General features: G+C 46.8%; 1 protein-coding gene, 1 long non-coding RNA gene and 8 other non-coding genes across 11 annotated transcripts; all 10 read left to right on the plus strand.

Annotated features, from left to right (window-relative positions):
• The first annotated feature begins 20,794 nt into the window (after positions 1 to 20,794).
• Positions 20,795 to 20,866, plus strand: TRNAE-CUC (transfer RNA glutamic acid (anticodon CUC)). Its single transcript has one exon. It is a non-coding gene; the product is annotated as a tRNA-Glu (tRNA).
• Positions 20,867 to 33,093: 12,227 nt separating this feature from the next.
• Positions 33,094 to 162,998, plus strand: LOC142302012 (LIM homeobox transcription factor 1-alpha-like). 2 transcript variants are annotated; one of them, XM_075343086.1, is made up of 10 exons: positions 33,094 to 33,248; positions 37,906 to 37,983; positions 42,459 to 42,546; positions 56,897 to 57,077; positions 148,673 to 148,905; positions 155,447 to 155,598; positions 157,649 to 157,726; positions 158,944 to 159,061; positions 159,318 to 159,467; positions 162,524 to 162,998. In XM_075343086.1, the coding sequence occupies exons 3-10, from the start codon at positions 42,489 to 42,491 to the stop codon at positions 162,673 to 162,675; spliced, it is 1,122 nt and encodes a 373-aa protein (XP_075199201.1). In that variant the 5' UTR covers positions 33,094 to 33,248; positions 37,906 to 37,983; positions 42,459 to 42,488; the 3' UTR covers positions 162,676 to 162,998. The 2 variants fall into 2 exon arrangements, with proteins under 2 accessions (XP_075199201.1, XP_075199202.1); XM_075343087.1 differs by lacking the exon at positions 37,906 to 37,983.
• Positions 162,999 to 195,475: 32,477 nt separating this feature from the next.
• On the plus strand, positions 195,476 to 195,547 carry TRNAE-CUC (transfer RNA glutamic acid (anticodon CUC)). The gene has a single exon. It is a non-coding gene; the product is annotated as a tRNA-Glu (tRNA).
• Positions 195,548 to 205,953: 10,406 nt separating this feature from the next.
• Positions 205,954 to 210,299, plus strand: LOC142302013 (uncharacterized). Its single transcript, XR_012752917.1, has 3 exons — positions 205,954 to 206,013; positions 207,646 to 207,758; positions 210,145 to 210,299. It is a non-coding gene; the product is annotated as an uncharacterized LOC142302013 (long non-coding RNA).
• TRNAE-CUC (transfer RNA glutamic acid (anticodon CUC)) lies at positions 207,681 to 207,752 on the plus strand. Its single transcript has one exon. It is a non-coding gene; the product is annotated as a tRNA-Glu (tRNA).
• Positions 210,300 to 211,629: 1,330 nt separating the features above from the next.
• On the plus strand, positions 211,630 to 211,702 carry TRNAV-AAC (transfer RNA valine (anticodon AAC)). Its single transcript has one exon. It is a non-coding gene; the product is annotated as a tRNA-Val (tRNA).
• Positions 211,703 to 215,412: 3,710 nt separating this feature from the next.
• On the plus strand, positions 215,413 to 215,484 carry TRNAE-CUC (transfer RNA glutamic acid (anticodon CUC)). Its single transcript has one exon. It is a non-coding gene; the product is annotated as a tRNA-Glu (tRNA).
• Positions 215,485 to 220,322: 4,838 nt separating this feature from the next.
• On the plus strand, positions 220,323 to 220,395 carry TRNAV-AAC (transfer RNA valine (anticodon AAC)). The gene has a single exon. It is a non-coding gene; the product is annotated as a tRNA-Val (tRNA).
• Positions 220,396 to 235,389: 14,994 nt separating this feature from the next.
• TRNAV-AAC (transfer RNA valine (anticodon AAC)) lies at positions 235,390 to 235,462 on the plus strand. Its single transcript has one exon. It is a non-coding gene; the product is annotated as a tRNA-Val (tRNA).
• Positions 235,463 to 279,564: 44,102 nt separating this feature from the next.
• Positions 279,565 to 279,637, plus strand: TRNAV-AAC (transfer RNA valine (anticodon AAC)). Its single transcript has one exon. It is a non-coding gene; the product is annotated as a tRNA-Val (tRNA).
• The last annotated feature ends 8,721 nt before the right edge of the window (positions 279,638 to 288,358 follow it).

Here is a 288,358-nt window from a genome sequence, read left to right on the forward strand (position 1 = left end):
CCTGCGGCACCCCACTGCTGACTATAGCCCATTTAGAGAATGTACCATTTATGACTACTCTTTGTTTCCTATCTTTTAGTCAATTCCTTACCCAGTTGCATATAGTTTCCCCTAGTCCTTGCTTCTGGAGGTTTATGGCCCAGTCACACTAAACAACTTACCAGCGATCCCAACAACGATCCAACCTGATAGGGATCGCTGGTAAGTTGCCAGGAGGTTGCTGGTGAGATGTCACACTGCGACGCTCCAGCGATCCCACCAGCAACCTGACCTGGCAGGGATCGCTGGAGCGTGGCTGCACGAGTTGCTGGTGAGCTCACCAGCAACCAGTGACCAGCCCCCAGCCAGCAGCGCCGCGTGGAAGCGATGCTGCGCTTGGTAACTAAGGTAAATATCGGGCAACCAACCCGATATTTACCTTGGTTACCAGCGCACACCGCTTAGCGCTGGCTCCCTGCTCTCCTAGCTACAGTACACATGGGGCTAATTACCCCATGTGTACTGCAGCTACATGTGCAGAGAGCAGGGAGCCGCGCACACTGAGCGCTTGGTCCCTGCTCTCCTAGCTACAGTACACATGGGGTTAATTACCTGATGTGTACTGCAGCTACATGTGCAGAGAGCAGGGAGCTGCGCACACTGCTTAGCACTGGCTCCCTGCTCTCCTAGCTACAGTACACATGGGGTTAATTACCCGATGTGTACTGCAGCTGTGACGCCCTGGGCAAGCCAGGGGTCACAGGTCATAACACCACACGCACCCCACATTCCCTGCAGGCACACCGAAGTCAAACTAAAATCCTTGTTGCCTTCCTCCAGGGCCTGGTGTCCACACCAGGGGGGTGGGCCAGGCGGTTGGTTGGCTCCACCCACCGAGGAGTTCACAGCTCTGGAGGCGGGAAAACCAGGCAGATTAGCTGGAGAGGTGAAAGTGAAAGGAAGTGAAGTGAAGTGGTAGAGGAGCTAAAGTGAGAGCAACAGAGAAAAGTGACAGCAAGAAGCCTGAAGTTAGTCCGGGTGTGTGCCCCGGACTGAGACAGCAAGGTTGGCAGACGGCGGTGACCGTCTGCAGGCGAGACTGATTGGAGGTTGCCGAAAGGACCGTGGACGGATGGTGACCCGGCGGTACCGGAGCGGTATACGAAGATTAGTCAGCACCAGGGCAGGGGCCTTTCGGATCCCGGCAAGGCTAGGAGTCGCCATAATTTGCCAAATCCGTCAGTGAAGGGGACAACTGTCTCCCAACAACCAAGTCCCTTTTGAAGGCAACAGTCTGACTGTGAAGGGGAGACACCGCCACCGCCAAGGCACCAGTTTCCCAGGGCCAGCACCTGCGGGCAAGAGTGGAGCTCCTCCGGTTCATATCTAGGCCGGGGAGCGGGTTACCGGTGGGAACCCATCGCTACCAAACAACAACACACAGGTGCAGGGAAGAGACTGTCACCATCAACTGCAGGAGATATCAGAAGCGCAACTGTGTCGCCCTGGGCAACCCAGGGGACACAGGTCACACACCACCACACCCTACATCCCAGTTAGGAACACCAAAGCTAACCAAAAATCCTTGTTGCCTTCCTCTAGAGGCTGATGATACACACCAGGGGGTGGGCCAGGCGGTTGGCTCCGCCCACCGAGGAGTTCACAGCTCTGGAGGCAGGAAGTACCAGGAAGATTAGCCCAGGCAGGGCTTGCGTGAAGTGCAGATAGAGTGAGAAGGAAGTAAAGTGGTAAAGGAGGAAAGCAAGAGTGGTGACAGAGAGAAAGCCTGAAGTAGTCCAGCTGTGTGCAGGACAGGTCAGCAAGGTCAGCAACGGCGGTGACTGTCTGGAGTGGGACCGTTTGGAAGTTCCTGGAAGGACCGCGGACGGGTAGTGGCCCGGCGGTCTGGAGCAGTGTTCCGAAGGACAGTCAGCACCAGGGCAGGGGCCTTTCGGACCCCGGCAAGGCTAGGAGTCGCCAGAATTTGCCAAATCCGTCAGTGAAGGGGACGTAGATCCCCCAACAACCAAGTCCCGATTGAAGGCAACAGCCCAACCAGTGTAAGAGAGACGCACATCCGGCATCGTAAGGTACATTGCAGTGTGTGACAGGTACGTGTGATTGCAATTGAACGGTAAAACGTTCATCGCACGCACATCGTTCATTTCTCTAGAATTGAACGTCAGATTGTTCATCGTACCCGGGGTAGCGCACATCGCAGTGTGTGACACCCCGGGAACGATGAACAGATCTTACCTCCGTCCTGCAGCTCCCGGCTGACAATGCGGAAGGAAGGAGGTAGGCGGGATGTTTACGTCCCGCTCAGCTCCGCCCCTTCGCATCTATTGGCCGGCTGCCGCGTGACGTCGCTGTGACGCCGAACGTCCCTCCCACTCCAGGAAGTGGACGTTCGCTGCACATATCGAGGTCGTATCGAAGGTAAGTACGTGTGACGGGGGTTAATCGTATGTGCGGCACGTTCAACAAATTGCCCGTATCGCACATACGATGGGGGCGTTGCAAATTGCATTTGATATCGTATGCGAAATTGCAACCTGTAAAGCAGGCTTTAGACATATAAATGAGATCTCCTCTGAGATGCCTTTTTTCTAAGCTAAACAATTTCAACTTTTTCACCCTCTCAACATTCGAGCGGCCTCCATTCCTTGCAATAATTAAGTTGCTGCCTTTGAACTGACTCTAACTTCTCAATATAATTTTTAAAATTTGGAGCCCAAACCTGGATCCAATATTCCAGATGTGGCCTTACAAGTGATTTATAGAGATGTAACAATACGTTGGGATCACGGGATCTAATCTCTCTTTTTATACACCCTAGAATCTTGTTTGCTTTAGCAGCTGCTGATTGACACTGAGTGCTGCTGCTCAGCTTATTTGTAATGAGAATACCCAAGTCCTTCTCCTGTTCTGTAGTTCCGAGTTTACTTCCATTTAATGTAAACGCAGTTATAGGATTACTCCGTCCTAGGTGCATTACTTTACATTTATCAATATTAAATCTCATTTGCCAAGTATCTGCCCATTCTGACATCTTATCCAGATCTTTTTGTAATATTGTACTATCAAAGTCAGTTTTTAATATCCTTTATAGTTTGGTGTCATCAGCAAAAACTGACACTTTACTATCAATCCCATCCACAAGGTCATTAATAAAGAGATTAAAAAGAATCGGTCCTAGCACAGATCCCTGCGGCACCCCACTGCTGACTATAGCCCATTTAGAGAATGTACCATTTATGACTACTCTTTGTTTCCTATCTTTTAGTCAATTCCTTACCCAGTTGCATATAGTTTCCCCTAGTCCTTGCTTCTGGAGGTTTATGGCCCAGTCACACTAAACAACTTACCAGCGATCCCAACAACGATCCAACCTGATAGGGATCGCTGGTAAGTTGCTAGGAGGTTGCTGGTGAGATGTCACACTGCGACGCTCCAGCGATCCCACCAGCAACCTGACCTGGCAGGGATCGCTGGAGCGTGGCTGCACGAGTTGCTGGTGAGCTCACCAGCAACCAGTGACCAGCCCCCAGCCAGCAGCGCTGCGTGGAAGCGATGCTGCGCTTGGTAACTAAGGTAAATATCGGGCAACCAACCCGATATTTACCTTGGTTACCAGCGCACACCGCTTACCGCTGGCTCCCTGCTCTCCTACCTACAGTACACATGGGGCTAATTACCCCATGTGTACTGCAGCTACATGTGCAGAGAGCAGGGAGCCGCGCACACTGAGCGCTTGGTCCCTGCTCTCCTAGCTACAGTACACATGGGGTTAATTACCTGATGTGTACTGCAGCTACATGTGCAGAGAGCAGGGAGCTGCGCACACTGCTTAGCACTGGCTCCCTGCTCTCCTAGCTACAGTACACATGGGGTTAATTACCCGATGTGTACTGCAGCTGTGACGCCCTGGGCAAGCCAGGGGTCACAGGTCATAACACCACACGCACCCCACATTCCCTGCAGGCACACCGAAGTCAAACTAAAATCCTTGTTGCCTTCCTCCAGGGGCTGGTGTCCACACCAGGGGGGTGGGCCAGGCGGTTGGTTGGCTCCACCCACCGAGGAGTTCACAGCTCTGGAGGCGGGAAAACCAGGCAGATTAGCTGGAGAGGTGAAAGTGAAAGGAAGTGAAGTGAAGTGGTAGAGGAGCTAAAGTGAGAGCAACAGAGAAAAGTGACAGCAAGAAGCCTGAAGTTAGTCCGGGTGTGTGCCCCGGACTGAGACAGCAAGGTTGGCAGACGGCGGTGACCGTCTGCAGGCGAGACTGATTGGAGGTTGCCGAAAGGACCGTGGACGGGTGGTGACCCGGCGGTACCGGAGTGGTATACGAAGATTAGTCAGCACCAGGGCAGGGGCCTTTCGGATCCCGGCAAGGCTAGGAGTCGCCATAATTTGCCAAATCCGTCAGTGAAGGGGACAACTGTCTCCCAACAACCAAGTCCCTTTTGAAGGCAACAGTCCGACCGTGAAGGGGAGACACCGCCACCGCCAAGGCACCAGTTTCCCAGGGCCAGCACCTGCGGCCAAGAGTGGAGCTCCTCCGGTTCATATCTAGGCCGGGGAGCGGGTTACCGGTGGGAACCCATCGCTACCAAACAACAACACACAGGTGCAGGGAAGAGACCGTCACCATCAACTGCAGGGGATATCAGAAGCGCAACTGTGTCGCCCTGGGCAAGCCAGGGGACTTAGGTCACACACCACCACACCCTACATCCCAGTTAGGAACACCAAAGCTAACCAAAAATCCTTGTTGCCTTCCTCTAGAGGCTGATGATACACACCAGGGGGTGGGCCAGGCGGTTGGCTCCGCCCACCGAGGAGTTCACAGCTCTGGAGGCAGGAAGTACCAGGCAGATTAGCCCAGGCAGGGCTTGAGTGAAGTGCAGATAGAGTGAGAAGGAAGTAAAGTGGTAAAGGAGGAAAGCAAGAGTGGTGACAGAGAGAAAGCCTGAAGTAGTCCAACTGTGTGCAGGACAGGTCAGCAAGGTCAGCAACGGCGGTGACTGTCTGGAGTGGGACCGTTTGGAAGTTCCTGGAAGGACCGCGGACGGGTAGTGGCCCGGCGGTCTGGAGCAGTGTTCCGAAGGACAGTCAGCACCAGGGCAGGGGCCTTTCGGACCCCGGCAAGGCTAGGAGTCGCCAGAATTTGCCAAATCCGTCAGTGAAGGGGACGTAGATCCCCCAACAACCAAGTCCCGATTGAAGGCAACAGCCCAACCAGTGTAAGAGAGACACTGCCACCGCCAAGGCACCAGTTTCTCAGGGCCAGCGCCTGCGGGCAAAGAGTAGAGCTCCCCCGGTCCAGCTTGAAGCCGGGGAGCGGGTTACCGGTGGGAACCCATCGCTACCAACATAGAACAAAGGTGCAAGGAAAAGGGACATCACCGTCACCTACTGGGAGAGCAAGTGCAGCCGTCCGTGGGAACCGTCTTTCCAGCCGTGTGGTTTACCGTAAAACTGTGTCAATGTCTCAGGCTGAGTGAGTACCACAGTGCCGCAAGGCACAGCGCTGCCCCCGCGTCCCTGCGCCCACCAGGCCCTGCACCTCCCAAACCATCACCGGGCCCCGGGATCACCAACCCCTACCCACGGAGGGGCAACACAACACCTGGCTGCTCCACATCACCATCCCCGGGATCCCCATATTGAGCAGCGGTGGTGAAATCACCACAACCGTGGGTGGCGTCACGGACAATAAACAATTCCCACACCCAACAAACCCCTTTCACTCACGGGCGAGGAGTGCCGCTCGAGAAACCCCCAGGATCCGGCTCACAGCTCGAGCCACCACTGAGCAGCCACCGCCGGACCCGAGCAGAAGGGGTGAGCGTAGTGTGCTGACACCCTCCTTCCCGCCCGCGACAACTTGGCATCACGAACAGGATCTTACCGCTCTGCCGTCTGGTAGAGGTGCGCCTTGTTACCGCCGGAGGTATCCAGCAGAAAAATTTCAGAAGCCGCCATCTTTGTCGCGAAAAGTTCCCGCTCGAGCGTCTTCTCGAGTAGTAGAGGCGCGAAGGCCAAGACCCCGCCCCGAGAGAGGAGGGGCCGGAAAGAGCTAAGGGGGACGCGATGGCGGCTGGCTGCATGTAGCTGCAGCTATAAAAGCAGGGACGCCAGGACTCTGCAGACATACCGTTCCTGGAAGAAGAAGTCACCATGTGGATGCCGTCCCGCGACACCGTGGCCCCCACGCCTATAACCGTGGCGTGGGTGGAAATCCGGACCGCGCAGCTCTACCAACGGCTGCAGGTGAAGATGCAGCTCCTCATGGAGGAGTGGGAGGCCGACATAGCGGATGTTATAGCCACCGTGCGGAGACGCGAGGAGGAAGCGGAGAAAGGGAGGGTGAGTGACCCACGCCCCTATGTCCCCGAGGGACCGGTCGCTGCGGCTGAGGGACCCGGTCCAAGCCCTCTCCCCCCGCTGCCTCCCTCGCCACCCGTCCCGGGGGCCGTGACCCCGCCATTAGGCCTGCTACCACCGCCACCGGTAGCAACACCCAGCGTCCCCGCCCAGGCGGGCCAACCTGTAGCCGGAGCCCGTAGTAAACCGGAGGTGTTGCCGTGGAAGATTCCGAAGGTTGAACCGGAGGCATCCCCTAAAAAGTCCCCCGAGCCGGAGCAGATGACCCGCTCCGAGCCAAAGGCCCAGCAGCGGAAAGCCCCTATGCCCATCCCCCACACCTCGGCTGAGGTAGCGCCGGGTTGTTGCTGTAAAGCAGCGCCCAAGGCCAAGACATGCCGCCCAGATTCCTGACAGTGGGCAACGTCCAGGATGTCCCGCGGGGCCCGACCCGTGCGCCGGCGCTGGCAGCAGCGCCGTATTGGGATAGGGAGCTGGTACCGCTGGGCCTGGAGATCGCCGAGAGGGAACGAAAGAAGGCCGAGCTGGTGGCCCGAGCTATCAAAGAAAAAGAGAATCTCCGACAGGCCACGTTCCGTGTCCGGGGTCCGTTGTACGAGGGGCAGGTGAGGCGGTTTGATGTCCGCCGGGGCTACGGGTTCATCTACGAGCCGGGCCTGGAGGCCGAAGTGTTTGTAGCCCGGCGGGATGTGAATGCCCACCTGCCTGAGGAGCATCCCGGCCGCAACCTAATGCCGGGAGACATCGTGCAATACACCCGGCACTGTGGGGAGAGGGGGTGGTTCGCGCTGGACGCTAAGTTAAGGGGCAGCCAAGAGTCCCAAGTGAGCGCCGCGCCCCCTCCCTTGGGAGGAGCGCCTGAGCCTGACAGTCTGGAGTAGGGCAGTGGATGCCCGTTGCACCGTCCCCGTTGGGACCATCAGAAAGTTGTGTGAACTGTTGTTTAAAAGTTTGAAAGAATGATAAGGAAATGATTACCGAACAGTAACCAGATTATCTTTGTGATTTGCAACCGGCTGGAGCCGGCACCGTTGTCCCCGTGGGGACCGTTTAAAAAGTTTTGCATGGAGGACTTTCCATGGACAAGCCCGTGAACTTGCAGGGCAACCACAAACTTTAAGTGGCTTGTAAATATGTTGTTTGCCGTTACCGTTTCCGCAATGCCGCCTCCGGAGAGGCAGGTTGGAGGGAGGGCCCTCAGCGGAGCAGGCTGGGGCCCAGCCACCAAAGGAACCGGTGGCTACCCTCTGGAGGGGAAGGACAGATCCCGCTCGGGTACCGTGTGCTGGACTGTGGGTCAAAGGGTGCTGCCTGGGCTTTAGGGGCAGCATCAGGGCCAGGTTGCTTGGGTGGGAGAGAGCGGAAACCGTAACCGTAAACCGTTATGCAACGTTTAAGAAATGTGCCTCCCGTTAAGGGAAGATTTATTAAAAATATATATATGTTACCGTTACCATGTTATCTTTTGCAGAAAAATAAAACCGGTGTTGGACGGCAGCCCGCGGACGGTCTGCATTTTGCTAAGGGGGAATGTGTCGCCCTGGGCAAGCCAGGGGACACAGGTCACACACCACCACACCCTACATCCCAGTTAGGAACACCAAAGCTAACCAAAAATCCTTGTTGCCTTCCTCTAGAGGCTGATGATACACACCAGGGGGTGGGCCAGGCGGTTGGCTCCGCCCACCGAGGAGTTCACAGCTCTGGAGGCAGGAAGTACCAGGCAGATTAGCCCAGGCAGGGCTTGAGTGAAGTGCAGATAGAGTGAGAAGGAAGTAAAGTGGTAAAGGAGGAAAGCAAGAGTGGTGACAGAGAGAAAGCCTGAAGTAGTCCAGCTGTGTGCAGGACAGGTCAGCAAGGTCAGCAACGGCGGTGACTGTCTGGAGTGGGACCGTTTGGAAGTTCCTGGAAGGACCGCGGACGGGTAGTGGCCCGGCGGTCTGGAGCAGTGTTCCGAAGGACAGTCAGCACCAGGGCAGGGGCCTTTCGGACCCCGGCAAGGCTAGGAGTCGCCAGAATTTGCCAAATCCGTCAGTGAAGGGGCGTAGATCCCCCAACAACCAAGTCCCGATTGAAGGCAACAGCCCAACCAGTGTAAGAGAGATGCCGCCACCGCCAAGGCACCAGTTTCTCAGGGCCAGCGCCTGCGGGCAAAGAGTAGAGCTCCCCCGGTCCAGCTTGAAGCCGGGGAGCGGGTTACCGGTGGGAACCCATCGCTACCAACATAGAACAAAGGTGCAAGGAAAAGGGACATCACCGTCATCTACTGGTAGAGCAAGTGCAGCCGTCCGTGGGAACCGTCTTTCCAGCCGTGTGGTTTACCGTAAAACTGTGTCAATGTCTCAGGCTGAGTGAGTAGCACAGTGCCGCAAGGCACAGCGCTGCCCCCGCGTCCCTGCGCCCACCAGGCCCTGCACCTCCCAAACCATCACCGGGCCCCGGGATCACCAACCCCTACCCACGGAGGGGCAACACAACACCTGGCTGCTCCGCATCACCATCCCCGGGATCCCCATATTGAGCAGCGGTGGTGAAATCACCACAACCGTGGGTGGCGTCACGGACAATAAACAATTCCCACACCCAACAAACCCCTTTCACTCACGGGCGAGGAGTGCCGCTCGAGAAACCCCCGGGATCCGGCTCACAGCTCGAGCCACCACTGAGCAGCCACCGCCGGACCCGAGCAGAAGGGATGAGCGTAGTGTGTTGACACCCTCCTCCCCGCCCGCGACACAACCGTCTGAGGGACCCGTCCAACCGGCCGTTTGTTTACCGAGAACTGTGTCGTGTTTACTGGCTGAGTGAGTACCTCCGTGCCGTGCAGCACAGCGCTGCCCCTGCGCCCCTGCGCCCCTGCACCTCCACAGGCCCCATAGCCCGCCTGTCCACCATCCCCAACTCCATCACTGGGCCCAGGGATCACCAACCCCTACCCACGGAGGGGCAACACAACAACTGGCTGCTCCATACCATCACTCCCGGGAACCCCCAGCCAGAGCAGCGGTGGTGTACACTCAATCACCACAACCGTGGGTGGCGTCACGGACAATAAACAATCCCCACAACTAAACTCCCCTTTCACTCACGGGCGAGGAGCGCCGCTAGAGTCCCCGGGATCCGGCCCATCGCTCGAGCCACCGAGCAGCAGCAGGCCGCAGCAGCCGCGGCAGCCGGACCCGAGCAGTGGGAGAGCGCGGCGTCCCCTCCTCCGCCCGCGACAACTTGCCGTCACGAACAGGATCTTACCGCTCTGCCGTCTGGTAGAGGTGCGCCTTGTTACCGCCGTGGTGTCCGGCCAGAAAATTTCAGAAGCCGCCATCTTTGGCGCGAAAAGTCCCCGCTCGAGCGTCTTTTCGAGTAGTGGAGGCGCGAAGGCCAAAACCCCGCCCCGATAGAGGAGGGGCCGGAAAGAAGCTAAGGGGGACGCGATGGCGGCTGGCTGCATGTTTACGCAGCTATAAAAACAGGGACACGAATGGAGAGATGGCAGCATCCTCGAATTGGAGCGCGGGAATCCCCGCGACCGGAGCACCCAAGCTCTGGGGGAAACGAGGAGGAGTAGCCTTTGAAGACTGTGGCCCGGGTGAGCTCCCCGCTGGGACCGCTGAGTGGCTGGAGCGGGAGTTGGGTCGGTTCTGCTTGAAGGTGAGGACGCAGAGCTTGCAGCAGTTGATGGATTGGAAGGCGGAGATGCGAAGGATGGTTGCCGTAGTGGGGGCCCGTGAGCAAGGGGCCGCTGCAGCCGTGCTGCGTCGCGATCAATCCACCCAAACCCCAGAACCGGCCCTGATTGAGTGGGAGACGGACATCAGCACCGCGGCCGAGGGTCCGGAGAGAATGTCGTTGATGGAGGAAGAGGTCCCAAGTTTGCTGCCTCCGCCGCCATTCTTAACGGCTGTCAGTGGTTCGGGGTTGAACTGCCAGTGGAAGGAAAACCCCATGTACCGCTCAGTCCCGGAGTGGGCCGACCCCCTGCGGTGGTAGCCGCCTCAAGGTCAGCGGATGCCCGCTGCACCGTCCCCATTGGGATCACCACTGAGTTTTGTATGAAAGTTTGAAAAAGTTTGAAAAGTGTTTGAAAGATGATGAAAAAAGATGATTACAGAACAGTCACCTGATTGTCCTAACCGTGATTGAGAGAACCGGCCGTTGCCGGCACCGTTGTCCCCGTGGGGACCGTTTAAAAGTTGCATGGAGAACTTTCCATGGACAAGCCCGTGAACTTGCAGGGCAACCACAAACGTTAGTGGCTTGTAAATAAGTTGTTTTACCGTTACCGTTTCCGCAGTTACCGCCTCCGGAGAGGCAGGTTGGAGGGAGGGCCCGCAGTAGAGCCGGCTGGGGCCCAGCCACCACAGGAACCGGTGGCTACCCTCTGGAGGGGAAGGACAGATCCCGCTCGGGTAACTTGGTGCAGGACTTGGGTCAAGGGGTGCTGCCTGGGTTTTAGGGGCAGCATCAGGGCCAGGTTGCTTGGGTGGGAGAGAGCGGAGACCGTAACCGTAAACCGTTTGCAACGTTTAAGAATTGAACCTCCCGATGTGGGATGATGCCATAAATTGTAAATATGTTACCGTTTTTCTATTTTTCAGAAAACAAAAAGGAAAATAAAACCGGTGTTGGACGGGCAGCCCGAGGACGGTCTGCGTTTTGCTAAGGGGGAATGTGACGCCCTGGGCAAGCCAGGGGTCACAGGTCATAATAACACCACACGCACCCCACATTCCCCGCAGGCACACCGAAGTCAAACTAAAATCCTTGTTGCCTTCCTCCAGGGGCTGGTGTCCACACCAGGGGGGTGGGCCAGGCGGTTGGCTCCACCCACCAAGGAGTTCACAGCTCTGGAGGCGGGAAAACCAGGCAGATTAGCTGGAGAGGTGAAAGTGAAAGGAAGTGAAGTGAAGTGGTAGAGGAGCTAAAGTGAGAGCAACAGAGAAAAGTGACAGCAAGAAGCCTGAAGTTAGTCCGGGTGCGTGCCCCGGACTGAGACAGCAAGGTTGGCAGATGGCGGTGACCGTCTGCAGGCGAGACTGATTGGAGGTTGCCGAAAGGATCGTGGACGGGTGGTGACCCGGCGGTACCGGAGCGGTATACGAAGATTAGTCAGCACCAGGGCAGGGGCCTTTCGGATCCCGGCAAGGCTAGGAGTCGCCATAATTTGCCAAATCCGTCAGTGAAGGGGACGACTGTCTCCCAACAACCAAGTCCCGTTTGAAGGCAACAGTCCGACCGTGAAGGGGAGACACCGCCACCGCCAAGGCACCAGTTTCCCAGGGCCAGCGCCTGCGGGCAAGAGTGGAGCTCCTCCGGTTCATATCCAGGCCGGGGAGCGGGTTACCGGTGGGAACCCATCGCTACCAAACAACAACACACAGGTGCAGGGAAGAGACCGTCACTGTCAACTGCAGGGGATATCAGCAGCGCAACCGTCTGAGGGACCCGTCCAACCAGCCGTTTGTTTACCGAGAACTGTGTCATGTTTACTGGCTGAGTGAGTACCTCTGTGCCGTGCGGCACAGCGCTGCCCCTGCGCCCCTGCACCTCCACAGGCCCCATAGCCCGCCTGTCCACCATCCCCAACTCCATCACTGGGCCCTGGGATCACCAACCCCTACCCACGGAGGGGCAACACAACAACTGGCTGCTCCATACCATCACTCCCGGGATCCCCCAGCCAGAGCAGCGGTGGTGTACACTCAATCACCACAACCGTGGGTGGCGTCACGGACAATAAACAATCCCCACAACCAAACCCCCCCTTTCACTCACGGGCGAGGAGCGCCCCTAGAGTCCCCGGGATCCGGCCCATCACTCGAGCCACCGAGCAGCAGCAGGCCACAACAGCCGCGGCAGCCGGACCCGAGCAGTGGGAGAGCGCGGCGTCCCCTCCTCAGCCTGCGACACAGCTACATGTGCAGAGAGCAGGGAGCCGCGCACACTGCTTAGCGCTGGCTCCCTGCTCTCCTAGCTACAGTACACATGGGTTAATTACCCGATGTGTACTGCAGCTACATGTGCACAGAGCAGGAGCCGGCACTGACAGTGAGAGCGGCGGACACTGGTAATGAAGGTAAATATCGGGTAACCAAGGACAGGGCTTCTTGGTTACCCGATGTTTACATTGGTTACCAGAATCCGCAGAAGCCGGCTCCTGCTGCCTGCACATTCAGTTGTTGCTCTGTCGCTGTCACACACAGCGATCTGTGCTTCACAGCGGGAGAGCAACAACTAAAAAATGGCCCACACACGGCGACATCACTAGCAACATCGCTGTTACATCACAAAACTTGTTCGTTAGCAGCGATGTTGCTAGCGATGTTGTTTAGTGTGACTGGGCCTTTAGGCTATTATGTGGTACAGTATCAAATGCCAAGGCAAAGTCCTAATAAATCCCATCAGCTGCATTACCAATATCCAGATTAGCAATATCCAGTTTTTAATATCCTACATAGTTTGGTGTCATCAGCAAAGACTGACACTACTATCAATCCCATCCACAAGGTCATTAATAAAGAGATTAAAAAGAATTGGTCCTAGCACAGATCCCTAGCAGATATCAGATTATTTATGGTGATTAGTAAATGATGTGATTGATTTTTATTCTCTATTAAATCCATTAAAAAATTGTAAGAAAAATGTAACGCTGAGGCCATGTTCAATGGTAGTATAAATGCTGAGTTTTATGTGTTGCTTTTTTTCATTTTTTTCTCCAGGTGTCCGCACTACACAATGCAATAACAAACTTCTCTGACTATTGCTGTCTTTCTCTCTTGTTTGATACATTTTTGATGCAGATGTGAATCTGCGTTTATAATGCTTTTTTAACCTCTTCACAACACATATATCACGTTAATCACTGCTGGCTGCTGCGGTGAGACGGTGGTGAGTCCCGATTTGAACATCTGACATGTGCGGCTTTCAGGCGTGGGTGAATCTGCGATCCCCTCGCGCCTGTTTACCCCTTAAATTGTGCTGTCAAAAAGTGACAGCGCGATGTAAATGCCCGCCGCAGTAAACACTCATCCGCCGCTATCGGACGTCATGTGACGTGATCACGAGGAGCTGATAATTGCCATGGTAGAACAGGGTCATGTGATGACTCCTGTAGCTATCATTCATGACTCACTTCCTCTTACTTCCGGGAGACTGCCATGTGTGAGAAGAGCAGCATTTCAGCAGATCAGAGCTGTGCAGCTGTGATCTACAGAAATGAACAAGCGATCAGACTGCTGATCCTTACAGCCCCCCTACATGGACTAGTAAAATAAAAAAAGTTTAAAAAAATAAAAAACCTAAAAGTTCAAATCACCCCTCATTCGCCCCATTGAAAATGAAAGGGTTAAAAAAATACACATATTTGGTATCGCCGTGTTCATAAGTGTCCGATTTATCAAAATAAAATCAATTAATCTGATCGCTAAACGGCATAGCACAAAAATTACATTTTTTGGTTGCCAAAAATTTTGCGCAAAATGCAATAACAGGTGATCAAAACATAGCATCTGTGCAAAATTGTTACTGTAAAAAGTGTCAGCTTGAGTCATAGATCCCGAAAAATGAGAACACTATGGGTTTTGGAAAATCACGCAAAAAGTGCACCACTTTTATGGACAAACTTGTGAATGTTTTTAACCTCTTAGAAAAAAGTAAACCTATACATGTTTGGTGTCTATGAACTCGTACCGACCTGATGCATCACACTGATACATCAGTTTTACCATATAGTGGACACGGTGAATAAATTATCCCAAAAACAATTGTGTAATCACAGTTTTTTTGCAATTTTTCCGCACTTGTATTTTTTTGCTGTTTTCCAGTACACTATATGGTAAAACTCATGGTTTCATTTAAAAGAACAGCTTATTCTGCAAAAAAATAAGCCCTTATATGGCAAGATTGATGGAAAAATAAAAAAGTTACAGCTCTCGGAAGAAGGGAAGAAAAAAAACAAACTTGTAAAAACAGACAACTGCCTGGGGTTGAAGGGGTTAATACTACAGAAAAGGTTTGGTTCTGTGCTTAAAAATGCAACGGTAATTATTTATTTACTAGAAGGTGGCCCGATTCTATGCATCGGGTATTCTAGAATTTACGTATTGTGTAGTTCATGTATGATTTTTGTTATATATATATATATATATAGATGTTGTTGTCTGTAGTTACCAAGTGTTTGTGTAGGGGCTGTACATGTTCTGGGTGTTGTCTGGGTGTGACGGGGGGTGAGAGCGGTGTTGTATGTGTGTTGCGTGTGTTGCGTTGTTTGTGGAGCGCTGTGTGTCTGTAGCGTTGTGTGTGTGTTGCGCGGTTTGTGTGTGTGTGGTGTGTTTTGGGGGGAGGTATGTTTTGTGCAATGTGTGTGTTGTGCGGTATGTGCGTATATTTGTGTGTGCCGCGGTGTTTGTGTGTTGGGTGTTGTGTGTGTGCAGCGTTGTCTGTGTGTGTGGGTGTCTGTGTAGGGCAGTTGTTTGTGGTTCCCAGTGTGTGTGTGTGTGGTGTGTGGTGTGTTGTGCAGTGCGCGCGCGCGTGTGTGTGTGTGTGTGTGTTGGGGGGAGGTGCGCACTCCCAAACGTGCTCCATCCCCCATGCAGCGCACTCCCCATCGTGCTCCATCCGCCATGCTGCGCACTCCCAAACGTGCTCCATCCGCCATACTCCGCACTCCCCATCGTGCTCCATCCCCGATGCTGCGCACCCCCCCATCATGCTCCATCCCCGATGCTGCGCACCCCCCCATCGTGCTCCATCCCCCGTGCTGCACCAGCATCAGCCTCTCTGCCCCCAGCATCAGCTTCTCTGCCCCCAGCATCAGCCTCTCTCCTCCCAGCATCAGCCTCTCTCCTCCCAGCATCAGCCTCTCTCATCCTAGCATCAGCCTCTCTCCTCCCAGCATCAGCCTCTCCTCTCTGTCCCCAGCATCAGCCTCTCTCCTCCCAGCCTTCCCCAGCATCAGCCTCTCTCCTCCCAGCCTCCCTCCTCCCACCCTCCCCCAGCATCAGCCTCCCTCTCCCAGCCTCCCCCAGCATCAGCCTCCCCCAGCATCAGCCTCTCTTCTCTCAGCCTACCTCTCCCAGCCTCCCTCCTCCCAGCCTCCCTCAGCATCAGCCTCCCTCTCCCAGCCTCCCCAAGCATCAGCCTCCACCAGCATCAGCCTCTCTCCTTCCAGCCTCCCCCAGCATCAGCCTCCGCCAGCATCAGCCTCTCTCCTTCCAGCCTCCTCCAGCATCAGCCTCCCTCTCCCAGCCTTCCCCAGGATCAGCCTCTCTCCTCCCAGCCTCCGTCCTCCCAGCCTTCCCCAGCATCAGCTTTCCCCTCCCAGCCTCCCTCAGCATCAGCCTTCCCCAGCATCAGCCTCTCTCCTCCCAGCCTCAGCCTCTCTCCTTCCAGCCTCCCCCAGCATCAGCCTCTCTCCTTCCAGCCTCCCTCAGCATCAGCCTCCCCTTCCCAGCCTTCCCCAGGATCAGCCTCTCTCCTCCCAGCCTCCTTCCTCCCAGCCTCCCCCTCCCAGCCTCCCTCAGCATCAGCCTTCCCCTCCCAGTCTCCCCCAGCATCAGCCTCCCCAAGCATCAGCCTCCACCAGCATCAGCCTCTCTCCTTCCAGCCTCCCCCAGCATCAGCCTCCCCAAGCATCAGCCTCCACCAGCATCAGCCTCCCTCGTCCCAGCCTCCCCCAGCATCAGCCTCCCCCTCCCAGCCTCCCCCAGCATCAGCCTCTCTCCTCCCAGCATCAGCCTCTCTCATCCCAGCATCAGCCTCTCTCCTCCCAGCATCAGCCTCTCCTCTCTGTCCCCAGCATCAGCCTCTCTCCTCCCAGCCTTCCCCAGCATCAGCCTCTCTCCTCCCAGCCTCCCCCAGCATCAGCCTCCCCCAGCATCAGCCTCTCTTCTTCCAGCCTCCCCCAGCATCAGCCTCTCTCCTTCCAGCCTTCCCCAGCATCAGCCTCCCTCTCCCAGCCTTCCCCAGGATCAGCCTCTCTCCTCCCAGCCTCCGTCCTCCCAGCCTTCCCCAGCATCAGCTTTCCCCTCCCAGCCTCCCTCAGCATCAGCCTTCCCCAGCATCAGCCTCTCTCCTCCCAGCCTCAGCCTCTCTCCTTTCAGCCTCCCCCAGCATCAGCCTCTCTCCTTCCAGCCTCCCTCAGCATCAGCCTCCCCTTCCCAGCCTTCCCCAGGATCAGCCTCTCTCCTCCCAGCCTCCTTCCTCCCAGCCTCCCCCTCCCAGCCTCCTTCAGCATCAGCCTTCCCCTCCCAGTCTCCCCCAGCATCAGCCTCCCCCTCCCAGCCTTCCCCATGATCAGCCTCTCTGCTCCCAGCCTCCTCCAGCACGCCGTGCTCCTCTGCCGACACTCACACACCCGATCGCATCCACTCACACACACCCGATCGCATCCACTCACACACACCCGATCGCATCCACTCACACACACCCGATCGCATCCACTCACACACACCCGATCGCATCCACTCACACACACACGATCGCATCCACTCACACACACCCGATCGCATCCACTCACACACAACCGATCGCATACACTCACACACACAGACACTGACGATATCGCACATACGCGCTCACACTCAAAACATCCGGAGATACCACATGCCTCTGGCCATGTGATCCTCCGTCAGGTCCTGGAAGGTCACAACAGCACAGTATCGAGGCCGAGAAGCAAGCGATATCGCCGGATGCTGTGAGTGTGTGGATGTGAGGTGTGTGTGAGGTGTGTGTGAGGTGTGTGTGAGAGTGAGTGTGATCTGATGTGTGTGTATGTTTGTGTGTGTGCTGTTATGTGTGTGCGTGTGGATCTTCCGCCGCAGCAGGACCTTGATGCGCTTGTAACCATGCGAGCATGGTTACCAACGTATCCACACCACTCCCGTGCGAGCAGGGGCCGGGGGGGGGGAGTACAGTACTCACCTCCGTGACAGCCGTGTCAGTTCGGGGAATGCGCTGGGGGGGGGAGGGAGGGGGAGGGGGGGGGAGTGCAGTACTCACCTCCGTGACAGCCGTGTCAGTTCGGGGAATGCGCGGGGGGAGGGAGGGGGCGGGGCCAGAGCTAGCGTGCATTGCGTGAGGGGGGCGGGGTGTGGCGTGGCCGAATTGCCAATGCCTGCAGGGTGCCGGGGCGAGAGGCCAATCTGTGGGGGGGGCGGAGCCTGGGCGAGCGGCTGGCCAATCCGTGTGGGGGCGCAGCCTGGGCGAGCGGCCAATCCGTGTGGGGGGGCGGGGCCATGGCGAGCCCAGCGGCCAATCAGCTTTGTGTCACCGTAAGGACACAATTTTGGAGCATGACAGACAGACAGATAGACAGACAGACAGACAGACAGAATAAGGCAATTATATATATAGATTTATTTTTTTTCACTTGCGTTATTTTAGGCTCTACATATAGAGAAAAATCAAGCATCAAAACTGCACGGCGGGTGGAGATTTCCTGAAATTACTACAACTTTGCTTTGCCATTTAGGCCATATTCACATGTGGTGTAAATGTATTTTTTTTCTGCTTAATTTTTACCACAGAAATTCTGTTGTGTAACTGCGTCTAAAGACACCGCAGAATTGAGTGGCTTTGGTACTTCTTTCTTCTATGTGGAGCCTAAAAAAAATTCAGGTAAAAAGGCTACAATGACTTTTTTAGCTGCAAAATTAAGGCTATGTGCGCACTTACCGGATTTTGCCGCGGATTTTCCGCGGATTTGCTGCATGTTTCGCTGCAGAAAATGTTCATAACATCTCTGCAGTGAATCACCAGCAAATCCTATGGAGAAAAAAAATCCTGTGCGCACTGGGCGGAATTTGACAGCTGCATGTTTTGCTGCGGGAATCCCGCAGCAAAACAAGTGCATGTCACTTCTTTTCCGCACATTTCTGCGGGATTTCACTCCATTGACTCCAATGTTAATCATGAAATCCCGCAGGGAATAACGCAGGCAGCAAATTCTGTGCGTTTCACTGCGTTTTCCTGCGTTATTCCCTGCGGTATTTCGCGGTTTACCTCCGGTAATGTACATCGCCTGTCTGCGGTTTTGCAGGGAAGTGATGTCATTACAGGAAGAGGAAGCCGTGCAGAGAGTAAACACACACAGATCACACACACACAGACACACACAGATCACACACACACACAGATCACACACACACACACACATTACAGGCACAGAACACATAGACACAGACACATAGAACACACATACAAAGCAACTAGAAAGCTAACGGAAATATAGAAAAAAAACACGTGGGCTCCGCTGTATATTTACCGTCCAGCCGAGGTAAACACACAGCGGCGGCCCGGTATTCTCAGGCTGGGGAGGGAGAGGGGCAGGGTTAATGCCCCCCGCCTCACTCCCCCTCCCGCAGCCGAGAATATCAGCTGCAGCTGCCCCGGGACTGTCGCATGCATTATGCGGCAGCACCGGCGTGTCCCCGGCTCTTCCTGCCGCCGTGTAGCAGTGGCAGCAGGGTAATACAAGGGGTTAATGGTGGTGGATCACCGCCATTAACTCCAGGCTTGATCATGGCAGCGTCTATGTGACAGCTGACATGATCAACCCGTAAGTAAAGTGAATAAAACACATACACCGAAAAATAATTTATTTTAAATAAAACAAACAAGCCTCGTTCACCATTTTATTAACCCCTCCCGCACCAAAGCTCCGGCGTAATCCACAGCTCCGGCGCTGCTTACATCCAGCTGCGACTGTCACAGACACAGCGCTGAATGAAAGCAGCAGACAGCAGAGGTAATTACCGGTCATTTCCCACGGCCGGTAATGTGAACTCACTGCCGACCGTGGGAAATGCAGCGATCTGTCCTCTATCTATCTATCCCTCTATCTGTCTGTCTATCTATCCCTCTATCTATTCTTCTGTCTATCTATCTACTATCTCAGAATTAAATGACTTTTTTTTTTTTTTTCAATGTGCTTTATTGCATTGAATGCAATAAAGCACATCCCAACCCGCATGCGGCAAAACCGCGGCAATACCGCGAACAATACCGCGGTGAAACCGCAGCAAACCGCGGCAAACCGCATGCGATTTTCGGGTGCGGTTTTTTACCGTGGGTGCGGTAATCTTTAAGAGCATGCGGAATTTTCTCAAGAAAATTCTATTTCCCAGTGCGCACAGAGCCTAAAGCTTTTCTGCAGTATAAAAAACACAATAAAAACACGGGTTCACATCTACACAATAAACACATCAAATAAGGGAGAAAAGGCATAAAAAGTGCAGCCAAAATGCAATAATCAGAGGAGGTTGTTGCTGTGTAGTTTGGTGAAGGCACCTACAGAAAAAAAAACAAAACAGGATTTATGCAACGTGTGAACATGGCCTTACAGACACATAAAAGCAATGCCATATAGTGACGCTACATAAAGATGAGAAAGTTCTGGCTGCTCCGACTATGAATGAATGAAAAATAAATCCAAATAGAGATGAGCAGGATGCAGAGACGACGTCACTCCAGACCTGGATGACCAGAAGCCACTGAGGACACCAGAAGGTCAGGGATGCGTAGCCTCCTGTCCGGCCACTGTGGACCTCTGACCTGAGTCCCCTGAATCAATCCACTCATCTCTATTTCCAACCATCCTGGAAGCAGAGGACAGTCCTGAATTTAGGTTTTCTCCCTGCAGTCCCGGGCTTCTGTTGAATGTCCCTCACCACCACCGCCCCTCTGACATCTCCTCCTGCCAGAAATCATTACAAAAATAAATTGTTTTTCGACTTATACTTTAAAAAGGAGTACATAATGGACCCCTAACCTGAGCATTGTCCTATTGATTGAGATCAAATGACACATCCATAGCAGAACTCCAAGACTGCTGAGACCCACCACCAGAACCAACCCCCCCATGCCCGAACAAAACACACATTTGTAATAAACAAGTAAACTTTATTGGAGAGATAATCAAGTGCAAACATATATATACAACTCTCATCTTTTGCTGGGTTGGGGTCGGTCACAGCTTTAACATTAATTTGTGCAAATATCCAACCAATCAATACTGTTGTCAAGACGAGGCGTAATGCCAGGCCGGACTCCCGGCGCAATCAGCCTTCGCTTGACCTCCACAATTCCAAAACTGACCGCTGTGACTTAAATAGTGTAACATACAACCACGGGGGAGGGAGGGTGGGACAGCAGCTTCCAGGTCTCACGGATGAGGAGAGACCGAACCAGGAAATAAGGGGGATTTTATATGGGAAACCAGGAGGAGGGGAAAAACACGGGATTGGACACAAACAAGGGGCGGACGATTCGGGCATGGGGAAGGAGGAATTAACCCCTTCAGACCGGGCTCAGCAGTCAGGGTGCATCCAGCTCGATCCCACTGATATGCCCCACATCGTGACTTTTGGTTCCTTTGCTAAATAGCAATAGGCACATTCGACAGGGCTAACTTTAGCTGTATTTCATGACTTCCCTGGTGGTCTAGTGGTTAGGATTCGGCGCTCTCACCGCCGCGGCCCGGGTTCGATTCCCGGTCAGGGAAAGTTTTTTATTCTTAATTTAATACAACAAACTTTATGAATAATTTATCATCATAATTTGTTATCTTGTTCTAGGCATAATTGATCAGTTTTTAACCTCTTCACGACACATGAGGTACTGGGTACATCATGGATAGTGTCAGGGTAATCACCTCCGGCGATCCCTGCACATGTCAGCTGACGTTTGCTTCTGTGACCCACCCACCCCTGTTAACCCCTTAGATCGCGCTGTTAAAATGTAACAGCGTGATGTAAATGCCGGCCACGGTAAGCACTCACTCATCCACCGCCATTGATCGGCAAACAGTTTAGCAGCAAAAAGATTCCAAACGCCGAAATGTTTTTTGGTTGCCGCAAATTTTGCACAAAGTACCATAACAGACGATCAAAATGTAGCATCTGAGCAAAAATGGTACCGTTAAAAATGTCAGTTCGAGACGTAAAAAATAAGCCATCACTGAACCATAGATCTCGAAAAATGAGAAGGCTACGGGTTTTGGAAAAAGTGCGCCACTTTTTATGAACAAACTTGTGAATTTGTTTAACCCCTTAGATAAAAGTAAACCTATTTATGTTTGGTGTCTACGACCTCGCACCGACCTCAGGCATCACAGCAACACATCAGTTTTACCATATAGTGAACACGGTGAATTAAATATCCCAAAAACTATTGTACAATCGCACTTTTTTTGCAATTTTTCCACGCTTGGATTTTTTATCGCTTTCAAGTACACTATATGGTAAAACTCATCCCACAAAAAATAAACCCTTATATGGCAAAACTGACAGACAAAACAAAAAAGCTACGGCCTTTGGAAGAAGGGGATCAAAAAAAAGAAATGGAAAATGGAAAATCATCCGGGGTGAAGGGGTAAATATACAATAACTTATCCCCTTAATCACCGCCAATACGCCTTTTAACCCCTTTTCCCCCAGGCAATTTTTCATTTTTCATTTTTGTTTTTTCCTCCCCTTCTTCCGAGAGCCATAACTTTTTATTTTTCCATCAATTTTGCATTATGACAGCTTATTGTTTGTGAGATGAGTTGTACTTTTGAATGACACCATATAGTGTACCGGAAAATGGGAAAAATTCTAAATATGGGGAAATAGTGAAAAAAAGTGAAATTCCACAATGGTTTTGTTTTTTTTTTACTTTCTATGTTCTCTATATGGTAAAACTAACATGTCGGTATGATGCCTCATGTCAGTACAAGTTCGTAGATACCAAATATGTATAGATTTACTTTTATCTAAGTGGTAACAAAAAATTCAGACATTTGTCCAAAAAAAGAATTGCACTTTTGTCTCCATTTTCCATGTCCCGTGGTGTTCTCATTTTCCAGGATCTGGGGCTCAGTGTCAGCTTATTTTTTGCATCTTGAGCTGATGTTTTTAATTAGACCATTTTTGGGTAGATGAGATGTTTTGATCGCCTGTTAGTGCATTATAATGCAATGTTGTGGTCACCAAAACACATAATTTGGTGTTTGGAATTTTTTTCTCGTTACACCGGGTAGCGATCAGATTAAATAATATTACATTTTGATAGATTGAGCATTATCAGAATGCGGTGATACCAAATATGTGTGTTTTTTTTATTTTTTAATTGTTTTATTTTTAATGGAGCAAAAGAGGAGTGATTTTAACTTTAAGGTTTTTTTAATTTTTCATAATTTTTAAAACTTTTTTAATTTTTTATTGGTTTTATTAGTCCTTATCTGATCAGTTCCTCTTTATCAGATCGATGCTGCAGCTGTGATGCTGTGCTGTGCAGATGCTGTGAGAGCATCTACAGCCGACTCACCGGAGTGAAGGGACTTGGCCGCAACAGGGACCAGCCCCTAGACTAGTGGAGAACAACCAGGCTCAGCTAGCATAACCGGAGAATGAGGTAACTTCACATGCCGAAGCCACAACCAAACACTAATCCATTGAAAAGGTGACCACAGAGAAGATGACCGGGAAAGGGACCAAGAAAGGGACACCGGTCTTATGCCTCCGAAATACCTGGGGATTGGCTGGATCTTGTCACTGCAGGACTTAGCACTCCAAGGCCAGCATTTGACCGGCCGGCCGTAACAATCTGGAACTGACAACTGTGAGTAAAAGAACCAATGACTGCATCCCACTGTGTCCTAGACTTATTGCCTGCACCGCCGGCCCGACGCTGTTCAAACACTTCATCGACTAACCACTGCCCACGCTTGCCCTGGGGTCCCAGTTCCACCTGTGGGGAGCTGTACCATCTCAGCTGCATCACCATCTGCCCCAGTGGTCCCGTCTAAGCAGCGTCGCCATACCTGGCCGAATACCACGGCTCAATTAAAATGACACAGAGTCGCGCCCTGCAGCCGTGACATCCCAAAAAGAACCAGCCCGGTTCCGAATGTTTCCCCCAGATAGCCCTGGTGGGGCATGTCAATAACAAAATTACACCATCTCAAACTGACAATTCCACAGCTTCCTTAGTTTGACAATACAGTAAACAGTTCATTCAAATAAAAAAACGGTTCTCAAAGGGGTTGTCCACTATTGTGGTTAGCGCTAACTTTTTGTTGATTACTCCTCTGCCGAAAGTAGGGAAGGCAAAGCCGGCGGTGATTGGGAACAGGGGTTGCATGACATCACAACCCCCCTGGGAATACAAACTATGGGGAGGTGAGTATAGACTTTTTTATTTTAATTGGGGAAAACATGTGGAATGAGTAGGGGTTGTTCTTAGTAGTGGACAACCCGTTTAAAGAACTTACCTTTACTTTATGAGGACAGAAATTCTTCCTAAGTTGCAGGAAGACTGCAGTATTGTTTCTTGCCATGCTCCATCTTTGGATGGCTCACATTCTCTTAGTTTTCATTCTATGGCAAACAGAAAAAGGATACCTGGATAGCATTAGAAGGATTTTTTAAATGTAGAACTAACAAAATGTTTTCTGCCGTGGCTGAACAGCGTAATTATCATATAAATTAATTTATTTATTTTAAGTCTACATTTGTTGTGTGTAGCGCCCGTCCCCGGTCCCAGCGTGGCACCCTTGCACACTCCCGCTCCCATGCCCGGCAGGGGTGCCATTCATCTCACCTGTCCAGCTGTGCCAGGTGTCCCGTTCGTGCCCAGGGTCTGCCGCAGCTTCTTCTTGCTTCAGGCCTTCTGTGAGTATCAGTAGGGTGCGCACATGGCCACGCCCCTTTTCTTAAAGGGCCAACGTTTTATTACCCGGAAGTGACCCCTGAGGTCAAACGATCACCCTGAAGATATTTAAGACTGCCTCCACTTAGGGGAAGCTCCTGAGCAACGTTACCTACCCTTCTCCCCAGTTCTCAGGTCCCATCCCATACCCGCTACTATGGCTAGTTCAGTTTTTTGTGTCCTAGTACCAGTGTCTTGTTCCACTAACCTATGTCTCTTTTTAGAGCCTGCTTGCTGCCTCTACCTCTGTGCTGTCATTTCCGAGTTACCATCTTTGTGTTGCCACATCAGAGTTACCATGTTGGTGCCACCATATCTGAGATTTCATATCCATGCTGCCATGTCCGAGCACATGCATATCGCACATCAGAGACTCACCAGTCTGTCAGAACTTACTCAACTGGTCCTAGCTGCCATGCATTTAGGCCTCCTGGTGCTGCACCTGACAATCCCAACCTGGAGCTAACCCAATAGGGGTTAGCTCTAGGTTAGCTCCTCTAGGGGAGTCTCTGTATGGCCAAGTGGGTCCACTCTCAGATGCTTTCCGCCCCTCGGCGACCATAACATTGTGCACATTATTGAATGCAGCAGCCGCAAATTATAATATGTAGGGTGCACTATACAAAGTCTGCATCAGAGAACACTTATAGAGGTTGTCCAGTCTATGTGACTGCAGACCTATGAATCCTCCCAGTGCATGCACTGTGCTGTGAGAATTCACCGGTTTCTGAGCCAGGAAAAGCGGTCACATGACGATATGCATGTTCCCGACCAGAACCTGACCAATGCAATTGTATGAAGTGGGCGAGTCTGACTAGTAGGAGTGGCCATCTAGTGGGCGAGGCCTTGCTCAATAGAATTGTATTCTGCAAAGCCACACCCACTAGTCGGGTTCTGGCTGGGAACATGCATATCGCTCAAGCAGTCAAGTGAGTGCCATTCGTGGCTCAGAAACCGGTGAATCCTTGCAGAGCACAGTGTGTGCACTGGGAGGATTCATAAGTCTGCAGTCACATAGAATGACTGCAGACATCATTATAGACCGGACAACTCCTTTAAGTGATATTAGTACTAATAATACACCTGTGGCGTTGAAGTCTCTGGTTCTGTACCCTGGTTCTCCCTTTGCAACTGAGTCTTCAGGTTCTTTAGGGTCAGCAAGATCCTTGACGGTCCCCGTTGCTGTGCAGATGTTAACAGGGTGGCTTGAAGCTCTTTGCTGTCCTAAGGTCCTGTATCCCATCGGTGCGTAGTTCCGGGAGTAATCCACCGTACTCCACTGGCAACCACCTCTCCTGGGTACCAGGTCACCGTTAACCCGAATCAGGATTCTCCTCAGTCACACCCTCCACCTTCACCGTCTTAGACTGACTTCTGACTACTCTCTACAGGCTGCCCCTCCTACCGGGTCAACTAGTGGACTGGAGTGGCTCCACCTCTAGGTGGCCATCCATTGGTCCCACTCTAGCTGGGTACCATTGTATGGGGGATTTGTTGGGATAACTGGAATTACCTGGGTTCTTGGTGTTACCGGCACTGGGGTTCTGGGTACGTAAGGGGGTAGGCCCTGCATCCAGGTGGAGATGCATAACCTTGTAGCACCCTGATGGCTTCAGGGGCGCTACACTACACTCAACCAAATAGACAGCTGTGAAGGACACTCATTTCAGGAGACTCTGTGATCTTTCCGGATTTCATTCTGCTGGATGAAGAAGAGAGGACGGTGGAAATAGCAGCACAGTAAGTGAGCACATGAAAAACTACAAGAAAGAGAAACATCATATGCCATAGATTTACATAGCCCTCAGCTTGGATGTACCCCCATCATCATCGCCACAGTCACTGTTCCTACTATTCCTATTTACTACTGTATTCTTGCTTTAGCAAAACCATTTATGAGAGATGATTAGATAGATGGATAAGTAGGCAGATTAAACAGATAGATAAATAGATAGAAAAAAGTAAATGGAGCAGCACAATTACCAATATGATGGGTGCAAAGCCTACCTTACAATAATCCCATTGGAAATATATAGAAAAAATAAATGAAGGACAGTGTGGCACCCCAATGGTCCGGTTGCCATTGTAGCATTGCCGTCCTTACAGGGGGTGATGTTATGCCTGGAAGTAAGAAGGGGGTCCCCCACGCTAGGTAGCATCAGCTGCCAACACTTTCCTGAGACCAGACCAGAAGGGGGAGCTCTAAAACCCGATTTAAGAGGAGCTTCCCTGTAAATTCTGGCCTAGGAGAGGGGTTAGTGAGGAGAAGGACGGAGGAGTAGGAAGAGAGACCAGCCTGACATCATGAGAACTGGAGTCACTGAAGAACTCGTCTCAGGGAAGTGGAGGGCTAGTGAGTGAAAAGGAAGAGGAGAGAGAGAGAGAAGTGGAGAAGAGCCTGGGGAGCGAAGCGGTGATAGAGCTCAACCCCAGAGCAGAGCACTAGAGACAGGACGCCGGAGTCCTTGGTTGTTCGGTTACTCAAGTCCCGGCAGCTGAATCAGGAGGGCAGGAGACTGCATGTCTTCTGGCCACACCAGACACTTGCATGCAAGAGCCCAGAGCCACTGTCAGAGGAGCGACACCTGTAATAGGCTTGCGCAGCCTGCCATACGGGTGAAAAACTGTATCAACACTAAGGGGTACTTTACACGTTGCGACATCGCTACCGAAGTATCGTCAGGGTCACGGTTGTTGTGACGCACATCCGGCGCCGGTAGCGACATCGCAACGTGTAAATCCTAGGAGCAACGATGAACGAGCGTGAAACATTCAAAAATCGCTGATCTGTGTCACGTCGTTTATTTTCATAATGTCGCTCCAGCTGCAGGTACGATGTTGTTTGTCGCTCCAGTGGCGTCACACATCGCTATGTGTGAAGGCGCAGGAACGACAAACATCTCCTTACCTGCGTCCCGACAGCAATGCGGAAGGGAGAAGGTGGGCGGGTTGTTATGTCCCGCTCATCTCCACCCCTCCGCTTCTATTGGCCGGCCGCTTAGTGACATCGCGGTGACGTCGCAGTGACGCCGAACACACCTCCACCTTGAAGGAAGGATTGTTCGGCGGTCACCGCGACGTCGCCGACCAGGTATGTGCATGTGAAGCTGCTGTAGCGATAATGTTCGCTATGGCAGCAATCACAAGATATCGCATGTGCGACGGGGGCGGGTACTATCGCGCTCGACATTGCTAGCCCATGCTAGCGATGTCGCAGCGTGTAAAGTACCCCTAAGAGGGCCGCAACATAGCTTTAAGTGTGACGCCCTGGACTAGCCAGGTAGTCACAGGTAGGCCCTTGCACAACACCTGTTCCCCTAAAAAGGTAACACCAGCCAACCCTTAAAACCCTAGTCAACTCCCTCAGGGTTTGATGAACACACCAGGGGGCGTGCCCAGGTGGTTGGACACGCCCACCAAGGACTTCACAGCTCCTGAGGCAGGAAAACAGTGAGGAGTTGAGCTTTGACAGTGAAGAGGAGAGGAGTGAAGGTCAAGTGCAGAGGCAGACCTGTGCCCAGGTCTGCCACAGTCTAACAACCAGGTGTCTGGGTTGGAGCCCAGTCTCCTCTGGCTAGGACTGAGAAGAGATAAGCTGCGCTCTACTACTGAAGGAACTGGTGCTCGGGAGAAAAAAGTTGTCCAATAATTCAGAAAACCCCGGCACACAATTAGAGAAAAAGAATATCCAGTCAAAGGTTACTTTTAATATGCTGGTGTTTAATTCGTGAAAAATTCCATAACAGTCAGTGTGTGGCATAAAGAGCAATGCAAGGTCTAACGTTTCGGCTCATATGAGAGCCTTCACCAGGGACATGAAATGCCGTATTGTGTAAAGCAAGAGTCCTGCACACACAGTATAAAGTGGAAATAGAGACAATGTAAGTTATAGGAGAAGCACAAGGCTACTAATAGAATCCGTAGTTCTGGATGGAGTCAGGGTAGAGGAATGTCCGGACAGTATTACGGCCGTATTTATGTGACATGTGGGGGCTCTCATGTGGAGGATACAATAAGGGCTGAACTCAGTATGAGATGATGCAATAGATTATGAAGATTAGTCACATCAAAAGAGGGGAGCCTGAGGATTATATTCCGTGGCCAGGTAATAGGGGTAATTGTCCCATGAATACAGCAAGGCTAATCAAAAACAGGTGTAAGGACCAAGGGGTAATCTGGAATGCCTATTGCAGCATGTAGTCTCTCATTCTGACTACATGCTGCAATAGGCATTCCAGATTACCCCTTGGTCCTTACACCTTTTTTTGATTAGCCTTGCTGTATTCATGGGACAATTACCCCTATTACCTGGCCACGGAATATAATCCTCAGGCTCCCCTCTTTTGATGTGACTAATCTTCATAATCTATTGCATCATCTCATCCTGAGTTCAGCCCTTATTGTATCCTCCACATGAGAGCCCCCACATGTCACATAAATACGGCCGTAATACTGTCCGGACATTCCTCTACCCTGACTCCATCCAGAACTACGGATTCTATTAGTAGCCTTGTGCTTCTCCTATAACTTACATTGTCTCTATTTCCACTTTATACTGTGTGTGCAGGACTCTTCCTTTACACAATACGGCATTTCATGTCCCTGGCGAAGGCTCTCATATGAGCCGAAACGTTGGACCTTGCATTGCTCTTTATGCCACACACTGACTGTTATGGAATTTTTCACGAATTAAACACCAGCATATTAAAAGTAACCTTTGACTGGATATTCTTTTCCTCTGGCTAGGAGGCATACGGTGGCCTCAGCCTGCAGGAGCCGGGAAGACAACCAGGTGGAACCGGGGCAGGGTAGTGGCCCGCCGGTACCGAACCGGGGAACCGACCGGAAACCGGAGCACAAAGGGGGGTGCTCAGACTCTGAAACTTGGTCCCGAAACTACCAGACTAAGTTAAATAACTGTTTGAGATCTGGACTCTAGGTCCTTTCCCACCCAAGGCCCGACTGAAGACAACAGCCCAACGAGGGGGATAAACGCCACCGCTCAGGCTTAGAGATCCCACAGGCCAGCGTCTGCGGGCAAACGGGCTCTCCCGACACACAAAGCCGGGGAGCGGACTCCCGTTGCTGAAGCATCGGCTGTCCACAGCAACAAAGAAGGTGCAGGAGAAAGGCGGAGACCACCAACCCAATTGGGGGACCAGACTCAGCCGGCTGCAGGAACCGACCACCAACTTTTGGTTTAACAGAGACTCTTGTGCATCTTTAATAGTGTGTTCCACTGTGCCCTCGGGCCGCGCACTGCCCTGCACCTCCAAGCACACAAATATCATCCCCAACGGGCCCCGGGACCATCGGACCATCACCCTCGCCCACAGAGGGGTTAACACCTTTGCTGCACAACACCTTCCCCAGGTGCCTAGTAAACAGCAGCGGTGGTGTCCACATTCACCACATTCACCACAACCCATGGGTGGTGTCACGAACTCTAACAAACAAACCACGGCCTCGGCTGCACCCCTAAAACCCCCTTCAAAGCACCAGCCCCTTTCAGAGCGAAGTGACCGCCGATCCGGAGGCGCTCGAGCCATCGGCAAACGAACTCGGATCCGAGCAGCTCGGCTGCAGCCGAGCGCGGGGCGGTACATAAGAGGCAAGGACCTACACGGAATAACGCAGAAGGAAGGCCTCTGAACCCACCTGGCTAGGTGGATCCCCCAATTGCTTCCAGGCTGCTCGGACCTCTATTATCATCTGAACTAGTTTCCCTATCCTGTACCATCCACTACCAAGTAAAAAAAGGTAAAGGAAACTACAGTCCCTGTGTCGTCCGGTTATTGGCTGCGTCTTCGTTCTTGCACCCCAACATTAATTCCTCCATCATAGACTATACCGATTGCCCTGGGGCCCTGCTCCACCTGTGGGGATTTGTACCATCATTACTGCATCACCATCTGCCCCAGCCGTCCCATCCAGCAGCACTGGCCATACATTGCCGAATACCACAGGTGGCGTCATGACTCCTCTCCTGTAAATATCCCTCATTTAAACGACACCGCCAGAGTCACGGAGTTGGTCCCTGCCATTGTGACTTCCCAACAGAACCGACCCGGTCCCGAGTGCCCCATGGCCCTGGTGGGCATGGCAACAGCATGTTGGGTATGTGGGTACATTGAGTATATGGTGCAAAAATTATCTGCACAAAATCTGCATCTTTTGGCAGAAAAACCCACCAAAATGCAGTGCTTTTTTGCTGTGTTAATGGATAGAATGGCTGAAAAACACAGGAAAAAACACAAGTTGACATTCTGTAGATTATTTTCCACAACAAATCTGCAAGGAAAAAAATAGCAACCGTGCGCACAGCACTTCAGAATTCTCATTGAGTTTGCTGACATAATGGTAGACATGCAGATTTGTGAGAAAATGTCGCAAAAAAATGCATTAAAAAAACAGTGTGTGTACATAACCTTATTCACCCATGTGGTGTGGTGAGAGACAGATATGTGCCGCCCCCGCGACAGCCGACGGGCTGCTAGGATCCGGATCCACAGTGGCTCGAGGGGTCTCCGGACCTGAGGCGGGTCCGCGTGGCCTCTCGAAATAAAAAGGGGGGGTTTTGTTGGATATGGTGGATTGGATAGTGTTCGTGACGCCACCCACAGTGTGTGGTAAGGCAGGATACCACCGCTGCTGCATTTAAAGAGAGAGCACCCGGGAGCGATGGGCTGGCAGCTTAAGGTGTTAACCCCTCCATGGGCAGGGGGAAGTTGTCCCAGGTCTCGGTGATAGGAATGGCTGGGGACCCATTGGGGCAAAGGGGGCACAACGTACCCCGATTCTGGGGCGGGTGGAGAATGGCTCGTGAAGACTCCGTCCTCGTTGGGTGAATTACTGCGGGCGTGAAACTACTTCCCAGTCTAGGGTCCGCGTACCCCATCGTGCCCTGGCCCCTGCCCGGTTGTAGTACAAGGACGCCGAACTGCCCTCCTTGGCAGTACTGTGCCCCTTGCCACTACCCCCTGCGACCAGGGTTGCAGTTCCTTCTGGCCAGGCCAACGTCTGGCACCTGGGACGGGTGCAGGAGCCCAGCTCCGCAGCGTGACCTCTCACTGTCACCGCTGAACTTCAACTCTTTACTCACTAACTGACACTTCTGGCCCTCCTTCTACCATCCCTCCATCTGGGTGGCCCTATTCCCCTCAGACTGCCCAATGGGTGTTTGGTGGGTATGGTAGAGTGTTCCTCAGGATTTGTATATACCTGTTGTTAGCAACACCAAATGGACAGGACCCGTAACCAAAGAGGAGTGGGTACCATGCAGAAGGACAGATTGCACGGAACCCTGTGACGACCTGATAGGCCAGGGCGTCACAGATACAGGGAGGGATAGATAGATAGAGATAAAGATAGACAGACAGACAGACAGATAGATAGATAAATAGAAGGATAGATAGATGGATAGATAGATGGATAGATAGATGGATAGATAGAGGGATAGATAGATACAAAGATACAAAAACAGACTTACAGTACTCCCAATAGTGTGAATAGGTGCATATGTGATCATGAAATATTGATAGAAAAGAAAAGAACAGCCACACACTTAAATGCCAAAAATGTAAACTATTAAATAAGATCTAAAAAAAATTCTAACATTTTTTTGAGGTGTTTCTCATATCAAAATGGCCATTTCCATACCTGTCCAGTAGCCACGTCACGGCAACAGCAACCTCATTTTACTGAGTCCAAGTCTATCATACTGCCTCTATCTGGGTTTTAAAAAAACCTACATGTATGGGCGATGAGTGACCTACTATTACATAATAAAAATATCCGTGTCTAATGGGTAAGGAAGGACCAAGTATAATGAGGTTGCCATGACGTGGCTACTGGGCAGGTATGGAAATGTACATTTTTATATGCAAAACATCTCAACAACAATTTTTAGAACAGTTTGTGGCTGTTCCTTAGATAGATAGAGAGATAGATAGAGGGATATAAATAGATGGATAGATAGATAGATAGAGGGATAGATAGATAGATAGAGGGATAGATAGATAGATAGATAGATAGAGGGATAGATAGATAGATAGAGGGATAGATAGATAGATAGAGGGATAGAGGGATAGATAGATAGAGAGATAGATAGATAGAGGGATAGATAGATAGATAGATAGATAGATAGAGGGATAGATAGATAGATAGATAGATAGATAGATAGAGGGATAGATAAATAGAGGGATAGAGGAATAGATGGATATAGATATATTTGGTAGATAGAGGGATAGAGATAGATAGATAGTTAGAGGGATAGATAGATAGAGGGATAGATAGAGGGATAGATAGATAGAGGGATAGATAGATAGATAGATAGATAGATAGAGGGATAGATAGATAGAGGGATATAAATAGATGGATAGATAGATAGAGGGATAGAGGAATAGATGGATATAGATATATTTGGTAGATAGAGGGATAGAGATAGATAGATAGTTAGAGGGATAGATAGATAGAGGGATAGATAGATAGATAGAGGGATAGATAGATAGATAGATAGAGGGATAGATAAATAGAGGGATAGAGGAATAGATGGATATAGATAGATTTGGTAGATAGAGGGATAGAGATAGATAGATAGATAGATAGATAGTTAGATAGAGGGATAGATAGATAGAGGGATAGATAGAGAGATAGATAGATAGAGGGATAGATAGATAGATAGATAGATAGTTAGATAGAGGGATAGATAGATAGAGGGATAGATAGAGAGATAGATAGATAGATAGATAGATAGATAGATAGATAGGTGAATCTGCAACAAAATTTGTCACAGATTTGGGTTAGATGTGGACCTGATCTTGATAGTTCTTGTTATAGAGTATATTGATGACCATTAGACAGTTAGATATGAGGTAGAACAGATTTCAAAATTCTCATAAATGTCCATTATTCCTTACGATTAACCTTTTGTTGCCTAGATGGGAAAACAAACCATGTAGACTTCACTTTTACCCAGCCCTGGTTTCCTCCCTTACACCTCCCCTCTGTTCTTCTCTCTCTTTTTTTTTCAGGAGGTGAAGTCAGATGATGGATGAGCTTTCTTGAAGTTCTTATGATGAACTGATGAAGATTTTTGCTTATGGTAAAGAATAAGACATCTCGGAAGGAGAAACACACGGAACTAAGCAGCATAAATACAAAAATCGACGTCTGGACCTGCTAACTGGTGCAAGGTAAGAAGAAAGAGGCGGCATTGATCATTGAACAGTTCTAATTTCATAAATGGGGGATAATTCCTCAGTGGATTATACTGTGTTGGTCGTATCCGAGGCATTATATTTTATATTGTCAAATTTTGTCTATTACTGAACTAAGAAAGTAATAACGCATTTTGTTTGCCTTTTATTTCAGGTGTTAGGTGTTTTGTTTTTTTTTACTTTTTTTACTATATATATATATATATATATATATATATATATATATATATATATATATGTGTTGTACGTATACTCTCTTTCACTTGTAAAGCACCATGGAATAAATGGCGCTATAATAATAAATAATAATAATAATAATATATATATATATATATTTTATGTATATATGTATCTGTATATATATATATATATATATATATATATAGATAGATATATACTGGGGATATATAATGTTTTTGACAAAGCAAAACAGATACGCTCATGTTAATGTTATTGTTATTTTAATACGGTGGGTATCAGGGGAATACAGCGCCATTCAACCAAAGGGCTAATGTGATCTTAATATACCCTAGAGCCAATGAGGTTTAATAAGTGGAGACACAACACCGTCAGGTTATATTAAAGCAGCTGATCACCGCCACATTCTGACCAGACGTTTCATTTAGGTGCGAGGACTTTAACCGTGATTACCGCAATTGCTTAATGTTCACTGGGAGGAGATTAGATAACACATCAGGCTGGAGTCACATTTATATTAAATTTTTTTCTAAGAAATGTATTTAGCATTACAAAAAGGTAATTCTTCGTAAAACAAGAATATATAACATAGAACAAATAAAAGAATTAGGATTTATTTTATAATACTTTTTTATTCTTAAAAAGAGCAATATCTACTGTAATCTCCATTACTTAATACTTCTGCAAACATCATTAGCTTTTTTTCAGATTCCTTAAAATCATTTTATGAGTATCACAGAATAGGAAACGAATGTATAATATATTATGCGTATGGTTTTAGTTTCCTTTCCTTTCTTAATCCTTTTTTTTAACAGTTAAAAAAAAGAAAAAAGAACTATATAAATACACATATGCACATATGTATTTATATATTAAATAGAAAACAATAAGCATAAATATAAATATGTGTGTATTTATTTATATGTCTTTATTTTTCTGTTCTTTTTGAATCTAAAAAAATAAATAAAAACTAAAAAAATAAAGGAAAGAAAAAATTATACTAAATATATACATATTATTATTATTTATTTTTATAGCGCCATTTATTCCATGGCACTTTACAGTGAAATAGGGTATACATACAACATATATTTTATATATTTTATATATATACACATATATACGCACACACTGAGGAAATTTAGAGGTGTGAACTGTTTTGAGTGCCGCACCTCTTTCTCTTTGAGATATAATATATATGTATATATATATATATATATATATATATATATATATACAGATATACAGTGTGTGTATATATATATATATATATATATATAGAGAGAGAGAGAGAGAGAGAGAGAGAGAGAGAGTTTTTGATGTGTAAATAAATATATATATATATATATATATATATATATATATATATATATATATACTCATTATTCTTTATTTCCTTAATATATCACACCTGTTACATGATATATATATATATATATATACATATATATATATATACATATATATGTATATATATATATACACACACACACACACACACAGACACATACATATACATGCATGCCATGCATGAATGGGTGTGTATATGTCTATACATGCACATATATTGTAAGTAAAATTCTCCTGCATTTAATCTGTGAAACCTGTTAAATGGTGTATGTTATAAATATACATATATATATATATATATATATATATATATATATAAATGTATGACATAACAATAGTAATATACGGTAGTAATATTACATCTGTAGATATATACATATATAACATAGTTCATTTAATAGGCATCATGCATTAAAAGAAAGAAAATATTAATATATCAATATATATAAATAAATAATTTTATTTTCCTACTTTTAATCTATGATATCTGTTAAATGTTAAATGACGTATGTTATATATGTATATATCTATAGATTAAATAAATATATATATATATATCTATTGTATATATTCATTATCCTTTTTTTTCTTAAAATATTACACCTTTTACATTATATATATACAGTATATACAGTATATATACAGTATATAAATATATATATGTATATATATATATATATATATATATATATATACATACATATGTGCAAATACTCATACATTCATAAATATGTGTGTGTGTGTGTATATATATATATATATATATATATATATACATATATATATTTATATATATTATATTTTTCTCTTTATATTTTTGAGTAAAATGTAAAATGTTTTTTTATTCTATAAACTACTGGCGTCTCCGAATTTCCAAGCAAAACATTTTGTATTTATTTTCTGAAAATGAGAAATGGTCAAAATAACAAAAAAACCCCATTGTTTTCAGACCTCAAATAATGCAAAGAAAACAAGTTCATAATCATTTAGAAACAACAATACTAATAATGTTTTACCTCAGGAAGATTCAGAAATCAATATTTTGTGAAATAACCATGATTTTTAATCACAGCTTTCATGCGTCTTGGCTGCTTTCCACCAGTCTTCCACACTGCTATTGGATGAGCTTATGCCGCTTCTTGTGCAAAAATGAAAGCAGTTCTTCTTTGTTTGATGGCTTGTGACTATCCATCTTCCTCTTGATTACATTCCAGAGGTTTTCAATGGAGTTCAGGTCTGGAGATTGGGCTGGCCATGACAGGGTTTTGATGTGGTGGTCGTTCATTGATTGACCTAGCTGTGTGGCATGGTGCATTCTCCTGCTGGCAAAAGCAGTCCTCAGAGTTGGGGAACATTGCCTGAGCAGAAGGAAGCATCTGTTTTTTCAGTTTTTTCCTTCGCAAAGTTTAATCAGTCCCATTCTACCCTTGCTGAAGCATCCCCAGATAATCACTGATCCTCCACCAAATTTCACAGTGGGTGCAAGACACTATGGCTTGTACACCTTTCAAGGTCTCTGTCTAACCATTAGACAACCAGGTGCTGGGCAAAGCTGAAAATTAGAATCATCAGAGAAGATTACCTTACTCTAGAAATTAGGCAGGAATTGGCCAACATGCAACATTAAGCATGTGGATTGCAGCCTTAAGACTAGAAAAAATCAAAGAGAAAAATTGTACGAAAAATACCCTGACTATAAATAAATAAATTGCAAGTGCTTAATAGCAGGGTACTTAGTGTATACATTTTTGCAAAAAGCCCTCCTAATACTGAGACTGAACAACTAATTGCGTCTCACTTTTCTGTGTATTTAATCTGGGACACATCTGACCACTTGCCACCATTCATATTGGAGTTTTGACATGACACAAGTCAAGTATTGATAATGTTTTTAACTTTAGTAGGTTAGGAACTGTCTCAGATGGGTACACCGTGACGAGGTGGGACAGCTTTTTACCTTTTTGCAAAAATGTATATACTAAGTACCCTGCTATTAAGCACTTGCAATTTATTTATTTATAGTCAGGGTATTTTTCGTACAATTTTTCTCTTTGTTTTTTTCTATCCTGGAAAAACAGTTGCTTCCTTTTGCTCAGGCAATGTTCCCCAACTCTGAGGACTGGTTTTTCCAGCAGGACAATACACCATGCCACACAGCTAGCTCAATAAATGTGTAGATGAAGGATCATCACATCAAAACCCTGTCATTGCCAGCCCAATCACCAGACCTGAACCCCATTGAAAACCTCAGGAATGTAATCAAGAGGAAGATGGATAATCACAAGTCATCAAATAAAGAAGAACTGCTTACATTTTTGCACCAGGAGTGGCAGTGTGAAGACTGGTGGAAAGCAGCCAAGACGCATGAAAGCTGGGATTAAAATCATGGTTATTCCACAAAATATTGATTTCTGAATCTTCCTGACTGAGTTAAAACATTAGTATTGTTGTTTCTAAATGATTAGGAACTTGTTTTCTTTGCATTATTTGAGGTCTGACAGCAATGCATTGTTTTTGTTATTTTGACCATTTCTCATTTCCAGAAAATAGAAAATGCATTGCTTGGAAATTCGGAGACGTTGTCAGTAGGTTATAGAATAAAAGAACAATTTACATTTTACTCAAAAATATAAAGAGAAAAATCTGAAAAACTGAAAATTTTGCAGTGGTCTCTTCATTTTTGCCATATATGTATACAAACAAGTGAGATTATATTCTGCTAATGGTAATGCTACAAAAAACTGGAAAGCTGTCACTAAAAAAAACATTGAGATGCAGTTATCGACATTGTAGCAATTTCATCCATAATTTAAAGTTTTATAATATATCATTTATATTATTAACTTAGATAAGCATACAATAAACATTAAAAAACCATAACAAGTTGTTTTATAATGGCCGTCTTTTATATGATCTATAGTGACCTTATTATGACACATGATTTTTCTTAATTCTTGCATACTATACATGAGATGTTAATAAAACCTAATCTTTAGTATTAAGTAATGGTTTCAAATTTATAAAAATATAATGAAAAAAGTATATAGTAAAAAAACAAACAAATAATTTAGAATATTTATCATAGGACTACGAAGAGAGGAAAAAACTAAAAGAGAAAACAACAATTTTTCTTGTAAAATTGGAGGCAAATCATTCAGTTAAGGTAATTCTACATTTTCCGATGTTAATATAACTTTTATAAATAAGTTAGTCTTGAACATCTTAATTTAAACAGTATTACAAAATGAATAATGCTAGGTAAAAATGAATAAAAAATAAATAATTGTATAAGGAAATGTGTCAGACAGTATTTCAGCATATTAGGTTTAATAGTAAATTGTTATATAATAAACTACTGTAATGGAAGGATATAGCGATCTCGTAGCATGGTGCGGTATAATATAATATTTCCTTGTATGGGCTGTGAATGGGATTGTGCTTTACATAAACGTATCCCCGATCCATTCAGATTGATTATGGGTCTTTCGCATGGCATCTTTCAGTGTCCGGTAGAGATCTAGTTTTCATCCAGTGGATTTCCTACCCTTATACCGCAGACGTATATATCTCACGTCGGTCTACCCATTATTATTATTTATTAATATTAATTCTATGGCGCTTTACAAGTGAGAAAGGGTATACATAAAAACTAGTACAACAATCATTAACAATACAAAACAGACTGGTACAGGAGGAGAGAGGACCCTGCCCGCGAGGGCTCACCGTCTACAGGGAATGGGGGAGGATACAATAGGTGAGGACAGAGCTGGTTATGCAGTGGTCTACTGGACTGAGAGTTATTGTAGGTCGTAGGCTTGTCTTGGGTCTTCAGGTTCCATTATACGGTGGTCTGACTATGGACAAGTGGCTCTCACTCTATTAAACTCATCAGGTATATGAGAGTTTGTAGGTTCCATTGACGATTACAGGAAAAATGAAGAAAGTTGAAGTTGCCTGACCCATAAATACATAAAAATATATTACGGATTTGTGTTGATAATTATCACCAAGTGTTCATATTTAAATGATAACCAGAAAATAATGAATTTTCTACCCCTGGTCCATGTGTTGACATTTTTCCATGTAAAAGCAAAAATCAGCTCATATCGCTAAATCTACACTAGCATGAACCCTGACCCTAACTTCACTAGCATGAACCCTGATATTCATAATATACTTGTATCCTTTAGGGCTCGTTGAGACAAGTATATTACTGTTCTATCCATTGGATCGGGGTGGCAAGGGCCCCCCAGGAACATTGAATCTGGAGGTTCACTGCTACATCCAAATATTTAATTAATCTCAGTCTTAAATTTGCCTAAGCTTCTATGTAATATACTTGGTAGTTTATTGGATGAATGATGATGAGATGTTGCTTTGATCTCTACATACACTGTGTGCAGAATTATTAGGCAAATGAGTATTTTCATCACATGATACTTTTTATACATGTTGTCCTACTCCAAGCTGTATAGGCTGAGAGCCAACTACCAATTAAGTAAATCAGGTGATGTGCATCTCTGTAATGAGGAGGGGTGCGGTGTAATGACATCAACACCCTATATAAGGTGTGCTTAATTATTAGGCAACTTCCTTTCCTTTGGCAAAATGGGTCAGAAGAGAGATTTGACGGGCTCTAAAAAGTCCAAAAATTGTGAGATGTCTTGCAGAGGGATGCAGCAGTCTTGAAATTGCCAAATGTTTGAAGCGTGATCACCGAACAATCAAGCGTTTCATGGCAAATAGCCAACAGGGTCTCAAGAAGCATGTTGGGCAAAAAAGGCGCAAAATAACTGCCCATGAATTGAGGAAAATCAAGCGTGAAGCTGCCAAGATGCTATTTTCAAACAGTTTGGCCATATTTCAGAGCTGCAATGTCACTGGAGTATCAAATAGCACAAGGTGTTCCATACTCAGGGACATGGCCAAGGTAAGGAAGGCTGAAAAACGACCACCTTTGAACAAGAAACATAAGATAAAACGTCAAGACTGAGCCAAGAAATATCTTAAGACTGATTTTTCAAAGGTTTTATGGACTGATGAAATGAGAGTGAATCTTGATGGATCAGATGGATGGGCCAGAGGCTGGATCAGTAAAGGGCAGAGAGCTCCACTCCGACTCAGACCAGCAAGGTGGAGGTGGGATACTGGTATGGGCTTGTATCATGAAAGATGAACTTGTGGGACTTTTTCGGGTTGAGGATGGAGTGAAGCTCAACTCCGAGACCTACTGCCACTTTCTGGAAGACAACTTCTTCAAGCAGTGGTACAGGAAGGAGTTGGTATCGTTCAAGAAAAACATGATTTTGATGCAGGACAATGCTCCATTACATGCATCCAACTACTCCACAGCGTGGCTGGCCAGTAAAGGTCTAAAAGATGAAAAAATAATGACATGGCCCCCTTGTTCACCTGATCTGAACCCCATAGGGAACCTGTGGTCCCTCATAAAATGTAAGATCTACAGGGAGGGAAAACAGTACACCTCTCGGAACAGTGTCTGGAGGCTGTGGTGGCTGCTGCATGCAATGTTGATCGTAAACAGATCAAGCAACTGACAGAATCTATGGATGGTCGGCTGCTGAGTGTCATCATAAAGAAAGGTGGTTATATTGGTCACTAATTTTTTGGGGGTTTCTTTTTGCATGTCAGAAATGTTTATTTCTAAATTTTGTGCAGTTATATTGGTTTACCTGGTGAAAATAAACAAGTGAGATGGGAATATATTTGGTTTTTACTAAGTTGCCTAATAATTCTGCACAGTAATAGTTACCTGCACAAACAGATATCCTCCTAAGATAGCCAAATCTAAAAAAACCCCACTCCAACTTCCAAAAATATTAAGCTTTGATATTTATGAGTCTTTTGGGTTGATTGAGAACATAGTTGTTGATCAATAATTAAAAGAAAAACCTCTGAAATACAACTTGCCTAATAATTCTGCACGCGGTGTAGTGAATCAAGTGTATTGGGCCAAATGTTGCTCATGGTGGGGAATAAGTGACTTAGGGTATGTGCGCACGTTGCTTTTTACCTGCTTTTTACCTGCTTTTTTGCTGCTTTTTCTTCTGCGCTGTTTAATGCCAAAATGGATGTGTTCTTCTATTCAAGCAAAGTCTATGGGAATTTGGGTTTCTTGTTCACACTATGTTGTTCAAAATGCTGCCTTTTTGAGGCAGAACTTTGGTCAAAAACTCAGCTTTGCAGTGCAAAACCCAAATGGCAAAAACAATTGACATGTTGCTTCTTTGAAAAGCTGGGTTTTTGACCAAAGTTCTGCCTCAAAAAGGCAGCATTTTGAACAACATAGTGTGAACAAGAAACCCAAATTCCCATAGACTTTGCTTGAATAGAAGAACACATCCATTTTGGCATTAAACAGCGCAGAAGAAAAAGCAGCAAAAAAGCAGGTAAAAAGCAGGTAAAAAGCAACGTGCGCACATACCCTTACTTCTGCGCAAGGGCCCACCAGGGAATTCTCCTGTTCTCCCGTGGGCCAGTCCAAGCCAATGACCAATGTTATTCAATAAGGTTGTTCAGATGACACATTTTTCATAGTGCCTAAGTGAACAAATAAAAAACCAATTGCAGTGGCCACGATTCTCTATCATATTTCGGATGATGCTCACTTATTCAAGTCCGCGGGTGCACAAAAATATCAGATCCCATATGAAACACCTGTATAGCATCTGATTTTTATGAATAAATTGACATTATTAACCTAAGGAAACTATATTTCATCTTGTATATTTTACACAGTTGATGTATAAAATTGCATGCCACACGGATGAAAAAAATGGACTCATGGATAGCACATGGATGTAAAAAACAATGGACTTATGCATGTCACATGGGTATAAAAAACAATGGACACACGAATGGCACAAGGGCGTAAAAAACAACGGACACAGAGATGGCAATATGAGAATCTGAGATTTCTGGATGAAACCCAGATAATTTTTTTATCCTCTCATCTGACCCGGTCTTAGTAGGAACCAGAAAGTAAATTCATACACCCTGAACCACGGGCAGCATGAATCAGAGTCTTCGTGGCTTAACGCAGCCTTTTATGTTGCCGCGTGCTTTAGAAAATATACTTTGAACAGCCGTCCAAGGACTACGCATCTCAGATGACTTGTTCGAGGCCGGTCCCTGCCCGTCTCCACTAGATTGGCAGGTCTTTCATAATCTCTTGACGGCTTTTCAGAGTCTGTTTATTCGGAAACACCATAGAGTAGCATTTAAGAGAAAAAAAAAATAATGCAACTGGTGTCTGATTCCTGATGTCCATGCTTTGGGTGGCATGAATCTCCTATCAGGTTCCTTTTTATTTTATTTTATATTGTCTTTCATTGGTGCTTCCACGTTGTCTTTTTTTCATACTGAGAATGTCTATAGATTCACATGATGATATCTCTACATCTTTCTTGATTGATGATTCCAAGGAATGTAGAATGGAGAAAGCTAACTCTTAAGGTTCAGGCGGGTGAATGGACAGAAAACATATTGGGTTCTGGAAAACAGAATTAAGAAAGAGTCTGAGAAATAATAAAATATTCTATTTTACAAAGAAATGTAGGATCTTTAACCTATGAAGGGAGGTTCTCCAATTCATTCTCTTGCACATGTTCTTCTCAGGTATTGGATGTATTTGCTGAATCCTTTACTATGAAAACGGAAAATACTCCATCTTCATGCCAGGAACATTCCCCCTTTCATGGGCTGGGTGAGTAATTACCTTGTAAACTTCAACTTCAAATGCAATTGCTAGTATAGTTTTCTCGGAAAATACACAAGTGATGTCCTCATAGCTCAAGACTGACACTGATTAATTCAGGATGTCCTTGACATGAGCATTCTCCAGAACCTAAAGAGGTTGTCCACTACTTTTACATTGATGGCCTATACTTGGGATAAGTCATCAATGTCTTAACGACTGGGTTCTGAAACCTGGCACCCTCATCGATCAGCTATTATTGCAACAGGTAGCCGGAAATGCTCATTTCCAGAGCTACACCACCCTCTCATAGTGGACGCAGCGGGGTACTTCACATCCGCCTCCTATTGAAATCAATAGATGGTGGATGTGCAGTACCTGGCAGCGACTGCTATCAGTTGACAAAGCAGTTCTGGAACTGAGCATTTCTGAGTTCCTGTATTGAAAAAAGCTGATCAGCGAGTGTGCCGAGTATCGGACCCCAGCCAATCAGATAATAGGACATCAATGTAAAAGCAGTTGATAACCTCTTTAAATACTGAAATACTAATTAACATGCAAAATTACATGTAGGTAGAAAACTTAATTCGAACCTGGATCCAACATATGAATCACCATCAACAAGGGATTTTAAAGTTATAACCTCAAACAAAACAACTTATCCCATAAGGTGATGTATACCTTGCGGATCACTGGGTGTCTGACGCCTTTGACCCCCTGCAATCCAAGAACGGGGCTCTGGAACACTGAGAGTGGTGCTCTTGAGTTGAGAAGAGGTACGCATGCTCAACCTCCGCTCCAATCATTGGCAATTCCTTATGCCACTTTTCAAAAAAAAAATATTTGGAGCTGGCGCAGAAATGCCTAAAGTCACAATGTTTTTGTGCAATTGCATCCTGCACAAAAATTTGTATGTTTACAATATTAAAAAACCGACAGAAAAAGGTTGATTAGGTGGTAAGAGTTAACTAAAAAGCAATTTCTGTTTTGGAAAAGTAGAAAAAAAACTCCCAGTAATAGGCCTAATGTCATTTCCCGAAACTGTAATTTAAGTAACTGACTTTAAAAAAAATTAAATTTGGATTAATATCAGAGAATACGGATCTGAGTTGTTTGTGTAGACACCAAATATGGCTCTACCAATCCAGCCACAAATACTAAGTCAGAGGTTCCTGCACTGAATTTGGCAAAGGAATAAGAATAAGTTTAGGAGTAAATATCCGGACTCGTGGGTCAGTTCATAATTTACGGCATAGTTTGTATTGTTTGGTGCACTGCAGCCTTCTCTAAAGCACATAAAATATGTACACATACTTGGTGATTATAAACAGACTATGAAATGGGAATAGAGATTCATGATGACCCAGGCAGCGACCACTAGACTTGAGTATCTCTGTACTTGTAAATGTTAAAGGGAACCTGTCACCAGATTTGTCCCATATAAGTTGCAGCCACCACCAGTGAGCTCTTGTATACAATATTCTAGAAAACTGTGTATAAGAGCCCAGGCCAATCTGTAAAACATAAAAAACAGCTGTTATTATACTCACCTGTGGTATGGTGCGGTCCGATGGGGGTCGCTGTTCTCGGTCCGGAACCTCTTATCTTCTTGCGATCGCTGTCCTCCTACCCTGCTCCATGTGGATGACGCATCCTACGTAATTCACGTAGACTCCACCATTGCACTCTTGCTCACTTACATTTCGGAGGGCAAATCAAAGTATTGAAGTGCAATCGCAAGAAGAGAGGCAGCACTGGACCGAGCCCCCTATATACAGTATTCTAGAATGCCATATATAAGGGCTGGCTGGTTGTGGCCTCAGTTTATAGAGGAAAAACCCGGTGACAGGTCACCTTTAAACATTAGAGGCCGATTCTTTAAAGCTTTATTCCAGAAAAGTATCCAAAAAGCTTTGAAAAGTCTCAACATTATTTTTTGCAACATGGAGTTGTGCAAAAACATTGTGACTTTTGGCAATTTAACACCAGTTAGAATCAATTCCACAGAAATGGGATAAGCCTGGGCGGAACCCCACCACGCCCATCCAAATTATTAAAACTTATGACATTTGGTACACCAGATATGCTATTCCAATACCTGGAGTTAATATTTTTGGCATGGCGCATGGAGTTCCATGCCAATTATAAGGTGAGTTTAATTCATTAATGGGTGTGTGTTTCTTAATGAATTGGGTGCCTTGTAGTTAATTAATATCGCGGGCGGGGAGGGGACGCTGCGCTCACCACGCTTGGGTCCGGCTCGGGGCTGCTTTGCTTGCTGCTCAGTGGCTCGAGCGGTGGGCCGGATCCGGGGACTCGAGCAGCGCTACTCGCCCGTGAGTGAAAAGGGGAAGGTTTTGGGTTTTGAAGGGTATTGTTCGTGACGCCACCCACGGTTGTGGTGAGGTTGTGACACCACCGCTGCTCTGGACGGGGATCCCGGGAGCGATGACGGGAGCAGTTTGGATGTTGTTTTCCCCATCCGTGGGTAGGGGTTGGTTGTCCAGGGGCCCGGTAAGTGTGAATGGAAGGTGGATGGCGGGGTTTGGTGAGGTGCAGGGTTGCGGGGACAGCGCGGTGCCGCACGGCACGTTGGTTCTCACTCAGCCAATGATGAATGCAAAGTCTCCGGTAAAACAAATGGCTGGATGGACGGGTCCCACAGACGGCTGCGGTGGCTTTTCTCCCGGTAGGTTGGCGGTGACTGCCTTTCCCTGCACCTGTAGTGTGTTTCTGGTTCTGATGTCAGCTTGGATGGATGCTGAGGGAGCCCCTTTTGCCCGCAGGCTCTGGCCCTGGGAACTGTAGCCTTGGCGGTGACTGTATTTCCCTTCACGGTTTGAGCGGTTGCCTTCAATCGGGTCTTTGCTGCTGGGAAACCCCGGAGGTTCCCTTCGCTAATGGATTTGGCCGGTTTTACGGCGACTCCAAGCCTGGTCGGGGTCCGTAGGCCCTGCCGAATGGTGCTGGCTTCTCTTCGCTCCCCGGTCCGGTACCGGCGGGCCACCACCTGTCCCCGGTCCTTACGGTTTACGTCAATCGGCCTCTCCTGCAGACGGTCACCACCGTCTGCCAACCTTGCTGTATGTGCCCGGGCCACGTACCCAGACATGGTCAGTCTGCTCCACTGCTATTTCCCTCTTTTCACCCTCAAACTGAACTGAACTGAACTGTCTACCTTTTCCCGCCTCCAGGATTGTGAACTCCTCGGTGGGTGGGGCCAACCGACTGGCTCCACCCCCTGGTGTGGACATCAGCCCCCGGAGGGAGGCAACAAGGATCTTTGTCTGACTTTGATGTGCCTAGCCAGGGTGTGGGGTGTGTTGTTGCAGTACCTGTGACGACCTGGCTTGTCCAGGGTGCCACATTAACACCAATGTAGAGAGAACGTGCACTATGCCAGTCTTAATAAATGAGCCTCTATGCGCCCAAGTCATTAAATCAATTTTGCCAGAGTTAAGTAAAGAAAATTTTTCGACTTTCTGAATTTTCATACCATTGTTGCCATAGACGTCTATCACTGGGGTAAAATTTAAGCAAGGTGCAGGGAGGCGCAAACTACTCATCATGCAATTCTGATTCATTAAGAGCCATGCGTCCTTCTTAAAGAATCAGGAGCGTCCAGTCCCAACACTTTCCTCATTAGGATTGTTGTGATCGATGCCGATCTTGATGAATCGGGGCTTATGTTTTTTCAGGAATAGCATTGTAGTGATCTCTTTGCCCTTTCATTTGTCTTTTTCTTCTCCAAATAAAATACCTCTCCAAGTAACCAATAGCAAAATAATTTGTTAGGCATCTATATTATTGAGAAGTGGGATTGGTGGGTGTAAACTCAATCTAAATTATGTTATTTTTATAGCATTGGAGAATTAATTATTATTATGATACTGTAAAAGTTTTTTTATTAGATTTGAAAACTCTGATAATCCAATACTTAAAAGACCATGCATTCATGCACTTGGATTCTCCATTTGGTAGTCAGACGATCATGGTGAGGTCTTCAAAGTGTGTTTATTAGAAATGAGCACTTTATTAGAAACTCACTTTGAATGCTACAGAAAATTTGGATCCACCAGACTCTGACTTATTTGTGATTCAATTGGCTTGAAATTTAGTGCCAAGAAGTGCTAAAAAAACCTCCCATTTTTTCCTTATCACCCTTTACCTGCCCTGTTGCTGCTTCCCCCCACCCCATTCTTCCCTGGCTTTCTTTCTCTGTTTGGCTCTGGTCTTTTCTTCTGTTTCTGCACTTGTGAGGTTATCTAGACCTCGAGTCATGTCACAACGACATGACGACAGAGGACATGATGTTGCTTGAGACCTAAAATCATGAGTGTATCTCGCTCAGGAGAGAACCCAGGTGAATCTGGAGTCAGAAGGTCACAGGGTATTGCTGCTGCAGGTTCACTGCTGTTATTTAATAACATCTCCTTCCTTATGGTGCTTTAATGATTACGCACCCTTTCCTGCCTGGCTGCGGGCTTTAGCTGTCAATCTCATGTGTGGCTCTTTGAGATCACTCCCCTTCCCTATCTAATTCATGTGCCTGATCAGTTGATGCCTGTGATAGAAATTGAATTCTCATTTCTTTGTGGTACATTTTGGAAGGAGCCTGCTCTGGAAGAAGTCTGTCTTGTTGTGTGCAGCAGTGGTGTTTTCTGCACTGAAGTCGCCTGGAGTGTCTATTCCTTGCATGTCTATTTCCCCTGTTTGTATTGCTTCCCTTCTGTTTCTGTATTGTAGTTGCGAGTCTAGTGAACTCATCAGCCTACTCACTATGCAAGGTGAGTGGAGGGCTAGCTAAGGATCCGAGGTATTCTGCTCACCGACAGGGTGAAAGAACCTGTTTATTGACGCTAGGGAGCTCAGGAGTCAGTTTGAGGTGAGTTTAGAAGGTGCCCTCTCACCCCTCTCCCTAGCGGCAGGGAACGCTATTGTATTGTGACTCCTTTGTCCCATGTGTGTTGTAACATCTTTTGGGAGTTTACTAGGTACTAGCAGTGTCAGACTGGCTACCGGAGAAACCGCCAGTAATACCAGTCCTGGCTGCGGTTACCTGCATTGAACTCCGGAGCTCTCACCTGAGCAATGGAGTGCAGCCTGGACTGAACTCAGGGTTTGTAGGACTGAACTGCGAGCGCCAACTGATTCCCCGACGGAGATTGCAGTTCAGTTCATGACAGCTGCGGACAGGCCGGGCTGCACTCCGGAGCTCAGGTGAGAGTTCCGGAGTTCAATGCAGGTAACCTCAGCCAGGACTGGTTTTACTGGTGGTTTCTCCAGTAGCCAGTCTGACTCTGGGTACTAGGTAAACCCTGCTAGTCACGTGTGTGACACCTAGTGATCCAGAAAAAGCACTAAAAATATGAAGAAGAATGGAGCTGCAGGGAGAAAGTGAGCCAGCAGAGGAATGAGCAAGGGAGTTGTGGCACCAGGACAATTGAGGGTAGGGCCATGTGTAATTTTTTTAACAACTCTCAGAGCATCAAAAAAAGGCTTTTACCAACAATTTGATTTGTGTAGAATAAATTCAACATGAATTCAATCTCCCGTTCTAATCTCCGCCAATCTGGCAAATCGAATTTCAGCGGATTTGCTCATCTCTCGTGTCTACGGACAGATGTGGGATGGCTTGGAGTATCCAATAATTTGGCACCAGTTCTTTATTATCAATTTTAATTTTATTTGATTTAAAAAAAAAAAATCAATGTATGACTTTCCCGCAACGCAAAAAGTAATGATTCATAGAGCAGGCAATGCAAGGAGTTAACATCGCTGAGGTCACAAAGTTGAAACTCGCTTCACTTGTGTTTGTATTGAAGATTGACTTTATGAAGGTCAAGTCTAGCCCTGTGTACATAGGATGGATATTCTCTCTGCCTCCACATTTCGAATGCTTCATCACTAACTTTGAAGAGATGCCAGAGATGAAGTACCAGATAAAATCCGACACAAACCTACATGTTCTTATTTCCTGTGGTAAACAGATGTGCTTGGGTTTTACACTTGACTACAGATAATACGATGTCGGTGGAGAGAAGAAAATTTATCAACTTTTTTATGTTTCCCTTTCATTTTTTGTTGGCAAAAGGTGGCATTTTTTTTCTCTCTTTAACTATCTACAAAGAAATAGATTAGACCAGCAAAAATGAACACACAAAAAAATCTCAACTAAAAATATACAAAAATTAGAGAATGAGGGAATTTTAGTATATGGGATGTACACTGGAGATCAAAATTAGAGAACAACAACACACAATTTCCTAAATGTTGCGGTCATTGTGTCATCCTATGTGATTATATCCTAACATGAGAAAAATCGCAGGATTTTTCGCTTATTTCATAATTTATTGTAAAGCAAATAATAAAAATGTAAATGAGATAAATGAAAAAGACACTGATCAAAATTAGAGAACACTGTGAGATCCCTGCAAGTTTTTGGTGTTAATCCGGCACCTGGTGCTAATTTCCTTAATTATCTGACAAACCGTATGTAACTGGCAGCCTAACTTTCCAGTTTGCACTGACTTTGCATACATGGTGTGCCGTTACAAAGTGACTGAAACCCTCCGGCAGCAGGTTGTCCAGATTAAGGCCAAAGTAATGACCCTATTAGCCATCACAATAGAAGTTTGCCGTTCCAAGTCTGTGATTTTGAGAATATTGCATCTTTACAAAGTCACAAACTCTTTCAAGTCTCGCAAGAAAGCTGGTAACCCTTGAAAGACAAATTCAAGAGAGGACAGGGTAATGTGGAGAATCTCCATGGATAATTATTTATACACTGCAGCTGGAGTTGCTCGGCAATTCAGCACTGAGCAAGGTAAGGATATGTCTCGTCATACAGTGTCACAACGTTTAAGAGCATTTGGACTGAATACCCACTCTGTAGTGACCAAACCTCTCATAAGCAGGTAGAATCAATAAGCTAGACTCACCTTTGGTGAGGAGCAAGCAAGCACAGAGAACTGTCCACAGTTCATTTTAGTGATGAAACCAAGTTTAATTTATTTGGGTCTGATGGGAAACATTATGTTCATTGACAAACTGGAGAAAGACAACCCAAAGTGTGTTAAGAAGTCAGTGAAAGGTGGTGGAGGAAGTGTCAGGGTTTGGGGAATGTTTTCTGCAGCAGGAGTTGGACCTCTCATACAGCTACATGGCAGAGTGAATGCAAGTGTGGATCAGAACCTTCTTCACCAACACATGGTTCCTTACTTGCGTTCATCACTCAATCAGACAGCAATTTTCATGCAAGACAATGCCCAGTCACACCGCAAAATGGGGAAAGCAGTTCCTTGAAACAATGAAATGGCCACAGCCTAGAATCCTGATCTAAACCCAATAGAAAACCTCTGGAAAATCCCTGGTGTCAAAGTTATGGCCAAGAAACTCACAGCAGTCAAAGAACTGTGGAAGAGACTAGAAGAGTGGACCAAAATCCCACCAGATCAGTGTGAGAGACTAGTGATGTCCTGTGGCCGCAGATGTGCTGAAGTCATTCACAGCGACGGCCGGTGCACGTCCTACTGATTGTGACTGTTGTTACCTGCAGAACATTTACTGATCATCTCTCTCTGTGCTACAGTCATTGCTGTTCTCTAATTATCATCATCACCTTTTGGACAAATTAAAGGTTTTATGTTGATAAACTTTGGATCTTTTATAAAACCCTGCTCTAGTGGCATGGTGCACCCCTTACACAAAACCAGAACATGGTCATCAATGTGGATTACATAATTTCTGAAAAAAGCAAGTGATCAGACATTGTTCTCTAATTTTGATCTCTAGTATAGATTGTAAAGTGACCATAGAAACAATGATTTGGCTCTCACTTGAATTGTGATTTTTGATTATTTTGTATTATGATTTTGCTTCTTTCTTCTTTCCTTAATTGTTTAATTATACATTTTAATGTAAAGTTCAAAATAAGGGTTTGACCACACAGTGTCTTTTACGTTTACGTTTATACGTTTTGCTATAAGAAAAAGTTTCTGGAAACACTGTGCTTCTCCTGAAATATCTCTTGTGATGTCTTTCTGGACATTTTTTGTATTGAGTTTTTTGCCAGCATCTGTTTTTTTTTTACTTTCTATAAATTCGATCTATAAAATAGTGGCAATGTCATGGCAGAAGCAACAAGCTATTAATATTATTATTATTATTTATTATTATAGCGCCATTTATTCCATGGCGCTTTACAAGTGAAAGAGGGTATACGTACAACAATCATTAACAGTACATAACAGACTGGTATAGGAGGAGAGAGGACCCTGCCCGCGAGAGCTCATAGTCTATAGGGAGTGGGTGATGGTACGATAGGTGAGGACAGAGCCGGTTGTGCAGTGGTGTACTGGACTGAGGGCTATTGTAGGTTGTAGGCTTGTTGGAAGAGGTGGGTCTTGAGGTTCCTCTTGAAGCTTTCCACGGTAGGTGAGAGTCTGATGTGCTGAGGTAGAGCGTTCCAGAGTATGGGGGAGGCACGGGAGAAATCTTGTACGTGATTGTGGGAAGAGGAGATAAGAGAGGAGCAGAGAAGGAGATCTTGTGACGATTTGAGGTTGCGTGCAGGTAGGTACCGGGAGACTAGGTCACAGATGTAGGGAGGAGACAGGTTGTGCATATTGAGTAATCATTTACAGTGTTCTATGCTACATAATGGTAATGTATTTAAAACATGACATGCCAAGAAGGGACAAATCCCTCTATGTAAAAACTGTGATCAAAACGCATGTAAAAAAAACCCTCACTAGTGATGCCCAATCATCTTCCTCACGATCATCTCAAACGTCCACTGCTCTCCCAGCATGGCAACCATAGTTTCCGTTAAATAAGCACTTTTGAGCTTCCTTTCACCATAGACAACTGTTACTAGCATCCTACAGATACAATTTCTTCTAATTCAGGCCTTCTTTACATGGACCTTCTGTTTTTCATGGGTTTAGTTCCGAACTGCTTAATTGGCCTCCCTGATATGAGCTCCGATCTATTGAATGTTCCAGTCTATGGAGTGTCTCATTACATTTCCTTGGTCCTTAGGATGTATTATCTGAAGTCTTCCCGTCTGCCCTCTTCACACACAGCTCCTTTTAGGCAGTTGGCATAACAGGGCCCCTGGGCAAAATTTGGACCCCTCCACCTTTGTTGGTCAGATGTGTGCGTCCTTGTAGCTTTCTAAATATATAAGGACATATGTATTGCCCTACCTCCTCATTCATAATGTAGTAATATCCTCCATCTTGTACTAACGTTCCCCATCCTGGTATACATGTCCCCCATCCTGGTGTATATGTCTCCTGTGCTGCAGCTTTTTTTAACACACAAAAAATAAACGACTCCTCTCACCGTCCCTCTTTTCCCAGGCTTGTGGCATCCTCTTCTGAAGCCAGCAACAGAGTTTGGCGTGTAAGCGACGGGCAGCACATGATGTCACTGCCATGTGCCCCCAGTCACAAGTTGCGCTGACTTCAGCTGCCGACCTCTGATTGGTCGTCAGCTTATTTTTATGTGTAGGGACTCAGTGGGTCTCTGTCCAGCAATATGTTTCCGCTGGATGAGCATCCAAGGACGCACATTCAGCTAAAGTAGGCCCTGGTGCTGGTGGGCCTCCACCACTCCCAGGCCAGGTTGCGACCTCTTCGACTACGATCACCACACCCTTGCTTATAACATGTGAATCTGTCAACTGTCAGACCATAGGTCTTATACCACTCAATGCAGGATTCTAGCTGTCCACTGCCAGGAAATAGATAGCCTGTTTGGCCATATAACTCACCACATCCTGGGCCATTCTCAGCCTTTAACCTCTCATGTGTCTGACTACATACATTTTAACTATCAAACATTTGAAAGCACATTTAAAACAGCAGATAACATTACATAACATTGCATCTTCTTCAAGGGATGTTGGCATCACAAAAAAGAAAAAGGAAGGAAAGGAAAAGAAATGAAAAGAAGGAAGGAATGAAGGAAAGGAAGGAGGGAAAGGAAGGAGGGAAAGGAAGAAATGAATGGAAGGGGGGAAGGAAGGGAAGTAAGGGAAGGAACTGAAGGAATTAAGGGAAGGAAGGAGGGAAAGGAAGGAGGGAAAGGAAGAAATGAATGGAAGGGGGAAGGAAGGGAAGGAAGGAAGGGAAGGAATTAAGGGAAGGAAGGAGGGAAAGGAAGAAATGAAGGGAAGGGGGGAAGGAAGGGAAGGAAGGGAAGGAATTAAGGAAAGGAAGGAGGGAAAGGAAGGAGGGAAAGGAAGAAATGAATGGAAGGGGGGAAGGAAGGGAAGGAAGGAAGGAAGGGAAGGAATTAAGGGAAGGAAGGAGGGAAAGGAAGAAATGAAGGGAAGGGGGGAAGGAAGGGAAGGAAGGGAAGGAAGGGAAGGAAGGAAGGAAGGAAGGAAGGAAGGAAGGAGGGAGGGAAGGAAGGAAGCAAGATATATTTGAGAGTACCAGCATCCACCTCACGTTTTCAGAAAACCATGAAAAATTAGAGTATGAGGGCATAAAGCTGTGCACCCTCTGTAGAGGATCTTACATCACAACTTTTGGAGGATTTGTGTGAGAGTATGAAAAGTCCAAATTTTTGTATGGGTGGATAAGTCAGAGTGAGACCCCTTTTTCAATGTGAGATATAGTTAGGTGAAGGAAAATTTGGCAGGGAAATATGGATCTTGTACATGGCTGATGGTGTGTGCCGCATGAAGAGCACACCAACTCAAAGTTTGTGCGGTTAAGAATGAGAGAGTTAGTACACTTTCAAAACTTCTAGGGGGAAAGTCCTAGGGAAAGTTCTTAGGGGGAAAAAAGATGTTTGTTTGTTTTCATGCAAAGTCACAAAACAAATAAAATGTAGGCCTAGGAGATGCTTTAGCCTTTACCCCACTTGGAAATATTTGAGGCACTTGTAATGGTCCCTCAGGCGATGATGTCAGGTATAGGGAAGCCAGTCAGCCACAAGGAGCAGGGTGTGGAGAAGCCACAGAATCTGCCCCTTGGACTAGCCATACAAGATTCATAGTCCTTGAAAGGCTGATCAAAGTACAGTCATGGCCAAAAGTGTTGGTACCCTTGAAATTGTTCCAGAAAATGAAATATTTCTCCCAGATAATTATTCCATTTCCACATGTTTTGTTATACAAATGTTTATTTCCTTTGTGTGCATTGGAACAACACAAAATAAAACGGGGGAAAAAAAGACAACTTTGATGTAATTTTACACAAAGCCCCAAAAATGGGCTGGACAAAATTGTTGGCACCTCTCCAAAATTGTGGGTAAACAACTTTTGTTTCAAGCATTTGATGCTCCTTCAAACTCACCTGTGGCAAGTAACAGGTGTGGGCAATATGGAAATCACACCCTGACTCAGTCTTTGCATTGTGTATCTGCGTGTGCCACATAAAGCATGAAGAACAGAAAGAAAAGAAGAGAACTGTCTGACGACTTCAGAATCAAAATTGTTCAAAGATATCATCAATCTAAAGGTTACAAGTCCATCTCCAGAGATCTTGATGTTTCTTTGTCCACAGTGTGGGACATAATCAAGAAGTTTACAACCTATGGCACTGTAGCTAATCTCCCTGGACATGGACTTCAGAGAAAAATTGATGAAAAGTTGGTGGATAAGCCGCCCCTATAAAGTTCCAAATAAATTCCAGCTATCCTGCAGGCACAGGGGGGCATGAGTGTCAGCGCAAATTATCCATCAACATTTAAATCAAATCAAATGCTATGGAGGAGATCCATGAGGACCCCACTGCTGAAACAGAGACATAAAAAAGCTAGACTGCAATTTGCCAAAATGTACGTAAGCTAAAAGCCTTTTGGTAAAGCATCTTGTGGACAGATGAGCCCAAGATAAATTATTTCACTAAAGCACATCATTCTACTGATTACCAAAATTGGAATGGGTACTGCTAAGAAAAGAACACGGCACCTTCAGTCAGATATAGTTGAGGTTCAAAAATGTTTTGTTGTTGTTTTGCTATCTCTGGCACTGGGTGACTTAACTTTATGCAAGGCATCATGAAATTTGAAGATTACCAAAGGATTTTTGGTCACAATGTAGTGCCCAGTGTCAGAAAGTTGGGTTTGTGTCCTAGGTCATAGGTCTTCCAGTAGGACAATGACCCCAAGCATATTTCAATAAGCCCCAGAAATGGATAGAAACAAAGCGCTGGAGAGTTCTGAAGTGGCAGCAATGAGTACGGATCCAAGTCCCACTGACACCTGCGGAGAGATCTGAAAATTGCTGTTGGGAGAAGAGAAGACACCTTCAAATATGAGAGATCTGGAGCAGTTTTTAAAGAAGAGTCCAAGATTCCAGCTGAGAGAAGGAAGAAGCTTGTGGACGGTTATAGGAAGCGATTGATTGCAGTTATTTATTCCAAAGGGTAAAGGGTGCAACCAAATATTAAGCTGAGGGGGTCAACAATTTTGTCTAGTTCATTTTTGGGGTTTTGTGTGAAATTACGTGCAATTTGCCTTTTCTTCTCTGTTTTTTGGGGATTTTCCCATACACACAAAGGAAATAAACATACAGTGCCTACAAGTAGTATTCAACCCCCTGCATATTTAGCAGGTTTGATAAGATGCAAATGAGTTAGAGCCTGCAAACTTCAAACAAGAGCAGGATTTATTAACAGATGCATAAATCTTACAAACCAACAAGTTATGTTGCTCAGTTAAATTGTAATAAATTTTCAACATAAAAGTGTGGGTCAATTATTATTCAACCCCTAGGTTTAATATTTTGTGGAATAACCCTTGTTTGCAATTACAGCTAATAATCATCTTTTATAAGACCTGATCAGGCCGGCACAGGTCTCTGGAGTTATCTTGGCCCACTCCTCCATGCAGATCTTCTCCAAGTTATCTAGATTCTTTGGGTGTCTCATGTGGACTTTAATCTTGAGCTCCTTCCAGAAGTTTTCAATTGAGTTAAGGTCAGGAGACTGACTAGGCTACTGCAACACCTTGATTTTTTTCCCTCTTGAACCAGGCCTTGGTTTTCTTGGCTGTGTGCTTTGGGTCGTTGTCTTGTTGGAAGATGAAATGACGACCCATCTTAAGATCCTTGATGGAGGAGCGGAGGTTCTTGGCCAAAATCTCCAGGTAGGCCGTGCTATCCATCTTCCCATGGATGCGGACCAGATGGCCAGGCCCCTTGGCTGAGAAACAGCCCCACAGCATGATGCTGCCACCACCATGCTTGACTGTAGGAATGGTATTCTTGGGGTCGTATGCAGTGCCATCCAGTCTCCAAAAGTCACATGTGTGGTTGGCACCAAAGATCTCGATCTTGGTCTCATCAGACCAGAGAACCATGAACCAGTCTGTCTCAGAGTCCTCCAAGTGATCATGAGCAAACTGTAGACGAGCCTTGACATGACGCTTTGAAAGTAAAGGTACCTTACAGGCTCGTCTGGAACGGAGACCATTGCGGTGGAGTACGTTACTTATGGTATTGACTGAAACCAATGTCCCCACTGCCATGAGATCTTCCCGGAGCTCCTTCCTTGTTGTCCTTGGGTTAGTCTTGACTCTTCGGACAAGCCTGGCCTCGGCACGGGTAGAAACTTTCAAAGGCTGTCCAGGCCGTGGAAGGCTAACAGTAGTTCCATAAGCCTTCCACTTCCGGATGATGCTCCCAACAGTGGAGACAGGTAGGCCCAACTCCTTGGAAAGGGTTTTGTACCCCTTGCCAGCCTTGTGACCCTCCACGATCTTGTCTCTGATGGCCTTGGAATGCTCCTTTGTCTTTCCCATGTTGACCAAGTATGAGTGCTGTTCACAAGTTTGGGGAGGGTCTTAATTAGTCAGAAAAGGCTGGAAAAAGAGATAATTAATCCAAACATGTGAAGCTCAACAATGGCTCTTTGTGCCTGAAATACTTCTTAATACTTTAGGGGAACCAAGCAGAATTCTGGTGGTTTGAGGGGTTGAATAATAAATGACCCTCTGAAAAAACTTTTCATAATTTAAAAAAAAAAAAAAAAAAAAAAAAGAAATAACATTCTTTTTTGCTGCAGTGCATTTCACACTTCCAGGCTGATCTACAGTCCAAATGTCACAATGCCAAGTTAATTCCGAATGTGTAAACCTGCTAAATCTGCAGGGGGTTGAATACTACTTGTAGGCACTGTATGTATAAAAAAACATGTATAATTGCAATAATTTCCTGGGAGAAATACTTCACTTTCTGGAACAATTTCAAGGGTGCCAACACTTTTGACTTTGAAAAAAATAATATTAGAGTCACTCTTGACCTAATGATACGTTCTCTTTAAGAAAAGTCTGATTTTTATAGAAGTATATTATGATGTATAAGATTTGAGCATCACGAGGGTTTAACATTTTATTTCAGATCACAAGATGAATGAAGTGTGTGCGGGTTGTGGATGCACGATCGCAGACCGATTCCTGCTCAGGGTGAATGACAGATCTTGGCACGAGTGCTGCGTAAAGTGCGCGGCCTGCCTACAAATCCTATCTGGGACCTGCTATTATCGGAACCGTCAGCTCTACTGCAAAGAAGACTATGAAAAGTAAGTGAGCCTTATTATTGAAGTACTCTTGGTAATATTACATGTATTGATAGGGTTTAGTATATTTTCCAGCAACAGTTGGATTTCCATAGCTTTTTATTTGACAGAAGTGTGAATAATAAAGCAGGTTGGGGTGAGGATTAAGAGGGGAAAGGCTTATTCCTAAAGATGAGTGGACTCTTGGAAGTTCGGTTTGGTGGGTGCAGCCAAACTTTAAATTAAGATCGGTTTGGGACCCAAACTTGACCTGAACCCCAAACTTGACCCACTAATTGGACAGTTCAGGTCTCTGCCGTCATGCAGCCAGCCATAAACAGATCACTTCCGGGGGCAGTTTATGGGGTTTTTCCATGTTGGTGTCCTCTAGATCCAATAATGCTTTGGTGGACCCATAGAAGCGCTACTCTAAGAGTGAAACAGCAGCCATCGTCCTCGCTTCCCACCTCCTCCCTTTGCCTTGTATTTTTCATGTGGAATAAAGGACCGTTTTTTTTTTCTTTTTTTCGGGTGGGTACTCCTCTTATCTCTACATATTTCACTACATCCAATAATGCTGAATTTACCCCCAGTGCGAGCCGATCAAACACTGCAAGTGGCTCACACTGGGCTGAGCACCGAATGTTCCAAAACACAGCAATGCTCGCGCGAATGGTATTCATGCGTAAAGCACCCGAACTCCAAATCCAGACTCTGTGTTTGTTTTGTAAAGTCTGTGTTTGGTATGAACACCGACCCTCTGGGTTACTCATCTCTACTTATCCCTAAACATGATCACTTTGAGGCTAATTGAATTCATCTAGACTTTAAAAAAAAATTCAGAATATCAATTTCTTGTGATTCGACTATACGCCGACTGCAATTTTGCTGGAATATAGAGAACCTGGTTAAAACTAAAAACTAAATTTTACTCATCAAAGACTCAACTTTTTGGTTCAGTTGTTACTGGGGCGGTTTTTTCGAGGACATGTTAGGTGCCTCCGGCAAAGGCTTGGGTCACAGGTAGGCCGTATGTCATGATGTCATGGGAAACCAAGCTGAAGGCACTAAAGTTGCCTTTGAAGAAACCATAGCTGTGACCAGAAAGAAGATGACCAGACCGGTGCAGGGCTGCATGACAGAACATGTGAGGGCCGGTTCAGTATAATCTTTTTTTATTTTGTGTTACCTATGCTAAGGTTCGGGGCCCGGAGAAGCCATAAAACACAAGAAATATTAACTCAATTTACAATTTTAATCTGCTATAGTCGAATTTCCTTAAGGGGGCTTTATACGCAGCGATATCGCTAGCGATATTGCTGGTGAAAGCACCCGTCGTTTGTGCGTCACACGGACTTACCTCCCTAGCGACGTCGCTGTTGCCGGCAAACCGTCTCCTTTCTAAGGGGGCGGTTCATGCGGCGTCACAGCGGCGTCACTAAGCGGCCGCCCAATAGAAGCGGAGGAGTGGAGATGAGCGGCCGTAACATGATGCCCACCTCCTTTCTTCCTCATTGCCGGTGGCCGCAGGTAAGCTGTAGTTCGTCGTTCCCGAGGTGTCACACGTAGCGATGTGTGCTGCCTCGGGAATGACGAACAAGGTGCGTCCTCAACAATCAACGATTTTTTTGAAAATGAACAACGTGTCACCGATCAACGATAAGGTGAGTATTTTTTATCGTTAACGGCCGTTCGTTGGTGTCACACGCAACGACGTCGCTAACGATGCTGGATATGCGTCACGGAATCCGTGACCCCAGCGATATATCGTTAGATACGTCGTTGCGTGTAATGGGGCCTTTAGATTCTCTTATCCTTACTTATTCCAAGTAGATTAGTGAGTGAGGGGTCCTGCAGCACCCAGCAACTGTAGTCATACACATGTTCCATCTGAGGTTTGAACAATTTTATTATTATTATTATTATTATTATTTATTATTATAGCGCCATCAATGGGACAACTTTCCTAGGTAGGTCATATGCTTCACTTATTAAGCAGGGATTGTGGTTTTTTTTTAATGTTTATTACCTTTTTATGCTTTTTTTTTCAATTTACTGCATTTATTGCCCCCCTACGACGTCCTTGTCGTGTGTCAATGAATTGTCATGGCAGTTGCGGAACCTGCTGGTACTCCTGAGAAACTCATGCTCAGGGTTGGCTTTGTAGGAGAGCATGATTTTTACTTTCCAGGAATGACAGATGCAGGTGCTCTAAGGAATTAATAAGTTGTTGAAAATTGGAAAATAAAAAAACAAAAAATAAAAATCACCCTTTAAAAATTTTTGACATAAAAAAAATAATTATCCAATATCGTCAGATCTAGAAAAAATTATTTTACCCATATAATAAACTCCTTAAAAATGGGGCTTCTCCCACTGGTATTTGGACCTCTGCCCTGGCACTGACCTAGCACTTTGCACTTTCTAATGGGTAAGCAGCTTTGCTCTATAGACACTTCATTGTATTTGTAGTAAGAGGAATTTCCTCTACTACATCTTCAGGGTGCTGCTTGCCCATTTGTGTATATACCATTACCATATAGGGCTGATGATTGTTTTGGGAATGATTTTCTGGGACTGATCTCCTACCTATTATGTCTTTTTCTATTATTGTGATTTTACCATTGTCTGAAATTATGCTTAATAAACTTATTTAGATTTTATACCACAAAGATAATGGTCTTGATGTTTTTTGACTATATGGTTGGCCATTTAGTACTCCTTTTCTCTTTCTTTCTATTGATGCTATTGTGGAGTGGCCGTAGTTTATCATTATTGCACATTCCATCTGTCACTCTGAAATTTTTGATTGGCCATATAATAAACTCCTTAAAAATGCCAAAATTGTTGTTTTTTTTAGTCACCACATTTCACCTAAAAAAAATAATAAAAAGCGATCCAAAGTCAAATCTTTCATAAATTTCTGAATTTTTTCACGACATAAATAAAAAGAGTAATTTATTTGGTGTTGACTTAATCATACTGTCCTGAAAAATAAAATCTCCAGGTCACCATGAATACTATAAGCCTAAGGCTATGTGTCCACGGTAGAATGTACCTGCGGATTTTTCTGCCTGAAAATCCGCGACTTTCGCGGCAAATCCGCACCCGCGGATTTGCCGCGGATTTGCCGCGGATTTACCGCGGATTTTGATGCGGATTTTTTTTTTTTTTTCCCCATTCAAAACCAAAAATCCGCACCAAATCTGCACCAAACAATTGACATGCTGCAGATTTTTCCGGATCAAAATCCGCGGCAAATCCGCAGCGGAAAAATCCGCAGCATGGACACAGCATTTCCAAAATGCCATTGAAATGGCTTGGAAGTGCCGCTGCTGCAGATTTTCGGGAAATCCGCGGCAAATTCGCGGCAAAATCCGCGGTAAATCCGCAGCGTGGGCACATAGCCTAATTCTTTTTTTAAAGAGTCCTTGTTATAAAAATGAGAATTTTAGGAGTCCAGGTAGACTCATAGAATCATCGACTTAATAGCTGGTATGTAGGTTTTTAATGTAAGTACACCAGTTTCATCAGGTCTAAGAACATTTTTTTTAAAAAAAAAAAAAATAAATGCAGATGGTATTTACATGTTTTAAGTTTTTCAAAACTAAAATATTGCTTTTGGTACAGGAAAAACAACTTTATCAATTCCTCCCTTCCTAATTCTGCCTCTCCGCAGCTTAGCGTTGTATATGTATATTGTATATCTTCACGTCTGATAGGTAAAAAATAAACCAATATACGGTATATACTACGGCACTCAAAAGGTTTTTTTAGAACAAATTAATTTTTATTTATGCTTGTGCCTTAGGGCTACACCAAGACACAATAATAATGCACTGCAAGATGCAGCAGATTCATGATAAAGGTGGAGGAAGGACAGATGCAAAATACTGATGAAACAACCACTCACAACCTATCAATTCATGCAGTGGGAGGTGGCCTATTATTATAAATGCAAATGAATAAGGCTAGTATAGGGCACCGTCACACAGATACGTGTAGTGCAGTGTAGTGTCCTGCTTATATCCTATTAGTGACACCCATGCTGTTAGATCAGGTAGGCTGCCCGGCACTATTTTACCCCTTTATGACCAAATACGTACCTGTATGTCCTTGGTTTCCTATCTCCCATTACCATGGACTCCAGCGGCGAGCCCGCAGTAATTCCACATGTTTCTGATTTGAACAATAGACATGTGCGGCAAACAGGCACAGGTGGATCCACGATCCACCCACGCCTGCTTGCCACATAGCTTGCGTTGTCAAACTGTGACAGCGCAATTTAAATGGCCGCAGCCAGGATCATGCCATTCCAAGCCACCATCGAAGGTCCCGTAATGGGATCACGGGGAGGCAATGTTTGCTATCATGATGAAGTTCCTGTTAGAGCCAACAGAATTAAAGGAACAGTGCATTTTTGTTGATCAGAGCTGTGCAACTGATCAGCAGAACTGAACAAGCGATCAGACTGTGAATCCATAAACTCCCCTAGGGGGACAAGTAAAATAAAAAAAAAATGTAAAAAAAAAGTTTTAAAAAATCTGAAAAAATAAAAAAAAGTTTAACTCTTCACCCATTCGCCTCCTTGAAAATAAAACAGTTAAAACAAACAAAAAATATACACGTATTTGGTATCGCCGGGTTCAGAAGTGCCCGATCTATCAAAATATAAAATCAATTAATCTGATCGGTACACGTCGTGGCAAGAAAAAGAATTTCAAATGCCAAAATTAAATTTTTTTTGGTCGTCACACATTTTTTTTTTAAAAATGTAATAACAGGCGATCAAAATGTAGCATCCGCACAAAAATGGTATCATTAAAAACGTCAGCTCGAGATGCAAAAAATAAGCCATCACTGAGCCACAGATCCTGAAAAAGAACGCTACGGGTCTCAGAATATGGCGCAAAAAGCGCTACTTTTTAGGTGACAAACTTCTGAATTTTTTTAACCCCTTAGATAAAAGTAAAAGTACACATGTTTGGCATCTATGTGCTCGTACTGACCTGAGGCATCACCCTGATATGCTAGTTTTATCATATAATCAACACAGTGAATAAAATATCCCCAAAACAATCCAATCGCACTTTTTTTGCAATTTCACCGCACTTGGAATTTTTTTGCCGTTTTCCATTACACTATATGGTAAAACTAATAGCTTCATTGAAAAGTACAACTTCTCCTGTAAAAAATGTAAGCCCTCATATGGTGAGATTGATGGAGAAATAGAAAAGTTACAGCTCTTGGAATAAGGTAAGGGAGGAAAAAACTAAAAAATGGAAAATCGCCCTGTAGTGAAGGGGTTAAGTGCACCTCACAAGGGCAGACATCTCAATTCCCTGAGTGAACTGGCTGTACCCTGCAAAAGATGAAAAATGTGCATCAAAAAAAGATGTATAAAACATGGTTGATACTTTGGCCAAAATACTCACGCTTGCAGCCCACGTTAAGGGGTCTCATTATATTGAGTCCCTACACTAAAATTCTAAGCAACTCACCAAAAAGGGTATAAAATTCAAAAAATATCACAGGCGCATACTTATCTGTGTGACTGGTGCCCTATACAAGCCTTATCCATTTGCATTTGTAATAGTATAAAATAAAAGAGAGCCTGTGGAAGAAAAGGCGCAATAGGGTCTTACCATGTAGGCATGAGGAGAAGAGGTGAAGAATGTACTCACCTATAGGGGTTGTGAAAGGTCACAACACCTAGAAAAGCATGTAATGGTGGAGATAGCTGCAGCACCGGAGATTCAGGCAGATAGAAAAACATCAAAGGAGACCGGTTGTCATCGCCGCGCTTTTCACCACTCCGAAGACGAAAATTAAGTCATCCAAGTCTTTATTAGAGGAGCTAATATAAGTCAACGCGTTTATGGGGTCACAGCCCCCTTCTTCAGGACAAAATAGCACTGAAAAGGATAGTGAATCCTTGTCAGTGCTATTTTGTCCTGAAAAAGGGGGCTGTGACCCCAGAAACGCGTTGACTTATATTAGCTCCTCTAATAAAGACTTGGATGACTTAATTTTCGTCTTCGGAGTGGTGAAAAGCGCGGCGATGACAACCGGTCTGCTTTGATGTTTTTCTATCCATTTGTAATAGTAGGCAGTCACCTCTTTCATGAATAGTTGGTGGTTGTGTACCGCCCCGGGGCTCGGCCGGCCGCCGAGCCGCTCGGATCCGTGCTCGTCGATGGGTGGCTCGAGCTCCTCACGGACCAGGAGGTCACGTCGCTCTGAAAGGGGTTTGGCGCTACACGTAGGGACTTCGGTGGGGAAGTCCACGGCCAGAGCCGCGGTGGTTTGCAGGGGTTTTCAGTTCGTGACGCCACCCACGGGTTGTGGGGAATGGATGGACATTACCGCTGCCGTTGACTAGGTTCCTGGGGATGGTGTTGTGCAGCTTGGTGTTGACCCCCTCCGTGGGTAGGGGGATGATGGCCCCGGGGGCCCAAGGGAGGTGCTGAGGCGAGGATGAGGCGGCCCCTACAGTTCCACCGGCTGTATTCCCAGCTCCTGTAGGCGGCCACCACCGTCTGCCTCCTTGCCAGAGGTGACTGGGCTCCAACTCAGACACCTGGTGTAGACTATGGCAGGCCTAGGCACAGGTCTGCCCTTGAACTTCACTCCACTTCACTGTCAAGAATAGACTTCACTACTGTTTTTCCCGCCTCGGGGCCTGTGAACTCCTCGGTAGGTGGAGCCAACCGCCTGGCTCCGCCCCCCTGGTGTGAACATCAAACCCGGAGGGGGGTGACAAGGGTTTTGAGTTTGGCTGCTGTCACCTTATTAAGGGGAGGGAGGTGTTTGTGTAAGGGCCTACTTGTGACAACCTGGCTAGTCCAGGGCGTCACATTCCCCCTTGGTTTAATGCAGACCGTCTGCAGGCTGCCCGTCCACCATCGGTTTATTTTGTGCTTTGTAACTGAAAAAGATTAAAACAGGTTGACAAATATAATAACTTTTGTACAAACTTCAAGGATATTTTTAAATCTTCCCTTACAGGAGGCACTTTCTTAAATGTTGCAAAATGTAACATTTTTATTAACACGGGAACGGGACCAGGTCCCTTAGTCACCCACCCAAACAACCCTAGCCTTGATGCTGCCCCTCAGAAATGGGCAGCACCCCTTTTCCCCAGTCCAGGAACGGGCACAGGTTTGCTTTACGGGACGAGTACAGGGTTTCACACCTGTTTGTCTCTCAGGGGCCCCACGTCCAGGGGACCCCCGGGCCTGGAGGATCGCCACAGGTTGCAGTGGTGACGGGGCCGCGGCCATCACTTTCCCGCAGGCCCATCCTCCAGTCTGCCTCTCCGGAGGTCGTGAAACGGACAGGCCGGTCAAGGGGCTATTTACAAACCCAATAGTTTTTGGGGTGGCCTGCAAGTTCTCAGCCTTGTCTATTTTAAAACATTTTAAAACATTTAACATATTTAAAACAGGGCAAAACAAAGTCCCAACGGAGACGGGCAGTATGGTCCCAACGGGGATTGTGTTCAACTTGGCAGCCGCGATCCGCCTTTACTCAGCATCTTATTCTTCCTCCTCCACTGTGACTTCAGAGCTGTATGGTGGGGGAGGGGACTGGGAGCGCCTCGGGCCTCGGGGGGAGGTGTTTGTGTAAGGGCCTACTTTTGACAACCTGGCTAGTCCAGGGCGTCACAGTTGTTTCATCAGTATTTTGTACCTGCACTGCCTCCACCTTTATCATGGAGCTGCTGAATCATGCAGTGCCTTAAGGGTGCTTCACACGCTGCGACATCGCTAACAATATATCGTCGTCACGTCGTTAGTGACGCACATCCGGCGCCGTTAGCGACATCGCAGCGTGTGACACCAAGGAGCGACGTGCAACGATTGCAAAAACGTCTAAAATCGTTGATCGTTGGCACATCACTACTTTACCAAATATCGTTGTTGGTGCATGCCGCTGGTTGCTCGTCATTCCTGCGGCGTCACACATCGGTATGTGTGACGCCGCAGGAACGACGAACATCTCCTTACCTGCGTCCACCGGCAATGAGGAAGGAAGGAGGTGGGCGGCATGTTCCGGCCGCTCATCTCCGCCCCTTCTCTGCTATTGGCCGGCCCCTTAGTGACGCCGTTGTGACACCGCTATGACGCCGAACGCACCTCCCCCTTGAAGGAGGGATTGTTCAGCGGTCACAGCGACGTCGCTGAAAAGGTATGTGCGTGTGACGCTGCCGTTTCGATAATGAACGCTACGGCAGCGATCACCAAATGTTGCACGACCGATGGGGGCAGGAGCTATCACTCACGACATCGCTAGCTATCGCTAGCGATGTCGCAGCGTGTAAAGCACCCTTTAATATTGTGTTTTGGTGTTTGTCTTTTTTCTGTGATGGTTTTTTGCATTTTATGTCCTTTTTTTGGTGGGTTCTAAGCTATATTTGCCACAGAATAATTGTAGAATATCTCAGATATCTAGAATAAAAATTAGATGTAAGGAAAACATATTAGACAAGTCTTCACCGAGTCCTAAAACTGCTGTTGAATGAAAGTTTGTGGGATGAGAAAGAAATAAGATAAACTAACAGCTGCGCCAGCGTCCGCCCCTGAGAGATACAATGTGGGGTGATGAAAAGCTTTAATCCCACACGTGGCACCCCTTCCGCTCCCTCAGTCCCAGGTCACAGACTTTCCTTGGCACCTGATTTAAGGCGTAAGATCCGTGCCCAGACTGCGTCTTATCACAGAACAAGTAGGGGTGGGATGGAGAGAAACCATTTGATCGTCTGACCCTCCTCCACAGATAAGTAATCTGAATGTCTTACTTTTGCCAGATTAAAAAAAAGTAAAAAGTAAATGCATTTCCTGGGATGATTTCGGAAAGCCTGCACTCTCGGGGGGTTGGACCCGATGGCTCGAGAGGTCTCTTCCAACTCTACCATTCTATGATTCTATGATGGTATCCATAATAATCTTATTTCTAGGTCACTCTGTGGAGTAATTTTCATGATTTACACTGATATAAAAAGTTTAGAATTAGATGGTACTAATGTTTTATTAAGGGAATGTTTAGGATGATCACTTCTTACGGTCGGCTTTGTGACCAATTAATTTTCATCGAGTTATACATTATGTACAGAAAAGAGTATAATGAGCCCCCAAGTATGGTGACAGGTTAAATCCCTGTTCTGTGTGACAGTCACATAGATGTAGGATGGATCCGACTCTAAAAAGAAACTTTATGGGCATGTTCTAGTCTGCGCTATGGTAACTGTAAAGAGAGGAGGAGGTGAGCTGTGACATCTCCAATTGTGAATGGTGGATCTTGTGTTATCTACTGTATATAGAGGTGTTGTCAGTCATTGTTTAAGAGGAGGAGGTGAGCTGTGACATCAACAGTTATCAATCATGGATACTGTGTATTCTATGTTGTATATAGAGGTGTTGTTAGTCATTGTACAGGAGGAGGAGGAGGTGAGCTGTGATATCACCTATTGTGAATGGTGGACTGTGTGTTATGTACTGTATATAGAGATGTTATCAGTAATTGTACAGGAGGAGGAGGAGGTGAGCTGTGACATCATCTATTGTGAATGATGGACCCTGTGTTATCTACTGTATATAGAGATGTTATAACTTATCAGTAATTGTACAGGAGGGGGTGATCTGTGACATCACCTACTGTGAACATCCAGCTAGTGGTGGGTAGTGGGACTGGAGACGGGGAGTTGTGCAGTGGCAGTCAGAGGAGAAGGGGCAAGCCGCGTCTGCAGTAGAGAGCTGAAGAGCAGGACACTGTCAGACCCTGCACCTGTAGTGGCTGCTGGTGGGAGAGAGCGGCTACCCAGGAGGGCTGCCTGAAAACCACCTAGTGAAGAGGTGGCTGAGTAAGGAGACTCCCGGTAAGCCAGGCCCGCACGGGAAAACAGGTCCCCAGAGCAGGAACCCATCTACTCGGCCTGCTAAACCTGCTGGTGAGGGTGCTGGATGTACCTCACCAAACCACACAGAGTCCGCAGCATCAACAGTAACGAGGGGGCCCATAAGTAAAAGAAGGCAAAGATCCATGCTGTCAGCAAACGGGCCAGAGAGGGGAGAACGGCAGTTGTGACTTCCCTGGGTGATTCCCATAGTACTACAAGTCAGGGGTCACCCCAAACAAGAAGGGCTAGGAAGGCGAGTCAGCAGTCACCCCTGGATCAGCCTGAAGGATACCTGGTTCCTCCTGGTTCATCATAGCATCTCCCGGGTTGACTCACATTACCAACAGAAAAGTGAGTAAAAACCCTGAAAGACATTATTGCTTGTGTGTGAGTTCTTCTGCGACCTGTGATGACTTACACTGGGCCCTAGGGCCAGCCTCACTCTCGAGAGGCCATACCACCAAACTGCATTTACCATCAGCCCCAGGCGCTCCCCAAACTGCAGTGGCGGTCATCTCCTGACAGCAATTACCGAGAGTGGCGTCACGATTCCCATAGAAGTTAACCTGACCTACCTGTGGCCAGAAGATTCCCAGCATGTGAAGTCCCTGGAGACCCTGAGGCAACCTGAAGGTAATGGAGCTTCACACACACAGGAGATACATTGAGCACCGGCAAGGAACAAGAGAACACTACTCAGTTATATAGGCTCAGTCAGAACACCCTGATTGCCAATACTCCCCAGCTGTCTGGTTTCTATTCTGCAAGCCAAACTTCACTACCAGCACGGACCACAAGAGGGATCACCAAACTGGAACTTAGTCCAAATGTATTCACAACAATGGACACAGTATGTTGAGTGAGGCAGCAATGTATCTGGACACAGCTTGAGAGGTGATGGGTGTGGACTGTATGAGGAGTGAGGGGGATGGGGTCAACACAGTATATGGAATTGAGGGGAATATAGGCATAAACAGTGTAGAGAGCAAGAGAAGGAATGTACGTGAACAGAGTATGGGGAGTGAGGGAGAGTACATACAGACACAGTATGGCGAGTGAGCAGGGGAATGAATGCTGACACAGTATTGGGAGAGAGGGGGAATGTATATGGATACAGTGTGGAGAGTGAGAGGGAATGCATATGGACACAGTATAGGGAGTGAGGGGGGAATGTTATGATCCGGAACCATGGAAGACAACCATAAATCATTGGTAAAAGGTGACAAGAGCATTGGCAACTAATCTGGTCGCCATCCCCTTACTAACCATCGCAACTAGAAGTAGCCAAGGGATGAACTAACATCCTGTGCACCGCGAACCCAGCCGGAGAACTAGCTATCCTAAAGGAAGGAAAGATGAATAACTCTCTGCCTCAGAAAATAGATAAAGAATAGCAAGCCCACCACTTCAAAGACTGCGGTGATATAGGAAAACACAATACACAGATAGATGATAGGATTAGCAAAAGGTGAGGCCCTACAGGAAAGGGACTGATGGTGGCCAGAGAAAAACCCTGCAAAAATCTAACAACCTGATAGTACAAAAAAGCCCTCAGATCGCTAGATCTGAACTCCGTGCTATACCAGGCGCTCTTGTCATACCAATAAACAGAAAGCAGGAACCATTACAAATTCAAGAAGCAACAAACACATGGACTTATAGGAGCAATACTCCAAACATAGCTGCAGGGAGCTTTCCAGCTAAGCAACTGAGAGGGAAGATCCCTGCATGCAAATAAACTGAAAACAACCACAGCAAATGACAAACTCAGATAAGGACAAAAAGAACCAAACAAAAATAAAGAGCCAAGCACTTATCTGGGGTAGATGTGGTCTGGAGGAGGATGAAGCGGGCTGGTGAACAAAGAACAACTGACATCCGGCATAGCCTGCTATCAGACCAGGGTTTAAATAAGCAGAGAGTTAGCAATGGAAACGCCCATTGCTCAACACACCTGGTCTCTGTCCAAACCATTCCTGGCCACAAGAGGGAGCCCCACAGCAGCCAAAGCATAACTGACATTCACAACAGGGGAATGTATGCACAGTATGCATAGTGAGGGAGGAATGTATATTGTCACAGTATGGGGAGAGATGGGGGAGTGCAGATGGACACAGTATGGGGAGTGAGGGAGAGAATGTATGCAGAAACAGTGTGCAGAGCGTGGGGGAAATGTATGTGGAAACAGTATCAGGAGTGAGGAGAATGAGCATGGACACAGTATGAGGAGTGAGGCGGGAATGTATTCGGACACAGTCATAGGAGCAAGGAAGGTAATGTATGCAGTTACAGTATGGGGATTGAGGAGGAAATGTATGCAAACACAGTATGAAGAGCAAGGGGGGAATCTATGTGGACGCAGTATAAGGAGTAAGGCGAAATGTATGCAAACACATAAGGAGAGAGAGGGAAATGTATGAGGACAGGCGCAATATGATGAGTGGGGGCATGGGTGCGGACACAGTATGGGGAGCATGGGGGGTAATGTATGCAAACACAGTATAAGGAGTGAGGGCGGATAGGTGTAGAGGTAGTGAGGAGACAGTGTGGGATGAAAAAAATGTGAGAGGGCACAGAATAAAGACTGGGTAGTGGGGAGACAGTATGGAATTGAGGCAGCATGGGGAGACAGTGTGAAGCTATAGTGAGGAGGGGATGTGTTATTAGGAGCACAGTGTAACAACTGGGCAGTATATGGGGACACAGTTTAGAGATCAGTGTGAAAAGGGAGCTCAGTATGCATGGAAAGGAGAGGATGTGGATGGCATGAACCAAAAGAGAGACAGTGTACGGGTCATATTTTGTGCAGAGAACACAGTAAGGTGCAATTATATATTTAGGGGCTCACCGTAGGGAAGGTATTTTTATACAGGAACATTATAATCATGCTGCTATTACAAGGCTATCATGCCGGGATGTGCTGAAGAACACTGGAGAAGATGGAAGTCTGCGGAGAGGACCTGTGGATGTAAAGTCATTATGGCATCTGGACAAGATGAAGAAGTGAAAAAGACAACTCCGATCAGAGGCAACATCATCTATGAAGGTACCTGGATGTGAAAGTTTATTTGTGATACTGATTAATTCTCAAGAGTACTGTATGGTCTGCAGTCTGATGATGACTTATAACAACGGTAATGAGATACTGGAAGTTGTTAATGATGTACTGGAAGTTATAGGTTCATGCATTACAAATGTATATGAGTCTACTCTGACATTACAATTGATGAACCATGTACTGATGCTGATGATGATTTCTGTACTGATGAGTGTTTTGGTACTGATGAGTGTTTTAATATTGTGTTTCTGTGCTGATGGGGTTGTATGGATGTATTTCTTTACTGCTAGTGGTTCTGATGATGAATTTCTTTACTGTTGTTGGTCTTGATGATAAACTTCTATGCTGCTGTTGGTTCTGATGATGTGTTTCTGTACTACTGGTGGTTGTGGTGCTATGTTTCTGTACTGATTGGGGTTCTAATTATGTATTTATGTACCTCTGGTGATGTTTTCCTGTACTGTTATTAGCTCTGATCTTTTACTCAAGTAACAATTCATAACTTGTAAGATTATGTTATATATGGATATATAAGAGGTTGTTCATTACTTTAACATTGAAAACCTATCCTTAGGATGGGCCATCAGTGGTGTGATTGGCTGGTGATCGGCACCTGGCACCCTTGCCGATCAGCTGTTACAGGTACAGGTGGCTGGAAATGCTCATTTCCATAGCTGCTCCATCTTTTGATTGTGGCTACATCCAGGTACTGCACAACTTCTATTGATTTAAATAGGAGTTGAATGTGCAGTACCCAGTCATGGCTGAGCACTTCCGTCCATTTGCTGCAGCCGTTGGCACCGAGAGCAGCTGATTGGTGGGGGTCTCGGACCCCGGCCGATCAGACATTCAAGATCTATCCTATGTAGTGGACAATCTCTTTAATAAAGTATTGTACCATCTGACAAGTTAAGGGTTACTATGTTTTTAGTTATGTTAGCAGCAAAAAAGGGTTGTCTGCATTTGTGATGAGTCTGTACTCACTCTATGTGTTACTCTATGTGACTTTAGACTTCTGAATTCTCACAGCGCACACTTCATACTGTCAGGATTCTCTGGTGCCGGAGGTGAGAGTGGGAGGTCACGAAATTGCAAGTATGTGATTTACATACAGTACACACCAAATGTTTGGACACACCTTCTCATCTCTAGAACAACTGTTAAGAGGATACTTTGTGCAGCAGGCCTTCATGGTAAAATAGCTGCTAGGAAACCACTGCTAAGGACAGGCAATAAGCAGAAGAGACTTGTCTGGGCTAAAAAAACACAAGGAATGGACATTAGACCAGTGGAAATCTGTGCTTTGGTCTGATGAGTCCAAATTTGAGATCTTTGGATCCAACCACCGTGTCTTTGTAGAAAAGGTGAATAGATGGACTCTACATGGCTGGTTCCCACCGTGAAGCATGGAGGAGGAGGTGTGATGGTGTGGGGGTGCTTTGCTGGTGACACTGTTGGGGATTTATTCAAAATTTAAGGCATACTAAACCAGCAAGTCTACCACAGCATCTTGCAGCGGCATGCTATTCCATCCGGTTTGCGTTTAGTTGGACCATCATTTATTTTTCAACAGGACAATGACCCCAAACACACCTCCAGGCTGAGTAAGGGCTATTTGACTAAGAAGGAGAGTGATGGGGTGCTACGCCAGATGACCTGGCCTCCACAGTCACCAGACCTGAACCCAATCAAGATGGTTTGGGGTGAGCAGGACCGCAGAGTGAAGGCAAAAGGGCCAACAAGTGCTAAGCATCTCTGGGAACTCCTTCAAGACTGTTGGAAAACCATTTCCGGTGACTACCTCTTGAAGCTCATCAAGAGAATGCCAAGGGTGCGCAAAGTAGTAATCAAAGCAAAAGGTGGCTACTTTGAAGAACCTAGAATATAAGACATATTTTCCGTTGTTTCACACTTTAAGTATTTCATTCCATGTGTTTTAATTCATAGTTTTGATGCCTTCAATGTGAATCTACAATTTTTAGATTCCTGAAAATAAAGAAAACTCTGTAAATGAGACGATGTGTCCAAATTTTTGGTCTGTACTGTACATGTGGTCACATGCCAACTAGACACGCATGGCCTGACTGAATGAACATTAATTGAGTGAGGACGGACACGTCTAGTCGGAATGTGACCAGAAGAATAGAAATCTGATATTTGTGCTCACATGACTATCCACTCCCGCCACTGGCATGGGAAAATCCTAACAGTGTGCAGTGCGCGCGGTGAGAATTAAGAAGTTAGTAGTCACCTAGAGTCACTGCAAACTTTCATTTGTTTGATTTGATCATCGTAAACAGCAGAAAGTTTATAAATTTTGCAAATAAACCTAATTGGTAATGGGGTTAAAAAAATTTGATTGCAGCAGTTAAATTTTTGATTACTAATATAGATCGATATAAAGGCTATATTCATGCACCCATGTGCTTGCTTTAATAATGAAATGTGTCCAATGACGAATTCCTTTTTATCCTATTTCCCTTCAAGCCCGAGCTCGGAATTTAAATATTGCCTTTGCATTGACTTAATTTTTGTTTGACTTCCCGAGTAACCTCCTTCACAGTTTTAATCCCGCATCCTAGAAATGTAATTAAACGCTCCTCATACATCTTTAATATCTTCCCTCTCCTTCTGACTTTATTACAGCTGTAATAAAAGACAATTTTGAGAACAGTCCCAGGGGCATTCCTCTTCCCTCATGGTAATAGCTCCTGGCATTTCTCCAGAATGCACCTTCACAGGATATTGAGTTTGTCCGGGCTCTTTGTAGAGATGGAAGATAAGAACACTTGTTTGTACACAGCCCTCAATACCTTTGTACAGCTGATGGGTATAAAACTGAGGCTCACACGTAACCTCCTCTGTACTACAAGCGCTGAGACACCTTAGGTACTTTAGTCATTGTACAGTAGCAGTCAAAAGTTTGGACCCACCTGCTCAAACAGTGTTTTTTCTTGCTCTTATTGGAATGTGCACATTGTAGATTCAAGCTAAGGGGTACTTTGCACACTACGACACCGCAAGCCGATGGTAGCGATGCCGAGCGCGATAGTCCCCACCCTCGTCGCAGCTGCGATATCTTGTGATAGCTGCCGTAGCGAACATATCGCTGTGGCAGCTTCACATGCACTTACCTGCCCTGCGACGTCACTCTGGCCAGCGACCCGCCTCCTTCCTAAGAGGGCGGGTCGTGCAGCTTCATAGCGACGTCACACAGCAGGCGGCCAATAGAAGCGGAGGGGTGGAGATGAGTGGGACGTAAACAACCTGCCCACCTCCTTCCTTCCTCATTGCAGCCGGGACGCAGGTTAGGCGATGTTCCTCGCTCCTGCGGCTTCACACACAGCGATGTGTGCTGCCGCAGGAACAAGGAACAACATCGTAACATCGGTCCTTCCAAAATTATGGAAATGACCAACACTACACCAATGATACGATTTCGACGCTTTTGCACTCGTTAATCGTATCAAAATCGATTTACACACTCCGATGTCGACAGCGACGACATATGTGCGTCACTTTCGATTTTACCCCACCGACATCGCAGCTGCGATGTCGTAGTGTGCAAAGTACCCCTAAAGGGAGCAAAACCAAGATGGAACACATACGAAAACAAAGAGTAAAGATACAAGTTCAAAATTATACAGAATATGTGTTACACCTTAGATTTCTCAAAGTACCTGTCATGGGTGACAGACAGTCATGTGGTTTCTGGCCATAGAAGGTCATAGCGTTTGGCTGCGCAAAATGCTCCCTGACTTTCTATTGTTTCTGCTGTCAGTATTCATTGGTACAGGTAGCTTTTCTTCTGGGTTTTCATCTCTCCCCCTTTCGGACTCAGCAGGAGCTCAGCTCCACCCAGCTGCTGATCATGAATATTCTCTTGGTGCTTAAATACCTCTTCCTTCCTTAGGACTGGTGCTGGTGATATTTTTCAGTTCATTCAAGCTCTGCTTGCAAGACACAAAAGAAAGTACACAGACATTAGAGCACGGGATCACAGCTGATTCTTTTTGTGAGGTAAAGCATTTCCCTGCCTGTGTTTAATAAAGTTTTACCTCAAAAAAAGAATTATTTATGATCCCGTGCTGTAATGTCTGTATAGTTTTTTAACTTCCTCCCCTGCCCAGGAGCTGTGGCATGATCAGACCATGTCCCTGTGCGGTCAGACACAGCCATTACACAGTACACATGAGGGACACATATAAGATTATCTCAGCACAGGAACATTTTTTTTAATCACATCCAATTGTGGAAATTATTATTATTCCAAGATCTATTGATTAAAGTCAACTTTAAAATGAACCATTGTTCGTGGGAAAATCCCTTTAAGCAGGGCCATGATTAATGTAGATAAGAGTTGTCCAGGTCTATACAATAAATGAAAGCTCTATTGTTGGCAGTGATTTTTGAGATGATAAATGACCCAGAAATGATAAAGCATTGTCCAGCACATCCACTAACTAAAAAATCCAGAATTTTATTAGAATTCAGTTAAAAATCACCAACACATTTTGAAGATCAGATAATTCCAAGAACAGGAACGGAGGTTGTGTTTGAAATGCGTTGGGTGTTTGCCATGCCACAGTTGAAGGTTGTGACATTTCAGTAAATTGTGAATTTTTCTTCATTGGATGTAGTTGTACAACACTTTTTTCTAGTTTTCAGTCCGTATTTTGTCAGGACTAAATATTGAATGCTGTATTGGGCAGTACTCTTTACTGATGTATGTAAGAGCAGGAGAACTTATAATATCAGGTTTCTCAAGTATTTTTGGTAAACCTAATATTAAAATAAAAATAGATATAATTATTGAAAATTAACGTGACGCCTCGTGGACTTTAACTGTGTTATATAAAGCAATACTTGAGTGTTGACGTTAGAATGGATCCTTGCCCTGATTTGCAACACAGAAATTGACAACAGCTCTAATCGCTGCTGTTAAAAGCAGATGCCACCTGTATAATACAGCCTGCAGCTGCCGTGTATGGTGTGGACTCAACTTTTTAATATATAAGCCAATATTTGGAAATCTGACAATGGTGGAGGCCAACTAATAAGGATAGTGTCACGATGACTATGGGATAATGGGGAACTGGCGCTCCTAAGCTGTCTCTCAAGCTAGAGTGCCCTATGTCATCCCTAACATTAGGGATACTCCTGATAATGGCAATGTCTGAGTCGCCTTCCTGGTTCTGTGTCACAAGTATGTCACGGGTGACAGACAGTCCTGTGGTGTTTGGTTATACAGTAGAAGGTCACAGCATTTGGTTGTACAAACTGCTCCCTGACCTTTATTATTTTAGCTTGGTTTTTATCCCTTTCTCTTTAGGACCCTATGGATTTCTTCAGCCTTTCAGCTGCTGTTCATCAGTACTTCCCCATACCTAGCATGACACCCTGCTCCTGACCAGTTCTGATCTGATTTCCCATTCACCCTCCCCCCATGGAGCGATGGAAAAGGAATGTGATAAAACCCTCAGATAAAGACAGAGAAGGGAAAACCAAAAACTCTTGTCACACAGCGGGCATACACAAAGGTTAAGACAGTAAAAGGTTCAGGAGGAAAAACAAGACAGGAAGGAAGCTACAAAACAACAGGGGTGAACTCCACAACCAACAATAAGCACACCTTTCGAAATAATATCTGCGACACCATACCTAAAAGACCAACAATTACAAACTATAGCTGGCATGGGTGGAAGGATTCAACCAGCATAAATAGAAGGGGAGCAGATGTGATAGACCTTCCCACAACATATGATCAAATGAGCAAGCAGACCAGCCAAAATAAACTTTTGCAAGCCTGCCTATGAATCAGCACACAGCAGGTCGATGCCCAGGTCTTCCTGTGTTGATCCCAGATACCAGAGAAACCATCGGGTGGTGTGTCAGAATCTGTATCTGAACAGAGCCCAACACCGCCATGACAGTTGGTGAAGTTGAAGCAGGGAGCCCTATCTCGGCCGAGGGTCACCGACTCCCCTGCTCCTGTAATTGTGTGTATCTGTGTTGTGCACCTGATGGGATGTGTGACACTTACAACAATATCCATGGCGACCTTAATCTCAGATTCCGATCCTCATCGCCAACGTGGAGGGTGACACAATTACATAAGTCCTTTTTCTGAACAACTAAGGATCCTACTTTACTGTGGTACACCAGGTGTTTCTTACTTCGGACAGACAGACCTTCTCATGATGCACCGCTCTCTCGGGAGTATCTGACTTCCTACCCTTGCTCTGGATTTCTGCTTCGGTGCTTGTTCCTAATACTGATTTCCTCCCCGTATTCTTTCCTGGTGGCTACCATGCCTCACTCAGGACCTCGGACAAAGTACTAGCCCCTGTGCAGTTCACGGTACAGTCGGCAGTCTCCATACCCCAGCGTCCCACCTGCCTCCGGAGATCCTCTAGCCGCCCGCAGGGAGAGGTCTTGGCACTATGGAGGACACCTCCCGTCCTCTTAGTAGGACATCTGCAGCTTCACTGACTAACTTCGTTTTGTCTCTTCTTGCTAAACTCCTTGCTCCACCCACCTTAGCTCTGTCTTCCTGGCAACCACTGAACTGTCTGCACCTGGCCTACACTAATCTAAGCAACTTGCTAACTACTCCCATCATCCACTCCAGCACATTTGTTTCCTTATATGCCTACAATAAACATCCTATCTACAATCCTTACCTAATGATTACTAACTGCAGTTCTATCATATTAATACGCTATCTTACCTATTAGTCCTTATCTATAATGCTCTGGCCTGACACAGCACAAGGGGCCAATCACTATTTACATTACACATTGTTTGCATTATAATATACACAGAACATACACATGGGGAATACACCTACATTTACAGGTGTCTGTCCTCTGTAACAATTCCCTGTAATAAAACACTTAAATACACAGACACTAGAGGGCGCCAACTGACGCGCCCATCCTGCTCTGCTACGTCGCTGGCACAGCAATGTACTTATCCAACAATTTACATTCATTATACTACTCTGTACACGTCTATGGGAGTTGCTCTTCTCTGTAGGGGTGGATGTGGCGCTGCCATCTCCTACAAAGTTTTGTGCAAAAAAACCTTCTGGAGATAATCCAGCATCTAATGACCCAATAAAATCTTATAGGATCAAAATATCATGGAATCATAGAATGGTAGAGTTGGAAGGGACCTCAAGGACCATCGGGTCCAACCTTCCGCGAGTGCAGGTTTTCCTAAATCAACCCAGGTATATGTTTATTCAGTTTCCGCTTGAAGATTTCCATTAATTAAGAGCTCACCACCTCCCGTGGTCGCCTGTTCCACTTCCTTACATACTTGATTCCTTGCTCAACAAAGTAATGGCACTCTATACAGAACTGCATTAATTTTCTTCATTTGTGATGTAGTATTTTTATATTATTGTTTTCATCTACATTTGACCTTTGGATTGAAAGTGGCTTTTTAATTAATATTTGGATAACTGGGGAGAAATTGTAGATGGAGTAGGATGGGGCGCCGGAAGAACAACTCAATATTTTTTCCATCAGTGGATATCGGGAATCCTGAGCCAGTGTATTAGTCCCTAGTCTTTGTACAGATATCATCAAGATATTGATTTGGGATAGACGGGGATTTTTCATCACATTCTATCTTGTGCCGTTATTGGGGATTGTGCTAAGAAAATGTGGTATAAACATTATAGTAAATAAAGCACATGGTATATAGTATTTTTATTATAGAGGTGATGAACGCCTCCGCTAGTCTAAGCCGAGGACGGCATGTTTTGCTGCTGCAGCCTCCTTCATCTATTGCATGTCCCAGAGGGAGATACTTTTATTAGCATCCAGGAGCAATAAGACCGGCCGCTGAGGGTGCTGGGAGATTTTAATAAAGAAGACAAGGCTGTGAAATGTAATCAAATGTCTGATCAGATTACCTGATGCCTCAGAGTCACAGATCTCATAAAATCGTAGGGACGTCACTTACTGAAACACTCGGAGACGGGGAGAAGTTGTGAGGTCTGGTGTTCAGTATGGTAATGTCATGTGGACTTCATAGACAGCGCTGTTCTCTTTAGGAATCTGTGCAAGATTTGAAGGGGGAGGAGAGTCTTTTAACCCTTTTAAACCCATAATTGTCTATAATCAATGCTTAGTCAAGCAAAATATACAGTAAAGTTCCCCATTGCTGTTGGTTAATCAATCGTTCAGACCAGTGGTTTGAGTAGTCATCATCATGCGATGGCTCATATGCAATTTGCATACTGTACCAACTAGCTGCTCTTCCTAATTCTCTCAATGATTAGTGAAAAATTACCACCTCCGCTTCATTGAGAGAAGCAAGAAGAAAAGATGATAAGCACGTAACCATACGCATGAAAATCGCATACAGTGGGGAAAAATGTATTGTGCAGGTGTCCTTCAATCCAACAGTTTGACCATACAGCAGCGGGTTCTATTGAGTTCACTGAGAGCGGTGGGGCCTAGCCAGTCACCAGATTTCAACCCCATAGAAAACCTTTGGAGGGAGTTGAAAGTCCGTGTTGCCCAGCGACAGGCCCAAAACATCACTGCTCTAGAGGAGATCTGCATGGAGGAATGGGCCAACATACCACCAACAGTGTGTGCCAACCTTGTGAAGACTTAAGCCTGCTTTACACGTTGCAATTTCGCATACGATATCGTATGCGATTTGCAACGCCCCCATCGTATGTGCAGCACGTTCAATTTGTTGAACGTGCCGCACAAACGATTAACCCCCATCACACGTACTTACCTTCCATACGACCTCGATGTGGCAAACGAACGTCCACTTCCTGGAGTGGGAAGGACGTTCAGCGTCACATCGACGTCACGCGGCAGCCGGCCAATAGAAGCGGAGGGGCGGAGCTGAGCGGGATGTAAACATCCCACCCACCTCCTTCCTTCCGCATTGTGGGCCGGGAGCCACAGGACGCAGGTAAGATCTGTTCATCGTTCCCGGGGTGTCACACACTGCAATGTGTGCTTCCCCGGGAACGTTGAACAACCTGACGTTCAATTCTAGAGAAATGAACGATGTGTATGCGATGAACGTTTTAACTTTCAATCGCAATCGCACGTAGCTGTTACACACTACAATGTACCTTACGATGCCGGATGTGCGTCACTTATGACGTGACCCCGCCGACACATTGTTAGATATATTGCAGCTTGTAAAGCGGGCTTTACAGAAAATGTCCGACCTCTGTCATTGCCAACAAAGGATATAACAAAATATTGAGATGAACTTTTGTTATTGATCAAATACTTATTTTCCACCGTAATTCGTACATAAAATCTTGCCAAATAGGACAAGGTGATTTTCTGGATTTGTTTTCTCATTTTGTCTCTCATAGTTGTGGTCACCTATGATGTCAATTACAGGCAAATCTCATCTTTTTAATTGGGAGAACTTACACAATTAGTGGCTGACTACATTTTTTTCCCCCCACTGTAGGAGTGTTCATGTGATGTCTGATGGAACTGGCACCTAAAGCCTAATCCTGACAGTGAATATATTACATGGCGTTAGGATTTTCATGCTACCATGCTTGATTTTAAAATTAATTCTTCTAACATAAATACAGATGTAGTACATAGTGATGAGCAAATATATTCAGCACTATTTGTTACTTGCGTTAATATTAAGATATTTTGGATATTTGTTACTCGTTGAGTATTTTGTTATTCGCCACTTGAGTTTCACGTCCCCTCCCTGCATGTTTGGCACCTTACTTTCAGCCACTAAAATGCCACAGCCATCTTTGTTACTGGCATTACTGTGATTGGCAGGCGTAGTAAAAAAAATGAAAAAATGGCGTGCGGTCCACTGCTTATTTGTGATAACCAGTGCAGGCAAAGTAGACAGCTGTAGGCTGCAGACCCCAGCTGTGTGCCTTATCTTGGCTGGTTATCAAAAAAAAGGCTTCCCCACTCTGTTTTTGTTTGTTTTTTTCAATTATTTAAATAAATAATGGAAAAAAACAACAATGTGGGCTCCTGTACATTTTTGATAACAAGCACAGATAAAGCAGACAGTCACGAACTTTAACTATACCACCCCCCTGTAAATACTCCCCCTTTAGTTGAGCGGCCGCACGACCCCCCTGGTCCGGACACCCCTCAAGTCACTCCGGATCCGAGCAGCCTGGCTGCTGACGTGGGGGCGCACATTTGCCTCTCCCATTAAGAATTAATGGAGGGGGATGTTAACCCTGGTCCAAGGATAGGTGAAAACTTCCAAACTTGGTAAGATCTCTTTATAGCTTTATATTGGGAAGCTCTCTCAGGCAAAAGTAAAGGCCCAGTCACACTAAACAACATCGCTAGCAACATCGCTAGCAACATCGCTGCTAACGAACAACTTTTGTGACGTAGCAGCGATATTGCTAGTGATGTCGCTGTGTGTGACATCCAGCAACAACCTGGCCCCTGCTGTGAGGTCGTTGGTTGTTGCTGAATGTCCTGGGCCATTTTTTAGTTGTTGGTCTCCCGCTGTGAAGCACAGATCGCTATGTATGACAGCGACAGAGCAACAACTAAATGTGCAGGCAGCAGGAGCCGGCTTCTGCGGACTCTGGTAACCACAGTAAACATCGGGTAACCAAGAAGCCCTTACATTGGTTACCCGATATTTACCTTCGTTACCAGCCTCCGCCGCTCTCACTGTCAGTGCCGGCTCCTGCTCTGTGCACATGTAGCTGCAGTACACATCGGGTAATTAACCCCATGTGTACTGTAGCTAGGAGAGCAGGGAGCCAGCGCTAAGCAGTGTGCGCAGCTCCCTGCTCTCTGCACATGTAGCTGCAGCACACATTGGGTAATTAACCCCATGTGTACTGTATCTAGGAGAGCAGGGAGCCAGCGCTAAGCAGTGTGCGCTGCTCCCTGCTCTCTGCACGTGTAGCTGTGTGCGCTGGTAACCAAGGTAAATATCGGGTTGGTTACCCAATATTTACCTTAGTTACCAAGCGCAGCATCGCTTCCACGCGGCGCTGCTGGCTGGGGGCTGGTCACTGGTTGCTGGTGAGCTCACCAGCAACTCGTGTAGCCACGCTCCAGCGATCCCTGCCAGGTCAGGTTGCTGGTGGGATCGCTGGAGCGTCGCAGTGTGACATCTCACCAGCAACCTCCTAGCAACTTACCAGCGATCCCTATCAGGTTGGATCGTTGTTGGGATTGCTGGTAAGTTGTTTAGTGTGACTGGGCCTTAACAGTTCCAACAAATTCTTATCCTCTGTTGCTGATAACTTTATCTTCCAAAATGTAGAGGAGAAAACAAGGGGATCTGCTACCTTGGATATAATCCTTACAAATAGGGAGGAAATGGTTGATGAGGTAAGGGTAGCTGGGACCCTGGGAAGCAGTGACCATGCTATCATAGAGTTTTGAATAACTAGAGGAGGAAGACCTGTGAAAACTCAGACTTCAACTCTGGATTTCAGAAAGGCAGATTTTAAGGGACTCAGAAAGAGGATAGCAGAGATTCAATGGCCGTATGTCCTTAAGGACACAAATGTCCAGGAAGGATAGGACATCTTTAAAAATGAGGTTTTCAAAGCGCAATCGTTAACAATCCCTAAAAGAGGGAAGAATAAGACACATATAAGGAAATCAGGTTGGATGAACACAGAACTTAAACACATGCTAAAAAAGAAGAAAGAATGTTTATCAAATGGAAAGAGGGAGGCATATCTAAAGAAGAATATAACACAGTCTGCAAAACCTGCAGGGCACACATCAGATTAGCCAAAGCTGATAATGAAATAAGGCTTGCAAGAGATGTCAAAAGCAATAAAAAAGGATTTTGGAGTTATGTCAAAAATAAAAGAAAAGTCAAAGATGTTATAGGAATTTTACAGGACGAAAATGGGGAAGTTGTAAAAAATTATGTTGAGAAGGCCGATCTTTTAAATTCCTATTTTGCATCTGTGGCGCCCCTGACCTGGTCAGGCACCACTGAGTACTGCACCCATGCTGAGTGAGTGCAAACAGGTAATCTTGAAGGCTGGAATAGGGTGTGTACGCACAGACACATAGTGACCAGGTCTCCCACACCTTTGAGGGGACCCCTGGGCAGACCCAGGAGGGGGCGTGCCTCCACATCCAATCAAGGGGTGCGGTTGAGGGGCTGGAAGTTAGGTTGCAGTGGCAGTCAGGAGAAGTAAGAGGAGTGACCAAGTCTGATAGTGAGGATGCAAGAGAGTGGACACGCTAGTCAGACCCTGCACGTGGAGTAGCCGTTGGCGGGGGAAAACGGTTACCAGCAAGTTGGACAGAAAAATGCTGAGGAAGTCAGCTGGTTGTGTACGGAGACTTCTGGTGACTAGGCACGCATGGGGAACAGGTCCCTAGAGTAGATGTCCATTTATTTGGTCTGCTAAACCTGCCGGTGAGGGGAACAACAAGTCCCACACCAACCAACTAGAGTCCAAGCATCAGCAGCAACGAGGGGGCTCATAAGGAGGATCGAGCCTGGAGCCATCTTCCTTGGTCCATGATGCCAACAAACGGGCCAAAAAGGGGAGAAAAGGCAGTTGCGACTTCCCTGGATGAATCCCACGGTACTTCAAGTCAGGGGTTATCCGAAACAAGAAGTGCTAGGAAGGCGAGTTAACGGTTACCCTTAGACCAGCCTAAAGGATACCTGGTTCCACCTGGTTTATCTCAGCATCACCCGGGTACCACTTGAAACAACTAAGAGTGAGTAAAAACCAGTTGCAAGACACTTTGGACTGAGACTGAGTTATTCTGGAACCTGTTGTTCTACACACACCCGAGCCCCTGGGGCCAGCCTCACTCTTGGGAGGCCACACCATCCGACTGCAGATTCCATCAGCCCCAGACGCTCACTAAACCTGCAGTGGCGGTCACCCATAACCCTGACCGCAAACCGAGAGTGGAGTCACGACTCAGATCTACATAACCTGACATACCTGTCGCCAGAGATACCCAAGTCCCTGCGGTGTCCATGGAGGTGGAGAGGTGGCCCTGAGGCGACCGCCGCAGCCAGGCAACTCATTCTGGCGTCACGAACAGGATAAGGACTAGACCTGTTTAGACAGGTGACAGTGCGCCTTAGCGGTCCGATGGGAAAATCTGAACCGCCGCCATATTGGCACCGTCAAAAGCGTGCAAATTTGGAGACTACAGCCCGCGCAGAAGAAAAGTACCGCCCATGAAGAGGTGTGGCTGTCTCAGAACCCCTGGAGCGCTTTGACCCCGTGAGAGGAGAAGATGGGGGCGGATCTGTCCCTGGACTACGGGGACGTCTCAGTCCTGTGGGAGGAAAACAACAAGAAACGAAACTAAGCGAAAAGTGTGGGCAGAACCTGATGAGCTGCGACAGAGGCAAGATGGCGTCAGTGAGAGGCGACTGCGAGGAGCTGGAATAGACCAGGCCCATGACTGCTGCTGAGCTGGAGGCAGAAGTAGGAAGAATTGCCGACAGTAGGGAGGAGCGGAGCAGACAAGAGATAGCCGCTTGGAAAAAGGAGATGATATTGGCAATAAGAAACCTGCAGATGTCGGTGCAGCGAGGCCCGCGTGGAGGTGCCACCCCCGCCCAACTGGAGTCATCACCGGCGATAGCGACCCTGCTGCGGGATGTCTCCAGCCGGAGCCTGAGTGAGTCCAAGACTGCCCCTGTTCCACCGGGTATGCCGACCCCACCGGCATTGTCGCCGATGCCCGATACAATGTCTGGTGCGACACCTGATGCACCGCCCGCGGTCAGACCAGACCAGGCCGCAAAGCCTCCTGTCCCGGCCAGACCAGACCAGGCCGCAACGCCTCCTGTCTCCGTCGCCCGACCAGAGGTAGTCACAGCGCCCAAGTCGCTGACTGGGGGTCCCATCCCTGTGCTCCGGCATGAAGCGGACAAGGAAATGGCTCAGCTAAAGAAAGGACTGGAGGCTCGGTTCTCAGCACACCTGGTAGACATGTACCTGGTTCCTAAGCTGCCATCCCGACCTGAAGCGGTCCCAGCAGCCACTCCGCTGGAGAGGGATCCATCATCCTGCCCGGCTGCTGAAGGTTCGTTCCCAGAGCTGCTACCAGATCGACCGGAGGAGGACACAGCACCCTTAAAGAGAAAGGGAGGCCTGAAGGTCACGCTGCCATTCCCCCGACAACCGGAAGAGGTCGCATCACCCTCCACCAGGGAGGGAGATGAGACTCAGCCACCACTGCTGCTATTCCCCAACCGACCGGAGGAGGTTGCAGCACCCTCAGAGAGAGAGGGACGCCCGGAGGCCACGCTGATGTTCCCCCAACGACCGAAGGAGGTTGCAGCACCCCCTGCCGAGGAGGAAGAGCTGGCTGCATACAGTCCCAGCATGTACGTTACCTGGTTGCCGGCTGATGACCAGGTGATGGTGATGCGGAGACCAGCCCGCAGAGAGCAGCGCTGCGTGAAAGTCAGACACTCCCTTGAGAAGCCCACCCCAGAGCGAGAGCAAGTGGAGGCCAGAGACTTGCAGGAAAAGCAGTCTCTGCGGCAGACCGGGTTCCAGGCCAGAGGTGACCTCCACTGTGGGGTAGTGGAGGAATTCAACTGCCGCACAGGGTATGGCTTCATAATGGAGTCCGGAGTAAAAGAGGGTATCTTTGTCTCCAGACGGCACGTGCAGTCCCAACTACAGCGAGGACACCAAGGTCATGATCTCTATGCGGGGGATGTTGTTGAAGTCACCAGGCATATGGGTGAAAGAGGCTGTTTTGCCTTGGACGTGGTACAGTGCCCTAAGGAAACCGTGGCAAGTCCAAGCGCCAACCCCACTTTTCCTACCAGGTCCTCAGAGTCATCACCACTAGAGGACGCCCAAGCTGCCCTTTTCCAAAGTCAGAGCACTGAAAGCAAGAGCCCTGATCTTGAGAGAAGCAAGTCTGTGTAGTTTGAAAAGCAAAGTTTAAAATGTTTTAAGGTTAGGTAATGTTTAAAGTATAATGTGTTCGCAATTACTTTTGCGCGAACTCTTGTGTATGCATTTCTTTCCTTTTAGCACCTGGTTATGTGCATTTACTTAAATATGGACCACAGGCTGTGAACTGGCTATAGCCACAAACTATCACAGTATACAAAGTTACCCCTTTGGTACCACCCTTAGAGTACGCCTGTTTATGGAGCCTGGCTCTGCACCACGAGGAAGCACGTCTGTTGATGGGGCCTTCTGTCCAAAATTCCAGAGCACGCCTGTTTATGGGGCCTGGCTCTGCACCACCAGGGAGCACGCCTGTTTATGGGGCCTGCTCTCTAACACACTGAAGCCGGTACGCCTGTTTATGGGGCCTACCCTGCGCCACCATCCTCAGGAGAGAAAGATTGGAGGAAAGGTCTGGGATACAGATGGCCCAGACCTGGTCACCACAGGGACCGGTGACCTACCTCCTGGAGGTTCTTGCATGGGTTCAGGACTTGTGGGTGGTGGGTGGTGAAGAATGGTACCTGGTATGATGTTTGATGTGAATGCCTCCCCTGTGTGGGAAAAGTTTTATTAAAAACTTTCTTGCCTTTGCAGCCCGAGGACGTGCTGTTGATAACCAAGGGGGAATGTGGTGCCCCTGACCTGGTCAGGCGCCACTGAATACTGCACCCATGCTGGGTGAGTGCAAACAGGTAATCCTGAAGGCTGGAATAGGGTGTGTACGCACAGACACATAGTGACCAGGTCTCCCACACCTTTGAGGGGACCCCTGGGCAGACCCAAGGGGGGGCGTGCCTCTACATCCAATCAAGGGGTGCGGTTGAGGGACTGGAAGCTAGGTTGCAGTGGCAGTCAGCAGATGTAAGAGGAGTGAGCCAGTCTGATAGTGGGGACGCAGGAGAGCGGACACGCTAGTCAGACCCTGCACGTGGAGTAGCCGTTGGTGGGGGAAAACGGTTACCAGCAAGTTGGACAGAAAGACGCTGAGGAAGTCAGCTGGTCATGTACAGAGACCAATGGTGACTAGGCACGCATGGGGAACAGGTCCCTAGAGTAGATGTCCATTTATTTGGTCTGCTAAACCTGCCGGTGAGGGGAACAACAAGTCCCACACCAACCAACTAGAGTCCAAGCATCAGCAGCAACGAGTGGGCCCATAAGGAGGATCGAGCCTGGAGCCATCTTGCTTGGTCCACGATGCCAGCAAACAGGCCAAAAAGGGGAGAAAAGGCAGTTGTGACTTCCCTGGATGAATCCCACGGTACTTCAAGTCAGGGGTTATCCGAAACAAGAAGTGCTAGGAAGGCGAGTTAACGGTTACCCTTAGATCAGCCTAAAGAATACCTGGCTCCACCTGGTTTATCTCAGCATCGCCCGGGTACCACTTGAAACAACTAAGAGTGAGTAAAAACCAGTTGCAAGACACTTTGGACTGAGACTGAGTTATTCTGGAGCCTGTTGTTCTACACACACCCGAGCCCCTGGGGCCAGCCTCACTCTCGGGAGGCCACACCATCCGACTGCAGATTCCATCAGCCCCAGACGCTCACTAAACCTGCAGTGGCGGTCACCCATAACCCTGACCGCAAACCGAGAGTGGCGTCACGACTCAGATCTACATAACCTGACATACCTGTCGCCAGAGAAACCCAAAGCGGAGTCCCTGTGGCGTCCCTGGAGGTGGAGCAGTGTCCCTGAGGCGAGCGGGTGACTCACATCCGTTTTCTCTGAAAAAGTAAATGCAAAATCAACTCATCTTCACCGTTCTATTGAAGGATTAGAAGAATCCAGGCCATCTATAAACAAAGATGTAGTGAGGGAATACTTAGCTAACATAAATGAATTCAAGTCCCCAGGTCCAGATGAATTATACCCCAGAGTACTGAAGGAGATAGCAGAGGAAATATTAGAACCACTCTTCATAATTTTTGAAAATTCTTGGAGAACAGGAGAGAAGAGCAAATGTTGTCCCTATCTTCAAAAAGGGGAAGATAGTTGACCCAGGGAACTACAGGCCTGTGAGCCTGACTTCCATACCAGGAAAGATCTTTGAACAAATTATTAAACAACATTTATGTAAGTATCTGGATGAGAATGAAGTGATTTACCAGAGCCAGCATGGGTTTGTAACTAAAAAATCATGTCAGACTAACTTAATTTCTTTCTATGACAGAATCACTGACTGGGTGGATCAGGGAAATGCAGTGGATATAGCATATCTTGACTTCAGCAAAGCATTTGACAAAGTATCTCATACAATCCTTATTGAAAAAATGACCAAGTGTGGAATGGACAAGGCAACTGTTAGATGGATCCGTAACTGGCTTAGTGATCGGAGTCAAAGAGTGGTCAGAAATGGCTGCACATCCAGTTGGAAGACTGTCTCAAGTGGTACCACAGGGCTCTGTCCTGGGCCCCGTGTTGTTCAACATCTTTATCAGTGATTTAGATGAAGGAATTAAGGGTAAACTGATGAAATTTGCTGATGACACAAAGCTAGGAGGAATAGCTAATACTAGAGAAGAGAGAGAGGATTCAACAAGATCTAAACAAGCTGGAACAGCGGGCAGCAACTAATGGAATGGTTTTTAACAGGGAGAAATGCAGAGTCATAGCTCTTGGCAAGAATAATGAAAAGAGCATATTCAGCATGGGAGGAATAGAGCTATCCAACAGCATGTGTGAAAAAGACTTAGGCGGGCTTTGCACACTACGCCATCGCAGGTGCGAAGTCGGTGGGGTCAAATTGAAAATGACGCACTTCCGGCATCGCAAGCGACATCGTAGTGTGTAAAGGCTCGATGATACGATTAACGAGCGCAAAAGCGTCGTAATCGTATCATCGGTGCAGCGTCGGCGTAATCCATGATTACGCTGACGTGACAGTCCGATGTTGTTCCTCGCTCCTGCGGCAGCACACATCGCTGTGTGTGAAGCCGCAGGAGCGAGGAACATCTCCTACCGGCGTCACTGCGGCTTCCGTAGGAAATGCAGAAGGAAGGAGGTGGGCGGGATGTTTACATCCCGCTCATCTCCGCCCCTCCGCTCCTATTGGCCGCCTGCCGTGTGACGTCGCAGTGACGCCGCACGACCCGCCCCCTTAATAAGGAGGTGGGTCGCCGGCCAGAGCGATGGTCGCAGGACAGGTGAGTCCATGTGAAGCTGCCGTAGCGATAATGTTCGCTACGGCAGCTATCACAAGGATATCGCAGTTGCGACGGGGGCGGGCACTATCGCGCTCGGCATCGCAGCATCGGCCTGCGATGTCGCAGCGTGCAAAGTGCCCCTTAGGGGCACTTTGCACACTACAACATCGCAAGCCGATGCTGCAATGCTGAGCGCGATAGTCCCTGCCCCCGTCCCAGCTGCGATATCATGGTGATAGCTGCTGTTGCGAACATTATCAGTACGGCAGCTTCACATGCACTCACCTGCCCTGCGACGTCGCTCTGGCCGGCGAACCACCTCCTTCCTAAAGGGGTGGGTCGTGCGGCATCATAGTGACGTCACACGGCAGGCGGCCAATAGAAGCGGAGGGGCGGAGATGAGCGGGACGTAAACATCCCGCCCACCTCCTTCCTTCCGCATAGCCGGCCGGGACGCAGGTAGGAGATGTTCCTTGCTCCTGCGGCTTCACACACAGCGATGTGTGCTGCCGCAGGAACGAGGAAGAACATCGTAACATCGGTCTTTCCCAAATCATGGAAATGACCGACGCTACACCGATGATACGATTACGACGCTTTTGTGCTCATTAATCGTATAAAAAATGCTTTACACACTACAATGTCGACAGCAACGCTGGATGTGCGTCACTTTCGATTTGACCCCACCGACATCGCACCTGCGATGTCGTAGTGTGCAAAGTGCCCCTTAGGTATACTAATAGATCACAGACTGAACATGAGTCAACAGTGTGATGCAGCAGCAAAAAAGACAAACACCATTCTAGGATGTAATAACAGAAGCATACAGTCTAGATTACGTGAAGTCATTATCCCCATTTGGTCAGACCTCATCTGGAATATTGTGTCCAGTTCTGGAAACCACATTTTAAAAAAGGCATCAACAAACTGGAGCAAGTTCAGAGAAGAGTGACCAGAATGGTGACTGGACTGCAAACCATGTCCTATGAGGAACGGTTACAAGATTTAGGATTGTTTAGCTTGCAAAAGAGAAGACTGAGAGGAGACCTAATAGCTGTCTACAAATATCTTAAAGGCTGTCACACTGTTGAGGGATCAGTTTTATTCTCATTTTCACAAGGGAAGACTAGAAGCAATGGGATGAAACTGATGGGAAGGAGACAAATTAGATATTAGAAAAAAAACTTTTTGACAGTGAGGGTTATCAACGAGCTGAACAGGCTCTCACAAGAGATGATGAGTTCTCCTTCAATGGAAGTCTTAAAAAGAGGTTGGACGGACATCTGTCTGGGATGATTTAGTGAATCCTGCTTTGAGCAGGGGGTTGGACTAGATGACCCAGGAGGTCAATTCCAACTCTACCATTCTATAATTCTATGATTCCATGATAGCTGTTTTTGAAAGATTCATAGTTAGTAGCAATGTCATTGAGGACTTAAGGGGGCTTTACACGGTAGCGATATCGCTAGCAATTTCTAGCGATATCGAGCGTGTAAGTATCTGCCCCTGTCGTGCATGCGATTGTTTGTGATCGCTGCCGTAGCGAACATTATCGCTACGGCAGCGTCACACGCACTTACCTGGTCGTCGTCGTCGCTGTGACTGCCGAACAATCCCTCCCTCAAGGGGGGGGGACGTTCGGCATCACAGCGACGTCACCGCAACGTCACTAAGCGGCCGGCCAATCAAAGCGGAGAGGCGGAGCTGAGCGTGATGTAAACATCCCGCCCACATCTTCCTTCTGCATTGCGGCCTGCGGCAGGTAAGGAGACGTTCCTCACTCCTGCGGTGTCACACATAGCGATGTGTGCTGCCGCAGGAGCGACGAACCACAACGAAAAAAACCCTTACCGATTTTTGAGTTTGGGACGACCTATCCATGGTGAACGATTTTCACCATTTTTGAGGTCGCTTAAGGTCCCTGGTAAGTGTCACACGCTGCAATATCATTAATGACGCCGGATGTGCGTCACTAACAACGTGACCCCGACGATAAAACATTAACGATATCGTAGCGTGTAAAGCCCCCTTTAATGTCCTGGGGGCCCATATTTAAAGCACCAATAAAAGAAAGCAGGATAGTAAAAGAGTGAGGAACAGTACTTCTGCTAAACCCACAGTAATGAAATCCTGCTAGATGGTGCCAATACTATGTTCAAAATCAATATTTAACTCTATATTGACATGCTTTGTTGTTTATGATGGCTTGATACATCATTGGTTGTTAGGTGGTGAGCTTTTTCATCATGCACAAGACTATTCAGATTATAACCACAGGAACATATAAACAAAATAATCATAGAAAAACTCTTTACCAACCGATGTACGAGGTACCACTAAAACTTTGTTCTGCCACACTTGTTTCCAACACGGTACTGTAATATTGTGTGCAATTTCACAGCCAGAAATGACTTATAGGATCATTATCTACACGAGGCGGCCCTAACAAGATATATATATTTCATTCTAAGAGTGTTTAATTTTCCCATGGATTCTTGCCAAAAGGACTTCATCCACAGTTGGTCTTCTTAAAAAGAAGCGATCATCATAAAACAACCTATTGTTTAAATCAAGTTTTTATGCTAAATATGCTGTTTTTAAATTCTTGGAAATTGTTTTTTTTTACATGTCATAATCTGTATTAAAAATAAAAATCTTGCAATTTTTACACTGGCTACTGAGACTCATTTAGACTCTAAATTCCTGTTGTTTCAGGAAACAATACATGTATAGAGCCACAATAAATAGACTCTGACTTAAGCTTTTGTATGCAAGGATCTGATCAATGTGGGTAAAACTCATTTTGAGTGGATGGGATCAGTTGTAACATCGTCTATTATGAGGTAGATCCGATTTTATCAGCTGTGTTACTGTCACGGGGTGTGATGGGATAACTGCAGATCGGGGCTTCTAAACTAGCCCTCAGGCTAGGGGGCCCTAGCTGTTCTTGATCCCAGAGATACGTCTGATGGTGATGATGTTTGGTCCACCTTCCTTGCCCTGCTCCAGCACAGTCCTAATTTAATACCCCTTCTTCCTCCAACCAGGGGAGGGTTGGGACAAGAGTGGTAGAGCTCGCAGATATGGACACACAGGGGAGACCAAGACTCACTAGAAATCAAGTGTGACCTCCCTGCGGTAACCAGGTGTCACAAAATAAGGTAGCAACAAGGTAACAGCTTGGGTCCTACATGACTGTGCCAGTCAGTACCCACACTAGCACACCAGGACATTTACACTCACAACCAGGATGGGAGGCCCCCTTAGAACCAGGTGGCAGGGCTGGGCACTGAGCTATCAGGGAAGGGAAGGACCAGACCTGGGGGAGGAACGAGTGACCTGGAAAGTGTGGCTAGTCAGCATAAGACAGGGAGAGAGAAAGAAGTTGAAAGAGGAAAGAGTTGAGGAGAGAACTGAGCAGTAGTAAAAGGAAAGGTGTCAAGACAGACAACGGAATCTTGAGACACAGTAAACGTAGCAAAGACACCGCAAAGACCTGAGTAGAAAGATCAGCCACTCAGAGGAGAAAGTATCTGGAAAGCGAGAGAGCAAGCTCCAAGGACAGAGGGATCCTGTGGGGTGGTCATTCAGGGCCCCCAGTACTTTGCACGCACGGGGTGCAGATCCCAGAACAGACCAGGACTTCAAGCTATCTGTTAACTCTGCCAGGCGGGTGGGTTTCCAGGACTCATCTGCCACCACTAACGTCCGAGGCCACAGCAGCAAAGGGAGGACCGGGACATAGTCCCTTAAACAGAACAAGCTGCCTGCGGCAGGACCCAGAAACCAGACGGACCTCCAGGAGCTCCATGCCAGGGAGGACCGACAAATACACCAGAGTGCATCGGTGGGAGAGTGGCACTAGGTTGGCTGGCACAGCTGTAAAGGACTCAGGCGCACCTGGGATCCAGCACGTCTCCAGGGTGCGAATCCAGTAAGTAAAGACAACCAAACTGCACACTCTGTCTGGAGATATTTATTGCTGCGCGCCTCCACGTTAACCCCTTACCTACCCCTGGGGAAAAGCCCTGCTCATGGAGGGCTCCACCATCCATGCTGCCCCCATCCATCATCCCCAGCGGGACCCCACAGCGGCAGCACTATCATCCCTGGCCGCAAACCGCCGGACAATTTATTTTTATTTTTATTTTTATTTTCATTTAAAACTGGTCGACGGTGCCCCTGGATCCGGTACTCCTCGAGCCATGGACCGGCCGAATGCGATCAGCCTGGCTGCCCCGGGGCGCGACGCAAGTGATAAGGAGGAAAATAAGAACAGGGAGAAAACAACAAAACAACAAGAGAACGCCAAACAAAACTCCACACACAAGCAGTACAATCACCAGCAGGACTGGGATACAACAGCACAAGGACCAGTAGAGCAAAAGCTATCATCTGCATGGCAAGACAGATTCCTCCTTTTTAAAAAGATGGGGAGTAGCTGTCATAGGTCTTTCCACAACAGGTGATCCCAGAGGTAAGCAGCAGGCCAGTAAGTGTTAACGCCTGCCAGCCTGTTAAAAAATGAGCACACAACTGGTCGATGGCGGAGACTGTCTGTGTAACTCAAAAACACCAGAGCAACCACAGTGTTGAGTGTTAAGGCCGCTTTACACGCAGCGACATCGCTAACGAGATGTCGTTGGGGTCACGGAATTTGTGATGCACATCCGGCCTTGTTAGCGATGTCGTTGCGTGTGAAACATACGAACGACCGCTAACGATCAAAAACAGTCACCTTATTGTTGATCGCTGACACGTCGTTCTATTCCCGATTATCGTTGCTACTTTTGCACACAGGTTGTTGGTCGTTCCTGAGGCAGCACACATTGCTACGTGTGAAACCCCAGGAACGACCAAGAACAGCTTACCTGCGTCCTCCGGCAACGAGGTGGGCGTGTCTTTCCTTCGGCTGCACTCCGCCCCTCCGCTTCTATTGGCCGCCTGCCGTGTGACGTCGCTGTGACGTTGCACGAACCGCCCCCTTAGAAAGGAGGCGGTTCGCCGGCCACAGCGACATCACTGGGAAGGTAAGTATGTGTGACGGGGCCTAACAATATTGTGCGCCACGGGCATCGATTTGCCCGTGACACACAAATGACGGGGGCGGGTACGCTCACTAGCGATATCGCTAGCAAGATAGCAGCGCTTAAAGTGGCCTTTAGAGTCTGTCATGTGAAGGGCGTCTGATGCTGCCATGTCACTTGGCGAGTTATGAGCCAAACAATGTGTGACAGTTACCTATCATTGCAATCCTGCCTCTGATGATAAGGAAACTGCTGTAAACTTGTCCTGAAAGAACAGGAAATATGAGTCTGAAAAAAGTCCCAGTGGATCTTTACTAGAGATGAGCGAACCGGTCCCGGTTCGGCTCGAGGTCGGTTCGCCGAACGGAGGTCCCGTTTGAGTTCGGTTCGTCGAACGTTCGACGAACCGAACTCGAACTGCATAGGAAACAATGGCAGGCAATCACAAACACATAAAAACACCTAGAAAACACCCTCAAAGGTGTCCAAAAGGTGACAAACAACTCACAACACAACACAAACACATGGGAAAGTGACAAGGACATATACTCATGCGAAAACAAAAGAGCAGGACAAGGAAAAAGAGGAGGACACACAGATATAGATATGGCACGCCCTTCTAAAATTATGTAAAACACCGCAAGGTGACTCCAAGCGTAGTCTCCCTTTTTTTCCAAAAATTGTGCCCCACGCACACCCACCCATTCAGTGGCAGCACTTGTGCCCTAGTTGTGCACTTCACAGCTAGATTTGCATCAAGCACATTCAAAAATACGGCCTAATTAACCGTCCCCAGGATGACACCGGGGTAGGTAGCAAAGTCTTTCCTGATCCCAGCTCTGTTCATCTTGGCTTCTTTTAAAAACACAGCAAGCAAGGGTGACTCCAAGCGGAGTCTCCCTTTTTTCCAAAAATTGTGCCCCACACACACCCACCCCTTCAGTGGCAGCACTTGTGCCCTAGTTGTGCACTTCACAGCTAGATTTGCATCAAGCACATTCAAAAATACGCCATAATTAACCGTCCCCAGGATGACACCAGGGTAGGTAGCAAAGTCTTTCCTGATCCCAGCTCTGTTCATCTTAGCTTCTTTTAAAAACACAGCAAGCAAGGGTTACTCCAAGCGGAGCCTCCCTTTTTTCCAAAAATTGTGCCCCACACACACCCACCCATTCAGTGGCAGCACTTGTGCCCTAGTTGCAAACAGGATGTTTTGATTTGCATCAAGCACATTCCAAATCCACAAGCATTTACTCTCCCCAGGATGACACAGGGGTAGTAAATTCCTTCTGGATCCATGACTTGTTCATTTTGATGAACGTCAGTCTGTCCACATTGTCACTGGACAGACGCGTGCGCTTATCTGTCAGCACACACCCAGCAGCACTGAAGACACGTTCAGAGACAACGCTGGCAGCTGGACACGACAAAATCTCCAAGGCGTAACTGGAGAGCTCTGGCCATTTTTCTAGATTTGAAGCCCAAAAGGAGCAAGGCTCCATTTGCAAAGTCATGGCATCGATGTTCATTTGGAGATACTCCTGTATCATCCTCTCCAGCCGTTGACTATGTGTCAGACTTGTTGTCTCTGGTGGCCTTGCAAAAGAGGGTCTAAAAAAATTATGAAAAGATTCCATAAAATTGCTGTTACCAGCACCAGATACGGTCCTACTGATACGGGTAGACTGTTGTAGATGACGAGACCGTCCCATGTTTGGCTAGTTACAACTGGGAGATTCCCTCCCTGCACCTGCACGGTTGTTTGGTGGAAAAGCCGAGCTAAGATCGAGTAACAGCTTCTGCTGATACTCCTGCATACGTGCGTCCCTTTCTATGGCTGGAATTATGTCACAAAATTTGGACTTGTACCGGGGATCTAATAGTGTGGCAATCCAGTAGTCATCATCACTTCTAATTTTGACAATACGAGAGTCATGTTGGAGGTAGTGCAACAAGAAGGCACTCATGTGTCTTGCGCAGCCATGCGGACCAAGTCCACGCTGTGTTTGTGGCATAGAGGTGCTACCCGTTCTTTCTTCCTCTGACATCTCCCCCCAACCTCTTTCAACTGAAATTTGACCAAGGTCTCCCTCATCCACTGAGTCTTCCATGTCCATGGACAGTTCGTCCTCCATTTCTTCATGTTCTCCTGCACCTTCCTCAACATTTCGCCTGCTACTATGCGCCCTTGTTGATCCCTGTCCCCCATGGTCCCATGCCTGCTGCGTTGGTGATGATGAACGTCTGGACCTTGGTGATGTTGTTGTCCCTTGCGCATATGAATCCTCCTGTAGTTCCTCCCCTTCCTGTTGTCCCACCCCCTGACTCCGAATAGTGTTTAGCGTGTGCTCCAGCATGTAAATGACTGGAATCGTCATGCTGATAATGGCATTGTCAGCGCTAAACATATTCGTCGCCATGTTGAAACTGTGCAGAAGGGTGCATAGGTCCTTGATCTGAGACCACTCCATCAGGGTGATCTGCCTCACCTCTGCATCTCGTTGGCCCAGGCTATACGTCATGACGTATTGCACCAGGGCTCGGCGGTGCTGCCACAGTCGCTGTAACATGTGGAGAGTTGAATTCCAGCGTGTCGCCACATCGCATTTCAGGCGATGAACCGGCAGGCCGAAAGACTTCTGGAGCGATGCTAGTCGCTCAGCTGCGGCGCTTGAACGGCGGAAGTGAGCAGACAGTTTTCGTGCCCTGTTCAGAAGGCCATCTAGGCCGGGATAGTGTGTTAAAAATTGCTGGACGACAAGGTTCAACACGTGAGCCATACAAGGTACATGTGTCACCTTGCCCAGGCGAAGGGCCGCACCCAGGTTTGCAGCATTGTCGCACACGGCCTTACCAGGCTGCAGGTTGAGGGGAGACAACCATTTATTAAACTCGGACCGCAAAGCTGACCACAACTCCTCAGCTGTGTGACTCTTATTCCCAAGACATGTCAAGCTAAAGACCGCCTGATGCCATTGCGCTCTGCTGCCAGCATAGTAATGAGGGGTGCGTGATTCCTTCTGCGCAGTGAGAACGCTGGTGGCCTGACCAGGCAGGCTTGGGGCGGAGGTGGAGGACCCAGATGAGGTGGAGGATGCAGAAACAGTGGCGGAACTTGGACAGACAGAGGATTGACACAAAAGTCGTGGGGACGGCAAGACTTGTGCAGCAGACCCTTCACCATCTATCACCATAGTTACCCAGTGCCCAGTGAGCGACATGTAACGTCCCTGTCCATGCTTACTGGTCCAAGTATCGGTGGTGAAATGCACCCGTTCACACACAGAGTTTCTCAAGGAAGCGGTGATGTTGTGTGCGACATGCTGGTGTAGCGCGGGCACACCTTTCTTAGAGAAGTAGTGGTGACTAGGCATCTGGTACTGGGGCACAGCGACAGACATAAGGTCTCTAAAATCCTGTGTGTCCACTAGGCGGAAAGGCAGCATTTCGGTAGCCAAGAGCTTACAGAGGGATAGAGTCAACCTCTTAGCTTTGTCATGGGTCGCAGGAAGTGGCCTTTTATTTGACCACATCTGAGGGACAGAGATCTGGCTGCTGTGTGTAGACGGTGTTGAGTAGGGTGTCCCTGGAAAAATGCAGGTTTGTGAGGAAAGTGCAGGCGGAGACATGATGTTGCCTTCATCCAACGTTGGTGCTATCGATGTCTGAGAGAGCTGTACACACTCACTTGTTTCCCCTTCCAAACCAACTGACGACCTACCAAGCAAACTGCCTGTTGCGGTTACAGTGGTGGAAGTTGTGCGTGGAAAAACAGGTGTGACAGCTGTCCCCACAGTCCTAGAAGATGAAGAGCGCGCGGATGCACTGGAAGGGGCAGGCGGTGGATGGTTCGCTCCGCTAGGCCGCATTGCAGCACAGTGAGCTTCCCACCGGGACCTATGATATTTATTCATGTGACGATTCATGGAAGAAGTTGTCAAACTGCTGAGGTTTTGACCTCTACTAAGAGAACCATGACAAAGTTTACAGATCACATAATTTGGGCGATCTTTTTCTATGTCAAAAAAGGACCAGGCTAGGCAAGGCTTAGAGGCCATGCGACCTGTTGATCCACCCCGAATAATGCTCATAGGCAGAGTGGTGGCTGAGGATGCAGCTGTAGACGTGCTATCAGTGCTCCGACTCTGTCCAGGAAGGCGCAAGGTAACTTCGTCGTCGGTTGCATCCTCCTCCACCGCCTCTGTTGACCTCCTCGAGTGCCTGACTGGGGGTTGACAGTAGGTGGGATCTAGAACTTCATCATCAATTGTTGTGTTTGCACTCCCCTCCCCCTCAGACCGAGCCTCTTCTTGCCCTGACCGAATATTTAAGTTGTCATCCCAATCGGGTATCTGCGTCTCATCTTCATCAGTATGTTCCTCATTGTCTATAACCACAGGTGTTACAGTTTGTGACAAAGGGTCAACATTATGCTCAGAAACTTGGTCCTCACGGCCTGAATCAGAGTCACAAAGGTTCTGGGCATCACTGCAGACCATTTCCTGTTCTGTACTCACTGTAGCTTGGGAGCAGACCTCTGATTCCCAGGCTATAGTGTGACTGAACAGCTCTGCAGACTCAGCCATCTCAGTTCCACCATACTGTGCAGGGCTGATGGAGACTTCAGAGCTGGGAGAAAGCAAGTTTGATTGGGATGACAACTCAGAGGACTGGTGTTTTTTGGATGCGGTACTTGAAGTGGCTGAGAGGGCACTTGTTGGACCACTTGAGATCCATTCAAGCATTTTTCTTTTTTGGCCATCATCTACCTTTGTTCCTGTTGTTCGTGTCCGTAAAAAAGGGAGCACATCGGATTGTCCACGGTAAGTAGTAGACATCTTACTTTTGCTGGTAGATGGTCTATCTTCAGCAGATGATAATGGAGCTTTGCCACCTTCCCCACGGACAAAACCTTTTTTTCCTTTTCCACCACGCCTCTTCCCCTTTCCATCAGCATCTGTCATTTTGCCACTCATGTTGATTGCGACAAGATTGTGCACTTAAAATGTGGTAGTAAAAATTGAGAGGTGGTGTAGATTGCAGCGGTGGTCTAGCTTTATTAACAGCAGAATAATAAAGAATATTTATCCCTAACAATGCAACTACGGCCCTTAAACTGGCAGCATTGTTTGCTAGTATAATGGCTTAGTTATAATGAGTTGGAGTGTGCAATGCAGGCAGAGGTGCTGCAAATGTCTTTGCACTAGTGGGACTATAGCAAAAGTCCAATAGCCACGTTTAGGATGCCACTAGGTACACTGAGTGTTTGCTAGTATAATGGCTTAGTTATAATGAGTTGGAGTGTGCAATGCAGGTAGAGGTGCTGCAAATGTCTTTGCACTAGTGTGACTAGACAAAAGTCCAATAGCCACGTTTAGAATGCCACTAGGTACACTGAGTGTTTGCTAGTATAATGGCTTAGTTATAATGAGTTGGAGTGTGCAATGCAAGCAGACGTGCTGCAAATGTCTTTGCACTAGTGGGACTATAGCAAACGTCCAATAGCCACGTTTAGGATGCCACTAGGTACACTGAGTGTTTGCTAGTATAATGGCTTAGTTATAATGAGTTGGAGTGTGCAATACAGGTAGAGGTGCTTCAAATGTCTTTGCACTAGTGGGACTATAGCAAAGTCCAATAGCCACGTTTAGGATGCCACTAGGTACACTGAGTGTTTGCTAGTATAATGGCTTAGTTAGAATGAGTTGGAGTGTGCAATGCAGGTAGAGGTGCTGCAAATGTCTTTGCACTAGTGGGACTATAGCAAAAGTCCAATAGCCACGTTTAGGATGCCACTAGGTACACTGAGTGTTTGCTAGTATAATGGCTTAGTTATAATGAGTTGGAGTGTGCAATGCAGGTAGAGGTGCTGCAAATGTCTTTGCACTAGTGGGACTATAGCAAAGTCCAATAGCCACGTTTAGGATGCCACTAGGTACACTGAGTGTTTGCTAGTATAATGGCTTAGTTATAATGAGTTGGAGTGTGCAATGCAGGTAGAGGTGCTGCAAATGTCTTTGCACTAGTGGGACTATAGCAAAGTCCAATAGCCACGTTTAGAATGCCACTAGGTACACTGAGTGTTTGCTAGTATAATGGCTTAGTTATGAGTTGGAGTGTGCAATGCAGGCAGACGTGCTGCAAATGTCTTTGCACTAGTGGGACTATAGCAAAAGTCCAATAGCCACGTTTAGGATGCCACTAGGTACACTGAGTGTTTGCTAGTATAATGGCTTAGTTATGAGTTGGAGTGTGCAATGCAGGCAGACGTGCTGCAAATGTCTTTGCACTAGTGGGACTATAGCAAAAGTCCAATAGCCACGTTTAGGATGCCACTAGGTACACTGAGTGTTTGCTAGTATAATGGCTTAGTTATAATGAGTTGGAGTGTGCAATGCAGGTAGAGGTGCTGCAAATGTCATTGCACTAGTGGGACTATAGCAAAGTCCAATAGCCACGTTTAGGATGCCACTAGGTACACTGAGTGTTTGCTAGTATAATGGCTTAGTTAGAATGAGTTGGAGTGTGCAATGCAGGTAGAGGTGCTGCAAATGTCTTTGCACTAGTGGGACTATAGCAAAGTCCAATAGCCACGTTTAGGATGCCACTAGGTACACTGAGTGTTTGCTAGTATAATGGCTTAGTTATAATGAGTTGGAGTGTGCAATGCAGGCAGACGTGCTGCAAATGTCTTTGCACTAGTGGGACTATAGCAAAAGTCCAATAGCCACGTTTAGGATGCCACTAGGTACACTGAGTGTTTGCTAGTATAATGGCTTAGTTAGAATGAGTTGGAGTGTGCAATGCAGGTAGAGGTGCTGCAAATGTCTTTGCACTAGTGGGACTATAGCAAAAGTCCAATAGCCACGTTTAGGATGCCACTAGGTACACTGAGTGTTTGCTAGTATAATGGCTTAGTTATAATGAGTTGGAGTGTGCAATGCAGGCAGAGGTGCTGCAAATGTCTTTGCACTAGTGGGACTATAGCAAAGTCCAATAGCCACGTTTAGGATGCCACTAGGTACACTGAGTGTTTGCTAGTATAATGGCTTAGTTATAATGAGTTGGAGTGTGCAATGCAGGTAGAGGTGCTGCAAATGTCTTTGCACTAGTGGGACTATAGCAAAGTCCAATAGCCACGTTTAGGATGCCACTAGGTACACTGAGTGTTTGCTAGTATAATGGCTTAGTTAGAATGAGTTGGAGTGTGCAATGCAGGTAGAGGTGCTGCAAATGTCTTTGCACTAGTGGGACTATAGCAAAGTCCAATAGCCACGTTTAGGATGCCACTAGGTACACTGAGTGTTTGCTAGTATAATGGCTTAGTTAGAATGAGTTGGAGTGTGCAATGCAGGTAGAGGTGCTGCAAATGTCTTTGCACTAGTGGGACTATAGCAAAGTCCAATAGCCACGTTTAGAATGCCACTAGGTACACTGAGTGTTTGCTAGTATAATGGCTTAGTTATGAGTTGGAGTGTGCAATGCAGGCAGACGTGCTGCAAATGTCTTTGCACTAGTGGGACTATAGCAAAAGTCCAATAGCCACGTTTAGGATGCCACTAGGTACACTGAGTGTTTGCTAGTATAATGGCTTAGTTATAATGAGTTGGAGTGTGCAATGCAGGTAGAGGTGCTGCAAATGTCATTGCACTAGTGGGACTATAGCAAAGTCCAATAGCCACGTTTAGGATGCCACTAGGTACACTGAGTGTTTGCTAGTATAATGGCTTAGTTAGAATGAGTTGGAGTGTGCAATGCAGGCAGAGGTGCTGCAAATGTCTTTGCACTAGTGGGACTATAGCAAAGTCCAATAGCCACGTTTAGGATGCCACTAGGTACACTGAGTGTTTGCTAGTATAATGGCTTAGTTATAATGAGTTGGAGTGTGCAATGCAGGTAGAGGTGCTGCAAATGTCTTTGCACTAGTGGGACTATAGCAAAGTCCAATAGCCACGTTTAGAATGCCACTAGGTACACTGAGTGTTTGCTAATATAATGGCTTAGTTATGAGTTGGAGTGTGCAATGCAGGTAGAGGTGCTGCAAATGTCTTTGCACTAGTGGGACTATAGCAAAAGTCCAATAGCCACGTTTAGGATGCCACTAGGTACACTGAGTGTTTGCTAGTATAATGGCTTAGTTATAATGAGTTGGAGTGTGCAATGCAGGTAGAGGTGCTGCAAATGTCATTGCACTAGTGGGACTATAGCAAAGTCCAATAGCCACGTTTAGGATGCCACTAGGTACACTGAGTGTTTGCTAGTATAATGGCTTAGTTAGAATGAGTTGGAGTGTGCAATGCAGGTAGAGGTGCTGCAAATGTCTTTGCACTAGTGGGACTATAGCAAACGTCCAATAGCCACGTTTAGGATGCCACTAGGTACACTGAGTGTTTGCTAGTATAATGGCTTAGTTAGAATGAGTTGGAGTGTGCAATGCAGGCAGACGTGCTGCAAATGTCTTTGCACTAGTGGGACTATAGCAAAAGTCCAATAGCCACGTTTAGGATGCCACTAGGTACACTGAGTGTTTGCTAGTATAATGGCTTAGTTATAATGAGTTGGAGTGTGCAATGCAGGCAGAGGTGCTGCAAATGTCTTTGCACTAGTGGGACTATAGCAAAGTCCAATAGCCACGTTTAGGATGCCACTAGGTACACTGAGTGTTTGCTAGTATAATGGCTTAGTTATAATGAGTTGGAGTGTGCAGAGGACAGGAGGGTACAGTGCCAGGATTGTGGGGCTCTGGGTAGAGGAAAGGAAGCCTGCCTTTCTATTCCCTCCTAATAGGGAAATGCAGGGAGGAAATCCCTGACCTTTGCTACACAGACGCTGTCTCTGTTTTCAGGACCTGTCACCTATGGCTCTGACCCTGCCGGTACGAGCCCTTAAAAGGACTTATAGAAAGTGCTCTCCCTAAGCTGTCCAGCGCTGTGTATACAGCTGTATCAGCGATAGGACTCAGTCAGGACGGAGCTGCGCCAGTGATGTCTGACACCAAGGACGCAGAAGAGATAATGGCGTCCTGGAGGAAAATGTCCGGTTTTATAATTCAGGGACATGTGACATGGACATCCTATCACACATGCCGTTGCTTTTTTGGCTAAAAGTCCACTTAGCTGTGTGTGTGTCTGGGATTGGCTGACATGCTGGCCCGCCCCACAAGACGCGCGCGCTTAGGGAAGGAAGACAAGGAAAAAAAAAAAAAAAATGGCGATCGCCATTATACAAACAGCAGTGATCTGAAGGCGCTGTTCACGCACACTATACACTGAAATGTCATAATAGTGTGAGTCACAGAGTGACTTACACTATTACAGCGGAAAGCCAGCTAGGAATTAGCTGTTTTTTTGCTGCTAGAACCGTTCTCGAACGTTTCTAGAACTATCGAGCTTTTGCAAAAAGCTCGAGTTCTAGTTCGATCTAGAACAGGCCCCAAAATCACTCGAGCCTAGAACTGGAGAACCTCGAACCACGAACCGCGCTCAACTCTAATCTTTACTCAACATTTTTTAGTGGACAATAAACAAGAAGAAAAACGAGTATATTATACCAAAACATCTTACTAGAAGTTAAAATTTAGAAGTTTCCTCAGGAGGCGCCTCCTGAGATAAAGACATACTTGAAATGTACGTCGAGGCAGCGGGGCTACTCTGATTGTGGTGTACATTTATAAGTATTGCACTTGCTTTGCCGATTAATGCACTTTACTCTTTTAATATTGCTCCTATATAGTGTTAATTCAAACGGTTTGATATTTAATGTTATCTTTTTTTAGAGTTTGGATTTATTAACAAACGTACTAATTAATTTATAGGAGGAAGATTATTATTATTATTATTATTAATAATGATAATAATAATATTTTTAATTGGCCGCATGTGCAATTTTTTTAATCTATTTTGAGTCTCTTGGTTGGATGAATGAATTGAGGTTTTTATGGTGTATTTGTATCCGTAATAAATATTTATTATTCTATTTATAATTGTTTTATTGAAAAAAGGATTTGTATTCAGACACCCCATGAGAAGCTTTTATTCATTTATCTATAGACATTATTTATTTATATAACAAGGTTAAGAGTAGAGATGAGCGAACCGGCCGTGGTTCGGCTTGAGTTCGGTTCGTCGAACGGAGGTCCCGTTCGAGTTCGGTTCGTCGAACGGAGGTTCCGTTCGAGTTCGGTTCGTCGAACGTTCGACGAACCGAACTCGAACCGCATAGGAAACAATGGCAGGCAATCACAAACACAGAAAACACCTAGAAAACACCCTCAAAGGTGTCCAAAAGGTGACAAACAACTCACAACACAACACAAACATATGGGAAAGTGACAAGGACATATACTCATGCGAAAACAAAAGAGCTGGACAAGGAAAAAAAGGAGGAGACACAGATATAGGCATGGCACGCCCTTCTAAAATCATGTAAAACATCGCAAGGTTACTCCGAGCGGAGTTCTCCCTTTTTTCCAAAAATTGGGCCACACACACACCCACCCATTCAGTGGCAGCAGTTGTGCCCCAGTTGTACACTTCACAGCTAGATTTGCATCAAGCACATTCAAAAATACGCCATACTTAACCGTCCCCAGGATGACACCGGGGTAGGTAGCTAAGTCTTTGCTGAACCATGACTTGTTCATCTTGGCTCCTTTTAAAAACAATGTAAGCAAGGGTTACTCCAAGTGGAGTCTCCCTTTTTTCCAAAAATTGGGCCACACAGGCACTCACCCCTTCAGTGGCAGCACTTGTGCCCCAGTTGTGCTCTTCACAGCTAGATTTGCATCAAGCACATTCAAAAATACGCCATACTTAACCGTTTCCAGGATGACACCGGGGTAGGTAGCAAAGTCTTTCCTGATCCCAGATCTGTTCATTTTGGATCATTTTTAAAAACACAGCAAGCAATGGTTACTCCAAGCGGAGTCTCCCTTTTTTCCAAAAATTGGGCCCCACACACACCCACCCATTCAGTGGCAGCACTTGTGCCCCAGTAGTACACTTCACAGCTAGATTTGCATCAAGCACATTCAAAAATATGCCATACTTAACCGTCCCCAGGAGGACACCGGGGTAGGTAGCTAAGTCTTTGCTGAACCATGACTTGTTCATCTTGGCTCCTTTTAAAAAACACAGCATGCAAGGGTTACTCCAAGTGGAGTCTCCCTTTTTTCCAAAAATTGGGCCACACAGGCACTCACCCCTTCAGTGGCAGCACTTGTGCCCCAGTTGTACACTTCACAGCTAGAATTGCATCAAGCACATTCAAAAATACACCATACTTAACCGTTTCCAGGATGACCCCGGGGTAGGTAGATAAAGTCTTTCCTGATCCCAGATCTGTTCATCTTGGATCATTTTGAAAAACAATGTAAGCAAGGGTTACTCCAAGCGGAGTATCCCTTTTTTTCAAAAAATTGGGCCACACAGACACCCCATCAGTGGCAGCACTTGTGCCCTAGTTGCAAACAGGATGTTTTGATTTGCATCAAGCACATTCCAAATCCACAAGCATTTACTCTCCCCAGGATGACACAGGGGTAGTAAATTCCTTGTGGATCCATGACTTGTTCATTTTGATGAACGTTAGTCTGTCCACATTGTCACTGGACAGACGCGTGCGCTTATCTGTCAGCACACACCCAGCAGCACTGAAGACACGTTCAGAGAAAACGCTGGCAGCTGGACACGACAAAATCTCCAAGGCGTAACTGGATAGCTCTGGCCATTTTTCTAGATTTGAAGCCCAAAATGAGCAAGGCTCCATTTGCAAAGTCATGGCATCAATGTTCATTTGGAGATACTCCTGTATCATCCTCTCCAGCCGTTGACTATGTGTCAGACTTGTTGTCTCTGGTGGCCTTGCAAAGGACGGTCTAAAAAAACCATGAAAAGATTCCATAAAATTACTGTTACCAGCACCGGATACGGTGCTACTGGTACGGGTAGACTGTTGAAGATGACGAGACCGTCCCATGTTTGTCAAGTTACAACTGGGAGATTTGTGGCGCCCCTGAGGCTTCCGTCGCCACAGGTCATTGCACCCCATCCAGCGGTGTGATGCCCCATTCTGGGAGAGGAAGAGAGTGAACTCCGGTCCCCTGGTAAATCCACACTACACCCATTGTTAGGTACATACTGGGACCAGGGAAAGTGGCAGTTACCCCCCCATGCTGCATGCTGGGAGGGGCCGTAAGACCCATCCCTGCTCCTATAGGGTACAGCTTAGCAACTGGGGAGGTGGGAGGAGCCATCCGAGAGCAGACACAGAGAGGAAGGTCAAGTTTAGCTAGTCTACCTCAGGGAGGGAGAGTGTGAGGAGCCAGCATGTAGTTGGGAAGAAGAACGAGAGAAAGGAGGGAGGAGGAGGCCTGCTGGAGGCAGGTAAGGAGGAGGAAAGAAAGAAAGAAAGAAGGAAAGAAAGCTCCAAGTCAGACAGGAGCAGAGAAACAGAAGGAGACGCTTCCTGGTGAAGATCCTGGGACCCAGAGGTCCAGGTGACACCACGTAGAAGACAGAAGGAGTCGCAGGGCCACGGGTAGTCTGTATAGCTGTCGGGGCAGTTTAGAGCTACGGTGGCCTGTTCCACAGTAACATCGGTGGAGGGATCAAGCTGCGACAGGGGACGGTCCCTAGAGACTGGAGGAGTGCAAAGATCATCTCCAAACAGTAAAAACCGAGGCCCAGGGAACGTTGTAGACTCCCAGGGCCAGAACCCATAGCAGAACTTCCAGAAAAGGGGTAATCAGCCGACAGGTGACCCCCCAGCCTGGAGGCTGTAGTGGAGGCCAAGCCAAGTTTATCCTATCAAAGGCAAGGCTAAGGAAGACAGCAGAAGAAAGAGACACTAAGAGAAGGGTACCGGCTTTCACTCTCAGAATCACCCAGAAACAGCGGAGGTCCCTGACAGTGGTCCCAGCAGTCCAAGGGTCCCTACAGCGCTGTGACAAGAAGTGTGAGTAAAGAACTTGAACTGCACCCTTGGAGTGGTCTCTGTTATTTCAGCTGCATAGACATTAACAAGCACCAACTGTGCCCCGGGCATTGCTCCACCTGTGGGGAGCAGTACCACCATTGCTGCCATAACATCATCCCGGTGGCCTCACACAGCAGCGGCGGCTTAATAGCCGCATACCACAGGTGGCGTCACGAACACAACCTTTATTCAGCAAGCCACATATTCTACTGACACCCACCAGGGCCACGGAGTCGGGCCCCGCCACCACTGACTTCCCCCGGACTAGTCCGGCCCGGCACCGGGTGTCCCATAGCCCTGGGGTGGGCGAGTCAACTTTGGCGTCACGAACAGGATTTCGTGCCCGGTCATACCGGGTACTGTGCGCCTGAAGAATCGTGAAATAGCCTGTGTTTACTGTGAGAAACTGCCGCCATTGAAGTCACTGAGCGCGGGAAGAAGGGGGGCGTGCAAGAAGAAAGGGCGCGAAGAGAAGCCCTGCCCCCTTGTCCAAGAAAAGAGCGCGAAGCGGTGCCCGCCATGGAAGGCGGAAGAAGAAGAAATGGCGCCTAGAAAAGCTGGCTGGCTGGCAGAACAAGTCAAAATGCCAGACCAGCAGAGAGAGAAGATGCCTCCTGTAAGCGGAGGCCAGGAAGAGCTCACCTGGATCAGGCCTGTGACCGCTGCTGAGCTGAAGGCTGAGGTCGGGAGGATGGCTGACAGGATGAAGGAGCGGGAAGTTACCAGCCTGCTGCTGAGCAACATCAAAAGTCTGCTACTAGAAGAAGCGACGAGCCTGCTGCTGGGAGATCGTGCAGAAGGAGACGCAGAGAGAATGGCGTCCACACGCAGTGATCCAGAGCTAGACTCCGCTGACTGGTGGGGCTGGGAGATGGACCAGTGGTGTGAAAGGCTGCAGGCGGAGGTGATGCAGCAGATCCGGCAAGCGACGCGCGGAGCAGCGACCGCCAGAACACCAGAGATGCTACTGAGGGGTGAGTCATTTAATGCCCCTGCCGGCGCGAGTGCCCCAACCCCCGCTACCATGCCCGCGGTCCCTGGAGAGATGCCCGGCATGGCGACGCCGATCCAGGCCGCAGCCACGCCAGGTGCGGCCCGCCAAGATTTCGCCACCGGAGCGACGCCCATCCACACCGCAGCAGCGACGCCAAGCCCGGCCCGTCCAGCTCAGGCCCCAGCAGCGATACCCCGCTCGGACAAGCAAGATTCCGCCGCGGCGGCGACGTTAATCCACGCCGCAGATGCGGCCCACCAAGCCCAGGCCGCAGCCACGCCAGGTGCGGCCCGTCAAGAATCGGTCACAGCAGCGACTCCAATACAGGCCGCCGCCATGCCAGGCGCGGCCCGCCAAGACCAGCAGACGCAGACTGGGCTGACCGCTGTCTACCTGCTGCCAGGTGGGGAGCCGGAGAAGAATCCCTACATGTAAAGAAATAAGAAGATGCTGAACTGTATATAGCCCCTGTCTGCCCCTCATTCTTTTTGAAGAAGTCCCTTGTGTTCTGTCCTAATGTTCTTTTCGAAGATGACACCCTTTCCTGCTGTACTGCCCCTCATGCTTTTTGAAGACGTCACCCCCCCCCCATGTTTATGTATACCGGGCCACTAGACTGGAATGTGGTCCCTGGTAAATGTGATGTCCTGTGTGTCTTATGTAACCAGGCTATTGGACTTAGTGGCTGGTTGATTTTGTCCCATTGTTGTTTAAAAAGGAAACGAACTGCCAGGCTACTGGACTTGTTGTAGCCGAAAATGTATATAGTTGCACCCGTTGTGCCCCCTACCAGAATTATGGGGGAAGTGCCCAAACTGTGCAATGAACTGAAAGTGCACACATAGTTTCTTTATAAGAAGTTGCAACGTTAAAGTAATTGTGCCTCCCATAAAGGGAAGAAATGTTAATTGTTTTATTGCTTTGCATACCAAAAATGTTTTGCAGTTCTTCCACATATTTTTCTTGTTTTTCAGCCCGAGGACGTGCTGGGATTTGCTGTGGGGGAGTGTGGCGCCCCTGAGGCTTCCGTCGCCACAGGTCATTGCACCCCATCCAGCGGTGTGATGCCCCATTCTGGGAGAGGAAGAGAGTGAACTCCGGTCCCCTGGTAAATCCACACTACACCCATTGTTAGGTACATACTGGGACCAGGGAAAGTGGCAGTTACCCCCCCATGCTGCATGCTGGGAGGGGCCGTAAGACCCATCCCTGCTCCTATAGGGTACAGCTTAGCAACTGGGGAGGTGGGAGGAGCCATCCGAGAGCAGACACAGAGAGGAAGGTCAAGTTTAGCTAGTCTACCTCAGGGAGGGAGAGTGTGAGGAGCCAGCATGTAGTTGGGGAAGAAGAACGAGAGAAAGGAGGGAGGAGGAGGCCTGCTGGAGGCAGGCAAGGATGAGGAAAGAAAGAAAGAAAGAAAGAAAGAAAGAAGGAAAGAAAGCTCCAAGTCAGACAGGAGCAGAGAAACAGAAGGAGACGCTTCCTGGTGAAGATCCTGGGACCCAGAGGTCCAGGTGACACCACGTAGAAGACAGAAGGAGTCGCAGGGCCACGGGTAGTTTGTATAGCTGTCGGGGCAGTTTAGAGCTACGGTGGCCTGTTCCACAGTAACATCGGTGGAGGGATCAAGCTGCGACAGGGGACGGTCCCTAGAGTCTGGAGGAGTGCAAAGATCATCTCCAAACAGTAAAAACCGAGGCCCAGGGAACGTTGTAGACTCCCAGGGCCAGAACCCATAGCAGAACTTCCAGAAAAGGGGTAATCAGCCGACAGGTGACCCCCCAGCCTGGAGGCTGTAGTGGAGGCCAAGCCAGGTTTATCCTATCAAAGGCAAGGCTAAGGAAGACAGCAGAAGAAAGAGACACTAAGAGAAGGGTACCGGCTTTCACTCTCAGAATCACCCAGAAACAGCGGAGGTCCCTGACAGTGGTCCCAGCAGTCCAAGGGTCCCTACAGCACTGTGACAAGAAGTGTGAGTAAAGAACTTGAACTGCACCCTTGGAGTGGTCTCTGTTAATTCAGCTGCATAGACATTAACAAGCACCAACTGTGCCCCGGGCATTGCTCCACCTGTGGGGAGCAGTACCACCATTGCTGCCATAACATCATCCCGGTGGCCTCACACAGCAGCGGCGGCTTAATAGCCGCATACCAAAGGTGGCGTCACGAACACAACCTTTATTCAGCAAGCCACATATTCTACTGACACCCACCAGGGCCACGGAGTCGGGCCCCGCCACCACTGACTTCCCCCGGACTAGTCCGGCCCGGCACCGGGTGTCCCATAGCCCTGGGGTGGGCGAGTCAGATTCACTCCCTGCACCTGCACGGTTGTTTGGTGGAAAAGCCGAGCTAAGATCGAGTAACAGCTTCTGCTGATACTCCTGCATACGTGCGTCCCTTTCTATGGCTGGAATTATGTCACAAAATTTGGACTTGTACCGGGGATATAATAGTGTGGCAAGCCAGTAGTCATCATCACTTCTAATTTTGACAATACGAGGGTCATGTTGGAGGTAGTGCAGCAAAAAGGCGCTCATGTGTCTTGCGCAGCCATGCGGACCAAGTCCACGCTGTGTTTGTGGCATAGAGGTGCTAACCGTTCTTTCTTCCTCTGACATCTCCCCCCAACCTCTTTCAACTGAAATTTGACCAAGGTCTCCCTCATCCGCTGAGTCTTCCATGTCCATGGACAGTTCGTCCTCCATTTTTTCATGTTCTCCTGCACCTTCCTCAACATTTCGCCTGCTACCATGTGCCCTTGTTGATCCCTGTCCCCCATGGTCCCATGCCTGCCGCGTTGGTGATGATGAACGTCTGGACCTTGGTGATGTTGTTGTGTCTTGTGCATATGAATCCTCCTGTTGTACCTCCCCTTCCTGTTGTCCCACCCCCTGACTCTGAATAGTGTTTAGCGTGTGCTCCAGCATGTAAATGACTGGAATTGTCATGCTGATAATGGCATTGTCAGCGCTAAACATATTCGTCGCCATGTCGAAATTGTGCAGAAGGGTGCATAGGTCCTTGATCTGAGACCACTCCATCAGGGTGATCTGCCCCACCTCTGCATCTCGTTGGCCCAGGCTATACGTCATGACGTATTGCACCAGGGCTCGGCGGTGCTGCCACAGTCGCTGTAACATGTGGAGAGTCGAATTCCAGCGTGTCGGCACATCGCATTTCAGGCGATGAACCGGCAGGCCGAAAGACTTCTTGAGCGATACAAGTCACTCAGTTGCGGCGGTTGAACGGCGGAAGTGAGCAGACAGTTTTCGTGCCCTGGTCAGAAGGCCATCTAGGCCGGGATAGTGTGTTAAAAATTGCTGGACAACAAGGTTCAACACGTGAGCCATACAAGGCACGTGTGTCACCTTGCCCAGGCGAAGGGCCGCACCCAGGTTTGCAGCATTGTCACACACGGCCTTACCAGGCTGCAGGTTGAGTGGAGACAACCATTTATTAAACTCAGTCTCCAGAGCTGCCCACAACTCAGCCGCTGTGTGACTCCTATTTCCAAGACATGTCAAGCTAAAGACCGCCTGATGCCGTTGCGCTCTGCTGCCAGCATAGTAATGAGGGGTGCGTGATTCCTTCTGCGCAGTGCGAACGCTGGTGGCCTGACCAGGCAGGCTTGGGGCGGAGGTGGAGGACCCAGATGAGGTGGAGGAGGCAGAAGCAGTGGTGGATCTTGGACAGACAGAGGATTGACACACAAGTCGTGGGGACGGCAAGACTTGTGCAGCAGACCCTTCACCATCTATCACCATAGTTACCCAGTGCCCAGTCAGCGACATGTAACGTCCCTGTCCATGCTTACTGGTCCAAGTATCGGTGGTGAAATGCACCCGTTCACACACAGAGTTTCTCAAGGAAGCGGTGATGTTGTGTGCGACATGCTGGTGTAGCGCGGGCACACCTTTCTTAGAGAAGTAGTGGCGACTGGGCATCTGGTACTGGGGCACAGCGACAGACATAAGGTCTCTAAAATCCTGTGTGTCCACCAGGCGGAAAGGCAGCATTTCGGTAGCCAAGAGCTTACAGATGGATAGAGTCAACCTCTTAGCTTTGTCATGGGTCGCAGGAAATGGCCTTTTATTTGTCCACATCTGAGGGACAGAGATCTGGCTGCTGTGTGTAGACGGTGTTGAGTAGGGTGTCCCTGGAACAATGCAGCTTTGTGAGGAAAGTGCAGGCGTAGACATGATGTCGCCTTCATCAAACGTTGGTGCTATCGATGTCTGAGAGAGCTGTACACACGTACTTGTTTCCCCTTCCAAACCAACTGACGACCTACCAAGCAAACTGCCTGTTGCGGTTACAGTGGTGGAAGTTGTGCGTGGAAAACCAGGTGTGACAGCTGTCCCCACAGTCCTAGAAGATGAAGAGCGCGCGGATGCACTAGAAGGGGCAGGCGATGGATGGTTCGCTCCGCTAGGCCGCATTGCAGCACGGTGAGCTTCCCACCGGGACATATGATATTTATTCATGTGACAATTCATGGAAGAAGTTGTCAAACTGCTGAAGTTTTGCCCTCTACTAACAGAATCATGACAAATTTTACAGATCACATAATTTGGGCGATCTTTTGCTATGTCAAAAAAGGACCAGGCTAGGCAAGGCTTAGAGGGCATGCGACCTGCTGATCCACCCCGACTAGTGCTCAGAGGCACAGTGGTGGCTGAGGATGCAGTTGTAGACGTGCTACCAGTACTCCTACTCTGTCCAGGAAGGCGCAAGGTAACTTCGTCGTCAGTTGCATCCTCCTCCACCGTCTCTGTTGACCTCCTCGAGGGCCTGACTGTGGGTTGACAGTAGGTGGGATCTAGAAATTCCTCATCAATTATTGTGTTTGCACTCCCCTCACCCTCAGACCGAGCCTCTTCTTGCTCTGACCGAAAATTTAAGTTGTCATCCCAATCTGGTATCTGCGTCTCATCATCATCAGTATGTTCCTCATTGTCTATAACAACAGGTGTTACAGTTTGTGAAAAAGGGTCAACATTATGCTCAGAAACTTGGTCCTCACGGCCTGAATCAGAGTCACAAAGGTTCTGGGCATCACTGCAGACCATTTCCTGGTCTGTACTCACTGTAGCTTGGGAGCAGACCTCTGATTCCCAGGCTATAGTGTGACTGAACAGCTCTGCAGACTCAGCCATCTCAGTTCCACCATACTGTGCAGGGCGGATGGAGACTTCAGAGCTGGGAGAAAGCAAGTTTGATTGGGATGACAACTCAGAGGACTGGTGTTTTTTGGATGCGGTAGTTGAGGTGGCGGAGAGGGCACTTGTTGGACCACTTGAGATCCATTCAAGCATTTTCCTTTTTTGGCCATCATCTACCTTTGTTCCAGTTGTTCGTGTCCGTAAAAGAGGGAGCACATCGGATTGTCCACGGTAAGTAGTAGACATCTTACTTTTGCTGGAAGATGGTCTATCTTCAGCAGATGTTAATGGAGCTTTGCCACCTTCCCCATGGACAAACCCTTTTTTTCCTTTTCCAACACGCCTCTTCCCCTTTCCACCAGCATCTGTCATTTTGCCACTCATTTTGATTGCGACAAGATTGTGCACTTAAAATGTGGTAGTAAAAATTGAGAGGTGGTGTAGATTGCAGCGGTGGTCTAGCTTTATTAACAGGAGAATAAACAACAATAATTATCCCTGACAATGCAACTACGGCCCTTAAACTGGCAGCATAGTTTGCTAGTATAATGGCTTAGTTACAATGAGTTTGAGTGTGCAATGCAGGCAGACGTGCTGCAAATATCTTTGCACTAGTGGGACAATACAGAAGTCCAACAGCCACTTTTAGGATGCCACTAAGTTTCCTCAGTGTTTGCTAGTATAATGGCTTAGTAACAATGAGTTTGAGTGTGCAATGCAGGCAGACGTGCTGCAAATATCTTTGCACTAGTGGGACAATACAGAAGTCCAACAGCCACGTTTAGGATGCCACTAAGTTTCCTCAGTGTTTGCTAGTATAATGGCTTAGTAACAATGAGTTTGAGTGTGCAATGCAAGCAGACGTGCTGCAAATATCTTTGCACTAGTGGGACTATACAGAAGTCCAATAGCCACGTTTAGGATGCCACTAGGTACACTCAGTGTTTGCTAGTATAATGGCTTAGTAACAATGAGTTTGAGTGTGCAAAGGGCAGGAGGGTACAGTGGCAGGGTTGTGGGTCTCTGGGTAAAGGAAAGGAAGCCTGCCCTTCTATCCCTCCTAATGGGGAAATGCAGCAAGGAAATCCCTGACCTTAGCTACACAGACGCTGTCATCTTGTGTAGCTGGTAAACTCTGTTTTCAGGACCTGTCACCTATGGCTCTGACCCTGCTGGTATTAGCCCTTAAAAGGACTGATAGAAAGTGCTATCCCTATTCTGTACAGTGCTGTGTATGGAGTGTACATAGCAGTATCGGAGATAGACGCTGCGCCAGCGGTGACTGACACCAAGGACGCAGAAGAGATAATGGCGTCCGGACGGGCAGATACTCGTTTTTATAATGCAGGTACATGTGACATGGACATCCTATCACACATGCCGTTGCTTCTCTGGCTAAAAGTCCACTTAGCTGTGTGTGTGTCTGGGATTGGCTGACATGCTGGCCCTCCCCACTACACGCGCGCGCTTAGGGAAGGAAGACAAGGAAAAAAAAAAAAATGGCGATCGCCATTATCCATACAGCAGTGATCTGAATGCGCTGTTCCCGCACACTATACACTGAAATTTCATAATAGTGTGAGTCACAGAGTGACTTACACTATTACAGCGGTAAGCCAGCTAGTAATTAGCTGGTCTTTTTGCTGCTAGAACCGTTCTCGAACGTATCTAGAACTATCAAGCTTTAGCAAAAAGCTCGAGTTCTAGTTCTATCTAGAACAGCCCCCAAAATCACTCGAGCCGCGAACTGGAGAACCTCGAACCTTGAACCGCGCTCAACTCTAGTTAAAAGTTACCCCCGTACATTGTTTGTATAACGTTTTTTTTAGTGATATATATAATTTTTCCTTGGTGTATATATATTTTTAACTTCTAATAAAATATGTTGGTATAATATACTCGTTTTTGTTCTTGTTTATTAGTTATATTGGGTTGAGATAGAGTGATTCTGATTAATTGGGAATTAATTTTTGATGTGCATTAGTGGACAATAGTGTAATGCTTGTCTTCACTGTTTTGGAAAAAATGCCGGGCCACAGCCTGTGTGTTGCATGGAATGTAACCTCCTGGTGTTTTAACGCCCTATGGGGAGGGGGCAATTGATGCTACTGTACCGCTGTGTCCCTGAAAGGATTTATACTGTCGAAACTCCAAAATGGGTGTGGAACTTATGTCTTGTGGGAAGTGTAAAGGCCCCGTTACACGCAACAACGTATCTAACAATATATCGCCGGGGTCACGGATTCCGTGACGCACATCCGGCGACGTCGTTGCATGTGACACCAAAGAGCGACCGCTAACAATGGAAAATACTCACCACGTTGTTCATATTCAAAAAATCGTTGATTGTTGAGGATGCAGGTTGTTTGTCGTTCCCGAGGCAGCACACATCGCTATGTGTGACACCTCGGGAACGATGAACTACAGCTTACCTGCGGCCGCTGGCAATGAGGAAGGAAGGAGGTGGGCGGGATGTTACGGCCGCTCATCTCCACCCCTCCGCTTCTATTGGGCGGCTGCTTAGTGATGCCGCTGTGACGCCGCACGAACCGCCCCTTTAGAAAGGAGGCGGTTCACCGGCCACAGCGACGTCACTAGACAGGTAAGTCCGTGTGACGGCTACTAACGATATTGTGCGCCATGGGCAGCAATTTGCCCGTGACGCACAAACGACGGGGGCGGGTGCTTTCACCAGCGATATCGCTAGCGATATCGCTGCGTGTAAAGCCCCCTTAAGGCTTCTGTGGCCAAGAGCCTACACTGGTCACTATAGCATGTCTTTCTTTTTCTAATTCTAATGCTGGCCCCTAGCCCTGTGCTGTCTGTCTGAAAGGATTTTTAAGATCTATATTTTCATGTTTTGTGAACAATACAAACATTAACAAACAGCAAAACTATAAAACCATCTTTAAAAATGCTCTGTCAAAGTTTTTATTTTTAACACTATTGGTAAAAATGCCCTTCAAAGCAATAATAATGATTTCTTCAAAAATAGTCTAAAATCTTAAGAAATGTGGTACAAACCTAATGGTATGTTGGAAAAAAGAAAAGGTTTATATGTTCACCACAATATAGAATATATGGGATACCCGTGGTATATGTCCATCCGAAAAGCTCCTTCAAACCGCTGACCTGCGGTAATACAGCAAAAAGAAAAAGGGAGAATCACGATCTTGATAGATAAAATCACCTTTTAGTCATGTACATTAAAATCCATGATATAGCAGAAAATCATATCCAAACATGTTTCAGGCTTGCTCCCTTGTTCACCGGATAACAATGGTATAGCCATTTTTTTTCATCAGCAGTGCACATACACAATCTAAGCGACAGCACATATAGCAGGTATATAATTCCTGAATCTGAGAAGCCCATATAGAGGCGGAATGGCCCATAAGAGGATGTGAACCAAGAGAGAGACAGAGAGGTAGATATTTTAGATAGATTGAAAAATATGAGATACATTAAGGAAAGAAAGAAGAAAGAAAGAAAGAAAGAAAGAACGAACGAAAGAACGAAAGAAAGAAAGAAAAAGAAAAAAGAAAGAACGAAACATAAAAGAAGGAAAAGGAAAAAAAGAAGAAACTGGAAGGAAATAAAGGAAGAAAGGAAAGACAAGAAAAAAAGAAAAAAGAAAACAAAAAAAGGAAAAGGAAAAAGAGAAAAAAGGAAAAGGAAAGAAAGAGAAAAAAGAAAGAAAGATAAAAGGAGGAAAAGAAAAAAAATAAGAAAATGGAAGGAAAAAAGGAAGAAAAGAAGGAAAATTAAGAAAGAAAGAAAAGAAAAAAAGGAAAAAGAGAAAAAAGGAAAGCAAGAGAAAAAAGAAAAAGAAAGAAAGATAAAAGAAGGAAAAAGAAAAAAAGAAGAAAATGTAAAGGAAAGAAGGAAGAAAAGAAAGAAAATTAAGAAAGAAAGATGAAAGAAAGAAATAAGGAAAGGAAAAGAAAGAAAAAAGGAAAGATAGAAAAAATGAAAAGGAAAGAGAGAGAAAAAAGGAAAGAGAGAAATAGAAGAAAGAAAGAAACATAAAGGAAGGAGATGGAAACAAGAAAAACCGGAAGGAAAGAAAGAAAAGAAAGAAAGAAAAGAAATATGATAGATAGACGGATAGATATAAACAAACACACACACACAAGATATTGCTGTCAGATCGCTGTTAGTGTTTAATCCAGGAATAATTTCATTGCGTTCTCCTGTTGATACAGGGTTACACAGCGGAGATTTATTATGAGCTGGCTCTGGTAATCCAGACATTATTACATCGCCTTAACTGGATTCCAGCTATATTAAAAAAGAGAGGCTACTCAGGCGCTCCTGACGCTAGCACCGGATCCAGAGGCCTCCTGGTGTAATGTAGGCTGACATGGTGTTTATTAGCTGGGAGCTGCCTGTGCTGTCTAATTGCTGCTGGGGAGCACAGATATGCATTGCAGGCATCTCACACTACCTCGCCTTCTCCTAAACACTATTTTTGCTGGACAAGTCCAGGGAGGCGTTAGGGAAATATGCAAAGTGATTAACCAAACCAAAAAGTTTTTTTGCATGTGCAAAGGAAAAATAGACATCAAACTTCTTACAAAGTCACAATTCTAACTATAGATGTGTTGGACTACATACTGGAGTCAGGGTTTAATACGGTGTGTTTAGTATATTTAGTACGGTGTTTTATTTTTTTCTAAACAAATGAGCTAAATTTCACAGATGATCCTTAATGTTACCACACATTTGCCACTCACCACAAACCCTAAGACATACAGAATAAAAGCAGATACTGAGAATTTCATCTAGTATACAGGACTGGAGATGTGGTACTGTGCAGTGTATATATACTGAATAATACAGATACTGAGAATTACACCCAATGTACAGTTGAAATCAGAAATTTCCATCCACTATCTAATAAGACACATGTTTTTCTCATTATCTGACATGAAATCAGAATAAACCTTCCCCGTTTTAGGTCAATTAGGAACCAAAATAATTTATTTTTGCCAAATGCCAGAATAATGAGAGAGAGAAGGTTTTAAGGCATCTTTATTACTTTGTGGAGTCAAAAGTTGCCATACACTAAGAGCACTATGCTTTTAGCCAATATGGGACAGCTCAAATGATGATGTCATGTCTTTGGAAGCTTCTGACAGGTTCATCCTTGGGTGCTATTACCAGATACCTGAAGGTGCCTTGTTCATCTGTACAAACAATTATATGCAAGTACAAACAAGATGGGAATATCCAGTCGTCATACCACTCAGGAAAGAGACAGGTTCTGTGTGCCAGAGATGAACATGCTTGGTCAGACATGTGCATATCAACCCAAGAATAAAAGCAAAAGACCTTGTGAAGATGCTGGCGGAGGCTGGTAAGATTGTGGCATTATCCACAGTGAAACGATTACAGAATCAACATGAGTTTAAAAGCCACTCTGACAGGAAGAAGCCATTACTCCAAAAGAAATATAAAAAAGCCAGATTAATGTTTGCAAATACGCACAGGAACAAAGACCTTACCTTTTGGAGAAATGTCCTGTGGTTTAACTGGCCATAATGACCATCGTTATGTTTGGTGGCAAAAGAAGAAGCTTTAAAGCCTAAGAATAACATCCCAACTGTGAAACACAGGGGTGGCAGCTAGAGATGAGCGAACCTTTCAAAGTTGGATTTGTAGATCCTTACCGAACAAACTCTCCGTTCACAGAACCGGTCGCCAAACCTTTTCAAACTCCATTGGATTCAATGGGAGGTCAAACGAAAGGCAGAGAAAACATCTTGGGGGGGAGGGTCTTAAAGCTTCCAAAACAGCAAAAATAAGTTTTACAGTGCAGCCCCACTGTTTTGCCATAGCCATTATCTTCTTAGACTATTGACATAAGAAACATTGAGGTGGATAAGAGACAGGTATAAGGCTGGTGCTCCCACACCCCTGCCAGTACAGACAGGACACAACTTGGAGACCCATCCTGGAGTCTTGATATTTAAAAACATTTCAGGCAGACAGCAGGACAATGGAAACAATTGCCTCTCCCTCCGTTTCCTCATAGTGTCTTTGAACAGCAGGGAGGTATGGTCCATGCAATGCACAAGATTTGGCCTGGCATTTCCATTTTAAAAATCAAAAGGTGTGAATGATAGACTTAAGGCCACTTTACACACAGAGATAAATCTGCGGCAGATCGGTTGCAGTGAAATTGTGGACAATCAGTGCCAGGTTTGTGGCTGTGTACAAATGGAACAATATGTCCATGATTTCACTGCAACCACAGATCTGCCAAAGATTTATCTCTGTGTGTAAAGTGGCCCTTAGGCCTATTGCTCCCACATGTCTGCCAGTACAGACAAGACACAACTTGGAGACTCATCTTGGAGTCTTGATATTTAAATACATTTCAGGTCGACATCAGGACAGTGGCATTGTTTGCCACCCATTTCCCCATAGTGTGTTTGCACAGCAAGGAGGTATGGTCCATGCAACACACAGGATGCGGCCTGGCATTTCTATTTTTAAAAGTGAGCACAGAGCAACAGTGCCTTCTGCAGCAGTGCATCCAGGCTGGAAGAGTGGCCTAGAAATTTCTGTACAACAAGGTTGAGGAAGTGAGCCATGCAAGGCACATGTGTGATGTTGCCCAGGTGTAGTACTACCACCAGATTTGCACCGTTATTGTACACGGCCTTCCCTGGCTCCAGGATTAGTCGAACCAGCCATTGATCAAACTCTGCTTGGTTAGTGGTCCACAATTTTGCAGCTGTGTGACTGCGTTCTCTGATGCATATTACTTTCAGCACTGCCTGATTGCATTGACTTACGCACAGGATGTGGCCCAGTATTTCAATTTTAAAAATCAAGAGGTGCATGAGTAACAGGATTAGACCTCTTGCTCCCACACCCCTGCCAATACATACAAGACGCAACTTGAAGACCCATCTTGGAGTCTTGATATTTAAAAACATTTCAGACATCAGGATAGTGGAATCAGTTGCCCCACCCTATTTTCCCATAGTCTCTTTGCACAGCAGGGGGGTATGGTCCATGCAACATACAGGATGTGGCCTCGCATTTCAATTGTAAAAATAAAAAGGGATGAGTGACAAAATTAGGCTTCTTGCTCCCAGAAATCTGTCAGTACAGACAAAACACCACTTGAAGACCCATCTTGGAGTCCTAAGATTTAAAAAATTTCAGGCATACAGCAGGACAGTGGCATCTCTTACCTCCCATTTCCCCATAGTGTCTTTGCAGAACAGGGAGGTATGGTTCATGCAACACACAGGATGTGACCTGGCACTTCCATTTTAAAAATCAAGAGGAGAGATGCATAAGTGACAGAATTAAGGCCACTTTACACACAGTGATAAATCTGCGGCAGATCTGTGGTTGCAGTGAAATTGTGGACAATCAGTGCCAGGTTTGTGGCTGTGTACAAATGGAACAATATGTCCATGATTTCACTGCAACCACAGATCTCCCAAAGATTTATCTCTGTGTGTAAAGTGGCCTTTAGGCTTCTTGCTCCCACAGCCTTGTCAGTACGAACAAGAGACAATTTGGAGACCCTACTCGGAGTCTCCACATTTCCAAAAATTAAGGACAGACAACAGGAAAAGTGGCAACAATTAGCAAAGAATAAAAATCGTCCAATGCTGCAACATGGATGAGTGGGATTGGCCCTGTAATAAGGCCTAAACCAGCATTTCTATGTTCACCAGAGACAGTAAGAGGACAGACAGGCGTAGGCTTCTTTCTCCCAGAACCCTGGCACTGCAGACAAAAGACAATTTGGAGACTCTACTTGGAATCTCCACATTTTCCAAAGAATAAGGCGCACTTACCGGATTTTTCGCGGATTTTGCCGCGGATTTGCTGCATGTTTCGCTGCAGAAAATGTTCATAACATCTCTGCAGTGAATCACCAGCAAATCCTATGGAGAAAAAAAATCCTGTGCGCACTGGGCGGAATTTGACAGCTGCATGTTTTGCTGCGGGAATCCCGCAGCAAAAACAAGTGCATGTCACTTCTTTTCCGCACATCGCTGCGGGATTTCACTCCATTGACTCAATGTTAATCATGAAATCCCGCAGGGAATAACGCAGGCAGCAAATTCTGTGCGGTTCACTGCGTTTTCCTGCGTTATTCCCTGCGGTATTTCGCGGTTTACCTCCGGTAATGTACATCGCTTGTCTGTGGTTTTGCAGGGAAGTGATGTCATTACAGGAACAGGAAGTCGTGCAGAGTAAACACACACACATCAGACACAGAACACACATCACAGACACAGAACACACATCACAAACATAGATCACATAGACACAGACACATAGAACACACATAGAAAGAAAACGGAAATATAGAAAAAAAAGAACGTGGGCTCCGCTGCATATTTACCGTCCAGCCGAGGTAAGCACACAGCAGCGGCCCGGTATTCTCAGGCTGGGGAGGGAGAGGGGCAGGGGTAATGTCCCCCGCCTCACTCCCCCTCCGGCAGCCGAGAATATCAGCCGCAGCTGCCCCGGCACTGTCGCATGCATTATGCGGCACTGCCGGCGTGTCCTCGGCTCTTCTTGCCACCGTGTAGCAGTGGTGACAAGGTAATACAAGGGGTTAATGGTGATGGCGGACCACCGCCATTAACCCCAGGCTTGATCATGGCAGCGTCTATGTGACAGCTGACATGATCAACCCGTAAGTAAAGTGAAAAAAACACAGACACCAAAAATCCTTTATTTTAAATAAAACCAACAAGCCTCGTTCACCATTTTATTAACCCCTCCCACACCAAAGCTCCGGCGTAATCCACACAGCTCCGGCTCCTGCGTCCTGCACTGCTTCCATCCAGCCGCGACTGTCACAGACACAGGCTGAATGCAGCAGACAGCAGAGGTAATTACCGGTCATTTCCCACGGCCGGTAATGTGAACTCACTGCCGACCGTGGGAAATGCAGCGATCTGTCTATCCCTCTGTCTGTCTGTCTATCTATCTATCTATCTATCCCTGTATCTATTCTTCTGTCTATCTACTATCAGAATTAAATGTATTTTTTTTTTTTCTTCAATGTGCTTTATTGCATTGAATGCAATAAAGCACATCCCAACCCGCACGCGGCAAAACCGCGGCAATACCGCGAACAATACCGCGGTAAAGCGGTTTTTTACCGCGGGTGCGGTAATCTTTGAGAGGATGCGGAATTTTCTCAAGAAAATTCCATTTCCCAGTGCGCACAGAGCCTTAGGGTCATACAACAGGAAAAGTGGCAACAATTGGCACAGACTACAAATCATCCAATGCCACAAAATGGATGCGTGAGATCGGCCGTGTAACAATCGTTTCTACCTTTAACAGAGACAGCAAGCTGACAAAGAGGTGTAGGCCTCTTGCTCCAAGAACCCTGGCACTATACTATCTCCTAGTCTGCATAGTCTTGGATTGGGGTGGCAATGTCATTGGATATCCATGACTTGTTCATCTTTATGAAAGTTAGGCGGTCTACACTTTCATGGGACAGCGAGAAGCGCTTATCCATCAATACGCCGACAGCAGTGCTGAACACACATCCTGGGAGAACGCTGGTTGCCGGGCAGGCCAAAACGTCCAAGACATGAATGGCAAGCTCAGGCCACTTCTCCATTTTTGAGACCAAAATGCAAAAGGGTCCTATCCCCTCCTAGCAGCATTGATCTTGAGCTCAAGATACTTATGTACCATCCTCTCCAGTCGTTCACTATGTGTCAGACTTCTACTCTGTATTTTTGTGCATGCGATGGTGTAACAAATGTGTGCTAAACCTCACAGAAATTGCTTCTGCCTCTTGAACTGCTGCTGCTAATGTTTCTGCTTTGACGACGCAACGTTCCAGTGGTTTGAATTCTAGAACTGCCATGCACACTGTGTGCCTCACTGCTGTCTTGTGGAAAACTACTGTTGGTCTACAAGCTTGTTTCGATACTCCAGCATCCCTTTTCGGGGTGGGAGGAGAATCTTGCTAAATTTACTCTTGTACAATGGCTCTAACAAAATGGCAACCCAGTAGTCAGCAATATTTCTAATACTATCATGTTGCAGATAGTGCAGCAAGAAGGCGCTCATGTGTTGGACGCTTCCATGTGGTCTAAGTCCATGTTGGGTTGGTGGCCAAAGTAATGCTCAAGCTTGCCTCCTCCGTCCCCTCGCACCAACCACGGACAAAAGAGACCGGATCAATATTTTCTTCATCTCCTGAGTTTTCTGCACCCATCACCTCTTCTCCCTCTTTTTTGTTTCTCGGTTCCTGTATCTGCACTACCAGTTTGTCTGTTACCATGAGCCCGCCTCGATCGATGGATTCCATCCTCCTGTGACACTTTCCTTTGTGGCGACTGTCCGTATCTTACAGAAAATGGTATCCCTTCCTCATGCCTCTCTGCTTCATCCTCTTCCTCTGGGACCCCACTTCCTCCCACAGACTATTCAAAGTGTGCTCCAACATGTTGATGAATGGAGTAGTGATGCTGATGATAGCATCGTCAGTGCTAAGCATTTTTCAGCCATTTTGAAACTGTGCAGGAGGGTGAAGAAGAGGTCCTTCATCTGTGCCCACTCCATAATCGTGATTTGCTTCACATCTGTACTGTGTAGTGGTTCTTTGTCTCACCTGTTATGTTCCTTACATCACCTGTTTGTTTGCCATTTCCTGTTTTCAGGACTTTTTAACATGTGCTCACTATTACTCGGCTGACTATGAATAAGGACATGTCGCCCGAAACGCGTAACTCTGCCGCCATGCACTTGTTTTCAACATGTTTTTAATGGATTACTAAAGCTACTGATTTTACCTTGGATGTCTTTCAAAACATAAAACCAATTTATCTGATCGCTAAATGACATAGTGACGAAAAAATTAAGTTTTTTGGTCTTTGCAAATTTTGCACAAAATGCAATAACAGGCGATCAAAACATCTGTGCAAAAATGGTACCGTTAAAAACGTCAGTTCAAGATGCAAATTATAAGCCATCACTGAGCTCTATATTCCAAAAAATGATAATGTTATGGGTTGTAGAAAATAGCGCAAGAATGGCGCCACTCTTTTTGGAACAAACTTCTTAATTTTAACCGTTTAGATAAAGGTGACTCTATTCATGTTTGGTGTCTACGAACTCGCACCGACCTGAAACATCACACCGACACATCAGTGTTACCATATAGTGAACATATGGTGAATGAAATACTCCAAAAAATATCTTACAATCACACTTTTTTTTGCAATTTTTGTGCACTTGGAATTTTTTTGTCGTCTTCCAGTACACTATATGGTTTAATTTAAAAGTACAACTCATCCCTCAAAAAGCAAGCCCTCATATGACAAGATTTATGAAAAAATAAAACAGTTACAGCTTTTGGAAGAAGGGGAGCAAAAAACAAAAACAAAAAAAATGGAAAATCGCCCGCGGGTTAAGGTGTTAATAGGTTGTGTGCTGTAGTTTCAATACAATCAGTGTTTTATCAGGAGTAGATTATCTCTAATAGACTAGGTTTCAGATACACAGACTGCTAATCTATGTAACCCCGCTCTCACCACTGATTGGCAGCTTGCTGAGAGTGTACAGTATACATAGATAGCTGCCAATCAGGGGCGTGAGTGGGGTTATACAGGGCTTAACATTCTGAGCACTGCTACATCAGAAAACAGATAGTCTATCAAAACTGCACTAAGAAGCCCAGCAAGTGACACATCGCTGGAATCAGGGTCTCTGCACATACATTACTCAGCTCTGAGATCACATAGCAAAAACCTGCTGCTATGGAACATGTTTTAAAACATTTTTTAAAATGGAAAGCGATAGGAATGAAGTGACAGCAAATGCAGAAGGGAAAAAAAATAATATGTTCCTTATGCCATAGGAACCTGAGGTAGTGTCTACCTCACAATAAGACAATTACACATTTACTGGATGTCAGCCAATACTGCAACAGGTTCCTGTCTGATGCGAATTAACACACCTCTAAAGGGTGCTTTACATGCTGCGACATTGCTAGCAATGTCGCGTGCAATAGCACCCGCCCCCGTTGTTCGTGCGACATTTAGTTCTCGCTGCCGTAGCGAACATTATCGCTACGGCAGCGTCACACGCACATACCTTGTCAGCGACGTCGCTGTGACCGCTGAACAATCCCTCCCTCAAGGGGGAGGTGCGTTCGGCCTCATAGCGACGTCACTGTGGCGTCACTAAGTGGCCAGCCAATAGAAGCGGAGGGGCGGAGATGAGCGGGACGTAACATCCCGCCCACCTCCTTCCTTCCTCATTGCCGGTGGACGTGTGCCGCCCTGTGGCCCTGTTACCTTCAGGTCATCTCAGGGTCTTCAGGGACGGCGCGTCCTGGGTCCTTCTTGCAACAGGTAGGTAGACTTCTATAGGATTCGTGACGCCACTCTCGGTATTGCGGTCAGGGCGACCGCCACTGCAGTTTAGGGGACACCTGGGGCTGATGTTGGGTGCAGCTAGGTGTAGTGGCTTCCCGAGAGTGAGGCTAGCCCCAGGGCCCAGTTTGGGTGTGTAGAACCACAGGTCGCAGAATGACTCACACGCACAGCAAGAATGTCTTTCAGGGTTTTTACTCATGTCAGGTGGCAGGGGTGAGTAACCCGGGCGTTGCTGTGATGCTCCAAGGTGGAGCCAGGTTCCTTCAGGCTGACTTGTGAGGGTGGCTACTGACTCCCCTTCCTAGCCCTTGTGTTTTTGTGGTGACCCAGACTTGTAGTCCTACGGGGTCACCCAGGGAAGTTGCTTCTGCCTGTTCTCCCCTTTTTCGGCCCCTCTGCTTGTAGCCTGGACCAGGTCACTTCGGCTGCTTGCCTCTTGTGAACTATGGGCCTTCTCGTTGCTACGTGGGTCCGGACTCTGGGATGTTATGGTGGAGGGTATGAAGTAACCCCACCTGCAGATTGAGCAGGCCAACTGAATGGGCCCCTACTCTGGGGACCTGTAACCCCTTGCGGGCCTGGTCCTCGCCTGGCAGTCCCCGTACTCAGCCACCACTCTGCACTTCGGCCTTGGGTGGATTCTGGGCAGCACTACCAGGTGACCGTTCTCCTCCATCAGTAACCACTGCACCTGCGGTGTCTGACTAGTGACAGCCTGCAGGGAGCTTCCTTGCGACTTCTCTCCCTGAGCTTCACTGACTGACTGGCTAACTACTTCCTTCCCTCTGTGCCTGCCTCCGCAACTTAGCAACCAGGCTCTCTACCACACCACTTGAGTGGATATGGAGGCCTCGCCCCCTCCTGGATTTCCCAGGGGTCCCTTCAAAGGTCAATGTGGGAGACCTGATTACTATGCGCCGGTGTAACCACACGCCGGTCAGCCTTCTGGATTACCTGTGTTGTACTGTCCCCAGCATGGGTGCAGTACTCAGTGGTGCCTGACCAGGTCACGGGCGCCACAGACACAGGTAAGGAGATGTTCATCGTTCCAGCAGTGTCACACATAGCGATGTGTGCTGCCGCAGGAACGACGAACAACATCGTACCTGTGGCAGCAGCGATATTAAGGAAAGGACCGACGTGTCAACGATCACCATTTTTGAATGCTTTTGCGATCGTTGATCGTCGCTCCTTGGTGTCACACGCTGCGATGTCACTACCGGCGCCGGATGTGCGTCACTAACGACGTGACCCCAACGATATATCGTTAGCGATGTCGCAGCGTGTAAAGCACCCTTAAGGCTGTTGTTTAGGTTAGTCCCAGTGAGGAGTGAGTTATTGAGAGAGCTACCTATCTTCAGACTGAGCGCTGGAGTCAAACACCACTGATTTGGTTGGGTTTGCAAAGATGGAAGGTACCAGCATTCTTCTCTTTTCCATGAGTGGTGACATAGGTTCTCCATGATCTCTGTCAAAGATATTCTACATGAAGTCAATGAAATACTTCTCCATCTCTGGTTTCATCTTTAGGGAGCGTTTTAGAGATGAAAACCTTGCAGTTGCTTGCTTCAGATTATTTGGCCAAAAAATATTTTGGCCTAAAAGGTTGCAATGGGATCATTCCCTTACCCTATAGCTGCAAACTATGAATATTTATATACAAATGGAGATCAATGTCAATCACGGTTACATGAAGCTAACAATGGGATTAAAATGAATAATTAGAGGTCAGTCACCTAATAAACTAAATATATACACTATAGAAGAAGAGATAAAATATTAAAATGTGCATAATTCAAGTATTAGGAAATAAATGAGGTAGATTAGCGTATAAAGTGTACAATATAATTTACTCCAAAATAAAGTGCTGGTAATGAGGAGTGCGGTACAATCTTGTATAAAGTGCGCTTCACATGTAGATAGATCTCATTAGATAGAAATACTTATAGGATCTATAGAATAAATGACCAGCATTAGGAACAAGGCAAATTAATGATGAATATATAAAGTAATATTTGCAAATAAACTACATATATACCGTAAATCCACAGCTGAAATATACTGCTCTACTGGTTATAGACACAAGATGGCAGTACGGTAATGCAAACGTTACTGTAAGAATGAATCACATAATAGCAGAACTACAAGTGCATCTCCATAAATTACAATATCATCAAAAAGATAATTTATTTCTGTAACTCAATACAAAAAAGGAAACGCATATATTATATAGAGTCATTACACACAGAGGGATGTATTCCTATATATTATATAGAGTCATTACACACAGAGGGATCTATTTCTATATATTATATAGAGTCATTACACACAGAGGGATCTATTTCTATATATTATATAGAGTCATTACACACAGAGGGATCTATTTCTATATATTTTAAAGAGTTATTACACACAGAGGGATCTATTTCTATATATTTTATAGAGTCATTACACACAGAGGGATCTAATTCTATATATTATATAGAGTCATTACACACAGAGGGATCTATTTCTATATATTTTATAGAGTCATTACACACAGAGGGATCTAATTCTATATATTATATAGAGTCATTACACACAGAGGGATCTATTTCTATATATTATATAGAGTCATTACACACAGAGGGATCTATTTCTATATATTTTATAGAGTTATTACACACAGAGGGATCTATTCCTATATATTATATAGAGTCATTACACACAGAGAGATCTATTCCTATATATTATATAGAGTCATTACACACAAAGGGATCTATTCCTATATATTATATAGTCATTACACACAGATGGATCTATTCCTTTATATTATATAGAGTCATTACACACAGAGGGATCTATTCCTATATATTATATAGAGTCATTACACACAGAGGGATCTATTTCTATATATTATATATCCCTTGACAATTACACACAGAGTAATCTATTTCTATATATTATATAGAGTCATTACACACAGAGGGATCTATTCCTATATATTAGGCCTGCGACACACATCCGTGCCGCCGGTACGTGTTTGCCATTTTTTGCACATACCGGCGGCACGGAGACACGTTCAGCAATGCTACCCTATTGTAGCAGGCACACGTAAAACCACACGGAACGTGTGTCCGTGTGCGTTTGTACGTGTGTGCGTTTTTCTAAATGCTGACATGTCAGTGTTTTCTCCGGCAGCACGGGTGTCACACAGTCCGCACCCGTACCACATGGGTGTAGTGTGGATGCGGTCCCGTGTGACACGCGCCGGAGAAAACACACGTGTCAGAGAAAAAACAAAAAAACCCTAACTCATCCTTCTCCAGCCCTCCTGTCTCTGCCGCTGCTGTCACTTCCTGCCGACCGCTGCTCATTATTCTCATTTAATATTCACTTCACTGCGGCCGGAAGCAGCAGCAGCGGGGAGACGGCAGGGCTGGAGACCGAAGATCAGCACCATGGACAGCAGGAAGGACCACGTGAGTATGTAAATAACCTGTTCTCCGTATGTTATCACTGATAGCATGCAGAGAACACACATGGCCCGCACGTACCAGAGACACGTACTTACCTGCACACAACACGCAGGGGAAATACGTGTCTCTCGGCACATGCGTGATTTTCACATGAGTGTGTCGGAGGCCTTATATAGAGTCCTTACACACAGAGGGATCTATTTCTATATATTATATAGAGTCATTACACACAGAGGGATCTATTCCTATATATTATATAGAGTCCTTACACACAGAGGGATCTATTTCTATATATTATATAGAGTCATTACACACAGAGGGATCTATTCCTATATATTATATAGAGTCCTTACACACAGAGGGATCTATTTCTATATATTATATAGAGTCCTTACACACAGAGGGAACTATTTCTATATATTATATAGAGTCCTTACACACAGAGGGATCTATTTCTATATATTATATAGAGTCATTACACACAGAGGGATGTATTCCTATATATTATATAGAGTCATTACACAGAGGGATGTATTCCTATATATTATATAGAGTCATTACACACAGAGGGATCTATTTCTATATATTATATAGAGTCATTACACACAGAGGGATGTATTCCTATATATTATATAGAGTCATTACACACAGAGGGGTATATTTCTATATATTATATAGAGTCATTACACACAGAGGGATCTATTTCTATATATTTTAAAGAGTTATTACACACTGAGGGATCTATTTCTATATATTTTATAGAGTCATTACACACAGAGGGATCTATTTCTATATATTTTATAGAGTCATTACACACAGAGGGATCTATTCCTCCATATTATATAGAGTCATTACACACAGAGGGATCTATTCCTATATATTATATAGTCATTACACACAGAGGGATCTATTTCTATATATTATATAGAGTCATTACACACAGAGGGATCTATTTCTATATATTTTATAGAGTTATTACACACAGAGGGATCTATTCCTATATATTATATAGAGTCATTACACACAGGAGGGATCTATTCCTATATATTATATAGAGTCATTATGTCGCGGGCGGAGGAGGGGACGCCGCGCTCTCCCACTGCTCGGGTCCGGCTGCCGCTGCGGCTGCTGCGGCCTGCTGCTGCTGCTCGGTGGCTCGAGCGATGGGCCGGATCCCGGGGACTCGAGCAGCGCTCCTCGCCCGTGAGTGAAAGGGGATTGGGATTTGGGATAGTTTATTGTCCGTGACGCCACCCACGGTTGTGGTGATTAAGTGGACACCACCGCTGCTCTTTCTGGGGAGCCCGGGAGTGATGGTATGGAGCAGCCAGTTGTTGGTTTGCCCCTCCGTGGGTAGGGGTTTTGGTGCTCCCGGGGTCCAGTGATGGGGTTGGTATGGTGGACAGGCGGGTATGGGGCCTGTGGAGGTGCAGGGGCGCAGGGGCGGCGCTGTGCCGCACGGCACGGAGGTACTCACTCAGCCAGTAAACACGACACAGTTCTCGGTAAACAAACGGCTGGTTGGACGGGTCCCTCGGACGGTTACGGTGCTGATGTTCCCTGCAGTTAGCGGTGACGGTCTCTTCCCTGCACCTATGTAAAGTCTTTTTGGTAGCGATGGGTTCCCACCGGTTACCCGCTCCCCGACCTGGACATGAGCCGGAGGAGCCCCTCTCTTGCCCGCAGGCGCTGGCCCTGGGAAACTGGTGCCTTGGCGGTGGCGGTGTGTCGCCCTGGGCAAGCCAGGGGTCACAGGTCACACACCACCACACCCCACACCCCAGGTAGGCACACCTAAGCTGAACCAGAAATCCTTGTTGCCTTCCTCCAGGAGTCTGATGATGCACACCAGGGGGTGGGCCAGGCGGTTGGCTCCGCCCACCAAGGAGCTCACAGCTCTGGAGGCAGGAAGTACCAGGCAGATTAGCCCAGGGAGGGCAAGAGTGAAGTCTAGCTGAGGGCTAGAGTAAACCACCAAGTGAAAGTAAAGAGAGAGAAGTGGTAAAGGAGGAAAGCAAGTGAGGTGACAAGAAGGAAGGAAAGCCTGAGAGCCCAGCTTTGTGTAGGGCCAGTACAGCAAGGTCAGCGACGGCAGTGACTGTCCGGAGGGGGACCGTTTGGAAGTTCCTGGAAGGACCCCGTCGGCTGTGTGCCCGGTGGTCTGGAGCAGTGTTCCGAAAGACAGTCAGCACCAGGGCAGGGGCCTCTCGGACCCCGGCAAGGCTAGGAGTCGCCAAATTTGCCGAATCCGTCAGTGAAGGGGACGTAGATTCCCCCAACAACCAAGTCCCGATTGAAGGCAACAGTCCAACCTGTACAACAGAGGCACCGCCACCGCCAGGGCACCAGTCTCTGAGGGCCAGCGCCTGCGGGCAAAGTGTAGTGCTCCTCCGGCCCAGCTTGAAGCCGGGGAGCGGGTTATCGGTGGGGACCCATTGCAACCATCTGTACATACAGGTGCAAGGAAGAGGGACATCACCGTCACCTACCGGGAAAGCAAAGCAGCCGTCTGTGGGACCGTCCTACCAGCCGTTTGGTTTACCGTACAAACTGTGTCCAAGTCTCAGGCTGAGTGAGTACCACAGTGCCGCAAGGCACAGCGCTGCCCCCGCGTCCCTGCGCCCACCAAGCCCTGCACCTCTCAAGCCATCACCGGGCCCCGGGATCACCAACCCCTACCCACGGAGGGGCAACACAACACCTGGCTGCTCCCCATCACCATCCCCGGGATCCCCGCATTAAGCAGCGGTGGTGCTACACATCACCACAACCGTGGGTGGCGTCACGGACATTATCCCAACATCCCAAACCCCCCTTTCACTCACGGGCGAGGAGTGCCGCTCGAGAAAAGCCCCCGGGATCCGGCCTACGGCTCGAGCCACCACTGAGCAGCCGGACCCGAGCAGAAGGGGTGAGCGCGGTGTGCTGACACCCTCCTCCCCGCCCGCGACAACTTGGCGTCACGAACAGGATCTTACCGCTCTGCCGTCTGGTAGAGGTGCGCCTTGTTACCGCTGGAGGTATCCGGCAGAAAAATTTCAGAAGCCGCCATCTTTGGCGCGAAAAGTTCCCGCTCGAGCGTCTTCTCGAGCAGTAGAGGCGCGAAGGCCAAAACCCCGCCCCGAGAGAGGAGGGGCCGGAAAGAGCTAAGGGGGACGCGATGGCGGCTGGACGCATGTAGCTGCAGCTATAGAAGCAGGGACGCCAGGACTCTGCAGCTGTATTGGGTTCCTGGAAGGCACGATTGCCGAGATGTACCACCCTACTCCCAACGAGGAAGCCCCCGCGCCCGGCACGGCGACGTGGTTGAGGGACCGGACCGTCCCGCTGAGTAACCGTCTGCAGGCCCATATGCAACTCCTCCTGGAGGAGTGGGAGACCGACATGGCGGACGTCGTGGCTGCTATGTGGAGACGCGAGGCAGAAGAGGATTTGGAGGAGCGGGTAAGCGACCCACGCCCCTGTATTCCTGAGGGATCGGCTGTTGGAGCTGAGGGGCCCGGCCGGCTTCCGCTCACCCTGCCTCTCTCCCCGCTACCCGCGATAGTTGCTGCCGCCCCGCCATTAGGCCCGCTACCAGCCCAACCGGTAGCGATACCCTGCCCAGCCGCTCCGGCGGACCAGCCGGCAGCAGACGTCCAAGACGGTCCTGAAGTACACCGGGGGGAACCGCTGGAACCGCGGCCCCTTAACAGCATGGTGCCAGAAGTCCCAGCAGTGACTGTGCCAGACCCGGAGCCTGGAACCGTAGCCTGGATGAAGGACCGGGTGATACAATTCCACCAACGACAGCAGGATCAGATCTTCCGGATGATGGAGCAGTGGACCAACGAGATGGAGGAGCTGATTACAACTGCCCCGATGTGCGAAAGGGGAATAGATGTAGCAGAACCGACTGGTGACCCACGTCCCTATGTCCTACCTGGACCGGCCGCTGCGGCTGAGGGGCCCGGCCTAGTTTCGGCCTATGCATCGCCCTTGCCGTCACTGATGGGGCGCCTCCACCTAAGCTCGCCTACTCTGCTGCTCCATGTTACCGCAGATGGGGATGAAGTGTCGGATGCTGGAGACCAGGAGGCTGCGGCAGCTGGCGGCAACCCGCCTGACGCAGGAACAAGAAATGACGACTCCTGCCCCAGCTCCGGGCCCGTTGTTACGGCTGAAGGAGCAATTGAGCGTTCCCGCTATGTGGGGGGCCCTGTGGTTTATCATACTCCGCATACCGGTGGAAATGGGTACCGGGTACCTCTGTCGCCGCAGGCATGTCAGTGCATGTTTGATGTGTTGGTGGCAGAGGATGGGTCCACCTTAGTAGAGGAACTGGAGTAGGGCAATGGAGGCCCGCAGCACCGTCCCCGTTGGGACCACCTATTTGTTTGCAAAGTTTTGAAAGTTCTGATGATAAGTGAAAATGATCCGAAGTTCACCTGATTCACCGTGTGATTTGCAACCGGCAGGAGCCGGCACCGTTGTCCCCGTGGGGACCGTTTAAAAATGCATGGGAACTATCCATGGACAAGCCCGTGAACTCTGCAGGGCAACCACAAACGTTAGTGGCTTGTAAATATGTTGGGTACCGTTACCGTTTTCCGCAAGCCGCCTCCGGAGAGGCAGGTTGGAGGGAGGGCCCTGAGCAGAGCAGGCTGGGGCCCAGCCACCAAAAGGACCGGTGGCTACCCTCTGGAGGGGAAGGACAGATCCCGCTCGGGTACCGTGTGCTGGACTGTGGGTCAAGGGGTGCTGCCTGGGTTTTAGGGGCAGCATCAGGGCCAGGTTACTTGGGTGGGAGAGAGCGGAAACCGTGACCGTACACCGTTGAAACGTTAAAAGTAAATGTGCCTCCCGTAAGGGAAGAATTTATTAAAAATGTTATTATTGTTTGTTTAACCCTGTTATCCCCTTTTTACAGAAAAATAAAACCGGTGTAGGACGGCAGCCCGCGGACGGTCTGCGTTTTGCTAAGGGGGAATGTGTCGCCCTGGGCAAGCCAGGGGTCACAGGTCACACACCACCACACCCCACACCCCAGGTAGGCACACCTAAGCTGAACCAGAAATCCTTGTTGCCTTCCTCCAGGAGTCTGATGATGCACACCAGGGGGTGGGCCAGGCGGTTGGCTCCGCCCACCAAGGAGCTCACAGCTCTGGAGGCAGGAAGTACCAGGCAGATTAGCCCAGGGAGGGCAAGAGTGAAGTCTAGCTGAGGGCTAGAGTAAACCACCAAGTGAAAGTAAAGAGAGAGAAGTGGTAAAGGAGGAAAGCAAGTGAGGTGACAAGAAGGAAGGAAAGCCTGAGAGCCCAGCTTTGTGTAGGGCCAGTACAGCAAGGTCAGCGACGGCGGTGACTGTCCGGAGGGGGACCGTTTGGAAGTTCCTGGAAGGACCCCGTTGGCTGTGTGCCCGGTGGTCTGGAGCAGTGTTCCGAAAGACAGTCAGCACCAGGGCAGGGGCCTCTCGGACCCCGGCAAGGCTAGGAGTCGCCAAATTTGCCGAATCCGTCAGTGAAGGGGACGTAGATTCCCCCAACAACCAAGTCCCGATTGAAGGCAACAGTCCAACCTGTACAACAGAGGCACCGCCACCGCCAGGGCACCAGTCTCTGAGGGCCAGCGCCTGCGGGCAAAGTGTAGTGCTCCTCCGGCCCAGCTTGAAGCCGGGGAGCGGGTTACCGGTGGGGACCCATCGCAACCATCCGTACATACAGGTGCAAGGAAGAGGGACATCACCGTCACCTACCGGGAAAGCAAAGCAGCCGTCTGTGGGACCGTCCTACTAGCCGTTTGGTTTACCGTACAAACTGTGTCCAAGTCTCAGGCTGAGTGAGTACCACAGTGCCGCAAGGCACAGCGCTGCCCCCGCGTCCCTGCGCCCACCAAGCCCTGCACCTCTCAAGCCATCACCGGGCCCCGGGATCACCAACCCCTACCCACAGAGGGGCAACACAACACCTGGCTGCTCCCCATCACCATCCCCGGGATCCCCGCATTAAGCAGCGGTGGTGCTACACATCACCACAACCGTGGGTGGCGTCACGGACATTATCCCAACATCCCAAACCCCCCTTTCACTCACGGGCGAGGAGTGCCGCTCGAGAAAAGCCCCCGGGATCCGGCCTACGGCTCGAGCCACCACTGAGCAGCCGGACCCGAGCAGAAGGGGTGAGCGCGGTGTGCTGACACCCTCCTCCCCGCCCGCGACAGCGGTGTCTCCCCTTAACGATCGGACTGTTGCCTTCTATCGGGACTTGGTTGTTAGGAGACAGAGGTCCCCTTCACTGACGGATTTGGCAAATTATGGCGACTCCTAGCCTTGCCGGGATCCGAAAGGCCCCTGCCCTGGTGCTGACTGTTCTTCGTATACTGCTCCGGTACCGCCGGGTCACCACCCGTCCGCGGTCCTTCCAGCAACCTCCGAGCAGTCCCCCTGCAGACTATCACCGCCGTCTGCTGACCTTGCTGTCTCAGTCCGGGGCACACACCCGGACCAACTTCAGGCTTGCTTAACTGTTCCTTTTTACTTCTTCACTCAAGCTCCTCTCCTTTGCTCCTCTACCACTTCACTTCCTTCTCCTTCCACTTCCCTAACTTCACTCCCCTAGCTTGAACTGCCTGGTTCTCCAGCCTCCAGGGCTGTGAACTCCTCGGTGGGTGGAGCCAACCGCCTGCCCCACCCCCCTGGTGTGGACATCAGCCCCTGGAGGAAGGCAACAAGGATTTTAGGTTAGCTTAGGTGTACCTGCCGGGAATGTGGGGTGCATGTGATGTTGTGACCTGTGACCCCTGGCTTGCCCAGGGCGTCACAATTACACACAAAGGGATCTATTCCTATATATTATATAGTCATTACACACAGATGGATCTATTCCTTTATATTATATAGAGTCATTACACACATAGAGATCTATTCCTATATATTATATAGAGTCATTACACACAGAGGGATCTATTTCTATATATTATATATCCCTTGACAATTACACACAGAGTAATCTATTTCTATATATTATATAGAGTCATTACACACAGAGGGATCTATTCCTATATATTAGGCCTGCGACACACATCCGTGCCGCCGGTACGTGTTTGCCATTGTTTGCACGTACCGGCGGCATGGAGACACGTTCAGCAATGCTACCCTATTGTAGCAGGCACACGTAAAACCACACGGAACGTGTGTCCGTGTGCGTTTGTACGTGTGTGCGTTTTTCTAAATGCTGACATGTCAGTGTTTTCTCCGGCAGCACGGGTGTCACACGGCCCGCACCCGTACCACATGGGTGTAGTGTGGATGCGGTCCCGTGTGACACGCGCCGGAGAAAACACACGTGTCAGAGAAAAAACAAAAAAACCCTAACTCATCCTTCTCCAGCCCTCCTGTCTCTGCCGCTGCTGTCACTTCCTGCCGACCGCTGCTCATTAAGCAGAAGAAGCAGCAGCGGGGAGACGGCAGGGCTGGAGACCGAAGATCAGCACCACGGACAGCAGGAAGGACCACGTGAGTATGTAAATAACCTGATCTCCGTATTTTATCACTGAAAGCATGCGGAGAACACACGTGGCCCGCACGTACCAGAGACACGTACTTACCTGCACACAACACGCAGGGGAAATACGTGTCTCTCGGCACATGCGTGATTTTCACGTGAGTATGTCGGAGGCCTTATATAGAGTCATTACACACAGAGGGATCTAGTCCTATATATTATATAAAGTCATTACACACAGAAGGATCTATTTCTATATATTATATAGAGTCATTACACACAGAGGGATCTAGTCCTATATATTATATAGAGTCATTACACAAAGAGGGATCTAGTCCTATATATTATAGAAAAATAGCAACAAAAAGAGGAATAAATATCCTCCAAAAATTAAGTATAACTAGCATTACTTACAGCAAGATGGGCTGCAGTGTGTACATCGCCCAGGCCAACAACTAGTACTTTAGCAGGATACAGCTAAACCCCCACTAAGTGGAAGCGTCACAGGAGCAAGAAGAACAAATCATGAGACATACTTCCAAAAAATGGAGGGGGCGATTGCTGGATGATAAAACTGCACACTGATGGCTTGCATAGAGCGTTGTTCACACATGCAGATAACACAGTCACAAGCCCGCAGCCTATTAGGTGACGCCCATACTATTAGATCAGGCGGGCTGCCAAGCCGTACTCCATCTGTGCACCATACAGTGACAGGAACTCTAATATGCAAGGCCTAACAGAAAGGAGCCTGGTTGCATCCTGTACAAAAAAATATGAGGTTTTAGTTGGTATTATGGCCATAAAACGGAAGCCTACAACCCTCGTCACGGGAACCTCATGCTTGTAGGTCCCTACACTAAATATAAAAATAGCAACAAAAAGAGGAATAAATATCCTCCAAAAATTAAGCATTACTTACAGCAAAGAAGGGCAGTAGAGTCATTACTCGCAGAGGGATGTATTTCTACATACAGTATTATATAGAGTCATTACACTCAGAATGATCTTATTTCTATATACAGTGGAACCTTGGATTACGAGCAGAATTGGTTCTGGGCGTGAGCTCTTAAACCAAGTTACTCTTATATCAAAGCAAATTTTCCAATAGGAAATAATTGAAACACAGAGAATTTGTTTCACAACCCAAAAATATTTACTGTATTTATACAAACTCATTACAGTAATACAGAATAAGGCACTGTATTAATATAAAATATTACTGTACACTAATACAAAGTACTGTACAGTAAAAAACATTAAACAAATTAAACTGCACGTTAGCTTACAATAAAATTGTTGCTGTGCGAGAGGTACAATACAAGCAATGTGCTGCACTGGGTAACAGAAAGAAAGTACAATACTGTATCCACAAATGCAAATTGATAGAAATGCTGTATAGTATATACTGTACTGTACAATGGTATACAGTATACAGTACATATGTACAGAAAGCTACCTCCAGAGCGGGTCAGAGCGCGGTGAAAGGACTGACCCGGAAGTGTGCACGGTGAGTATTTGCTCTTCTTGCAAATCATTGCTCTTAAACCAAGTTACAAATTTGTAAAAAGCTTTGTCTTGCAAAACGCTCTCAAACCAAATTACTCTTAATCCAAGGTTCCACTGTAAATTATGGGGTATTGTCAAGAGGAAGATGAGAGACACCAGAGCCAACAATGCAGACGAGCTGAAGGCGGCTATCAAAGCAACCTGGGCTTCCATAACACCTCAGCAGAGCCACAGGCTGATCACCTCCATGCCACATTGCCGCATTGATGCAGTAATTCATGCAAAAGGAGCCGCGACCAAGTATTCAGGCATTTACTGTGCAGACTTTTCAGTAGGCGCCAACATTTATGAGTTTAACATCATTTTTTCAGTTGATCTTATATAATTTTCTGAGATAATGATTTTTGAGTTTTCTTTGGCTATAAGCCATAATCATCAACATTAACAGAAATAAACACTTGAAATAGATCCCTCTGTGTGTAATGACTCTATATAATATATAGGAATAGATCCCTCTGTGTATGATGACTCTATATAATATATAGGAATAGATCACTCTGTGTGTAATGACTCTATATAATATATAGGAACAGATCTCTCTGTGTGTAATGACTCTATATAATATATAGGAACAGATCCCTCTATGTGTAATGACTCTATATAATATATAGGAACAGATCCCTCTGTGTGTAATGACTCTATATAATATATAGGAACAGATCCCTCTGTGTGTAATGACTCTATATAATATATAGGAACAGATCCCTCTGTGTGTAATGACTCTGTATAATATATAGGAACAGATCCCTCTGTGTGTAATGACTCTATATAATATATAGGAACAGATCCCTCTGTGTGTAATGACTCTATATAATATATAGGAATAGATCCCTCTGTGTGTAATTACTCTATATAATATATAGGAATAGATCCCTCTGTGTATGATGACTCTATATAAGGCCTCTTTCACACGTTCGTGAAAAATCATGCACGTTTTTCACGGACGTGTCAGAGGTGTGTTTTGCCCTCCGTTAGCCGTGTTTATGGGCTACGTGTGTTCTCTGTGTGTTATCACGGATAACACACGGAGAACGGGAACTTTCTACTCACCTGTCCCTGGCGTTACTGTCCGTGGTGCTGAACTTCGGTCTCCGGTCATGCCGACTCCCCACTGCTGCTGCTTCCGGCCGCAGTGAAGTGAATATGCAATGAGCATAATGAGCGGCGGTCGGAAGCAAGTGCCAGCAGCGGCAGAGACAGCAGGGCTGGAGAAGGTGAGTAAAGGTTTTTTTTTTTCTCACAGACACGTCTTTTCTCCGGTGCGTGTCACACGGAACACATCCGTGTGGTCCGTTAGCATTACGTGTGATACGTTTGCGTTCTGTGTGACACCCGTGATGCCGGAGAAAAACGGACATGTTGGCGTGAGAAACACACGGACACACGTAAGTACGGAACGGACACACGTTCCATGCGCAAATACTTACGTGTGTCCAAAACCATAAGAATACATAGGTCTACATGTGTACGTGTCTCCGGTACGTGAGAAAACTGCCAAACACGTACCGGAGGCACATATGTGTGAAAGAGGCCTAATATATAGGAATAGATCCCTCTGTGTGTAATGACTCTATATAACATATAGAAATAGATCCCTCTGTGTGTAATGACTCTATATAATATATAGGAATAGATCCCTCTGTGTGTAATGACTCTATATAATATATAGAAATAGATCCCTCTGTGTGTAATGACTCTACATAATATATAGGAATAGATCCCTCTGTGTGTAATGACTCTATATAATATATAGGAATAGATCCCTCTGTGTGCAATGACTCTATATAATATATAGGAATAGATCCCTCTGCGTGTAATGACTATATAATATATAGAAATAGATCCCTCTGTGTGTAATGACTCTATAATATATAGAAATAGATCCCTCTGTGTGTAATGACTCTATATAGATTCTCTATCGGGTTTAGGTCAGGCGAGTTTTCTTGCCAATCAAGCACAGTGAAACTGAGTATAGAAAAGACAAATATACTAACACCTAAATGCAAATTGTGAAGATCATATAAACAAGCAGCACATAACAAAACCTGCGCATTCTGTCAAAAACCGCATCATTGACAACAATTGAATGAAGAATCTCTGAATCCTCAGGTAGAAGTGTGGAATATTGTGGTCAACATCAAGAATAAATTCCTCATAGGACCAGGTTTCAGAAGGATGGAAAAACTACTAGAAAATATAAGACAAGTGTTAAAACCCTAATAAAATAAAATCACTAAAAATCCTAAGGGAATGAACCATAAGACTCCCTACCTATCTGCTGCGCTGCACCCGGAGAACGGAGACGCCCATATGGCCCAACTCCACAGCAGCGATCATTTAGGGTAATTATTATAATGTGATTTTTACGTTATACACAGCGGCCTGGGCTCTTATATACAGCATGTTAGAATGCTGTATATAAGAGGCCACTGGTGGTGACTGCAGCTTACAGGCCCCAAATCTGCAGACAGGTTCCTTTTAAACACCATTAAGTGGAGACAAGAACCCCTCAACAACAAGAACATGTTGCCCTATAACAACAGCCTCGGGTTAAGGGCTCATTCACATGACCGTTCCGTTTGTCCTGGTCAGTTCCTGTTTTTTTGCGGACCCACGGACAGGACCATCTTTTCAATGTCTTTTGTGTAGGATTGGATGGCACACGAAAAAACTTCCGTGTGCATCCGATCCTACAAAAAAACACATCGGATGCCGTATGTCCGTTCCGTTATTATGGAACATGTCCTATTCTGTTCCGTAATAACGGACCGTGACTCAATACAAGTCAATGGGCCCACAAAATCCCTGGAAGCCGCACGGAAGCACTTCCATGTGACCTCCGTCGGGTGCCCGTGCAGTCTGTGTCCCGCTTCAGCACCGCGGCTGCTTAGACTGCAGTATCAGCAGCTTCTCACACAGCAGTGCGGGAAGCGTGCGGGGATGACGAGCACTGTTGTCAGGAGGTTAGATGAGATCATTACCTGCTGTGACGATCTCCTGCTCTCCTGACGTCAGCGCTGTCACTGAATTCTATGCCTGCCGCGTTCTCACATCAAGTCTTGCGGGCGGCCTGAGACTTATTCCCCTTATTGGATTACGCTGGACCCGGATTTGATTATTCTTTTCAATAAATTGGTGAAAGAGGGAATGTTTTGGGGAGTGTTTTTTCAAATAAAACTTTTTTGTTGTCTATTTGTTTTTTATTACTGACTGGGTTTGTGATGTCGGGTATCTGATAGATGCCGTGACATCACTAACCCCAGGGCCTGATACCAGGTGATATTACATATCTGGCACTAACCCAATATATTACCCTGTTTGCCACCGCACCAGGGCAACGGGATGAGTTAGGGTGAAGCACCAGGATTGGCACGTCCTGGATGGATGCGCCACTTCTGGGGCAGCTGTGGCCTGCTATTTTTAGGCTGGGGAGTGTCCAATAACAGTGGACCTCCCTAGTCTGAGAATACCAGACCATAGCTGTCTGCTTTACCTTGGTAGGTGATCCAATTTGGGGGGACCCCGTGTTTTTTGTTTTAAATTATTTATTTAATTTAAAATAACAGCGTGGGGTGCCCTCTGTTTTGGATTACCAGCCAAGGTGAAGCTGCCATCTGTAGTTTGCAGGCTGCAGCCGTTTGCTTTACCCTAGCTGGCTAAAAAAGATAGGGGGGACCCCACGTCATTTTTTTTTTTTAATTATTTATTTTTTGGCCAAGGCCAAGCACCCTTTAGTGCCACATGAAAGTCACAAAAGGGTGCCAGCTTAGAATATGCAGGGGGGTAGGACATTATATATGTATTTCTCATCTATCTATTCATTCATTCATTCATCTCTCTATCTCCCTGTCTCTATATCTATCTATCCATCTCTATATGTACTCATCTATTTATCTTTCTTGCTGCTTCCGTTTTTTGCAGTCCACAAAAAAAACGGAAGGTACACGGATGACACACGGACCGTATACGGAACGGAACGGATGCCACACGGATGCATCCGTGAAAAAAACTGACTTTTTTGCGGCCTGCAAAAACGGAACGGTCATGTGAATGTAGCCTAACAAGAAAAAATCTTGTTAAGCCTCTTAATCTCAGGTTGATAGTCGAATCTTTTAAGATCGGTCTTAGTAAGTACATGGTGAACTATGTACCTTGCAAAGTCAGACATGTCAGTCTTCTTGAATTCTGGAATGACAATTGCTGGCTGAGTGGTGCGGTTTGTGTGGCCTGTAGTATTTTTTGACCTAGAAACGCAGAAAAGTGTGGTGCATTTGTGACACCCCTGAACTAGTCAGGGTGTCACAGGGTACTGCACTCCTCTCTCTTTTGGAGCAGAGCTCAACCCCCCATGGTTCTGGGATCCTAACCATCAGCACTCAAATCCTAGCCACACCTCACACCACACCTGTCAGGCACACCAGTGGGTGGTCTAGCTGGAACAGGGCCACCCGCCTAGGGGTCAGACAGACTAGTGGGAGGGGCTGAGTGAGTTGAGAAGTAGCCCTCAAAGAGTGAGGAGCTGAGGGAGTTGGCGCTCCCTGGGAGACGATGGCTAGGTCGCAGACGGTGGTCTGAGACGGGAGGAGTCGGAGACCCGGTTGCAGGGTATTAGAAAGAGGTGCCAGACTTAGTTTGGGAGAACTTTCGGCACCGGAAAATCTAGTAACCGAACTGGTACCGAGTACGGCGGGGTACTGGACCCTAGATCAGGGAGTAGCTTCACGCAACCTGATAATTAACCTGTGCAGGATAGTCTCTTTATGAACTTTCCCCAAGGGCTCAGAGATCGAAGGCACCAACACAACGAGGGGGATAGGGCTTTCCAGCATATGCGGCCCACTGAGATACCAAGTGTCAGCCATTGAGAGCACACCTCCTCTAACTAACCATAGGGAGCAGGACCCTGAAAGCTTCAGGCTGAGGGGTCACTCAGAACCTCTAAATTCTAGTGCATGGAGGCAGGTGACAGACCATCAGCAATACCAACGGGAGCGGACTCCCGGACGAGCTCCCCTGAAGTAGCAGCGGCACCCAGAGACTTGGTTTACTACTGTGTCAGAGTCTGCTTTATGGTCGCATAAACACCACCACTGCCTGAGTGAGTACGCTGCCTTCCCCTGCGTCCAATCTGCACTACGCTCCCCTACACTCTACCATCCGATGTCCCGGGGCCTCCCCTACCCATGGAGGGAACGTCATCTGGCTGCCCTGCTCCATCTCCCCCGGGTACTCCCATCGGCATCGCGGTACTCACCTTACTGCGAACCACAGGTGGCGTCACGAACATTAATCCCTTGTAAATAACCCCCTTTCATTTTCGGGTGACCCCGAGCCCCTGGGTCCGGAGACCCTTGAGCCACGGCAACTCCGGATCTGAGCAGTCCAACTGCTGCAGGGGCGGTACACATTTAGTTCCGTAACTGGTTTGATGTGCATAGTTTCTTCCACATGTGAAGCTGGAAATATGTAGTAGTCAGGAGTATGGCACTCGCACCCTTTTTACCCCTCCTGTGCGTAAAGGTGTCTTGTATCTTAGTAGCCTTGGCTTCCGCACAAGCTCTTATAAGTTGCTCACTGAAAATTGAATATTTTGAAGAGCGTGACTTAGATGAACATTCAGACGGCTTGTGGTGGACCTAGAAATGCAAGATGACTTTTCTGTTATTTGTGCGATTCTTGCCTCTGGCATAGACTTAATATCATGTACAGTGCAGTCTCTCTCAGAATTAAATTGCAGGAATTCATCTACAGAATCCTGTGTATTTTATCCTTCCAGAGTAGCAATGTATTTTTTACTTATCTTGTATATAGGTCTTAAATTGAACAAATTTGTCCTGGAGCTCCCTTTAGTGGTAGTTCGTGAGAAACAGGCTGAGAAATGGTGGTTTTTGCCATAAGTCTGATACATTACAGGAAAGTTCACATTTTGCAGTCTCTAAATTTTCTTTAACTGTCCCGTATGGGTTTGGTAGGGTGTTGAGCCTTTTCACTGTGGGTCGAGAGCTAAACCTCACATATCTGATTGTAGTTCTTGCAAAGACCACGCAGTCTTCTCTGATGATATGATATGTTGCAGGTAGAGTGGATCTGTGCAGTGACGTGACCTGATTGATTCCTAGCAGGGTCTGTGCTGAGAGAGACGGGGCTGTGATTGCTTTGTATACACAGACACTTTAGGGTACTTTACATGCTGCGATATCGGTACCGATATCGCTAGCGAGCGTACCCGCCCCCGTCGGTTGTGCGACACGGGCAAATCGCTGCCCGTAGCGCACAACATCGCTAACACCCGTCACACGGATTTACCTTCCCTGCGACATGGCAGCCGTCCAATAGCAGAGGAGGGGCGGAGATGAGGGGCCGGAACATGCCGCCCACCTGCTTCCTTCCTCATTGCCGATGGACGCAGGTAAGGAGATGTTCGTCGTTCCTGCGGATTCACACATAGCGATGTGTGGTGCCGCAGGAACGACGAACAACATCATACCTGTGGCAGCAGCGATATTAAGGAAAGGAGCGACGTGTCAACGATCACCATTTTTGTACGATTTTGCGATCGTTGATCATCGCTCCTTGGTGTCACACGCTGCGATGTCGCTACCGGCGCCGGTGCGTCACTAACGACGTGACAAACGACGATATATCGGTAGCGATGTCACAGCATGTAAAGCACCCTTTATTGCATAGCAACAATGATAATACAATATATATATATATTGAATAATTCCCAAGTCGTTGAGGCAGGAACCCTGATTCCAATGATGTATCGTTTAGGCTACGTTCCCACAATGAGCTTTTGTTAAGTATTAGAGCCACGTATTTTCGCTGCGTCAAAAACGCTTTGTCTTACAGCCCTGCAGCACCCCGGGGCCTCAGGGCTCACCCATCACCGGGCCAGTGGTATTTTGGGGTCATTGTGACTGGCCTGACCCAGCTCCGCGGCCCCGTCGATGTCATTAAAGATGGGTGCAGGGTGTCCTGGTAATGGGGAAGGGGGGGTTTGCTTTGCAGCGCCACCTGTGGTGCGCAGCCAGGGATTCAGCCGCCGCTGTGAGATGTAACTCTCCCTTGGGGCTGATGGTAATAGATACTAGAGATGGGGAGACAAAAAGTGCAAATAGGGTCTTACCCGATATAACTTGAATGATAAGGAGGAAAAGTACACTCACCTGATATGGTTGTGCCAGTCACAACTCCTTAAATCGCTTGTGAGTGTCAGCGTGGTTAAAAGCAGCGGCCCCGTGAAAAGTGGATAGGATATAAAAAAAGGGGAAAAACGGGTTTTAGCCGCGCTAAAAACCACTGATGCAGGGTTAATAAAGAAGTTTCTTTTTTATTTCAGCATTCCAACGCGTTTCAGAGACAAGGACCGTCTCCTTCCTCAGGGAAAAAAGAAATCCTTTTTTCCCTGAGGAAGGAGACGGTCCTTGTCTCTGAAACGCGTTGGAATGCTGAAATAAAAAAGAAACTTCTTTATTAACCCTGCATCAGTGGTTTTTAGCGCGGCTAAAACCCGTTTTTCCCCTTTTTTTATATCCTTGGGGCTGATGGTGACGCAGCTCAGGTAGTCCAGCTCCCCACAGGTCAAGCGAGCCCCAGGGGGAAACGGTGGCGACGGGGGAGAAGGACTGTTTTGTGCCAAAGTGCAGGGCGACAGCGCCAGTAATAAGGGACTGAGGCAAAGGTTGAGGGTCCAGGTCTTTTACTCACAGTTCTTATGATGCTGCCCTCAGGGTACTGATCACCGCAGTGCTGGGCCCCAGCCGATCTCAGATGAATCAGAGGTCACCACCGCTGTTGTGGAGCGTGTGAGACCTTCCTCCTCTGTGCTGACACGCGATTCCCCATGGCCTGAAACAATTTGGGAACCCCGCTGTCAGTGTTAAGTGTCCCGTCCCATATGCAGGTGACACGGGTCCGATGTGGGGCCCAGCTGTGGCCCTAACCCCGGATCCTATATATGTCACTGTGCTCCGGGAAAATGGGTAGTGGGCGATGGGACTTGGAATCTCCATCCCCTGCAGATTTATTAGAGTCCATGAAGTTTCCCTACCCGAGTTTCCTAACCGAGGGCTCTGCACCCCGACTGTGCTGGCACTGTGGGAACGGTTAGGCTCGACCTCAGCTACCATGTTTTCCTCTGTCTCACCAGAAGCTCTCAAGCACTCTCTATAGCAGCAGTGGTACTACAAGTCCCATGATGTTCTGGCACTTTCTCCTTTCCTGAGATAGCTCTGAAGCATGCATCCCAGGCGGTCTCCCTGAGGGGAGCTGGGTTGCACACCCCCCAGGGACCTGTTGTTGCTTCTCTGTCTCATACTGATCTGACTAGAAACTGTTTGTGTTTGCTCACTTCCTCAGGCAGCCCCCACAGTTGGGATGACTCTTAGTGGCTGTTGCCCTGGTAACCTAGAATTCCCCAGGCTGTCTAGCTTCCTGTGTTGTATGACTCATGGGATGGGGATTGTGTAAATTATGAGCTCAGGATGTGTGTAAGCTCTGAACCCCAGTTGTTAACCTCTTCTTACCTGGATCAGTACTGCACCTTAAGACAGATGCAGTACCCTGTGGTGGCTGAGGCATCAGGGGTGCCACAATTCCACTAAAGTGGATGAGATTTAAAGGAATCACATATTCACTGTGCTTGTGTATTACGATACGTAAACTGACCTGCGGTGCGTGTATCAATTTTTCTTGCGGATATACTGAGTTTTCTGTGCAGGTTTTCTCTACAGACTTGCAAGAGATGTGAAAAATCCGCAGGTAAAAAAACACATGCCTTGTTAGGGCATTTGCTCAGTGGAAACGCATCAAAAACGCATGTTGAGAATATCAATAAAGTTTTGTCAAAGATAAATACCAGGAAGTTTCAAAAACAAGCAGCTTTATTTAAAGCATGACACACCAAACAAAAAAATGTAGCATCAAACATGCAATAAAAATGCATGTTAAATAAACGCAAACAAATGAAAAAACACATGTAACCTAATGTACATCATAAATAAAGAAATATCAAAAGCTCATTGTGGGAATGTATCCTTACTCGACTGCTGGCTGTAGGTTTGATAAAAATCAGTTTTATCTCCAGGAATGTATCACCAAAGAACTAGTAAACCTTCTCCAATGAAGTCCTCCATATTTGTGAGCTTTGTCTAAGCCCGCCCCCTCAATCGATTAGTACCTTTCTGTCTATGTGTGACGCCCTGGCACCGCCAGGTGGTCACACACAGAGTAGACCCCCACACTACACCTTCCCTCACAGGGTTACACCGAGCTGACAAAACCCTAGTCACCCCCCCCAGGGTAGAAAGGGCACACCAGTGGGCGGGACCAGATGGAAGGAAAACGCCCACCTAGGGGTCTAGAGAATCCGGGGCGGGAAAAGAAGTAGTTGAGTTGAGTTCAGTTGAGTTGTTGAGAAGGAGTAGGAGAAGAGAAGCAGTTGAGAGAGGAGAAGAGAGGAGAAAGTGAAGTTCCAGTGAAAGCCAGAGAGGAAAGGCATTGGGGTTGGAGCCCTGGCTTGCTGGCTAGGTGGCAGATGGTGGTCCGTGTCTGTCAGGAGACGGGAAGACAGCTGCCGGAGATCCGAGGTGGACCGGGACAGAGTAGGAGCCCGCCGGTACCGACACCGGAGAACCGACCCGGAAACTGTGCACAGAAGGGGTACCTGAACCCTGAAGCAAGGACCGGAACCAACGGCTTTGTTAGTTTACCAGTTGAGGACAGGATTATACGTCCTGTCCCACCCAAAGTCCCAAAAGAGCAGACCAGCAGCCCACCACAGGGGATAGGGCATCCGCCAGGGCCCCTTTAGATCCCACGGGTCAGCGTCTGCGGGCAAGGCTTCCACCCATAGTTCTGGGAGCGGACTCCCGTGTTCCACACCGGGAAGTCCCAAGAGAACTAAAACCGTGCAGAGGAAAGTGACACAGACCATCACCCCGGATGAGGGACCAGAATACACTCGGCCGCGGCGGCCGGCCACTGGCATCTTGGTTTACCACTGGACTTGTGTGATTTCTTTGACTGTGAGTACACTAACATCCCCCGGTCTGACCGGGCGTGCCGGCCAATGCAGCCACCATCCTCAGCACGGCAACACTGGGCCCCGGGGCATTCACCCCTACCCACGGAGGGTTAAAACAACTACCTGCCATCCCAACACCCCGGATGCTCCCTAACAGCAGCGGTGGTACCCCATCTTACCACATGCCGTGGGTGGCGTCACGGACAATATAGAAAATTCCACATACAACCAATTCCCCTTTTTATTTGAAGTGTCCGCGAGACCCCCTGGGTCCGGAGATCCCTCGAGCCACACCGCAGATCCGGATCCGAGCAGCCCGGCTGCCGGTGTGGGGGCGTCACATATGCACAGTGTACACAAAAAGCTGACAATCAGTGGTATATTTTGCATTATACAGAGCTCATCATTCAGAGAACTAGTGCAACAGAACAATCATTCAGAGATTCTCAGTAGATAAAACAGAGTTTATCAAAACTGCAGCAAAGTCCAAGTGATGCAAATTGTCACAAGTGAGTCACAGCTTGATGTGATCTCAGAATGATCTGCGATCGGAAGGTCACAGTGTGTTGTTGATAGCAGATCCACTTTAGTGCCTGCTCGTGATTTACCCTGAGATGAAGTGTATTTAATTCCATTTGGAAATGAAGGAGTTACGGTTCGTTTCTATACTGCAGTGACCTAACAGGTAGTTGCAATCTCAGCTGCAGACACTCCCTTCTGCTATAAGTATTTGGTCCTCACTCCTCCCTATGCAGGCTATAGCTCATACCTATGCTGTCCATGTTGAAGGAGTTCATCTCTGCATAGCTGTGGTGTTGTTTCTGCTGCAACAAGTTCCTGCTGAAGAAACCTAGGAGTGTTTTTGTTGTGTCTTTCCCCACTTGTTTGTCTTACCTCTCTTGTGTTGTCTTATTGCAGTGATGAGAGTAGTTTCTCACTGACCTTCACTAGTCAGGGTGAGCTCAGGAGCAGTGAGGCCCTAGGCATGTGACAGTGTATGGGTGGAGGACCCGTCTAGGGACATTAAGAAGTGCAATGAACGGCCTCAGGTGAGTGTTAGGAGGTTGCCCCGCTCCCCTCTCCCTAGCACCAGGGACCTCCTTTGTATTGTTATCCTTTTGTGTTATGCCGCTTGCTGGGGGTATCCTCGGATCTGGCATGACAGGTGCAGTAACATTGTGACACAAATGTCTGTGGAAAAAAACAGTCTGTCTTTTCTTGGTAAGTGAAAAAATTTGGCAGACTGATAACATCCAATGTCACTTGATATTTATTAATCCATTGATTTATTACATCCATGAAGGAATTTACTTAACGCACCAAAAGATTTATGGGTCCTTTTATAGGTCCTTAAAACAGGTATATTATGATGCTTACCTATGAACCATGGTATCTATTACCTATAGAAATTAATGGACTATGACCATAAGCCTCATACTAGAATTCCAACATCTGAATCTCCAAATCTTTGCTTACTTGAGTATTCATTTCTTATAGGCTTTTTGCTACTAAATGCAACAGCTGCCTAAAAACTGTACTACCATCTGAATTCATCATGCGGGTTCTCAACCACGTCTACCATGTGGCCTGCTTCTACTGCTGTGAGTGTGAGCGAAGATTAGAACGAGGGGATGAGTTTGTCTTAAAGGAAGGGCAGCTTCTGTGCCGAAGTGACTATGAAAGGGAGCGAGAGATGCTCAGTGCCTTCAGTCTCACACCAGCTGGATCAGGTACGTTGACGACCACCTATTTTTATACAGCGAGATGGTTCTGTTGTCTACACATGTTCCCAAGGATGCTAAGAAATGTGTGTGAACATAGAGTATTGTAGTTTATGCACCTATTGTTATACAACAAGAATTATAAATGTTAACCAGTCAAGTTGGTGGTCAGTAAACGTTTTCAATTAAATCTCAAAAAGAATTAAAATTATCAATACATAAAAGATTGGATAACTCAGTTTTTCAAAGTGACTTCCATGTAGAGAGATCAGAGAAATTAATTTGCTTCAAATTTTACCAAAAATTTGGATTTATCTGAATCATAATTTTTTGTTATTCACTTGAGGGAAACCCGAAACGTGCCACCCAGCCACCATATGGCTGGTGTTATGATTCAGGGACCAAGGAGGATCAAAAAAATGCAGAATCCCAAATAGTAACAGAGTGGCTGGAACCTTAACGGACTGCAGACCTTATCCTGACACACAACTAGAAGTAGCCGTGGGACGAGCCTACGATGACCTAGTTGTCTCGACACAGCCGGAGAACTAAATATTCTCACAGATAGAAATATAAGAAAGCTAATCTGCCTCTGAGAAGTCCCCAAAGATAGATAGCCCCCCACATGTAAAGTCTACGGTGATATAGAAAAACATAAAACAAAGCCAGAAAAGACAGATTAAGCAAAGGTGAGGCCCAAACTATCTTTAAAGAAAAGGATAGGAAGGAGCACTGTCTGCAACCGTAAAAAAACCCCCTAATAAATACCAGCACTTCTGATATGGAAAAATCCTGAGGTCACACAACCTCTCCCCCACTGAATCAGCACTCAAATGTTGCTGGGATCCAAGAACACTAATACAGATGAGGGACTGAATTAATACCAAGCACGACAAACACAATACTTTTCATAATCATGGAGATAAGTATACAGACACTCCAAACAGGGAATGATCCCATTCTACCAAGAACTCCACACAGACAAAATAGGAATCAAGCATTAGTATTAAGCAGAAAAAAACAGCAAGAAAGTGGAAAACAAACAGCAAAGGTACAAAGACCACTTATCTGAGAGGAGTTCTGTCTGTGAGCAGGGCTGGTAACAGAATGTCCTTACACACATGAGACGCACCGGCAAGTAACAAGAGAAAACTACTCAGTTACATAGTCCCAGTCTGACCCTGATTGCCAGTCCTCTGCAGGTGTGTGACTTTCATTCCACAAATCAACTGCACCGCCAGCACTGACCACAAGAGGGAGCCCCAAACTGGAAAACGTATTCACAACAGTACCCCCCCTTGAGGAGAGGTCACTGAACCCACACTTGAACCCCCGGGTTTGTCAGGATGGGCTCGATGAAAAGCACTTATCAAGCGATCAGCATGTAAGTCAGATGCAACCACCCAAGATTTATCCTCCTGACCATAACCTTTCCACTTGACCAGATACTGGAGCTTCTGTCTAGCAATACGGAAATCCAAAATTTTTTCCACTACATATTCCAGATCCCCTTCGACCAACATAGGATCAGGAGGCGCAGCCATGGGCACTACCGATTCAACATATTTTTTCAACAAAGACTTGTGAATCTTGAAAGTCTCTGGAAGAGTCAAACAGAAAGAAACAGGATTAATTACCCTCGAAATTTTTAAGGTCCAATAAACCTTGGCTTAAATTTCGGAGAAGAAACTTTCATAGGAACATGTCTGGAAGACAATCAGACCAAGTCCCCTACCTTAAACTGGGGACCCACAGTCCTACGTCGGTTGGCAAACCGTTGGGCATTTTCCTGGGAGTGGGACAATTTATCCACCACTTGATCCCAAATATGCTGCATTTTCTCCACTGCCGAATCAACACCCGGGCAGGCGGAAGCCTCCATCTGCCCCGAAGAAAACCGAGGATGAAACCCAAAATTGCAAAAAAAAAAGTAGACATCAAAGTGGCCGAACTAGCTCTATTGTTAAGAGCAAACTCAGCCAAGGACAAAAAAGAAACCCAGTCATTCTGATCAGCCGACACAAAACATCGCAAATAAGTTTCCAAAGTCTGATTTTTCCTTATAGTCTGTCCATTGGTCTGAGTATGAAACGCAGAAAAGAAGGACAACTCAACTCTTAGGGGCACTTTGCACACTGCGACATCGCAGGCCGATGCTGCGATGCCGAGTGCGATAGTCCCCGCCCTTGTCGCAGCAGCGATATGTTGTGAAAGCTGGCGTAGCGAAAATTATCGCTACGCCAGCTTCACACACACACTCACCTGCCGTGCGACGTCCCTGTGGCCGGCGACCCGCCTCCTTGTTAAGGGGACGGGTCGTGCGCCGTCACTGCGACGTTACATGGCAGGCGGCCATTCGGAGCGGAGGGGCGGAGATGATCAGGATGTAAACATCCTGCCCACCTCCTTCCTTCCGCATAACCTACGGAAGCCGCAGTGACGCCGGTAGGAGATGTTCCTCGCTCCTGCGGCTTCACACACAGCGATGTGTGCTGCCGCAGGAGCGAGGAACATCGGACCGTCGCGTCAGCGTAATTATGAATTACGCCGACACTGCACCGATGATACGATTACAACGCTTTTGCGCTCGTTAATCGTATCATCTAGGCTTTACAAACTGCGATGTCGCATGCGATGCCGGATGTGCGTCACTTTCAATTTGACCCCACCGACATCGCACCTGCGATGTCGCAGTGTGCAAAGTGCCCCTTAGCCTAGAACAAAAAGCTGTCCAAAATCTAGACACAAACTGGACTCCCCTATCGGACACAACATTCTCTGGAATACCATGCAAACGAACCACCTGACGAAGAAACAAAGGTACCAACTCCGTAGCTGATGGCAACTTAGGCAGTGGCACCAAATGAATCATTTTGGAAAATCTATCACAGATTATCCAAATAACCGTCATCCCGTGAGAAACAGATCAGAAATAAAATCCATAGAGATGTGAGTCCATGGTCTCTTAGGCATCGGCAATGGCAATAATAATCCACTGGAACGAGAACAAGAAGACTTGGACCTAGTCTAGAACAGATCTCTCAGGACTGCACAAAACTCCTTACATCATAATTTCGCTCCGGTGGTGAAAATTTCCGGGGAAAAAAAGCATAGGGTCTAATTTTAGAAGTCACAGGGTCTCTTTGAGACAAGACAGCCCCAGCTCCGATCTCCGAGGCATCGATCTCCACCTGAAAAGAAATAGACACATCAGGCTGCCACAAGACCGGAGTAGAAGTAAACCTCCTTTTCAGCTCCTGAAAAGCCAAGACTGCCTCTGAAGACCAATTCACAACATCAGCTCCCTTCTTGGTCAAATCAGTCAATGGCTTGACAATACTGGAAAAATTGCCTATGAATTTACGATAGAAATTAGCAAAACTCAAAAACGTCTGAAGGCTTTTCAAAGAAGTAGGCTGTACCCAATCATGAATGGGCTGGACCTTGACCGGATCCATCTCAATGGAAGATGGGGACAAAATAAACCCCAAAAAAGCGACCTTTTGTACGCCAAACAGACATTTCGATCCCTTGACATATAATGCATTGTCCCTGAGAACCTGAAATACTGTCCGAACCTGTTCAACATGAGACCATTGAGCACCGGCAAGTAACAAGAGAAAACTACTCAGTTATATAGTCCCAGTCTGACCCTGATTGCCAGTCCTCTGCAGGTGTGTGACTTTCATTCCACAAATCAACTGCACCGCCAGCACTGACCACAAGAGGGAGCCCCAAACACGAAAACGTATTCACAACAGGCTGGATTATAGAAAGATATATATATATTTTTAAAGTTATACGCACCTGGAGCTCACCTGTTCCATCACATAGAACCCACTCCGGACCTCTTCTTTTTCTGATCACTGGCAGTTTCTTGAAATGCATCTTCAGCTCGATGATGACTTTGGAGATGTACCAGTGACCAGACCTGAGCTGTGCGGTGACACAGGTGAGTGTCGGATGAGTATAATGTTTTGCTATTTCATTTGACCTATGTTTATTATGTTCTGGGTTCTGGAAAAACTCCAAAACATAATTGTTATGGGGAAATACCGAACAAATGTCGAAAAGGGAGGGAAGGAAAGAGGGGAACCTTGTGTCTAGGGAAGGAGGAGATGGTGACCCCTGATATAACCTTCCGCTGGCCCTTGGCTCCCCTAACATTCCTAGATAGGTTCCGCACCTATGCGCCGAGCAGGATACCTGACCCTAGCTAACCCTGAACTGTGCCCTAGATAATGATCGGATGGGATGAGCACTAGTCAACCCACTAAGTCCTAAAGTACACACAGGGAAAACAAACAGGAAAAAAAAACATTTTTTTTTCTCTAAGATGACTTCAGGAGAATGACAGCAACAAACAACAATGTGTTTTAAGGAGATTACATGCCGACTGCTTGCAATCTGGACTAAATAGAAAACTCTATCACCAGCAACTAATCAAGGGGTAATGCAGGTATATAAACATACAGGGAGGAGATAATGATTAGAAGCTGAAAGATTAAGATCTCTGCAGGGTCCTAAAAGGAAAAGCGTTAACCCTAAAAGAGAAAATAATTTGAACTCCATTCACACCACAGAAGAAGAAATGGAATATCAAGAAGTTGTTTGTGCAGCCAAACAAAGCGACCTTCTGCTGCCGGACACCACAGGATTGTCTGTCACCTGTGACAAAAATAATCTGAATTCAGTTTACATCAAATCTTATTTTTCAGTCTTATTTAAAGCAAATCTGCTTAACTTGAGTTACAATAGTAAAAAAACTGTGGATATAGAAAGCGCATATAGGGTCTTACCAGGATAACAACAGTAAAGGCTGCTTTACACCACACAATCTATCGTGCGATAGATCGTCGGGGTCACGTTTTTTGTGACGCACATCCGGCATCGCTGGCGATGCCGGCCTGTGTGACACCTCCTAGCGACGCAGTATCGCTCACAAATCGTGAGTCGTGTACTGGTCGCTAGGTTCCATAATATCGTTTAATTTAGTTGTTCATCGTTTCCGGGGTAGCACACGCCGCTCCGTGTGACACCCCGGGAACGATGAACAGCAGCTCACCTGCGTCACGCGGCCGCCGCCGGCTATGTGAAGGAAGGAGGTGGACGGGATGTTTACGTCCCGCTCATCTCCGTCCCTCCGCTTCCATTGGCCGGCGGCCGTGTGACGTCGCTGTGACGCCGAACGTCCCTCCCACTCCAGGAAGAGGACGTTCGCCGCCCACAGCGTGGTCGCACGAGAGGTAAGTACGTGTGAAGGGGGTTACCGACTTTGTGCGCCACGGGCAGCGATTTGCCCGTGATGCAAAAAGGACGGAGGCGGGTACGATCGATTGTGAAATTGCACAATCGGTCGTACCGTGTAAAGCAGCCTTAAGGGTGAATGAAAACCACTCACCTGATTTTTGGTGGATTTCCTGATGAAGGAAAGGAGTTATCTCCGAAAGGCTTAGAATAAACCACCCTAAATTGCTCTTATTTGAAATTAACTCTTTCTTGGCACAGCAGCGCGGATGTTTTTCCACTTTTTATCCTTGTTTTTTTCTAATTCGAGTTTCAGCAGATTCTCTGAGAACTGAAAATAGCTCATAAGATAATATCGTCTTTAGAAGTCGATAAAGTTCCTTTTACATGTGCAAATATATTGGTTGTAGATATAGAAAGTTGGTCGCCTTTCGCTCAATAACATATACAAAAATTTCATACAAAAAATAATTTATGTGATTGTATAGTGGACAGCATTGGCCATCCAACCATGACTTTTAGTTCAGTGTACACGATGCAGTCAACAATAAGTGAGCGAATTATCACTGATTGTTCGTAGTCTGGACTTTCGTACACGCGGACATATTCTGGGATAACATTCAGGCGATCAGTTTTGGTTTGGTTTTTTTTACAATATTTCGCTTTTCAGTATGGATAGTTGTACATATATGTACAATAAATATATAGAAGTGATAGTAAAAGGTCTTTAGATGGATATAAAAGAAAGAGCTAACCAGAAACTGTTAAAACACTCATGATCGCAGGATATCAGATATCCCTCTTTAGGCTAAGGACACACGGTGAGAAAAACGGAGCGAGGAGAACGCGATAAAAAAAATCGCATCCCACCTGGACCTAGTTACTCTATGGGGCAGCTCCCATGAGTAATTGGACTGAAAAAACAATCACAGTATGCTGCGGGTGAAATCCGATTTGTTTTCACGCGCACCCATACAAATCTATGGGTGCGAGAGAAACATCGCATTGCACTTGCTTTACACCAGTGTAATGCGAGTGCAGTGCGAGAATCACATCAGCTGACAATGGAGAAGATGGGGAGATTAATCCCTCCCTCTCCTCCGCAGCACCCATCCTCCTCCTCCGCGGCTGTGCTGTGATCGCAGGATCGCAGTACAGTGGCACGACACTCGGCCTACACTCCAGCAGAGCGGGAGCCGAGTGTCATGCAATTGACTCACATTAATGCCCATGTGGCCGCAGCCTTATTGTATACATACCTATCATGTTGTGTTTCATCCATGTAAATATGTTTTGCTTACAGTTAAAAGTGAAGATGAGGATGGAAGTCATGGCAAAGGAAGCGATGAAGCGAAGGATCTTAAACGATCGAAGAGGCCGAGAACAATTCTCACCACGCAGCAGCGTAGAGCTTTTAAAGCATCATTCGAGGTGTCTTCCAAGCCTTGCAGAAAGGTATCTACTCATAAGAAACCACCTATAAGCAAGCTATAAAAGTATATAGTTGAAGGTATATCATTATTTGAGCTTGATGTTTTCTATCCTCTGTTTTTTACTGAATTCCAGCCTGACGTGCTGGTCTTCTAGGCAGAAGCAGTTGGAATTTATGATTTAGTGTTTCGCTGCAGTGGAACTAATATTCAAAGCTTCTTATGATGATAACCATCCGTCAGTAAAGATATCTTTACAGTTGGGTATTCGGAGTATTTTGGAATCTAGATGTACCTGATGGCGGTGTGGTCATCTCCTTTGGTTATGGCCAAATGGGGTAGTCATGGCGCGATGGCAGTGAGATGTGCCAATGACGGCATGACTGGGAAACTAAATTCTGCTGCAATTGGCCGGGGTGGTGGCCTCCAGGACCTATTCTTATTCTACACTTTATGGAGAAAAGTATTGGGCTTCACTTAATAATTGAATTCCAATTTTACATCGAGTCCCAATGCCCCCTGGTATGGCACCTGGCCCCGCTCTATGCCTTCTGCCGGTACTAACATGTGACAGAATGGCTGGTGGTGAAGAGCTCACTGGCACCAGTGAGGTTCTGTAATAGGAGCCACCAGTTTAAACAAGTCAAATCATGACATTTCTTTGCCCATCACTTACGGGAGATAAAACTGTGCAGCAAAAATCACAATAGGATCTTACCTGGTAAGGGAACAAATAACAGAATTAGGTGCACTCACCTATTGTAGTTGTGAAAGTCACAAACCCTGAAAACACATGTAGAGATGGTAACAGCTGCAGCCCTGAAGTTAGATGTAGAGGTAAAATGAAGAAGAAATTGGGTGTACACCGCGCTATCACCACGGAATCTGATGTTAATTTTATTCCTTTATTTTTTGTACAGGTTGACGCGTTTCAGAGACATCAGTCTCCTTCATCAGGACATCAAAGAACTGTATCAGTATTGTTCTTTGATGTCCTGATGAAGGAGACAGATGTCTCTGAAACGCATCAACGTGTACAAAGAATAAAGGAATAAAATTAACATCGGATTTCATGATGATAGTGTACCCCCGATCTCTTCTTTATTTTTTGTCTTCCCCCATCACTTGTGAGTGATATTATTGAGAAGTGGAAGGAACCTCAGCAACTCAGCCACGACGTGGACACTTAAAGTTGCAAAGTGGGTGGCCGAGTGCTGAGGAGCAGAAGGTAAAAAGGTCACCAACTGACTCCATACGTATCCAAAACCTACTCCAGTAAGGGGAAATCTCAGAAGAATCAACAGAAAAAGCATTGTGGACAATTGTAGCTTCCAACTCTTTGGAGAAGGACCTTTTCTGTTCCCCATGACTGTGCTCAGAGTACACAGTCTGTAACCACATGGTTGAGGCTGTCGGCTGTGCAAGAACTTGGTCGGCCACACAGATTCTTGACTTCAGCCCCATCCAACATTTTAGGGATTAAACTGGAATAGAGATTACAAGCCAGGCCCTCTCGTCCAACATCAGTGTCTGACCTCACAACTGCTTTTCTGGATGAATGGGCAAACATTTCCAAAGACAAAATTTTGTAGAAAGCCTTCCCAAATTAATGGAGGCTGTTTTAGCTGCAAAAGGGCGACCCAACGCCATATTAATTCCCATGGATTTTGAATGGGAGGTCTTAAAAGTAGAGTTGAGAGAGTGCCTAACTATTTGTACTCATAACCAGTACTGTCTACTACTCGCATATTCATTTCGAATAGCATGTGCAATGCAAGTCAATGGGGAAAAACTTGCAAAGTAACGAGTAACCCGAATTCCATACTTTTTGTGTGAGTAGCGAATAGTGTGGAATTCCGGTTACTTGATACGTTGCGAGTATTCCCCATTGACTTGCATTGCACACGCTATTCGGAATGAATACGCGAGTATTAAACAGTACTCGTTACGAGCATAGCGAGTATGAATATTAAGGTACTCGCTCAACGCTACTTGAAAGCTCTTGTGGGTCTAATGTGAAGGGGGCACATACTTTTGTCCACTAGAGTATGTTTACGTGGTGTTTCTCTTTGCAGGTGAGGGAGACACTGGCGGCAGAGACTGGTCTGACCGTGCGTGTTGTTCAGGTTTGGTTCCAAAACCAGAGAGCCAAGGTACAGATACAGGTCTTTACAAACTCTTCTTTATCATTAAAGGGGTTGTCTATGTAGAAACAACACCTTTTATACTACAGCTGCTGTGGAAATTGGGTGACTACTATGTATCATCCACAAGCAGCTTTGGCAAACAGCTGCCAGACATTTCCTCTTAAGAGGCTGCGTAATAATATGGTGGTCAACTAGATAAAAAGATATCCTTGTAATACGTGGACAATTTGAGTCTGCTTGCATGGAAGCCCCCCTTATTATGGTAACCTATCTATATGACGTCTGATTGTATGTTTTCCACACCACTTCATCTTCACTTCTCGCCCGGTGTTACCTCTTTTTCTATGCTCTACAGTAAGAAAGAAAAAGAGAGCATATCCCATCGTATTGAAGCAATTATCACCAAAGTACTTTAGTTTACTTGAAAGATTAACTCTTTTAACAATAAATATAAAACCATAGTGAGGTCTTCCTTCTGACTCTGAGTTTCGCCATATGGCTTCTTCTGGGGGATATGATCTCAATACCCTATTTCCACTTTAGATAATTACTTTAAAGGCTTTATTAACCCTTTGATGCGGATTATGTTTGAATACATTTGAAACAAGTTATAGTGAGTTCATCCATCTGACTATAAGTTTCGCCATATGGCTTCTGCTTGGGACATGATCTCCATACCCTATTTCCACCTTAGATAATTACTTTAAAGGCTTTATTAACCCTTTGATTTGGATTATATTGCAATACATCTAAAACAAGTTATAGTGAGATCATCCATCTGACTCTGAATTTCGCCATATTGCTTCTTCTGGGGATATGATCTCAATACCCTATTTCCACTTTAGATAATTACTGCAAAGGTTTTATTAACCCTTTAATTTGGATTATGTTTGAATACATTTGAAACACGTTATAGTGAGATCATTCATCTGACTCTACGTTTCGCCATATGGCTACTGCTTGGGTCATGATCTCCATACCCTATTTCCACCTTAGATAATTACTTTGAAGGCTTTATTAACCCTTTGATTTGGATTATATTGGAATACATCTAAAACAAGTTATAGTGAGATCATTCATCTGACTCTACGTTTCGCCATATGGCTTCTGCTGGGGATATGATCTCAATACCCCATATCCACTTTAGATAATCACTTCATGGACTTTATAAACCCATTGATTTGGATTATGTCGGTGTGTTTATCCGGTCTCTTATTCTGTAGATGAAGAAAATAGCCAGGAGGCAGCAACAACAGGACCATGAACAGTTGGCATCGCAGCGTCTGGGCTCTGCGTGTGGGAATCGTGGAAGTAGTAGACAGAGTAATGATGACAGTGAAGGTTAGTAGATGAAAGATAACATATTATGGTAGTAATGATATTTAATGTTAGGCACACCTTTTCAGAGCCTATCCCAATTTATGAACAAACATATCTAGGATGTAATGACCAGGTCTCCATAGCGCTGCTATGCCAAGTAAATAACAATAGCCTAATAAACAGAACATTGTCATATGGCAGAGCAGAGGAAATAATCAGTCATGTAGGCCATTGGAACCAGATTCCAACTTTCATTGCATTGCATTTGATCCTTTAGATGGCAGCAGTGGCATAGAAGGGGTTATGATGCCATATTCTAGGTTACAGCAGCCACTCCTCCAATTAGACCAGAGTGTCTACAACACGGACCTCTACCGGCAAAGTCTTACTCCCCCGCAACTGCCTGGTGACCATTTACATCCATATGGTAAGTAGAACTTCAGATGCTTTCAAATTGCAATGTGTATTCAGACATTTTTACAAACTCTGTTACCCCAATTTATCAAGGTTGGCATTTTACACTCCATTCTGGATGAAGACGAGCATGCTGGAGTAAAATGCATCAAATTCAGTAAAGGGAATCTATCAGCAGGTATTTGCGATATAATCTGAGAGCAGCATGATGTAGAGATAGAGGCCCTAGTTCCAAGGATGTGTCACTTACTGGGCTGGGTGTTGTTTCAATCAAATCAATATATTATCGGTAAGGGGTTATGTCTAGAGGACTAGTTGTTTTTGTCATGTAGTCCTCCCGCTCTATGTACGCCCACATCATCACTGCTTTCTGCCTATGCACAGTGCTTGGACTATACAGAGCTAAGTAATTCAAAGAACTGCTAAATATACAGCAGAGACAACAGTGATTTTATTAAAACTGCATCAAGCAATCCAGTAAGTGACACATCTCTGGAATCAAAGTTTCTGTCCCTCATCATGCTGCTCTCAGATTGCATAGCAAAAACCTTTAAAGGGAATCTGGGAACAGGTTTTTGCTACCTCATCTGAGAGCAGCATGATGTAGGCAAGGAGAATCTGAATCCCACGATCTACAGTATCACTTAGATTACTGGCTGCAGTCGTTCTGACACAATGTACATTTTTAGCATTAGTCATGTAGCAGAGTCTAGAGAGAGCATTCTCTGCCCACACCAGGCTCTCTATAGAGATTATACATTGACTGTGAGGTGTCCATCACAGCAGGAGGCGGGCATGGCAGGAGCCAGCTAGCCTCAACAATGATAAGGGTCCTGCTAAAACAAACAAAACAAATAAACAAAAAATTGGACTGTGACAACACAGACATGCCTGAATTTTTGTCTTAACCCTTACACCATTGTAATAGGGTGTCCAGTGCCCTACTGCCCCCACTTCGAGCTGGTGACTTGTGGTATTGCAATGTATATGTGTGTTTTTTTCTTTTTCTGCATTGCATTATATTGTATGACATTGCCTCCTCTGTAATACGGCCGGCTGCCACCTGGTGTCACTGTTTCCCGGGTCCCTTAGTGAGAAGGGATGGAATGGAAGTGACAGGGCAGCAGGGGTTAAGTGAGGGAGTGGTTCACCAGCACAGGAAGAGATAAAGGGCAGAGTTTGCCAGGGCAGAGACAGTTAGGGAAACGTGAGCAGAGAATGGTGAAGTAGATGTAGCAGAGTGGATCAGTGTGGTGTGGACTCAGGAGAGCAGGCAGGGACCGAAAATGTGATTGCTTGATCTCTACCCCAATCGGATGGAGCTTTTGTAGAGTCCCATAATGTACAGCACTGTGGAATTAATAGCACTATATGTGAGTAAAAGAAAGAAATTCTCAGGATTGGTGGGGTCCCACTAGTAGGATCCAGAGTGATCAATAAGCTATAATAATAATAATCTTTATTTCTATAGCGCCAACATATTCCGCAGCGCTTTACAATTACATATACATATCATATACATAAACATATACAAACAAGTAACAATTATAGAAGATACAATATTTAAAGGGAAAAATGGCAACCCTGCTCGTGAGAGCTTACAATCTACAATGAGATGGGAGGAGGGGCAAGGTACAGGTGCTTATTTACAATGACAATCCAGCCATCTCATGGGGGATAGATGATGGCTTCCTGGACCAGTTGACCAGAGCCTTGAGATGCATTTGGTTTGGGTGCCATGGAGTTTGACGTGGGGTTATGTTCTGAGAAGTTGTAGAGGAATTAGGTGAAATTAGTTTGGCTAGGGAGTGTGATAGGCCACCCTAAAAAGATGCGTTTTTAGGGAGTGTCTGAAGCTGAGTAAGTTGTGATTTGTCCTAACTTCTTGGGGTAGAGCGTCCCAGAGGTTTGGTGCAGCTCGGAAGAAGTCTTGGATTCGAGAGTGGGAGGTTCGAATTAGTGTGGATGTTAGTCGAAAGTCATTTGCAGAGCGTAGAGAACGGGTGGGGTGATAGACAGAGAGGAGGGTGGAGATGTAGGGGGGTGCCGCACTGTGGAGAGCTTTGTGGGTGAGAACAAGCAGTTTGAATTGGATCCTGTGATATATGGGCAGCCAGTGCAATGACTGGCACAGAGCAGAGGCATCTGAGTAGCGGTTGGCCAGATAGGTGACCCTGGCTGCTGCATTAAGGATGGACTGTAGAGGGGAGAGTCTAGTTAGGGGGAGACCAATTAATAGAGAATTACAGTATTTCTTATCCTATTGATAGGAGAACTTTCATACGGTGCTTAGTACATCCCCTTTAAATGGCCCTTACATAGGAATTAAAAAGGTGACATACTGTAAGTAACGGCATGGTATACCTACATGGCACTCATGCCAGGCATATAATGAATGTAAAAGAAACGGGTGATGTGTCCTGTGGAAATATATGCGCAGGACATTCCGCAGGAGCTCCCAGAAATCCGCAGCACAACTTTCTCTGTTTCCATGCTGCGGTTTTATTGCGGAATGTCCTGCGGATATGCTGCGGGCATTCTGCATTGAGGATACAGTACCATGGCTTGGGCTGGAGTGATCAGGGGTTCATACTTCCCTCCATCACGCAGCACCTCACTTTCCGGCCGTGTCTGTCTGTACATTGCCGGAGAAGGTGGGCAAGCCTGAACTAGCTCCGCCTGTCACATGATCGAAGCTCGTGCAGGCCCCACCCACCTCCTGGCTCCACCGCGCTCCTCTGCACCGGAGGAAGTGACTCCGGTGTCTTCTATCAAGGCAGGTAAGTATAGGATCGTGCCGAGGAATAATTGAGATGCTGCAGATTTTTCTGCAGGGAAATCCTCACTATTTCTGCTGCGGAAAGAACCGCAACATGGGCAAAGCACTCCCCAAATGCCATAGAAATGGCTGGGGACTCACTGTACTGTGGATTTTTGAAAAATCCGCGGAATTTCCGCAAAAAAAATCGCGGCAAGTTCCGCAAATTTTTCGCAGCGTGGGCACATAGCCCTAAAGTGTTTTTCAGACTTAAATAATTCATTTTCTGTTACATTTGTCTTTTTTAACAGATGCCGACAACGTGTTTCATGATATGGACAGTGATAGCCTCAATTATCTAAGTGGATCTTTACTGACATCTTCTGATGCGAGCAGCCTCCAGGCGCGAGCAGGACCCATTGATCGCCTGTACTCCATGCAGAATTCTTATTTTGCCTCCTGACCACCACAAATAATATACTCGTGTAACTATCATTGCCAGTTACACATCGTCACCACCGTGGTCATCATCCAATCTACATCCAAAATATCAGGACATAAAATCTTCTCTATGGATCATTTATGAGCTGGGAAATTCAGACCACCCAAAGGTTATAAAATCCATAGTGTTCATGTTATTTATATAGCTTTTCCATGCTTATCTGTGTAATTCATGGGAACGCGTCCCTTCTTCTGACAGTTTTCTATGGCATGCTATTTTTATTTCAATGTTCTTGTGCACAATCTCCGACTGTAGGGCAATGAATGAAGAAAATCTGAAGATTTAAGGCTGAAAATTGGGTTCAATTCAATAAATGAAAGATTATGGTTGATTGGAGTTTAATTTTTATTAATTCATTATTTTAAGAAATAAAAGGATATTCCATCTCATAAATTGATGGCATATTATGGCACTATGGCTGATTCAAGATTTGTTACTTCCAGAAGCAAAAAAATAATGTACGGTAATTAAAAAAATATAATTAATTTAAAAAAAAATAAAACAAATAATCCTCCATCCACCCACAGTAACTGTAATGTGCAGTCAGGGATGAACATACCCCGATATTGGTGGGTCAGCTGTTGTCACGCTAGGTACAGGGAAGTACCAAGTGCACGGTGAAAGGGCAAGGAAGGGGGAGATGTTGACCCCTGACCAAGCCTACTGCTGGTCACCGTGGTCCCTCACCACCCTAGATAGGTTCCGCCCCAATGTGCCGAGCCGGATATCTGACCCTAGGTAATCCTAGTGCTGGGTCCTAAATAGGGAACGGATGGGATGAGCTCTTTGTCAACCCCACTAAACACTAAAGAAGACACAAGGAGGACACACAGGGAAAAAAGCATAAAATACTTAGCTACAGATGACTCAGGTAAAAGTTCAGCAAAGCTTTCAGTAACGATACCACAGAGGAGTACAAGCCACCTGCTTGCAACCAAGGCTTGAAGGAACTGAACATATCACCTGCACAGGCCAAAGGAAGGAAGGGGTATATAAATACAAAAGCAATACTGATATTCAACATCTGGGTGGAAGTCGAGCTCCTGCTGGGTCCAGAAGAGAGAGAGATGAATCCAGCAGGAAAGCTACCTATACCAATGACTACTGACAGCAGAAACAATGGAAAGTCAGGGAGCATTCTGTGCAGCCAAACGCTGTGACCTTCTATGGCCAGAAACCATATGACTGTCTGTCACCCGTGACAGCTGTAGAAGGGCCCTGATGGGGAAAAGTCCCTTCAACTGCTGTAAAAGCTGGTCGCACTAGGCACCACCAGCTACACAAGGAGAAGAAGGGGGCATGTTCTGTTATTAGTCCCCATAAATAACTGTATAGATGGTGCAGATCACCAAAGCAATACCTGACCAGCCACTGGCAGACACAGAAAGAACCGGGCCCCTGTGTAAAAACAATATATGGCCCTTTACAGACCAATAAATCATCATTTTGCACAATTCCACCTGTTTTGGAGGTAGAAATGGCCCGCCTCACCTCTTGGACCCCTATACGGTTGCACAAATGATATGTCTGCCTCTGTGACCAATTTCAAAAGGAGACTGTCAAAAAGTAATACTCAATAACGCTCTGACAGTGTATTCAGCTGCCTCTCGTGATATAGTTTAATATTGCGCTTTTGCCATATTTTACACAATTTTCTCAACACTGATTTCTGACATAATTAAATGTAAATAAATGCAGAAATCAGAGGGTTTTGTAGTTATTTTTGTGTAAAATGTGGCAAAACATCAACTACAAACTTATGGTTTCACACCCACAGTAACCATAGCGTACAATAATGATCGTCCCCTCACGGCAACCATAATGTACCTGTGCCGCCCCCGTGCCAGCAGCCGGGCTGCTCGGATCCGGATCCGCAGTGTGGCTCGAGGGATTCTACCGAACCCGGGGGTTGCACGGACACTTCAAATAAAAGGGGACGTATTTGTACGGGATTTGCCGTAAACTGTTTGTGACGCCACCCACAGCGTGTGGTGAAATGGGGCACCACCGCTGCTGTTGTGGGACTCCCGGGGATGATGGGTGTTAACCCCTCCGTGAGTAGGGATGAATGCCCCGGGGCCCAATGTCTCTATGCCGGAGATAATGACTGCAGGGTTCGGCGTGCCCGGTCAGACCGGGGGATGTTACGTTACTCCCGGTTAAATAAATCACACAAGTCCAGTGGTAAACCAGGGTGCTGGTGGCCGTCCGCCGCGATCGGGTGTATCTGTTCCCACACCCGGGCTGATGATCCGTATCACTTTCCTCTGCACTCAGTGTGTGGTGTGTTGGACTTCCCGGTGTGAAACACGGGAGTCTGCTCACGGTCCTTTCTGTTGGGAGCCTTGCCCGTTGATGCTGAACCTTGGGATCTACCGGGCCCTGGCAAATGCCCTATCCCTCTCGGTGGGTGGTTGTCTACTTTTGGGACTTTGGTTGGGACAAGACCTATAATCCTGCCCTCAATTGGTTAATTAGCTAGGCCGTTGGTTCCGGTCCTGGCTTCAGGGTCCAAGTACCCCCTCTGTGTACGGTTTCCGGGTCGGTTGTCCGGTGTCGGTACCGGCGGGCTCCAACCCTGCCCCGGTCCACCTCAGATCTCCGGCAGCCATCTTCCCATCTCCTGATAGATATGGACCACCGTCTGCCACCTAGCCGGTACGCCGGGGCTCCAACCCCGACACCTTTCCTTTCTGTCTGAAACTTCACTTTCTCCTCTCAACTACTCCACTCCAACTGACAGACTTCACTAAACTCAACTGACTCTTTTCCCGCCCTGGGTTCTCCAGAACCCTAGGTGGGCGTTTCTCATCCGCCTGGTCCGGCCCACTGGTGTGTCTGTCCTACCCTAAGGGGGGGTGGCTAGGGTTTCAGGTTGTCTGTATGTAACCCTTTGTGGGAAGGTGTTGTGCGGGGGCCTCTCTGTGTGAGTACCTGGTTTTGCCAGGGCGTCACATACCCAACCTTAATACTTTAATACCCAAGCACCAACCATTGCAAAAAAAAAAAAACAGGCTTAAAAGGCTTAGAAGGATGATGTCAGAGGAATTTGTAGGGATTCCTGAGAAACCTGGACTACTGCAAAGGAAGGCGGCCACCAAAGGAGAGGGGAGCCAGGCCTAGAGCTTATGCTGGGACAAGTAACAGCAAGGTAGTATGTTGTAAATATACGATTGGGCCAAATAATCCTTGTTTATAGGTTGGAAGGAGTCATTTACCGTCTGTCACATCCAATAACTGCAATTCACAATTTCCTTTTACTGTACTGAAAAATGCAACTATTATCACAATCTATGAGGATTTATGAACTGTTTGTGCATTGTGAATTCTCTGAATTCTACAAAGATACAGCACCACTCAAGTTTCTGTAGTGCAGTGGTTATCACGTTCGCCTCACACGCGAAAGGTCCCCGGTTCGAAACCGGGCAGAAACATATTTTTTTTATTTTGCTTACACGGTACCCGATGTTCTGCCCATAATTATCATTACAAATAAGAGGAGAAACTTTGTGATTGATTTATTTATCCATCCCTGATGACACTCAGGTTCAAAACATTGATGACATTCAGCTGCTCGGCGCATCATGGCGGGGCCAATCATTTAAATGAACCTTCCCACCTGCTTGTTTTCTCTCAGTCTCCACCCTTAGCACTCTAGGAATCGAGGAGTTGTAAATCAAAGAGGAAAAGGTGAAGATAGCGAGAAGACGCACTCAAATGTTTCGCCCCACCTTGATGCACCAAGCACAAGTACTGTCAGCACAGAATGACTGTTCAAACCGAATCAGTTTAAAGGCTCATACAGACATCCATGCAACACAATTGCCAGGAATCTTCCCAACCCAAGCGTTAAGATAAGTTGTCCCGTTATTCGGGGGACCCCTGAAAAATCTGTGCATTATGGACCCTGTTGTACAGATACTGTATCTGCATCCATCATTTGATGGGTTCTGACAAAAAGGAATGAATAACTATATCCTGGGACACATGGAATCTTGGGAAAACTTTGGGTGATGACTGATTAATAATAATAATAATAATAATTAATAATAATGGTGGCATGGTGGACAGTGGTTAGCACTGCAGTCTTGCAGCACTGGGGTCCTGGATTCAAATCCCACCAAGGACACCATCTGCAAGGAGTTTGTATGTTCTCCCCGTGTTTACGTGGGTTTCCTCCCACACTCCAAAGACATACAGATAGGGAATCTAGATTGTGAGCCCCGATGGGGACAGTGTTGCCAATGTATGTAAAGCGCTGTGGAATTAATAGTGCTATATAAATGAATAAAATTATTATTAATTACATTCGTAGCATTCTTTTTCTGAATGTGAACAAACACAGATGTCTGAATGAGGACTAAAGGAAATAACGAGATTTGTAATTATTTATGGCCCATGTGTCACACTTACCAGGTATGACAAAGGTGGCGGGGGGCGTTCAGACCTACGAGCATCAGATGCACAACAAAACATAACATACCAAGGGGACATCGGAGACACAATAACAGTGGGGGGCCGTGGAACTAGTGAGATGGGATTGTGGGACACCACCTTTCCTCACCTGAGCTGTCCTTAATCTCCTAGCCAGTCCCTATACAGTCTCCACAACTGTCGCCAAGCAGCACCTTGAGACCCTGAGAAGACTCTATAGATACCCTGACTAGTGAGAGGCAGGAGAGGTTCACTAGATCCCACCAATGTACTAACAAATCACAAGGTCATCTTAGACAATCAGGGGGGGAGAGCAACAAAAGGATAAAGCCTGAGAGCAGGAAACATTCACAGCAGAACCTTTCTCCAAGGTGGCCAGAGAACAAAAGAGTTTGTATCTTCAGCAAGGAATGCTGGAAAGACACCTCAATTTAAACCTGAAGCGGCATAGCTACAAAGTAGCTGCTGCACCATTCAGCAAGGAACTGCTGGAAACCAAACAGAAATTAACTCCTGATGTACTGAAAGAAATTAAACCACATTTATAGAGTTCCAGATGGAAATAAGGGACTCCAACTCAGAATTCGTCACTAGTCTTCAAAAAAGAGAGATGACAGTGACATCATGCTTGGGAGTGTTGTAGCTGTTCTGTTTTGTCACAAGTCAGCTTATGGGATCGCCAGTGAGGTCCTCTGAATTAGGACTCTTCAGACCTAATCAAGATCGAGCGCTCGGAGAAAAAGACCTGCATTCATGTGAGCATGATCAATTTTCTGTTTATTCAGCTAAGGTACAGTTTATTTATACCATTTACAGATCAATGTGATATTGCAAATAAGGCTTCTAAGCTGGACTTTACAAGTTGCTCATATGACCTTTAAGTTTTAGCAAAACAAAAATGTAGAGTCATGCATATGAGATAAGAAGAAGATAAGAACATTTAGAGACAATAATAGTCCTTGAGCTTTTCTCTAATTCCGAAGGCTCCATAACTATGAACTACCACCAGATATACTTACTAATGAAATAAAATATCTTTAATAAAGAAATAGAGAAACTATTAACCCTTCTTGATCTGGAAATTTACCCTAATTTCCATATCTGCTTCAATTTGAACAGCTGAAAATTTTGTCTTTGGACCATAAAGTCCCAAAAAATTTACACTCAGGGGTTAGGAAGCTTTCTATTAATAAATTGGACACTAGCGCTCTAGAAACAGATGGGCCAGGTCGGTGTAACATGACAAAGATATTTAAATATACTGTTGGGAGGGAATTATAAATAGCACCCGCTGGTCGTTCCATAGGGAGTTCTCTAGAACCACAGCTTGAGGGCAGGGATGTTGATAGGAAGCCGCTGGTAGAAGACAGGATCCACGTATCCCCTGTCCAGAGTAGAAGACACTAACAGAAATAGATAAATACTACAGTGCTATCTAATTGGGAGAGGTTTTAGATGGATCTAGATATGTTATGAATGTAAAAAAGAGGTCAGAAACACATCTAAAATATTTTATAAATTTATTTAGTATAAAAATAAATATATTTAAAAAATCAGAAGACAGCGTCAAGATCCATGTATCCAGGCACAGATAACAATGAAGGGTGGTACGTATGTGACTGGATCTGTATCGAGCTTAAAAAGGGGAAGGAAAAATGACTGTAAGGGTACCTTCACACTTTAGCGATGCAGCAGCGATCCGACCAGCGATCTGACCTGGTCAGGATCGCTGCTGCATCGCTTCATGGTCGCTGGTGAGCTGTCAAACAGGCAGATCTCACCAGCGACCAGTGACCAGCCCCCAGCCAGCAGCGACGTGCAAGCGACGCTGCGCTTGCACGGAGCCGGCGTCTGGAAGCTGCGGACACTGGTAACTAAGGTAAACATCGGGTATGGTTACCCGATGTTTACCTTAGTTACCAGCTCACACCGCTTAACTTAGCGTGTGCAGGGAGCAGGAGCCGGCACTGGCAGCGTGAGAGCTGCGGAGGCTGGTAAGAAGGTAAATATTGGGTAACCACCTTGGTTACCCGATGTTTACCTTGGTTACAGCTTACCGCAGGCTGTCAGACGCCGGCTCCTGCTCCCTACACATTCAGGATCGTTGCTCTCTCGCTGTCACACACAGCGATGTGTGCTTATCAGCGGCAGAGCAACAATAAAAAAAACGAACCAGCACTGTGTGTAACGAGCAGCGATCTCACAGCAGGGGCCAGATCACTGCTCAGTGTCACACACAGCGAGATCTCTAATGAGGTCACAAAAAACGTGACTCAGCAGCGATCTCAGTAGCGATCTCACGGTGTGTGAAGTACCCCTAAGTGTTAACTAACACTGGTTGTGGTGGGAAGGGGTAACTAACAAACTAAAAATACAGGTCCTGCAGAAGAGAAAGGATGTCAGCTCGAGGGGGATGATGGAGAAGGAGATGGCTCGCCACACCAGTGTGAGGTAAAAGACGCCTAAAATTAAAGAGTATAAACTAATTAGTTGGATAAGGCCAAAGAGATGTAGATAAGAATGGTTAACTAAGCAGAAAGCATACTGGTCAATATCCTGTAGGGTTCCTGGTGGGAATTGATAATGCTTAGAGGGTACCCTAGAGATGAAAGAGCGATCAAAGATGGCTGTGTTAGAGCCTATGGTTAAAAAACTCCTAACTCTAAAGTATAATACGCTAGCAACGTTATAAAAAAAAGTGTGAAAAATTATAAAAATTGTTAAAACTATATAAAAAAAATCTACATGTATTTAAGAAATATGAAAAGAAATGAAAAAATAATAAAAAATATATATATATGTATATATACATATATATATATATATATATACATATATATATATATATATGCATATATATATATATATATGCTACATACATATATATATATATATATATATATATGTCGCGGGCGGAGGAGGGGACGCCGCGCTCTCCCACTGCTGCTCGGGTCCGGCTGCCGCGGCTGCTGCAGCCTGCTGCTGCTCGGTGGCTCGAGCGATGGGCCGGATCCCGGGGACTCTAGCGGCGCTCCTCGCCCGTGAGTGAAAGGGGGTTTTTGGGTGTGGGGATTGTTTATTGTCCGTGACGCCACCCACGGTTGTAGTGATTTGGTTGACACCACCGCTGCTCTGTATGGGGATCCCTGGAAGGATGGTATGGAGCAGCCAGTTGTTGTGTTGCCCCTCCTTGGGTAGGGGTTGGTGATCCCGGGGCCCAGTGATGAGGTGGGAGATGCAGGGCTTGGTGGGGTACAGGGACGCGGGGGCAGCGCTGTGCCTTGCGGCACTGTGGTACTCACTCAGCCTGAGACGTTGACACAGTTTTCGGTAAAACACACGGCTGGAAAGACGGTTCCCACGGACGGCTGCACTTGCTCTCCCAGTAGGTGACGGTGATGTCCCTTTGTCCTGCACCTAATGTTCCTGTGTTGGTAGCGATGGGTTCCCATCGGTAACCCGCTCCCCGGCTTGGATATGGGCCGGAGGAGCCCTACTTTGCCCGCAGGCGCTGGCCCTGAGAAACTGGTGCCCTGGCGGTGGCGGTGCCTCTCCTCAATGGTTGGAATGTTGCCTTCAATCGGGACTTGGTTGTTTGGAGACAGACGTCCCCTTCACTGATGGATTTGGCAAATTCACGGCGACTCCTAGCCTTGCCGGGGTCCGAGAGGCCCCTGCCCTGGTGCTGACTGGTCTTTGTATACTGCTCCAGACCGCCGGGCCACTACCCGTCCGCGGTCCTTCCAGCAACCTCCGAGCAGTCCCCCTCCAGACTGTCACCGCCGTTGCTGACCTTGCTGACTCTGTCCTGCACACAGCCGGACCAACTTCAGGCTTTCCTCCTCTCACTTTTACTCTTTTTTTCTTTGCTCCACTACTACTTCACTTTCACTTCCCTAACCGAACTCCACTGTTTACTCCTCACTCTTCCTCCTCCCAAACCTATCTGTCTGGTTCCTCCCACCTCCAGGCCTGTGTACTCCTCGGTGGGCGGAGCCAACCGCCTGGCTCACCCCCTGGTGTGAACATCAGTCCCTGGAGGAAGGCAACAAGGATTTTAGTAGCCTTGGTGTTCCTAACTGGGATGTAGGGTGTGGTGGTGTGATGACCTGTGACCCCTGGCTTGCCCAGGGCGTCACATTCCCCCTTAGCAAAATACAGACCGTCCGCGGGCTGCCCGTCCAACACCGGTTTTATTTTCTGTAAATTGTAAAAAAGGTAAACGGTAACATTTTAATGCATAGCATCATCCCACAACGGGAGGCACATTTCTTAAACGTTACTAACGGTTTACGGTTACGGTTTCCGCTCTCTCCCACCCAAGCAACCTGGCCCTGATGCTGCCCCTAAAACCCAGGCAGCACCCCTTTACCCAAGTCCAGCACAAGTCACCAGAGCGGGATCTGTCCTTCCCCTCCAGAGGGTAGCCACCGGTTCCTGTGGTGGCTGGGCCCCAGCCTGCTCTGCTGAGGGCCCTCCCTCCAACCTGCCTCTCCGGAGGCGGCAATGCGGAAAACGGTAACGGTAAACAACTTATTTACATGCCACTAACGTTTGTGGTTGCCCTGCAAGTTCACGGGCTTGTCCATGGAAAGTTCTCCATGCAACTTTTTAAACGGTCCCCACAGGGACAACGGTGCCGGCAACGGCCGGTTTCCTTAATCACAGTTAATCAGGTAACTCCATCAGTTGATTACTTTCATTTGCAAACTTTTTCAAACAAACAACTCAGGGGTGGTCCCAACGGGGACTGTGCAACGGTGTCCCGCTGCCTTTTGCGGCTCAACAGTCCATTCTCACTCGTGGGGCTCTAGTGCCACCTTCACATGGTGCACCGCTGTGGACCCCGATGGTAGCTCGCTGCAGGTGATCTTCCTCCATATTCATGCAGGCATGCACATCCGCTTTACACCCCTCTCGGGCATCGATCTCCCTGCGCAGCTGCTGTTGCCGCCGCTCCCAGCCGGGAGCACTTTCCGTTTGCTCCGGTTCAGCGTGTGCGAGGGACGGACCCAGCCAGAGTCCCTCCGTGTCGGCTGCGACCGACACCTTCAGTAATGAGGGACCCCGCTGTGACATGGCCTCATCTGCCTCCTGGTAGCTGCATCCCCGCGTGCCTCCGGTGCATCTTTGCTGACGGGCTCAGCCTTTGGCTTCTTCCATAGAAGCGGCTCAGGGTGGCCATGAGCTTCTGCTGCAGGTCGGTCCGCCGGGGCGGATTGGCAGGGTACCGCTACCGGTGGTGGTGGTAGTGACTCGCCCACCCCAGGGCTATGGGACACCCGGCGCCGGGCCGGACTAGTCCGGTGGTAGTCAGGGGTGGCTGGGCCCGGCTCCGTGGCCCTGGTGGGTGTCAGTAGAATATGTGGCTTGCTTGTTAATGGTTGTGTTCGTGACGCCACCTGTGGTCTGCGGCTATTAAGCCGCCGCTGCTGTGTGAGGCCTCCGGGGTGATGTTATGGCAGCAATGGTGGTACTGCTCCCCACAGGTGGAGCGGAGCCCCGGGGATACTGTTAATGCTCGTGGAAGTCTATGAGGTTGTGTGGCTAAAACGGTGCAGGGCCGACAGGCGATGAAAGAACCAGGCATAAACAACAGTCTCTTTACCTTTTCCTCTTTACTTTGGAAACAGTCCAGTCCTGGGAGACCGTTACAGGTGGTGATGGGGATCCGGTCGGCCTGGAAGTACTTGGGGTGATCTCTCTGGCCAGCTGAGTATGAGGCCTACTCCTGTACTTTGCTTTGTTATGATAGGACCCTGCTTCTCTGCATCCAGCAATGGCCCTCTGTGCTGCTGGGACTGTTGGTGCGTCCCTTTCCCTCTGTAGCAGGCTGCGCAGGCTCTCTCTCTGGTGCTTCTCTGCTGGAATCCACACCGGCCTTGATGCTGCAGCTGTACTTTTGGGATGTTTTTGGGCCAGGCGCTTGCAGCTCTCCTGCCCTTCGGATTCGGCTACCAGGAAGTATTTTAAGCCCTGGTGGCCACAGACTCCGATGTCCGAGTTTCTCTGCTGCCTCTCAGCTACTCCTGCTTCTCTGGGCCAAGCTACTCTAGCTCTAGGCCCCAGATTCACAGGACAGCTCACTCTGCGTCTGTTCACTCCTACTGCTCTCTACAGACTGACCACTACTTCCTCCCTCAAATGAGACTTAAGGGGATCCTCCCTGGAATCCCAGGTTCAGAGCTCCCCCTGCTGGCCGGAGGGAGAACTGCGTTGGATGTTAAACTTGCTGGCCAATGGACCTCCCAATTACCTCCAGGCTCAGCATTAACCCTTTGGGAGGGCAATGCTGTTGTGGCGACCAGGTCCTGGGGCGCCACACTCCCCGTTAGTTAAATTCAGTACTCCCGGACTGTGGAAACAAAACATAACATGTTACAACATGTCATCCCATTATGGGAGGCGCATTACTTAAACGTTACAACTTAAACACTACTATAAGAGTCCAGTGTGACTCCCTGCCGGGTGTCCATTACACTGCTCCATGGGGGACCCGCCGCGATCAAACCCCCAACGTAGGCTCTGGGCGTGCGTCAGAGCATTGATGACCCCACTCTATGCACGCCGGACGGGTTTTTCTTCAGGGGTGTGGAGCACACGGGTGCTAACTATGAACAATTTAGGTGTTGGCCACCCATAGTCCAGTGGCCCAATTGTCCATTTACTTAATCGCCTAAGACAAAAAAAGCATTTTATACACAACATTCCAGACATTTCACATAACTATTTACATTCTGTTAGGTATTTTACTTTCTATGTTCTATACCTTGGAGGGGGCTGTCCCCGAGTGCTACGTTGGGACCGGCGTAGCTCTGGGGTTTGTCCCTGACTACTTAGAGTGTCTGCCCCCCCCCCGTGTGATTGGTAGGCCTAACCCTGACAGGGATACGTGTCGGTTGCCTACGGGATCTCAGATTCGCCAAGGGTACGGCAGGTTCACTACTGGCAGGGGGTTGAACCTCCTGTTCCACTGCTGGCGTGTCACTTCGTGTTGGAGCGGCCGGTTCTTTAGGTGGATCTGGAACCTCTTCTGTTTCTGGCTCGACCAACTGCGGGAACGTCAAGACTGGTACCACTATGGCATTGTTTATTCGGGTCCAAGTTTTGGGGAATTTTCCAAGGATTGTTTGGATCATCCCTTCCTCTTTTTCTTGACTTTGGGGACTTTCTTGTACTTCTTCTACTTCTTTTTGGGCTCTGCACCGTTCAGGGCACGCTTTCAGGCGGTCCCGAGAAACTGCTTGATAGGTCTTGCCTTCATCCTTGCTTATGAGGCATACCTTACTATTGTCAAAGTTGGAGGGGATAATGGTGTAGGGCTCGTTTTCCCACTGATCATCCAATTTATGCGTCCTCCGCTTCTTCTTGAGGACTTGTTCTCCAGGTGCTAAGGGAGTTGCTGGGGCTGTTTGATTGTAATGCTGCTCTTGTCTCGTTCTTGCTTGAGACAGGCTCCTTTCTACGCATTCCTGGATCTTACGGTACCGCTGCTGCCGCTCTGTATCCCAATCCTCTATTTCCTGAACCGCCTCAGGTGACACAGTCCCCATCTCAAAGTCTACAGGTAACTTGCCAGGTCTGGCTCGCATCAGGTAAGCAGGGCTGCAGTTGGTCGAATTTACCGGGATATGGTTGTACAAGTCTACCAGATCTGGTAACTTTTCTGGCCATTGGTTTCTTTCTTCCAAAGGTAGAGTCTTAAGCATGTCAATAACCACATGGTTCATCTTCTCGCACAATCCATTGGTTTGAGGGTGGTACGGTGTAGTTCTGATTTTCTTACAACCGTACATGTTACAGAACTCTTGGAACACTTCTGCCTCGAATGCAGGACCCTGATCAGTCAGTACCCTTTCAGGGTAACCGTGAGGTCGACAAAAGTAGGTCTGAAATGCTCTCGCTGCTGTTCTGGCTGTCTGGTCCTTCACGGGCACTACTACCAGGAAACGAGAGTAATGGTCCACAATGGTGAGGGCGTACACATAGCCTGACCGGCTTGGTGTTAACTTCACGTGGTCCAGGGCCACCAACTCCAGGGGCTGCTTCGTGACAATTGGCTGTAGGGGAGACCTCTGGCTGGCATCATCTTTCCGCCTCAGGTTACACGGACCACAGTCTCGGCACCACTTCTCGACTGTCTTTCTCATGTGCACCCAGTAGAACCGATCACGGAGTAGGGTCTCCAACTTCTTCCACCCGAAGTGTCCTGCATTATCATGATAAGCTGCTAGGACCATTGGAGCATCCCTCTGCGGAACCACTATCTGCCAGACGAGTTCATTCGTTCGCCAGTTGACATATCTCTTACAGAGCTTGCCTTGATAGGTGAACAGTCGTCCCCTCTCCTTCCACAACTGCTGGGCTTCTTCTGGAGCATCTGGGCCAAGATGAGTCTCAGCTTGTGCTAGCTTTTCTTTGACCAATCGCACGGCCGGGTCACCGTTCTGTGTCTCTTCCCAATTATGGTGGAGTAATGGGTTGACCGAGACCTCGTGCTGGCTCGAGCGCTTCACTCCTACAGCATGCTCACACTGGGAAACACCTTGGTGATGGAAAGCCGGTAACTCTATCTCTTCGAGTTCATCCAGGTCTTCTCCAGACTCGGGTAAGTGAGGCATTCTGGACAGCGCATCAGCATTGTTATTCTTCTTGCCAGCCCGATACTTGATGGTAAAGTCAAAGTTAGACAGCCGGGCCATCCATCGCTGTTCCAACGTACCTAACTTGGCTGTTGCCAGGTGTGTCAACGGATTGTTGTCCGTGAAGATGGTGAACTTGGCCGATGCCAGATAGTGCTTGAAGCGTTCAGTCACTGCCCAAACAATAGCGAGGAACTCCAGCTTGAAGGAACTGTAGTTTTCTGGATTCTTTTCTGTGGGCCGAAGCTTCCTACTGGCGTACGCTATCACCCTCTCTCTGCCTCCCTGCACCTGGGACAGAACGGCTCCCAGTCCCACGTTGCTGGCGTCTGTATACAGTACAAACGGCTGGCTGTAGTCAGGGTAGGCCAGAATTTCTTCTCCCGTGAGAGCCCCTTTCAGCCGGACAAAGGATGTTTCTAGTTGGCTGCTCCATTCAAATGGAGGGCTCTGCTTCTTAGCCTGCTTTGGCTGGCCCACCAGGAGATCTTGAAGGGGCGCTGCTATCTTGGTGAAACCATCAATGAACCTTCGGTAGTAGCCCACCAGCCCAAGGAACTGCCGCACCTCTTTTACCGTGGTGGGCCTTGGCCAGTCCTTGATTACGGTGACTTTCTCCGGATCAGGTGCCACACCTTCTGCGCTGACCACATGACCCAGGTACTGTACCTTTGGCTTCAAGAGGTGACATTTGGACGGCTTTATCTTCAGGCCATATTTCGACAAGGACTCAAACACTTCTGCTAAGTGCCTCAGGTGGTCTTCATAAGTCTTGGAGTAGACTATGACGTCATCCAGATACAACAGCACGGTTTCAAAGTTGTGGTGGCCCAAGCAGCACTCCATCAACCTTTGGAATGTCCCTGGGGCGTTGCAGAGCCCGAATGGCATACAGTTGAACTCACAGAGGCCCATTGGTGTCGTGAATGCAGTCTTCTCCTTGTCCGCCTCTGCCACGGGAACCTGCCAATACCCACTGGTGAGATCCAAGGTGGAGAAATAGTTAGCTGACTTTAAGGCTGTTAGTGACTCCTCTATTCTGGGTAGTGGATAAGCATCTTTATGTGTAATGCGGTTAATTTGCCTGTAATCTACACACATTCTCATTGTACCATCTTTTTTCTTTACGAGCACTAGTGGAGCTGCTCAGGGGCTACAACTATCTCTGATAACCCCAGCCTCCTTCATTTCCCGTAACATTTCTTTGGCACGCTGATACTGTGCGGGGGGTACAGGGCGGTATCTCTCTTTAATGGGATGATGATCACCCGTGGGGATTTGATGTTTAACCCCTTTCACCTGCCCAAAATCTAGGGGGTGTTTGCTGAAGACCCGCTCGTACTCCTGTACCACCCGGTAAACCCCATGCTTTTGGTGTGAGGGGGTGGAGTCGGTGCCCACATGTAATTTTTGGCACCAGTCTTCCAGCTGCCCCTTGGAGCCATTGTCTTCCGCCTGGTCGGAAGGGATCAAGGGTTCCACTGCTTTGATGGTATTGTTGCTGACAGTGTACAGTTTTGCTACAGTGGCGTATCGGGGCAATTTGGCTTCCTCCTCCCCACAATTCAGGACACGGACGGGCACTCTCCCCTTGCGGACGTCTGCTACCCCTCTGGCTATCAGGACTCCGGGTCTACTATCTGAATACACCGGTTCTACCAAGGCATGGTAGTCCTGACCCTTGAGGCCTATTGCTGCCCGACACCATATCAACATTTCACTTCTTGGGGGTATTGCAATGGGGAGGGGGTCACTTACCCTCACACTGCCAATTTCTCCTCCGGCCAGCTCTACCTGCTGCCTCCTCATCAGGGCTCTGATCTCCCTCTGTAGGGCACGCTGTTGCCCGGAGCTGGCAGTTTCAGACGCCTGTTGCAACAAAATTATCACTTCGGCAATACAATTTTCTATCACATTTGTACCAATGGTTAGCAGTGGGTCAGATTCTTTGCGATCAATGTCTACAATTATCATCCCCTGACATGGCAATTCTACCCGCCCCACTTTAATGGTTACTTCTTTGTACCCAATTTGAGGTAAGGGCTGACCATTACTGGCCACAATTGTTAAATCATCATCTGGGCCATGGTCAATGTCTGAATCAGCCCAATATCTTTTGTACAGCTTATAGGGGATGGTTGTTACCTGGGACCCCATATCCAGGAGGGAATTCAAAGGGATCCCATCCAGCACAATAGGAAGGACCGGTCGTCCTCCCACATACTTGCTGCGGCTGGGGGTTGAGCCGGGCTTCCTTACACCTGGGGGTCGGCTCCTGGCCCCAGGCTCGGCCCATTTAAAGGACAGTGTCGTGCAATGTGGCCCGCCTGGCTGCAGCGGCGGCAGATCGGTTGTCCCGTTGAATCATACCGGTCTGTGTCTCTGCCTCAGGTCGGCGGAATCCTCCTCTGTCGCATCCATGGGACGTCATCTGGGCTGGAGGCCAACTCGATTCTTGCAGGCGATGGGGTCACTTGTAGAGACTGCACGGTCTTGGCGAGGGCAGCTACAGTCTTGGTCAGCTCCCGGACCTGCTGTCTGAGCTCTGCAGTGGGATCCTTATCCAGGGACTGCGCCTCAGCCCCTGCAGCGGCTCGTGTTGCAGGCACCACCCCGGGGTACGTGATAGCAAGAGGCCGGAGGGGTACTGGGTCATTCGGTGTAGATTCTCTCAGTACCCGGATGGCTTGGTCCTTAAACTTTGCAAAGTCCAGAGCAGGGTTCTGCAGGACCATGATACGCAGCTGGGTCCTGTGGGCATCTGACAGGAGCCCCTCTATGAACTGCTCAGTTAGGAGTTTGTGTTCTTCACGTACACTCTCTGGGTCCACCTATTTAACTGCTTTCAGGGCCTCCTGCAAGTTTAAGGCATAGTCCCTAATGCTGTCTGTGGCCCGTTGTTTGCACCCAAAGAATCTCATCTTTATTTCTGCTGCGGTGCGGGTGTCAAAAGTACTCTTTAGCTTGGCCAGTATCTGGGTTACTGTCCCTTTATCTGTATCAGGCCAGCACTTCACTTCACGCTGGGCCGCGCTGGCTAACTGCCCCATTAATATGCCCACCTTCTGGCTCTCAGTCAGAGGATACACCCGGAACAAGCTGTGCAGACTTTCTCTGAAGTCGCTCAAGGTATGGGACTCCCCGGAGTACTGCGGCAGCCACTCCGCTCCCGGGATGTACGGCATTGTGATCGGCATTACCGGCGCTACAGCGGGGGCTGGGGCGACGGCGACTGGGATCGCGTCGGCTGGTGCTGCGGCGTCTCGGGCTATGGCAGCCACCTGCTCTCCCTCCGAGTCGGACATCTTCCTCCCCCTTAGTGAACCTCACCAGGCTCCGTTCACTTTTCAAATTCCCTTCTGGGTCGCGCGGGGTTAACAGCGCTCTGCTCTGATGGCGCGCTCCCTTCGCGCTCTTTGTCAGGCACACACCCTTTCTTCCTGCGCTCAGCGGGGCTAATGGCGGCGGCAGTTTTCAAACAGTGAAACACGCAGTAACACAGTCTTTTAAGCGCAATTCTTCAGGCGCACAGTACCCGGTGGGACCGGGCACGAAATCCTGTTCGTGACGCCAAAGTTGACTCGCCCACTCCAGGGCTATGGGACACCCGGCGCCGGGCCGGACTAGTCCGGTGGTAGTCAGTGGTGGCTGGGTCCGGCTCCGTGGCCCTGGTGGGTGTCAGTAGAATATGTGGCTTGCTTGTTAATGGTTGTGTTCGTGACGCCACCTGTGGTCTGCGGCTATTAAGCCGCCGCTGCTGTGTGAGGCCTCCGGGGTGATGTTATGGCAGCAATGGTGGTACTGCTCCCCACAGGTGGAGCGGAGCCCCGGGGATACTGTTAATGCTCGTGGAAGTCTATGAGGTTGTGTGGCTAACACGGTGCAGGGCCGACAGGCGATGAAAGAACCAGGCATAATGTCACGCTCCCCGGGTCCCCTGCCCTGCTCCCCGGCTCACCTGCCACGCTCCTCGGCTCCCCTGCCTCGCTCCCCGGTTCTTCGGTCCGGTCTCCGCCGCTCCCCGCTCTCCAGCCTCCATTGCCTGCGCTTCCCAGGCGTCCTGGTCCCCGCTCCCGGCGCCCGTCGGCTTCTCAGCCCCAGCCTGGCTCTGCTGCTTCCTCCTCACAGCTTCCTGCTCTGGCTTCTGGCACCCGGGCCATGCGCATGCGCATTAGGGCGCGCGCGCGGTCATTGACCCTTTCTTAAAGGGCCAGCGTCCACTGACAGGAAATAAAGGGGTTTAGTGTCCAAGTGGGCGGGGCCTATTATTCGTGTTTCCCAAGCTAGGAGTCAGGTCTCCTTGTGTTCCTGTGAGATACTCACCTCTCTCTCTTCTAGAGCTGATCCTGCCTTGCCATCCGGTCCTGCCGAATCCCGCACCCCGAACGCTGCCTATCTGCCATCTGTCACGCTCCCCGGGTCCCCTGTGCTGCCCTCCGGCTCACCTGTCACGCTCCCCGGGTCCCCCGTCTCGCTTCCCGGTTCCTTGGTCCGGTCACCGCCGCTCCCCGCTCTCCAGCACCCCTTGCCAGCGCGTCCCCAGCGTCCTGGTCCCCGCACCCGGCGTCCGTCGGCTTCACAGCCCCATCCTGGCCCTGCTGCTTCCTCCTCGCAGCTTCCTGCTCTGGCTTCTGGCACTCGGGCCGCGCGCATGCGCATTAGGGCACGCGCGCGGTCATTGACCCTTTCTTAAAGGGCCAGCGTCCATTAACAGGAAATGATGCAAAACAGGTACAGGGTATAAAGGGGGTTTATGTCCAAAGGGGCGGGGCCTGATCTTCGTGTTTCTTAAGCTAGGAGTCAGGTCTCCTGGTGTATATGTGTATATACTCACCTATCTCTCTTGTAGAGCCGTGCCTGCCTCGCCATCCGGTCCAGACCGAATCCCGAACCCCGAACGCAGTCCATCTGCCATCCTGACAGTCCGTACCATCTCGGATCCCTGCGGTGACCTGTCATCTCGCTCCAAAGGTTCCGGACCCCGCCTAACATCTTCTCGGCTTCCGAACCTGAGCTGCGTCACCCGGACTACCACCAGTGACTCCGTAGTCCCAGGGACTTCTCCGTTATACTCCTGTGCACGGACTGTTCTGCTGCCTATAGTGCTCCAGCTACCGGACCCCTTACCACCATCTAGGAGTTCGGCCCAGTGGATCCACCTCCTGGGTCTGCCCGTCCACCTGGCCCTGACACCATCCTGACAGTCCATACCATCTCTGATCCCTGTGGTGACCCGTCATCTCGCTCCAACGGTTCCGGACTCCGCCTGACATCATCTCGGCTTCCGAACCAGAGCTCCTTCACCCGGACTACCATCAGTGACTCCGTGGTCCCAGGGACTTCTCCATTATACTCTTGTGCACGGACTGTCCTGCTATCTGTAGTGCTCCAGCTACCGGACCCCTTACCATCATCAAGGAGTTCGGCCCAGTGGATCCACCTCCGGGGTCTGCCCGTCCACCTGGTCCTAACAGTAAGAACAGGCCATGGATCCCGCTGAAGCACTAGCGGCCTTGCAGGAGGAACTCCAACGCCAGCGTGAGACCCAGACCCGCATGCTGAACTTCATGACTTCGGTGGACGCCCGCCTGAACACGCTACAAGCGTCAATTACATCTTCAGCATCTCGGGCTTCCACTAGCCAATCCACGGCTCCAGCCCCCGTGGCAGCCTCTTCGGATGCTTCCAGACTTCGTTTGGCCTCACCACCCCGGTACGCCGGAGATCCCAAGACCTGCAGGGGTTTCATAAACCAATGCTCCCTCCATTTCACGCAGCTGCCGCATTTGTTTGCCTCCGACCAAGCCAAGGTCGCGTTCATCATGTCCCATCTAGAGGGTGAGGCACTGGCGTGGATGAACCCCTTGTGGGAGAAGCAGGATCCTGTGACCACAAACATCCAGGAGTTCCTGCAGGCATTTCGTGGCACCTTTGACGAGCCCGGACGCGCCTCCGCGTCTGCCTCATCTCTTCTCCGGTTATGTCAGGGGACTCTGACGGTGGGTCAATACGCCATCCGTTTTCGCACCTTGGCCTCGGAACTCGGGTGGAACAACGAGGCTCTAACCGCCGCCTTCTGGGAAGGACTCTCGGGTCGAATTAAAGATGAGCTGGCTGGCCGTGACGTACCGTCCACCCTGGATGCCCTGATTACCCTAGCGACTCGAGTGGACATTCGCTTTCAGGAGCGATCCAAAGAAGTGTCCCGTGAGAGACGTCCGGTACGGCATTCCTCTCCTCCGCAGAAGCCCGCCGTACTTCAGTCAACGGCATCTGGTGTCTCCGTCCACGAGCCCATGCAGATCGACCGTGTGCGGCAGTCTGAACAACGCCGAGCAGAGCGGCTCGCCAAGGACCTCTGCTTCTACTGCGGAGAGGGCACACACCTGCTACGCTCCTGTCCAGAAAGGCCGGGAAACTCCAAAGCCTAGGGTTGGTAGGAGAGGCCACCCTAGGTGCTGGGACTCTCTCAGACCCGGTTATGTGGACTGTACAAGTGACAACGGGAGAGACGCGCTTCACGGCTGAGGCGTACCTCGATTCTGGGGCAGCAGGCAATTTCATCCAGCAAGCCACGGTGGACAAGTACCAGGTGCCTGTTACTCCACTCGACAAACCCCTCGTGATTGCCTCTGTGGATGGGAGACCCCTCTCTGACACCATCTCATGGATCACCAAGCCGGTCGAACTGCGTATCGGTGCCCTGCACACCGAGACCATCGCTCTCTACGTCCTTCCACACATGTCCCATCAAATCCTGCTGGGACTTCCCTGGTTACGGACACACGAGCCATCAGTCAGCTGGGGCACTGGTGAAATCACCCGATGGGGCTCTTCTTGCCATGAAAACTGTCTGAAGACCATACAACCCATCCGACGACCTCCGGTTCCAGAGTCCCTACCGGGACTGCCCTCGGCCTATTGGTCCTTCGCGGATGTCTTCGATAAAAAGGAATCAGAGGTACTTCCGCCACATCGTCCATACGATTGTGCCATCGACCTGCTCCCGGGAACTACACCTCCTCGAGGACGGATATATCCGCTGTCTCCAGCCGAGACAAGGGCCATGTCTACCTACATCACAGAGAGCCTGGCAAGGGGATTCATTCGGAGATCCTCCTCTCCTGCTGGAGCAGGCTTCTTCTTCGTTAAGAAGAAAGAAGGAGACTTACGCCCATGCATAGACTACCGGGGATTGAACCAAATCACCGTGAAAAACAAGTATCCCCTGCCGCTCATCCCCAAATTGTTTGATCGGCTTAGAGGAGCTCGTGTGTTCACCAAGTTGGATCTTCGGGGTGCCTACAACCTGGTTCGCATCCGCTCTGGGGACGAATGGAAGACCGCGTTCAATACTCGCGATGGGCACTATGAATACTGCGTGATGCCCTTCGGCCTGTGTAACGCACCAGCAGTCTTTCAAGAATTGGTGAACGACGTTTTCCGGGACCTTCTCTACGTCTGTGTGGTGGTGTATCTGGATGATATCCTTGTCTTCTCTCCGGACCTCCAGACCCACAGAGAGAACGTGCAGCTGGTTCTACAAAGACTGAGAGAGAATCGTCTGTACGAGAAGTGTGTCTTTGAGCAGTCTTCTCTCCCCTTCCTGGGTTACATCATCTCCGATACCGGACTGCAGATGGATCCAAAGAAGGTCTCCTCCATTCTCAACTGGCCTCCTCCTTCTGGACTGAAGGCAATCCAACGCTTTCTGGGATTCGCCAACTACTACCGCAAGTTCATCCCTCACTTCTCTGCTCTGACTGCTCCTCTCTCCGCCTTGACCAAGAAGGGGGCTAATCCAAAGGACTGGTCACCTGCGGCCGACGCCGCGTTTGGCTCTCTGAAGAGGGCATTTGCCTCCTCTCCTGTACTCCACCGTCCGGAGTTAAACCGCCAGTTCACCTTGGAGGTGGATGCCTCCTCCTCGGGAGCCGGAGCAGTGCTCATGCAGAAGTCCTCCTCCGGGAAGATGGTGACTTGCGGTTTTTTCTCCAAGAGCTTCTCAGCGCCTGAACGCAACTACACCATCGGTGACCGAGAACTATTGGCAGTCAAACTGGCTCTGGAGGAATGGCGCTACCTTCTGGAAGGAGCAGTGTACCCCTTTATTATTTACACGGACCACAGGAACCTGGAATACCTGCGGTCTGCTCAGCGACTGAACCCACGGCAAGCCAGGTGGTCCTTGTTCTTTGCCAGATTCGATTTCCAGCTCCATTTCCGACCCGCGGACAAGAATGTACGCGCTGATGCCTTGTCCAGGTCTTTCATGCCCATGCAGCAGGAGGAGGAGACATCTCAACCCATCATCTGTCCTAGTAAAATCATTCCGGTGGCTCCTGTCACCCTGGCCCAGATACCGCCCGGGAAGACCTATGTCTATGAGACTGACAGGCAAAAAGTGTTACAGTGGGGCCATGCCTCGAAAACAGCCGGTCATGCTGGTCAGAAGAGAACATGGAGTGCGATTGTACGTCATTACTGGTGGCCATCCCTTCGCACGGACGTCGCTTCTTTTGTCTCTGCCTGCTCCTCTTGTGCCAGGAACAAGACGCCCAAACACCTGCCATATGGCCGTCTTCTGCCTCTGCCTATACCCTCAGTTCCGTGGCAACACATTGCGATGGACTTTATTACGGACTTGCCATTGTCCTCCGGACACACAGTCATATGGGTCGTGGTGGATCGATTCTCTAAAATGGCTCATTTCGTCCCTATGACTCGACTGCCCTCTGCCCAAGAACTCACGGACGCCTATATACTTCACATCTTCCGCTTGCATGGCTTTCCATCACACATTGTGTCCGACAGAGGAACTCAGTTCACCTCCCGCTTCTGGAGGGCTCTCTGCAAACATCTGGGAGTGACTCTGGACTTTTCTTCAGCTTACCATCCTCAGTCGAACGGCCAAGTGGAACGGGTCAATCAGATCTTGACCTCCTTCTTACGTCACTACGTCAACGCCCATCATGACGACTGGTCCACGCTTCTTCCTTGGGCTGAATTCTCCCATAACCACCACGTCAGTGAGTCCTCCTCCAGCCCTCCCTTCCATGTCGTTTACGGACTTCAGCCTTCCGTCCCTTTACCTGTATCCCCTTCCTCGGATGTTGCTGCTGCTGATGCTGTAGTCCGTGACTTTTCTACGATTTGGGACTCTGTCAAGACGTCCCTTGAACGTGCTTCCCTGCGGATGAAGAGACACGCGGACAAGAGACGTCTGGACTCTCCGTGTTTCTCTTCTGGAGATCTCGTCTGGCTTGCCTCCAAGTACGTCCGATTGAAGCTACCATCCTACAAGCTGGGTCCTCGCTACATCGGGCCGTTTAAAGTCCTCAGCAAGATCAATGAGGTCTCCTACAAGCTACAGCTCCCGGCCACGATGAGGATACCCAACTCCTTCCACGTCTCCCTGCTCAAGCCGGTTGTCCTTGGTCCCTTCTCCGCTGCTGCCAGTTCGGCTCCTCCTCCTATTGCCGATGACGACATCTATGCGGTAAGGGATATCGTGGCCATGAAGACCGTACGGGGTCGACAGTTCTTCCTGGTGGACTGGGCAGGGTATGGTCCTGAGGATAGGTCCTGGGAGCCTCGGGAGAATGTGGGCACTCCTCTGATCCGTGCCTTCCTGTCCCGGTTGCGGGGAGGGGGGCGTGGGGGGGGGGTACTGTCACGCTCCCCGGGTCCCCTGCCCTGCTCCCCGGCTCACCTGCCACGCTCCTCGGCTCCCCTGCCTCGCTCCCCGGTTCTTCGGTCCGGTCTCCGCCGCTCCCCGCTCTCCAGCCTCCATTGCCTGCGCTTCCCAGGCGTCCTGGTCCCCGCTCCTGGCGCCCGTCGGCTTCTCAGCCCCAGCCTGGCTCTGCTGCTTCCTCCTCACAGCTTCCTGCTCTGGCTTCTGGCACCCGGGCCGCGTGCATGCGCATTAGGGCGCGCGGTCATTGACCCTTTCTTAAAGGGCCAGCGTCCACTGACAGGAAAGAAGCACACAGGTACAGGGTATAAAGGGGTTTAGTGTCCAAGTGGGCGGGGCCTGTTCTTCGTGTTTCCCAAGCTAGGAGTCAGGTCTCCTTGTGTTCCTGTGAGATACTCACCTCTCTCTCTAGAGCCGATCCTGCCTTGCCATCCGGTCCTGCCGAATCCCGCACCCCGAACGCTGCCTATCTGCCATCCTGACAGTCCGTACCATCTCTGATCCCTGTGGTGACCTGTCATCTCGCTCCAACGGTTCCGGACTCCGCCTGACATCATCTCGGCTTCCGAACCTGAGCTCCGTCACCCGGACTACCATCAGTGACTCCGTGGTCCCAGGGACTTCTCCATTATACTCTTGTGCACGGACTGTCCTGCTATCTGTAGTGCTCCAGCTACCGGACCCCTTACCATCATCAAGGAGTTCGGCCCAGTGGATCCACCTCCGGGGTCTGCCCGTCCACCTGGTCCTAACACATAAACAACAGTCTCTTTACCTTTTCCTCTTTACTTTGGAAACAGTCCAGTCCTGGGAGACCGTTACAGGTGGTGATGGGGATCCGGTCGGCCTGGAAGTACTTGGGGTGATCTCTCTGGCCAGCTGAGTATGAGGCCCACTCCTGTACTTTGCTTTGTTACGATAGGACCCTGCTTCTCTGAATCCAGCAATGGCCCTCTGTGCTGCTGGGACTGTTGGTGTGTCCCTTTCCCTCTGTAGCAGGCTGCGCAGGCTCTCTCTCTGGTGCTTCTCTGCTGGAATCCACACTGGCCTTGATGCTGCAGCTGTACTTTTGGGATGTTTTTGGGCCAGGCGCTTGCAGCTCTCCTGCCCTTCGGATTCGGCTACCAGGAAGTATTTTAAGCCCTGGTGGCCACAGACTCCGATGTCCGAGTTTCTCTGCTGCCTCTCAGCTACTCCTGCTTCTCTGGGCCAAGCTACTCTAGCTCTAGGCCCCAGATTCACAGGACAGCTCACTCTGCGTCTGTTCACTCCTACTGCTCTCTACAGACTGACCACTACTTCCTCCCTCAAATGAGACTTAAGGGGATCCTCCCTGGAATCCCAGGTTCAGAGCTCCCCCTGCTGGCCGGTGGGAGAACTGCGTTGGATGTTAACTTACTGGCCAATGGACCTCCCAATTACCTCCAGGCTCAGCATTAACCCTTTGGGAGGGCAATGCTGTTGTGGCGACCAGGTCCTGGGGCACCACAGTAGCGGGCCTAGTAGCGGGGCAGCAGCAGCTAACGCGGGTAGCGGGAGAGGCAGCAGGGTGAACGGGTGTAGGCCGGGCCCCTCAGCCGCAGCGGCCGATCCCTCGGGAATACAGGGACGTGGGTCTCTTACCCGTTCCTCCAAATCTTCCTCCACCTCGCATCTCCGCATAGCAGCCACCACTTCCACCATGTCGGCCTCCCACTCCTCCAAGAGGAGCTGCATGCGGACCTGCAGACGGCTGCTTTGCTGGGCGGTCCGGACTTCCACCCACGCCGCCATGCCGGGCGCGGGGACCACGGTGTTGTTTGTCGGACTCAGCATCTTTAGCAGCGGCCTCTTCCAGGAACCAATAAATGGCCGCAGGGTCCTGGCGTCCCTGCTTCCATAGCCGAGCTCACATGCGGCCAGCCGCCATTTCGTCCCCCTTAGCTTCTTTCCGGCCCCTCCTCTCTTGGGGCGGAGTTGTGGCCTTCGCGCCTCTGCTACTCGAGAAGACGCTCGAGCGGGAACTTTTCGCGCCAAAGATGCTGACTTCCGAAATTTTTCAGCCGGATACCTCCGGCGGTCACAAGGCGCACCTCTACCCAACGGAGAGCGGTAAGATCCTGTTCGTGACGCCAAGTTGTCGCGGGCGGAGGAGGGGACGCCGCGCTCTCCCACTGCTGCTCGGGTCCGGCTGCCGCAGCTGCTGCGGCCTGCTGCTGCTCGGTGGCTCGAGCGATGGGCCGGATCCCGGGGACTCTAGCGGCGCTCCTTGCCCGTGAGTGAAAGGGGGTTTTTGGGTGTGGGGATTGTTTATTGTCCGTGACGCCACCCACGGTTGTGGTGATTTGGTTGACACCACCGCTGCTCTGTATGGGGATCCCTGGAAGGATGGTATGGAGCAGCCAGTTGTTGTGTTGCCCCTCCGTGGGTAGGGGTTGGTGATCCTGGGGCCCAGTGATGAGGTGGGAGATGCAGGGCTTGGTGGGGTGCAGGGACGCGGGGGCAGCGCTGTGCCTTGCGGCACTGTGGTGCTCACTCAGCCTGAGACGTTGACACAGTTTTCGGTAAAACACACGGCTGGAAAGACGGTTCCCACGGACGGCTGCACTTGCTCTCCCAGTAGGTGACGGTGATGTCCCTTTGTCCTGCACCTAATGTTCCTGTGTTGGTAGCGATGGGTTCCCACCGGTAACCCGCTCCCTGGCTTGGATATGGGCCGGAGGAGCCCTACTTTGCCCGCAGGCGCTGGCCCTGAGAAACTGGTGCCCTGGCGGTGGCGGTGTCTCTCCTCAATGGTTGGACTGTTGCCTTCAATCGGGACTTGGTTGTTTGGAGACAGACGTCCCCTTCACTGACGGATTTGGCAAATTCACGGAGACTCCTAGCCTTGCCAGGGTCCGAGAGGCCCCTGCCCTGGTGCTGACTGGTCTTTGTATACTGCTCCAGACCGCCGGGCCACTACCCGTCCGCGGTCCTTCCAGCAACCTCCGAGCAGTCCCCCTCCAGACTGTCACCGCCGTTGCTGACCTTGCTGACTCTGTCCTGCACACAGCCGGACCAACTTCAGGCTTTCCTCCTCTCACTTTTACTCTTTTCTTCTTTGCTCCACTACTACTTCACTTTCACTTCCCTAACCGAACTCCACTGTTTACTCCTCACTCTTCCTCCTCCCAAACCTATCTGCCTGGTTCCTCCCGCCTCCAGGGCTGTGTACTCCTCGGTGGGCGGAGCCAACCGCCTGGCCCACTCCCTGGTGTGAACATCAGTCCCTGGAGGAAGGCAACAAGGATTTTAGTAGCCTTGGTGTTCCTAACTGGGATGTAGGGTGTGGTGGTGTGATGACCTGTGAACCCTGGCTTGCCCAGGGCGTCACATATACATATATAAGAAAAAAATATATGATAGATAAATAGGAAAATCTGGATATCTGAAATGTTGCTTGTCCCAAAGTATGTCCTGGCAGATGGTAGTATAGATAGCACGCTATTGGTACCATCCCTTACCATTCGCCGCTCGCTTGGTACCTTCGCTTCGCTTCCCCGTACCTAGCATGCCACAATCACAAAAACTGACCATGCCCCTCTGAGTGGGACATAGAACACATTCGGCAGGAGATACAATAATTATCTCCACCAATAACTGACAAACAATAGAGAAGGCTCTAGCTAACTACTTTATAGAAGACTAGAAGGTGGCCCGATTCTAACGCATCAGGTATTCTAGAATTTATTGTGTAGTTAATGTATGATTTTTGTTATATATATATAGATATTGTTGAGTGTAGTTGCCAGTATTTGTGGTGTGTTGTGCGGTGCGCGTGTGGCAGTGTGTTCGTGTGTGTTTTGGGGGGAGGTGTGCACCCCCATCGTGCTCCATCCCCCATGCTGCGCACCCCCATCGTGCTCCATCCCCCATGCTGCACCACCCCCATCGTGCTCCATCCCCCATGCTGCGCACCCCCCATCGTGCTCCATCCCCCATGCTGCGCACCCCCCATCGTGCTCCATCCCCCATGCTGCGCACCCCCCATTGTGCTCCATCCCCCATGCTGCGCACTCCCCATCGTGCTCCATCCCCCATGCTGTGCACTCCCCATCGTGCTCCATCCCCCATGCTGCGCACTCCCCATCGTGCTCCATCCCCCATGCTGCGCATTCCCCATCGTGCTCCATCCCCCATGCTGCGCACTCCCTATCTTGCTCCATCCCCCATGCTGTGCACTCCCCATCGTGCTCCATCCCCCATGCTGCGCACTCCCCATCGTGCTCCATCCCCCATGATGTGCACTCCCCATCGTGCTCCATCCCCCATGCTGCGCACGCCCCATCGTGCTCCATCCCCCATGCTGCGCACTCCCCATCGTGCTTCATTCTCCATGCTGCGCACTTCCCATCGTGCTCCATCCCCCATGCTGTGCACCCCCCATCGTGCTCCACAGTCACACATCAGACAGTATACACGCACACATCTGATCGCATACACTCACACCCCACTTCTGCCTGTGCCCTCCGGTGGGCGGTCCCAGCAGCTGTGCTGCACGCAGTGCTCCTCTGCCTTCTGCCGACACGCACACATCCGATTGCATACACGCACACATCCGATCGCATACACGCACACATCCGATCGCATACACGCACACATCCGATCGCATACACGCACACACCCGATCGCATACACGCACACACCCGATCGCATACACGCACACACCCGATCGCATACACGCACACATCCGATCGCATACACGCACACACCCATTGACGATATTGCACATACGCGCTCACACTCACAACATCCGGAGATACCACATGCTTCCGGCCATGTGATCCTCCGGCAGGTCCTGGAAGGTCACTGCACGCACAGTATCACCGCCGAGAAGCAAGCGATATCACTGGATGTTGTGAGTGTGTGGATGCAATCTGATGTGTGTGTGAGGTGTGTGTGAGAGTGAGTGTGATCTGATGTGTGTGTGTTTGTCTGTTCTTATGTGTGTGCGTGTGTGTGTGTGTTCCGCCGCTGCAGGACCTTGATGCGTGTACGCTGGTAACCATGCTACACAATATTACCCGATGTGTACCATGGTTACCAGCGTACCCCGCCCCCAGCACGCACGGGAGCCCACACCAGTGTACGCCGGCAACCCCAGCAATGCGAGGGTATGTGTCGGCTGGGTTGCCGGCGTACGCTGGTGTGGGCTCCCGGGGGTACAGCACTCACCTGGGAGTCGGGGCTCCATGTCGGTTCGGGGAATGCGTGCGGGGGGCGGGGCCAGAGCGAGCGTGCAATGCGTGAGGGGGCGGGGCGTGGCCGAGTTGCCAATGCGTGCAGGGGGCCGGGGCGAGAGGCCAATCCGTGGGGGGGCAGAGCCTGGGCGAGCGGCCAATCCGTGCGGGGGGGCGGAGCCGAGGCGAGCGGCCAATGAGACGCTTGTCGCGGTAACGACAGAATTTTGGAGCAAGACCGACAGACAGACAGACAGACAGAATAAGGCAATTATATATATAGATGATAAGAAGATGTGTAAGGGGTAGTCGGACCCCTGGTAGTGAAGGAGCGGTTTTTCCCCCCTGAAAACGCCACAGTAGTATGGTGGCAAATTGTAAATGTTGATGGTAAAATGTTACCTGTCATAAACTGTTTCTCCACTAGGTGCCAGTGTAGAGCAGTGGTTCCCCTGGTAACAGTGGCAGGGAAGGAAGGGGCAGGGGAGCCTAGGTGGGGAAGGAAGGGTTCTGAATGCAGAGTCCAGTGTGCAGTGAGATGTGAGAGGCGAGCAAGCTCGGTCTGAGGTGACGGGGCAGAGTGTGGGAGTGAGACGAGGCAGTCAGCCTGAGTGAGTACTCTTGGCTAGAAAGCAGATGAAACCCATGAGAAACGGTGGAAGAGTTGGGACTAGTCCGGAGCCGGTGGTGTGTACTAGAGTGGAGTGCAGCTATCAGGGGGATAACAAGTGGCCCCTGCAGGCGAAGGTTAGTGCCCTGACAAAGAAGTGGAGAGGTGAGAACTTATCCAGAGCTGGTAGTCTGTGCTAGATCTGCCCTATAGTAAATCCGGGTTCAGTGTGCAGCTACTAGGGGGTTAACGCATGTCCCCTGCAGGCAAGGGAAAGTTACCGGGGAAAGAGGAAACCGTCAGCAAGAAGTGTAACCTATAAACCGATGTGACTTGATGCTAAAAGGTGTAAAGAGGAGTGGGAACTCATCCGGAACCGGTAGTGTGTGCTAGATCTGCCCTGCAGTAATTCAGGGTTCAGAGTACAGCTACTAGGGGGTTAACAAGTGTCCCCTGCAGGTGAAGGAGAGTGACCGTCAGCAAAAAGGGGAAACCGTCAGGAAGGAACGTAATCTGTAACGTTAAAGTGAAGTACTGAAGTAACTTGCTGCTGAGAAGTGTAACAGAAAATGGAAGCCTCGTTCAATAAAATGTTTCTTAGTTTACCAGCTGCCTGTCAGTGGCTCTTTTCTGTAACTGATAAAGGGGCTGGCGAGCCGAGGGAAAACGGCGTAACGGAGAACTCAGGTACCGGCACGAACGCGTCCCTGCCACCCACACTCTGCCCCACAAACAACACCTCCGTTTTAACAGTGACGGCCGGGCCGGGGGTCAGCCTGCCGCCCCCTGGGCGGGAGACCGCGACTACAACCCCTGAGGCACCCCCTGCCCCCGTTACAGATGTATGGCCACTAATTCTATAGAATGCCTGCAAAGCGGTTTTCCAAGGTGCTTTGATACAAGTAGCCTCTAGATTCAAGAGGGAAAAAAAATTAAAGAAATGACTAATAATATACACTCTTTAATCCTGGCCACCAATCTACTCCTCCCTTCTACACAATCAAATTCTGGACCTTAGAATAAAACTACAATCCCACCTACCCAGTGACTACGATAAGATCATGAGAAATAACAAAAAAACTATTATACCTGAAATAATAAGTGATGTCGAAGGGAGTAAAAACGCAAAAAAACAGGGTTTTATTACCGTATTTTTGGATTATAAGAAGCACTTTTCCGTCCACAAATTTAGCATTGATGTCTCTGGATTGTACATGGCTGGGTCACCACTCAAGTTTCTGTAGTGTAGTGGTTATCACGTTCGCCTCACACGCGAAATATCCCCGGTTCGAAACCGGGCAGAAACACATATTTTTTTTAATGTGAAAAGTACCATATATACTGTTCATAATTAGCATTACATAATATAAGATAAGCTATGTAATTTATATATTTATTCATCCCTATTATCACATGCGAAAGGACCCCGGATCGAAACCAAACAGGAACACAACTGCTTCCAATTACAGAATAGGAGGACTGTACAGAAAAGCCTCATCCGAGTCCATTTGTAGCAATACACATGGTATACAGTGGTTGGTATCTCTGTCACCGTGAAATCACCATGTCCTAAAAATAACACATTGATATCTAACTCACTGCCTCAACACATCAGACTATCTGCTACACTTGCAAACTTCAAACGGAACCTAAAGACTCATCTGTTCAGAAATGCCTATAACCTTGAATGACCTCACTGCCCCACCACCGTGCGGAGCTGCCGCCCCACCTACACCCCACCTAGTGTCTCCTCCCCATAATCCTATAGAATGTAAGCCCGCAAGGGTAGGGCCCTCTTCCCTCTGCACTAGTCTGTCTATTGTAACTTGTATATGTGTTCTGTATGTAACCCCCTTCTCATGTACAGCACCATGGAATCAATGGTGCTCTATAAATAAATAATAATAATAATAATATCTATATATATAATTGCCTTATTCTGTCTGTCTGTCTGTCTGTCTTGCTCCAAAATTGTGTCCTTACCGCGACAAGCGTCTCATTGGCCGCTCGCCTCGCCTCCGCCCCCCCGCACGGATTGGCCGCTCGCCCAGGCTCCAGCCCCCCGCACGCATTCCCCGAACCGATATGGAGACCCGACTCCCAGGTGAGAACAGACACACACACACATCAGATCACACTCACTTTCACACACACACCTCACACACACATCCGATTCGCATCCACACACTCACAACATCCCGTGATATCGCTTGCTTCTCGACGGCGATACTGTGCAGTGACCTTCCAGGACCTGCCGGAGGATCACACGGCCGGAAGCATGTGGTATCTCCGGATGTTGTGATCGTGTGAGCGGTATGTGCGATATCGTCAGTGTGTGTGTGTGAGTGTATGCGATCGGATGTGTGTGAGTGTGTTCTGATGTGTGAGTGTGTGTGTGAGTGTATGCGATCGGATGTGTGTGTGTGTGAGTGTATGCGATCGGATGTGTGTGAGTGTGTGTGTGAGTGTATGCGATCGGATCTGTGAGTGTCGGCAGAGGAGCACGGCGTGCAGCACAGCTGCTGGGACCGCCCACCGGTGGGCTCAGGGAGAAGTGGTGTGTGTGTGGATAGAGCACGTTTGGGAGTGCGCAGCATGGGGGATGGAGCACGATGAGGAATGCGCAGCATGGGGGATGGAGCACAATTGGGGAGTGCGCAGCATGGGGGATAGAGCACGTTTGGGAGTGCGCAGCATGGGGGATGGAGCACGATGGGGAATGCGCAGCATGGGGGATGGAGCACAATGGGGAGTGCGCAGCATGGGGGATGGAGCACGATGGGGGGTGCGCAGCATGGGGGATGGAGCACGATGGGGGGTGCACAGCATGGGGGATGGAGCACGATGGGGAGTGCGCAGCATGGGGGATGGAGCAAGATGGGGAAGTGCGCAGCATGGGGGATGGAGCATGATGGGGGGTGCGCAGCATGGGGGATGGAGCACGATGGGGGGTGCACAGCATGGGGGATGGAGCACGATGGGGAGTGCGCAGCATGGGGGATGGAGCACGATGGGGAGTGCGCAGCATGGGGGATGGAGCAAGATGGGGAAGTGCGCAGCATGGGGGATGGAGCATGATGGGGGGTGCGCAGCATGGGGGATGGAGCACGATGAGGAATGCGCAGCATGGGGGATGGAGCACAATTGGGGAGTGCGCAGCATGGGGGATGGAGCACGATGGGGGGTGCGCAGCATGGGGGATGGAGCACGATGGGGGGTGCGCAGCATGGGGGATGGAGCACGTTTGGGAGTGCGCAGCATGGGGGATAGAGCACGATGGGGAGTGCGCAGCATGGGGGATGGAGCATGTTTGTGAGTGCGCAGCATGGGCGATAGAGCACAATGGGGAGTGCGCAGCATGGGGGATAGAGCACGTTTGGGAGTGCGCAGCATGGGGGATGGAGCACGATGGGAAATGCGCAGCATGGGGGATGGAGCACAATGGGGAGTGCGCAGCATGGGGGATGGAGCACGATGGGGGGTGCGCAGCATGGGGGATGGAGCACGATGGGGGGTGCGCAGCATGGGGGAAGGAGCACGATGGGGGGTGCACACCTCCCCCCAAAACACACACACACACACACACTGCCACACACGCACTGCACAACACACCACACACACACTGGGAACCACAAACACCGCCCTACACAGACACCCACACACACAGACAACGCCGCACACACACAACACCCAACACACAAACACCGCGGCACACACAAATATACGCACATACCACAGAACACACACATTACACAAAACATACCTCCCCCCAAAACACACCACACACACACAAACCGCGCAACACACACAACGCTACAGACATACAGCGCGCGCCACAAATAACGCAACACACGCAACACACAAACAACACCGCTCTCACCCCCCGCCACACCCAGAACATTTACAGCCCCTACACAAACACTTGGTAACTACAGACAACAACATCTATAATATATATATAACAAAAATCATACATTAACTACACAATACGTAAATTCTAGAATACCCGATGCGTAGAATCGGGCCACCTTCTAGTATATTAATAATACCACTAATAAAGACCTTTCATTTACTATTTATGTGTTTTTAACTTATGTAAATTCCACTGTCCTCCTGAATTTGTCATTGTTGTTGCTGCTTTTCATCAGGCCGTGAGTGAGACAGTGGCAGTACTTACACACTCTCCCTGGTGGTCTAGTGGTTAGGATTCGGCGCTCTCACCGCCGCGGCCCGGGTTCGATTCCCGGTCAGGGAAGTCCTTTTTTTATCGCTATTGACAATATTTTTAGTTCAGCTTCATAAATAGATATAATATTGTATGTTTAGGCGGCTGAGCCTTGGTTCATTGTTTGTATTCAGGGTATTAATACTTTACTATTCTGGTAAAATGACAGACATGGAGACATTAGTGAGAGCGATTATATTCTAATGCTGAAATCTATTTACTAGATATAGGAACAGTCGGAGGGTTTTGTCAAATCCTCACAAGAAGCCATCATTTGCACATATAACGCAGACAACAACTGCTTCAATTACCAAACAGATCGTAAAGGAAAGATCATATATATATGTAGTCTTGAATTCAATATTTGCATTATCTTTAAAGGGAACCTGTCACCAGATTTTTCCATTATTAGTTGCAGCCACCACCAGTGAGCTCTTATATACGGCGTTCCAGAATACTGTATATAAGAGCCCAGGCCTCTCTGTAGAATGTAAAAAAACCTTTATTAGACTCACCTGCGGGTCAGTCCAGTCCAATGGGTGTCGCTGCTCACGGGTCCGGCGCCTCTTCTCTCTGCTGCGATTGCTGTTCTCCTTCTTCTACGCCCAGTTTAAATGACGCATCCTACATCATCCACACAAGCCAGCATTGCGGTCCTGTGCAGGTGCACTATGATCTGCCGTGCTGAGGGCAGGTCAAAGTACTGTAATGCACAGGAGCGAGGATAGGTCAAGGATCGCCCGCACATGTGCACTAACTAACCGGAGTGACATCACTGCTGATCACTGAGGCTTAGGCTCTGTTTGAAGCTCACTGCAGGCAGTCATGTTCTATGGCCGTGTACTGTCCCTCCAGATGTAGCAGACATCATGAGACCTTGTGTGGATAACGTGCCGGGACTGTCACATCTAATGAATGCAACAACCCTAAATGGCTGCAGGCTGCCATCTTTAGGCAGGGGGGGGGGCACGATAAATATGGATCTCCCCAGCCTGAGAATACAAGCCCCCAACTGTCAGGCTTTATCTTGACTGGGTATCAAAATTGGGGAGGGAGCGCACACCATTTTTTTTAATTATTTATTTGATTATTAAAAAAAAAAAAAGCCACATCCGATTCCTTTTACTTTGATATACAGCCAAGATAAGAGCACGGCTCAGGGCTGCAGCCTTTAGCAATGGGTTTTATCTGAGCTGGTATCAATAGATGGGGGACCCTACACCAATTTTGTTGTTTGTTTATTTATTTATTTTATACTGCAATAGACCTACAGTCAGGGTATGTGCTTCCAACCAATCACAGATGCTGTCTGGGGACACAGTCTGAAAGTAGTTAATCAGAGACGCCGGCGGGTGGGGAAACCAGTGAATATGGATGAGGGATATCAGCAACACCAAAAGTACAGCCACAGAAGCTGTTACAGCCACGCCGGAGACTCGGTAAGTATGCCCTGCTTCATTTTCTTTCTTTTAGAGTCCTCCTAGACCATTTTACAACACATAAGTTTGGTCTCATATTGAATTCTATGGGCTGGTTATGTTCGCCAAACTGTTTGGCTGACACCGGGAGGCTCGGTAAAGATTGGCAAACCGAACTTTGAAAGGTTTGCTCATCTCTAGTTTCCAACACAAATTATGTGTACTGCACACACTGATACAGTTAAGCATTGTGATAGCACCAGGGGGACATATCCGTGGAAGGGGCCTGGGGAAACCACTCTCTCCGATCCTCCATTAGCTACACTACATGTTAGAATGTCCATAAGTCCATTTTGCTCCAGTCCCCAAATTGTGTCAATGTAAAGGAAATAATCCATCATGATATGCAGTCCATCCATGGGGATGGGGTCTAACATACTGTATCTCTCCTCCCTGGGTCCACCCATGGGAAGATTCCTTCATTACACATACACACCGACCCCTACCCCCTTCACCTATGGGATCTGATATATTACACCACTGGCGTATACAGACAGAAAACTGCCCCTTCTATGGGCTCTTTGTGGCCCAAGAGCTCATCAAAAACCACAATTTCTCCTGCTTTGGAGGTAGAAATAGGCCCCTCCATCTCTTGGACCCCTGTTCGGTTGTACAGTTTGCACCAATGATATGTCCGCAAAATTACACACATGATATGAATCTTTCGTGGAGGATGTTACAGTCACAGAATGTCACTCATTTGCTGTGCAGCTATATGCTTCCACTAGACTACCCTCTGAATTACCATAGTAAAGGTGGTGTGTGTGGTGGAAGTCAAGACCTAATTGTTTTGAAAGATGCATTTACATTTCACAGGGTCCATTAGACATTCGGGAGTCAGTGGAAGATATGATGAGTTAAGGCCCAGTCACACATAACGACTTACCAGTGATCCCGACAACGATATGACCTGATAAGGATCGCTGGTAAGTCGTTTGGAGGTCGCTGGTAAGATGTCACATAGTCAGTCCTTACCAACGACGCAGTAACGATGAGCGACCTGTATAACGATCTCGGCGGGCGTTGGGACCGTGTTAGGAGGTCGTTGTTGGGCGTCAAACACAGTGATGTGTCCTGCCCAGAAGGACATTGCCTTTGAAGAAAATGCTCCGGACCATTCGGCAATGACTAGAGATCTCACAGCAGGGCCTGATCGCTGGTAGGTGTCACACATAACGAGATCATAGAAACTGAGACTCAGCAATGATCTTGTTAGATATCTCGTGTGTGACGGGCCTTTAGATATTACATTTTACACAATACATATAAATTATAAAGGCCGATCTTCACTTCACTACCCGTTCTTTTTTACATGAGATGTTTAATGTTTGTTAGGAGAAATATCTACTCTACTTTCTGACACATTTTCCATCTGTTTTTTCCATCAGTTTTTTGCTGCTTTTAATGTATTTTTGTTGCCAAGATTTTTGCAGCAGAAATTTGACATTTGAGCCTCCGAAGATTTCTTTTACAAGACCGCATCAGGAAAAAGCAGACGTCGTTCTTACCTGGAGCAGCTTCGGAGTCAGTTTCATAAATGTATAAACCCATTTTCAGCTGTAATCTCGTGTTATCTAAAACATGATTGGCGGAGTCTGGGAGGTTTGGGGGATAGCGCCGTACGCCCCAAAAGAAGATTCTGAAGAAACTCCCAGTTGAACTACAAATAGAGACTTCACATGACCGGACCCAATTAACAACAAATGTAAATATCTCTGCAATGGAGCGACACACTGCAAAATGTAAGAGAGACAGAATTTTTTAAGATCAAATATTTTATAAAATATTTAATGCAATCCTTTGGAGTGTACAGGACGGTGCATTATCCCAGCTTCAGTCAGAAATCCAACCACACATGGGAGTTTCTGTAGTGTAGTGGTTATCACGTTCGCCTAACACGCGAAAGGTCTCCGGTTCGAGACCGGGCAGAAACACATTTTTATATATATATGACCTTACATTGCACAAAATGTAGCACTCAACTGCTTTTAAATAGTAGAACAAATTATATTATCTCTGTGTACCAATATTATTAAATATATTTTTATTAGCTATGTGGGTAAAATAAACTTTCATAGGAAATGCTGTAACAGTGAATTTCATAAATACGAAATAGTTTTATTAAGCAATTAATTACAATAAAAAAGTACTATATGGAAAATCCGATGTGGCCAGAAATAATGAGGATCCACAACTAGTATTACATGTCAAACACATATATAAGATGCAAATAACAAACTACTAAACTGTGGCAGACAAATATACCATTGCACTACTAACTGCCGATGAACTATAACAGGCTACATAATAAAGGATTACTCAGAATGAAAGGTGCCTATCAGCAAAGTAAGGAGAGAGGATACAAATGTATATATGCTCCTATTAGTAAACGTAATTAAAGTGTCTATCAGTAGGGGGTGCTATTCAGTTATAGTCTGGAAACTAAACCTATATAAAAAACACGTCAATCATCAGTCATTTACCGTCTGTCACATCCAATAACAGCAATTCACAATTTCCTTTTACTGCACTGAAAAATGCAACTATTATCACAATCTATGAGGATTTATGAACTGTTTGTACATTGTGAATTCTCTGAATTCTACAAAGATACAGCACCTCTCAAGTTTCTGTAGTGTAGTGGTTATCACGTTCGCCTCACACGCGAAAGGTCCCCGGTTCGAAACCGGGCAGAAACACATTTTTTTAAATTTGCATACACGGTACCCGATGTTCTGCCCATAATTAACATTACAAATAAGAGGAGAAACTTTGTGATTAATTTATTTATCCATCCCTCATGACACTCAGGTTCAAAACATTGATGACATTTGTACCATTCTTTTTCTGAATGTGAACAAACACAGATGTCTGAATGAGGACTAAAGGAAATAACTAGATTTGTAATTATTTATGGCGCATGTGTCACACTTGCCAGGTATGACAAAAGTGTCGTGGGGCGTTCAGACCTACGAGCGTCAGATGCACAACAAAACATAACAAACAAAGGGGACATCGGAGACACAATAACAGTGGGGGGCCGTGGAAATAGTGAGATGGGATGGTGGGACACCTCCTTTCCTCACCTCAGCTGTCCTTATTCTCCTAGCCAGTCCCTATACAGTCTCCACAACTGTCGCCAAGCAGCACCTTGACACTCTGAGAAGACTCTATAGATACCCTGACTAGTGAGAGGCAGGAGAGGTTCACTAGACCCCACCACTGCACTAACAAATCACAAGGTCATCTAAGACAATCAGGGAGGAAGGCAACAAAAAGATAAAGCCTGAGAACAGGAAACCTTCATAGCAGTGTAACGGGGTGCCAGGGGTGCCCCGGGGCTTGTAGTCGTGGCCCTTGCTATCAGGCTTACCCCTGGTTCCGCCGTCACTTTGGGGACAGGAGATGTCATGGTGGGGCAGAGTGTGGTGGTGCAACGGTCGGCCGACATATAAACACTCTTCAGACGTGTTTCAGTGAAATCAGCAAGCATGTTTTTATTGTTCACTGCTTCTTCACACAATCGGCAGATATGCAGATATAGATGACACTGCTTTAGCTGGGGGAAGCCTGACCTTGGCGTCTTCTCCAGTGGGGATGTGCCCGGCTACTCTACTTCACCCGGCTCCCACTATTGGCTACCCACAAACCGGACCCACACCAGTCTGCTTCGCTCTTGAGATTCTGCCCGCTCCTTTACTCTCCGGCTTCTCCTTTATCCAGCTCCCACACTCTGCCCCTGCTCTGCCTCTTCTCTCGCGTCCCACAGCCAACTGCCTTCTGATCTCACACTTTTCTTAACAACCCTTCTCTTCCCTCCCCTTGCTTCTGCCGGCTCCTCCTTTCCACTGTGGTGACAGCCATCCCACCCGGCCACTAGGGGGTACCCTGAACCAATATACATACATATAATAAAAACATTTTTATTAAACAGCATCAACATTCCGGGCTCCTTTGTAAGGGGTCTGCCCACTCCCTACATACCTCCCCTCTTAAAGCCTGAGCCTCCCGGCAAGGCACAACTCTAAAACACATTTAAAACTAAGCAAAGTCAGTTTAGTATAATAACAACCATGCGTACCCTAGGGCACCCAACGGGGGTACGCCAGTCCAGCGCCCGGAGTTCCTCCTGGAAGCTCCCGGTCTTAGTCGTGTTTCTGCCGGGAGGCTTTTGTAGCGCTCCCGGTCTTAGATGTTGGCCGGCAGGAACACAGCTTGGCAAAAAGAATCTTCTGGACGACGCGGAGGAGCCCCTGGCTCAGTCCAGCAACAGGCCCTCTCCGGGCTCAGCAACTTGAACGGTGATTAACAATAACTTCTGCCGGTTCAAAACAACGCCAGTCTTCAAACAAGCCGATCAGGGCACTTCACTCCGGGTGCAAAGCCCGCTTCCATTCAGCTCGTTGAGCCCGCACATAGTCCGACAGGGACTGCCCGGGCAACCGGCGCAGCCTCTGGAAGGGCTCATAACCGACGGTGGGCTCCGGTGCCTTGGCTTTCTCAGTCCCCGATGGGGGTGACGGGGTCGCTGCCCGAGGCGGCTGAGGTATGTCCATGACAATTACCGGATGTGTGGTGATGTTCTGGCTAATAGCCAGCACCGCCAGGGTTCCCTTCTCCGGGTCGGCGGTCGGTCCGGGCGTCACTTCAGGAGCTACGGCCAAGGTGCGTCTTGGGTGGGAGAGTTCAGCCAACACCGGTCTTGGCTGCGACTGCCGCCGGTACTGGCATTCCTCCCATTCCAGTTCTTGCTGCCATTGAGCAGCCTCTTGTGAGGTAGGCATCCGGGTTACGCCAACTGCAAAGAGGCCCCGGCATCCCACCTCTCGCATAAACCGGACCTTCTCCCCCGGATACAGCGTGTGCAGGCGCTGGGGTAGGCCTTCAACGTCCAAGTTCACTCTATTATAAAAATAGTCATCGCCGGTCTCCTCATCTTTGATAAAGCCGTAGCCCTCCTTTTGGTTGAATTTCACCACTATTCCGGTGGTGCACTGCTGTTCAAACTCCTCACTCCGGGAGCTGGCCATCATTTCCCGGGCCACGGTCTCGGCAAGCAGTCGCTCCTGTACCGGGTCCGGTTCTGGGGACGGAGACTTCCTTTGAGGTAGGGGAGACGGCTGGACTGGGTCCCAGAAAAAGCCCCAGTTGTCCCGTTCCAGCTTCCGGGCGTATGAATCTTCCGGAGCTTGTACTGGAACAGGTGTCGACGGTCCCACCGCGACTGGCGGGGGTGTCTCCAGGTCTGGGTATGGGTATGGGGTTCCCAGGGGCCGATTCCCTGACGGCAGCCGAGCGGTATATGTCGCCCGGACCTCAGTCGTGGTCTCTCCGGTCACAGCGTCCCACGTTGTGACCCAGGTCACTTTGGTCGGGCGCTCTTGTCCTCCTGGTACAGCCGGCATGTTGATAGGCACCGCTTCCGCAGCTGCAGCCGCAGACTGCTTAGGACGTCCTCGGCTCAGGTTAGTGGCTGCCAGCGCGGCCACCATCTCTTGTTGCTGTCTGGAGGTCTCCATCTCAGTAGCAATTGGCAACTCTAATAATGGCGACGGAGTCAGTGGAGAAGCTGGAGGAAGTGGAGGCGGGCCTATTTTTCCCGCTCTTGGGTATACTCCACCCCCAGTCTCACACATCAGGTCGACTCGGGACTTTTTCTCGGGAACACCGCCCATTTCACATATCGTCATCCGTGCCCTGGGACCAGCACCTCCCCTCTTTGGGCGGAGTACTCCGAACTTCATTTTCGGCACCGGCCAGCCCCAGGCTCTTCTTTTGGCGCCAACTTTTCGCGCGCTTTCTGCATCTTCACAGACGACAGCCATCTTGCCGCCATCTTGTGCCCGGTCCAACGCTGCAGGCACTGCTTCTGTTTCCCACCATGGGATCGGGAATCTTCTCCAATAGTCCGGATCTTGGGCCCTAGGCACCACCTGGTCTCCTTCTTCTTGGAGCGGGACCCCTTGCATAAGATCCGGATCCTGCCGACTACGCCACATGTAACGAGGTGCCAGGGGTGCCCCGGGGCTTGTAGTTGTGGCCCTTGCTATCAGGCTTACCCCTGGTTCCGCCGTCACTTTGGGGACAGGAGATGTCATGGTGGGGCAGAATGTGGTGGTGCAACGGTCGGCCGACATATAAACACTCTTCAGACGTGTTTCAGTGAAATCAGCAAGCATGTTTTTATTGTTCACCGCTTCTTCACACAACCGGCAGATATGCAGATATAGATGACACTGCTTTAGCTGGGGGAAGCCTGACCTTGGCGTCTTCTCCAGTGGGGATGTGCCCGGCTACTCTACTTCACCCGGCTCCCACTATTGGCTACCCACAAACCGGACCCACACCGGTCTGATTCGCTCTTGAGATTCTGCCCGCTCCTTTACTCTCCGGCTTCTCCTTTATCCAGCTCCCACACTCTGCCCCTGCTCTGCTTCTTCTCTCCCGTCCCACAGCCAACTGCCTTCTGATCTCACACTTTTCTTAACAACCCTTCTCTTCCCTCCCCTTGCTTCTGCCGGCTCCTCCTTTCCACTGTGGTGACAGCCGTCCCACCCGGCCACTAGGGGGTACCCTGAACCAATATACATACATATAATAAAAACATTTTTATTAAACAGCATCAACATTCCGGGCTCCTTTGTAAGGGGTCTGCCCACTCCCTACAGCAGAACCTTCTTCCAAGGTGGCCAGAGAACAAATGAGTTTGTATCTTCAGCAAGGAATGCTGGAAAGACACCTCAATTTAAACCTGAAGCGGCATAGCTACAAAGTAGCTGCTGCACCATTCAGCAAGGAACTGCTAGAAACCAAACAGACATTAACTCCTGATGTACTGAAAGAAATGAAACCATATTTAAATGAAGAGTTCCAGATGGAAATAAGGGACCCCAACTCAGAATTCATCCTAGTCTTCAAAAATAGAGAGATGACAGTGACACCATGCTTGGGAGGTTGATCTGGAAATTTACCCTAATTTCCATGCAAAGCATCTTGGCAGCTGGGCAAGTCGGAGCCTCAGCTCCTCCATACGTTTTCTATGGGATTACGGTCTGGATACTGGCTTGGCCAATCCATAACCTTAATGTGCTTCTTTTTGAGCCACTACTTTGTTGCCTTGGCTGTATGTTTTGGGTCATTGTCATGCTGGAAGACCCAGCCACAACTTATTTTTAATGTCCTTGTGGAGGGAAAGTGGTTGTCACTCAGGATTTTACGATATATGTCTCCATCCATTGTCCCATTGATGCGGTGCAGTTGTCCTGTGCCCTTAGCAGAGAAATACTCTCAAAACATAACGTGTCCACCTGAGGATGGTGTTCTTTGGGTCATAGGCAGCATTTCTCTGGATTGTACATGGCTGGGTCACCACTCAAGTTTCTGTAGTGTAGTGGTTATCACGTTCGCTTCACACGCGAAAGGTCCCCGGTTCGAAACCGGGCAGAAACACTTTTTTTTTTTAATTTTGCATATACGGTATCCAATGTTCTGCCCATAATTAACATTACAAATAAGAGGAGAAACTTTGTGATTGATTTATTTATCCATCCATGCAAAACCCTGATGACATTCGTACCATTTTTTTTTTTATATGAAAAAACACAGATGTCTGAATGAGGACTAAAGGAAATAACTATATTTGTAATTATTTATGGCCCATGTGTCACACTTGCCAGGTATGACAAAAGTGGCGGGGGGCGTTCAGACCTACGAGTGTCAGATGCACAACAAAACATAAGAAACCAAGGGGACATCGGAGACACAATAACAGTGGGGGGCCGTATAACTAGTGAGATGGGATGGTGGGACACCTCCTTTCCTCACCTGAGCTATCCTTATTCTCCTAGCCAGTCCCTATACAGTCTCCACAACTGTCGCCAAGCAGCACCTTGAGACCCTGAGAAGACTCTATAGATGCCCTGACTAGTGAGAGGCAGGAGAGGTACACTAGACCCCACCACTGTACTAACAAATCACAAGGTGAGGTGGGAAAAGCAACAAAAGGATAAATCCTAAGAGCAGGAAACCTTCACAGCAGAACCTTTCTCCAAGGTGGCCAGAGAACAAATGAGTTTGTATCTTCAGCAAGGAATGCTGGATAGACACCTCTATTTAAACCTGAAGGGACATGGCTACAAAGTAACTGCTGCACCATTCAGCAAGGAACTGCTGGAAACCAAACAGACATTAACTCCTGATGTACTGAAATAAATGAAACCACATTTAAATGAATAGTCTCAGATGGAAATAAGGGACCCCAACTCAGAACTCATCACAAGTCTTCTGGGAGGTTTATCTGGAGATTTACCCTAATTTCCATATCTGCTTCAGTTTGAACAGCTGAAAATTTTGTCTTTGGACCATACAGTCCCAAAAAGTTTACGCTCGGGGGTTAGGAATGTTTTTATTAATTAATTGGACACTAGCGCTCTAGAAACAGATGGGCCAGGTAGGTGTAACATGACAAAGATAGTTAAATATACTGTTGGGAGGGAATTATAAATAGCACCCGCTGGTTGTTCCATAGGGAGTTCTCTAGAACCACAGCTTGAGGGCAGGGATGTTGATAGGAAGCCGCTGGTAGAAGACAGGATCCACGTATCCCCTGTCCAGAGTAGAAGACACTAACAGAAATAGATAAATACTACTGCGCTACCTAATGGGGGGAGGTTTTACATGGATCTAGATATGTTATGAATGTAAAAAAAGAGGTAAGAAACACATCTAAAACATTTTATAAATTTTATTTAGTAAAAACATAAATATATTTAAAAAATCAGAAGACAGCGTCAAGATCCAGGTATCCAGGCACGGATAACAATGAAGGGTGGTACATATGTGACTGGATCTGTATCGAGCCTAAAAAGGGGAAGGAAAAATGACTGTAAGTGTTAACTAACACTGGTTGTGGTGGGAAGTGGTAACTAACAAACTAAAAATACAGGTCCTGCAGAAGAGAAAGGATGTCAGCTCGAGGGGGATGATGGAGAAGGAGATGGCTCGCCCCACCAGTGTGAGGTAAAAGACGCCGAAAATTAAAGAGTATAAACTAGTTAGTCGGATAAGGCCAAAGAGATGTAGATAAGAATGGTTAACTAAGCAGAAAGCATACTGGTCAATATCCTGTAGGGTTCCTGGTGGAAATTGATAATGCTTAGAGGGTACCCTAGAGATGAAAGAGCGATCAAAGATGGCTGTGTTAGAGCCTATGGTTAAAAAACTCCTAACTCTAAAGTATAATACGCTAGCAACGTTATAAAAAAAGTGTGAAAAATTGTAAAAATTGTTAAAACTATATAAAAAAATCTACATGTATTTAAGAAATATGAAATGAAATGAGAAAAGAAAAAAAAAATATATATATATATTCTAGAATCACTGCGTTGAGAAACACGTGATGGTGCTCCGCGGTGCTGGATGTTGATCTCCCTAAGGTCAACCATCCTTACATATATAATTATATATATATATATATATACACACACATATATAGGAAAAAAAAATCTATGATAGATAAATAGGAAAATCTGGATACCTGAACTGTTGCTTGTCTCAAAGTATGTCCTGGCAGAGGGTAGTATTGATAGCACGCTATTGGTACCATCCCTTATCCATTCATTGCTCGCTTGGTACTTCCTTGTACCTAGCATGCCACAATCACAAGGACTGACCATGCCCCTCTGATCCTTAAATTAGAGCCCATAGTAGGACATAGAACACATTCAGCAGGAGATACAATAATTATCTCCTCCAATAACTGAGAAACAATAGAGAAGGCTCTAGCTAACTACTTTATAGAAGATGATGAGGAGATGTATGGCCACTAATTCTATAGAATGCCTGCAAAGCGGTTCTCCAAGGTGCTTTGATACAAGTAGCCTCTAGATTCAAGAGGGAAAAAAAATAAAAAAAATGAAGAAATGACTGATAATGTACACTCTTTAATCCTGGCCACCAATCTACTCCTCCCTTCTACACAATCGAATTCTGGACCTTAGAATGAAACTATAATCCCACCTACCCAGTGACTATGATAAGATCATGAGAAATAACAAAAAAACTATTATACCTCAAATAATAAGTGATGTCGAAGAGAGTAAGAATGCAAAAAAACAAGCTTTTATTACTGTACTTTTGGATTATAAGAAGCACTTTTCCGCCCAAAAATTTTGCATTGATGTCTCTGAATTGTACATGGCTGGGTCACCACTCAAGTTTCTGTAGTGTAGTGGTTATCACGTTCGCCTCACACGCGAAAGATCCCCGGTTCGAAACCGGGCAGAAACACATCTTTATATATATGACCTTACATTTCTTAAAATGTAGCCCTCAACTGCATTTAAATAGTAGAACAAATTTTGTGCAAAGTACCATATGTACTGTTCATAATTAGCATTATAAAATATAAGATAAGCTATGTAATTTATATATTTATTCATCCCTATTATCACATTCACCTCACATGCGAAAGGACCCCGGATCGAAACCAAACAGGAACACAACTGCTTCCAATGATAGAGCAGGTGGACTGTACAGAAAATGTCCTAAAAATAACACATTGATATATAAAATAAAACCTCTAATAAAGACCTTTCATTTGCTATTAAAGTGTTTTTAACCTATGTCATTGTTGTTCCTGCTCCTCATCAGGCCGTGTGTGACAGAGTGGCAGCCCCTACAGACCCTCCCTGGTGGTCTAGTGGTTAGGATTCGGCGCTCTCACCGCCGCGGCCCGGGTTCGATTCCCGGTCAGGGAAGTTTTGGTAAATATTTTTATTGCTTATGACAGTGTTTTTAGTTCAGCTTCATAAATAGATATACTATTGTATGTTTAGGCAGCTAAGACTTGGATCAGTGTTTGTATTTAAGGTATTACTTTACTTTAATTCTTGTAAAACGACAGACATGGAGACATTAGTGAGAGCGATTATATTCTAATACTGAAATCCATTTACTAGATATAGGAACAGTCACAGGGTTTTGTCACATCCTCCCAAGAAGCCATCATTTGCACATATAACGCAGACAACAACTGCTTCAATTACCAAACAAATCGTAAAGGAAAGGTCATATACACGTAGTCTTATATTCAAAATTTCCTTTATTTTTAAAGGGAACCTGTCACCAGATTTTTCCATTATTAGTTGCGACCACCACCAGTGAGCTCTTATATACGGCGTTCCAGAATCCTGTATATAAGAGCCCAGGCCGCTCTGTAGAATGTAAAAAACACCTTTATTATACTCACCCGCGGGCCAGTCCAGTCCGATGGGTGTCGTTGCTCACGGGTCCGCCGTTTCTTCTCTGCTGCGATTGCTGTTCTCCTTCTTCTGAGCCCAGTGTGAATGACTCATCCTACATCATCCACACAAGCCAGCATTGCGGTCCTGTGCACGTGTGTTTATTTACTTTCACTTACAGATTAGTAATGGGGGGTTTCATAGATGCCTTCCATTACTAATTTAAGGCTTAGTGGCAGCTGTTAGCTGTTATTAACCACTTATTACCTTGAATGCCACCGCATCAAGGCAATCAGGAAGAGTCAGGTGAAGTGTGACAATCCTGAATAGCTGCAGACTGCTATCTTTAGGCAGTGGGGACCCGATAAACATGGAACTCCCCAGCCTGAGAATACCAGCCCGCAACTGTTAAGCTTTAACTTGCCTGGGTATCAAAATTTGGGAGAGCGCTCACCGGTTTTAACATTTTATTTTTTAAAAAGCCGCATCTGATTCCTCTTATTTTGATACACAGCCAAGATAAGAGTACTGGTGAGGGCTGCAGCCTGTAGCATTGGGTTTGATTTATGCTGGTATCAATAAATGGGGGGACCCTACACCAATTTTGTTTGCTTATTTATTTATTTTATACCACAATAGTCCTACAGTCAGGGTCTGTGATTCCAACCAATCTCAGACGCTGTCTGGGGACGGGGTTTGACTGCAGCCAATCAGAGATGCCGGCGGGTGGGGAAGCCAGTGACTATGGATGAGGAATATTAGTGACAGCAGAAGTACAGCCACAGGAGCTGTTACAGCCACGCCGGAGACTCGGTAAGTATGTCCTGCTTTATTTTCTTTCTTTTACAGCCCTCCTAGACCATTTTACAACACATAAGTTTGGCCTCCCATTGAATTCAATGGGCTGGTTATGTTCGCCAAACTGTTTGGCCGACACCGGGAGGCTCGGTAAAGATTAGCAAACCAAACTTTGAAAGGTTTGCTCATCTCTAGTTTCCAATACAAATTATGTGTACTGCACACACTGATACAGTTAAGCATTGTGATAGCACCAGGTGAGCATATCCAAGCAAGGGGCCTGGGGCAACCACCCTCTCCGACCCTCCATTAGCTACACTACATGTTAGAATGTCCATAAGCCTTTATTATTATATTATTATAAGTCCATTTTGCTCGAGTCCCCAAATTGTGTCAACATAAAGGAAATAAATAATCCATCATGATATGTAGTCCATCCATGGGGATGTGGTGGAACATATCTCTCCTCCCTGGGTCCACTCATGGGAGGATTTCTTCATTACACATACACACCGACCCCTACCCCCTTCATCTATGGGATCTGATATATTACACCACTGGCGTACACAGACAGAAAACTGCCTCTTCTATGGGCCCTTTGCGGCCCAAGAGCTAATCAAAAAACACAATTTCTCCTGCTTTGGAGGTAGAAATAGGCCCCTTCACCTCTTGGACCCCTGTTTGGTTGCACCAATGATATGTCCACAAAATTACACACATGATATGAATCTTTTGTGAAGGATGTTACAGTCACAGCATGTCACTCATTTGCTGTGCAGCCATATGCTTCCACTAGACTGCCCTCTGAATTACCATAGTAAAGGTGGTGTGTGTGGTGGAAGTCAAGACCTAATTGTTTTGAGAGTTGCATTTACATTTCACAGGGTCTATTAGAGATTCGGGAGTCAGTGGAAGATATGATGACTTAGATATTACATTTTACACAATACATATAAATTACAAAGGCCGATCTTCACTTCTCTACCCGTTCTTTTTTTACATGACGTTTTTAATGTTTGTTAGGAGAAATATCTACTCTACGTTCTTACACATTTTCTTTCTGTTTTTGCCATGAGTTTTTTGCTGCTTTTAATGCTTTTTTGTTGTCCAGGTTTTTGCAGCAGAAATTTGACATTTGAGCCTCTGAAGTTTTCTTTTACAAGACCGCATCAGGAAAAAGCAGACGTCGTTCTTACCTGGAGCAGCTTCGGAGTTGATTTTGTGGTCGTTTTCATAAATGTATAAACCTATTTTCAGCTGTAATCTCGTGTTATCTGAAACATCTCAGCAGGATTACTTATAGAGGACCTATCACTTTCTATCACTTTCTCCAAAAATTTAATAAACACCTTGTAAAATGGCTGAGCTTCCTTTCTATCTTTCTCCTTCTATTTTCCATTTTGTGCTGTCTCTCCATTGCAGATATATTTACATATAGGCCAGGGCCACACAGGGATTACTGCGATCCCCTCGCATGACACTTGGCTTACGCTGGCAGCAGAGCAGAGCCGAGTGTCATGCGAGTGTCACTGCGACTGAGGTCTGATCGTACAAACGAACCTTAGCTACGGGGAACGGACCGGCACTGAGGAGATGAGGGCCAGAACTGAGGAGGGGCGGGCCAGCACTGAGGAGGGGCGGGCCAGCACTGAGGAAGGGAGGACCGGCACTGAGGAGGGGAGGACCGGCACTGAGGAGGGGAGGTCCGGCACTGAGGAGGGGAGGACCGGCACTGAGGAGGGGAGGACCGGCACTGAGGAGGGGCGGGCCAGCACTGAGGAGGGGAAGGCCGGCACTGAGGAGGGGAGGACCGGCACTAAGGAGGGGAGGACCAGCACTGAGGAGGGAAGGGCCCGCACTAAGGAGGGGTGGGCCAGCGCTGCGGAGGAGAGGGCCAGCACTAAGGAGGAGAGGGAGGGATTTATCTCCCTCTCTCCTCCATAACCGGCTATTGTAATTCTCGCCCTGCACTCGCGGCACACTGGTGTAGTGCATTGCAATTTTTCTCTCGCCCCATAGATTTGAATGGGTATGAGAGAAAACAGTATCGCATTGCACCCGCAGCATACTGCGATAGTTTTCTCGGTCCGATTAGGGCTGAGAAAATAATCGCTCGTGGATGCGGGGACATAGGTTAAAATTGGTCTGAGTGGAATATGATTTTTTTTATCACACTCCACTCGCACTGATTTTCATGCCGTGTGTCTTAGGCCTTATTCCTTTTGGTGCGCAGTATGTGAAATCTCTGTACGTTTCTCCAGAGTCTTCTCTGAGCATGTGTGATTTCACCCCTCCACCCAGACGCTTCAAAACACATGATTGGTGGAGTCTGGGAGGTTTAGGGGATAGCGCTGTACGCCCCAAAAGAAGGTTCTGAAGGAACTCCCAGTTAAACTACAAGTAGAGATTTCCCATACCGGACCTAAATAACAACAAATGTAAATATCTCTGCAATGGAGAGACACACACTGCAAAATGTAAGAGTGGCAGAATTTTTGGAGATCAAATATTTTATAAAATATTTAATGCAATCCTTTGGAGCGTACAGGACGGTGCATTATCCCAGCTTCATTCAGAAATCCAACCACACATGGCAGTTTCTGTAGTGTAGTGGTTATCACGTTCGCCTAACACGCGAAAGGTCCCCGGTTCGAGACCGGGCAGGAACACATTTTTATATATATATGACCTTACATTGCACAAAATGTAGCACTCAACTGCTTTTAAATAGCAAATAACAAACTACTAAACTATGGTAGACAATATACCATTGCACTACTAACTGCCCAAGAACTATAACAGGCTACATAATAAGGCTACTTTCACACTTGCGTTGAACGGTATCCGTTGCATTGCGTTGTGTAACGGATGCAACGGATGTGTTGCATATAGTGACACAACGGATGCAACGGATGCTGCAAAACAACGCAATTCGTTTTGATTTTTTTTTTTTTTTTTTCCCGGTTTTACCAGCGGCAGACTATAGTGAACGATCAGCTGATCGTTCCCTGCAGCCGGCCGCTGGGTGATCAGCTGATTGCTCCCAGTAGCCGGCCGCCGGGTGATCAGCTGATCGCTCCCGGCCGCCGGGTGATCAGCTGATCGCTCCCGGCTGCCGGGTGATCAGCTGATCGCTCCCTGCAGCCGGCTGCCGGGTGATCAGCTGATCGCTCCCGGCCGCCGGGTGATCAGCTGATCGCTCCCGGCCGCCGGGTGATCAGCTGATCGCTCCCTGCAGCCGGCCGCCGGGTGATCAGCTGATCGCTCCCTGCAGCCGGCCGCCGGGTGATCAGCTGATCGCTCCCTGCAGCCGGCCGCCGGGTGATCAGCTGATCGCTCCCTGCAGCCGACCGCCGGGTGATCAGCTGATCGCTCCCTGCAGCCGGCCGCCGGGTGATCAGCTGATCGCTGTCACTTGCCGGCGCCCGGGCATGCCGGCGGGCGGGCGCTCAGCTGAGCGCTGTGACTTGCCGGCGGCCGGGCATGCTGGTGGCCGGTCATTCAGCTGAGCGCTGTCGCTTGCCGACGGCCGGGCGCTCAGCTGAACGTTCGGCCACCGCGAGCCAAAATAAAGTTTGATTTAAAAAAAAAAAAAAAAGAGCATGCGCAGTGAAATCCAGAGGATTCCGCTGCTCAAAATAACGTTACATGCTGCGTTCCTCCCGCTGGGCGGAAGCAACGGAGCGTCGCCCAGCGGAAGCAACGCAGCTCCTTTTGGTACAATCCGTCAACCATACAAGTCTATGGGAAACAGCGGAATCCGTTAACGGATTCCGCTGTTTCCCAAAAGGGCGGATTGTAACGGAAGGAAAATAACGCAAGTGTGAAAGTACCCTAAAGGATTACTCAGAATAAAAGGTACCTATCAGCAAAGTAAGGAGATAGGATACAAATGTATATATGCTCCTATTAGTAAACGTAATTAAAGTGTCTATCAGTAGGGGGTGCTATTCAGTTATAGTCAGGGAACTAATCCTATATAAGAAAACACTTTAACCATGTGTCCACAGGGGGCTCTGTAGATTATGTCATCTAAACTAACAAACACCAAACTACTAATTTACTTAGTGGTGGTGTTATGTGGGGATCCACCATATAGTGCCTCAACCCAGACGCACGTTTCGATAGTCTTCTTCAGGGATCCGTGTACTACACTGTGGAGGCTCAGAGAGATTCACACACTTAGCGCAACAAGGAAGGCCTCCAACCCACCTGGCAAGGTGAATCCCCTCCATGCTTCCAGGCTGACCGGACCCTCATCTTCTGGACCAGACTCCTGGACCTGTAATAACATCTGCCAAGTAAAAGTAAAGGAAACTACAGCACTGTGTTGTCCAGTTATTACCGGCGTCCTCAGTCCTGCATCCCAATATTAAATCACAAGGACTAGTACTCCCAACAACCCTGGGCTTAGCTCTGCCTGTGGAGAGCTGCATCAACCGAGCTGCGCTTCTATCTGCCCCAGGAGATACCTCCCGCTGTGACGGCTCCTGTATTAGTCACAAACCACAGGCGGGCCTGGCCGCTGTGACATCCCAACCCCTCTAAGCGCGTTTTGGCGCTGTGCCTTTAAAATACAATGAACTATATGAAAAAGTGGAAAAAAATGGAATATGCATAAGTGCTATGAATAATAGGAATATAAGAGATGTTTAGCCATTGTATTGATCAGTGCAAAAGAGCGCCAAAACCAACGCCAAGGTAATCTTTATTTTTGGGGTCCCTAGCCTATATGTAACCTCTCCTGCAATTAAAAAAAACTTGCTCTGTATGGGAAGCAAAGGACCAAGCTATATATGTGAAATAAGACACATGGCTGTGGGTGGGATAGTGTTCTCAGATAAAAAGTGCATACATCCAGAATGTATGTCTGCAACACCAATGGTGTGAACATGGTGCAAGACTCAAAAAACATAACTATACAATATGATAAAGAGTTGAGATTACCTTGGCGTTGGTTTGGGGTTCTTTTGCATTGATCAATACAATGGCTAAACATCTCTTATATTCCTATTATTCATAGCAGTTATGCAGATACCATTTGTCATGTTTTTTCACTTTTTCAGATAGTCCATTGTATTTTTCAGTCTAGTATTCCCATAGCAGTTTTGCTTTTCATCATTCACATATACATTGTGACTTGTGTGCAGGTCTTTATCCTATTGCATTGGCAACATTCAACCTATCTAGGATGGTGAGGGACACCAGGGACCAGCAGTGGGTTTGGTCAGGGGGTCTCCATATCCCACTTCCTTAGACACAGGGATCCCCTTACCTTACCATTCACCGCTTGCTTGGTACTTCCCCATACCTAGCATGCCACTATCACAAGGACTGACCATGCCTCTCTGATCCTTACATTAGAACCCCCTAGTAGGACACAGAACACATTTAGCAGGAGATGCAATAATTATCTCCTCCAATAACTGAGAAACAATAGAGAAGGCTCTAGCTAACTACTTTATAGAAGATGATAAGGAGATGTATGGCCACTAATTCTATGGAATGCCCTCAAAGCGGTTCTCAGACGTCTTTTGATACAAATAGCCTCTAGATTCAAGAAAGAAAACAATAAAAAAATTGAAGAAATGACTAATAATGTACACTCTTTAATCCTGGCCACCAATCTACTCCCCCCTTCTACACAACCAAATTCTGGACCTTAGAATAAAACTAAAATCCCACCTATCCAGTGACTACGATAAGATCATGAGAAATAACAAAAAAAACTATTATACCTCAAATAATAAGTGATGTTGAAGAGAGTAAGAACGCAAAAAAAATATTGTTTTATCACCGTATTTTTTGGATTATAAGAAGCACTTTTCCGTCCACACATTAAGCATTGATGTCTCTGGATTGTATATGTCTGGATCACCACTCAAGTTTCTGTAGTGTAGTGGTTATCACGTTTGCCTCACACGCGAAAGGTCCCCGGTTCGAAACCGGGCAGAAACACATTTTTTTATTATTATTAAAAGTACCATATATACTGTTCATAAGATAAGCTATGTAATTTATATATTTATTCATTCCTGTTATCCCGTTCACCTCACATGCGAAAGGACCCCGGATCGAAACCGAGCAGGAACACAACTGCTTCCAATAACAGAACAGGAGGACTGTACAGAAAAGCCTCATCCGAGTCCATTTGTAGCAATACACATGGTATAGAGTGGTTGGTATCGCTGTCACTGTGAAATCACCATGTCCTAAAAATAACACACTAATATATAAAATAAAACCTCTAATAAAGACCTTTCATTTGCTATTAAAGTGTTTTTAACTCATGTAAATTCCACTGTCCTCCTGAATTTATCATTGTTGTTCCTGCTCCTCATCAGGCCGTGTGTGAGAGAGTGGCAACACTTACACACCCTCCCTGGTGGTCTAGTGGTTAGGATTCGGCGCTCTCACCGCCGCGGCCCGGGTTCGATTCCCGGTCAGGGAAGTTAATTTCTTTTATCGCTATTGACAGTATTTTTAGTTCAGCTTCATAAATAGATATAATATTGTATGTTTAGGCGGCTGAGCCTTGGTTCATTGTTCGTATTCAAGGTATTAATAGCTTACTATTCATTAAAACTACAGACATGAAGACATTAGTGAGAGCGATTATATTCCAATACTGATATAGGAACAGTCGGAGGGTTTTGTCACATCCTCACAAGAAGCCATCATTTGCACATATAACGCAGATATCTACTGCTTCAATTACCAAACATAGATCGTAAAGGAAAGGTCATATATATATATAGTCTTGAATTCAATATTTGCTTTATCTTTAAAGGGAACCTGTCACCAGATTTTTCCATTATTAGTTGCGGCCACCACCAGTGAGCTCTTATATACGGCGTTCCAGAATACTGTATATAAGAGCCCAGGCCACTCTGTAGAATGTAAAAAACACCTTTATTATACTCACCTGCGGGCCAGTCCAGTCCGATGGGTGTCGCTGCTCACGGGTCCGGCGCCTCTTCTCTGCTGCGATTGCCATTTTCCTTCTTCTGAGCCCAGTGTGAATGACGCATCTTACATCATCCACACAAGCCAGTATTGCGGTCCTGTGCAGGTGCACTTTGATCTGCTGTGCTGAGGGCAGGTCAAAGTACTGTAATGCACAGGCGCGAGGAAAGGTCAAGGATTGCCTGCACATGTGCACTAACTAACCTGAATGACGTCACCGCTGATCGCTGAGGCTCAGTCTCTGCTTAAAGTTCACAGCGGGCGGTCATGTTCTATGTGTCTTTAGATGTAGCAGAGCTGGAATCATCATGGGACGTCATGTGCATTACAACAGATCTGGGTCTTTTAAGGTGAAAGACGGTGTTTTTTGTATTTTATCTCAAATAAAGGATTTTTTCAGCGTTTGTGTTTCACTTACAGATTAGTAATGGGGTGTCTCATAGATTCCTCCCATAACTAATCTGGAGCTTGGTGGCAGCTGTGAGCTGTCATTAACCCGATATTACTCTGATTACCACTGCACCTGGGCAAATTGGGAAGAGCCAGGCAAAATGCTGATAACTGAATAGGATAACTGAAGTGAGCACTAATATATATATATATATTTTATGAGTGCAAGCCAAAAAATGCATATTATACAAGGATAAGGCTGCACATCAAACTTAGACAATGGTATAATGCCTCAAGCATATGGAAAAATATTGGAATATACAATGAAAAATGCTACTTGCTAATTTGAACATGTGAATAATGAATTGCATACCTGCCATGAATATTAGGAAAAAGGAGATATTTAGCAATCGCATTGATCAATGTAACTGAGCCCCAAGACCTCGTCAAGGTATATCTCTATATTGGGGTCCCTAGCTCTGTGACCCTAACTGTGTGTCATCTCATTGCAATTAAAAACTGCTGTGGGTGGAGAGGGGTAACTAAGGACTTTCTTATATAGGAGATGGAAAAAACATGGCCGAAAGGGGTGGAGCTGTGTTCACATTCAGAAAAAAAACTACATATAACTGAATAGGATAACTGAAGTGAGCACTAATATATGGCAAAATGCTGAGACTGTCAAATCTAATGGATGTGACAACCCTGGGCGGCTGTAAGCTTCAATTTTTAGGCTGGGGGAACCCACTAAGCATGTGTCGCGGGCAGAGGAGGGGACGCTGCGCTCACCCACTGCTCGGGTCCGGCTGCTGCTGCTCGGTGGTGGCTCGAGCGGTGGGCCGGATCCCGGGGACTCGAGCGGCGTTCCTCGCCCGTGAGTGAAAGGGGGGTGGTTTGGTTTAGGGATATTGTCCGTGACACCACCCACGGTTGTGGTGAGGTTGTGACATTACCGCTGCTCTGGACGGGTATTCCGGGAGTGATGACAGGGAGCAGCTTGGATGTTGTTTCTCCCCTCCGTGGGTAGGGGGTTGGTTGTCCCGGGGCCCGGTGAGGGGTAGGGATGGATGGCAGGCGGGTTACGGGGCCTGGTGAGGTGCAGGGTCGCGGGGGCAGCGCGGTGCCGCACGGCACGGTGGTACTCACTCAGCCAATGATGAATACAAAGTCTCCAGTAAAACAAACGGCTGGATGGACGGGTCCCACAGACGGCTGCGGTAGCTCTCCCGGTAGGTTGATGGTGACTGCCTTTCCCTGCACCTGTGTTGTGTTTACGGTTCCAATGGCTTCCCACTGGTAACCCGCTCCCCAGCTTGGATGGATGCTGAGGGAGCCCCTTTTGCCCGCAGGCTCTGGCCCTGGGAACTGTAGCCTTGGCGGTGACTGTGTTTCCCTTTACGGTGTGAGCTGTTGCCTTCAATCGGGTCTTGACTGCTGGGAAACCCCGGAGGTTCCCTTCGCTAACAGATTTGACCGGTTTTACGGCGACTCCTAGCCTGGTCGGGGTCCATAAGCCCCTGCCGGATGGTGTTGGCTTCTCTTTGCTCCCCGATCCAGTACCGTCGGGCCATCGCCCGTCCACGGTCCTTACGGTTCACTCCAATCGGCCTCTCCTGCAGACGGTCACCACCATCTGCCAACCTTGCTGTATGTGCCCGGGCCACGCACCCGGACACGGTCAGTCTCCTCTACTGCCACTTCACTTCTCAAAACTAATCTGACTTCCTTTTCCCGTCTCCAGGACTGTGAACTCCTCGGTGGGTGGGGCCAACCGCCTGGCCCACCCCCTGGTGTGGACCTCAGCCCCTGGAGGGAGGCAACAAGGATTTTGTGTTTGACTTCGGTGTGCCTAACCGGGGTGTGGGGTCTGTTGGTGTAGTTCTGTGATGACCTGGCTTGTCCAGGGCGCCACACATGGGTCTCCCCAGCGTAAGAATACCAGTCCCCAGCTCTTGAGTTTCATCTTGGCTGGGTATAAAAATTGGGGAGAAATTATTTTCCTTAATTTAAAAAAAAAAAAAAAACTACGACATGCTACTCAGCCAAGCTAAGTGCACAGCTGGGGACTGCAGCCTGTAACCATATGCTTTACCTATGCTAGTATAAATATTTATTTATTTTATTCCACAATAGACCTGCAGACAGTGTCTGTGATTCCAAATAATGACAGACGCTGTCTGGAGGCAGGGTCTGACTTCAGCCAATCAGAGATGCCAGTGGGAGGGGAAAGTAGGGAATATGTATTTGGGATTAGGGATAATCAGCGCCATACGCTCCAATAGAAGATTCTGAAGCAATACCCAGTTAAACTGCAAGTAGAGATATCACATACCGGACTCCAATAACAATTGTAAATATCTCTGCAAAGGAACAACACACTGCAAAATGCAATAGTTGCAGAAATTTTGGAGTTCAAATATTTTAAAAGATACTAGCTGTAGCCCGGGATAGTAACTATCTGTCTCTCCCCCACTCTCCCTCTCTCCCTCTTTCTCTCTCTCTCTCGGTCTGTCTCTCTGTCTGTCGGTCTCCTTCTCTGTCTGTCTCTCTGTCTGTCTCTCTGTCTGTCTCTTTCTGTCTGTCTGTCTCCCTCTCTGTCTGTCTCCCTCTCTGTCTGTCTCCCTCTCTGTCTGTCTGTCTCCCTCTCTGTCTGTCTGTCTCCCTCTCTGTCTGTCTACTTCTCTGTCTCTCTGTATGTCTGCTTGTCTCTCTCTCTCTCTGTTTCTCTCTGTCTCTCTCCCTGTCTGCCTCTCTCTCTGTCTCTCTCTCTCTATTTGTCTCTCTCTGTCTGTGTCTCTGTCTCTCTCTCTATTTGTCTCCCTCTCTGTCTGTGTCTGTCTCCCTCTGTCTCTCTCTGTCTCTCTGTCTGTCTGCCTCTCTCTCTCTCTTTCTGTCTGTCTCTCTGTCTGTCTCTCTCTATCCATCTGTCTGTCTCTGTCTTTCTGTCGCTCTCTGCCTGACCTTTTCTTCCTTTTCCCCTGAGCCTCCTGATGATCCGTTGTGGGTGGTGAAACGCGGTGAGGCCGTGCATATCGGCACCAACAATTAAGGGAAGTGTCTCTGCATAGCAGAATGCATTTGGTGATTGTTTATTATTATTATTATTATGCACAATTTGCTAAATCCTGCTTTTGATTGATAATAATAAACTTTAGATATTAAGGGATTTTTCTGAATTTTCTGTTAACCCCATTTATGTAATCCCGTACACATTGTACTTGTTAAATCTGTCTTTTTCTCTGTCTCTCTCACTATCTATATTTCCACCGAAATCATATTACCTCACACATAAGCTTCTTATACTAAGAATGTCCTTTGTTGCCTATAGCAACCAATTACAGCTTCTATTAATGACCTGTAGTTCCCAGCTCCATTGAATGTAATGGAGGCAGGTTTTTTGGTGAATAACTGTAATGTGCAGGGTTACATTTTCCCCTCAAAACATAGTCTATGATGTTCCCTGCATCAAATGGGGCATCTGTGCAAAATTTTTTGATTGTAAATGCGATGGTGCGGATTCCTTAAGCGGACATACACACACACACACACACACACACTCATACACACACACACACACACATACACACACACACACACACATACACACATACACACACATACATACACACATACACACACATACACACACATACATACACACATACACACACACACACACATACACACACACACATACACACACATACATACACACATACACACATACACACATACACACACACACATACACACACACATACACACACACACACATACACACACACACACACTATACATACCCACACACACACTATACATACCCACACACACACTATACATACCCACACACACACATACATACACTTAACTTTATATATTAGACCAGATGGCACATTATCCCAGTTTAAGTCAGAAAGCCCTATGTATGTGGCAGTTTCTGTAGTGTAGTGGTTATCACGTTCGCCTAACACGCGAATGGTCCCCGGTTCGAGACCGGGCAGAAACACATTTTTATATATATTGCATAAATTCTAGCACTCAACTTCTTTTTAATAGTAGAACAAATTATATTATCTCTGTGTACTAATATTAAATGTATTTTAAGTAGCTATGTGGCTAAAACAAACTCATAAACACAGAGACCTTTGTTTGCAGATAGATCTTCATCATTTTTACTGATCCAATGAATTTTGTTAAAGGGAAGGTGTCGCTTTTTTATTTTTGTATTAATAATAGTGATTATGAAATCAAGTATTTTTAATACAAAATTAAATTCACTGTTTATTTAGTTTTTATTTAATTCTAGTTTTACTGAAGGCACGGGGGGCTGCCATGCCTGATTTGGTGTTTGTATCGAAAGTTACTCACCTCCTTTATGGCAGCCCCCTGGGCATAGAAGACCGTTGTTGGACTCTGACCCTATACTGTAACATACAGAAGGCATCTGCTGTGAAATGGACACGCCCCTTGGGCTGTCCAGATCACAGCAGAGGGAGGAGATCAGCGCCATCTGTGGGCAGCTCACAGAGTATGCTGTGTGCTCCACTTTCCCCGGTCACCCGCCGGGATGGATGGGGCGAGTACTGGCGCCGGACAACGGTTATTGCACCGTAACTGGTCCTGTCGCGCCCTCCCCCCCGCACTCTGCCGCGCACCCCCTGCACTCTGCTGCGCCCCACCCACCGAACTCTGTCGCGCACCCCCCACCCACTCCACTCACCCCCCACCCCCGCTCACCTCGGGCCTCCGCTGCTCACACTGTGACTGCTGACAGGACAGGCTGCCGGGGCACAGGTCTGAGGTGAGTGCATGTGGCTGGGAGCGGTGAGTGCGGCATGACATCTGTAGTGCAGTGCCGCTCAGGCTGCAGATCACCCCTCCTCGCCACATGTCACCTCGGACCTCCGATCCCGGCCGGCAGTAAAGTATATGGGGGCGCGGGATACAGTCAGCGGTGCATAGGGAAACAGTCAGCAAGGCATAGGGAAATGTCGCGGGCGGGGAGGAGGGTGTCAGCACACCGCGCTCACCCCTTCTGCTCGGGTCCGGCAGTTGCTCCTGGTGGCTCGAGCCGTGGGCCGGATCCCGGGGTGTCTCGAGCGACACTCCTCGCCCGTGAGTGAAAGGGGGGTGTTTGTTGGGTGTGGGGATTGTTATAGTTCGTGACGCCACCCACGGTTGTGGTGATTGCACCACCGCTGCTCAGTGTGGGGGTCCCGGGGATGGTGATGCGGAGCAGCCAGGTGTTGTGTTGCCCCTCCGTGGGTAGGGGTTGGTGATCCCGGGGCCCGGTGATGAGATGTGAAGTGTAGGGCCTGGAGGGCGCAGGGGCGCGGGGGCAGCGCTGTGCCTTGCGGCACTATGGTACTCACTCAGCCTGACACACGGACACAGTTTGTACGGTAAACCAACGGCTGGTAGGACGGTCCCACAGACGGCTGCACCTGCACTCCCGGTAGGTGACGGTGATGTTACTCTTCTTTGCACCTATGTTGTCTGATGGTAGCGGTGGATTCCCTCCGGTTACCCGCTCCCCGGCTGCAATCTGGGCCGGAGGAGCTCTACACTTTGCCCGCAGGCGCTGGCCCTGGGGAAACTGGTGCCTTGGCGGTGGCGGTGTCTCCCCGGTAATGGTCGGGCTGTTGCCGTCAATCGGGACTTGGTTGTTGGGGGATCTGCGTCCCCGTCACTGACGGATTTGGCAAATTTGGCGACTCCTAGCCTTGCCGGGGTCCGAGAGGCCCCTGCCCTGGTGCTGACTGTCCTTCGGAACACTGCTCCAGACCACCGGGCACACAGCCAACGGGGTCCTTCCAGGAACTTCCAAACGGTCCCCCTCCAAACAGTCACCGCCGTCGCTGACCTTGCTGTTCTAGCCCTACACACAGCTGGGTTCTCAGGCTTTGCACACTCTCTGCGCTGTCACCACTTCTTGCTTTCCTCCTTTACCCCTTTTCTTTCCTCCACTTTCACTTCTTGGTTGTTTACTCTAGCCCCTGCCTGGGCTACTCCTCACTCCTTCCACTTCCTCCTCCCTCACTCGACTCTCCCTGGACTCTCACTGCCTGGTTACTTCCTGCCTCCAGTGTTGTGAGCTCCTTGGTGGGCGGAGCCAACCGCCTGGCCCACCCCCTGGTGTGCATCATCAACCTCTGGAGGAAGGCAACAAGGATTTCTGGTTAGCAGGTGTGCCTACCTGGAGTGTGGGGTGTGGTGGTGTTGTGACCTGTGTCCCTTGGCTTGCCCAGGGCGACACAGAAACAGTCAGCAAGGCATAGGGAAACACTCAGCAAGGCATAGGGAAACATTCAGCAAGGCATAGGGAAACAGTCAGCAAGGCATAGGGAAACAATCACCGGGGCATAGGGAAACAGCCAGCAAAGCTAGGGAAACAGCCAGCAAGGCATAGGAAACAGCCAGCGGGGCATAGGGAAACAGCCAGCAGGGCATAGGGAAACAGCCAGCGGGGCATTGGGATACAGTGCGGCACGGGATACAGTTGAGCACTATACAGCTGGCCTTAGTGACACTTAAGGCTATGTTCGCACGTTGCGGTTTTTTCCGCGTTTCTGCAGCGTTTTTAGCAGCAGCGTTTTTGCGCTAAAACGCATGCGTTTTTGATTGCCAGCAAAGTCTATGGGAAAAGCAGAAATCCTGTCTGCACTTTGCTTTTTTTTCTGCAGCGTTTAATTTGCATATTTGTGGTCAAAAACCATGCTGAAAAAGAAGCAGCATGTCAGTTGTTTTTGCCATTTCTGCAGCGTTTCCTTAACATTGGAGTCAATGAGAAATGGCAAAACGCAACCAAAATGACAATTCCTGCGTTTTTCATGCTTTTTACCTGCTTTTCCACTGCGTTTTTGGCTCCAAAAACGCATGCTTTTCTGGCCAAAAATTAATGGGTTCTAATGTTCCTTTACACACACAATAACCGAAAATTTAAATGTTAAAAAATTATAAACTTCACCTATTTTTCTGATAAAATGTGCATAACCACTATTTTTTCATTAAAATTGATAATTTCCCATATAGTTTTATTAAAAGTTAATTTTATACTTTTTTTCTCTTTTTTCATTCTTTTTGACTATTTCAACTTTATTTCTCAGTGTCTTGATCTACAAAACGCATCTGCAGAAACGCAGGTGAAAACGCAGGTAAAAAGCGCTAAAAACGCACTAAAAACGCGGTAAAAAGGGAAGGAAAACGTGCAGAATAAACTGCAGGTACTCCGACGCAACGTGCGCACATAGCCTAAGACATAATAATTAGGATCACTCTGTGGCCACCAACAAAATGGCTCCGCACTCTGATCCTAAACTTCATTTTCCCTTATCTTTTTGTAAACACCCAGATTGGGAGGGGGAGCTGTGAGATCACACACAGGAGAGCAGATTCTGCCCACTTTTACTGCAGCTTTAATGTGAGCTAGTTCTACAGTAGCTCTACAGAAGTATTTCAGCAGCTGCTCCCCCTAGTGTTTAACAGTGGAAAATATCAAACTTTTAATATTTTTTTTAGATTTTTCTCAATTAAAAACAAATAATTTTATTTAAACATAACATTAAAACATTAATACTTTATATTTTTTCAGTTATTGAAAAAAAAATATTTTTGTGACGTCACCTTTCCTTTAACCTCTTAACGACCCACGATGTACTGGGTACGTCATGGTGACATGGTGCTTAACGACCCATGGCGTACCCAGTACGTCATGGGGAAATCGCGGCCCCGGAGCCCCGGTGAGTGCGATCAGTTCACACAAACCTTAGATTCGGGGAGGAGGGGACCTCTGCCTGACCTCAGGAGGGGTGGTGTCTCCCCCTCAAACCTACGGAAGCTGTGATTGGCTGACGAACGCCGCTCAGCCAATCACAGCCACTGTAATTTTTTAGCCATTGAAAATGGCTAAAACATTGAAATACAGCCCTGATCAGTGCAGCTATAGCACTGATTATTGGCTAGAGCTGGGTGATCGCTGCTTCAACCGCCCCCAGCTCTGATTGGAAAGACCGGCCTTGTGACTGATCTCTCCAATCTCCGTGGATCTGGGGCTGGTGACCACTCCCCTCAGCTTTACTTCGGCGTCCGTGGAAGGCAGCTGAGGAGAGTGATCCCTGCAAGTGCCCTGGTAATGCCCTGCCCTCCAATCGGCCGCCCTGCCCCTGATCCCCTGCCACCGCCGCCGATCTCCTCTATCTGCTGCAGCCCCCTCCATCTGCCACCACTCTCCCCCATCAGCCGCTGCCCCCCTTCGTGAGCTGCTGTCCGTTCTCTCCCATCCTCACCTGCTGCCCCTCCACCATCTCACACCCTCCCCCATCTGCTGCCCGCTCTCCACCATCTCACCTTCCCGATCTGCTGCCTGCTCTCCACCATCTCACCTCCCCGATCTGCTGCCCACTCTCCACCATCTCACCTTCCCGATCTGCTGCCCGCTCTCCACCATCTCACCTTCCCGATCTGCTGCCCACTCTCCACCATCTCACCTCCCCGATCTGCTGCCCACTCTCCACCATCTCACCTTCCCGATCTGCTGCCTGCTATGCACCATCTCACCTCCCCAATCTGCTGCCCACTCTCCACCATCTCACCTTCCCGATCTGCTGCCCGCTCTCCACCATCTCACCTTCCCGATCTGCTGCCCGCTCTCCACCATCTCACCTTCCCGATCTGCTGCCCGCTCTCCACCATCTCACCTTCCCGATCTGCTGCCCGCTCTCCACCATCTCACCTCCCGATCTGCTGCCCCCTCTCCACCATCTCACCTTCACGATCTGCTGCACGCCCTCCACCATCTCAATTTCCCGATCTGCTGCCCGCTCTCCACCATCTCACCCTCCCCAATCTTCTGCCCGCTCTCCACCATCTCACCTTCCCGATCTGCTGCCCTCTCTCTCCCATCTGTCACCCTCCCCGATCTGCTGCCCGCGCTCTCCCATCTGTCACCCTCCCCGATCTGCTGCCCGCTCTCTCCCATCTCACCCTCCCCGATCTGCTGCCCCGCCACCATCTCTCATCCTCCCTGATCTGCTGCCCCCTCTCTCACCCTCCTTGATCTGCTGCCCCCTCCATCCCCTCTCACCCTCCTTGATCTGCTGACCCCCCTCCACCCCCTCTCACCCTCCCTGATCTGCTGCCACCCCTCCACCCCCTCTCACCCTCCCCAATATGTTGCCCCCTCCACCCCCTCTCACCCTCCCCGATCTGCTGCCCCCTCCACCACCTCTCACCCCGATCTGCTGCCCCCTCTCTCCCATCTGTCACCCTCCCCGATCTGCTGCCCGCTCTCTCCCATCTCACCCTCCCCTATCTGCTGCCCGCTCTCTCCCATTTCACCCTCCCCGATTTGCTGCCCCCTCCATTATCTCTCACCCTCCCTGATCTGCTGCCCCCTCTCTCACCCTCCTTGATCTGCTGCCACCCCTCCACCCCCTCTCACCCTCCCCAATCTGCTGCCCCCTCCACCCCCTGTCACCCTCCCCGATCTGCTGCCCCCTCCACCACCTTTCACCCTCCCCGATCTGCTGCCCCCTCCACCACTTCTCACCCTGATCTGCTGCCCGCTCTCTCCCATCCTCCATCCATCTTTTTTTCCATCGCACCTAGTCCACCCCCCCTTTTTGCAGCACATCCGTGCGTGCGTCCTGATTTTTTTTAGTTATGTAAACTAACTAGGAAGTACAAATAAACTTAGTTTAGGGCCAGTGAAATTATACTGTAGTAATCGTCAACTACAGTATTTTTTACTGAATATTGTAAGGGTCAGCCCAGTGCCACACATGAAAGCGATGCACGAGTCTCACATCGCATCATCCGGCGCTCTCTTCCAGACAGGAGTGTGTGGCTGTGCCGGATGATGTGATGCAAGATTCGTGCATCGCTCTCACGTGTGGCACTTGCCTTAGTGTCAGTTGCAGGTGCTCATATTTTTTTTTTTACTGACGTCCGTATTTTTTATTTCGCCAAACTAATTTTTTTGTATGGGGCGGGGGGGGTCTAGTTTAAAAAAAAGGCATCACTTGTGGGGGAGCTCCATTGTTTAGGCACCTCAGGGGGTCGCCAAACGAAACATGGCATCTGCTAATAATTCCAACCAATTTGCTGTGAAATGGCGCTCCTTCTTTTCTGAGACCCGCTGTGCGCCCAAACAATTGATTTCCACCACATATGAGGTATCTGCGTACTCAGGAGAAATTGCACCATACGTTTTATGGTGCATTTTTTCCTGATACCCTTGTGAAAAAAAGCTACTTGGTTGAAATAACAATTTCGTGGTAAAAAAAATATATATATTTTCACGGCTGAACATTATAAACTTTTGTGAAGCCTCCAGGGGTTCAAAGTGCTCACTAAACATCTAGATAAATTCCATGAGGGGTCTAGTTTCCAAAATGGTGTCACTTATGGGGGAGCTCCATTGTTTAGGCACCTCAGGGGGTCTCCAAACGCAACATCGCATCCGCTAATGATTCCAGACAATTTTGCTTTCAAAAAAATCAAATGATGCTCCTTCTCTTCCAAGTCCTGCCATGCGCCCAAACAATTGATTTCCACCAAATATCAGATATCGCTGTACTCAGGAGAAATTGCACAATTAATTTTATGGTGCACTTTCTCTTTTCTCCCTTGTGAAAATGCAAAATTTTATGGCTAAAGTAACATTTTTGTGTAAAAAAGTAAAATTTTCATTTCTTCCTTCTACATTGCTTTGGTTGCTGTGAAGCTCCTAAAGGGTTAATAAACTTCCTGGATGTGGTTTTGAGCAGAGTGAGGGGTGCAGATTTTAGAATGGGGTAACTTTTAAGTATTTTCTGTCGCCTAGGTTTCTCAAATCACTCCAAATGTGATGTGGTACCCAAAATTTTTTTTTGTAGATTTTGTTGGAAAAATGAGAAATTGCTGATGAACTTTGAACCCTTCTAACTTGCTAACGAAAAAAAAAATTTGTTTCGAAAATTATGCTGATGTAAAGTAGACAAGTGGGAAATGTTATTTAGTAACTATTTGTGCGACATATCTCTCAGATTTATGGGCATAAAATTTCAAATTTTAAAAATTGCGAAATTTTTGCCAAATTTCTGAAATTTTCACAAATAAACGCAAAAAATATCGGCCTAAATTTACCACTGACATGAAGTACAATATGACACGAAAACACAATGTCAGAATCGCCAGGATCCGTTGAAGCGGTCCAGAGTTATAACCTCATAAAGGGACAGTGGTCAAAATTGCAAATAAGGCGCACATCACTTTTAAAACATGATGATTTAGGATTTTTACTAATTATTTCCACTTAATTACAATCATTTTATCACATCCTTTCAAAAACAATTCATCATTTGCTCTTACTGGTTTGAAAAACGCTTTATAAAGCAGAGATATTACCACCAAGAAAGAAAATGCAGGCCATATTATATATAACAATTCATCTTTACTACCAACAATAGTTAAAAAACACGTGACAAATAATGGATCAGCCCAAGAGGGACGAATGGAATAATGGGGACACCGGGCACTTATTATACTGTCGTTAATGGAAACCATATATGGATGGTATGAAATGTTATTCTGTTCCAACAATCTTTGATAACTGCAAACCTTTCCCAGTGATAAACATTAAGTAATGTATGAGTAATAGCAAAGGTATAGTTTGCAGTAACAATGTATTAATTAATGCAACACAACATTACCAAAAGTCCAAAACGTAAGATTGCCACGGCCTCCCACAGACACACTGACGCGCGTTTCTCACCTAAACGTGCTTCGACTCCTGGACGGTTATACGGTTCATTCTTGGTGGTTATATTGAATTTATGCAATAGAGGCCTCATATGGTTGTTGTGGCTATTGGTGTGGTTAAAGCAGAGATATTGTCACAATCATCTCTGTATGGGTTGGTTGTAATATTTGATGTTGCAATATGGTAAATGGGATTCTCCAGCCAAGGTTCTGTAGTGTAGAGGTTATCACATTCGCCTCACACGCGAAATGTCCCCGTTTTGAAACCGGGCGGAAACACTTTTTTTTCCATCATACAAGACACAACTGCTTTCAATGATCGAACAGGTGGACTGTACAGAGAAACCTCATCCGAGTCCATTTGTAGCAATACACTTGGTATAAAGTAGTTGGTATCGCTGTCACTGTAAAATCACCATGTCCTAAAAATAACACATTAATAGGTAAAATAAAACCACTAAATAAGACCTTTCATTTGCTATTAAAGTGTTTTTAACTTATGTAAATTCCATTGTTCTCCTGAATTTGTCATTGTTGTTCCTGCTCCTCATCAGATTGTAACAGAGTGTCGGCGCCGCAACAGCCAGTGTAACAGAAAACCTGGCGCCTCTGCTAACTTTCTCCTGGTGTTGCAGCTTCCCTGGTGGTATAGTGGTTATGATTTGGCCCTCTCACCGCCGCGGCCCGGGCTCGATTCCCGGTCAGGGAAACAGCTTTTTTTTTATTACTATTATTTTTAATTCAGCTTAATATAGAGCTATAAGGCCGCTTTCAGACATCTGTGTTTCAGGTACGTGTGACATCCGTTTTTAACGCGACTGCCTCACGACCCCATGTTATTCTATGGTGTTACTCACACGGACCATGTTTCCCAGCACACACACACACACAGACATGTCCGTTTTTTCTCCGGGCAGCATGGGTGTCACATGGACCACACATTGATGTGATCCATGTGATATCAGTGTGACACGTATCGGAGAAAACTACGTGTTTGTGAAATAAAATTTCTATACTCACCTGTCTCCTGCGATGCTGTCTTCATTGCTGCTGTCACTTGCTTCTGACCCCCGCTCATTATGTTCATAGAGTGTACACTGCACCAAGGAACTGGAAGCAGCAGCGCCGGAGACATCAGCTCCGGGACAGCTGAGTATCCAGCTAGCTGTGTGTGTGCAGTGACATCAGTAGGTCATCGGAGTATCCAAGGAACTCAGATGACATCCTGACGACACCCCTGTGACATCCACAGTACCACGGGTGTAGCGACAATGACTTCACGGGTTCATCAGCGTTCATTGAGAACTCTGATTAACCCGTGAAATCACTGCTAAGCCCACTCACACACTGCTGAGGGCGCCCTTGTGGTGACTTAGGCTGACCTTATGAGGTCTAGGTCACCACAGGGAAGCCCACACAGTAGTGTGTGCCTGCAGGGGCTGCTCTCACAATCAGAGGGGAATGTTCGGTTCTCCATTGAATGTGCAAGCAGTATGGGATCGACGTGGACCCTCCTAATTGAGTTACGGCGAACCAGGATTAGGGCTTTGACAGGGAAATAAATTGGAAAAGAGGGTGCCTCTTGTCTTTATTTATTGAATAAGTTTCTCTTTTTATGTAATTTTAGGTTTGCTTTTGGGGAATGTCGTGGGATCTCGCCATGGATTACGGTGGACCTTTTATACTTTTTTTATTTATAAAAATCAAATAAATTAGTGAATGAGGGCTGGAGTCGGGGAGTTTTTGTTCAAATAAACTTTTTTATTCTCCTTTCAACTATTGGGTTAGTAATGTCGGTGTCTGCTAGACACCACCCATTACTAATATCAGGGCCTGATGCCAGCTGGAGCTGGCATCAACCCCACAAATATTACCCCATTTGCCCCCACACCAGGGTGATGGGAAGAGCCATGTCCAGCACCAGAATTGACGCATCTAATGAATGCGCCATTTCTGGAGCGGCTGTTGTCTGCTATTGTTAGGCTGGAAAGGGGCAAATAATCATGGCCCTTCCCACCTTTATAATATTGCAGTTTCCGATACAATTGAAAGCAATGATGAGAGACGGAGCGGCACGCTCCCTCTGTCACCATTCTCCCTGCTGTGTCTGACACTGTCGGCGTTCTGAGCCTCTGACGTCCTACAGCGGAGCGCATTGACGTCATCACTGCGCGCCTGCTGAGAGGTCAGAGCGACAGCAATGGACGGCCGCGCCAAGGAGATCTGAGCAGCAGGGGAACAAGGAGAAGTGAGTATTTATGTAATCGTGGTGGCCAGACAACCATAGAGGTGCATTAAATGATATGGGAACTGTATACTACATGGAGGTGCCTAATGCTATCTGGCTCTGCTCTGTGCTATATGTTGGCTGTATACTATATGAGGGTGCCTAATGCTATCTGGGTCTGCATTGTGCTATATGGCGGCTGTATATTACATGAGGGTGCCTAATGCTATCTGGGTCTGCATTGTGCTATATGGTGGCTGTATACTACATGAGGGTGCCTAATGCTATCTGGGTCTGCATTGTGCTATATGGTGGCTGTATACTACATGAGGGTGCCTAATGCTATCTGGGTCTGTTCTGTGCTATATGTTGGCTGTATACTACATGAGGGTGCCTAATGCTATCTGGGTCTGCATTGTACTATATGGGGGCTGCTTAATGTTATATGTGGGCTGCATAGAGAACTATGGGGGCTTCATAACACTATATGGAGTAATATGGGGGCTGCATACTGCTATACCCCCAGAGTTGTATGTCACCTCCACCTCAGTGCTGTATACCCCTTCAGAGCTGTGTATACCCAAAGAGCTGTATGTCCCCCCCCACCCCAGAGCTGTATATCCCCAGAGCTACATGTAACCCCCACCTCAGAGCTGTTTGTCCCCCCACCCCAGAGCCACTGCCCCCCTCTAGAGCTGTATGGCCTCCATTGCTGTATATCCCTTTCCTCAGTAATATGTATGCCCCACAGTAATGTGTTTGGCCCCAGCCTCTCTTGTGATGTATATACAGCAGTGTTAGTGTGCTCTATGTGCGACCATGTCTGTTAGTGACGACCACCAATCAGCGTGGCATGGACTCATGCCCAGGAGGAGCTGGATGGAGACAAGCGGGGAGGTGAATGAGGTTGTTGCCGGCTTCCCAATATTAGAAATATCTCTGATGTGTCTGTGTGTGTGTATGATCTGTATCTCTTTATGTCAGTGTATATGACTGTATAGATTTATGTCTATTTATATGTGTTTTTGTGAATTTCTCTTTAAATATCTATGTGTACGTATGCCTGTATGTGTATGTATCTGTGCATGTCTATGTGTGGATGAGGCCCACTGAGACTCTTTCGCCCAGGGCCCATAAAAACCTGGAGCCGGCCCTGCGTGTACACCAAGAAGCCTTTTAGCAGAATTGGAGCCAAACCTCCCGAAAAAAAGCAAAACTCCTGAAGAACTTGGAGGTTTTGCTCCAAAAGCTGCGAAATCTTTCCATACACACAAAGCTTCATCATTTTTTTTTTCTCCATGTATTTTAAATAAAGCATCTTGTCAATTTTCTGGTGCATTTTCTATGTGTAAATTGTAGCAAAACTGTATTTTGTTTGTTTGGATTTTTTTTATTTATATTTGGAAGCTAAAATATTCAAATAAAAATGCAGCCTATTGCTACAACTAAAAGTCATAAAAAAACACAATTAAAAATGAGTCAAAAGTCACATCAAAGCAGCATTAAAACATTGTGTTCTTACAAAATTTTGCCAAAACTTGTCTTTTGGAAGATTATTTTTTTTTAGATGTGTGAGACAGAAAAAGAGTACAATAGAATGGTATTTACAAATGGATCCACTTCAAAATCCCAATTAAAAAATTTCATGTAACCCTAACCTTTACATTTTTCTGCCTCGCATGAATTATATACAGTTAGGTCCAGAAATATTTGGACAGTGACACAATTTTCGCGAGTTGGGCTTTGCATGCCACCACATTGGATTTGAAATGAAACCTCTACAACAGAATTCAAGTGCAGATTGTAACGTTTAATTTGAAGGTTTGAACAAAAATATCTGATAGAAATTGTAGGAACTGTACACATTTCTTTACAAACACTCCACATTTTAGGAGGTCAAAAGTAATTGGACAAGTAAACCAAACCCAAACAAAATATTTTTATTTTCAATATTTTGTTGCGAATCCTTTGGAGGCAATCACTGCCTTAAGTCTGGAACCCATGGACATCACCATATGCTGGGTTTCCTCCTTCTTAATGCTTTGCCAGGCCTTTACAGCCGCAGCCTTCAGGTCTTGCTTGTTTGTGGGTCTTTCCGTCTTAAGTCTGGATTTGAGCAAGTGAAATGCATGCTCAATTGGGTTAAGATCTGGTGATTGACTTGGCCATTGCAGAATGTTCCACTTTTTTGCACTCATGAACTCCTGGGTAGCTTTGGCTGTATGCTTGGGGTCATTGTCCATCTGTACTATGAAGCGCCGTCCGATCAACTTTGCGGCATTTGGCTGAATCTGGGCTGAAAGTATATCCCGGTACACTTCAGAATTCATCCGGCTACTCTTGTCTGCTGTTATGTCATCAATAAACACAAGTGACCCAGTGCCATTGAAAGCCATGCATGCCCATGCCATCACGTTGCCTCCACCATGTTTTACAGAGGATGTGGTGTGCCTTGGATCATGTGCCGTTCCCTTTCTTCTCCAAACTTTTTTCTTCCCATCATTCTGGTACAGGTTGATCTTGGTCTCATCTGTCCATAGAATACTTTTCCAGAACTGAGCTGGCTTCATGAGGTGTTTTTCAGCAAATGTAACTCTGGCCTGTCTATTTTTGGAATTGATGAATGGTTTGCATCTAGATGTGAACCCTTTATATTTACTTTCATGGAGTCTTCTCTTTACTGTTGACTTAGAGACAGATACACCTACTTCACTGAGAGTGTTCTGGACTTCAGTTGATGTTGTGAACGGGTTCTTCTTCACCAAAGAAAGTATGCGGCGATCATCCACCACTGTTGTCATCCGTGGACGCCCAGGCCTTTTTGAGTTCCCAAGATCACCAGTCAATTCCTTTTTTCTCAGAATGTACCCGACTGTTGATTTTGCTACTCCAAGCATGTCTGCTATCTCTCTGATGGATTTTTTCTTTTTTTTCAGCCTCAGGATGTTCTGCTTCACCTCAATTGAGAGTTCCTTAGACCGCATGTTGTCTGGTCACAGCAACAGCTCCAAATGCAAAACCACACACCTGTAATCAACCCCAGACCCTTTAACTACTTCATTGATTACAGGTTAACGAGGGAGACGCCTTCAGAGTTAATTGCAGCCCTTAGAGTCCCTTGTCCAATTACTTTTGGTCCCTTGAAAAAGAGGAGGCTATGCATTACAGAGCTATGATTCCTAAACCCTTTCTCCGATTTGGATGTGAAAACTCTCATATTGCAGCTGGGAGTGTGCACTTTCAGCCCATATTATATATATAATTGTATTTCTGAACATGTTTTTGTAAACAGCTAAAATAACAAAACTTGTGTCACTGTCCAAATATTTCTGGCCCTGACTGTAGTTATAATGAATTACTGTTGTCCGTTTGCTTTTCAGGCGGTGTAATTCCTGTCATTTAAAAGATGTTCAGTTTTTTACCTTTTGTTGTAATCCTGTCTGCGATGATAATGAGACAACTGCTGAAAAGTGATAGCTACAGAACGGGAAGTGGCAGCCTAATATTATTAATTACATTTATTAATTTTAAAATTTACATTTTTTTTCTTTTTAAATTTGCTTAACATGAAAGTTTCATTTCGGCAGCTGGTGATTTCCTGACGACATGGTGGGAAGAATTTATCAAAGCTCAATGCAGTAAAGACAGAAAAGTCTATCGACAGGAGCAGTGACATCATAAACATTATTCCACACTGTCCCTGGTGGTCTAGTGGTAGGCTTTCATGTTCTAACTGCTGCGTTTTGGTGTCGATTTCCCCATCAGTGAATTACTATTTTTTCCCTTTTTGTTATTTTAGCTCAATTTTATCATACATGAATATGTATGAGTGACTAAGGCTGAATTCTCACCGGTATTCAGGATATAACTATTTTATTATTCCGGTAAAATGCTGATCATGGAATAGATATTCGACAGTTTGTTACATATTGCAAAAATAAGAGAGCACCGGTGAGTTTGGGAACTCAAAAAGTCGTGGACATCCACGGAAGACAACAGTGGTGGATAATGATAGAAAACTTGGGAACTGTGGCTGTAACATTTTAGAGGAGCAGCGACACCATAAGCATTATTCCATTTTGTTCCTGGTGGGCTAGTGGTAGGCTTTAATGTTCCAACTGCTGTGATTTGGTGTTGATTCCCAGTCAGTGAATTACTATTTTTTCCCTTGTTGTGATCTTAGCTCAGCTTAATCAGAAATAAATATGTATAAGTGACTAAGGCTATATTCAGGGTATAACTATTTGGCTATTTCGGTAAAATCTTGGTCATGGAATAGAAATTCAACAGTTTGTTAAATTCTGAAAAAAAAAAAATGCGCACTGGTGAGATTGGGAACTCAAAAATTCGTGGACATCCACGGCAGACAACACTGATGGATGATCACAGAAACCTTTCCATTGTAATCTGGTGTCTCCAGGAACACCACAACAGGTTAGGGTACTTTCACACTTCCGGTTTGTTTTTTTTTGGCGCAATCCGCTGTCTTGGGAATCAGCGGAATCCGTTAATGGATTCCGCTGTTTCCCATAGACTTGCATTGATGACGGATTGTGCCAAAAGTACCCGCGTTGCTTCCGTTGGCCGACGCTCCGTTGCTTCCGCTGAGCGGAAGCAACGCTGAATTTAACGTTATTTGCTTGCGTCAAAATGACGCCAACCAGTGGATTCCGTTGCATCCGTTAAAATTTATAATGGCTCCCTATGGTAGCGTATTCCATTGCAAAGTGCTTTACAACGGAATCCGCTGCTGGATTCTGCTAATTTCTATTGAGCATGCCCAGAATGAAAAAAACCAGAGCCGACGCATTCCGTTAGACGGACGCCAAACGGATGCAACGGATGCAACGGGTCTGTTATTTCACAGGAATCAGCTAACTGATTCGTTGACACCACAAAAATAACGGATGCGTCAAAACGACCCAGCAACGGACCCGGCGGATTTCGCCCAACGGAAGTGTGAAACTAGCCTTATACAAGACGCTCATTAGACCATTGTCCAAGCTCAAAACAGCAACACAGCACAGATATGAAGTTTCTGTAGTGTAGTGGTTATCACGTTCGCCTAACACGCGAAAGGTCCCCGGTTCGAGACCGGGCAGAAACAAATTTTTTTATATATATGAAATTACATTCCATAAAATGTAGCACTCCACTGCTTTTCAATAGTAGAACAAATTATATTATCTCTGCTTACTAATATTATTAAATTTGTTTTTTAAGGAGCTATGTGGGTAACACAAACTTTCATAATCACAGAGATCTTGATCATTATTACTGATCCAATAAATTTTGTTAAAAGGAAGGTGTCGTCAAAAAAAAAAATAAAAATAAAATAACTGACAAAATGTAAAGTATTAAAGGGAACCTGTCATCAGAATTTTTGCAATTAAACTAAAAGAATCCCCTTCTGCAGCTCCTGGGCTGCATTCTAGAAAGGTTCCTCTCGCTACTGGCCCCCCTTTCAGACCTAAATAAACATTTTATAACATCTTACCTTTTGGTATGCTAAGGATGTTTTCTGGCCAGGGGGGCGGGCTTTTTTTCGTCCATTATTCCCCCTCCTGCCGCTGTTCGCCGTCCCCCATTGTTCATTTACATACACGAGGCGGCCGCCCTCATGGAACGCAGTGCTCCTGAGTTCTCACGCATGCCCAGTGGCACTATTGCAGGACTGAGCATTGTGCAAATTGCGAGCGCTGGTGAGGTGATTGCGCAGGCGCGAGATTATGGGCGGCGCTGGAATATCAATATAATATAATAAATCAAAATAAATCCCAAAATCTTTTATAAATACATTAATGCCAAAAGGAAAACAAAGGATAGTATCGGCCCCTTAAAATATAATAACAAGTTAGTTATAGAGGACAAACAAAAGACTGAGATATTAAATAGGTATTTCTCATCTGTATTCACCAAGGAACTGACTGTACCAGGGATCATTCAACAAGTGAAAAATCAAAGTCCACCACCCGATATAATTAATTTAACACAAGATGAAGTACGCCTACGTCTGAGTAAATTAAACATTGACAAATCCCCAGGGCCAGATGGCATTCATCCACGAATATTGAGGGAATTGAGCTCCGTAATCGACAGACCGCTGTATCTCCTCTTTTTAGACTCACTTGTAACAGGGTTGGTGCCTCAGGATTGGAGGATTGCTGATGTGGTACCGATATTTAAGAAAGGTAAGAGGGTAGATCCAGGCAACTACCGTCCAGTAAGCCTGACATCAGTAGTATGCAAAGTTTTTGAGGGCATTTTAAGGGATGACATGCAAAAATATATTGCAGAAAATAATATGATAACTGACAAACAGCATGGATTCATGAAAGATAAGTCGTGTCTAACCAACCTGTTGGGGTTCTATGAGGGGGTAAGTTCAAACCTGGATATTGGTAATGCAGCTGATGTGATTTATTTGGACTTTGCAAAGGCATTTGATACTGTACCACATAATAGCCTTATACTAAAGCTCCAGAAGCAAGGACTAGGGGACACAATATGCAACTGGGTAAGGAATTGGCTAAAAGATAGGAAACAAAGAGTAGTCATAAATGGTACATTCTCTAAATGGGCTGTAGTCAGCAGTGGGGTGCCGCAGGGATCTGTGCTTGGACCGATTCTTTTTACTCTCTTTATTAATGACCTTGTGGATGGGATTGATAGTACAGTGTCAGTCTTTGCCGATGACACCAAACTATGTAGGATATTAAAAACTGACCTGGATAGTACAATATTACAAAAAGATCTGGATAAGATGTCAGAATGGGCAGATACTTGGCAAATGAGATTTAATGTTGATAAATGTAAAGTAATGCACCTAGGACGGAGTAATCCTATAGCTGCATATACATTAAATGGAAGTAAACTCGGGACTACAGAACAGGAGAAGGACTTGGGTATTCTCATTACAAATAAGCTGAGCAGCAGCACTCAATGTCAAGCAGCAGCTGCTAAAGCAAACAAGATTTTAGGGTGGATAAAAAGAGAGATTAGATCCCGTGATCCCAACGTATTGTTACCCCTCTATAAATCACTTGTAAGGCCACATCTGGAATATGGGATCCAGTTTTGGGCTCCACATTTTAAAAAGGACATTCAGAAGTTAGAGTCAGTTCAAAGGCGGGCAACTAGACTATTACAAGGAATGGAGGCCGCCCGTATGATGACAGGTTGAAAGAGTTAGATATGTTTAGCTTAGAAAAAAGACGTCTCAGAGGAGATCTCATTTATATGTATAAATACATGTGTGGTCAATATAAAGGACTGGCACATGACTTATTCCTTCCAAAGACAGTACTAAGGACCAGGGGGCATTCACTGCGAGTGGAAGAAAAGCGATTCCGACAGCTAAATAGGAAAGGGTTCTTTACAGTTAGAGCGGTCAGACTGTGGAATACACTACCACAAGAGGTAGTAATGGCAGATACTATAACAGCTTTTAAAAAAGGGCTGGATGATTTCCTCAGTACACAAAACATTGTTGGTTATAAATGACTTAGTGACTAAATGTAGAACTAGTGGAGGAAGGTTGAACTAGATGGACCTAGGTCTTTTTTCAACCTAAGTAACTATGTAACTATGTAACTATGTAACTATCACCAGCGTCATCCAAGTGCCCGCCCATAATCTCGTGCCCGCGGTAATAGGTAACGTGGATGATATGGCCAGCGCTAGTGCATAACAGTGGAGGCAAAGGGAAAAGCGCGGGCACGAGATTATGGGTGGCGCTGGAATGTCATCACCAGCATCATCCAAGTACCTGCCCATAATCTCATGCCCCACGCTTTTCCCTCTGCCTCCACCGTTATGTGCTAGCGCTGGCCATATCATCCACGTTACCTATTACCGTGGGCACGAGATTATGGGCGGGTACTTGAATGACGCTGGTGATGACATTCCAGTGCCGCACATAATCTCGTGCCTACGCAATAACCTCACCAGCGCTCGCAATTTGCACAATGCTCAGTCCCGCAATAGTGCCACTGGGCATGCACAAGACTTCAGGAGCACTGCGTTCCATGAGGGCGGCCGCCTCATGTATGTAAATGAACAATGGGGGACGGCGAACAGCGGCAGGAGGGGGAATAACAGACGAAAAACAGCCCGCCCCCGTGGCCACAAAACCTCATTAGCATACCAAAAGGTAAGATGTTATAAAATGTTTATTTAGGTTTGAAATGGGGGCCAGTAGCAAGAGAACCCTTTCTAGAATGCAGCCCAGGAGCTGCAGAAGGGGATTCTTTTAGTTTAGTAGCGAAAATTCTGATGACAGGTTCCCTTTAATGTTTTAATATTTTGTTTAAATATTATTATTTGTTTTTAATTGAGCAAAATATAAAAATTTTTTTTTAAAAGTTTGATATTTTCCACTCTTAAACACTAGGGGGAGCAGCTGCTGAAATACTGCTGTAGGAACTGGCTCACATTACAGCTGCAGTAAAAGTGGGTGGAATCTGCTCTCCTGTGTGTGATGTCGACTCCCCCTTCTGTTCTGGGTGTTTACAAAAAGATAAGAGAAGATGAAGTTAAGGATCACAGTGCGGAGCCATTTTGTTGGTGACCGAAAAGTGATCCTAATATGTAAAGTATCACCAAGGACCGCTGGCATAGTGCGCCACTGTATACTACGCCCCAATGTATACCGCGCCTGCCACTGTATACTGTGCTCAGCTGTATTCCGCACAATGCTGTACACTGCACTCCACTGTATACCACGCTCCTCAGTATACTGTGCTCCGCTGTATTCTGTGCTCTGCTGTATTCTGTGCTCCACTGTTTCTTGCACTCCTCTGTATACCGTACCCCACTATATACTGCTCCACACTGTATACCGTCTTCATCAGTATACTGCACTCCGCTGTATTCCGTGCTCCGCTGTATACCGCGCCCCACTGTATACCATGCTCCTCAGTATACTGTGCTCTGCTGTATTCCATGTTCCACTGTATTCTGTGCTCTGCTGTACTCAGTGCCCCACTGTATATTGTGCTCCGCTGTATACCGTGCCTCACTGTATACTGTGCCCCACTGTATACCGCACTTTTTAGTATACCGCTCTCCGCTGTATTCTGTGCTCCACTGTATACCGCGCTCCTCAGTATGCTGTGCTCTTCTGTATTCCATACTCTGCTGTATACCACGCTTTTACGGATACCACGCTCCGCTGTATTCTGTGCTCCGCTGTATACCGCGCTCCTCAGTATACTGTGCTCTGCTTTATTCCATGCTCCACTGTATGCCGCACCCGAATGTATATTTCGCTTCACTGTATACCATGCCCCACTGTATAAGTACCGCCTCCGTGCCAGCAGCCGAGCCGCTCGGATCCAGAACCACGGTGGCTCGAGGGGTCTCCGGATCCGGGGGTCCGCGCGGACACTCGAATTAAAAGAAGGGGGGGAGTATGTACAAGGGGATTCGAAAGTTCGTGACACCACCCACGGTGCGTGGTAATGTAAGGGACCACCGCTGCTGTTGGGGAGCCCGGTGACGATGGTGTAGCAGCAGGATGTTTAACCCCTCCGTGTGTAGGGGGTTTGTGTCCCGGGGCCCGTTGGGTGTTGGTGACTAGGTTGCCGTTGGAGACAGGAAAAGGATCTTTCAGTGTACTCACTCAGACCAGGAATAACAACACTGACAGCTTGTAAACCAGAGTTCTGAGCACCACTGCAGCTTGTAGGGAGCACGCTTGGGTCCGTGCCCTTGGTGTTGCTGTTAGCTTGTGGCCCTTTCCTTGGCACCTTTGTCTCTATTTGGACCCTCAAGTGTGAAACTCTTTGGGTCCCACTCAACCGTATGGCTAACAGAGTGAGCTTACTCTCGGGGTTCACGTGTAGGATTTCTTTGGACTGTATTGGGAAAGTCCTATCCCATCGGTGCGCTAGTACCCCGATTTTGGAGCGGGTTGGGGATGAATCTTGAAGTCTTCACCCCCGTCGGGTAAATTACCAGAACGCGTGAAGCTACTTTCCGGCCTAGGGTCCACGTACCCCGTTCTGCTCTGGCCCTTGCCCGGTGATAGCTCAAGGCCGCCGGCTGACCTCCTCGGCAGTCTGTGCCCCTTGACACAATCCCCTGCGACTGGGATTCCAGCTCCTACCAGGCCCAGACCAACGTCTGCCACCTAGTAACCACAGGAGCCTTGCTCCGGGACGGTGACCTCTCCCTCACAGAGAGTCACCTCAGCCTCCTTCTCCTTCCTCTCCTTTTGCTCAACACTGCTCAACTGTCACTTTTCCACTTTCACCTTACCAACCCCCCAAGTAGGTGGCACTATTCCCTTCAGGCCCCCCCAATGGTGGGTCTGGTGGGTAAAGTGTAAAGTGTCCCTAGGATTTTGATTGGCTAAGCTGTTAGCAACAACAAAAAAACAGAACCCGTAACCAATGAGGGTGGATACTGTGCAGAAGGGCAGATTGCACAATACCCTGCAACGACCTGATAGGCCAGGGCGTCACATTCCCCTTTGGTTAAATGTAGCTCGCCCGCGAGCTACAGGACACCAGAGGTTTATTTTTCTTTTTTGCTTTAACTGTAGAAGGGAAAATATAACAGGTTAACACATTTTTTTTATTAACAGTCTCCATCCCTCACAGGGGAGGTAATTCACTTGACGTTACTAACATTGTTAAGAGTTCGTCGCCCAACCGTGGGACGCTACTGGTTTTTATGGTAACGGAGGCTCAACCTACTCCGTTGCAGCCCCTTACTGTGAGAGTCCAGTCCCAACGTCCCGGATCCCAATAACCCGCCACCCAAACAACCTGTTCCCCCTGGAAACCTATGGTGGATCCATGACCGGATTAAGGTCCCGGGTGTTGTATTTTAGACGACTCTGATTGGCACAGGAGGTGCAACTATTATACAAGACACACGTTTGTGTTGATCACACCAGTCCTGTGACCGTGGTCCATTTTTTTTTTTTTACCTATATAAAAGCTTAAAAGAAGTCCATGTACCTGTTGTACACTTTTCAACAATTTGTTTGCAAATCTGGTAATTTTCACTCTTTTCATTAAAACTGGTTGATTAGGCACTTATTTACTAACATTTTCTATATGGAAAATAACAAACTATGAAAAATAACAAACGAAAACACCGATACCTAACAATTCTATGGCATCGCAACTGCTGGTACTGTGACATTTTTTTTTCACTAGTAATAGATTGTAGGGTCCCGTAGCCATGCTTCTTTGCGACTACATGCTACTGACGCCGACACATACCCTTCCTCAAACATTACATGTTTGGTTACCTCCAGGGCATACCAGCCCCGCTTTACACAATGCCGGGTATAGGTAACCATCTCCTCAGGCTGAAGATTACGCTCCGGGTGGCCCCACGGAAGGTGCTGCGCCCCATCTCGTCGAGACACATACACCCCCGCTGTGAGTCCTGCTTCACGAATAAACCCCCATCCTTGCTCGGGGTCAAACCGCTCCACAAGGCCACGGCACCGTGGCCCTCTTACTCGGGAAGCAGCGATCCTTATCTGCTCCTTTTCTTCTCGATCACGGGCGGCAAGCTCCCGTCGTCGTCGGTCTCGGGTTGCAATTTCTGATTGTAGCTGGTATTGCTGTCGTTCCCAGTAGGGGGCATCAGCGTCCAGCCTTAGCTCCCTATCTGGCCCTGGCTTTACTTGAACTCTGATGGCCCCAACAGCCATTGGGATGCCGTGTGGTAACGGAATGGGCAAACATCTTGGTTCCGCTCCCGCAGGTGTAAATTGATTAACCGACTGCTCCGCAGCCGGGGTTGCAGGGTCCGGGTGCTCCACCTCTGAGGACGGGCCCGGTGATGCAGCTAAGTTGACCGCTGCCATGGCTGGAATGAGGGTCTCGGTCTGGATCTCTGCAGCTGGAGCTTCTGGTAAATACATTGAAGGTTCCGCTGTCGGGGTTGGTAGGGGCAGCTCGGCGTCCGCCGAGGACAGGGTAGTTGGTGGTGGAGCGCTCACCGCGAGTGGGGACAGTGTGGATCCTTCAGCCGCTGTGGCCGGATTTGGGCAATCAATAGGGACTGGGTAACCGCTTACCCTCTCTTCACGTGGGATTTTGATCTCACGGTCTCATGGGCTCGCACCGCCACCACCAGGCTCCTCATCTCTTCCCTCCAGGATGAATTCAGGATGAATAGGAACTGCGTCCACATTCTCCTGCACAACTGCTCCGTTTCCTCCTCTATCCATGCCGTGGTCCCAGGGACAGCACGTTCTGGGGACCAGTCTCGCTCCGCCATCTTGCCACTGCTTCTTCCAGGAATGTTGTCACAGAGTCCTGGCGTCCCTGCTCCACTTCCGCTAGTTACACATCCTGGCCCGCCCCCTTGGTCTTTTCGCAGCACTCTCTCGCTGACCGTGGCCCTCTGGGAACTTCCGGTTCCGGCCAGGCAAGGAAGACGAGGGGCGGGGCTTAGGCTTTGCGCGTTTTCTTGGAGAAGACAGGGTGTTGGCGCGAAAAAATGGTGAAAAATGGCGGAATTGGCGGGAAACTGAATCTTGAGTTGCGGTTTTCGGCTTTCAAGGTGCACGTCACCCAGGTAAGTGGGTCCTGCTCGTATCCTGTTCATGACGCCAGGTTTTTTGAGGTGTACCTCCCCCATGCCAGCGACCGAGCCGCTCGGATCCGGAGCCGCGGTGGCTCGAGGGGTCACCGGATCCGGGGGAGTCCGCACGGACACTTGAAAAGAAGGGGGGGGTATGTACAAGGGGATTAGAAAGTTCGTGACGCCACCCATGGTGCGTGGTAATGTGAAGGACCACCGCTGCTGTTGGGGAGTCTGGTGACGATGGTGTAGCAGCAGGATGTTTAATCCCTCCGTGTGTAGGGGGTTTGTGTCCCGTGGCCCGTTGGAGTGTTAGTGGTTGGGGTGCCATTTGTGATAGGAAAAGGGTCTTTCAGTGTACTCACTCAGTCCAGGAATAACAACACCGACAGCTTGTAAACCAAATTTCTAAACACCACTGCAGCTTGTAGGGAGCACGCTTGGGTCCGTGCCCTTGGTGTTGCTGTTAGCCTGTGGCCCTTTCCTTGGCACCTTTGTCTCTATTTGGACCTTCAAGTGTGAAACTCTTTGGGTCCCGCTCAACCGTATGGCTAACAGAGTAAGCTTGCTCTCGGGGTTCACGCGTAGGATTTCTTTGGACTGTATTGGGAAAATCCTATCCCATCTGTGTGCTAGTACCCCAATTTTGGAGTGGGTTGGGGATGAATCTTGAAGTCTTCACCCCCATTGGGTAAATTACCAGAACGCGTGAAGCTACTTTCCGGCCTAGGGTCCACGTACCCAGTCGTGGCCTGGCCCCTGTCCGGTGATAGCTCAAGGCCGCCGGCTGCCCCCCTTGGCAGGCCCAGACCAACGTCTGCCACCTAGTAACCACAGGAGCCCTGCTCCAGGCCGGTGACCTCTCCCTCACAGAGAGTCACCTCAGCCTCCTTCTCCTTCCTCTCCTTTTGTTTAACACTGCTCAACTGTCACTTTTCCACTTTCCCCTTACCAACCCCCCAAGTGGGCGGCCCTATTCCCTTCAGGCCCCCCAATGGTGGGTCTGGTGGGTAAAGTAAAAAGTGTCCCTAGGATTTTGATTGGCTTAGCTGTTAACAACACCAAAGAATCAGGACCCGTAACCAAGGAGGGTGGATACTGTGCAGAAGGGCAGATTGTACAATACCCTGCGATGACCTGATAGGCCAGGGCGTCACATATACCGCGCCCCACTGTATACCGCGCTCCTCAGTATACTGTGCTCTACTGTATTCCACGTCTCACTGTATACTGCACCCTGCTGTATTCCATACTCCACTGTATTCCATGCTCCGCTGTATTCCACACTCCACTGTACACTGGGCTCCTCATAATACCGCGCCCTACTGTATACTGCGCCCCACTGTATACTGCGCTCCTCAGTATACTGTGCCCCACTGAGCTCCTAGGAGCGGAGGCCCGAGGTAAGTACACGAGAGCGGGGGGAGGGGCAGCGGCGAGGGGGGGAGTGGCGGCAGCAGGGAGGGCGGCGGTGGGGAAGGAGAGGGTAGTGGCAGCAGCCCAGCGCCGATGCTCACACATCCCAATCAGGTGACAGGGGGAAAGTTCTGTGAGCTCCACAAAGATGGTGGTGATCTCCTCCCTCTGCTGTGATCTGGACAGCCCTGGGGCATGTCCAGCTCACAGCAGAAGTGGTCTCTGTGTTAAGTATAGGGTTGGAGACCTACCACTGTTTCCTATGCACAGAGATCTGCCATAAATGAGGTGAGTAACTGTCATTACTCCAAGATGTCAGCCCCCAGTGCTTCAGTAAAAATAGAATTAAATAAAAACTAAATAAACAGTGAATTTAATTTTGTATTATAAATACTTGATTTCATAATCACTATTATTATTACAAAAATAAAAAAACGTGACACCTTCCCTTTAAGGTTAGAGTCACAGGATCGTATTTTCAATGAAAAAAATGGACACCAGTCGGACCCATGTTATCCAATAGAGTAGTGTAGATGAGCAATTTTTTCACTGGTAGAATCTGTGCGTGAAAGAAAATCGCAGTCTGCACGATTTACCTCCGGAAATCAGATAAGACTCATTCATTCAAGTCAATGGATCCAAGAAACAAAACAGATGTCACAGTATAGATTCTGAATATTACAGATACATTGCAATTCTGTAACATAGAAAACTGTATATGATTAATATCTGCTACTGTAAAAAAAAAAACACATCACATACGGATGACAAGCGAGAAAAAAAGCGTCACAGAACCCGGAAAGTCAGAGTTTCATCCAGAAAAGTGTGATTTTTCTCACTTGTCCTTTGTGTGTAATCCATTATTTTTACAGTAGCTATTACTAATGTACAGGACCATTTACAATTTCCTATGTTATAGAATTGCAATGTATATGTCAAAAAATTGGACATCGTCTATGGTCAATGTTAGGGTGAACACTTTGAAAATGTTCACTAATTGCCTGCTCGTGACCTAATTGGTGTGAATTAAAGGGAAGGTGTCGTGTTTTTTATTTTTGTATTAATAATAGTTATTATGGAATCAAGTATTTTTATACAAAATTAAACTCACTGTTTATTTAGGTTTTATTTAATTCTAGTTTTACTGAAGCACTGGAGGCTGCCATCTTGGATTTGCTGTGTGCAATGACAGTTATTCACCTCCTTTATGGCAGCCCCCTGGGCATTGGGTCTGATCGTCATGCTGCGACCCTATACATAATACAGGACGCGCCCCCTGGGCTATCCAGATCATAGCAGAGGGAGGAGATCAGCGCCATCTTTGTGCAGCTCACAGCGTATGCTGTGTGCTGCACTCTTCCCCTGTCACCCGTTCGGCATGTGTGAGTACCGGTGTCCCTCCCCCCACCGCTGCCATCTCCAATGACTCCCCCCACGCCGCCATTAATTAAGTATTTGATCAGGATTATCTATAGCTAGTCCTCCTTAGCAGTCACACGAGTTTAGAAAAAACATCAGTCAGAGTTTCATCCAGAAACATGATAGGATTTTTTTCTCACTTGTCATTCGTGTGTAATCCATTATTTTTCAGCACCAGATATTACTAATGTACAGGACCCTTTACAGTTTCCCATGTTATAGACTTGAAAAATGTATGTAAAAAATGTGGATGCCGTACTGTGGCACCCGGTATTATCCTCGCACTCATGGACTTCAATTTTGTTTTTTAGCTGTTTACCAAAACATCTTCACATTTCAGTTATATAATCAATAAGGGCTTAAAATGCAGACTGAGCTTTAATTTGAAGGTATTCTAATAGGGGTAAGGGTTTAGGAATTACAGCTCTTTAATATACAGCTGCCTCTTTTTAAAAGTCATACAAGTTATTGGAAAATTATCTCAAAAACTTTTTAATGGGCTGCATGAAAGATTCCCTCATTAATCAATCATCTGTTAAGCAGGTAAAAGGTCTGGAGCTGATTCAATGTGCGGCATTTGAATTTGGAAGCTATTGCTGTGAACCTACAACATATGGTCAAATGGATGCCTCTCTTTATCTTTGACGACTCCATTGTCTATAGTTATCCCCTCTTTCAACAAAATGTACTTCTTTAGAAAAGGTATATCGACGATATGTTCCTCCTTTTGGATGGCAGTATTGAAATCCTTAAACAACAAACTTTTATACATTACTTCACGTATTCTCAATTTGACGTTTACCATACATTACGATGAACTGGTTCTTAATTTCCTGGACACCCTTGTCATACTTGAGGAACACGGCTCACAACACAGATTTGTACTAAACCAACTGACTGAAACAGCCTGATACATTTTCCCAGTTGCCGTTCAATTTTGCAACATTTAAAACAGCTGAATTTGCATAAACTGCTAGATGAATCGGCCCATTGATGTTTCAGTATGCTAATGCGGAGATATATTTCCAATATCTGTATATATATATATATATAAAACTACACAGTCATTTATTGTCTGTCCCATCCAACAACAACAACAATCTATAATTTCCTATTGCTGCATTGAAAAATTCAGATATTATCACAATCCTCAGGGATTAATTATAGTGCGCATTTACAGTATAGCAGTGATGTTCATGAGTTGTACAAGGAAGAGTCTCTATCAAAGTTTCTGAAGTGTAGTGGTTATCACGTTCGCGAAAGGTCCCCGGTTCGAAACCGGGCAGAAACAATTTTTTTTTTTTTTTTTGTACAAAGTACCCGATGTGATGTCCATAATTAACATTGCAAAAGATAGGAGAAGCTTTGTAAATTAGATATGTATTCAAATTGATGACATTCAAACCACTTTTTTGAGAATGTGAACAAGAACAGATGTCTGAATGAGGACTAAAGGAAATAACCAGATTTGTAATTATTCATGCCCCATGTTTAAGAGGTTGATTCGGGAATTTACCATAATTTCTAAATCTGCTTCAGTTTGAGTAGATGAAAAATTTGTCTTTGTACCATGCAGTACCGAAAACTGTACAATCAGGGGTGAGGAAGGTTTCTGTAGGGTAATATAGTTATTATTTTCTCCTAAGGCCTAAGCCACACGGCTTGAAAATCGGTGCGAGTGGAGTACGATAAAAAAAATTGCATTCCACTCGGACCAATATTAGCCTGTGTGTCAGCGCACATGAGCGATTATTTTCTCAGCCTTAATCGGACCGAGAAAACAATCGCAGCATGCTGCGACTGTAATGCGAGACTCTTTCTCTCGCACCGATTCAAGTCTATGGGGCGAGAGAAAAATCGCACTGCACTTGCATTACACTAGTGTACCGCGAGTGCAGTGCGAGAATGACAATAGCCGACAACGGAGGAGAGAGGGAGATAAATCCCTCCCTCCCCTCCTCAGTGCCGGCCCGTTCCCCGCAGCTGAGGTCCTCTCGCACGGTCGGACCTCAGTCGCAGGGACACTCGCATGACACTTGGCTCTGCTGTACTGCCAGCGTGAGCCGACTGTCATGCGAGGGGATCACAGTAATCCCCGTGTGGCCCCAGCCTGACATAGGAAAGGTCCAAAGTGATATGACACGTTTGATGTGTCCTGTAGATGGGATTGTCCCTAAGTTTTCAATCACCATAGTTCTGCCACGTAAAATGATTGCACCTATTCTCACCTCTAGTGCAGGTGCTTCTCCGGCTGTGTCATTGCCTACTATCTCTGGCTAGTGTGACATTATGTCTTGTGAGCGATGCAGTCACTCAGCAGCTGCTTCTTTCTCTCTTACTTCTGACAAACCTGACACCAAGAAGATGTAAAGCTGCTGCTCTCTGACTTCCTCCAAATGTTTCGGTCAGCTCCCCCCAAAATGGGCAGAGTCAGAGTGGAACAGGTTATGGCATCACCTGCTCGTCTAATTCATGACGAGCCATGATTCACCTTTACTCCAGTCCAGTTCACTCTAAAGGCCCCGTTACACGCAACGCCGTATCTAATGATATATCGCCAGGATCACGGATTCCGTGACGCGCATCCGGCATCGTTAGCGACGTCGTTGCATGTGACAGCAAGGAACGAGCATTAACAGTGGAAAATACTCACAAAATCGTCCATCGTTGACACGTCTTTCATTTTCAAAATATCGTTGATTGTTGAGGACGCAGGTTGTCTATCGTTCCCGAGGCAGCACACATCGCTATGTGTGACACCTCGGGAACGATGAACTACAGCTTACCTGCGGCCGCCAGCAATGAGGAAGGAAGGAGGTGGGCGGGATGTTACGGGTCCTGGGTTATCTGCGAGTCTGCCTATCACTAGTGATTATATTCGCCTCAGACGTGCTAGGTCCCTGGTACGAAATCAGGCAGAAAAATGTATTTATTTTTTTCTCATACAGAACACAACTGCTTTTTAATGACAGAACAGGCGGACTGTACAGAAAAGCCTCATCCAAGCCCTTTTGTAGCAATACACATGGTATAAAGTGGTTGGTATCGCTGTCACTGTAAAGTCACCATGTCCTAAAAATAGCACATTAATATGTAAAATGAAACCTCTAAAAAAGACCTTTCATTTGCTATTAACGTGTTTTTAACTTATGTAAATTCCACTGTTTTCCCAAATTTGTCATTGTTGTTCCTGCACAATTTCAGGCTGTGTGTGACAGAGTGCCTGGACAAATGCAGCTTCCCTGGTGGTCTAGTGGTTAGGATTCGGCGCTCTCACCGCCACGGCCCGGGTTCGATTCCCGGTCAGGGAAAGACTCTTTTTTTTTTAGCGCTATTATTTTTAGTTCACCTTAATAAATACACTGGAGATCAAAATTAGAGCACAATGTATGATCACTTTGCTTTTTTCAGAAATAATGTAATCTACATTCATGACCATGCTCCGGTTTTGTGTAAGGGTTGCACCATGCCACTAGAACAGGATTTTATAAAAGATCAAAAGTTTATCAACATAAAACCTTTATTTTGCCGAAAATATGATGATAATTAGAGAACAGCAATGACTGTAGCACAGAGAGAGATGATCAGTAAATGTTCTGCAGGTAACAACAGTCACAATCAGTAGGATGTGTACAGGATGTCGCTGTGAATGACTTCAGCACATCTGTAGCCACAGGACATCACTAGTCTCTCACATTGCTCTGGTATGATTTTGGTCCATTCTTCTTCCAGTCTCTTCCACAGTTCTTTGACTGTTGTGGGTTTCATAGACATAACTTTGTCACCAAGGATGTTCCAGAGGTTTTCTATTGGATTTAGATCAGGACTCTGGGCTGGCCATTTCATTGTTTCAACGTTTTCTGTTTCTAGGAACTGCTTTCCCCATTTTGCTGTGTGACGGAGGGCATTGTCCTGCATGAAAATTGCTGATTGAGTGATGAACACAAGTAAGGAGCCACGTGTTGTTGAAGAAGGTTCTGATCCACACTTGCATTCACTCTGCCATGTAGCTGTATGAGAGGTCCAACTCCTGCTGCAGAAAACATTCCCCAAACCATGACAATTCCTCCACTGCCTTTCACTGACTTCTTAACACACTTTGGGTTCGGTTTTTCCCCAGTTTGTCAATGAACATAATGTTTCTCATCAGAACCAAATAAATAAAACTTGCTTTCATCACTAAAATGATCTGTGGAGCCTTCTCCTCTCTCCACACAACATGCTGCTCACCAAAGGGGTGTGTAGCCTTTTGATTCTTTCTGCTATTGAGAGGTTTGGTCACTGCAGAGTGGATTTTCAGTCCAAATGCTCTTAAACGTCGTGACACAATATGACGAGACAGATCCTTACCCTGTTCAGTGCTGAACTGGCGAGCAATTCCAGCTGCATTGTTGAAACAATTAACCATGGAGATTCTCCACATTATCATGTCCTTTCTTGCATTTGTCTTTCGAGGGTGACCAGCCTTCTTGGGGGACTTGAAAAAGTTTGTGATGTTGTACAGATGCAATATTCTCAAAATCACAGACTTGGAATGACCAACTTCTCTTGGTATGGCTGATAGGGTCACCCCTTTGCCCTTCATCTAGACAACCTGTTGCAGGAGGGTTTCAGTCACTTTGGAATGGCACACCATTTTTGAAAAGTAAGTCAGTGAGAATACCAGCTCCCAGCTGTTGGACTTAATCATGGCTGGATATCAAAATTGGAGGGGACTGCACAGTTTTTTTAAATTATTTAAGTAATTTTAAATAAAAGTCGCATGCAGTTCCTTCTATTTTGATACTCAACCAAGATAATCAGAACATTGCAGCTGCGATCATAGTCCTGTGGGGGTAATGTCCCATGAAGGATAGAGTGAAAAAGTAATAAAAAAGTAAAAATTTGAAAATAATCAGAAAATAAAGAACAAAAAAAAATAATTCCAGTAAATAGTTGTATTTGTGTAAAAAATAAAGTACACATATAAAGGTAGCCTAAGCTATAAATTGTTTGTTCAAACGTAATAAGAATATCTGTGTATGTAAATAATCAAAATGTAGATGTAGTTGCATAATTATCTGTGTGTCTACATAGCAATCGTGCGGACCCATAATATGATTCTAAGCTGTATAGTCATGAAGGGGTTACCAAGGATGAGTGACCAGATGTACAAACAATGAAAGTCTTCATAATGATGAGCAAAAGTCTTATCAGTAGTTTCACATAGAAAGAATGTATAATTAATTAACAGATGTATTTTACAGCATACTGGGAAAGACTGGGGAGTGAAATACTCCCTACTCCCTGTTGATTCAAGGTCAATGCTGCATTCTGTGTAATTGAGTTTTTTCTAATACATGAGTTCAGTCTATGACATTGACTCATAGAGTGAACACGTTTTGTGTGATCCTTGTCTGATTCATTAATATCTGTACATACAACTAATTCGGTACCGGACTCTGATATCCTGAACGAAGATACCACCCTTCAGTGAACACCATAAAAAAATAAATAAAAGACGTAGCAAAGACTATGTTTTTTCATCATGCAGCTGACAAAAAAGTGGAATAAAACGTGATAAAAAGAAGTCAAGTCATGTATATATATATATATATATATATATATATATATATATATATATATATATATATATATATAAAAATACTACCAGTGAAGAATAAAAATGTCTCATCACATTTACGGCAGGTGAACGGCGTAAAAACTTTTTTAAAAAAAACTATTCCTAAGTTGCTGTTTCTTCCTGATACTGCCTCACAAAAAGTGGAATAGGAAGCGATTAAAAACTATTATGTGGCCAAAAAAGGTACCAACAAAAACTTCACCTCATCCAGCAAAAAACAAGTCCTCACATGACTCTGTCGACAGCAAAATAAAAAAACCTATAGCCTTCAAAGCCCAGTCATACAAAAAACTTTATTTTGTAAAAGTGGTTTTATTGTGGTAGTTGCCAAACCTAAAAAAACTATATAAATCTGATATCACTGTAATTGTACTGACCACGTAATCCCAGTGCAAGAGCTCAGCGTAGAGTGCAGGATAAATATGAGCTGCGCCATACCGCGATATTTTAGAGGCAGAATAAACAAATCAATAGGGCTTGAATAATTGGCTTTATTTATTTTTTACGTCATTCACCATGCGGTTTAAGTGTTTAGGTGTTACCCACAATCAGGAATAGCAGCATTTTGAATGCAGCGTGTTTTTGCTGCATCCAAACCACTACATTGTGCAGTACAAGCTCAGTGGATGGATTTATAGAAATCTCCTACGCACTGTGCTTCTTTTCTCCGCAGCTTAAACTGACATGCGGTGCGGCTGCCCTAGATGCAACAAGTCAATTTGTGCTGCGGAGATGCGAGTGTGCTCAGCTGAGAAAACAGAGTGAAAGTCTGCAGTGCCCCAAGCCCTGATCATGGGCAACTGCGGTATTTTGTGGAGAATACTTGCGTATCCGCAGGGGAAGATACTGTGTCCAGGGCGCAGTATAAGGGGATAGTGGGCACATACTCTAAATCTCTGAAAAACGTGACTCAGACAAAATTCACAATGGAATATTCATTGTAATGAGGCAGAGGGGGTCACGTTCACCTCATGTCTTTTTACTCCTCTTTTCAGGCGTGCACAAAAGTGCAGTGACCAACAGCTTTGCTCACCTTTGAACAAACAGACACGGAGGCCAAACAGAGTCAGGAGTAACTCTGCTGCATCATTAGTGAATGGATCCATCTTAGGTTTCACCTGAACAATGTATTTCGGAGATGTAGATGGAAACCCTGATGTAAGTGCTCAGCATAGAGCACAAGATAAATGTGAACTGATCCAAAATGTTCTGTACCAAAATCATCACCAAAAACACAACTCCCCACTAGGGTCTGTAATTGGTTAAAAGAAATATAGGGAGCTTCCACATTGATGGTTGCACAAAGGCTCTCAAAAAACACTATGGCTCCCCCCTCAAAAAGGAAATCCAGCAAAATCTGTCACTTGTGGGGTTTTTCTGCTGTTCTGGCACCTCAGGGGCTCTGCCAATGAGACATGGCACCCGCAAACCATTGCAACTAAATCTGCACTCCAATATGGCGCTCCTTCCTTTCTTCACTTTGTACTGTCCCTCAAAAGAAGTTTTCAAACACATATGGGGTATTGACATACTCAGGAGAAATTGCACAGCAAATTGTATGGTTCATTATTTTTTGTTACTCCAGTGAATTTGAAAAATTTGACGTTAACGCAACATTTTTTTGGATAGAAATGTATTTTTTCATTTTCACAGCTCAAGGTTATAAAATTATGTGAACCCGGGGGTTCCAGGTGCCCACCAACCATATAGTATAGATAAAATCCTTGAGGGGTCTAGTTTCCAAAATTGGGTCACTTGTAGGGGAGCTCTACTGTTTAGGTATATCAGGTGCTCTCTAATTGCGACATGGCATCCTCGAATGATTCCAGCCAATTTTGTAGTCAAATGGCGCTCCTTCCCTCCTGAGACCTGCCGTGCGACCACACAGTTCATTTCCACCACATATGAGGTATCTGTGTACTCAGGCAAAATTGCATAATACATTTTATGGTACATTTTTTCCTGATAACCTTGTGAACAAAAGCTATCTGATTAAAGTAACAATTTTGTGGATTTTTTTTTTTATTTTTACGGCTGAACGCTATAAATGTCTGTGACGCCCCCAGGGTTCAAGGTGCTCACCAAACATCTAGATAAATTCCTTGAAGGGTCTAGTTTACAAAATGTGGTCACATGGGGGGAAAGCTCCACTGTTTAGGTACCTCAGGGGGTCTCCAAATGTGACATGGTATCTGCTAATGATTCCAGCTCATTTTGCTTTCAAAGAGTCAAATGGCGCTCCTTTCCTTTCAAGCCCTACCGTGCGCCAAAACAGTTGATGTATCAGTGTACTCAGAAGAAATTGCACAATAAATTTTATGGTACGTTTTTTCCTGATACCATTGTGAAAATGCAAAATGTTATGGCTAAAGTAACATTTTTGTGGAAAAAAGTAACATTTCCATTTTTTCCTTCCGCATTGCTTTGTTTCCTGTGAAACACCTAAAGGGTTAAAAAAACTTCTTGGATGTGGTTTTGAGCAGTGTGAGGGGTGCAGTTTTTATAAAGGTGTTACTTTGGTGTATTTTCTGTCACGTAGGCCTCTCATTGTCACTTCAAATGTGATGTAGTCACTAAAAAAATGTTTTTGTCAATTTTGTTGGAAAAATGAGAAATTGCTGATAAACTTTGAACCCTTCTGCCTTCCTAACAATAAAATTATGCTTCAAAATTGCGCTGATGTAAAGTAGACATGTGGGAAATGTAATTTAGTAACTATTTTGTATGATATAACTCTCGGATTTATGGGCATATATCTTTCAAAGTTGAAAATTAGGAAATTTTTAAAATTTTGCCAAATTTCCGACATTTTCACAAATAAATACAAAAAATAGTGTCCTAATTTTACCACTATCATGAAGTACAATATGTCAAGAAAAAAAATCTCAGAATCACCGGGGTCCGTTTAAGTGTTCTAGAGTTATAACCTGTCAAAGTGACACTGGTCAGAAATGCAAAAATGGCCCAGTCATAAGGGTGTTTTAGTGGCAGGGGGTGAAGGGGCCTAAGGGGAAAATCATGCTCTTAGGTAAATGGGTTAATGAGCTGCATGGGCTTTTCCCTCATTAATCCGTCATCAGTTAAGCAGGTAAAAGGTCTGGAGCTGATTCCAGGTGCAGCCTTTACATTTGGAAGTTGTTGCTGTGAACTCACAACATGTGGTCAAAGGAGCTGTAAATGGATATTTGGAATGGATATTTGTCTTTGTGAACTCCATTGTCTATAGCTATCCCCTCTTTCAACAAAATGTACTTTTTAGAAAAGGTATATCGACGATATTTTCCTCATTTGGCATGGCTGTATGGAAATCCTACAGTACTTCATGTATTTCTAACCTGACATTTACCATACACTACAATAAACAGGTTATTAATTTCCTGGACACCCTTGTCAAACTTGAGGAAGACAACACACAGCACAGATTTGTACTAAACCAACCAATTGTAACAGCCTGATAAATTTTCCCAGTTTCCATCCAATTTTGTGACATTTAAAACAGTTGAATTTTGTGTAAACTGCTTGATGAATCGGCCCATTAGTGTTTCAATATTCTGATGCACAGATATATTTCCTAACTATTCAGTCATTTTCCATCAGTCACATCCAACAACAACAACAATCCATAAATCCCTCTTAAATTCAGATATCACAATCTCTAAGGATTGATTATAATCTCCACATGTTATAAAGTGCACAATCCCAATATAGCATTGATATCTCTGAATTGTACAAGGTTGAGTCTCTACCTAAGTTTCTGTAGTGTAGTGGTTATCACGTTCGCCTCACACGCGAAAGGTCCCCGGTTCGAAACCGGGCAGAAACATTTTTTTTTTTTTTTTGCTGTTCGTATATTAACATTGCAAAACGTAGGTGAAGCTTTGTAATTTATATATTTATTCACCCCTGAAAAACACAGATAATACTCGGATCCAAAACATTAATAACAGTTCAATTTATCAGAATGTGAACAAACACAGATGTCTGAATGAGGACTAAAGGAAATAACCAGATTTGCAATTATTCATGCCCCATGTTTGGGAGGTTGATCGGGGGATTTACCTTAATTTTTATATCTGCTTCAGCTTGAGAAGATGAAAAATTTGTCTTTGGATCAAACAGTACCAAAAAGTTTACAATCGGGGATTAGGAAGGTTTCTGCAGGGTAATGTAGTTGTAATGTTCTCCTAACACAAGAAACGTCCAAAATGATATGACAGGCCAGATGTGTCCCGTAGATGGGATTGTCCAAAACTTTTCAATCACCATAGTTCTCCCATGTAAAATAATATCAGTAATTCTCAACTCTGCTGCGAGTGCTGTTCCAGCGGTGCGGGTGCCTACTCTCCCTTGCTCGTGAGTGCTGCAGTCACTCAGCAACTGCTTCTTTCTCTCAACTTCCTACAAACCTGACATCTGGAAGATGTAAAGCTACAGCTCTCTGACTTCCTCGAAATATTTCAACCAGCTCCCCCCAAAATGGGCAGAGCCAGGGTGGTACGGGGGTGGAATGGGTCAAAGCATCACCCACTCATCTAATTCATGACAAGCTATGGTTCACCCTTACACCCCCACAAATCTTACTCCAGTGCATGACTGGAATGAGATTTATGTCGAGGCGAACGTCACTTTTAAGAGATAATGAATCAGGACATGATGATTTAGGATTTTTATTAATTATATTAATTACGTATAACAGAAAACATGGCTGCCTCTGCCACTTTCTCCCGAGTAAAAACTTCCTCTATACAAATGCACATAGCTTCCCTGGTGGTCTAGGGGTTAGGATTTGGTGCTCTCATCGTCGCGGCCTGGGTTCGATTCCCTGTCAGGGAAATTCTGTTTTTTAATCTTTATTTTTCATTCAGCTTAATAAATAGATGTAATACTTCATGTTTAAGCGACTAAGCCTTGGCGCATTGTTTGTGTTGCGGGCGGTGGGGCGCTGCGCTCGCTAACGCTCGGGTCTGGCGCTGCTGCTCGAGTGGTGGGCTGGAGCCGGGGACTCGAGCGGCGCTCCTCGCCCGTGAGTGAAAAGGGGTTGTTTGTTTGGGGGATTTAGTCCGTGACGCCACCCACGGGTTGTGGTGAAGATGGGCACCACTGCTGCTGGTGACGGGGATCCCGGGAGCGATGGTAAGGAGCAGCTGGGTTGTTGTTTTCCCCCTCCGTGGGTAGGGGTTGGTGGTCCCGGGGCCCGGTGGTATGACGGGGAGGCAGGGTTGGTGAGGTGCAGGGTTGCAGGGACAGCGCGGCGCGGTGCCGGATGGCACTGTTGTACTCACTCAGACAGAAAGTCACAAAGTCTCCGGTAAACCAAACGGCTGGATGGACGGGTCCCACAGCCGGCTGCAGTGTCTCTCCCCATACAGCTGATGGTGGCTGTCTTTCCCTGCACCTTTGTGTACTGTGTTGACTCCGATGGCTTCCCAACGGTAGTCCGCTCCCCGACGTATAGCTGCCGGAGGAGCCTGTTTTGCCTGCAGTCGCTGGCCCTGGATCTCTAACCTGTGGCGGTGGCTGTATATCCTCACGGTGCGGACGGTTGCCTTCTGACGGGACTTGGGTAGTTAGGGGACCCTTAGGGCTCCGGTCACTCTCAGATTTGACTGTTAACGGCGGCTCCAAGCCTAGTCGGGGTCCGATGGCCCTGCCTGTGTGTGCTAGCTTCACTTCGCTCCCCGGTTCGGTACCGGCGGGCCACCGCCCGACCCCAGTCCTACGGTTCCACGTTGATCTACCACTCCTGCAGACGGCCACCACCGTCTGCCAACCTTGCTATCAGTGCCTGGGCTCTGACCCAGACACCAGCAGTCTCTCCACTTTTACTCCTCTCACTTCAACCTCCAAACTCCAACTAACTGCTTTTCCCGCCTCCAGGCCTGTGAACTCCTCGGTGGGTGGGGCCAACCGCCTGGCTCCACCCCACCTGGTGTGGACATCAGACCCTGGAGGGAGGCAACAAGGATTTTGTGTCTGACCAATGTAACTGTCTGGGGGTGGGTGTGTGGGTGTGTTTTGTCTGTGGCTACCTGGCTAGTCCAGGGCGCCACATTTGTATTCAGGTTGTTACTACTTTACTATTCCAATAAAATGACAGACATGGAGACATTAGTGAGTGCAATTATATTCTAATGCTGAAATCTATTTACTGGATGTAGGACCGTGCAACACATGTTTTTTGTACACGGAGATGTGAAGCAGCTTCATTGTTGGTTTTGAGGTCGTTTTTGCATTACCAGCACATTTCTTTATATTTCTTCTATATTTTCAATTATAGACAGTGGGCGGCTTTTAAACAAAGAAATAACAGATCACTTCTTTTGACCACTTTACAGTTTGTAAAAAGAAGTTAGGAAAGTCAGAACAAGTGCACACAAATATTATTTTGGCCTTGCTGTGCATTATGTTTATTTTTTGCACTTTTCAGGAGCTTTTATAGGTGGATTTTAGATGGAATCTGCTTCAAAAACACATTGTGTTCACATAGCCAAATACAATTTATAGCCTTTTTTCTCTGGATTTTTAAGTGGATTTTGCATCAAAGGTTTGAACGAGGACATGTTTTTTGTTTTTAATTATACCCTTTTGGCAGAAATAAGCGATGATTTCAGCAGGTCCCTGTCTGCATTGGTTCCCTCAGTATCATCTTGCAGAGGGCATCTATGCACCAAAAGGTTACTGATTACACAATTTTGGGGGTTGATCTCAGCTGTGTAATACCAGGTGGAATCAAGCCCTGGGGTTAGTAATGCAAAGGGGTCTATCAGTCAGCCCCATTCCTAACCCATTAATAAAAAAAACACAGTAAAAAATAGTTTGTTTGAATATAGACTCCACCACATTTTCCCTCACAATTTATTATAAAAAATGTGATACTCAGTTGAGTAACGAGATTACCCAAGTACCCCGATACTCGATTGAGTACAGAACAGTCCCGAGCATTAGTGATATCCCATCTGGATAAAAAAAATTACATTTGTAACTAGACAGAGCATATACATATATGCAGCAGCCCACAGGGCAGGTGGTTAACCTACTCGTTGCTGGGCCTTTTTGGAGTCAGGTCAGGCGTTGTCACGGGTGGCCTTGCCCGGTTCCGTTGCCCTGAAGCATGCAGTAAATGGTGGGAAAAGCAGAGTTATTGGGGAAAGTTTGTCATGACGCCACCTTTAGTGTGCAGCCAGAGAGTAGCCGCCGCTACAGGGTTCCTCACCGGGGCTGGTGTTATGGCAGCCAGGATGGTGTCGCTCTCCACAGGCGGAGGGGGCCCCGGGTGGACGACGGAGGGATGGCAGTCCCTTGGAAGCGCCGGAGCGTGGGACGACGGCGTCGCTAATCAGAGTCTGAGTCGGCAACTGCGGTTCCAGGTTCTTTTACTCACTGAATTAAAATCTGTACCCAGGTGCTGGGCTCTGCCGTCGTGGGCTCTGGTCAATCCCAGGCAAGAATAGGAGTCACCACCAGTGTTTGAAGAGAGAAAGAGAATGTCACTGGTCTAGGATGGTCCCTTCAGCCATTAGGTACCCTAGCTCCTATTTCAGGCCACGGGCCTAATAAAATCCAAGAATTCCAGAAGTGTCTTGTCAGAACTATGGTCCCGACGGATCTCCCTGATGAGAGTGTGTTGTGCCTATTTCCTACCCCAAGTGGACCCCGCCCCCCAGGTTGCTGGATTCAGTCCCATGTATCGTGATGGCCGCCCCCCTGCCTACCCTGAGCCATCCCACCCTGTAAGAAGGCTCCTGAGCTGTATGTAGTGTGTGAATGGGGAAACACCAGTGATTAACCCCCCCCCTTACATGAGATGGATACCACACCTTAATTGAGGTGCAGTACTCTGTGGCAACCAGAGACTCAGGGGCACCACATGTACATATCAATGTATTGTTTTAAAGGGCTATGTGAGCAAAGCAAAAGCAAATTTAGGAAAGCCTCCTTAAACACTTTGAGAGAACAGAAAGTTTGGATTAGAATTACACCCTGACTGTTCATTTATACATTTTCTGCACTCTGTGGAATTATTGGGCATAAACCCAAGCTTATTTACAGCTGTAATCTTGTGTTTTCATTAACATCTCAGCAGCATTACTTATAGAGGACGTATCACTTTCTGTAACTTTCTCCAAAAATGTAAATAAACACCTTGTAAAATGCCTGAGCTTCCTTTCTTCCTTTCTCCTTCTATTTTCTTTATTGAGCTGTCTCTCCATTAGAGATATTTACATTTATTCCTTTTGAAGCACAGTATGTGAAATCTCTGTACTTTTCTCTAGAGTCTTCTCTGAGCATGTGCGATTTCACTCATCCTCCCAGAAGCTGCAAATCACATGATTGGCGGAGTCTGGGAGGTTTGGGGGATAGCGCCGTACGCCCCAAAAGAAGATTGTGAAGAAACACTTTGTTAAACTACAAGCAGAAATTTCACATACTGGTCTCCAATAACAACAAATGTAAATATCTCTGCAATGGAGCGACACACACTGCAAAATGTAAGAGTGGCAGAATTTTTGGAGATCAAATATTTTATAAGATATTTAACTCAATACTTTGGAGCACACATGTTGGTCCATTATCCCAATTAAAGTCAGAAAATCAGATATGCCCACCCAACCCCCGATATCTCATTGTAGATTGTAAGCTCTCACGAGCAGGGTTGTCTTTTTTTCCCTCTAAATATTGTATTTTCTATAACTGCTACTTGTTTGGATATGATCCTCCACAATTGTAAAGCGCTGCAGAATATGTTGGCGCTATAGAAATAAAGAATAATAATAATAATATAATATTGTGAAGGTTCTGTAGTGTAGTGGTTATCAAGTTTGCCTAACACGTGAAAGGTCCCCGGTTCGAGACTGAGCAGTAACAAATTTATGCATTTATTGCATGAAATGTAGCACTCAACTGCTTTTCAATAGTAGAACAAATTATATTATCTCTGGTTCCTAATATTATTAAATATATTTTTAAGGAGCTATGTGGGTAAAACAAACTTTCATAACCACAGAGACTTTTGTTTGGGGAGACAGCTTGACCATTTCTACTGATCCAATGAATTTTAAGGATCGGATCACAGAATAGTTTCGATGATTAAAAACTGATGGCAGTCAGACCAATGTTATCCAATGAGTGTGATGAGTGATTTTTTTTCATTGACAGAATCTGCGAGTAAAATAAAATTGCAGCCTGTACGATTTATTACGGAAATCAGATGAGACTCATCCATTCAAGTGTATGTGTGCAAGAAAAAAAACAGATGCCACAGTATAGCATCCGAATTTTACAAATAGATTGCAATTCTGTAATATAGGAAACTGTAAATGATAAGTGATAAAATCAGACAGATGTTTAAAGGGAACCTGTCACCAGATTTGGGGCCTATAAGCTGCGGCAACCACCACCAGTGGGCTCTTACGTACGGCATTCTAACATGCAGTTGGTAATAGCCCAGGCCGCTGTGAAAAACGTATAAATCACTATATAATACTTACCTAACGGGCGGTGCGGTGAAGACCGGTCGAATGGGTGTCTCAGTTCTCCGGGTCTGGCACCTCCTCTTTCAGACATCTTTGTCCTCCTTCTGAAGCCTGGGTGCATGATGCGTCCTAAGCCATGCTCACTACCCAGCATTAAGGTCCTGCGCAGGTGCACTTTGATCAGGGCAGATCAAAGTATTGTAGTGCACCTGCAGGATGGGGACATATACTGTATATACCAGAATGTGCACAGCAGAAGGATATACATACCAGGATGGGCCTAGGATGGGATATACCAGGACAGGGATAAACCAGGAGGGTCCCAAGAATGGGACATATATATCAGGAGGCTGACATATATGCTATTATACAGAGTGCCAGTGTGTGTGGGGATTATATACAGAGGGGCAGTGTGTGTGTAGGGGTTTATTATTCCGAGGACTAGTGTGCATGTGGGAATATTATTCAGAGGAGCAGTGTGTGTGGGAATATTATACAGGTCAAAAAAAGTCTGTGGAGCCTGTGTTAGGAGTCTCGACACAGAAAATAGCCAGATATCCCTCCGGGAAGGACTTGTTTTGCGCACCTTTGCTGGCTGCCGGTGGTGTTTTCTCTGGGTCCTCTCTCTGAGATTGTTTTGTCTTGCTGGAATATTATACAGAGGAGCACTGTGTGTGAGGGGTATATTATACAGAGGAGCAGTGTGTGTGGGGATATTATACAGAGGAGTAGTGTGTGGGATATGATACAGAGGAGCAGTGTGGGTGGGGGATATTATACAGAGGAGCAGTTTGTGTGAGGGGGATATTACACGAGGAGCAGTGTGTGTGGGGATACTACGCACAGGGGCATTGTGTGTATATTATACAGAGAGGCAGTGTGTGGGAGGATATTATATATGGAACAGTGTGGGAGAGATATAATGGAGAGGGGCAATGTAAAAGGTGTGTATAAATATATATATGTGTATGTATGTATGTGTATGTATGTATGTATGTATGTGTATGTATATATATATATATATATATATATATACACATGTGACGCCCTGGGCAAGCCAGGGGTCACAGGTCATAACACCACACGCACCCCACATTCCCTGCAGGAACACCAAGGTCAGACCAGAAACCCTTGTTGCCTTCCTCCAGGGGCTGATGTCCACACCAGGGGGTGGGCCAGGCGGTTGGCTCCACCCACCGAGGAGTTCACAGCCCTGGAGGCGGGAAAACCAGGCAGATGAGTTTGAGAGTTGAAAGTGTGAGGAGTAAACAGTGAAGTAGAAGGAGGAAAAGTAGAGAAAGAGAAAAGTGACAGCAAGAAGCCTAAAGTTAGTCCGGGTGTGTGCCCCGGACTGAGACAGCAAGGTTGACAGATGGCGGTGACCGTCTGCAGGAGAGACTGCTCGGAGGTTGCCGAAAGGACCGTGGACGGGTGGTGACCCGGTGGTACCGGAGCGGTATACAAAGAACAGTCAGCACCATTGGCAGGGGCCTTTCGGATCCCGGCAAGGCTTGGAGTCGCCGTAATTTGCCAAATCCGTCAGTGAAGGGGACCTCCGGGTCTCCCAACAGCAAAGTCCCGATTGAAGGCAACAGTCCGACCGTGAAGGGGAGACACCGCCACCGCCAAGGCACCAGTTTCCCAGGGCCAGCGCCTGCGGGCAAGAGAGGGGCTCCACCGGCTAATATCCAAGCTGGGGAGCGGGTTACCGGTGGGAATCCATCTCTACCAAAGAACCGTACTTAGGTGCAGGGAAGTGACCGTCACCGCTAACTGCAGGGAACATCAGCACCGTAGCCGTCCGAGGGACCCGTCCAACCAGCCGTTTGTTTACCGTGAACTGTGTCATCATTCTTGGGCTGAGTGAGTACCTCCGTGTTGTGCGGCACAGCGCTACCCCTGCGTCCCTGCACCTCCACAGGCCCCATAACCCGCCTGTCCACCATCCCAACCCCATCACCGGGCCCCGGGACCAACCAACCCCCTACCCACAGAGGGGAGAACTAACAACTTTGCTGCTCCTTGTCACCGCTCCCGGGATTCCCATACAGAGCAGCGGTGGTGTCCCTACAATCACCACAACCGTGGGTGGCGTCACGGACAATAAACTATCCCAACAACCAAACCCCCTTTCACTCACAGGCGAGGAGCGCCGCTCGAGTCCCCGGGATCCGGCCCATCGCTCGAGCCACCGAGCAGCCGCGGGCCGCAGCAGCAACGGCAGCCGGACCCGAGCAGTGGGAGAGCGCAGAGTCCCCTCCTCCGCCCGCGACAACTTGGCATCACGAACAGGATATTACCGCTCTGCCGTTGGGTAGAGGTGCGCCTTGTGACCGCCGGAGGTGTCCGGCTGAAAAATTTCAGAAGCCGCCATCTTTGGCGCGAAGAGTTCCCGCTCGAGCGTCTTCTCGAGTAGCAGAGGCGCGAAGGCCAAAACCCCGCCCCGATAGAGAAGGGGCCGGAAAGAGGCTAAGGGGGACGGAAATAAGTTGTCTGCGCCTGACGGAGCCGCTGGAGGAGCGGTGGTCGCAGCCGCAGTGGCACCCGTGGATGGGAATGGGCCTGCCCAGGTCCCGGCCGTGCTGGCGGGAGGTGCTGCGGCCCCCGCTCTCGCTCAGGTGATGCCGTTCTCCTTGCCCTATGCGCCCGGAGCTACCTGGCTACCGCAGTATGACGGGAAACCTGATGCTTTACAGGTCTTCTGGAAAAAGCTTAATCCGCTTTTGGAATTGTACCCCCTGACTGATAAGCAACGTGCAGCGGTAGTGCTGGGCCAGCTAACCGGCGCGGCTGAGCAAGAAGTGGAGACCTGGGCCGAGGAGGACCGGCTCTCTGTAGCCACCATATTTGAGAAGCTACAGACTGCCTTTGAGACCCATACCGAAGCTGAGCTGAGGATGCAGTTTTACCAGTGCCGGCAACGGCCTGTGGATAGCATTCGGGACTACGCTTTACGCCTGCAAACTGCTCTTCGCACCCTAAAGCGGGTAGACACTATCAATGAGGCGGACAGCAACAAAGATGCTATTAGAGCAATTTGTGCAGGGGATGAGGTCCTCTGAGAATCGCAAACAGCTCCGGCTGTGGGCCCTGGAACACCCTGATGTGGACTTTGCTGTGTTAAAGGAACGGGCCATTAAAGCACTGCAACCCCCAGCTTCAGAAATCTCGGAGCCAGCCCCGTGGCCAATTGAGACAGCCCCCGTCGTGGTAGCCCCTGCTCCACCAGCCTCGAAAGCCCAGGTCCGCCGCATGGACGGAGACCTCGCCAAAATTCTCGCTGCACTCCAACCTTTGACCAGATCCCAGCCTCCACCCAGGATACCGCTTGCCGACAGCCCTGAGGATGTTCCCTGGATGCAGCGGAGAAGTGCTAACAACTCACGGAACAGACCTCCAACCTGCTACAAGTGCAACAAGCCTGGCCATTACTTCCGACAGTGCCCGTTAAACGAGCAACCCCTGGGGCCACGGGCCAATCCTCAGGAGTAGAACCCCGTGGCCCCCCAGACTGGCGGGACCGGTATATCGGTGTCCGGCCCATCATCCCCGTGGCTGTGGACGGCATACTGGTGATGGCTCTCTTGGACACTGGATCACAGGTAACCACCATACCATACACATTATACCAGCGGTATTGGGGGACAGACGAGCTGGCACCCCCAGATACTAGTATAACACTGATTGCTGCTGATGGACTCCCATTGACCCAAGTGGGGTATAAACAAGTGGCTATGACCGTGGGGCGAGCTGAACTGCAACACCAGGGTATGATTGTGATCATGAATGAACCCAGTGACCATAACCCGAAGATAGTGCTAGGAACCAATGTGATGGAGCACTGTATGGGTGATGTGTTGGCCCTACTGCAGCAGCTGGCCGCCACGGCGGCGGGAAACCGACAGAGAGCTGTGCAGCGTGAGATCCGAGCCTTGATGTACCGCCAGCATGTACACTCAACAGGAGGAGAGATTGGTGGAGTGAGAGTGATGGATGCTGCTCCGTTGATTGTACCCCCTAGGAGTGAGATGATGATTTGGTGTAGAGCGGCAGTAGGGCCTCAGGGGCGTGACTACCCTGCCATGATAGAGCCCATGCCCTCCGAACACTGGCCCACCGTAATGGCCGCCCGAGGGGTGGTAGATGTAAAGAAGGGGAGAGTGCCTGTGAGGGTGCTGAACTGTGGGGAGGAAGAAGTCAGGCTTCCCCGGTATGCCACCCTTGCCAAGCTGCTCACCCTAGATCCCCACACGATCCACGAGGCAGCTCCCCCAGTCTCCCCACCTACTACCAGCACTCACCCGCCCCAAGGGGAGTTAAATGAGTGGCACCAACAGCTACACGTGGGCACTGACGATACCCCTACACATCACAAAGAAGGGGTGTACAGGGTGGTGCGGGAGTATGAGCAAGTTTTCAGCAAGCATCCATTAAACTTTGGGCAGATTAAAGGGGTCCAACACCACATCCCCACCGGTGAGCACCACCCTATCAAAGAGAGGTACAGGCCTATTCCCCCTGCGCATTACCAATGCGCCAAAGATATGTTGAGGAACATGAAGGAGGCAGGGGTTATTCGGGACAGCTGTAGTCCCTGGGCCGCCCCGTTGGTGCTGGTCAAAAAGAAGGATGGCACCATGCGGATGTGTGTGGACTACCGGAAGATTAACCAGATAACGCATAAAGATGCTTATCCACTGCCCCGTATCGAAGAGTCTTTGGCCGCACTGAGAACTGCAAATTACTTCTCTACCCTTGACCTCACCAGTGGATACTGGCAAGTGGCAGTGGCACCGGAGGACCGGGAGAAAACTGCCTTCACCACCCCAATGGGGCTCTGTGAATTCAATAGTATGCCGTTCGGGCTGTGCAACGCCCCTGGAACCTTCCAACGGCTGATGGAGTGCTGTCTGGAACATCTAAACTTCGAGACCGTCCTGTTCTACTTGGATGATGTGATTGTGTACTCCCAGACATATGAAGCCCATCTGGAGCACCTGGCCAAGGTGTTCGCGTCCCTTGCTAAATACGGGATGAAGTTGAAGCCCTCCAAGTGTCACCTGCTGAAACCCAGAGTGCAGTACCTGGGGCATGTAGTGAGTGCAGAAGGTGTCGCCCCCGACCCTGAGAAGATCACTGCCATCCAAGGCTGGCCGAGACCAACCACAGTGAGGGAAGTAAGGCAGTTTCTGGGTCTGGTGGGGTACTACCGGTGCTTTATCAAGGGGTACACAAAGATGGCTGCCCCCATGCAAGATCTCCTCGTGGGACAGACCAAAGGTGGTAGACCCATCGGAGCCCCACTGGTGTGGGAAGAAAGGCATGAGGAATCCTTCTGCCAGCTGAAAGCGGCCTTGACCGGAGAAGAGGTCCTAGCGTACCCTGACTATGGCTGCCCATTCATCCTATACACAGACGCCAGCAATGTGGGATTGGGGGCAGTCCTGTCCCAGGTCCAGGACGGGAAGGAAAACGTGATTGCTTATGCTAGCCAAAAGCTCCGGCCAACTGAAAGGAACCCTGAGAACTACAGCTCCTTCAAACTCAAGCTCCTGGCACTGGTATGGGCTATCACCGAGTGGTTCTGCCACTACTTGGCCGCAGCAAAGTTCACCGCTTTCACGGATAACAATCCGTTGACTCACCTGGACACGGCCAAGTTGGGCGCGTTAGAGCAGCGGTGGGTGGCCAGGCTAGCCAACTATGACTTCACAATCAAATACAGGGCTGGTCGGGTCAACATTAATGCTGATGCACTCTCTCGGATGCCCCACTTGTCAGAAGAAGGGTGCAAGGATGATGACCTAGAAGAGATCGAGTTGCCTGCATTTCACCAGCCACCAAATGAGAAGGTACATGTCCACCAACAACGGGTGAACCTGGATCCACTGCCCAGTCAGGAGTGGCAGGAAGCTCAAAACCAGGCGCCTGCTGTCCACCTCGTCAAGACCCTGGTAGAACAAGGCGCTGTTGTAATGGACCCTGCCGCCCCAGCTGAAGCCCAAAGCTTGTGGAAGGAACGGAACCGGCTGTATCTACATCAAGGGAAGCTGTACCGTGAGCTGATCAACCCGAAGACTCATGAGAAAATCCGCCAGTTGTTTATTCCCCAAGCTGATGTGCCCACTGTTTTGCAGGCATACCATGATGGTGCCGGACACTTCGGATGGAAGAAGCTGGAGATGCTGTTGAGAGAGCAGTTCTATTGGAGTGGGATGCGGGAGTCTGTAGAGGCCTGGTGCCGAGAGTGCGGTCCTTGCACGCTGAGGAGGAAGGACGAGGCCAGCCAGAGGGCGCCCCTACACCCGATCATTACACATCAGCCACTGGAGCTGGTCGCCCTGGACCATGTCAAGCTCACCCCCAGCCGAAGTGGGTACGCCTACGCGTTGACCATAGTAGACCACTATTCAAGGTTCATGGTGGTTGTCCCAGTCAAGGACCTAACTGGTCGTACTGCCGCTAGAGCGTTCCAGGCTTATTTCTGCCGACCACATGGATACCCAGAAAAGGTGCTTACTGACCAAGGCCCGGCTTTTGAAACAGAGGTGTTCCATGAGTTCTGCCAGTTGTACGGCTGTAAAAAGATCCGGACCACCCCTTACCATGCCCAGTCCAACGGCATGTGTGAGAAAATGAACCACTTGGTCCTGGGACTCCTCAAGACGTTACCGCTGGAAGAGCGGAACCTGTGGCCAGATAAGCTACCCGACTTGGTCGATATGTACAACAACATCCCGTCCAGCTCAACGAAGTGCACCCCAGCATATCTGATGAGGGCTCGCCCCGGCCGACTGCCGGTGGACCTGGAAATGGGATTGGAGGCCCCAGAAGCACTCCCTTCGACAGCTGAATGGAAAACTTGGCGGAGGGTACAATACCGGCAGATTCAAGAATATGTTGAGAAGAAACAACAACAGGAAGATGAAAAATCGACCGCAAACAGCTGCTATGCCAAACAATTTCTTTTTTATTCAAGCGTTCTTTTCATCGGTGCAGATAAAAATGCGGGAGGTGACTAGGATGCGAGTCCCTCCAAAGGACGACGGCCGTTTCGTCTGTAAGCCAGACTTCTACGGGTCCACGTCGGGGAATGGCCGCACGCACCTTATAAAGGGGAGTGCATCCAGGCCACATCACCGCACATTAAAAACAGAGGAATGCACACATGATAGTGATTAACATAAGTGCAGACAACACATCCCATTTAAAACATGGTCATACAATCAATGTGACACACATTTCAAAAACAAACATGAAAACAGGGGAAAAAAAAGGAAAAAATTCACCTGAAAGGTACAGAGGCATTTATCAATGTCATATCAATACATAACCCCTTATGTTCATATTATTCTTTTTAATGACATAACCACTCATTTATCAAAAGATCCAAAATGAATCCATCACTCGAAAATAATTTGCAAAAAATCAGTTTTATGCAAGCCGGTATTATAAGAATACCGCTAGGTCGTTACGGTCATTACGGATAGTAACGATTTTATATCTTTGTTGAGAGGTTTTGATTGGCAGGAGGGGTTTAATCTTGTGTCCATCGATGTGGAAAGCCTGTATACACGGATACCCCAGAACCTGGGTGTACAGGCAGTGAGGGAGACAGTGGCTCGCAGTGGAAAAACGCAGTTGTATTGCGATTTTGTAGGTGAAGCTTTGAATTTTGTGCTTTCAAAAAACGCATTCATGTTCCTGGATAAATGGTACGTCCAGTGCGGGGGTACTGCAATGGGTACCCCCGTATCGTGCGCTATGGCTAATATTTTTTTGGGTTTTTTTGAGAGCGTATACGTTTTCGTTAGCACAAACCCATTTCTCAAGCACGTGAAGTTGTTCCTCAGATATGTGGACGACATATTCATGGTGTGGGATGGTACAGAGGAGGAGTTCACAGGTTTTGTCACCTACCTTAATAGTACAAACACCATGAATATGTCGTTTACATCATGTTTTGGAGGCAACGTTATAACATTTTTGGATATAGAGGTAGAAGTAAAAGAAGGGTTAATATTGACAAGGATGTATAGGAAACCAACTGCCTCTAACTCGTTACTGCACTTTCAGAGTGCCCACCCCACTCATACTAAAGTAGCTTTACCCTACTCTCAGTTTTTGAGACTAAGGAGGATCAATAATGTAAAAGAGACTTTTGAAGAACAAGCTGGGGATTTAAGATCAAGGTTATTGGCACGGGGTTACCCTAGTACACTAATTGATTCTGCGTATGAGAAGGCGTGTTCTGAGAGTTCTGAAAATCTATGGGTCAGCCAATCTTCTGGTATTGGAAAATTGTCACATAGTCAGGCAAAGGCAAAAAAGGTGAGAAAAATGAACAATGCCGTAAATAGGTTTATGTTCAGTTTTAGGTTTGGCCCCTTAGATGGAGTAATAAAAAAAGCCATAAAAAAGAATTGGCATATCCTTGCCAACGACCCGGATCTAAAGAGTATGACAGATGCAGGACCCCTAGTCTCTTATAGACGGTGCAATAATTTGAGAGATCTGCTGGTGAAAAACAGGGTGACCTGTCAGTCCACATGGCTCGAAAAATGTTCGCCCGTTGGGAATTTTCGCTGCGGTCACTGCAAGTTTTGCGCCTTACATCTCACCGGTACATCTCTTCAAATTGGTTCCTTTTCTCACCAGGTCAGGCAGTTTATTTCCTGCAAGACGAAGTATGTGGTTTATGTGATTGTATGCCCCTGTGGAAGATTTTATATAGGGAAGACAATAAGGTGCATGTACATACGCTTTAGAGAGCACTATAAATCGATTTCCACAGGTAAAGGTTCTCCTAGGCTAATAGAACACATTCGCACAGCACATGAAGGTAATCCCAACATCTTGCGCTTTGCAGGACTAGTCCAGGTTTCCCTGCCTCCACAAGGGGGCGATCTCCATAAGTTATTGCTACGTAAAGAAGCAAGTGTGATAATAAAATTTGGAGCGCAGGGAAACCTGGGTTTGAATGACCGTAACGACCTAGCGGTATTCTTATAATACCGGCTTGCATAAAACTGATTTTTTTGCAAATTATTTTCGAGTGATGGATTCATTTTGGATCTTTTGATAAATGAGTGGTTATGTCATTAAAAAGAATAATATGAACATAAGGGGTTATGTATTGATATGACATTGATAAATGCCTCTGTACCTTTCAGGTGAATTTTTTCCTTTTTTTTCCCCTGTTTTCATGTTTGTTTTCGAAATGTGTGTCACATTGATTGTATGACCATGTTTTAAATGGGATGTGTTGTCTGCACTTATGTTAATCACTATCATGTGTGCATTCCTCTGTTTTTAATGTGCGGTGATGTGGCCTGGATGCACTCCCCTTTATAAGGTGCGTGCGGCCATTCCCCGACGTGGACCCGTAGAAGTCTGGCTTACAGACGAAACGGCCGTCGTCCTTTGGAGGGACTCGCATCCTAGTCACCTCCCGCATTTTTATCTGCACCGATGAAAAGAACGCTTGAATAAAAAAGAAATTGTTTGGCATAGCAGCTGTTTGCGGTCGATTTTTCATCTTCCTGTTGTTGGATCTCCTAGCTGCTCAATACCGACCAGCACGCTGCGCCTGCAAACCAGCGCTACATGGCAGTCATCAGCACGTGAGCCACTGAACTTGGAGGTAATCTGAGGGCAGGCGGTGCAGGACTTGTTCACTTGTTGCTACAATATGTTGAGAAGAACTTGAGTCGGAGTCGGGAACTGCAGGAGCAGCGCTTCAATCAAAAGGCGTCTGCTGGCCCTTTTCAGCCTGGAGATCTCGTACTGAAGCGGAAGAGGAGAACCCACAAGCTGGATGATCAATGGGAACAAAACCCGTACGTCATACAGCCCACAGGATGGGAAGATGGGAAGGCCTACCAAATCAGTCGTGACCAAGGGGGCACTTTGGCCACGATTTCCCGGGACCATCTGAAAAGGTGCCCACCAGCCTTAAGAGCGGCGGCTGAAGTACCGGTTCCCCTACCAGCAGAAAAGGCAAAAGAGGTGATCCACACTGCAATGACAGACTTTCCAGCAGACTGGCCTACACAGAACGGCACGGTGATTCTTCCAGTGATACTGTTGCCACAACCCGTGGATGAAGAAGTGATGGAAGCGGTCAACCGTGAGTCAGTGCCAGTGCCCAGGGATGAACCTGTACCCAGCTCCCCTATGCCTCCGCCTGCCCCACACGATAGCAGGGAGGAGGAACTGATTGTTCCCTCTACCCCACTGCCAAGCCCTACTTACACCGGACCCCGGAGGTCCACCCGTACCAACCTAGGTAGACCCCCACTTAGGTACAGGGAAACCGTCCTTTAAAAGGGGGGGAGAAAGTCTGTGTGCGTTTTGGAAGTTTAAAAGTTTGCAAAAGATGAAAATGTGTGATCAACCGAAGTTCACCTGATTCACCGTGATTTGGAAAACCGGCCGTTGCCGGCAGCGTTGTCCCCGTGGGGACCGTTCAAAGTTGTTTGCATGAGGAACTGCTTATGGACAAGCCCGTGAACTTGCAGGGCAACCAAAAACGTTAAGTGACATGTAAATAAAATATGTTTGTTGCAGCACCGTTACCGCCTCCGGAGAGGCAGGTTGGAGGGAGGGCCCGCAGTAGAGCAGGCTGGGGCCCAGCCACCACAGGAACCGGTGGCTACCCTCTGGAGGGGAATGACAGATCCCGCTCGGGTAAATTGGCTCAGGACTGGGGTCAAGGGGTGCTGCCTGTTTCCTAGGGGCAGCATCAGGACCAGGTTACTTGGGTGGGAGAGAGCGGCAGCCGCAACCGTTTGTTACCGTAAAGTTTAAGAAATGTGCCTACCGATGTGGGATGATGTTCTTTTACTTGTATGTCTGTTACCGTTTTTTATCTTTTCCAGAAAAAAAAAAAAAAGAGGAAAATAAAACCGGTGTTGGACGGGCAGCCCGAGGACGGTCTGCGTTTTGCTAAGGGGGAATGTGACGCCCTGGGCAAGCCAGGGGTCACAGGTCATAACACCACACGCACCCCACATTCCCTGCAGGAACACCAAGGTCAGACCAGAAACCCTTGTTGCCTTCCTCCAGGGGATGATGTCCACACCAGGGGGTGGGCCAGGCGGTTGACTCCACCCACCAAGGAGTTCACAGCCCTGGAGGCGGGAAAAAAAGGCAGATGAGTTTGAGAGTTGAAAGTGTGAGGAGTAAACAGTGAAGTAGAAGGAGGAAAAGTAGAGAAAGAGAAAAGTGACAGCAAGAAGCCTGAAGTTAGTCCGGGTGTGTGCCTGTAAAAACATTAAAATTAATACATCTAGTTATCAAATATTTCATAGTAAGACATATATGTCTACAGTTCTGTTTATGTTGAAGGGCATAGTATATTAATAAAGTTTTTATAAGGAATAAGTATTAAAATATCCATATTGAATATATATATATATGCTGAGCAGGGAAGGATATATATAAATCCTTCCAGAAGCTTCTGGTAGCTTCTAGAACATTATGTCATATGGATGGAACTATGTTTAACTAAAACACCCTATATGGACTGGACAGTTGTTATATAACACACGATGGAGGGGGCTATGTCTCGCTCCTCCACATTGCCTGCTGTCAGAAGACTCCAGTGCTGCAAGACACGCTGTCCAAGAGATGACACCTCCTGCCTTGCCATTCAGGACCCAAAGAAAGATGGGTAAAGACTTCCCATTGATCAGTATGGACTAAATGAACTCTTTGCGTAAGCTATCAAAGTATATTATTTTTCCTTTCTGTAACTGAACCCTGGCAACCATTTTTAAATAGATAAAATACATTTATTTTTTACATTTTTGAAGTCCTTTCTTTCATGCACCTTTACGTATTTGAAGAAAATATATTTAAGAGTATATTTTTTTAACATTTTGGCGAGCTCAGTCATTCGTGTTTTTTTTTTTACATTTTTTGTGCTTCTTCCTTCACTTTGCATACGGGGGGAGAGACAGAGACATATATCTCCTGCAAAAGATCAGGAATCGACAATTTATAAAAATCACGCAGAACCTAGGAAATACGTATAAGTCAAGTTGCATGAATGTTTTTTTTTTTTAAATGAACTTTAAAGACTTTATAAAGCCACAGAAGTTAACTTTTGACGTATTTTTGAGCAAGAAAGATAAAGTCAGTCCATAAGAAGTATTGGACCTGCTGAACAAAGTGAATCAAGTCTTAAAGGATCATCCATGAGATCGTCTGATCATTTCAGGTAAGAAAATGGATTTTATCTCTTCATATGTTAAGCAAAGTAAACTTCAGTTCACTTATTTAGATATTTCTAATGTGGAAGAGATTTGGTTACGCTTTTATGAGGAGTGTGAACTTGAGAATTCACGTATAGAATGTGCAAGGTCTTTTAATAGAGAGAAACAGAAAATCAGAAATGTCTGTCATTTAGTCTATGATTTTCACAAGTTAATCGTAGAAAAGTGTAAAAATGGTGGAAATAGACAACCTGAATTGTCAGGAGAGTCAGTGACAGAGAGATCCAAAGACTGCTTAGAACCTGGAATGTCAGTCAGTAATATTGTGAATTATGACTGTAATGTTGTAAATGATCAGTCAGATGATTTAGACTGTAATTCAAATCAGAATCTTGATAATGGCGGCAGACACGTGTTACCTAATCAAGGTGCCTTTCAAGATACTGAGAAAGAAGCAGGAAATGACGTAGTGAAGCCAGAAGGGGGAGGAGCCAGAGTGGGACACAGGCAGAAAGCTGTCAGAGAAGGACACGTGCAGAGAGAAAATGGCGACGATCAGTTTCTAAAAATAGAACAGGCTAAGTTAGGGATTAAACTTAGAAAAAATTTATTGGACATATGCAAATTAATTCCCACATATAATCCTAAAATACATGTTTGCAGAAATTCAGAGATATTTGAAAGTTCCATCGAGAAGTTAAATTTAACCAATAGTGAGACGAATCAGTTATTCCGTATATGGATACCTCAGCATTTCTTTAGACAATTGGCTTTAAAAAAGTCTTCTGACAATGAGACATTTGATTGTTCAAATGATAACGATATCATAAGGCTGAAAAATCTCATCTTCTGTACAAGGAATGAATCTGATCCAAACTATGAGATGTTGAAGGAATTACAAATTGAACAGAATGAGAGTACGTTCTCATTTATGTCCGTTTTTGAACGTTTGTATAGGGCGGTTATTCCAAATGTCAGATTGGATGGAATGATACGTTTATTCATCAAGAAATTTAATTTCCTTGACAATGCCGCCTGTGCGGTGGCATTAAATAAAAAGTCCCTATTCGAATGTACGACATTTATCGATTTTGTTAGAAGTCGCCAGAGTCAATCAAAACAGAAATTAATTAATTCTGAAAAACCAACAGTGTCTCCCAGATCCAGATATTTTTGTGACAGGGTGTATGAAATTCGAAGGAAGATGCATACGTGTTACAAATCATACAATCCACCCCAATTATCATCTAAAAATCTTTTTTCACAGGAAAAACCCTTGTCTCCAGTGAAGGGATTGGTCACTGGGATTGAGGATTCCAGACAAATGATGAGTAAAAGCTTTGAAAGACAGAAACAGGTGTCTTGTGGAGATCCTCTCCCTGGGTTAGGATTTGATAGTCAGCAACAGCTGGGTGGTCTTTCAGAGAGAGACATTCTCTCTCATATAAGAGAAAACCTTGAATTAAATAAGTTCAGAGATTCCTATAAGTTCAAAGTGAATTTAATAAAGCGAATCTTTGAAGAAAAAATTAGGTATGGTCTTCAGTTAAATAAAGTGGATTTCTGGGTAAATTAATTTTATTGTTTGATAAGTGTGTTTATTCATATACAGTGAATCAATGCATATATATATATATATATATATATATATATATATTAAAGGTAGTGATAGTAAATCAAGGTCATATTTTCATTAGTAAAATGATAGTTTAATGTTATAAATAAATAATTTGATCTCTGTATATGAATAATAATATTTAAAATAAAACAATAAGAGAAAGTAACAGATTTCAAGTGTTTCATTTTTATCATAAATATGATAATAATTTTATTCTTTTATTTCCCTCAGAATTTATCAGTAAAGCAGATTGATGAAGTATTAACTTTTTATTTATACATTTGTTCTTGTCCTCAATCAGGTAACATATAAAGCACGATTAATTAATAATTATTATTTTCTCAGGTACCAATTGCCAGAGTATTATTGCTTTAACGTTTCTTTTATGAATATATATATCTTCTATAGAGTTATTAGAAATGTAATCTGAGCTTTGGAGTGTAGTAAAACTGCTTGCTGTTTTGGAATGGTGTTCTTTGCACGTATCAGAGCATGTGACTTGGTACTAAAGCTAAAAATAAATGTTTGTTCCATGGTCATATGTACAGTATGTAATACATTGGAATTTGTTTTTGTCGAGAAATACTTCAAATTAGTAACATAATTTTTGAAATGCGCATAGAATATTGGAAAAAAAGGGATATGTGTTTGTCAGTTTCTATGTAGAAGTATATGTTACAGACCCATGACAGTCTTGTGTGCATAGATGTGTCTATGAATGATTGATTGTTTGAGCAGCTGCTAATGTCAATGTTGAGTACTTGGATCCAGAAAAGAAAAAAAAAGGGAATTTTTGTTTTAACTTCGAGGTTATAATATATGTATGTATACTATTAGAATAAATAGGTTATAGTACATAAGTATAAATGAAGGAATTTATACCGGATATATATATATATATATTATTCTTAGACATATTTCTTTAATATAGTGATGTTAGGATCTTTTGTGTTAGTCACTTCTTTTACTGATACATAGAGTGGTAATCATTTTTCTTTTCAAATATGGAAGTGATATTTATAATATGGTCTTGAAGATATACAACACAAATTTTAATTTAATTTAATCTAAACATATTAATTTTTATAATATCATATTTCATGATATTGAAAGGGGGAGGTTTGGTCTCAATCACACATTTTATATTTGATAAATATATGTGTTTACAGGATACTTTAATAATTAATATTTTAAGTACAAAGGAAGAATTGGGAATAAAAAAAAAATATATTTGAAGTATATCATAATGCATTTATATACTAAGAGAAGTGTATTATTTGCAAGGTTACATGACTTAATTATCTTTATAGGTTACTGATAGGTATGGAAATCCTATAAGATACTGGTAACATTAAGGTTATGTATTTTTAAAGACATAGGTGTTATATACATAGAAGGCCTTATTTTTATTTCAATTTTTATTTTTATTCCAATTTTCATTTTTTCTTTTATTCCTATATTTATATTAATTATTATTTAATATTCACATTTTTAATCAAAATCTTAAATTCTACAATTTTTATTTTTTCTTCAGATTTTAAAAAAATCTCAATTGAGAAAACACTTTAATATTTAGTTCAGTAATATCTAATATAAGAATATTACTTTATTAAATATGAATCATATTAAAAGGGATAAGTTCCATTTTTTGGAAGAAAAGATACTTCCTTCATCAATATATACAATTGTTTACTTCCTAGTTATACATTATTTTTATATTAGTATGTTAACACAATAAGGATGAAATATTACTTATAGTTACACATTTTCTTATATAGTAGATTATTTAATAAATAATAGACAAATCAAATAAATTAAATTAGAGTAATAAAGATGGAAGATCGAGGTACATCTAGGTTTACCTTCCTATATTTACAAATAATATATTATATTTTTAATCAATAATAATTTATAATGGGTATTATTGTGTTTTGATGGAATCATCCAGTCTTTTCTAAAAGGTTATTTGCTTTGGTTTATAATTTTACAAATAATCTAACTAATAAGTTACATAGTTGCCTTTCATATTTATAATATGATACATGTTATAGGTGCATATTATATTATTTCATATTTTATATTTTGGTTACATTCAACACATTGCCACCTATGGGTTTGGAAGGGTAATGCACCAATGACAAAAAAGGTCATTACATGAGAATACTATTGTCTATACCATTATGCAGTATTATTACATCATTCTAAGTATCAATTATATTAATACTTCTACGATAATAATAATGACATGGTATTATAGTATTAGAGTTATGATACGCTGTGACATTTATTAGTGATAGTTATTGCCATATTTGGTATTTAGATTAGGGAATGAATCAGTCTTCAATCAAGATTATAGAAGATAAAAAGACTTTATAATTATCCTAAAGTTAAAAGGGATTCTGCAAAAAGGTCCAAAAGGTAACGTCTCAAATAAGACTGTGTTACTTACAAAATACACTTACCGTGTTTGCACTTCAGAAACACAATGGTCCTATGGTTCAAGGATGGACAATGACACATGGTCTGTGCATTAAGACCTCCCTAAAGTTACTAAGAAGAACAATGACGTGTTAAAGTTTACCCCTGTCGTGCTGACCAAGAACGTCTTAACATCTGTTCCTGGGTTATTTGACAACAGGCAGCATGGAGGATAAAAGGTGACTAATGTAAATTACACTGCACAGACATCAAAGACTTTTGCTATTCTTCTACACTCATGAATTGTGGTTTATCAACATTGGCTATGGACTTTGCAATAAAAAATAAAGTTTACGGACTTTGATCTAACAATGATAAACGCAATATGGGACTGTATGAATTGGTAACCATTCATTTTTATCAGAGGATTTATTTCTAAGAGACTGTGTTTATGCCGGATTACATCGGAGATAAGAAGACATCAACTCAGAGGACATCATATGGTGACCGGATTTGTTTTTGCATTTCTTTTTAGGTCTAGCGAAGTATAGTTATATACATTTTTATATGATTGATCAGTCACGGCCTGTCATAACATGAATTCACATTATTATATTATTGAACTTACAACATGAATAATGCAAATTAATTATTATTCATTATTATTATTGATATTAATATATTATCACCAAATAAGGAAAGAAGATTTGTTATTTTAATGATGTATTAATTAATTTTCGGGGTTACTCCACCCGCTTCAAGGGGGGTTTGTAAAAACATTAAAATTAATACATCTAGTTATCAAATATTTCATAGTAAGACATATATGTCTACAGTTCTGTTTATGTTGAAGGGCATAGTATATTAATAAAGTTTTTATAAGGAATAAGTATTAAAATATCCATATTGAATATATATATATATGCTGAGCAGGGAAGGATATATATAAATCCTTCCAGAAGCTTCTGGTAGCTTCTAGAACATTATGTCATATGGATGGAACTATGTTTAACTAAAACACCCTATATGGACTGGACAGTTGTTATATAACACACGATGGAGGGGGCTATGTCTCGCTCCTCCACATTGCCTGCTGTCAGAAGACTCCAGTGCTGCAAGACACGCTGTCCAAGAGATGACACCTCCTGCCTTGCCATTCAGGACCCAAAGAAAGATGGGTAAAGACTTCCCATTGATCAGTATGGACTAAATGAACTCTTTGCGTAAGCTATCAAAGTATATTATTTTTCCTTTCTGTAACTGAACCCTGGCAACCATTTTTAAATAGATAAAATACATTTATTTTTTACATTTTTGAAGTCCTTTCTTTCATGCACCTTTACGTATTTGAAGAAAATATATTTAAGAGTATATTTTTTTTAACAGTGCCCCGGACTGAGACAGCAAGGTTGACAGACGGCGGTGACCGTCTGCAGGAGAGACTGCTCAGAGGTTGCCGAAAGGACCGTGGACGGGTGGTGACCCGGCGGTACCGGAGCGGTATACAAAGAACAGTCAGCACCATTGGCAGGGGCCTTTCGGATCCCGGCAAGGCTTGGAGTCGCCGTAATTTGGCTGAGTGAGTACCTCCGTGCCGTGCGGCACACCGCTACCCCTGCGTCCCTGCACCTCCACAGGCCCCATAACCCGCCTGTCCACCATCCCAACCCCATCACCGGGCCCCGGGACCAACCAACCCCCTACCCACGGAGGGGAGAACTAACAACTTTGCTGCTCCTTGTCACCGCTCCCGGGATTCCCATACAGAGCAGTGGTGGTGTCCCTACAATCACCACAACCGTGGGTGGCGTCACAGACAATAAACTATCCCAACAACCAAACCCCCTTTCACTCACGGGCGAGGAGCGCCGCTCGAGTCCCCGGGATCCGGCCCATCGCTCGAGCCACTGAGCAGCCGTGGGCCGCAGCAGCGGCAGCCGGTCCCGAGCAGTGGGAGAGCGCAGCGTCCCCTCCTCCGCCCGCGACACACACACACAACACACACATGTTTTTCCAAGAATGGTGGTGAGTGTGGGAGGTTTGAGGGGTAGAGGCGGACCTGGGGTGGATCCTGGGTGGAGTCTTATGGGGGCCCCAATGGGGAATCTTTTAGGTTTAGTGCAAAATTTTTGCTGACAGATTCCCTTTAATACATAGTTTGTTGAGGGTACTATTCACTATGAAATAGTGAACTTTCATAAGCACGAAGATCTTGGTTTGCGGTCAGTCCTTGACCATTTATCTCAAATGATGAATTGATAAAAGATAATAATTTAGACAGAGCTTTGCAGGATTATAGTGCACAATCCCACATTAAAGCCGGGCTGTGATTTCAGCTCTTTATGGTCCAGGCAGTATGACTCAGGTGACAGTCGTAATCCGGAATCTCTATGAACATCACAGCAGGTTTAGACAAGACGCTCATTAGTCCATTGTCCAAGCTCAAAAAAGCAACAGAAGACAGACATGGCAGTTTCTGTAGTGTAGTGGTTATCACGTTCGCCTAACACGCGAAAGGTCCCCGGTTCGAGACCGGGCAGAAACACATTTTATATATATAAATATTCCATTCCATAAAATGTAGCCCTCAACTGCTTTTCAATAGTAGAACCCATTACATTATCTCTGTTTACTAATATTATTATATGAACTTTTTAACCCCTTCACCCCCTGGCGATTTTCCGTTTTTCATGTTCGTTCTTTCCTTCCCTATTTCCAAGAGCCATCATTTTTTTTCTTTTTCTGTCAATATAACCATATGAGGGCTTGTTTTTGGTAAAACGAGTTGTACTTTTTAACAGCACTATTCATTCTTCCCGAAATTGTAGTGGAAAAGGGAAACAAAAATTGCAAGTGTGGTGAAACTGCAAAAAAAGTGCATGATTATTTTGGGGTTTTTTTATTTACTGTGCTCCCTTTTTTGAAAAACTGACTTGACAATATAATTCCCCAGCTCGGTATGAGTTTGAAGATGCCAAACATGTATAGTTTTACTATTATCTAAGTGTTGGTAAAAAATTCAGAAATTTATATATATATATATATATATATATATATATAAAAAAGAATAGCGCTTTTGTCTCCATTTTCCAAGACCCGTAGCGTTCTCATTTTTTGGGATCTGCGGCTCAGTGATGGCTTATTTTATATCTTGAGCTGTCAGTTTTAGGAATCTTTCACATGTTCGTGAAAATCACGCATGTTTTTCACGGACGTGTCAAAGGTGCGTTTTTCCCTCCGTGAGCCGTGTTTATGGCACACGTGTGTTCTCAGTGTGTTTCTGCTCACCTGTCCCTGTCATTGCTGTCCATGGTGCTGATCTACGGTTTCCGGTCCTGCCGACTCCCCGCTGCTGCTGCTTCCGGCTGCAGTGAAGTGAATATGCAATGAGCATATTGAGCGGCGGTCGGAAGCAAGTGACAGCAGCAGCAGAGACTGCAGGGCTGGAGAAGGTGTTATTTTTTTCTCAGACATGTGTGTTTTCTCCGGTGCGTGTCACACGGAACACCTGTGTGTGGTCCGTATAAGGGCTGTGTGACACCCGTGATGCCGGAGAAAAATGGACATGTCTATGTGTGGAGCACACGGGCACACGTATGCTTCATACGTACACACAGTTCATGGAAGAACACGCATGTGAGCGCAGACCCATTGATTTTAATGGGTCTACGTGTGCCCGTGTCTCCGGTACGTGAGGAAACGGACCAAACACGTACCGGAGACACGTACGTGTGAAAGAGGCCTTAATTATACCATGGGGTATAAAATCCAAGTGTGGTGAAATTGCAAAAATAGTGCAAATGCACTATTGTTTTTGGGGTCTTTTATTTACCACGTTCACTATATGGTAAAACTGATGTACCCATATGATGCCTCACGTCGGTGCGAGTTCATAGACACCAAACATGTATGCTTTTAGTTTTATCTAAGGGGTGGAAAAAAATTCAGACCTTTGTCAAAAAAAGAACAGCACTTTTGTCACCATTTTCCGAGACCCATAACATTCTCATTTTTTGGAATCCATGGCTCAGTTATGACTTATTGTGTCTTGAGATGGCGTTTTTAATTATACCATTTTTGGGTAGATGTTTTTATTGCCTCTTATTGCATTTTTAAGAAATGTTGCGGTAAACAAAAAAACGTTATTTAAGCGTTTGGAATTTTTGTCTCGCCACGCCGTGTACCGATCAGATTACTTGATTTTATATTTTGATAGAGCGGGCATTTCTGCATGTGGCGATACCAAATATGTGTAAATTTTTTCTGTTTTATTTTTATTGGGGCAAAAGGGGGGTAATTTGAACTTTTAGGGTTTTTTATTTTTTCATATTTTTAAAAACTTTTTTTAACATTTTTTTATTTATTTTACTAATTCCTCTAGGGAAGTGTTCCCCACCTCCAGCCCTCAAGGCCCACCATGTTTTCAGGATTTCCTCAGTATTGCACAGGTGATGATTCCAGCTCCAGAGCATTGCTAAGGAAATCCTGAAAACATGCACTGTTGGTGGGCCTTGAGCGCTGGAGTTGGGGAAAACTTTCCTAAGGAACTTTATCACTGCTCAGTCTCATCAATTGTGCATTTCCGCTGATCAGAGCCGCATCGCTCTGATCAGCAGAAATGCTCATCTCCTGTGAGTGCCAGTGCTCTTTTGGCTCTCACAGGAAGTGAGTCATGGCAACATCAGGGGTCATCAGTTGACCCCGTGTTACCATGGCAACACATTGGCGCCCCATAATCACATCATGGGGCTGATTAGGTTAGCAGACATGTGCGGGGAATACCACGGGCTTACCACCACAGCCCATGGTAATCAGAGTAAGGCTGCTTTCACACATCAGTTTTTTGCCATCAGGCACCATCCAGCAAAAAAACTGATGCGACAGATCCGGCGAAAAAACGGATCAATTGCATCAGTTTTTTTCCATCAGTTCCTCCACTGTTTAGGTACCTCAGGGGGTCTCCAAATGTGACATGGTATTTGCTAATGATTCCAGCTCATTTTGCTTTCAAAGAGTCAAATGGCGCTCCTTTCCTTCCAAGCCCTACCGTGCGCCAAAACAGTTGATGTATCAGTGTACTCAGAAGAAATTGCACAATAAATTTTATGGTACATTTTTTCCTGATACCCTTGTGAAAATGCAAAATGTTATGGCTAAAGTAACATTTTTGTGGAAAAAAGTAACATTTCCATTTTTTCCTTTCGCATTGCTTTGTTTCCTGTGAAACACCTAAAGGGTTAATAAACTTCTTGGATGTGGTTTTGAGCAGTGTGAGGGGTGCAGTTTTTATAAAGGTGTTACTTTGGTGTATTTTCTGTCACGTAGGCCTCTCATTGTCACTTCAAATGTGATGTAGTCACTAAAAAAATGTTTTTGTCAATTTTGTTGGAAAAATGAGAAATTGCTGATAAACTTTGAACCCTTCTGCCTTCCTAACAATAAAATTATGCTTCAAAATTGCGCTGATGTAAAGTAGACATGTGGGAAATGTAATTTAGTAACTATTTTGTATGATATAACTCTCGGATTTATGGGCATATATCTTTCAAAGTTGAAAATTAGGAAATTTTCAAAATTTTGCCAAATTTCCGACATTTTCACAAATAAATGCAAAAAATAGTGTCCTAATTTTACCACTATCATGAAGTACAATATGTCAAGAAAAAAAATCTCAGAATCACCGGGGTCCGTTTAAGTGTTCTAGAGTTATAACCTGTCAAAGTGACACTGGTCAGAAATGCAAAAATGGCCCAGTCATAAGGGTGTTTTAGTGGCAGGGGGTGAAGGGGCCTAAGGGGAAAATCATGCTCTTAGGTAAATGGGTTAATGAGCTGCATGGGCTTTTCCCTCATTAATCCGTCATCAGTTAAGCAGGTAAAAGGTCTGGAGCTGATTCCAGGTGCAGCCTTTACATTTGGAAGTTGTTGCTGTGAACTCACAACATGTGGTCAAAGGAGCTGTAAATGGATATTTGGAATGGATATTTGTCTTTGTGAACTCCATTGTCTATAGCTATCCCCTCTTTCAACAAAATGTACTTCTTTAGAAAAGGTATATCGACGATATTTTCCTCATTTGGCATGGCTGTATGGAAATCCTACAGTACTTCATGTATTTCTAACCTGACATTTACCATACACTACAATAAACAGGTTATTAATTTCCTGGACACCCTTGTCAAACTTGAGGAAGACAACACACAGCACAGATTTGTACTAAACCAACCAATTGTAACAGCCTGATACATTTTCCCAGTTTCCGTCCAATTTTGTGACATTTAAAACAGTTGAATTTTGTGTAAACTGCTTGATGAATCGGCCCATTAGTGTTTCATTATTCTGATGCACAGATATATTTCCTAACTATTCAGTCATTTTCCATCAGTCACATCCAACAACAACAACAATCCATAAATCCCTCTTATTGCATTGAAAAATTCAGATATCACAATCTCTAAGGATTGATTATAATCTCCACATGTTATAAAGTGCGCAATCCCAATATAGCATTGATATCTCTGAATTGTACAAGGTTGAGTCTCCACCTAAGTCTCTGTAGTGTAGTGGTTATCACGTTCGCCTCACACGCGAAAGGTCCCCGGTTCGAAACCGGGCAGAAACATTTTTTTTTTTTTTTGCTGTTCGTATATTAACATTGCAAAACATAGGTGAAGCTTTGTAATTTATATATTTATTCACCCCTGAAAAACACAGATAATACTCGGATCCAAAACATTAATAACAGTTCAATTTATCAGAGTGTGAACAAACACAGATGTCTGAATGAGGACTAAAGGAAATAACCAGATTTGCAATTATTCATGCCCCATGTTTGGGAGGTTGATCGGGGGATTTACCTTAATTTTTATATCTGCTTCAGCTTGAGAAGATGAAAAATTTGTCTTTGGATCAAACAGTACCAAAAAGTTTACAATCGGGGATCAGGAAGGTTTCTGCAGAGTAATATAGTTGTAATGTTCTCCTAACACAAGAAACGTCCAAAATGATATGACAGGCCAGATGTGTCCCGTAGATGGGATTGTCCAAAACTTTTCAATCACCATAGTTCTCCCATGTAAAATAATATCAGGAATTCTCAACTCTGCTGCGAGTGCTGTTCCAGCGGTGCAGGTGCCTACTCTCCCTTGCTCGTGAGTGCTGCAGTCACTCAGCAACTGCTTCTTTCTCTCAACTCCCTACAAACCTGACATCTGGAAGATGTAAAGCTACAGCTCTCTGACTTAATCCAAATATTTCAACCAGCTCCCCCCAAAATGGGCAGAGCCAGGGTGGTACGGGGGTGGAATGGGTCAAAGCATCACCCACTCATCTAATTCATGACAAGCTATGGTTCACCCTTACACCACCACAAATCTTACTCCAGTGCATGACTGGAATGAGATTTATGTCGAGGCGCACGTCACTTTTAAGAGATAATGAATCAGGACATGATGATTTAGGATTTTTATTAATTATATTAATTACGTATAACAGAAAGCATGGCTGCCTCTGCCACTTTCTCCCGAGTAAAAACTTCCTCTATACAAATGCACATCGCTTCCCTGGTGGTCTAGGGGTTAGGATTCGGTGCTCTCACCGTCGCGGCCTGGGTTCGATTACCTTTCAGGGAATTTCTGTTTTTTAATCATTATTTTTCATTCAGCTTAATAAATAGATGTAATACTTCATGTTTAAGCGACTAAGCCTTGGCGCATTGTTTGTGTTGCGGGCGGCGGGGCGCTGCGCTCGCTAACGCTCGGGTCTGGCGCTGCTGCTCGAGCGGTGGGCTGGAGCCGGGGACTCGAGCGGCGGTCCTCGCCCGTGAGTGAAAAGGGGTTGTTTGTTTGGGGATTTAGTCCGTGACACCACCCTCGGGTTGTGGTGAAGATGGGCACCACCGCTGCTGGTGACGGGGATCCCGGGAGCGATGGTAAGGAGCAGCTGGGTTGTTGTTTTCCCCCTCCGTGGGTAGAGGTTGGTGGTCCCGGGGCCCGGTGGTATGATGGGGAGGCAGGGTTGGTGAGGTGCAGGGTTGCAGGGATAGTGCGGCGCGGTGCCGGATGGCACTGTTGTACTCACTCAGACAGAAAGTCACACAGTCTCCGGTAAACCAAACGGCTGGATGGACGGGTACCGCAGCCGGCTGCAGTGTCTCTCCCCAGACAGGTGATGGTGGCTGTCTTTCCCTGCACCTTTGTGTACTGTGTTAACTCCGATGGCTTCCCAACGGTAGTCCGCTCCCCGGCGTATAGCTGCCGGAGGAGCCCGTTTTGCCCGCAGGCACTGGCCCTGGATCTCTAACCTGTGGCAGTGGCTGTATATCCTCACGGTGCGGACGGTTGCCTTCTGACGGGACTTGGGTAGTTAGGGGACCCTTAGGGCTCCGGTCACTCTCGGATTTGACTGTTAACGGCGGCTCCAAGCCTAGTCGGGGTCCGATGGCCCTGCCTGTGTGTGCTAGCTTCACTTCGCTCCCCGGTTCGGTACCGGCGGGCCACCGCCCGACCCCAGTCCTACGGCTCCGCGTTGATCCACCACTCCTGCAGACGGCCACCACCGTCTGCCAACCTTGCTGTCAGTGCCTGGGCTCCGACCCAGACACCAGCAGTCTCTCCACTTTTACTCCTCTCACTTCAACCTCCAAACTCCAACTAACTGCTTTTCCCGCCTCCAGGCCTGTGAACTCCTTGGTGGGTGGGGCCAACCGCCTGGCTCCACCCCACCTGGTGTGGACATCAGACCCTGGAGGGAGGCAACAAGGATTTTGTGTCTGACCAATGTAACTGTCTGGGGGTGGGTGTGTGGGTGTGTTTTGTCTGTGGCTACCTGGCTAGTCCAGGGCGCCACATTTGTATTCAGGTTGTTACTACTTTACTATTCCAATAAAATGACAGACATGGAGACATTAGTGAGTGCAATTATGTTCATGCTGAAATCTATTTACTGGATGTAGGACCGTGCAACACATGTTTTTTGTACACGGAGATGTGAAGCAGCTTCATTGTTGGTTTTGAGGTCGTTTTTGCATTACCAGCACATTTCTTTATATTTCTTCTATATTTTCAATTATAGACAGTGGGCGGCTTTTAACCAAAGAAATAACAGATCACTTCTTTTGACCACTTTACAGTTTGTAAAAAGAAGTTAGGAAAGTCAGAACAAGTGCACAGAAATATTATTTTGGCCTTGCTGTGCATTATGTTTATTTTTTGCACTTTTCAGGAGCTTTTATAGGTGGATTTTAGATGGAATCTGCTTCAAAAACACATTGTGTTCACATAGCCAAATACAATTTATAGCCTTTTTTCTCTGGATTTTTAAGTGGATTTTTCATCAAAGGTTTGAACGAGGACATGTTTTTTGTTTTTAATTATACCCTTTTGGCAGAAATAAGCAATGATTTCAGCAGGTCCCTGTCTGCATTGGTTCCCTCAGTATCATCTTGCAGAGGGCATCTATGCACCAAAAGGTTACTGATTACACAATTTTGGGGGTTGATCTCAGCTGTGTAATACCAGGTGGAATCAAGCCCTGGGGTTAGTAATGCAAAGGGGTCTATCAGTCAGCCCCATTCCTAACCCATTAATCAAAAAAAAACACAGTAAAAAATAGTTTATTTGAATATAGACTCCACCACATTTTCCCTCGTTCACAATTTATTATAAAAAAATGTGATACTCAGTTGAGTAACGAGATTACCCAAGTACCCCGATACTCGATTGAGTACAGAACAGTGCCGAGCACTAGTCCTATCCCATCTGGATAAAAAAAATTAAATTTGAAACTAGACAGAGCATATACATATATGCAGCAGCCCACAGGGCAGGTGGTTAACCTACTCGTTGCTGGGCCTTTTTGGAGTCAGGTCAGGCGTTGTCACGGGTGGCCTTGCCCGGTTCCGTTGCCGTGAAGCATGCAGTAAATGGTGGGAAAAGCAGAGTTATTGGGGAAAGTTTGTCATGACGCCATCTGTAGTGTGCAGCCAGAGAGTAGCCACCGCTGCAGGGTTCCTCACCGGGGCTGGTGTTATGGCAGCCAGGATGGTGTCGCTCTCCACAGGTGGAGGGGGCCCCGGGTGGACGACGGAGGGATGGCGGTCCCTTGGAAGCGCCGGAGCGTGGGACGACGGCGTCGCTAATCAGAGTCAGAGTCGGCAACTGCGGTTCCAGGTTCTTTTACTCACTGAATTAAAAGCTGTACCCAGGTGCTGGGCTCTGCTGTCGTGGGCTCCGGTCAATCCCAGGCAAGAATAGGGGTCACCACCAGTGTTTGAAGAGAGAGAGAAAGAGAATGTCACTGGTCTAGGATGGTCCCTTCAGCCATTAGGTACCCTGGCCGAGCTCCCATTTCAGGCCACGGGCCTAATAAAGTCCAAGAATTCCAGAAGTGTCTTGTCAGAACTATGGTCCCGACGGATCTCCCTGATGAGAGTGCGTTGTGCCTATTTCCTACCCCAAGTGGACCCCGCCCCCCAGGTTGCTGGCTTCAGTCCCATGTATCGTGATGGCCGCCCCCCTGCCTACCCTGAGCCATCCCACCCTGTAAGAAGGCTCCTGAGCTGTATGTAGTGTGTGAATGGGGAAACACCAGTGATTAACCCCCCCCCCTTACATGAGATGGATACCACACCTTAATTGAGGTGCAGTACTCTGTGGCAACCAGAGACTCAGGGGCACCACATGTACATATCAATGTATTGTTTTAAAGGGCTATGTGAGCAAAGCAAAAGCAAATGTAGGAAAGCCTCCTTAAACACTTTGAGAGAACAGAAAGTTTGGATTAGAATTACACCCTGACTGTTCATTTATACATTTTCTGCACTCTGTGGAATTATTGGGCATAAACCCAAGCTTATTTACAGCTGTAATCTTGTGTTTTCATTAACATCTCAGCAGCATTACTTATAGAGGACGTATCACTTTCTGTAACTTTCTCCAAAAATGTAAATAAACACCTTGTAAAATGCCTGAGCTTCCTTTCTTCCTTTCTCCTTCTATTTTCTTTATTGAGCTGTCTCTCCATTAGAGATATTTACATTTATTCCTTTTGAAGCACAGTATGTGAAATCTCTGTACTTTTCTCTAGAGTCTTCTCTGAGCATGTGCGATTTCACCCCTCCTCCCAGAAGCTGCAAATCACATGATTGGCGGAGTCTGGGAGGTTTGGGGGATAGCGCCGTACGCCCCAAAAGAAGATTGTGAAGAAACACTTTGTTAAACTACAAGCAGAAATTTCACATACTGGTCTCCAATAACAACAAATGTAAA

This window comes from Anomaloglossus baeobatrachus, chromosome 4 (assembly GCF_048569485.1).
Source record: "Anomaloglossus baeobatrachus isolate aAnoBae1 chromosome 4, aAnoBae1.hap1, whole genome shotgun sequence".
In the NCBI taxonomy this organism is placed as follows: Eukaryota; Metazoa; Chordata; class Amphibia; order Anura; family Aromobatidae; genus Anomaloglossus; species Anomaloglossus baeobatrachus.

Coding starts and splice junctions, on each gene's coding strand:
- LOC142302012 (XM_075343086.1), top strand. CDS start 42,489: ATGAAAACGGAAAATACTCCATCTTCATGCCAGGAACATTCCCCCTTT. Junction 148,906..155,446: donor TCTCACACCAGCTGGATCAG/GTACGTTGACGA, acceptor TTTTGCTTACAG/TTAAAAGTGAAGATGAGGAT. Junction 159,062..159,317: donor GAGTAATGATGACAGTGAAG/GTTAGTAGATGA, acceptor TTGATCCTTTAG/ATGGCAGCAGTGGCATAGAA.